This window comes from Zosterops lateralis, assembly GCF_965231275.1.
Source record: "Zosterops lateralis genome assembly, chromosome: 4".
NCBI lineage: Eukaryota > Metazoa > Chordata > Aves > Passeriformes > Zosteropidae > Zosterops > Zosterops lateralis.
The window spans coordinates 6,041,965-6,311,232 of record NC_139765.1 but is presented as its reverse complement, the minus strand read 5'-3'; the positions used below and the strand labels follow the sequence as shown (position 1 = coordinate 6,311,232).

The 269,268-nt window shown below is 42.4% G+C and overlaps 4 protein-coding genes across 5 annotated transcripts in view; 2 read left to right on the top strand and 2 right to left on the bottom strand.

Moving 5' to 3' along the window:
- The window catches only part of ETV6 (ETS variant transcription factor 6), a 122,103-nt gene extending 62,817 nt beyond the window's left edge, over positions 1-59,286 (top strand). Inside the window, exons 3-8 of the mRNA XM_083859600.1 lie at positions 31,830-31,994; positions 34,953-35,087; positions 39,565-40,107; positions 53,525-53,667; positions 55,544-55,644; positions 58,848-59,286. Coding sequence (XP_083715726.1) covers positions 31,830-31,994; positions 34,953-35,087; positions 39,565-40,107; positions 53,525-53,667; positions 55,544-55,644; positions 58,848-58,953 — 1,193 coding nt within the window. The 3' untranslated portion in view covers positions 58,954-59,286. The remainder of the gene's footprint in view (positions 1-31,829; positions 31,995-34,952; positions 35,088-39,564; positions 40,108-53,524; positions 53,668-55,543; positions 55,645-58,847) is intronic.
- A 63,104-nt stretch (positions 59,287-122,390) lies between these two features.
- LRP6 (LDL receptor related protein 6) lies at positions 122,391-234,043 on the bottom strand. Of its 2 annotated transcripts, none has more exons than XM_083859189.1 (23): positions 233,955-234,043; positions 219,330-219,723; positions 189,887-190,084; positions 178,730-178,926; positions 177,851-177,982; positions 169,835-170,231; positions 169,149-169,320; positions 157,303-157,519; positions 155,966-156,255; positions 154,624-154,850; positions 152,233-152,417; positions 150,235-150,561; positions 146,824-147,026; positions 143,684-143,895; positions 143,312-143,502; positions 138,981-139,190; positions 137,628-137,753; positions 136,023-136,259; positions 134,252-134,362; positions 132,246-132,476; positions 131,375-131,511; positions 130,129-130,226; positions 122,391-127,989 (listed from the first exon to the last, which is right to left on the bottom strand). In XM_083859189.1, the coding sequence occupies exons 1-23, from the start codon at positions 234,007-234,009 to the stop codon at positions 127,698-127,700; spliced, it is 4,839 nt and encodes a 1,612-aa protein (XP_083715315.1). In that variant the 5' UTR covers positions 234,010-234,043; the 3' UTR covers positions 122,391-127,697. The 2 variants fall into 2 exon arrangements, with proteins under 2 accessions (XP_083715315.1, XP_083715314.1); XM_083859188.1 differs by having other exon boundaries at positions 136,023-136,217; positions 233,955-234,021.
- Positions 234,044-246,145: 12,102 nt separating this feature from the next.
- Positions 246,146-252,133, bottom strand: MANSC1 (MANSC domain containing 1). Its single transcript, XM_083860458.1, has 3 exons — positions 251,618-252,133; positions 250,619-250,759; positions 246,146-248,898 (listed from the first exon to the last, which is right to left on the bottom strand). The coding sequence occupies exons 1-3, from the start codon at positions 251,835-251,837 to the stop codon at positions 247,916-247,918; spliced, it is 1,344 nt and encodes a 447-aa protein (XP_083716584.1). The 5' UTR covers positions 251,838-252,133; the 3' UTR covers positions 246,146-247,915.
- Positions 252,134-255,569: 3,436 nt separating this feature from the next.
- BORCS5 (BLOC-1 related complex subunit 5) overlaps positions 255,570-269,268 on the top strand; it is a 56,386-nt gene continuing 42,687 nt past the window's right edge. Inside the window, exons 1-2 of the mRNA XM_083859601.1 lie at positions 255,570-255,644; positions 256,046-256,189. Of these exons, the coding sequence (XP_083715727.1) occupies positions 255,587-255,644; positions 256,046-256,189 (202 nt within the window). The 5' untranslated portion in view covers positions 255,570-255,586. The remainder of the gene's footprint in view (positions 255,645-256,045; positions 256,190-269,268) is intronic.

Sequence of the window (269,268 nt, the reverse complement as noted above, 5' to 3'; positions counted from 1 at the left end):
CTTATACTTGTGAAAAACTCAGAGAGACAAAAAGATTTTATTTTTTTTGGGAAATTTCCTTTCTAAGGAAGTTAGTCATATGAAATAACTGTTATTATTTTTAAATCCAGTATGAGTTGAGGGAGTGCCCTGATTACACATTTCCTGGAAAAGGCCGTTGGTGACGTACCACTGACTAATGAAATCGCCGGTTCGAAGGAGCTCTTTTCTATTAACTATTTGAAAAGGAAGACTGTTTTAAAAGCACAAGTCGTTGATATTTGATTGTTCTTTCTTTTTTAACCCACCATCAGCGGGCCTGTTTACATCATTGCCAGCCCCAGATTCATGGCCCTGCTTGGGAAACACTAAACTATTCTGATATAACAAAATAAGTAAAACCAAAGCCCAATTGCTGTTATTTGCCATTGATGAAGGTGTGCAGCTTAATGCCACAACCTAAAATTCACAGAGGGAAAAGAGACGCACAAAGGAGACACAGCAAGCATGACAGTAGATGAGTTGGTTTTGCCATGAAAATCAGGATGATGCATTTTTATCTACTGGTGAGCACCAGCCTGCTAAGAGCTCTGTCCAGGGGTTAAGGATGGAGTTTTGCACATGTATGAGAAACTCTGGTGAGAAAAGGGAAAAGCTGTAGGATAAAACTTCTGTATTTCGTTGCTACTAATTCAGGTTTTTCTAGGGTGTGTTAAACTAGTGTCCAGGAAATCTGGGAGCAGATGAGCCAGAACTTCTGAATACCATTTTAGCTGTTTTGTCTAAGACTGGGAATTGTGTTGCTTATGCTCAGAAGAGCATGACTTGTGATTGCAATTTTTTCAACTCAAAATGACCTCCAAGCCTTACTGGAAGTCAGCTTAAAACCCCCACCCCCAAAATCAGAAAAGCATAAAAACATGCCACCTCCTACTAATATCGTAAGAGATCTTTTAATTTTAAAATTGTCATCCTGCAACATTTTGTTTTGAGTTTAACCCCAACAACATTAATGTGACAGAATTATGCAAACAAGGAAATTTCCATGGGCTGAATTGCACAATTTCAAGAAACAATCTGAGTTATTAAATAAACATGAGCACTGATGCATTAGCATTGAAGGGCTGTGCATTCTCTGTGGCTGTTGAAACAGAGAGAATAAATACACCTTTCTTCTTCCCTGTTCATTGACTTAGCACACAGGAGGGTGTGAATAGTACCTGGTTAAGTGTGTGTGCAGTGCCAAACCACAGGGGTTGTTTGGAGGGCTGCTGCCTGAGATTTACCATTCAGGCAAAGCAGCACTAAGGGAAGATACAACGCTGCTATAGGTGTTAAAGCTGTGCAGTGAAAGTCTAAAGTGTTTCCTAGTGCTTTAAAGATTTTCCTTTGTATTTTCATAGGATCCTGTATAGCCTCTGACAGCAGCTACTCTGGGATATAGTAAGAATTTCCAACTCCACCACAAATATTTCTGTGAAAGGTGCAGTGCAGGCACCAACCCAGCAATGATGTACGTTTCAGCTTTCAGCAACGTGCTGTACTTAAATAACATTATATTCTTACCTAGCAACCTTAAGCCCACCAGAGTACATCCTAGGTACTCTCCCATAAGTGAACTACTGGACTGTATTGTTTTACTGCTGTTTCCGCTCTGTAAATTCACCTCATGCCCTGTTATGCCTGTAAGGGCAGAATACCTTTTTTGTTTTTCAGTGCTATAGCTTCCATTAGTACAAGGGTGTTTGGCTATTGTAGGGATGAGTTTTACAGAAATTAAGATAATTAAATGATTAAGGTACATAAAAATCCAGTACCAGCCTCTGCCTTTCTGTGAGTGAAAACCAAAACCAGTAATGGCCATGAGCACATTGATCTTGGATATGTCAGATGTGTAGCTGTTGGAGGAGTGGGATTCTAGAAGAATCATCCAGCAGGATTAATGGCTGGAGCAGTCTGAGGGGTTGATGGAGCTGGTACCATTTTAAACATGATTAGTGTAGAGAGGATTCAGTTTGAGGATGCTTTCTGAAGAGTGATCCTCTAGTGCCCCAGCCTGCTCAATGGTTTTAGGGGAAAATAATTTGGATTTTCCCTGGGCAGTGCATGGGAGAAGCAGCCAGAATCTCAGGAGGCTCAGTAACAGGTTTTGCTTGCAAACTTTAAAACATTCAAGTAGAACAAGGTACTTAGTAAATTTTAAATATCCAGACAGAGTAAGGCACCCTGTGAACTTCAACTCAGCAAACTTTAACTTATCGAGTCTTGAGCCAGTCAATTGTTCCTCCAGTCTCCTACAGATCCACTTAGGAGTCTCTTCTAAACCTGGTGGCCTCAAAGCCCTGTGTGCTGCTCATGCCAGTCTGGAGTTCTCAGTGGAGTTTTCCAAGTCAGGCTTCATGACTGAGATGTGTGCAAAACCCGAGATTTATTGACTTTCCTATGGTTATAACTTGCCCCATAAACCTGTGTCCCGTGCAGACTGAAAAGTGTATATATTTGTGGAAGGGATTAGAGTTCAGACTGAGATGATGAGAGAGAGAGAGTTGATATAAGCAAAAGGATTATGTGACGAGTTAGGGAATCACAGAGATGCTTTCTGTGAAACTGAGAGAAGAGGGTACACAAGAGACCTTCAGTGTGCTCTGTGAAAAAAGAAAACAGGGATGCAGACATACCCTGCCTGCACTGGGATAGAAAACTGGCATATTTACCATCATGTGACTTGCAAATGTGTGCAAAACACATTATTCCAGCAGAAGTAGTTGATTTTTCTGAAGGCTTAGTCAATGAATATAAATGAATCAATATACTCTCACATTTTATTGGGTGATTATCAACTGGTGAGGCTCCTCAGCAGAATGATGGATGTGGTTTCTTTATCTGACTGTCAAACAGAGAGTTTACATGTCATTCTTCACTTACATGAGTTTGCCCAAGGCTTGCATTATTGGTAAAAACTGTCCCATTTGCTGTATTTAATGATCTACAGGTTATCAAGCCTTCTGCAATCTTTTACTGGCTGTGATAATTTATTGCATGATGCTCCTTACTTTTCTTACCTAGAAGAAGGTCCTTTGCAAGGATAAACACATTAATTTCTAGAAAATATGTTTAAATCTGCCAATGAAAGGTGCTTATTTCCATTATTCTAGGGGTTTAGCAATAATTCTGTCTGAAGAGAATGGAAGAATAGGGAATATGGGTCAAAAGGCATTGACAGATAGAAGTTTATTTAACAGTCTTGCCTTTAAAGACCATTTGAGGAAGGCTAACTGAATGCAGCAAACCTGTCTTTGCCCTTTGCAATGCTGAGAGAAGCTGGACCCCCATAATTTCTTATCCCAGCACATCTGTGTTCCCAAAGTCAGCACTGGATGGGTGGAAAGCCTGTAGCACACAACAGTAACTCAGAAGAGCACAGAGAGTGAACAAAACGTGACCTGGCTGGGGGGACATGTTTCCTCGTTTGTAGTTATCAGGACTTTGAATGTGTTGTTGACACCTTAATTCTGCTCCACAGTCCATCCCCCAAATGGTCCCAAGTCTGCAAAACCGAAGACAACGGCTGCATTTTGGAAAAGGTTTCTTGTGCTACTAATCTAAGCAAAACTAGTTGGCTTGGCTTTTCACTTCCAGTGGTTGAATGCTGGGAGCTTCAGAAAGCATTGCTCTGACATTGTTTCCTCTGTGGGATTTTGCTGCATGTTCCTCTTCAAGCACATAGAAAAAACTGCAGATTTTCTATGGTGTTTTCTGTAGTATGAAAGGCAACGTAATCCTAATTTATTTTAGGGGGCACTGATTTGGCTGTTTGATATAAAGAAGGTTTCAGTCTTCCTGATGTCATTTCAGAAGAATATCAATGGAAAAAATCTGTAGCAGTGCAAAACTGCAAAACTTGTGTAAAAGGAAAAAAGAATTGAGCATCCATATTTGAGACCAGTACTGATATTTACCTTTGTCTTATTTTAAAGGCCTTGGCACATGTTACACTTATGTAACCAAAGGGAAGTACTTCACATTTAATGGTGTTTTACTGACCTGGGTGGTTTCTGTCAGTCATAGATTTCCAACTATTTACTTTCCAGGTAAATATAAAGATGACTGCTAACTAACTATGTGTAAGTATAAAGAGGTGGCTATTAAAAGACAGTAGCTGTCTTTGAAAAAACTTGCTCCTTGGCAGTGCCACAGAGGTGTCAGCAGCTATCGAGGGGTGAGTTAGGAGAGACATAAAGTTGTTGCTAGTTGAGAACTGTCTGATTATTTTAAGTGAGACTCAACAAAAATTAATGCAGTAATGCGTTAAAATTTCCATCTTAAATAAGCAGTTTGAAGTGGAGGACATAAGCTCCTCATAGTCGAGGTATCTTCAAGAGCTTTAGAAAACAAAGGAACAGTGTTGCTGGGGCTGGTTCAGAGCCAGCATTTCCAGTCAGTTCTTTCACATGAGGCTCTCTGGTGTTCTTAATGTTGAAGGAAATTAGGAAGTTCAGTCTCAGTCTATTACTTGTGTGGCTGTGATTGTTCTGGACCAGGTTCTGCTTTATCACATTCCATGCTTGTTGTGGGAGAAGCAAAGTACTGAAACAGGAATCTTTGCAGAGATAATAAAGAAGACAGATGAGGGAGTCTCAGATTGCACTAGAGAAATTGTTCCAGTGAGGTGATCCATGTCCTGTGACTCTCAGCTTCTCATGCAGCCACAGAGACACTGAACAACTTCAGCTATGTAAGGTGGGGTTCTGATACATGAACCTGCTCTAGAAACTTTCTTCCTTCTCTTCCCATATCCTCAAACACACCAGAATTCAAATGTTTTGAAGATGAGGCTCTTTATGTCTTGTATCTCCTGTCTGTTCTGGGTTTTAAAAACTTTTGAAATTGTCCTTATTGGTATAGTCTTTCTTCACACAGCACCACACCATCTTCACTTCTCCAGGACACACCAGGATGAAAACCATGTAGCATACATTAAAGACCCACTAAACATCAATTTTTATTTCAGTCACAGAATAGACTAAGGGGAAAAGTGGGGGAAAGGGGCCAGTGAAAAGGGAGGACAGGCTGGATCAAGGGAACATGAAAAGATTTGGTTTGAGTCCAAATCATGCCAGCAGTGATCGTAAATAAACACTTGGTGGTGATTCAGTGGTTTCTGCTAAGTGAATGGATGGTGTCTGTCGTGTCTTTGAAGAACTGTCCATGAACATCCATCCTCTGTCATTAAACAAACTGCAGGTGTATCTGCCAGACCCGGAGGAATCAGAGAGCAAAACAGGTTCTTAGAGCACAAAATGTTGTCTCAGGGTTATCCCAGGGCTCAGGCAAAGTCATGAAAAGTGGCTCCTCTCTCATCCACATAGTAGAGACTTCGCTGGTGGCTGATGCTTCCTGCTTTCCCAAGCACTGACTTCCCTACTGATACAGAAGTGCCATGGAAAGTGATAGAGAAAGCTTAACTGGATGGTACAGCCTCAGAAGGGGGAGGGAAGCCAGGAAAAATCCACTTGTCAACTGAACAAATTAAAAAATTAGAAAACTCAGCATTTTGTCAGCCACTTCACCCCCCAGCATTTCCTTCACAGTTAGGACTTCAATCATCAGTAAAACAATAATAACAAAACATGTACAAGGATTCCAACCATCAGCTATTATAATTCTCTTCAACACAGCAAGATGCTCTTCAGCAAATAACCATTAAGAGTTTAAGTCTCTTTTATGAATAAATTGTTTGGTATGCTGAAGGCAGTATATTGGATGTATTTTCACGGGCTTAAGGAGTGGAGACCTTGACAACATGCTGATTGTCTATACCTGCCATAGAAGCAATATGAAAGCCTTGGTTGTATTCTGTGCCTTTCACCAAGGTAGCATTCACTGGGGCTTGTTTGCCGATGTAGCCCTTGGTTTGGCTGCTGATAAATAGGAGTGGACATTATGATGGTTGCTTTCACACCAAGATCCTGAAATACCACTTATGCTGAGAGACTTGCAAAACTTTTAGAGTTCCCCCAGAGGAAGGAGGTATTAATGTTATTACCATTGTCCATTTTGGAGAAGGGAAAATGGAGGCTCCAGTTTCACCAAATACAGTAAACCAGGGTCTTGTAATGCCCCTGCTGAAAATGCCAGTCCTGCCCTTCTGCTGCTCTGGCTGTTATTCTCACCTGCATGCTGGCTGCTGGCGAAATTTCTTTTTCTGTTGCTCAGATATTCAGACTGAGAAATTCCTCTGGGTTAGAACTAATGTTGGGAGAAAATAGTTCTGTTTTGGTTATTTTACCTTGCTAATTTCCTTGATCAGAGTGTTTGTACAGCTCCTTGAACACTAACAAGTTTCAAGGGAGCTGTGTGGAAACTGGAACACGAGATGGGAGTAGGTAGGACTTACTTACTGTGACAGTGCCACTTTAAACCAACCTAAAGTGCTCATAAAACTCTGGCCTGAGGTACAGGTAAATAGCCTTTTGAAGTGCTTGTTCACATCACTCCTGGGGGCTTCCCCAAGTCAGCTTTACTCTGGTTAAGCCAACATGTACAGGGTTCCAGTCAAATGCAGTCCTGTGGTGCTGCATCTGAGTTTCAGCCAGCCTGCCTAGGCCACAGGTGAGTAGAAAGTGCAGAGGTGGCACCAACAGTGCAAGATGCAGAATCCAGTAATCTTCTTCTGTGTTCTCCAAAGCAGTGAAAAGACATTCTCCACAGCCTGATAGTAGCATTTAATTGGTTATGGTGTTTTTTTCTCTTTTTTCTTTTTTTTTTTTTTTTTTAAATAATGGCTGATTTATGGGTGTGAAGCCTCTACTCCTTAAATGTAAGAGCAGCCAGGAAAAAAAAAAATAATAATAATAATAAAAAAAAAAAAAAAAAAAAGACAAGGAAGCAGTTTTTCCTGAAGTTTATTTCCTGGCAAGGCACGGTTTTCAGCTTTAAAAGGATGTGTGAGGCAGAGAGAAGTCCTGTAAACATGTTCACATGTGCCAAGGCTCCTTCAGCTTTTGTTTGAATGCCTCCCAAAACACACTGACTGTGGTTCATTGTCCTCTCATAGGAACTTGGTATTAAATTGTAAATTCCCTATACACACAAGACAAAGAGAAAACAAGTGATGCTGCATCATATCTCTTACACAAACCCTGAGTCTTCATTATTTCTTCTCCCTGGTTTCTGAAATACTTTTAATCTGAAAATCATGAAAGCTGTGATCATCCCAAGGAAAATTAGAATAAGCACAACTGGACATGGTCCCTTAAGGAGTGTTTCAATCACCTGCTGCTCCTGCACCAACCTTCCACCTTATCTGTGCAGCTGAAAGGGTGTCACTCAGAAGAAAGAGACTTCACTTTTTAAAAACCTGACAGGTGTCAAAAGAAGTCAAGTGGTAATAAACTCTGTATCAGTGATTTGCTTTACAATTTAATAGTCCGTCATCTGCTTTTTGAATTTTTTTAAGTGTACTGCAGGAAAACCACGGCTTTATTCAGACAAGGTTCTGGTTGGTGCACGTATGAGTGATCTTTAAACATGTGCAAGGGCACATCTAACTTTGAACATTGAGACACAATGTTTTGACTTTTGCTGACAACGCCATGTGAGTCTTGTCACATCCCTGTGAGGTGGATGCAGAGGCAGATACCACCCAGCTGGATAGCTCTGAGGATGTCTTCTGCAGCTTCTCAAAGGAAGCTCACCCAAAATTCAGGAGTTCATATCCTTGGTGCTGATCTTCCCTTTGAAGTCAACCTCATCCAAGCTTCTGCCACATAAATGATGAGCATTATGGTTTTTGACTTAGCAAAGTGCTGTCAGGAATGGAGAAGAAAAAGCTGTAGTATTTTCCTCCTACCAGCTCTCCTTGCTGGTGGTTTCAGGCGCATTTTGGTGGTTGCAGGCTGTAATCTCCTAGGATTTACTGTGGTCCCCTCTCAGAGAGCTTCTTGCAACAGAAGAGCTGCTCACAGCTCTAAGCACACTTGATTATGTCTCAGTTTCTGTTCTGTCTTTCAATTCAGGGGCTCTGTTGAGAAATACTTTGGGATGTTAATCTTAAGCTTTGACCATTAGGACTTCATTCTAAGCATGAGGAGGTTTGTTTTTCTGAAACAAGAACAAGGTGCTGAATGAGGTCACCACATCAATAATTCTTCTTGCTTATTGATTATCTGGCATGTGCATTTATCAACAGCTGATAAATAAGTGAGAAGGGTTTTGCTGTGATATAGATCACAGCAGATCTCAAAGTCAGTCAGGCTATTTTAATCTGTGAGGTCAGATATGCACCTAATGGGTCCATATTCTTAGTTCACACCTGTGTGTGCTGATGGAATTCATGAGGTCATTCAGTGTGTGTGTGTGTCTATATCTGCTTCATCAGCTGCTGGTGATTTGCAGAAATTTGTTGCTGCTTTAAAAGTTGGATCCTGATCAAATACCCAGTTATAATCCTGGCTACCTGATGTATCTTTTTCTTTATACTATGTACTGTGCCTATTTCAAAAACTACAGTCATCCTGTCCTGCTTTGCACTAGATTTCTCCTTTGTATTTACTTGCAGATGGGTGTGTTTAAGCATATATTTAAATTTCAGTGCTTTTTTGTCTCACTGTCTGAGAATGGGAGAGGAAGATGGGGAGCTGCCAATGAGGAAATAGTGTCTGAAAGCTGGAAGAATGGAAATAGTGAGAAGCCAGGCACATTTTTAGGGAGGCATAATGGGGAAAATAAAAATCTCAGTACAAATCTAAACGTCCCTAAAAGTCTTGGAATCCTGAGTGGAAACCATCTCTGGGTACTTGCATATGTACAAATGATCTGTGCATAAAATTCCAAGTTCTCTATGGATTGTACAATGCCCACAGCAGATTTTTTAAACTTCATGAGGGTAATGACTTTTACTGGACAGGGTGTAACATTGGCACTTTCAACATAACAAATTATCTGGTCCAGAGAGCAAAACATTCCAGGAAATGGTGCAATTGTATACTCAAAGTATAATAAATAGACCACTAAAGCTTTCGTGGCATTATTAGATGTTCAGAAGAAAAGTAAGTACTAAACTCACTGAAGGTGTCCAGCTGGCAGTCCTTGGTGTCATGGCCTAATCTATACTGTAGGACAGTTCCCTGTCACACTGCCTCCCTTGGAAGTGGGAAACATCTATTGTATGGAAAACATCTAACCTGCTGGATTAATTCTAGCGTTTCTCCTTACTGCCTTGGGTTGGCTGAGTGTTTGAGGAGCAAGTTTCAGCTGTCCCCCTGATGTGGGAAGGTTGCTGAAGTCTAGATGCTGTGCTTTTACCTGCATAGTCCATCACTCCATCCCTGGTGACTTCCTAACAAAGCTTTGTCTCACAGCAAGGTTAGCTCTGAAGTCTTTTCATTGCCTTGGGATTTTTTTTTTTTTGTTTTTCTTTTTGCAAACAACTCCTCTAAAGCAAATCACCTCTTAAAAAAAAGTTGAATTCTTAGTGATCTCTTTTCCTTAAAAACTAAAGAAAAAGCTTTGGCTCTAAAACAGTTTGAATTCTTGCTTGACCTGATCTAATGTTTGATAGTCGGATATAATGCTCCTGATGGTGACATAGAAATGTATCATTTTTTCTGCCTTAGTCTCCCAGGTAGGCCAATCCTCCAGTGCATTAGGGAGAGCCTTGCCAGCAGGTAGAAAGAGGGGATTCCTTCCCTCTACTCAACCCTGGGAGTCTGTAACTTTGTCCAGTCCTGGTTTCCCCAGTAGAGGTAAGAAATGGACATACTGGAGGAAGTCTAGTGAAGAGCCATGAAGTTTATTAAGGGATTGGAGCATCTAACATGAAAGGAGAGGCTGTTTACCCTAGAGGAGAGAGTCCTTGGGTGTGTCTTGTCAGTATCTATAAAAATGTGATGGAAATAAGTGAAGAGGACAGAGAAAATGGGCACAAACTGAAATACAAAATACTCCATTTACATTGAAGAAAAACTCCTCTATTGGGAGTATGATCAAAGACTGCAACAGGCTACCCAGAATGGTTCTGGAGTCTCTGTCTTTGGAGATACTCAAAACCCAAGTGGATGTGGCCCAGAGCAGCCTGCTCTGGTTGACCCTGTTTTGATCAGGAGTTGGACTTGGGAGATGCCTTAAGATGCCTTCCAACCTAATTTTTTTTCTGTGATTCTGTGCTGTGTGCAGGCTGATGAACCCCAGGAAAAGCCTCTAGGAAGGAATGTCAGGCTACTGTTGACTGTTCTCTTTGGTCTGCTGTCAGGATAAAATAAGCCCAGCAAAAGGAGCTGATGAAGGGAGAAAAGGGCTGAAGGGACTGTAGTTGCTAAGTGAGTTTCAGAACAGTTTGGAATCATAAGCGTTTGCTAAATTATTTGAAAACCCCCATTTACAGGCTATCATCTATTCCACTTTATTTTTACTGAAGTTCATTCAAAAATTCTGTCTTTTATTTGGGATAGTAAACTCTAACTCTGCTCTCAAGTAGTGTCAAATTAGAACTTAAGTGGTAGTGAGTGTCACTTACAGAGAGATGTAGGATCACAGAATAATTCACGTCAAAAGGGGCCGTAGGAGGTTTCTGCTCCAACCTCCTGCTAAAAGCAGAGTCAGTTCTGAGGCCAAAGTCCCTGGGTGCTTTGTCAGGCTGGGTCTTTCCTCCAAAGATGGACATTGCCTTGGCTGTCCCCACAGTGAAAAAGATTTTCCAGACTGAACCTTTTGCTCTTAGACGTTTTTTCTTAGGTGGATGAAGGTCACAAACAGGCGCCTTTTAGGTTTTTCAGGGGTGTATATACAGTCTAGATCTCTTACTCTCTTGAGCATTTCTAGGACTTCCCCTATGCCCTTTATTTTGAAACATGGAAGGTTGTCTGAAAATCTTATTCGATGTCTCCTGGGGCTCATAGCTTTAAGAATTTGCAAAATTGAAACTGAATTTTCTTCCCTTTCTAAAATAATAACTTTCTTCTGCTTATGAGGAATGATTTAGGATTGGGAAAGTCCTTGATTTGCAGGAGGGTGTGTCTGGTGAAATATAACCAAAGCATTTCTTTTTAAGCATTTCCTTCTGTTAACTTTGCTGATAATGATGTGGTAGAGTTCAGAGCTAGGGCCATAATTACATGAAGTTTGCAAAGAGAGGAAAGCTCCAGAATTCCTTTCACACTGCCTAGCGCACTTCTAGGAAAATGCATCAGTAAAATGTCTTAAAAGTCAGAGAAAACTTGTGTGTGGATTCTTAAAAAACATTGTATCTGTGTGTATCAAACAGACTTTATTTCTGAATAATGTTTAAGGTAGCAAACCTTCCAAGTCAGCTCCAGTAGCATATTTTTTCATGTGTGACAGAGGTTAATTTGGTAATACTTGTTACTCTAACCATAGCTGTCTTTTTTTTTTTTTTTTCCTTCTTTGTGGCAGTGTTTGCTTTTTCTCTGTCCGTTTCTTGTTGTTCCTAAGAACAGATATTTGCCAAAACAAATGTATGTGAGTGATAAAAGCCAAGAGGAATGTCTGTTGGACCACAGGAAATTTCCTGTGCAGGAAGAGATCTTAGGACTTCCTGTGGAACGGAGCATTGTGGGTCTGTTGGCAGAAGTCCCTTTACCACAGCTGCAATTAACCAGAGGAGGGTGGAAAATAGTTGGCACTGCCTTTTGCAGTCATATAGCTCAGAAGAGCCTGAACCAGGCACTTAAAAATCCACAGCATAAGCAAATGGTAAATCAGAGTGGGTTTGCAGATTGTTTCTCTCAAAACCAAAAACAAGGAAAATAAGAATGGTTCAGAATTTCAGGTCACCTCTACTCATACTGCTGTGCTTCCTGCCTACCTTACAAACTAACTCAGTGTACATGGTACTGTACTATCCCAAAGTTTGATGCTGCTAGAGGGAAACCTCTTCAATGAAATGTGTCCATGGTACCTGTACTTTGTACCCCACTTGCAGGATTTATGGGACATGGCTAGTCAGCCTGTTCTTTCCAGCAGGGTTTTCCCACGTCCCTGCATGAGGCTTCCCAGTGAGTTCTTCCAGCTAAGTTCAAATTTCCAAACAAGCCGTGTCCCACATGTTGTATTAAATCTGTGTGATGCCAGAAACTGTTGCTGATTGCCTGAATTTCACCATGGAAGACCCTTCTTCTTGAGTGATCTTTATTTTTATTTATAGCAGTTGGGCATCTCTTTTCCCAGCCCTCTGAAACAATACTTGCAGGGAGCAGGGGATCTGTTTCTGGAAAGAGGAGTGAGGAGATAAAAAAGGGAGGGCACAGGATGCTAAATTAAAATGCTATAGTGAAAAAGAGGAGAAGAGACAACTGGATAGTAGGAGGGAAATGAGTGTAGTTCAAAAAGGAGTAGGGGACAGACAGAAGAAAACACCAGGAATACAGATTTTATAAAAAGGGAAACTGGTCAGTCTGGAGACAAATGTATTTTTTGTAAGAGTGTGTACAGAGCATGATTAGAACCTACACAAGAGGAAATTTGTGATGCAGGAGGTGTCAAACCCGTTATTAGGTGATGGCAGAGTGAGTTTGATATGGACACTTGGCTAGACTGCAGTGACAACTTCATCTGTGGGGACAGTTTTGTGCCCTCTGTCTCTACCAGTCCTTGACCTCGCTGGGAAGGTGCCACAGAAACTGCCCCTGAAATGGTTTCTGCACTGTGGTCTGTGTTCAGTGTGACATTAAGGCTGTTGACTCTCTTCAGAGAAGTCAAACAGAACCTGACTGTGACATTTAAACTTTAGCCTTGTGAGCCAGACTTGACCACAGTGGTCTCACCTGGGAATTTGTGAGCCTCTCAGGTGGCTGGGTTCTCCTCACAGAGTTTGGGCCGTGACCTGGTGCCTTTGCCTCTCTGCTGCTTCAGCATTTGGGTTTTTTCCTCACAGCTGTGTGCATGTTCACTCTTCTTTTTTAGTACCAAGGAACTCTTTGTTTGCATTCTGAGTGCTTCCCCACAGGAAATTTCCTGTGATGGAAAACTCTGAGGAAGCTTCCTGCCAGAGGAGAGGCTGCAGGGGGCAGATAACAGAGACACTGGAGGCCACAAACCGCAGCAGCTGAGGAAGCGCTGTCACCTGGCGCTTTCTGCCCAGGGAGGTTGGGGGCAGGAAGAGCCAGCCACTGTCTTGAGTGATCTGGGCTGATAGGACAGGGGAAGTGCTCACTGGAAAACCCACAGCTGCCATTGACTGCTGGAGCCTTCACTGAGGCTGGGCACTGTAACTGGGTGGTGTTAAACCCAGGTCTCTGGAAGCTGTGGATGAATTTTTACCCTGGGGAGCTCCCCATGGGGCAGTTAGGTCAGCACTGCTCGGGCTCTGGAGAAAACGTGTAGTTCAGTGTCCCACTCTGAGCTGACCACCAGACATGGCTCTGAAGCTCACAACCAGTTGAGGAAAAAAGTCGTTTCCTGATAGGAGTACAGCACATTTTGATGTTGTCTATATCCTACCAGTTGCTTTCCTAAAGAGGGAGGATCCCCTCTTTAGGTGCCATTACAATTTTTGAGCCCATGGCCGACCCTCTAGAGAACCACTTTGTATCACTTACTGGGATTTTGCCTTGGTGCAAAAAGGATGGTCTGGCTGTCAAGTTACTTACTGTGAATGGCACTCCAGGCTCCATCAGAGACCTCTTCTCATTTTGCACTGGGCAGCACTGGAGCTTGGTGAGCTCTTAGGAACTCTGGCCTGCAGCTGCTACAGGATTTAATCAGTCCAAGGCTGACAGGGCAAAATTAATTTGAGGAAAGCACCCTGATGCCAGAGAGCTCTCCATAGGCATGTAGTCTCAATGGTCATGATGTTGCCTCTACAGTTGAGTGGGAACACTTAAGGTAAATAAAGTACCTGAAAATTACTTTGATCCTTCCACAGCTCTTGCCTTTTAGCCTTGCTATCCCTCAGATTGCTCCTGTGTAATGTTGGGATGGTAGTGCTTCTTTCTGCCCCTGTTGATGTCTCCTCTGTCAGGCCCAGTGTAGGACTTCAGAGTTGTCAATCCGTCAGCCCAGAGATTTGCCAGCACTGTAAACCATCCTATGAGCTTCCCTCTCACCAATCTACCCTCTGCTCTTCTCCTCTCTGCACTGTCCCTTTCAACTCTTCAAAAATTTCCCTCTCTCCCTACCATACTTCAGTATTCCATGCTGTCTGCTGAATTCATCTGTACCACACAATGATTTTAGCAATTCCTCACACAAAGTTACTGGATCCTGGTAACATTCTTTAAGCCTCCTTGTTGGTAGTACTCATCTCCATTTGTGAACTGTTGCCTAAATATTGCCTACACAATAAGGTTTGTTGTCTGTATGTAATTCTTCTGTAGGTTGATTTATCCCAGACATGTATGACAATATTTTACCAAAAGATGCAAAATTTTTCAGACATTTTTACCTTAATGTTCCTATTTTTCTTCAGTGCTCAGCCCCTTGAATCTGGTGAAGGCACGTCATTTGCTTCTTTGTGTCTTATTTTAAATATTGAGGTTAAAAGCAAATTAAATGAGACTACAAAGTCCTGAAGGAATTTCTTTAGGTCTGCTTCCCCTGGACTAGGCAAAGCAGGTGTTTTAAGCTTTTAGTTTTCAATATGGTGTAATTTCAGCACAGCCTTCTTTCAGCCACCAGTGACTGTTGATTAACAGACTTGACCCAGAAGTGTGTGCAGCCTGGCCAGCTGGTCCAGCCATTGGCTTGGTGACATTGGCTGTGACAGCTGGCTGACATTTCTTGCCTAAAAGGGGACCCCAGGTTGCAAGTGCTGCTTCTCAGCTATGGGGCAGACAGGAGTGAGGCACTGCTGGATTTCAGGTCTCCTGGGAAAGAAGCAAAGAAACAACTCTAGAGTTACACATAGTCATCAGTCTCTATGTTTTGTAGCCTCCCATGGGTCAAAGGGAAAAATTGCAGGTTCATTTTCTGGGATGAGTACTTGATCCCCATATTTTTCAGGTTTCCAGACAGTTGCCAGTATAAGAAGTTGGGTTTGATAAGTTTTCTACTTTCTACCTGTTGAGCTGATATTTCTTCACCAGGACAGAGACCAGTACATTGATGCTGGACTCTCAAAATGTCCAGTGCCCCACGACCTGGAACAGACTCGAAGAAAGAGGAAATTTCTCCTGTACCCTCAGTACCGCTCTGCTGGGTCATGTGGAGAAAAGTCTGCCTGGGCACAGGCAGCAGTGAGAGGAGCTCAAACTTGGGGTGGGGCAGAAGGAAGAGCCTGCAACAAGGAGGCTGGTCAGGAAGATCAGCATTGCCCACTGGCACAGCTAGAATTCTGGAGAGAGGGATGTGAAGTCGAGCTAGGAGGATGGATTTCTTAATCTCACCTTTCTTCTGTCATATACACCTGCTGCTGCACAACTTGCTGGAAAAGTGAGCCAGAATTATGGCAAGGTGTCTGATGCCCTCCTGGAGTGTTGGTTCTTGTAACAAATGACAGTATATTCCTGCTGTTGGTTGTCCCTTTAGCAAAAGGTGGCAAAGGTCTGTAGGTTGGCTGTGAAAGGGCCAACCCTGCTGCTGGCCCATGCAGGTTTCACTATGATGCCACGACGGAATTTCTCAGAGGTTTTTTCATTTCATCACTACTCATACTTCAAAAACAAGGGAAAAATTACACTCAATGTATTTATTCTGCATCATAGCTCCTAAGATTTTAAAGGTGAAGAGATGTCAGAATTAACATTGGTGTGGGTACCTTGATCCTCCAATTACATGAGCCCTGCATGTGCTTCAACACATGTAGGGTCTTGCAAAGTGTGGGCTCTGGGGCTGCATGGATAACTTCACTAAATACTGGTAAAGAGGAAAGAGGGTGAACCTTACTCAGTAGGGGAGATAATGGCAGAAGAAAGCACTGTATTGTTCATTTTTAAAAATGTCATTTTGTTTTAATAATTTGTAATGCTAATAATACGCTAGGAAATCTGTGATATAGTGTGTAAACATAATAAAGAATTGGGAAAATTCGAGTTCACTACAGATTGGCTATTAAATGTTTTCAGTGTAGTAAAGTGAAACAGCTCAAGGCTGCAAAGAAATGATCCAACTGGCAGATTAATAAACTGAGAATTCACACCCTTTATTTGTAAATATAAATAGTAAAGTTCAGAAGTGAAGTCATTAATAGACCTTATCTGTCAATAAACTTTCTAGATATTAATTTTTAATACTATAAAATTAATGTCTTTAAAACAAATTCTTCCTAGAAGAGGTAAGCAATGTAACATTTTTACTGTTTTTCTTAATATTCTAAATTGAAATAAAGAGCTTTTAGAACTGGCTATCAAACTGGTTCTTGTAACAATTATGGAAAATTTTGCTTACCCCCAAAATCTTTCTTACTCTAAAACTCAAAGTAAGTGTTACGAAACCAAAACACAAAAAAGAGCTTGTATCTTGACTGGAATTGGAATGCAAATGGTTGGATTAATGCCAGCCTTGAAATATTGCAGATTTCTTCCATTTTATTTTTTCAATGGGTCTGATATTATATATTCAAACAAACTTTTTTGGGGTCTCACCATTCTCCCGAGTAGTGTAAACTCTTGGTTTTCCTTTTTCCCTCAATTACTGCCCATGGAGATCAAAATGCTTCCTTCTGTAGCAAAATCTGTGGTGGTAGCCCATCATTTGTGTTTTGTTCAGCTTTCATGAACTGATGGTTTGGGAAAAATACCAGTAAATGACATCCTTTTAATAGCTCTGCATGGAGATTATAATCCAAGGAAACTCTCTGGACAAAAATAGCATCTCTCTTCTGTTTGTGCATTTCCATCCACACTGGGGTCCTGGTTTTTGATTGCAGCTGAGACACTACAATTACACAGAGTAATAATGCAGGCCTGTTGAATTCAGTGATGAAGGTAATTTGATTTGAATTAGGATTTGCATCTCCTGGCCCTTCACATGGACCAGGGCCTTATAGCATGAGCTGCTGTAGATGGAGAAATCACTGTGTTCTGCCTTTTTGGACAAACAGGGCACAAGCCCCACTGGTTTAAGGATATTTGATATTTTTAAGCTGTCATGAAAAAATAAGGCAAGAGTTGGTTTTGTTAGGAAGAGCTTCAAAATGTGTTCAAATTTCAGCGTGGTCCTTTCCAGAGTAAAAGATTGGGAATTAAGGTGACACACACAGACACCAAGATAAAAATGTGTACTTTTAAGAAAGAATTTGACTAAGAGAAGAACAGGTTTTTCAGCCCTTTCTTTTCATGGATGGCAGTTGTCCAAGTGAGACATCCCACTAAAATCACTGGAACTGCTCACAGGAATATGAGTTAAACCATGCAGCTCTCAGTGCCTTATTTATTACTTAAACAAGACTTAAATTGAGGCAATTTGGTATTCATCTTCCTTTCCACTATTTATGAGGCTTGCTTTGCAATTTTGCATTTATCTCAATTTTTACAATGCAAGTATGGATATCACTTGCACTTTTGTTTAGAATTACTTTTAGTTTAAATAAATGTCAGTTGTTTATTTTAAAACAAAAGTAATTAGTAGGCTTTCATTTAAAAACAGAAAGAAAACAAACAGCCATTTTTCACCTAGTGTGAAAGGAACCTATACAGAGAAAGCAGAATTCTTTTTGCACTAACAGCACAATTTTCTTTGTTTCACATTGTGTAAGAATAGAGTTACCAAAATGTACATCAGCTTTTTAAAAAGAAATTAAAATAAATCTGTAAGTGTTTAATAGAATGAATACTGGGATTAACTAATACAAGGTTTTCCTAGTGCTTTTCTGGCACATGGAGAACTTACAGAGTAGAGAGAGAAGGAAAAAGAAGAGGAAAAAAATATATGCAAAGCCAGTTGGGGTAGAGTTATGCAAATGACCTTATCAGGGCAAGCAAAAGGCCTCTCCACCACGCCTGCCAATTCGGAAATAGCAGCTACGGACACACTCAGCTCCCTCTTCCTGAGGAGATGCAGCTTTAGCCTGTGATGTTGGCAACCACACCATGAAAGGAGATTAAAAATTGCCTCCTCTTTTGTGTCTTTTTAAGAAGTTGGCAGAGATGTTAAATGAATCCTGGAGAGGGCGAGCACCCTGATGATATATCCCAGTACCATTTTTTCAATTTCATGTGGGTTCTAGCAAATGAAAGGAGCAAAGAAACCACCAGGCTTTGATAGGGGTACAGAATTAGTCCCAGATTTCTCTCAAGGCACTGGTATTCATCCATCCTGACTTCCAATTTGAAGGGTTAAGGCAAGAAGAAACATTACCACTGATAATCACAGGAAATGCAGACATGCTTTTCAAATTTGAAAGCCTCTGTTTTAAAAACCTTGAGCAGGCACTAACTGGTCTGTCATTTAACATTCAGCTGGGTGGATTGAATTTGTGGTCGATATTTCATATTGGTGAGGACTTTTCATAGCTGGGGTTGGACTGTTTCAGGAGGCAAACCAGGGGTACAATCAGACGAAGGGGTTGGCTGAGGTGTTAACTCTGGGCTGGGTGCACACACTGAGGGTGCATCCAGTGTGTCAATGCTGCTTTATTCAAGTTGCTGCTTCCCAGGCTTAAAAGATGAACCATGTGTGTAGCATTACGTAAGCAAGAAAGAGGGTAAAGACTGAAAAAAAACAGGGAGGAAAACAGTAACAGTGCCATGATTTTTTTTTTTTTTTTTTTTTTTTTTTTTTTTTTTTTTTGGTACAATGCATGCTGCTCACTCCTTGTTTTCCTTCAGATAACGCTGAGATATTTATGTGCAAACAAAAGGTTCCTCTTGCCGAGTCAGCCTCCTCCTCCTCCTCCCACCTGATTCCGTCAGCAGAGTTGCAAAAGCATGACTGTGACAGTGCTAAATGACTAAGGCTGAGATTGGATTGACAAGAGAAATCTCCTCTTCACACGGTGTGCACACCTCAGGGCTAGTGGGGGGAAGAGGAAGTCAAGAAAAAAATCCAAAGTGAGGCATCACAAAACATTTTGTTAAAGATTAAGCACAGTGCTCAGATTTGAGAATTAATCTTTGAGGGAAGTAGTGTTTCAGGACCTAAATTAACAAATTTGGTCACAGCGGGGAAGAAGACACAATATTGAATAAGACCAATGGCCATTCCAGCAGGGAAGACACAATGTTGAGCAGGACCAATGACCATTCTTCTTTGGAAGAAGATATAAGAAAGAAATAATGTAATTTATTAAGGAATAAGCCAGGTCACAAATAAACCTTTTCTGAATTTCCATTGTTGGTTATCCAGACACCTGAATAACAAGAGTATAAATCTTTTCTGAAACTGCATTCATGTCCTCAGAAACTCTGCATGGTCTCAAACACGGAGGACTCCGTTTTCATGAACATTCAGTACTTGGGTCCATATGCTCTGTGTTTATTATCTGCCAGAGAGGTGTGAGACATCTAGTTTGCAGATTTTCTCAGGGCTTCACAGGAAATTTTTGACACTTTGCATTCCCTAATGTCATTTTGTGTGAAATTGCTGAAGAAGGCTTCTCCCACTCCTCAAATTGACAACGTGCCCGTGTCTGTATTTCTGCCCCACGCTGTCAGTGCCAAACTGATTGACCCCAGTCATGGGAGCTGGGGAGGAGGGAATCACATTAGTAAGCAAAGTATTTTAGAAAAGTAGTTTTCCACTTGAAACTTTTTAAGAAGAAAGAAAAGACCTGGGAATGTCAACTTGATTTGCACTTAGGGATATCAATGAGCTTAGTAGTTTCTGTAATGTAGGAATTATAAAAGCAAGCATGAAGGGAAAAGCTAAGGCAACTTGCAGGTTAGGTTAGAAGGTGTCCTTTCTTCCAAATGTAGTTCACCATCCATTCCTAATGTTTGTATTTATTTCCTACCTTCTTAATTCTCCAGTCTGTCTTTTTAAAAAATGATGTTCTGCAGTTTGCAAGTTGGTTATGAGTCAGTCTTCCCAGGAGAGCAAAAACTTGAGATGATTTGGAAGTTACGATACAAAAGAATGAAGCAAAACTGGTTTGGACTTCGGAAACTAGACAAGTCCTGAAATATTGGAAAAGTAGAAGAGAAATTACTTCATGGAAACACCTTTGTAGCTCTCCCAACTTCAGTGTCATTGTGATTGTCTGAGTTTTTGTGAGTACAAGTGGGGTGTGAACAGACAAACCTACAAATCTGGATTTCTGCAACAGATATGATAAAATAATTAGACAAATGTCCTTCACAGAGCTGACTGAAATTTGCCAATGTATGAGGGAGCACAGCTAAGACAATTTTAATTAGACAGGTTGGTGAAAAAGCATTTCAACTTCATTTTCTCAATATTGCATAATGAAGTGTATGAGGACTCCAATAGTAATGTCCTCCTGCTTCAGTGTTTTTTGCTACCTGGCACAACTGTCAGCCATGTAAAGAAGCTATTAGATGCTGTTAAATATTTCTGACAGGTGATATAATTTGATTATTTTTCCCAGTACTTAACTTATTTAACCTTATTTAGCCTCACCCCTTCAAAAGAGGTGGCATTGTTAGTGGGGCTGAGGGGTGAGTTCCTCATTCCTCCCTGCTGTCACAGCTCCACAGCCCATCCCAGCTCAGCTCTGGGGGCTCACAGCACACAGTGCCCCTCTCCATGCACAGGGATCCCCTTTTCCCTGGCACTTTTGCAGTAGTTTGTTGATCACAGCAAGCACAGGGATGCTCATCCTTCCTGTGGGAAAGGAAGGGTGGGAAGGACAGAAGTCCTCCTGGAGATAGGTTCACTGGTGTCGAGGTCACTCAGTGTCTGTACCAGCACAATGGGATTATGTGGCTCTAGAAATTGTGAATTGGGGATGGTACGAGTTACCCATCATTACTAGGTGTCTGCAGCCTCTCTCACTGCACCTTTACAGTGGCAAGAAACCCAAAAAGCTGGATGAGACACAACCTTCTTGTGATTTAGCTCATCCATTTATTTTTTCTTTTCATTCAAAGCTTGATCCTTTACTGGAACTGCCTAGGTAAATCATTTGCCTCTATTGACATTGCCATCATTTTTCCACTCTTGGAAACAAGCCTTTCTCAGTGACATCATCCAGATTAAACTCAAGTGATAGAGCAAGCCCATGCATTATTTTCCAGTGGCATGACATGTTCTGTAACAATACCGGCTGAAGCATTTTCTCCGTTTTCTGTTACCACATCCAGTTGTTATTCTTTTTGTAATTTGCCATCTCCATGCCGGTTGTCTTGACCCAACTACTAATGCAATTGTGCTCTTAATCTGTTCAGAAAGCTGATCTGGCAGAAACCACTGTATATATAGACAAGGATACAAAATATCTCCCTCATCAAGACCACAGCATAACTTCTCCACCAAATGCACTAGCACATCAACGTGGTGGCCAGAAAACATGACTAAGTCAACGTGGTCACTGAACACTACATATTGTCCAAGCTGACACCTAGGATGAGCTTGGTTGAAGGATTCTGTAATTACTGCAGACACCCCAGCACCGAGGTAGAAATTATCCCAAATAGGATCTTGCATGCTGTCTCAATTGATAAAGTTCATTTCTTATTCCTTGTAAAGTATTGTGAAGTGGTCCTGAGTAGAAGTACTAACGCCTAAACTTTTGTAGGATTCCGTACAAATAATAAATGCAAGCCAGTTTTTTGGGGGGGCCTTAATATGAGAAATTAGTGGGTATGCTGACTAGCTTCAGAGCAAGAAGTAGTTAAATGCTGGAGAGGAAGCAATTCTCAAGATGCAGCCAAGATAATCATGATAATTTATCATCTGATAATCAAAGAGCACACACTTAATTCGTTCTCATTATCAATGTATTTCAAGCACAAGTACCTCAGTAGAAGAGGCCTTTCTGAGCACAAGTTGCACTGGAAGGTTAAAGGGCCCCATGGAAATGTAATGCAGCAACTTCTCCTGAATGGGTGATGTGTTGTAGTGCAGTTTGGAGACCATCTCAGTGGCCTCCTTGTCCCCTGAATGTGGAAAAGGACCTCTGGCATTTAGAGCTGTTCTTTGAAGCACTTCACCTTTCTCTAGGGACAGCAGTGTCGTCTTGGAGAAATGACTGACATTTGTAAGAGCTGTAGGGATTTGGTTCATTAAGGAACCATCAAGAAACGAAGCTAAATCTGGAGTTTTTAATTGTGCCAGAACTCCAGTTTGCAGCATCTTGGGAGCGAGAGATGTCTGCAGCGTGCTAAGAGTGGGCTTTTACCTCCAAAGATGTGGTTCACAACTAAGTACACTGTGCAGTGTCCAAAGTTGTAATTTGTACAGTTTCCACCAGTAATTTAATATTTAATGTCACCTGAAGACAGCTCTTTGCATAAAGCACAGAAGAACTCGTGTACTGGTGTATTGAAGCAGGCTGTCATAGCCCTCCTGCATGAGGACTCTGCAGAGAATTTCTGCACGAGCAAGACATCCAAAAGCAAAATCAGTTACAGTAAAAGTATGACATACTTTTACCACATGCCGGTGGTAATTTTTTCTTTCTACGGTGATTTGCTTAATGGTTACAGGCAAAATAAGCCATGGTTCTGGGCTGTGCTGCCAAAATCTGCTTTTACAGTAGCAGCACAAGTGCAGCTGCAGCTCACGAGCCTTGGAGCCCCAGTGCAGAGGAAGCCAACAGATGACATCTTGCTGCTACGGTATAGACTGTTCTCTAGTGGAGCTGGCCTCACGTTCCCTGGAAACAGCCTGGAAAACATGCTCTTTGTGTACACACTCCCCCCTCCCCAGCTCTCACAGTCACAGTTGAGTTAGGAAACAAAGTCCCAGCCAAAATTCCTCAAGGGAAAGGGACCCAACTTCTTCAGGATGTGAGCCTCTGAGAACAAAACTCTCCCTGTGAGAAAAAGGCAGTTTCTTAATACGAAGGATTATGATGGTGGTGGCGGCGTTTTGTTGATACGTGAAACTGAGATTTCAAAACTTTCCACTTGATTCAGCTGTACAAAAAGGACTTCCTGACGCCTCTCTTACAAAACTGTAGGATCTCTCTAAATTTGCATTGACTGGAAGATCAAGGTGATGTAGCTGATGGTAGGTTAAAGTGATAAATTGCTTTAAAACTAACCATCTTAATTTTAGCCATCTGTATTTGTTGCAGCTAGCAACTGTCAGTTTTTCATATCTTTCAGCAGTGTTGATCAGGTACCTAAACCTGGAGCAGTTTGGTTACCAGCATTATTGCTATATACTGTAAGCATGGTAATAATCTGAGGACTCTGCTCCACTGTACAGCAATTAGGTAGCAGGCAAAAGACTTCAGTAAAACCATATGTAGGTCAAGACTACCAAGATCAATTTATTTCTGATTACTTACAAATCTTCAAGCCCTCAGCCAGAGATCAAGGCCATATTGTGTTAAAAGAAAGGAACAACACGTAATGGCAGTTCATTTTAATATGGGGTTGGGTTGTTGACCTTAAAATTAGTGTTGCCAGGATGCATCAAATAATTGATACAAGAAGTGGGAAGGTAAAGTAGGTGTAAAGGATGTAAAGATGCTCTGCATCTGTCCAGTTGTAAGGAGGAGCAGAATAGAGTTCCTGGATTTGATCCCTCAGTGTATGGGCAGGCATCCAGTGCCTTTGTGCCTCACATCTATAAAACAGATATAACAATCTAATTTGCCTGCAGTTGAAAGGCACTGTGTAGTGTAAATGTGCAAGCGTTACTAAGTATCAGCAGTGGCCATAGCCGGTGCAGAAAAAATGTACAGAATGCTTTTTTAGACCTGGAATTTTGACCTGGATTAAGATTAAATTGGTTTGAAACAATAAAGAGTTGCTGAGAAGAAAAGGAAAGTTTTTATAATCCCTTGACTTCTACTGGCAAAACTGTTTGCTTCTGGCAGCATCGTGGCTTGAGCTAGCTACCCTGTGACATTGTCAGGGCTCAGCTGCCCTTGTTTAGGATATAGTTTTTGCACATACAAGGAAAAAACCAACAGAAGACATTTCTTTCAGCTCCTTTTGGAAGGGAGCAGTAGGAAAGCAATGTCTGCTCCATGGACAACAGCCAAAAATTGGTTGAGAAGTCAGGAGTAGATTAAGACTGTAGCTGGGAGCAGATCCAAGGCAGCAATTCCCCCCTCCCCATCCCAGTGCCACTGGCTGCTGTGGCAGGAATGCCGTGGTGTGGCAGCCATGGGAGTGGCCAGGCAGTGTCCTGCTGTCCGTGGCTCACTGACCCCTGCTACGCTCTGGCCTTCCCTGAACGTGCTGCCCAGATGGAAAAAGCCAGCTTTCATCCTGCTCTGGAAGGAGAGCCCTTGTCAGGCTTCTAGGAAGGTTTTGCAAACGACATGAAAGGAAGCTGGAGCCGTCTGCGGAGTTCTTGAAAGCTCTTGGACATGGCTCGTGGAATGAGTGCCTAGAAAACCCGCTGGTCTTTTCATCACCTCTCTGGTTGCTCGCTTCTTTCCCTTTTAGAACCTCAAATCCAACTTCAACACACAAACCAGCACGATTTTCTAGGCTGGTTTGTCCTGGCCTGGGTGAATTCTGTTTCAGGGCACAAACTGCCCGTCAGCAGCTGGTAGGCTGCTCCAGCATTGCAATATTTTCTGTTTCTGACTAATCCCAGAGTGGGGCACCTCACAGAGGACATCCTAAAGTCCACTTATTCTATAGGTTCACTCTGGATGATGCAGTGGAAGCAGAAGGGAGACAAGTGGCTGCTATGGGTTGAATACGGATCTCAGTTATAAGAAATGCAGCGCAACTGGCCACATTAAACCATTGGGGTTGCACTAGAAGCTTTAGTCTGACATCAGATACAACTCCAAGGACTTCAGGAGTTGGTCAGTAGTGTTCAGGGACTTTTCTGACTTGGTAGGGGTCTTAGACACAGCTGAGTAATTTTGTCTGAGAGAGTTACTTCATTTACTAACTTTTCTCTACAGAGAAAAGGGGTTGGGCACAGAGTGAGAAAGAATATATTCTTCATTTTGAATTCTGTAGCGCGGCTTCAAATTTTGTGGGGGTTTTTGTACCGGTGACTTCATCTGCCATCGTTAATCAGTGAGCTGTCTCAGCCCAGCAAGCTAATTTAGAGTCCTGCTTGTGCATTTGATCAGCAAATGCAAACCATGTGTAATGTCAGCAGGTCAGGCGAGGTGATGGAACATGGGATTTTCACCTCAGTTCCAGAAAGGGCCATAGTTGCTTCCAGGAAGCCGAGCTTGGCACGGGGTGTGGGCAATTGAAAAGATTTATTTCCCTGTATGAGAGCTTGTTCTAATTGAGCATTTTCCAATCAATATGTTTCTTACAGAGTTTCCAAAGGCTGCATTAGGAAAGCAATTTTATTTATTTTATGACCCTGAAGCCCTGAGGGATTTGGATGTGTCAGCTTCCCAGGGTGTCTGTACAGACAGTGAAAGGAGAAGGGCTGGGTCACAGGGCACCACACCAGCAAAGTCAGCATGGCAGAAACCCATGGCAGAGCTTCACTGGGTTGGTTTCTGCAGATGTCTGCACACGTGGAGCCCTCAGAGCAGGCACAGTGCATAGAGCATTACCTGCACTTGTGTTCTACCCCTAATATCTTGTTCAAAAGGACACCAGGAGAAATAAGCCTGTGCCTTTTATTTCAGATTACTACTGAAAAAGCTGTTTTGCCCTCTGTTCCCAGCAGTGTAGGAGGTTCCCCAAAGCCTTGTCATTCTGATTACAGGCACTTTCAAACCTTCTTAAAGAGTGTGCAAGCCTCACTTGTGGTCTCTTTTCCTGCCACGACTCCTCTGTTCCCTATCCAATCATTTTTTCCTCAACAAGACCTGTAAAGGGGCATTTTTTTCTGCTGTCGTGCATTTCCTTTTGTGCCAGTTCGTGCTCACCTCCCAAATAATTCTCTCTAAGGATTAGCCAGGATTAACCTTTTCCTCATTTTCTACCTTTGCTTATCCCTGGGCCTGGGAAGTGCAGAGCCAGCTCTCTACTATAGTATGAGGAAGTCCCTGCAGCCCAACAGCAATGAATAACCACTCCTTCTCCACTGCCTGGGTCAAGGGGCACCTGCTGGAAGGAGCAAGTGGTCAGGCACATCACTGCACACAGACTTCTGTCCCCTGCTCCAACAGCAGTACAGGATTAACCCTGTGCCAGGGCTACGTATTCCACAAGTATGCTAACTCCAGAACAGTCCCTGAGGGCACTTATTTACATTCTCCATCTGCATGGGAATAGCTAGGCATGCCTCTGAGGAACTGGAAAGTCTTCCTGAGAAAGCAAGGTCTTTACCCTTCCTGCCTTTACCATCCATAGCAGTGATAGTTCTGAAGAACTGCCAAGCACCCTAAGGGTGTTTTGAGGAAATCACTTGGGTTAAGAGATGGATGCAGCAGCCCCAGCAGAGAAAATACAGAATTGCTGCCTCAGGAGGACCTCAGTGCCTCAGTTTGGAAAGCCCTTCAGCATGATCCCACGAGCTCAGCACTGCCCTGCTGGGGAGCAGTGTGGTGGTTCTGTCATGTCCAAGCACAATCCCAGAACAGGGCCCATGGTCTGCTGCAACAATCAGTGACTCCAAACAGGGAGACAGAGAGCAGCACACACAGCACCATGGCAATGTTGAACCGGGGTCATTTGAAGCAGCTGTGCAGCATTTTGCACTTCAGAGCATTTTGGATGTTAACTGGCAAAGCCCTGTGACACCTCTTTGCATTTTGCTAGTCCAGCATTCCAAACTACGATGTGAGACAGGAAGGGATTTTAAAAAGTTGCTCTGTCAGAGCCTGAGAGAAGATTTTAAATCTAATCGTATCCTTTTCTTCCAGCCTTTATACAGAAATTAAAATCAAAACACAGCCTCATGCACCTCTCCTGCTTGACACACACCATCATATGTAGAGATACATATCATGCTTTAGAGCTAACAAGGAAAATTTTTGCAAATCAATAACAAAGAAAGAGAGCATCAGTTCCTAAAGAGTTACTTGGTAGGAGACATTCAAGTGTTCTGAATTTCTCCAGCATCATTTTCCCACTAAAGGCTCACAGTAGCTACAGACATGAGCTGGCTTCCCCGATGCTGCCAGTGATGATGCATCTGTCCCTGAGTGTTTGGGAACCAGCTGCTGATTTGCATGCACTGGCCCCTTTGCTGTTTGCCCAACCATGCTAAGTAGTTTTTGGCGTGGGAGTGTGAACAATTCTGTCTGCCCTGCAGAAAGCAGGGATAAATGAGAGGTCTGTCTTTACCCCCTTCTCACATCATCATCCTGCCTGCCAGGCAGCCAGGAGGGAGGATGGAGAGTGTAGCTGAAGTGGAACAAAAAGTTAGATGAAACTTACTCTAAATGCTGTTTTCCATGTGTGTGCTGTCCTGTGGCTGTGTCCTCATCTCGAAACTAAAGCAGAACAGCAGCTCTTGGGGGTACTGTGCCTCACATTTTGCATTGGATTTGTGTCCTCAGATTGTTCCAAAATGAGTCAAGATGAAAACAGTCTGTGGTACATTGTACTTCACATTTTAGGTGTATCTGTTGCCTACACTGAACATAGCAACTCATACTGTAAAATGCATACTCTGTCTTCTAAACCAAAGAAGGGGTTGCCAAGTGCAAGTGCTTTGCAAGATTCGAGGTTGGCTACATCTATTCAAAAAACAAAGTTGTAAGCCCACCAGAAGTCTGTGGTCAGCTGAAAATAGTGCTGGTTGTGTAGTTTTAAGTGCAAAGGTTATACTGCCTGAGCAGAGCACTCTGTTTTTCCAGCCTCACAGGCTGACCATGCTTCAGTTTCCTGAAGGGCTCTCTGTCAAAAGTGAGCTCTTCAGAAACCATCAGCTTAAAGTGTTCAACAGACCAGTCCATTCCTGTTTGTGCCCACGTCTGTTGGTGTTTAACAGGTTTACTGGCTACTTCAGAGTATAAATTACCCCATCAGTCCCTCTCCATTGTACTTTGCTTTGCTGCTTGAGAATAGAAAGGAACAAAGAGTGGATTTCTTCTGCACTCAGGATGGTTAGCAGCTTGTGCCCTGCAGTGTGAGAATTGATCATCCTCATCATTTATAAGGTAGCCAGAGTAACAGGTGTTAGAAGCAGGACTTCAGGTGAGGAGCATGCTGCAGAAATAGATAATCTATTAAGACACCAGTGCATCAGCCTGCAGTGTTAGAAAGGTGAGCATGGATTTTGCTCCCTGTTTAATGCATATAAAGCTGTCAGTTTATAAACATGTCAATAACTTACTGTATTTTACTCTGCTGGAGGTGGTGCTTGGAAACTGACAGAAGACAGAGAATAGGCTGGATCTTACAGAGCCAGATTTTGATGCTTTGCATGGCTTTGTCTAACCTGCTTTCAGCTATTGAATTCAAGAAGTTTTTGTTGTTGTTTATTTTTGCACTACGCAGATAGGAAGACCATGATGGGGAATGCTTGCCAGATTTCAGCCAGAGGGGCAAAGGCAGAGGTGGGAGCAGAGCCAGGTCTGACTCTTAGGTCAAAATTCACCCTGGGAAGTCCATGGCCACCAAGAGGGCAGGCTGGGAGAAAGGCAGCATCCCCCCTGTCTGACCTGCACTTAGTGAAGGCAGCAAAACCTTCACAGTGATTTCAGCAGGCAAAACTCTGCCCTTGTTTTGCAACACAGCTCTTGTTTTCCTCACTTTATTCTGCTTGGTAAATATCTTTGTTAGGTGAAGACAGTGCTGTTAGCTTCTGCAGAGAATAAAACCAGAGAGATAAAAAAAGCCCATTTTCTTCCACTGTGGGCATGACAATAAAAGAAGATGGAGGAGGAAAATAAGAAACAGCATCCAAAGAAGGAAAATAGTATAAGTGGGATTAGTTTTTCTTTCATGGACAGTACAGGAAAGCATTTTCATGACCTACTGATAGCAATGTACACTGTGCTGTAAAATCCCTTCAGCTGCAAAGCCAACCATCTCGTGACCTTGTTTTCACAAAACCAACTATTCTTCTTAAGAAGGGTCAAAGAAGGTGGCATTCAAGTTTAGTAGATGCTATAATGCTCGTGAAAGAATTATTTTTTGAATGACAGTTTCTGAAGCACTTTCAGCAACACTGCTGTGCTCCCCTAGAAAAGCCTCCTGTGACTGAACTGGTTCAGCCTCACAAAACAAATGGGCATGTGGTGGGGGCATGTTTTTTTCTGAGAAACTAACTTCCCAGGAAAGCAGCAGGGCAGGAAGGGAGGGAAGTGAGAGAATAAGGAATCCATCTAGGGGAAAGCAGTTTACTTATTTTATGGCACCTTATGTTTTCCAAACACAATGTAAGTATTTTAATTATGGGATCACCCCAGGGGTGGAGTGATATGGCACATCCACCCACTCAGTTTAGCCACAGCCAAACTGAATTAGACTGGCTGCATGCTGATTCTCAGTAATTTCAAGCCAAGTGGTCCTAGGTCATATTACTTTGGGGCTTTTCTCACAAGTTTCAGAGGTGCTGCTGAAACCCAGCAGAGACCTCATTTGCAGTGTGAAGTGTTGGGTCTGTTTCAGAGCTGCCAGCACAGCTCACAAGGCTTGTCCCAGTCTGTGTAACTTACTTGGCTGTTCTGGGTCTAGCACTGATCAATCTAAAGCTCTCTTTGGACACAGTACTTTTGTATTAGCTGAACAGAAGGCAGAAATGTACTGTCACCTGCAGGTGGGAAGTGTCAATTGGTGTTTGTACAGGGAGTGATTTATTTATTACATGATGATCTATAAGGGAGCACACACCTCACGGGAAGTTATTGTACAACTCTGTCCTTGTCCACCCGATTTTCACAGTGATGCTTTCTTTTGTTTCATGCCTCATCAGAAGGCTGGTTAGATTTCTACACAGTTCTCCTTTGGGCAATTTATTACTTTCATGGCATGGCAAAGAGGGAGGCAAAAAATCACATATGAGCATTTCAAGCACTGCTCAGATGGTCTTGTAAAACCCTTTCATGTGTTGTGGTCTGCCTGCATCATGTCTCACCTTTTTCTTTTAGCTACAGCAGCAGCCTGGGGTCTGGAGTGTGTTTGCTGCAGGAATAGCCCTTTATTCAGCAGAAGATGAGCCTAACTCTGGCATTTTAGATGACAGTTTCCATGTCTCTGAGCAAATCTACACCTCACCCTAGTAGCTTCAAAAAGAAAGAACCTACAGAAAACTCTGACCTCAATAAGCAGACCCTAATTCATAGGGGGAAGAGAATTTACTTCATAAATAATTAAAGGCTACTACTTGTTTCTGTAGTACAATGGTATGCTACAGTTGAAAGCCAATGGAAATTCTTGCTACGGCCATGCAGACATCCCTTCCCTAGGTCAGCTCTGACCCTTTCTCAGGCACAATCTCAATTCCTCTTCTGACAGAGATTCAGTTCTATATGCAGCTGTGGCTCTGGGACTTTCCAAAGCCGTTGTCTGGGAATCTGGCAAAGCAGCAGAATGCAATTCACTTCATGTTACCTCTTGCTAAAACAGAAATAAAAGGGTTGCCTATCTGTTAAAGAAGTAAAAACCAAACCAAAACAAGAGTGGTACAACTCTCCCAGGCTTCTTTTAGTGCTTGGTAGGAGGAGGGTAATCAGATCTCAGAGAATGGTGTGCCAGGAAGGAAATTTCTTCCCATGTGCAGTACAATCAGCCAGGTGCAATACAAGGAAGGGAGGTTCGTCTTCCTCTGAAGCGTAAGGTACTGGCTCCTGCCAGAGGCTCTGCACCAGAGATCTGATCAGATATGGCAAATTTTATGTTCCTATGCACAGTGGGTAAGCTTTGTAGCAAGTCAAACAATGACTCATCTCATGAGGGGGAAAGGAAAATAAAGCTTTTATCACCCATTGGATTGGAGATAATCTCTCTACTTGGGTATAAACAGCTCTTCACTGTGCTGCCTTCTCTCCAGGGGAAGGAAGCTATTTTAAATTTGTGTGTAGAACAGATATTGAATTGTCATACCTCCCAAGCTTTTCTGCCTGGGCCCAATAAAGGTAGAAGGCAAAATGTCTTTGATGATAATGTGGTTGGGCCTCTATGAGTAAACACAATAGATTAGCCTGTATAAGCTGTACAAGCTGGCTGGCAGAAAGGAAGTGCCACATTCTCCTTGGCACCTTGGACAATCTGTCCCCAAACAAAAAAATATCCCTACCATTTAACTAAAAAATTAAATAGCCTCTTACATGGACCCAGTTACATTGGTAATATTTGATTGCTACACAGGAAACACAGGCTAAAGCAGTGCCAAAGGTGGAACAATCTTGGCCCTGGCTTTCCTCTCGAGTGTGGGAATGACACCTGCTCACGTAAGGGCACCTGGAGGAGGGGTGGGCCTGTCTGAATACACCTCTCTCAACAGGACATGTGCTGATAATCACACTGTTACAGGAGCTGTGTTTAAGCAGCCCTTCCTTACAAACCCCACCACAGCCACCTGGAGAGAAGCCATGGCTCTCTTGCATTTGACAACTTCTCATTATTCTTGATTGGTGAATGTACAAGGGGTGTGGAGAGAGAGCACACCTCTCTTCCATGAAAGGATACACACAAAGGATGGATGGCACCAAGCGGTTTTCCTGCTGCCTGCTCTGCACATCAGTAGGAGCACGTGGAGGAAAATCCTCTTGCACAGTGGAAACCTGGAATGAAATAATGTCCTGTGAGCTTTCTTCAGGGTGCTGAGGCAGTTCTCGTTTCTCAGTATGTCACAGATAAACCAAAGTGCCAAAGTATTTCACAGTCCAGTGCTCAGAGTAATCCTGCACCAACATGACATTCCTCTCCCACACTTTCCCCTGAGACTTTGTACATTTTGCTGTGGGCAGAAAGGGGGGGATTCAGTGATGTCTGCCTGTGTTCCTGTGCCTTGTCTCAGTTTGGTAACAGAAGTGTGGTCTCTTTCTGGCACAGGTTTGCAGCCGATTTACTGGAGCAGGGAAGATGTGGCACAGTGGCTCCGGTGGGCGGAGAAGGAGTTTTCCTTGAGGCCCATTGAGAGCAACTCCTTTGAGATGAATGGGAAAGCTCTGCTGCTCCTGACCAAAGAGGACTTTCGATACAGGTCCCCTCATTCAGGTGAGGATTATTTACAGAAGCTGGGATTGGCAAGAGAGAGGAAGCTGCAACAAAAGCTGAAGAGGATCAGAGGAGGAAATGGTCACCTTTGCTGGGGTGGGCTGGGAAAGGGAGGGTAAAGGGAGGACAGAGACACTTGTATGAGGCAAGGACAAAAAAGGACAAAGAGGGAAGGAAGTCCTGATACACCTGAGCTGTAGGCATATTTGAATGCAAATTCAAACCCAAACATCCAACCTGTTTATAGTTAACACTCCCTGCAGAGCTCCCAGAAAGCAAGCTGCTCTGGCAGCATTTTGTGACTTCCAGCTCTTCCCTGTAAAGGCTTATCTGTTCACAGACCCAACTACAGCAGCAAGTTAACCAAGTGCTCCAGCCTCTTTAAACAGCCCATATTAGCATTTTGCCTCCCAGTTGTCTTGGCTGAGGTGCCTCTAAAAGTGACTGCAAAACTCCTTCCTTGGGGACTTTGCCTCTATTTAACAGCCCCTGTGGGTTTTGCTTTACTTTACCATATTCTCACATGTGCTGGAGTCCAGCCCTCAGCACAGCACAGACAGGTGTGTGAATCAATCTGCCTATTGCTCAAATTATGTCTTCATTTATTCACAAAGGAGATTTAGAAATGTCTGCCTCTATTTGTATCCCCTGTGGTCTGTCTGCTCCAGTTTTACAGTCAGAGTAAGCCTCTGCCCTCTTTTGTCAGGGGTATTTAACTAAATATGAGTTGTGAGCCTTTGTTTTTTGTGACCACATGAGGTATTCCTGTTAAATAGAAAGGCTTGCACTTCAATCACTACAGGTGATCAAAGAGCTTGGACCAAGTGGTGACAGAATTGCTGTGAGGAGGCTTTCAGTGCAAGGCACACAATGTGCAGGAGTACAGCTGGTGTTGCTGGGATCCAGCTGATAATCAAGCTGTGGGTCCAATTCTGCACCAACCTGCTTGGCTACTCTCCACAACCATCCTCCTGCAGAATCTGCCTCGCAAACTGTTGCTTATGTTTAGTGTATATAATATAAAGTTCTTTAAGCATGTGCTTCAAATCCAGGACTTAATTTTGTATGGAAGAAGAGCCCAAACATTAATGTCTGTTGTCACTGTAATACATTAGTGAGAGCTAATGCCTAGAAATGTCTTTTTTTTTTTTTTCTTTTTTTTTAATTCTGGTACACCACTTGGAGTGTAAAAATTAGCCCTGCTTGAAGCAAAAGGAGTATTGAAAGCAGGGATGTGGGCAAGGACTCCAAGGGACTTCTTTATGTATGTTGTCTGCAACTCCCCTTCCTGCCTGCAAGTTAGGTTCCTATTCTTCCCCTTGTATGCCGTGAGGGCACTTGAAATAAGCAGGATTAAAAATGTTCCTAGGCTGGAAATAGAGTGTTCCCAGAGAAGAGCCTCTGACTTGCAAAATCTCACTTTATTCAGAAGGTTAAGCTGAATTTGGAATGAAATAACCCTACTAAAGGCCTCCTCCCTTGCATTTTGTCTCTTCCTTCCCTCCAGGTATTCCCCACTGACAGTAAACCTTGTGGAGGATATCTGAGTCAGTCCCTAAAAATTTAGATAACTGTAGGTAAAGGGACATTACCTCAGCATTTCCCAGAATTAACTGTACGTGAAATTTAAGAACTGTGAAATAATGTTTGCCACAGAGGCATTAAGTTTTTCCAGACTGAAGCCACACGAAAGCTGTATCATTTCCCCTCACGGTTAAAGCAGGAGAAGGGCATCCACTCCCACAGTCTTGCCAAGAAAGGGGCTCACAGCTCCACAGCTGTTCTGTTCAGGGCTGCCCAGGGAAGAAAGGCAGCAGAGGAGGGAGGGAATTCAAAACATTTTTCACCATCTTAATGTTGCTACATCTGGGTGATGCAGAAGTCTCAGCTATTTCATTAGGTGAAAAAAATAAAATTTAAAAAAAAAATGCAGAAAGCTTTATGGGTGTTTTCACTAGTCTCTGTGGCCAATCAAAAGAGGTACAAATTTGCTACGTTATTGCTCGGAGTGTTACAGCACTAGTTATTTATGATTATGCCACTTTTGCATTCATGGAAATTACGTGGTAAAATCACTTTTTAGACTTTCATGTAACTGGCTGCTCAAGGCTTTGTTTTTAATTAGGATTTCAGGTATTGCAATCACCTTTTTAAAATGCCCTAAAGTCGCTGCTGAGACAGTAAAAGCAGCCAGGATGGTAAAAATAAAGGAAGCTGAACTATGGAAAGCAGTATGGCTTTAACTGTTTCACACCGAGAAACTCAAGTTGCCCACAAATTAGAATGTTGGTAGTTTACAGAGACAAAGGACAAAAGGTGCACAGCTTACAATCTCATAGAAACAATGACTAAAAAATCCCCATGTTTGGGAAAACCCTCCCAGAAAATCTAAAGTTTCCTAAGTGAAACTTCACTAACTTCATTTTCAGATAATATGTAATTGTTGCAACCTGTTCCTCTGTAATATTAGCAGTGACAAAACAAAGTGCAGGCAGAAGGAAAAATCAAGAGATTTCCTATCCTGTGATGTACAATTTCACTTTGAAATGTGCAAACAGTTACACCAGACCAAATGCATTAGTACCTTACGTGTTCTGTGTAGATGTTGGAATAAGGTCATCCATACAAGGTGTAATTTATAAAAGGCACAAAATAAGCATTTAGTCCACTAGTCTCCTGGATATTGCAGTGTTACGTTCCATTAAGGAGAGATAAAACAATTATGGTGCCAGGGAATGCCGTTCTGTTTTGCCACGGTCACACTCAGAGGTGTGTTGTGCCTTCTTTTCCTTTCAGAGGAGAACTTTGCATTGCATTGGGATGCAGGATTTTACTGCAGCATTTTTGGGTCTGAAAATAGCACCCAGGAGCCATGAATTCGTGCATCAGATGGCTAAATGAGCCTTCTCATCAGTTATGTACATTTTCATTTCCTTTTTCCTGCTGTTTGTCTTTCAGGTGATGTTTTGTATGAACTCCTTCAGCAAATCCTGAAGCAAAGGAAACCTCGTATGCTCTTCACACCTTTCTTCCACCCTGGGAATTCTGTCCATGCTCAGCCAGAGGTCATATTGCACCAGAATCATGATGAAGGTAACTCTGTTTCATTCTTACAGGAGCTGCCATTACAGGGGCGAGCAGGAATTATGTCATTTTCTTGCTCCAAAGTTACTTAAATAAAGCTGCTCTCCTCCCTCTGTCTCCACAGCTTTGGAACAATCAGATGGTCTAGTGAGTCAACAAGCCCTTCTCTATTTATCTTCTATTATTTTGTTCTGTTTCCAAAGCATCTTTAAAAGCTATGTCAGATATAGATCAAAAAGCAGAACATTTTATTGACCCTATTGATTCATTTTTCCTTACACCCAGTTAGGTAGACAAAGTTGCTTCATGAACTTTTAGTATCCTGGAGATGCAGCTCGATGCAGTCATTGGCAGAACAAAGGAGGGCAGGCTCAGAGGGGAATATCCAACTCCCAGTCACTTCAGCTGACAGAACATCCTGCCAGAGTTCCTGGCACTGAGCCCATCACATTGCTCAGCTGTTGGGCTGGTTGAGCAATTCCTGGTGAGAGAAGTGGGCTTCTGCAGGTCTTCTGTTATTTTTACCATCTGAATTATTTGCTTAGGTCTACTAGTGTGCACACATACCATGACTGTCAGAGGTGATGAAAAAAGAATAGTTCAGTTTGTGGAATTGCATACAAAATGGAAGTGTGCTTCTTTTCACTGGAAAACTGAGGTTTTAATTTCTTTAAAAATACAGATACTGAAGTACTTTTTGGATTTCTTGGGTATATAATAGAAAATATAAAACTGAAGCTTTTTCAGAGGTCCTTTCCATTAAAGCATCAGGCAGAATTATTTTTTTTTCAAATAAAATTAATTTAATTTTCAATTTAAAAATCTAGGAAAAAGTAGTGTTACTCCTTTTTTGAGTGAACAGGGGAAGAGAATATAAGCAAGTTAGGATGTCACCCTGGTCTCTGCTAACTGGAGAAAAGGTGTGCTACTTCTGTTTGAAATGAATCTATTTCAAGATTGAACATGGGATTGGAAGAGAAGATTCAGAGGTGCTGTCAGGCAGAGGTAGCCAGAATGCAATGGCACCAGCAAACCCCTGAAACTAAGTGAACAGCAGGACAGCTGCAGGTGGGATGACAATCCAAAGAGCTTCCACACAGCTGTGTAAATATTCCAGGTTAGATGAGGGTGCTGCAGGTCAGGATGAGGTTCAGTTGGCAGACTTGTGCAAGAGAGAGTTACCTGCTGTATTCAGACCATCAGTGAAATCTCAGTCTTTTGCCCAAGCTTGGCCTTCACCCACAACTGTTCCTGTTCTAAATTTCAAACATAAATATTAGCTGCTCTCTCAGACACTCCTACATTTAATGTATGGAGCAACTTCAACTAGACAGGATTTCACAGGGATGATCAGTTGGCCTTTCATATGTGTCATTTAAAAAATACATCTTTTGCAATCTAGTGATTAAAAGCTACTAAAATTTCTTCCTTAAAATACTCTGGCTGCTGATAGTAACACTGTTTTTGCTTAGAGAACTCTGTGCTATTACTTAAAACTCCTCTTTATAATGACAAAAATTAGTTCTTGGTTTGCTGTGAGAGGAACTTCAAAATAAGCAAAAGAAACTACAGCTTGCCTGCCACAAGACTAAGGAATCAAAAAATCTCTAAGCTAAAAATTTACAGGCAGATGAATTTGTTTATTTTGACATTACTTCTTCCTTCTATTTCACAAAGTCATTTGGGAAAAACTAGCACAACTGAGTTTTCATTTTCCTTCAGCAAAATACAACTTACTTAAAAAAGGAGAATGAATGTGAGGAACAGAACTTAACCCTGGCTAACTCGCAAACTGTGACAGATGGGACAGGTTTTACCTTTGCACTATTTTGAGTGGTTAAACTTCACAGGTGATGTATCTTTATTATAATCTCTCCTTACTCCAGTGATCTTTTCCATTTTCTGGCTCTTTTGCCTATTTCCTAATGGATTATACTTATGATCCTGCTTTTAAATGCTTTCCGTCTAGTGGTTTCTTACTAGGCTTAAACAAAGGGGATTTGAAATCAATTGACTGCAGTTCAGGATATTGGCTGGGAATGGGCTCTGTCCCTGCAGAGGGATGAGCAATGGAAAGTGAATTACCTTCCTTTCCTCCTTGTGACGGAGCTCTGAGTCATTTGATGGGATGCCATGCAGGAAACTTACACTGTCATTCCCTGCACTTCTTTCGTTGGTAAGCAGAGAGTGCCAATCTTTGGGACTGTCAGGGCCAGCAATTGCTCGCTCCCAGAGTAAATGCAGCCCCACCCATCCCTATATGGATAGGTCAGCAAATTTCCTGGGAGGTGAATTTCCTTTCACAGCTTTGTCTTCAAGAAAAGAGTTTTGCTAGTTTGGGATGAAGAGCCAAGGTGAAGCTAGTGCTGCCTGAAATGATCTACCATATGTGCTCAACTGACAATCACCAGATGTGCCAAGGAATGAATGTGATGAGGATTTTTTTCTGTTCAGGGTCATTTGTGGCAGTCCTACTTGGAGCTGAGTTGGAATTGTTTTATGGCAAACATCTTTGGCCATGAGGGGATTCTTTTGTTAAGTACTTTAAGAAAAAGATCTTGAAGGAAAGTGAAGCACTAGTGTATATCAATTGGTGGTGTTTCCTCTTCCTGCTTTTTCAAGAGTTCCTTGGTCTCTACTTTCTGTCTCCTCTGTCCAGGTTCAGTAACCATGGTTTGGAAGCAGACAGGTAGGAACACCTCTGTTTGGAGTTTATCAGAGCCAGCTAATGTTTGTAGAGAGCTTGGTGAAAAGCACAGCAGGGCATTCCTTTCTGCTTTAAAGATAGTTGGTCCCTTCAGCCAAAGCATTAAATAAATAGGAGAAACAACACAATAGTCTGGTGTATATTTACAGGCTAAGAATGAGCACAGTGCATTTGAATGCACAGTGATGGGAGTGGATGGTCTGTAGAAGATAGGACACTGAGGAAAATTTGGGAGTTTATTTTCTTTCTGTTGTGGCAAAGAAAGGAGGAAAGACAGCCACAAAATACAGTTGTAAATTTTTCCTCTTTGATCTTCATTTGGGCTATCCCACATTCACTGGCCAGATTGTATCTAAAACTGTTTGGGTTTAAGCGAGAACAATATGTAGCTCTGGAGTTTCATGTCCTCCAGCTGTTCCATTGTGAGTATCTTGAATAGCCCTACAAATGCATTTTTGTTGTCTGAGACCACAGGTGTGTTTAATAAGTATTCTAGAGCAATGTAGGCTCTGCCTAAAATTCCAGGTTTTCCTGTAGACTTTAGTGTTCTTGTGCAGGTGCTGTGTCACTGCCTGGCACTACATTTTCTCAGGACTTGAGCTTTTCCTGTTCAGGCCTTTCCCTGGGTATGTGCTGATCCAGATCCTGATGCCTGCCTGGGTTCCAGAGCAGCAGGAGCCCTTTAGTCTTCACCTCGACAGGGTCCTCAAGCAGGTGTCACTGCCTTAGCACGAAAACAAGAAGATCATTTAATGTTCAGAGAAAATGGAGTGAACAAACAGGCAGCCTCAAATAAGCAGCTGCTTGTTTCAGTTGTTGACACATACCCAGAAGTTTCCTTTTGTTATCACCCAAGGCTTTCAACAAACAGCACTGAAATTTGGTCTTTGTTTTTCTGATAAAAACCTGTTAGTCACTGTAACTCTGGTTGTGCTTTCCTCTTTGTCAGTAGTTTCCCGAGTCAAAATTGATGGCCTTAGCTAACCTGAAAGTTTGCACTGGCAAAAATTTTAATTTTGTCAGAGGATTGTTAGTGGTTTGTCTCCATACTACTGTTAAGCATCACAGCTGGGAAAGAGTGTTCATGCAAAAGTGATGCTAGAAGTCCTCCTGCTGAAGACATGTAAGGACTTATATGGGACAGTCTATCAGTAGACACCACAAACTAAATAAAAGAAGATGAAAATATCCTTATGAAGATGTAACATGCTCTTAAAATCAAGGCAGGGCTAAAATGTAGGGTTTCATAAAGAGCTTCCTACCAGTAGGGTTTCTTTAAACAACCCCATTCATATTTCAGACTGAGTTACTCTTCACCTTGACCTAAGCCTCTGCCATCTATAACTTAATAACCAGTATTTTCCTGGAGACATTTTCTCTTTCTTCTTTCCCTTCTACCTTACAGTGCTCATCATGGTAGTAGGGGAAATGACATGGAGAGACATGAATGGCAGGAGATAGGTTTCAAAAAAATTGTGCAGAAACACTGTTAGTACAGCTAAATCAGATCTTACTTTCTTCACAAGTGTTCAGTCAACTCCTCAAAATGGGATTTCTCTTAGTGTGTTTCCCAAGGAACTGTTATATGGTGGTGGAGGGAGATTGTTTTCATGTTTTCATTCTGTGTAGAAATAACAATTATCTGCATTTATGCAGTACTTTCCTGGGCATCTGCAGGTCACACAAATAAAAAACATGTGCAAGCTGTCAGCAGTAGATCCTGTACCTCAATCACAATGTATAAAGTCTGTATTTTGGGGGCTGTTGTTTTCTCCACAGATAGCTTTGTGCAGAGACCTTCGAGGCCCTCGACAGAAGCAGTCCACCACAACCCCCCAACCATTGAACTGTTGCATCGCACGCGGTCGCCCATCACCAACAATCACCGTCCGTCGCCAGACCCCGACCAGCGGCCGCTCAAGTCCCCCATGGACAACACCTTCCGTCGCCTGTCCCCGGCCGACAGGGTGCCAGGGACGAGGCACCAGCATGAGAACAGCCAGCAGGAACCCTATCCTCTCTCAGTGTCCCCGATAGAAAACAACCACTGCCCGCCTCCTTCCGAGGTGCTCCATAAGCCCTCCAGCCCTCGCCATGAGAACACCAGGGTCATCCAGCTGATGCCCAGCCCTATCATGCATCCTTTGATACTGAACCCCAGGCACTCCGATTTCAAACCACCGAGGTTGTCTGAGGATGGGCTGCACAGGGAGGTGAAGCCCATCAACCTGTCCCACCGAGAAGAGTTAGCTTACATGAACCACATCATGGTGTCTGTCTCCCCTCCCGAGGACCACACGATGCCGATCGGCAGGATAGCAGGTAAGGGACATTCCCCAGGCTGCACCAAAGTTAATGCTCTTCATTCATAACTCACCATGCTTTGTTTTAAGAGTTTCTTCTTTCGTTTTGCCACTCTGTGACATCAGGAGTTTACTGGCATTCTGCAATGTAGATTTCACTACATCTGTGGCTTAGGCAGTGCAATATTAATAAGCGAGTTTCATGATAGGTAAGCAGAGGTGCAGAATGACTTGCCTGTGACCACAGAACGTGTAATTGGTATTGAAACATTTGCATCCTGACACTCGCTGCTTCTCCACCCACTAGCAGTCCATTCATTTCCCAAGATACCTATCTCTGAAGCCTTGTTCTGCAAAGAGAGAGTTTTCCAAGAGTTCCATTCACATTACTGTCCAATCCTATGGAAAGGAAGAAACCCTCCGTCAAGTAGCCTTTGAAATAATGCATTATCAAGCCCGTTATGAAGCTGGCAAGACTAATGAAATACCACCTCAGAGTCCTACTTCCTAACCTTTCCTGGGCTTCTCACATCGGGATTGTCCCTTTTTACAGAAACAAGGTTGGCTTTGTCCCACACAAACCACAGGCATTATCTCACTTTTGTTATCATAAATAACTGACATTAAAACAGCTAAATCAGGAAGCTGAGGTTACAGAAAATGTTTCTTGTACTCTAAAGGGAACTGTAAATAGGGAGAGGGGGAATCCAACCGCTTCAGAAATACACTGGATACCCCAGTAACCAATTTCTTTTGAGAGATGTAAATACACACCACACCCAGAAAGATTCCATGCAGTTGTGTCAGCAGTGACCTAATGTGATCCCCAGCTCCTGTGGGGTATTACACATGTCCACAGAGCTACAAACACCTTGTTCTTTTTTGTCCTTACATGCCTTAAATTTGTTACAGATGTGGTGCTGCCTCAGCTTTAATGAGGAAGATTTTCTATTTTCTTAAGATTTGCCACTTTAAATTCCAAAGATACATATCTTACCATCTAGTCAAGATCAAACACAGCAAGGACCATGATCTAACTAACAGAAAGATTAAGTTAATCTTTTGACATTTTTGCCTGGCTGACATTTTTCTCTCTCCTTTCGATTTTTATTATCCACAAAATTCTCAGCAAGTTAATAAATATACTTAAAGTTATGGCAGAGAAAATACCCTACTGGTCCCATCACTGGAGATTTCCTTCCCACGAAATGTTGTTGGGAGATCAAGGCAGTTAATCTTTATTTTCAAGAAGAAAACATTCTTCAAGAATAAACCCTAGTCTGAAATAAATGTAGGAAAAATGCAGAGAGCATGTGGTGGTTTAATTTATTTTAGTTTAAACTTAGGAGTTTTCTTACATAGTTGGGAATCTTTGCTTTCCGCACGTTGTTCACTGGGTCCAGTGACACCAGCCCCAGTAATTCCTATGTCCTTTCTATCCCTGTGTTGTTTTCAGGGCAACAGAGCCCAATCTCTTGGAAATCTGGGCCTAATACAGTTGCTTGGCAAGGATGTGTAGCCATTAAAACATTATCCAAAGTCTATACCTGCAGACTTAATGCTTTCACTTGCAGGTCTGTGGCTTTGCTGAGACCCATAAGCAAGGATGGCATACCTGAAATAGCTGGTGGATTTTTTCATGCCAGAAAAACCTGGAGTGTGTTCAAGTATTTGGTTCAGATGAGGGCAGTGTTTTATGGCCCAGGGTTGGGGAATTACAGAGCTCATGGTTAGATTGATTAGATTTCTGCTGATAAATTGGCCAGTGTACTTCCATCAGTGTCCAAGTCCTTTAATTTTAAAAGCTCACTTGCCTCATTTGCTGCACAGGCACAAGCTACTGCTCCTCTAGTTGGATTGTAATGGCCTCTGAACTGTAGAGACACCATCTAAAGAGCTCACAGCTAATTTGAAGGTGATAAAAACTGGATTACTACCAAGCATTTAGACAGCCTCTGCTTCATCCCTGAAGTCAACTTCACTGGAGCTGTTGAATTCAACAGCAGCATATTTAGGCCCCCTAGAAAGAAAGTACCTTTCTACCTGCTTCCCACCCATCTCACAGCTCTTGCCAATAAGTGATTCCATGTCTTCTTTATGTCATGATAAATGTTTTTTTTTATCTCAGTGTCCTTACCTTTACTGCCATAGTTAACATGAAGGTGCTTGACCAACCATGGTTGCCACTTCAGTGTGAGAGAGACCATGAAAGGTATGAGGTGTGGCTCTTAAACTAGAAATGTACATCAATGCAGATAAATTCCTTAAAGGGTCTTTTTAGAAATCACTGACATTACTTCCATTTTCTTGATGAGGATGACTGATGGGTTGGGCAATGAAAGGATTTACCAGTAGTCCAGTGGCAGAGCTGAGTGCTCAGCTGTTCACATTGTTGAGAAGAGCCTTGACTTCCATGGCTTAACCACTTAAGGTGATTTTCAGGGGAGATAGTGATGAGGAGCTACTAGGGAATCCTGGTAGGCTGCTGACTAAAACCTTAGACTGTGCTCCAGAACATCTTCTCTTCCCAGCTCAGATGTTTTATACTGTGGAAAGAATTTTCCCTGGACTTAAGGCACCTCACAGCCTCATTAATCTGTTTACTTGTAGATTGAGTGTGTTTTTAAATGCAGCATGCAATTAGTTGGTGCTGAGAAAGAAAACAATGTTTTTGCTTGCTGCTATACACAAATGCTCACTTTCCAGGAGGTCGATCAATACAACTCTGGACTTTCTGTCAGACAAAATAATGACCTGTACTCACTGGCTGACTAATCTTTCCTATCTTTTTATGTAATACCATTTTTCAAAATATTAATTTTACTGGTAAAGCACTTTCCTTTTTACAGCAAAGGATTTCAAGTTGAAGGTCTTATTATCTTTCCATCTAAGGCCATTTAACACTTTTCTAGCAAAGCCAGAGGCATACAGTATCTTTATATTACTCATTAAGGTGACATATATTATTCATCACTGGCTAGAGTTGATTTTGAAAATTATGGTTAACTATCTTCTCAACATGATATGCACAAGTACTGGAGGTCATCATGTTGAGATAACCAAGAAACAGGTTTGCATCCCCTGTAAAGACACCAGGCAAGAGATAAACTAACATCAGTAGTCCTCTAATTAGCAGTATGTAAAAATATTAAGAATACCTCAAAGAGGGAGGTCAGCAGAGCAGTGTAATGGAGAGTTTTCCCTGTTGGAACTGCTAATTCAAAGCAGCACCACTTTTGGTAGCCAGGTCCTAACTTGGACTCCAGCAAACAGGCAAGCAGGCATTCTATATATGGCTTACTTTGAGCTCTGAATTTTTTTTCAGTAGTCAATCTTGGTTGCCCATAAATCGTCTCCAAGGATATCTCTCTCTGGAGGGTGAAAATAGATACCTTTTGTTCTGTCTTCCTTTTTTTTTTTTTTTTTTTTTTTAAGCACAATTGCAGTTTAAATTAAGAGAGGCACCTCAAATTAGCCCTTCTGCAGACTGGAAATTCTACTCCCCATGAACCTCTGATTGTGAAGGTTTTGTTATCAAGTGTTTTAGAGCTTTGATATCTTGGAAAAGGTACTTCCCCAAGGTGCAAGAGGCAGTTATGAGGCTATTCAACTATAACAGGGTTGGATAACCAGCTATAACCTTTATCACATAGAGTTTGTCTTAGAAACATCCAGATTAGGCTAATGACATGGTGGTATTTACCTCACTTTTCATTCTGTCACTTAAAACTCATAATAAAATTCTGGATATTTGTTGTGAGGGGAAATACATTGCTGAGCATTTCCAGCTCCGAGCTGTACACAGTTTTTTCTGTACCAGCTCTGGGACTGAAAGGCTTGTTCCCTAATCCACAGCATGCTGAAATCTAAGGTGAGTCCTGTGCCCGGTGTTATCTATCAGCAGTGTGCTGCTCTTATCAGCTGGGTTACCTTAGCAACTGGGCTGTATCTGACTTTATGAGCTGCTGGATTTGTTTCTTCCCCTTGAGGAGTCTGAGGGAAAACCAGGCAATGTTTAAACTGTTGGGAGGCACATTGTCTATCCCTGTATTGGTTAGGCCCATAAAGCCATCGACTGCTGTTGGAATGAGGATAGACAAGATTTTTACCCTGCCAAAGTCGTGACAGGGAGCTGCCTCCAGACTTGCTGCTGCTTTACCTCAGCCTCTCAGTGTGCCACACATCCTGAGAGTTACAGGGGTGCAGCATGAACTCCATGAACCCACTTGCCTGTGGCGAGGCGTGTGTGAGAGACATCTCAATAAAAACAGTCTGATGGTCGAAACCAAAAATGCAGTCCCATGGCAAGAGCACATCAGCTATGGATGACTCACATTCTACTAAAATCTACAAAACAGCACTTGGGATGGGCGTAGGCTCTGAGCATGGGGAGATCTTCCAGAGGGGTTAGATTGTTTTGTGTGGGGACAGAGTTTGGAGGGGGAACAGAATCATGGATTCTCTTCCTTTGTTTGAAAAAATTACTTGTGTGGGAGGGGAAAAGACAGGAGGGGACAGTGAAATATCCCTTTCACAAAGCCAGTGCTTTTAAAAAGTGAAAATCAACTGGTACTTTTTCCTGTTTATACTCTTGAGTTGGGCTGAAAAGCTTTTAAATGAGGATAAGAAAAACTCAGGTAATTGAGCTGTCAGATTTCTAAAAATAAACATTTAGAACTTAAACATCAAAAGACACCAAACTTCAAACCACTGCACCTCAGCAATGTCTGCTCACTACTTAGCTACTAGGACCAGAGCCCCAGTGCCCACATCTGCTCCAGATATGTCCATGGGACCTTTACAACTGTGTCACACTGTAGGATGATCTTTTGGGGGTTTTTAATTCAGTTGCCAGCAAAATCCTTTGTGCCAAAGCACCACATTACTTTATTATTTATAATGTGTTACAACACATTAGTTTCTTTTTCTTTCTGTGTAAAACAGCTGTACAGGCACGGTTACTATGCAATGGCATATGCTGAGGGCGGGAAAGGGGGCAAAGAACAATTATCCCTCTGTAGTGAAGAGGGTAAAAACCAGCATCAAAGCACAACTTAGAGGTTTTGTAACTGATACTGTTAGCCCTCACAGAAGGACTAGAAAAAATTACGAAAAAGTTAATACTGGGTACTATTGAAAGGCATTTAAAGAATAATGCAGACATCAGGCACAGTCAGCCACAAAGGTAAATCCCATTCAACTCGTCTGCTTTCTGAGTATGATGATATCACCCACATAGTGGATTGAGGGAAGGTGGTGGTTATAGTTGTTCTGCATTTTAGGGAGGGTTTTCATACTGCCCCTCACAGCAGGGTCGAGTTGCATGGCTGTGGGATGAGCAGGTTCCCAGTGCACTGGGTAAGGAACTGTGTAAGGGCAGGGCTCAGGGGGTTGTAGTGCATGGGGCCACATCTGGCTGGCAGTGATCCACGGGGCTGTTCCATAGGGCTATTCCACAGGGCTGTTCCACAGGGCTCCCACAGACTGTGGGGGGCAGCTTTGACAAGATGGTTGTAGCAGCTGAGCAGTTTCGAGTTACAGACTGGCAACCTGGAGAAAGCCAAAGCAGTGGCTCACTTTGGCAGTTCTAAGTTGTAAGGGTTCAGTAGCTGTTTTCCAGGGAACTGACCTTCCTTCCTGTAGGGCAGCAGCTCATGCAGATTGGAGCCTTGCAAGAACATGAAAATCCTGGTGTAATGCTGGCCTGTCACTCCAATTTGGATATGACAATGATAATGTCACTGGCCTTGTTTCATCACTTGCTCGTGCAGTCATGTACACTTTTACATTTCCACTACATGCCATGTCTCTTGGAGCCCCTGTGGAAAACCAGACTGCTGGAGAGACTGAAGTGTGGATGAGAGTCAAACTCATAGAGCTAGTATTCATAGGAGTTTTCATTATAACCTTGAGAGTCTTCTTAACATTGCATTAACAATTAATTTCAGCATGAAAGTGGGCCTTCCCTGCCAATTTAACTAATGACACTCAAGCTCAAACAACGTCTGAATAGCAATAGTTTTGATAGGTGGTTGTAGATTTTCTGTGAAGTGTCTTGCTTCACAGCTCTCTCCATCCTTACTGCACAGTTACAGGAGCAGAAATTGCAGGCAGGACTTGTTCAGGTCTGCTCAGAAGCCAGGACTGACCAAGCCAGAAGAAAGCTCAGCCATTTAGATTTCATTCTTCTCATTACTGTACTGCAGCACCCATCCCATGGCTAGACAGATAAGTGGGTTCAGAGTACCCTAAGCATCCATTGGGGTCAGCAGGATGTTATACTCTCTTTTAAGAAACTTGCTTTTTAATGTGTAAACATCCCTTATTTTCCCTGTATATTGCTTGCTTCCTTTAGGCTAGAGTTGTTTCAGTAATTCAGATTTTCTTCTACAAAGCAAGCTTGGATCACTCTGAATCCTCTTAGTTAAACCAGGAGAGCAGACTGTTTGTTTTTGTAGTGTTGACACTACAATTCACTGCCTCCAGAGACAGGCCTATTTAAGTCTGGCTTTAATACCAATCACAATCGGCACATATCAGTTTACATTAATTCAAATGCAAACCATTAAACTGGTCAGGCTGTTTTCCCTCTCCCTTGAGGGAAGGGAAGGGAAGGGAAGGGAAGGGAAGGGAAGGGAAGGGAAGGGAAGGGAAGGGAAGGGAAGGGAAGGGAAGGGAAGGGAAGGGAAGGGAAGGGAAGGGAAGGGAAGGGAAGGGAAGGGAAGGGAAGGGAAGGGAAGGGAAGGGAAGGGAAGGGAAGGGAAGGGAAGGGAAGGGAAGGGAGAGTTTGGCCATGTCTCAATGTGGAGTTTTAATGCCAAGAAGGGGAGGTCACATCTCAATTTTTGGCAAGGGGCCCATCAGAAATCACCAGTTTATGGCTTATGAAATCCCTTCAGGAGGGACTTGCTGGGAACACACCAGGAGCTGTGTCCTCCAGCCATGCTCACACTTCCCACAGTAACTCTGGGCTTTCTGAGAGAACACAGAAGTGAGGTTCATGGGGAGCAGTCTATTACAGACAGTGATTTTCTGCTCTTGAAAGAAACCAGAAGTCTAAACCCAAGACTGAACTGTCAGAAGACAGTAGAGATTCTCATATTGTGGGGTTAAAAATTTTTACTGTTGTTGGGAATGCCTTTCTTGCAATTAAGTCATTCCAGCTTTTGCCAGCTTCCCTAAAGTACAATTCTGAAGGTAAAATGTCATTCTTAATTGTTAAATTCCCATCATTAATGTTGTTTGGCTAGTTTTCTGATGTCAAGGAGGTTGTGAGGTGTTTGTAAGAAGTGCACAAGAACAGGCAGAGGTTAAATTTCTTTTCCAGTCATTGCTTTTCATGAGCAGTAAAGCTGAGAAAAAGCCACAGGAGAATCAGAGACAGGTTTCTTTAGCAGGACTCTTTTCTACCATTGTGGTGGAGCAGAAAAAGAACAGCACTTGAAGATAATGCTGAAAATGCCCATCTCTTTGGTGGGGATGGAGCAGAAGAAGAGGACAGGAAGAAAAAAGACTGTTTTTAATGCAACAGTCTTTAGCTTTCAAAGTCTTCATCTATCAATGGTCTGTGACCCATCTGTTACATAGTCATTGTGATTTCAGTGCTCTTTTCTACAACCTCATGAGATATATTTTTGATCCTCCTTCCCTGTACAAATTTTTATTGCCAAAGACAGAGCTTGGCCTCATCTTGCTGTGTTATTTTTACAACCTCACAGCACAACTGTTAGCAGCATGACACCCTCAGGTTTCTACTCTCCTTCTGCCTGATCTCCCACTCAGCGTTTGGGTACAAGACAGAAGCAACATACAACTGTTGTATTGTGTGATCTGGCAACCTCTTTACTCAGCCCCAGCTTGAATTTACTGAGCTGAACAAACAGTTGTCTGTCAAGAGGTTTCTCCACAAAAAAACATTGGCTTTACCATAGCAGCTTGCCATCCTTCTTTCAGGAGCAGCATTCACAGAAATAAAACTATTTTCCCTCAGTGACCTGGATTAACAAACATTGATGACCAGGATGCTCCATCTCAGGACTGACTGGTCAGTGCTCCCCCAGGCCTCAGAGCCATTTGAACCCATAACCATGAAACTTGGTTACTTTTTCTTTTGGTTTTGTCTGCTGAAATGAATATGTCATAGATAGATCTTGAGGCTGGATTCAACACAGCATAATGCTCCATGTCTGTTAAGGAAACTCCCCAGTCAGACCATTCCTGGGATGCTGACAGTGGCATTCCCGAGGTCAGAGACTTTCTGGGACCAAAGGCCCTTCCTTAGCTCCAGTGACTGTGAATTACATCAGTTCATTGTTTTGACACCGTGAGCATAACCATGTTGTCTTCACACACACTTCAGGTGTACTTAGAGAAACCAGAGTGCCAGGGAACTTCCAGGGTTCTGCTCATTAGTTTCAGTTGTGAAGAGCCATTGTTTGCTTCACTCTGAACAAATGCAGCTGAAGCACGAATCACCTTGTAAAATAAAGGGGGCCAAGCTTGGGAGAACTCTTCAGCTGGTAGAAATCACAGAACCATTTAAGTCAAATGATATCATGCTGGAGAGATTTTAGGCTAACCTACACAGCAAGGGGTAAGGCCTCAGCTGAAGTCAGAGGGAGTATGACAACGTTCCTTTGGCATCTCTTCCTGTGTGGAGCCATGTTGGGTTCCAAGGCAGTCATCAGCCAGATCAAACACTTTTTATATAATGCTCTTCAGTGCAAGATGTGGGTGGGTCTCACAAAACATTTCTGTGGTTACGGGAGGGTTTTGGTAGTTGCTACATGGAGAGGGCCAGCTCTGCACCAAGGGCCCCATTCAAACAATAGAGGGATCAGATACAGCTTGTGCTTTAAGTAATATCTCAGTGCAGGGGAATCTTATATCCTGAACAAAAGAGGTCTTTAGCATGCATATGCCTATATTGTTAACAGCATTATTTGGTCCTAGAGAGTACAGATGAGAGACTTCTCACTACTGCAACACAAAGATGACCTTGGCCAAATGATACTGGAGAAGTCATTTGTAATGGCTGGACAAATATCAAAATACTAGGAACCTAAGATCTGTAATGTTTCATTTACAGATCATTCTGAGATGGTATTTCAATGCTAAGGGATATTTATTACTATCACATAGCTATTAGGAAGTATTAATATGCCAGTATTCTTTAGGTGTGTATTCAGAAGACTTTGCCTAATCAATTAATAGTAACATGGTTTTATTAGCAGGAGTGGGAAACTGCTGCCTCTTGCACATGTAGGGCAGTGCTTATGGCAGACAATTTGAGACCCAGCTAAGTACTCTACACCTTATCACTACCTTGTGTGTGACTATAAAAGTCCCTCTAGAAGCATTAGCTGCAGGAGGAAAGTTGTAGCCATACCTCTCCATTTGAAGCTGCAGTTTGCCCTAATTCCCAGCTAATTACACAGTTCAGACTTGCTTAGTATTACAGCTGAGAAAACAGTAGGGCATGGAAGTGCCAGTGTTCAGGAGCCCTTTCCACGTTGCTGGGCCATTCACCACCTTCCCATGCCTACATCACCTTAAAGCCTCCCAGTCCCTGCTCTATCCACAGCTCAATCTCTGTAGCTGCAGACTATACAAAGTTCAACCATATGAGTTCACTTACAAAAAAACCCTTTATGTGTGCTAGGGGGAAATGATGTTTCCCTGTGTTAGGGAGGCATAGTTGCTTTCTAAGTAAGCTTATTTTAGCCAAAAGGCAGGAAATCACAGCATGCCCAAACAATTTTGGTATCAGCCCTGACTCAACTCTCCAATTGAATCTCCCACACTTTTAAACTTGCTTGGCCTCAGCAACATCCATATGCTTTCTTGCTATTATTCATTAGCCAACACACACCCTGTGGAGAGTCCCCCGATGCAACAGCTCCTTTGGAGGCCTCCTGACAGCCAAGGAAGGGATTGAGTCTTCATGGAGTCATTTCCACCATCCAGACTTTCCTCATACAAGTGATTGACATTAACAAAACAACCATCCACGTACGAGTCCTTCTCTCCATTTCCTCTACCCTTCCTAAAAATACACATCACCCTTTTGACCTTCCTGGAGAATGCAGCTTTCTGTATCACACAATCATAGAGCATCCTGAGGTGGAAGGCGCCCACAAGGATCATCAAAGTCCAACTGCTGGTCCAGCACAGGGCAGCCCCAAGAATCCCCCCTGTGCCTGAGCGCGTTGTCTGTTATCTCCAGCAGCCTTTTGTGGAGGTGCCTCTTTTCCTAGCAGAGAAGCTCCTTTTAAAATCATTTTCTAGCATTGCCTCTTCTTGGGTTTTGACCAATTTCACAGGCCTGCAAATGGGCTCTACTGTAGTCCAGGTTCATTACAGTCCCTAAGAGTTACCAGGTAGCCTTGACTCTGTCTCTAATGTCCTATTAAAGATCTTTACTGATAGATTATTTAATTGCTGATCCTCTTTCAGTCAGGGAGAACCTTCCAGCACCTCATTTTATTTATTTTTTTTTTCACTGTGCAATCTGTGGAGAAAGATACGTAGGGCAACCATTTCTGGTTAAAAACAAACAAAAAGCCATTGAGTGCCTATGCTCAAATTCCTAAAAGTGTCCCACGTGAAACTAGAAGGAAGGGAAGCTGCTTTAGGTCCTGTGCAAGCAGAGCTCATACATAACTAAAGTGTGCTGCAAAACATCAGCTGCTCCAAGATAACAAACTGTGTGCTCAGAGCTCTCAGCTCTGGGGATGAGAAATGCAGTGAGCCTGAATCTTTTCTACTGGTGCTTAATGCTTTTTATTTCCTATTTGCAGTGGCTTGAGACACGGTTACCACAGTTGCCGTGATGCTCAGTAAATTACTGCAACATATCTAAATTTGCTGATAGACAGCCATATGGTTTGAAATCAAGTTTTTAAGTGCTTGTAGGAACCAAGCAGGGTTTTCAAGGATTTTGGGTTTTGTTGTTGAAGCAAACAGCAGTCTCAGATACTGGGGTGGTTGGGGTTTTTTGCAAATTCCACCAGCCTACTTAATACTTGTGCAAGTCTGAGCAGCTCAGTCAGTTGAGAATATAAGGGATGGGGCCCTTCATCACTTACGATTTTTATTGTGAAGATCTCAAGATGCAGATCTGAGTTCTTTTCATTTGAGGTGTATCTATATTCAAGCTTAGCCTGAATCCATCCTCAAAACTAAGAGAACAATAAAAAAAGCAAATCTGCACTTGAATCCTACCTCTTCTTAGCATCTGGAGCTCTCTTTGTTTCCACCTCTTTGTTTCCATCTCAGGTTGATTTTTTTGTGTGCTTCTTCTGTTTTGTGCAGAAGGGGGGCCCAGGGTGTGTGTCTGAATGTGAGAGAGAGAGAGAGATTAAAAATAACATTGCCTATTGCAAATAAAGTGGTGAGAATAAAGAGGAGTGTATCTCTGCAGAACTGTAAATATGAGCTACAAGGTGCTGTAATTGAAGGTTGTCTGCCCTGGGTTGAACATTCAGGAATATCACAAAGCCTGACATTGACTGTCCTCTGCAGGAGCACCATCCCTCCAGCTGACCCCAAGGATTCTTGCACTAAAAATGACATTTTCTATACATTTCTTGCATTGAAAGAATTCTAGAATTAATTGCATGTATGTTAACAAACCATTTAGGCAGGGACTTACTACCCTTTAGTCTGAGAACCTCCCACAATATTAAAAAGCACAAACCAGAAGAGCAATATAATCTCCCTTGAATCATAAATAAAGTCTAGAAAATAAGCTTTTTTCCTAATGTGTGTGTGTGTGTGTGCAAAAACATTGACAGAAAGGCAATGTAAGAATTGTGTTTTGTGAATTTGTGAGAGAGGGGATGACAGAAATTCAAGTGGTAGCCTTCAGCCTTAGTTTTCAGACCTCTCACTTAGTCCAGGGAAACTTGTGCCCAGGTTTCATTTTTTAAAATAAAACCGAGAAAAATCTCAAATGGGGATGGACATTTTTCTCCGGAAAACGTTTTTCTGCAAAAAAATGTTAATGAAAAAAGGTTTTTCCAGCAAAAAGTCTTGTCTCTTGCCTTTCACATTCCTCCTCTTTTAGATGTCATGGATGAGGTGACCATCAGGGTAGGATTCAGCTAGAATGGGAACCTGTGATTTTTGGCAGATATCATCTCTTCAAAACAAACTGCTTCATTCTTTGTAGGACTGACACGGAGAGACTAAAGCAAGGGCACTGGCAAACTGAGCTCTGGTTTTAGAGACAGTACTGGTGTCTGAGATACTCACTGCAGTTTGGAAGTGGGAAGATAACTTTAAAATCTCTATCCATTTTAGGTGTGCTCACTAAACGTGTTATTCATATCCTTTCCCAAAAAGTATTTTATATTCTCAGGTCATCATCCCCATTGTAACACGTGCCAGCCCCAGACAGACAGACAGGAATTGAAAGACAGGCTGACAAGAATCCATTTTAGCACTTAGAAGCTGGATTTCTTTGGTTGCCAGCCCTTGAACAACTCTAACAAGTTTTTCAGAGGCTGGTATTGCTTTCAGAGTGAAATGCAACCCCACAGCCACCTTAGAAATCTGTATATCTGAGCTGTGAAAACCTTGTTGTTTCTGACAGCAGCAGTACCCCCAGCTCTGTACAATTCACATTCCATATTCCATATTCCCTGTTATTCTTTGCTGCACACACACATTGCAAACAGGAAGTAGGAGCAGCTCAGCTCTTGGCTTCCTCAGTCTCAAGAGACTGCCATGAAACTGAAAAACACTAAACTAAAACTTAAGTGTCTGTTAGACCTTTAATTAGCGACCTAAGGAGTGTTTGCCAAGAGGAAATTTGAATTCAATTATCCAAATAGAAAGTATTTAACCTCTCAATAGCACTCAAGTAATTATAATACTTAGGTGTTGTTTCTTTTCAGGAACCTTGAAAAGTAAAACAGAAAATCAAATTGAAAATGGGAGAAGCTGTCAGTTCTATATCACATGGAGTCTACAAAGGAAAGCTCTAATATTACCCATGCTTTAGACACTTGTGTTAGCACAGAAAGGGGCAGCCTCAAGCAGGGAGAGCAGGTTGCAGGATTCATGATTTCTCCACTAAAACAGCCAGCAACAGCATCAGAGCCAACAGTGTGAGCTTTATGTGCTTCAGTACAACCATAAACACACAATTAAGACCAGCAGGTCCTCTCACACAGCCTTTGGTGAGATGGAGATGCTCTGTCAGTGTCAGGAGAGCTGAGATACATCAGGAGGGGCTGTATATTCCAGTCCATTTGGCAAACATTACCTGATACCAGCCAAGCCATTTTAATTTCAGGTCACAGCAGCTGTTTGAGCCCTGATCCCAACTGTCCTTTCACTACACATTCACCCAAAAAATTTCCAGAATTAATCCCAAGAAAAAAAAAAAAAAAAAAGGAAAAGTAATTATTTTCTTGTTTCTCTCTTCCCAGACTGTAGGTTGCTTTGGGATTATGTTTATCAGCTGCTTTCTGACAGCCGGTACGAAAATTTCATCCGATGGGAAGATAAGGAATCCAAAATATTTCGGATAGTGGATCCCAACGGGCTGGCCCGTCTGTGGGGAAACCACAAGGTAAGGAAGCAATGCAATTTTCCTCCACTTTGAAGCACTTTGCCTCTTGTAGCATCACAGGATTCAGTTATAAATGGGGGGGAAAGAAGAAAGGACTGCTTATAAATTACTGCTGGAAAACTCTAATCTTTTATTCTATGTACACTAGAAATACAAAGCATCCATCCTGAAGCACTAAAACCTATTCTTCAAATAGAGAAATTGTTGGGTTGGTTTAAAGGCCTTTAGTTATAAATGCATGTAATTAGAAAATTACAAGGAGTGCAAGAATTAACAGTACTTCTCTCTCAAGGCATCTTGTTTCTGCTTGAAACTTGATGCTGAGGATATTCTGATGAGATGCAGTTTACAAGGAGCTCTGTCCTACAGAGCTTTCTGTGTTCCTGTCTGCAGCAACTCCAAATTCCACACACTGCCCTGTGACAGACACCAAATGCTGCAGGATTGTGTACTTCCTTCTAAGAGGGCAGACAACACAAAACTGGGAGGAATAGCTGACACACCAGAGGGTTGTGCTGTTGTCCATTTGTTTCTGAACATGCTGAAGATACGGGCTAATGGGAATTTTATGAAACTTACCAACTTACCGAACCTGCACATTAATAATTGGGCCATGCCATGATGTCTCATGCTGGGTGTCTAAAACTGAAGCTCCTTCAGACCATTGGCCACTTGGGCAACACAGTGGCCTTTCAGCCTATAAGAAATGGAAGAAGCATACACTGTATTTCAGGGAGGTTCCCAATGAGGAGTCTAGATTTTTCAGGGAAAACTTTGTCCCTGTTAGTGTTTCACTGCCACAGGAGCTCTTGATGTGACCTCCCTTAGCAGATTAACTGCAGTCAGGGCAAGCAGAGGGGTTCTGCTCTTACTGGGCATTTTAGGCAGGTGGATCAGTCTCCTCCTCCTGACATGGAGGCTCCCAGGACAAAAACATGCTTCTACTGGTTTGGTGTATTTTGCCCATGGCAAGGCGGCTGTTTACACGGTGCACACACAGCTTTGCCAGCTGAGTTGTCTCTCTGCCACACAGAAACCACTGCTCCTTGCACCAGAAACATGCTCTTCGTGTAGACATAGCCTAAGGGGCTGATCCTGCTCTTCCAAGTCACTAATTTGGGGGCTCCCCACATACAGCTCTGCCAGTGCCCATCACTTCTGCTTTGTGTCACTCAGCTTCAGCAGAGCCATCTCCTTTGGGGGTTAGGAAGGTTTTCATGAATCATCTCACACTTCAGTATACCTCAGTGCTCTGGCCATGGCCTTGGGGGCCAACAGCTCCCAGAATGAAGGGGAGGCTCTGTCACAGAAGCAGATGTACAACCCAACTGGCTTCTTGATTTATACCTGTGTAACAAGAGGGGAAACAGGCTGTCAGTCCCCACAGTGCTCTGTGAGCATTAACTAGTTAATGCAGGGGAATCCCAGAGGAACAGTGCCCCAAGCAGGGATTGCTGACAGATTCAGCCTATCAGCCACTACTCCCAGGCTTTTACAAAAGGTTGTTTGCATTAAGAACAGACCTGTCACATCCCACTTGGCATTAGCATCTCCCTCCACCTAAAGTCTCCTCTTGTAGTTAATTAAGTCTTTTGTTACCTGTGTTCCAAGAATCTGTAGAAAAACTTTGCTTGGAATTTTTGTTAGACTCCTTGCTTAAATTGCCCTGAGTGGAAAGAGACACACAACTTTGATGATGAGGGCTGTGGGGGCAGAGTGGGCCTGCAAACAGTAAAAGAATGGTACATGTAATTTCTTGATCTGTCTTGGTTACTTTAAGTAGCTGTGATAGTTCTGCAACTCATTTTGGGGCTTAGGAAAGTTTTAATGAATCATCTCATCATTCTTTTCCTTTTTTCTTTTGAAAAAAAAACAGAACAGAACAAATATGACCTATGAGAAAATGTCCAGAGCCCTACGCCACTACTACAAACTAAATATTATCCGTAAGGAGCCAGGACAAAGGCTTTTGTTCAGGTAATTTTCTTTCTTTGCCATTTTCTTTCTATGGACAATTAGTTTTTGAGCATGGAGGATGGAATTGTGTGTGGGATACCTCATTGCCACAGTTATAACACAAGTGAAGATGGCCATACATTTGTAAAAGCTGTCTAAGCAGTGCTTCCCAGCTTTCAAGGCAGCCACACCAATTTATAAAAACACAGGCTTGTCTCAATGATCAGTGGAGACAATTGAAATCTTTTCCCTGCTTCATGCAGGCTGTGCCATTGTTTAAGACCTTAGATAAATGATTCAGCCAAAGTGCTGGAAAACCTACTCCAAATGGACTTCTCAAACACAGCTGCCAGTGAAAGCTGAGCAGGGATCAGGCATTTCCTCAAAGGCATGGCAGAAGGGAAGCACTTGATGACCACGTCTTTGGTGTTGCCTTCAAGGAAGAGAAGGAGCTGCAAGAGCTGTTCATAAAACCCAACGCATCGGGTTGAATGACACAACCAAGAATTTAGGAAATAGAGCCTGAAACAGCCTTAAAGCAGGGAACTACTTGTACAAACTTGAGTGCAGATGGCACAGAGTGAGAGCACTCCAGTTCTCTTGAGACAGCACCAGCAAATCCTAGTGCACGTCTGACCCTCAGAGCACTGAACTCAGACCAAGGACTCCTTTGCTGTCAGTGGCCTGGGTCTAGCAGTGTGCCTGGAAATGACAGCAATAGGAAGGCAATCTTGGAATCTGTTTTCTTAAATAGCTAACAGAACTGCATTAGCATTCAAACTGTCTTCAGCTGAAAAGGGCTCCGTGGGATGACTTGTTTATGTCAGCTCTTAGAAGGAAACAGATGCAGAAGTAGAGTGAAGGAAAGAAGCAGTCATGGGCAAAGTCAAGTGCTCAATAGTAACTTTTTTTTCTGGTGGAAAACAAGGTTGCTCCATCAGGACCAAAGTACTTGTATCTCTGTGGTCTTGTGTAAAGACTGCATTGCCCTGGGGGAATTCGTGATGCTGAACGCTGAATGTGCTTCTCTTGAAGCCTTCCCTTCAGTGGGGACACGCACAAAACAGGAGCTCATCTCTTCTCAACCAGGCTGCCTATTTTCTCAAAACCATTGTAACTTAATGCCCTTGGAGACCTCAGTTCCTCTGTAAGACTTGGCCAAATTGACCAACAGATTCAAAGGTCACCAGAGAGCATAAAACTTGAGCTATATAAACTTCATTTCCTTTGGAAACTGGGGGAAAAAAAACCCAGCAAAACATTTCTTTGCACAATTCCCAATAAAAACTTTTTGATGTTGTTTTCTTAGACCTATTTATATCTGAAGAGAAAAAGAACAGCTGCAAAAAATCAAGTCATTAATGTGCCTTTCTTGGCTATTCCTCACAAGCACAAGAAATAATAGGAAATGTGACTTAACGTGCAGGCAGTTGTCATTTGCAGATATCTGTATGGAGCTTTAAGTAAGATGGAGTCAGGAAAAGGATTTCTAATAGGTTGGCTGGGTGTCTTCTGCAACAAAATAGGTCACAGATAGTATTTCTTAATTTTCATGCAGTTCTGGGTTGTGTTGTTTGTTTTGGTTTTTTTGTTTGTTTGTTCTGTTTAATGTAATCAAATGCTATTAGAAATACCCACGCTGTGGTTTTCTTTATGTGACTTAAAGCACAGACCAGAAGGAACACCCAAAATCCTGTAGTGTAGCTCACATCAGCCCATGCCCCAGATGGAGAGGAGGAGGGCAGTGGGACCACCCCGTGTTTTGATTTCATCCTCATACAAGATCAACAAGGCAGTCACAGGGTTTAAATCAGGGCACAGTCTGGCCATGGGCTTTGGTGCATTTTCAGAGTGTAGCCAGGCACTGATTCACCACTCCTGCATACGAGTTTTTCACCACCATCACACTGTTTGTAGCAGCAGCATTTTTCCAGCAGTGACACAGCAGTGAGTCATAGCCCTTTTTTTTTTTTTTTTTCTTTCCCTAAATGCATATATGCACATGATTTCCAAAATTAGAAGGGATGGCAAAAGGTTAGTTCCAGGCTATGCTGTGTGTTTGCTGAGAGGCTCCAGCAGTGAGCATTCTGAGTCACTGATAGTAACAAGGCTCCTGTTGGTTGTTTTTGTTTTCATTGGGGCAAGGATACTGAGCATATCATCAACCTGAAGTAAAATCAGCTCTTACAATTAACACATTTCTTAAAGCTGCATGTTAACCAGTACGTTGTTAATGAAAGACTGTGAAATTTTATACCACTTCCAGCATAAATATCTTTCATCCTAATTTCTCCAGAAGTGCTTGGGAGTTGGGAAATTGATTTGTGTTGAAACCAGGATTTCATCCTTCCTGTGCCACACTGTCTTCCTACACCATTAAACTGAAAAGGAGAAAGCAGAGCCTTTCTGTGCTACCTCTGTGCAGTAATACACAAAAGCATCTTGGCAAAAACCAAGACTTCAGAATTAAACTGCAGGCTGGTGGATGTCCTTTCTCATTTCCTGCTGCTGCCATGCCTCCCCAGAGGCAGTTTCTGTCTCCAGCACCCTGCAGACTTTACTGCTTTGAGACAGTGGTGCTGGGAGCCATGGCATTCATTACAGAGGGTGCTGCCTCACTGCAGTCACACTTGCTACAATCACACAGGAAGAGACTGTCTTTGCTTACAGTTCCCTAGCCCAAAACATTTTTCCTTCAGGGCTTTTTCCATTTCTTGGAACTTGTTCTGACTTGGACCTTGGCTTTTTCCCCCTCTGTTCCTTCGGTGTTTCATGTTTTTCTCACTCACCTACACACAGGCCTGCACAAACCAGTAGCCCTGTGCCTCCCCACACCTTGCAAGGGCTTGTGCTTTGAAATATGCTGATCATAGAGACCTTTCATGTCTCTGTCACCAGACACCACACATGAGTGTACCTGGGCCAGGCTGTTATCTGACATGACAACAGCAAACAATATGAGGGAGAAGAAATAAACATCATTTCTTGGAGAAAACTATGGGGTTTGGGTCAGATTTGGGCTTTCAAGAAGCTGGGGTAAATGCTGGTGATTTTTTTGTTTCCTTTCAAGGTATGGAGGAGGGAAGACACCTGGGAAGAAGCTGGGAAACACTGAGGCTTTGGGAGGATACAGCAAAGATTATCTTGGGATCTGTAGAGCTCAGGGGTCTCAACAACTACAAGCTGAGACCCCTGAGAAATGAGCTCGTTTCTCTGTTTTGCAGGTTCATGAAGACCCCAGACGAGATCATGAGTGGCCGGACAGACCGCCTCGAGCACCTTGAATCCCAGGAACTGGATGAACAAATATACCAAGAAGATGAGTGCTGAAGGAAACAGGTGCACCACCTCTGTGGGTCCAGGGGAGAAACATCTGCCCGACGGTCGGCACGGTTTGGGAGGGGAAGCAACAACACAGGAGCAGTACTTGAGGTCGCCGCTTAGCTTGAAGACCACGCAGGACCTGAAGCACCTTAACAAAACAAACTAACAGGCAGAAGTGGTGCTGGCAGGAAAGCAAAGGGGAGAAAGCCTGGACTTATGCACTACTTCACTGTTCCTACAAAGTCTCCCTTGAGTTTTTTTCTTTCTTTTTGGTTTGTTTCAGTTTTGGGGTTTTTTTTGTCATTTTTTTTTCCCTAATAAACATGCAGTTTGACTTTCCTTATCTCACATAGGACAAGACATCAGATTATGCTTCTTCTTTTTTGGTTTTTTTGTTTTTGGAAGGCTTTCCTATGGAAATAGAGTGCTCTTATTTTCTGTGCAAGTCTCATGACACAACACCGCATAAACATAGCAACACAGAAGGGATTTGCTCAAGGCTTCCAGTTTGCTTGGATCAATTTATATGTGCTGCCACTGGGAAATGTGTTGAAGCTACCAAAAGAAATTCTCACACATACCTGTCAAATGAAGAGGAGACACCCTGCACATGTAGGCTGGGCTGTCATCCCAGCATAGCTTGGGCTCACAGAGAGTACTCGGAGTGGCTGTTAACTGCTGGAACATGGACCAAAACCAATCACCTAAGTGCTCCGGAGAGGAGAAAAATAAATGTGACAAACCTCTGCAAGTGACTATCAGTTAACATTTTCCCTCCTTCTAGCAAAGAAGTGATAGAATGGAGCAGGGGGAAGGGAGGGTGGGGACAGATACATATATATGTGTGTATATATATCTAAAAGTTCCATATATATATATATAAATATATATGTAATCCCCCAGTATATTCACAGTTGTGAATTTCAGTTCAGAGTTTTCTATAAAAAGGGAAGACTGAAGCATCTGTAATTACAGAAGAAAAGGGTGTTTCTCATACCTGCAAGAATTTTGGGGTGAAAGGTGAAGGACTGTTTCTTACATCACAGGGAGAAAGCAAAGGGACTCATCACATGGTTTGTGTTACTCAGAAGCCTCTCCAGGATCATTTTGTGCTGCTGGAGAGGTAGATGATTCACCACTCTAAAAGCTGATGTTAGAGAACTAGAGACCAAATAGCTATACTTATATCTTGTAATTGATTTTGGCTTTGTTTTGGGATTTGTTTATTTTTAATGCCTCCCACTGCCCTCCCCCATCCTACAGCACTGCCATCAAGGAAGCTTGTCCCAGCTTGCCTGTTTTTAACATGATTTAAGACAAGAGAAAAACAAACCCTACAGCCGTGTCGCTTTCTTGGTTTGGGGTTTTGTTCTGGTTGCAAGGTGCCTGCATTTGGTTTGCTGCACTGAGGGTTCTTGGCATGAGGCAAAGAACTATGCCTAGTTTGGTCACAGAAAGCTCAGCAGTCCTTGATGCCCAAACAAGAAAAACTGCTGGCCTGTTACATTTCACAGCTTGGACCACCAGGACAGGAATGTCTGTGGTGTCCAGTGATCCATCAGCAGTGGAATGGAAGGAAGATGCAGCAGCAGAAATGATGCTGGCAGAGGGAGAAGGTGTATAGGGAAACTGCAGGAATCACATGGTGCCTGAAAGAAAGCACGTCCACAGCAGTGCATTAAAAGCAGAAAGCCTCTTTAATGGAAACATAAAAGAAACTAGATCTGGAAAAAAATCAAAAGGCTAATCTAATCCATTTCAACCAAAAAACAAGGTACATTCCCATGATAGAGCTTTTATCAGCTATTAAACCAACACGACATTTGATCTTTCTACATATTTAACAAGAGGGTTAATCTATCCAGGAAAAAAATGGCACTGGGCAATGAACAGTGTCCCCTGTGTTTAAACAGAGATAGGCCAATCTCACCAAAGACTTAATACTGAGTCACAGGTCGTAGAAGGAACAGCTTTGTTAAGGGTGTAGATAAGCATCATACAACAAAAAGAGATTTTTCTGAGCCAGTATCTGATGAGGAATGACAGAGTGTACATTTCTCTCTGAGCTTTTCCCAGCCACGTTTTTCTATAAAATCACAGTAAGTTACAAGTCCCAGCACACCACGTACTTGATCTGTTCTGCCTCAAAATAATGGACAGGGGAGTGTTTTTCAGCAATGTGTCACCTGTCTCTGCCGTGACTCTCAAGTCCTTGAAGCTCGTGAGGTGTGAGATTGGGAGACACTGTGGGACTTGAGTAGTCACAGATCTGAAACCCAAGGTCCCTTGAGATCAAGGGCCCAGGGAGTTACTCTGTCACATTGCTCAAGGGCCCCCAAGTTGCAGCCAAGTCTCAGGAGCTGGAGTGGTAAATTTGACAGATGGAGTGTGGTGAGAAGTACCAATGTAAAGAAAGGCTCCAGCTGGATCCTTGGGTGTCCAGTGGTAGAAGGAAACCAAGTTTTTGCAGAGGATGATTCATCCTCTTTATTGCTGTGGTCTAGATAACTGCATAACTGCATTATTTTCTTTCGCCTGCTGTTACAAGATGCTGAGGGACAAAAACCAATAGGGACTTTATGTATAAAGTGCTCTGATGAGTCACAGCTTTTTGTCACGGCCAAGGTGCACACTTGCAAAATACAGAGAACCAGAGACAATCCACACATTTCCTCACCATTATTTACCAAACTAAGTCCATCCTCAACACTGGGTAAGACAGGAAAATAAATTGTGTTGTCTTATAGGGAAGCTTTATAGTGGAATTGTTCACCTTTACAAGGAAATGCAATTACTTGCAGAATCTAAGTGAAAGGGGAAAAAATGTTTGTGGCTGTTGGAAACTCTTCCCAGTTCACACATAAAGGACATCATAAGACAATATCATCACAACCACAGAGAAGGAGTTCTCTCAAGGCTGATGCTGGTTGGAATGAAAGTAGCCTTTGACCTTGGAAAGGGCCAGTCCCACAGAGGCCCCTCCCATCTCCTGCCCGGTCTGGTGCCAGAGGGAATGGTGACACTGGAGCTGCCAGAACTGCGGGGCCTTGGGGCCTGTTGTGGGAACTGCAGGATTTGAACTGCTCTTGGGGTCTTGAAGTGAGTTTATCGGGTATGACTAAAAATAAAAAAGTAGTCGTGGGCTGGAGCAGCTGCAGGAGGGAGATTCCCGTTGACCTCACATCCACTGGCAGATCCATGAGAGTGCAAAGACAGCATTAACGTCCTGGGCTGTAGGAATGCGTCGCTGCCTGCCAGGGCTAGCAGAGGTAACATTGTCTTTCCACCAACACTGACATCTGCCTTCCCCCCCTCCCCCAGTTTCTAACTTCCCAGCGTAGGATTTGCCAGCAGCGAAACAGCCAAACTTTCTGCCTTTGCCACCAGAGCAAGGGGGGAAAGGGAGAAAGCATTTCATCCTTGGAGACACACAGAAGTCACCTGGACATGGTCCTGGGCAACTGGGCCTGGCTGGCCCTGCCTGACCAGAGGGGGTTTGACCAGATGACCTCCAGAGATCCTTGCCAACCTCAGCACCCAGCAGAGGTTCTGAGTGGTTAAGTGGTTAAGCAAAGGTTAAGTGGGACCTTCATTGTCATCAGCTTGCTACAAGCCTCAACCAGCCACAGGCCAGTCAGGTAGGACATGCTGCAGTTCCTCAGCAGAATATTTTCTTCATTAAAGTTTGATACCTGTTGACTGCCTCTCCATCCAGAGAACACTACTGGGGCCCTTTCTGTGAACACTAAGTTGCTGCCATCCTCCCCAGATTTCAAACTCCACATATGCATTCTCCAGATTTTTTTATTTTTTTTTTTGTCAGACTGCAACTGTACGCGAATCCAGAGTTTGAGGTCTTTTTTTTTTTTTTTTTTTTTTTTTTTAATAAAATTCTAGTGTTTTTATTGATGATGGCTTTTGTTTTTTTAAGGTGTGGGGCTAAGGGACTGAATCAAATGAATGTAACAAAACAAAAACAAGCCTATTCTCAGGGCCAGTGAGTTGCAAATAATTTTTAAAATGCTTGTAATTACATCATCTCAATAAAAAAATTTAATATAAAAGCAGGAATGCCAAATTTGTTGGTGCAATCATTGCTACAAGGTTATTTCTTTTTAAGAGTCATGACACCTAAGAGTATAGCACATAGCAGCTGTTTTCAGTTAGGAAATGAAACCTGCAGGCTCCCCCTGTCCAAACACGTATGAGCAGTGCCTTGATCTTCCCTGGGAAGTGTTGTTCGGAAAAGTTAAGGCTGTCCCTTGAAATATTTACTTTGCTGCCTGTCCTGAGAGATGAGCCAAGTACTCCTCTAATGACTGGATGCGTGTACATGGTTCTCCTTCTTTCTCTTGGAGTGGACGTAGAAGAAAAAAGAAAAACCAAAAACGAGTTGCTGTGATGACTGATGCATCTTTTTTACCCTGTAAACAGGCCAGAACAAAGACTGAGAGCAAGAGGTTTTGAAGAATATTCATCTTTGCAAACCAGTTTAGAAACCCAGCCCCTCTCTTCCAGCATAGCAGGACTGTATTTTCAAGTGGTCATCCCTAACCAGGAGGTGAGGGGAGAGCAAGATGACGTGGCACAAACTGCTCCCTGCTGTTTGTCACATCCATGAGTGGAGTTCCTGCTGCTTTTGACAGCATGAGGCTCCAGAGGTGCCACCAAAAGCCACACCAAACAAACACATCCCTGCTCCAGAGAGGTGTCACCAAATGCCATGGCAAATAAACAAACACATCCCTCTTCCAGAAAGGTGCCACCAAATGCCACAGCAAACAAACAAACAAACAAACAAACACATCCCTGCTCAAGAGAGGCACCACCAAATGCCACAGCAAACAAACATCCTGTCAGCAGCACACAGCCCACAGCCAGTGCTCTCTGGTGGGAGCAACTCAAATAATCACAGAATGGGTTGGGTTGGAAAGGACCTTAAAGCTCATTCCACCCCTGCCATTGAAGGGAACATCCTCCACTATCCCAGGTTGCTCCAACAGGCTCTGTCCACCCTGGTCTTGGACACTTTCAGGGATGGGGCATCCACAGCTTCTCTGCGTGGGTATACAGTTCCAGAGTCTCAGCACCCTCACAGGGGAGAATTTCTTCCTAATACCTAATAAAAACCTATGCTGCTTCCACTTAAAGTCATTCTATCTTGTCTTGTCACCTCCATGCCTTTGTAAAAACTCCCTCTTCAACATCTATGCAGGTTTACTTCAGATACATCAAGCCTTTTTAAGGTCTCCCTGAGGCCTCCTTCAGGCTGAACAACCCCACTGTCTCATCCTGTCCTCTTAGGAGAGATTCTCCAGCATTCTGATCATCTTTGTGGCCCTCCTCTGGTCTCGTTCAACAGATCCATGTTTTCATGGCAGGTTAAAATGTTCAGATCCCATCTACAGCTCAGGATGGCCCATGACAATCTGGCTCATGTATGAGCTAGGAGCACTTGAGCTCCTTGCTCAGTATTTATTTTCTCTTTCCTTTCACGGGTGTTTTTAAAACACAAAGGCAAAGAGTAAGCAGTAAGCAAACCCCTTTCTCAGCCAAGACATCAAGCAAGAAGGAAACAAGGTGTGTTCCTCTATAATTCAGTCCCTTAAGGCCATTTTCCTTTAATTTTAGGAGAGGAAATACATGTATCCTACACCTTGGCACAGCTTTCTTTTGCACTCTGAACAATAGAAATTGCTGCAGGTTGAAGGCATAGTGGAGGAAGTTCTCAGTGGTTTTGGCTATTGCTCCAGTGAGGATTAGTCTCAGCTTCAGAACTAGTCTTGAGTTCAGAGAACATCCTTTGGAGGCTCTGGGACAGAAGAGGCACAGCAGTGCATGTCCAGTGAATCTTCTTCCCAATTTCAAAACTGACTGAGCTGCAAAGGAAAGCTCCTAGGCAAACAGCAGCACAGGGAGCATGGGCAATGCAGAGTTTGCAGACTACAGCTGCCACAAGCATGGTTGTGCATGGTTCCTCCATCTGGCTCCTCAGCATTGACCAGGAGAGATTTTGCAAGGGTGTCAAACAAGACCTCAGTGACTGTCACACACCCTGAGGACTTACAGAGCCTGCTGACAGCAGCATTTTTTAATTACGTAGGAAGAAAGGTTTTTACTTCTCCCAGATGTGACAACACCTCTGAGGCACAAGCAAACAAGAACATGCTGACTTCAGTTTGAAACCCAAGCAGCTTCCAAGCAATGTAGAAAGAGCCACTTAGGGAAGATGTGAGGAGAGAAAGGATGCACTGTCACAGCATGAAGCCCAAAAGAAAAAATGTTTCATTAATCACCTGAAGGAAAAGGTTGGTGTGTCAGTGTTGGTATTCCAACAGCACAGGAACAAGTGGATCTACCACATGCCAGTTCTGTCCATACTGGATCCCCACATACCCAGGGATCTGCTGGTTACACTGGGTTCACTCCAGGCTCAGTTCTGCTGCAGCCTTCTCACCATGCAGAACTGGAAGCTGAGCTAAATTATATCCACCAGATGGGAGAAAGGTGTAGCTTCACGAGCTGCTTCAGCAGAAATGTCCCACTGCACAGTGCCATCGTGCCACACCCAGCAAGGGGGAAGCTGTGGAGGGAGGAAGGGAAGGTTTCCAGCCTGTTCAAGCTTTCACCTCCCAAGCAGCTCCTAAGAGCCCAATAGAGTGCCAGGTGAAGATGAACTTCCCAGGATCCACTTCCAAAATAAGTAAGGACATGAGGTGCCAAGAAATCAATGCCAGGGCAGCTAGAACTCCAGCATAAAATGTAAGACAGGATTGTGCCAATGGTGAACAAAATCACATCAGTTTCTTCATTCTAGGTGTCCCTACCTGTTCTCCCCAATCAAGTGAAAAGTGCTATGTCATTTTAAAGCCAGAGCAGAAAAAGAAGAGCAAGAACCTGTCTTCCCACCTTCATCCCTCCAGTCTCCTCTTTCCTCAGCTTGTTGCCTTGAAAAAAGGGGAGTGGGGTGTGGATGTTCAGCAACCAGCTCAGCTGAGCTGAGTCCAACAGTGCCAATGTCACCAGTGAATGAAACAGCCTTTTTCCTCCTGCCCTGTGGCAGTACAGTTGTATCCCTGCTGTAACAGCCCTCATTTGCTCAAAAGGACAGCACTAACAGCACTTAATCACCATCTTCCAGGGTGAGTCATCATAACTCAGGCAACCTGTCCACTTACTGACCATCTCTGCACCCCTGGCTGGATGTCCACTGAAGGGTAAGGCTTAGGTTGTCACTTTGCAGGACACCTATTTCTTGTGATTATTGGCAGACTGGGGCAGGCTAAACATGCAAACAGGAAAGAAATAATCTGGGAATTGCTACAGAGAATTGGAGCAGTACACCTGTTTACTTCAGTGTTGTCCATTTGTCAACAAAAGCAAGTGTGTGCATCTCCACCATCCTCAGTGCCAGCACAGGATCCAGGCTGAGATGCCAACTTAAAACCAGGCAGACCCTCTTTGTGTGACTGCTCTGAGCTCGCTGTCACAAACTACAACCAACATTTAGGGGGGAAAAGGGAAAACACAGAGCCCTCCCAAAAGACAGTAGAGGTCGTTATGGCCGATATGATCAGTTGTAAAACCCGCAGGGACACATCAATCTCTCTGCCTCCTGCAAACACCTCTGCACAAAGTTTCCCAGCATCTCAAAGTGCTGGAGAACAGCCACAACAGGAAGAATGATAACTGTTCAGGAATTAGAATTGATCTCCTACTGCCTGATAAACACTGTTAGCCTGGGGTTGTTGACTTGAAGCCAAGTTCTGCTAAATGGACAAAGTTTCCAAGTCAACCCTTCCTGGTGTTTGACAAGGTGAAGGGAAGGAACTGAAGACAGCTCAAACAAAGCAGGTATTGTTTCCAGTAGGCTCCGGAAATATGCGAGTGCATGACTCGTCAGAAGAAAGTGAGGAAAAAGAAGCAAGGGTAGCATGAGAGCTCAGGCAAGCAGAGAGTTTTGATGATCAGGAAAGCTGGGAGTGTTCACCAAGGGAAAGGCCAAGGTCAGTAACTTTCACTTGGCCAATGTGTTCTTGCAGGATCTGAACAAGTCTCTACTCAAAGCCCTGCAGAATGAGGACTGCACCTCCTCTGCACCAAAGGTTAGTACAAATCTGCATTAAAAAGTGTCTCTTTCTTTCCATTTAACTCCCTCTTAATTCTGCTTCCAACCATTAGCTTTCATTATGCTTCTCTAATTTCTGTAAACCACGATATTCCCACTTGTACACGGAGATCCTCACTGACTGCAATCAGTGCAACTCTTACTCTTTTTTCCAGCTAAGTAAGCAAGGGAGGAACTGAAGCTCTTTAGTGGCTTCCTGGAAGGGCTGCTCCTGGCCCAGAGAGCTGCAGGACACATCCACACTTATTTCTCGGGGTGCTGACCAGCCCTTTCCTGCAGCCCTTTCCAACACTTAGCTAGGGTGGGAGGTTCTCTCTCCACTTGGGAATGACCCTGGGCAGATTGCCTGCAAATACAGCAGCAAGCACATCAGCAAAAGAGGGCTACCTGTGTCTTTATTTATTTTCAAAATATTCTAAGTGTTGGTGAAAGCTTTTTGAAACACGCTGCCTCACAGATTATTCCTCCCCGACTCACATCCTAGATAACTCCTAAAATTTCCATGGAATCAGCAAGCAAAAATAATTGATGGGCAGACAAATTTTACATGGCCAGGACTTCACCAAGTGGTTAATTCACATAATCTGACCCACTACTGAAATTTTCTCAACCTTACACAGAACAAGAGGAAAATGGGCCAGAGAGATCTGCCATCCCACAGTAACAATTTCATGCATGAAGTGACACCCTTTGCACTGCTAAAGCCAATGGAAATTAGTGTAAAATCTGTGCAACACAGAGATCTGAGCAGTACCCATAAAAATATCCTACCCAGGAAAAATTGAGGGTTTACTACAAAAGTAAAACTTACCCCTCACTTCAACCTTCTCAACCAAGTCAATTCCCACCCTGAAGTGAAAAACACAACAATTTGTTTTGATGGTAATTTGCAGAGACCTGTATTCAGTGCTGACATCTATCAAATCCCACACACAGATGAACTGACAGCACAAAATCAGCCTCAGACCTAAGGCCTCTCAAGGACTGAAGCATCCAGGGCTGTCAAGTCATGTATTTCCCATTTCCCAATAGAAATAATTTCACAGCAAAAGGCTGTTGTACAAAACAAACAAACCACTTCAATAAAATAAGCCAAGTCCATCTCAAGACTTAGGAGCCTATGGTCCAACTTCCTAAAGGACTGATTAATCTACAGTTTTCATTGAAGTCAGCAAAACCCATGGATTTTGCTTGGGAAAGGGCAGAGGGAGAGAGAGAGACTGAGGGCAGCTCAGTCCCTGCTGAAAAGCCAGCAACAGAACATGGCTATGGGTGTGAGAGGCAGTTGCAAAAGGATAAATGGTTATCCAAGAGAATTTCACAAAGAAGGAAACATTTTTCATTCAGCCATAAGTCTTTCAGGAAATTATTCCTTTTTCCAAATGAAAACTTTTTCTTTAAATTCAAAACAACTGTTTTTCTCCCAGTTTTTGTTTACAAAAGAGGGAAGTGCTTCAGCTCTGTCCTTTTTCATCCTTCCTCCACAAAATGTCAACCAAGCCTTGTGTCTTGGGTTGGGAGGTCATTTTTCAGGAAAAAAAAAAAAAAAAAAAAAAAAAAAAAAAAAAAAAGAAAAGAAAGAAAAAGAAAAAGAAAGAAAAAGAAAGGAAAAAAAGAAAAGAAAAAATAAGTGTTGTGAGGTTTGCTGAACAGCTGTAGCTGCTGCTGCTGAAGAGGGGAAGGGGAAGGGGAAGGGGAAGGAAGAGAAATTCTGCTCTTCTTCACCCATTAGCGATGGGCAAAAGGCTATTTGTAATGAGCTCATTAGAGCCCAAGGCTTATTGCCAGAAAAGCAAAGGAGAAAAATCAATTCATTCACCCCTTCAAGAGCCATTTAAGCAGTCTTAATCAGAAAACAAGCATCTAGTTCACTTCTACTTCTTCCACCTTGATTCTTTCTATGTAAGACAGATGCCTCCTGTGGGTCACAGCCACATGTGGTCTGTATGCAATGAGTGAGCAATTTCAATCCACAAAATAAATGCCCTGTTGTCTTTTGCTCTTTTGATCTCCTCTTTCACTGCAGTGTTGCCAGCATCCCTAGGATGCCACATGAAAAATTCACAGGCTTTGTCCTATAACTGAGTCTCTCCCTAAGCCCAGCTTTGCCAGGAGTGGAGACACCTCAGAGGTGACATCTGCTCCAGTCCTCCACCAAACTAAGAGTTGTGGTATTAATGTGGCCAACCAGGCAAACAGCTTGCTTGTAATTTAAATCCTATGGATGGTGAAACAAACCAAAATTGAATAAAAATCACAGGCCATGGACACAAGAACTATCTCTGAGTGTGTTGGTTGCCTTTTACCTCGGTGAAAATCGACAGTGTCTTAATGTGTAACCAAATTGAGAACATATTGGTAAATCCATCCAATTACAGGAATGGATGTGCCTATGTGGGAAAGAAGAGGTGTCAGCCCAGGGGCAATCGTGAGTAGTTGTTACAAAGCAGCAGGAGACAATACACTGCTTCCAGGAGCACCTGCAGAAAGCAGAGGAACACACAGCTCCACCTGACACTATCAAGGGGGAAAAAGGATAAAAACATAGTAAAGAACCAGCTCCTCAGTGCTTTCTGCTCCTGTTACACGTCCTCAGGAGCAGCCAACACAACCTGCCTCACCCTAATGGACAACAAGGAGTCTCTGCAGGCTCAGCTGTCAGCCTGGTACACCCAGGTCCTCCCACGTGCTCCCACACCCCTCCTGGTGCCAGCACCAGCCCTTTGGCAGTGGCCACACACACACTGACCTGGTGAAAACAACCTGCACACAAGGAAGCAGCTGGTTTTCAGCTCCTTGGTCTGACTCAGTGCCCAACCACACAAGCAGCAGTGCTGCTGTAAGATGGATAGTGGGAAAAAGCATCCCAAAATGGGGAGAGGAGTAGAAAACCACAGCCCAGCTGGATCCCACTTGGGCCAGCTCTCCGTGGCCTTCTGTTTCCCATGGTGCTCCATGCTGCTATTCCCTTTTTGCTTCCTGACATCTAACCCAACCCAACACACCCACAAGTATTTTCACTTTCAAGCAAACCAGGCTGGAAAACTGAATTCCTGAGGCACAGCACAGTCTTTGCACACTGTCAGACAGCATGGCTGTCCTGCTATCTGTGCTTCAGAAGAGCTCATATGTGCACAGCTCTGAGTCTTTCAGCAACAGCCCTCTCCACTTCCTTTCTGCCTTTCAACTGTGACCTCCCCAGCTGCTCTGTGCAGCCATCTGAGAGTAACCCAACAGTTTTATTTCAACAGAGTCTGTAGCTCCTTTGCTGTGGAGTTCATGGCTGGGCAGAGAAATGAGAGTGGGGCAGAGGAACATGGAAAGCGAGCAGCACTTCCATGGTTCATAGGGGACACCCCAGTTCCCAGAGCCAGACCCTGCTGTCTTTAACTGGTGCTGCCTCTTCATTCACCCAGGAGCACCATGTGTCTTCAAATAATACTGCTGTCTGCCACTGGTGGCCTCCTGTGTCAAGACCACCCTGTTGTGTAGGCTTTAGAGAGAAGCCCCATCCTTTCCAAGATAAAAATCCACTCTAGAGAAAGTTCACTTCAGTACATGTTATATCTGATTATCCAAAACTCTGCATAGTCTCCTGGCTGCTTCCTTGGCAGTGTGACACACACTTCCAGCACCCTCTCATCTTTGATGAGGAGCTGGCCACAGGAGTAACCACCTCCACACAAGATTGCTGAGATTCCCAGGCTCTGAAATCCCCAGGATATTCACTTGCCAGCTCCCACCAGTATTTTGATCTTCGCAGACTCAGTGAAGATGAGCTGGGGAAAGACGATAGGTGTTGCAAGATGGGTGGGTGTTGCTCTATTCACAGAGGCAGAGGGACTTTCCTCATGTCCCTGATTGCCCCTGAGACATTTCCCATCACCTTCAACCCTTCTGGTCCTTTCCTGCCTGGTAAACTCCAAGAAGGACACTGAGGGGATTTTGAGAGTTCTGTTTTGTCATTTAGCATCATCTGAGGAGTTATTAATTAATTTAATTTAACTCTCCAAGCTGCTTTGATTTTTTTTTGCATCTTTACACAAGTATGACACTAGGTGTGCAGATCTTTTCTTGCATTGATAGTCAACAACTTCAGAGCCCTACAGGAAAGCACAAATACCTGCCAAAGACAAATTGCTTTCCTTCTCTTTCCTCCCCCTGCAAGGAGGCAAGAAGGATAATTGCAGTAGGTGGTGTATTCCCCACCCACATTTTTTTCTCACTGCCAAACACATTGCATCAGGAACAATTAGGAACTTTTTCCTTGTGTGGGCCCTCAGCCTATATATAAAATGCATAAACATTTTTCTTCTTTAAAACCAAGCAAAACAAAATCCCATCTCCTGTATGGACTCACTTTCAGGGAGCCAGTTCAGCTGATAAAATGAGGAACTCGGTGGGACAGCTACAGCCACAGAGGCAGAGCTGATCTCCCAACCTTAGGAAGGGAGAAAAGGATGCTCAGAGGCTGTTCATTCCATCAAGGAGACAAAGATAAAAGGAGAAAGAGCTTTCTGAAAGTTACAGCTGCACACACTCACTGCAGAAGGATTACAGAAAATACAGCTTAGATCTGTAACTGTTTCTGCTTCTGCCAGTGATGGCAAGTTGTCCCCCAAAGGACTTTCCCAGGAAGCAGGGATGTATAACTCAGTGTGATAAACTGGCACAGCACGACTGAAACCAGATGGACATTAAACACCTGACCCCAGATGGGAACTGGAACATCCATTACCAGCTCTGTAAACAGAAGCACCAACTCAGCAGCCATCATCAGCATGAGAGCCCAGCTAAGATCAGTGCTTGGCACTACCCAGACAGACTGAGAGCAGTGAGGGATGGTTCATATTTAGACATTCAGGCAGGTGCAGGCAGTGCCTGTCCAAAGCAACATCTTCATCTAGAAGAGGTGCTTCAATCTCAGCTGTGTCTTGGGACGTCCAGTCCAGACAAAGAAAAACACAAGGCAAAATCCTCCACAAGCAGTTGCAGCAAATATTTCAAACAGCAGCTTAATTTTATTTCATGCAGTCACTTTTTAATGCTGGTTAGTGCTCAGACCTGTCCTGCACTCCTGATCCCACTACCTCCCTGTCCACAACACAGCAGGACTTCACAGGAGTTCCAGTTACCAGCACCTGAACTGCAGGGCTGGGAGTTCATTCTTGAGGTGCCCAACTGGAGTCAGTAACCCCAGGGCATGGGACCACAAGGGGAAGGGCTGCACTGCCTCTGTCCAGATGGGAGTGAAGCCAGAGAGGCAACATTCAGCCCCAGCACTTTACCCAGGATCCCCCAGGAAAATTGCATCTGGTATGCTGACCCAGGTCAGGTTTTGTCCAGGATCAAATGTGTGTGAGATCTGTATTCCAGAGCTATTCCAGACTGTGATGAGGTGGAGCAGAACAGGGCAGAAGCCCTTGCTGGCTGCTCGTGTGCACCTTCTGCCCCCTGCCAAGGGCTGAGCCCAGCAGCCTTCACCACCAAGCTGCTGTGCCTGCCCCAGGCTGTGTTCCCCTCACCAAGGGTTCTCTGGGGTCCCCTGCATCTCCAGCCCTCACCCTCCCACCCAGCACTGCTGGCAGCAAGAAGCAGGCACCGATCCACCGCAGTGGGTTATCACTTTCTCTCCTCTGACACAAAAATTAAATGCTCCCCCACCTTGCTGCCAGCAGCATTAACCACATCACAAACAAGGAGGAATCTACAGAAGTATTCAAAACATCTGGATGTTGTTGCCACTGTGGCAATTAAATCCATGCTCACTTTCTCACATAGTGCCTGCGGGGGAAACCGACAGCACAGCAGGGCAGAGGAGGACACGCCGTGGTAATCTCAGCTTCCTCAAAGCCCAAATCCATGTTGCAACCTCTGAAACCACCCTTAGTGGCAGACCTTGTCCCAGGAGCCTTGTCCTTGCTGTACAGGGGGAGATCCCTGTCTTTGGAGGACAATCCATGTGCCCAGGGCTGCCGCTCCAGTGCCCACCTTCAGCAGCCACTGTGGGGATGGGGCAGAGCAGCTGAGGAATGGGAATGTCCCCCTACTCATGGCTAGCAGAATCACAGAATCATGGAATATCCTGAGTTGGGAGGGACCCACAAGGATCGTTGAGTCCAACCTCTGGCCCTGCACAGACACCCCTCAATCCCACCCTGCGCATCCCTGAGAGCTTTGTCCAAACTCCCCTGGAGCTCTGGCAGCCTTGGGGCCGTGACCATTCCCTGGGAGCCTGTTCAGTGCCCGACACCCTCTGGGGGAAGAACCTTTTTCCCTGCTATCCAACCTGAGCCTGCCCTGGCACAGCTCCAGCCGTTCCCTGGTGTTATATGTGTGTATTATAAAATTGGCTTTTCGCAAGATGTATGCTATATGATTAATAACATAGTAAAGATATAAAGGTATAAGTTTATTTCTGCTATTGGTAAGACTAGATATAAAGGGAGTAGTTGATGTAGCAGCTGCTTAAACTGTCTGTTTGGTTGGGATAACATCCAGTGAACATGTAAAGAAGACTCTGCTACTGATAACACCAACTATCAGCATCTACCACCCGCAGAAGGCACGGACCAAGGCCCAAGCTGGACGCGATAGAAAGGACACGGCCACGAAACACGCATGCTCTAAAAAGGCGGACCCAGGGAGGGGCCATGCAGGGCAGTTCCTGGAATATGGAAACTAGTTTATGGAATTTCATATATCGATATAACGAGAAGGGTATTTAACAAGTGTCTCTGAGAAAGCAAGGTGTGGACTTGGCTGAATGCCAAGTCACCCGGCCGGCCGTTTTTGGTTTTTTCTTATCTCCTAATTGTCTTAATTATTTTATTAAACATATTTCTTAAAATTTACTAAAAGGTGAACCTCGTTTTTCACAATTTGGGGGCTCTTGCCGGGATATACCTCGACCCTGAAACCCCATGAAAAGCAGAGCGAGGGAGGCGCCCCGCCTGGTTTTTGGCGGCCCAAAACTTTGTTTTTCCTGGTGAGAATTGGGGATTGCAGGTAAACATCCAAAGAGACAAGCAAGGAGAAAGAAAAAAGCAAGTAAGGAAAAGGGAAAAGGCTCCCTAAAACTGCAGTATTTTTTGCTCCGTAAAAACCTCGTGCACGAAGAACCTGAGGAAGAAAATGGTTGTGAGTAATTCTCAGGGGAGCGGGTTAAAAGGGGGGTCTGTGTGCTGTGTGAATGGGACACTGGCTGGGTACCTCAGACTGGTGAAGTGAGTGTGGTGTGGCTTCTCATGCTGTTCGTTATCTCGCAAGGGAAACGGCCAGCACAGAGGTGAAGCAAAAGATAAAAAGTGTGAATGTGACCCCGGGTGATTGGGATGGGATCCCAGAGGAAAGAGGGGTTGTAAAAAACCCCGGGTGGCTGGGATGGTCCCAGGGAGGGGTTGGACCCTCAGAAAGGGAGCCGATAGTTTTCCTATACAACCCACTGGGAAAACGGGATACTGGGGGGGGAAACGTTTGAACCCCCTGGTCTGGGACAGGGTCCCAGGAAAAGGGGTTCAACCCCTTAAAGGAAGAAAGCAAAGGACACCTAGACTTGCTGTTGAATTAAAAGGGTTACGTAAGACCCAAGAGCATTTAGGGTTTGGCCAAATATAGGTATTTTTGGGTTTTTGCCAGATTGAGGATAGAAACACAAAAAAGCCTTGCAGGTGTAGGGTCCAAGACACCTGGGCTTTGGAAAAGGCTGCCAGGTTGAGGAATACTAAAGGCTTGAAAAGTGTGATAATCTAAGAACATCTGGGGGTTAGTCAAATACCTATGAGTAAAAACTAACAATTTTTTTTTTAAAAAAGGGTACCAATCTTTTTGTGTTGTCTTTGTGTAAGTGGAAGTAAGTGCAGCTGAAGAGGTGTGCTTGTTGTGGAGTTTATTTGTGTTAAGGAAGTGAATTGTTGAAACGGTTAAAATGTCTGAATGGAAAAGGGGGAACTGCAAGGGAATTAATGAAGAATTCAGGTTCAAGAGGGCTGTCTAAAAAGAGGATTGGTGCAGTTTTGCAGATTAATGGGGAAATTCATTTTGAAGAGTTTTTATTGTTGTTGTTATTGTTGTTCTTGAGTGAATGTATGTGTAATATAGACTGCTGAAGTAAAATAGGAGTTTTTGTTTTGAAAGATGGTCTATGCAGCACATGGTGCTGTGCTGCTGAGCTGATGAGTTTTCTGTGCCTCGGGGGAAAAAAGGAGGGGGTGATGTTCGGGCTGTTGGATGGCAGAGAGGAGACCAGGCAGTGACTGGATGGAATCCTGAAGGTGGGACAGAAGCTTGGAGAGTCTTATGTTAGAGGTCTTGAAAGGTTTTTTGAGAATTTTGGAAATTCTTAGAGGTCTTAGAAGTTGTTTTTGTTTGGTTTGGTTTTTGGCTTTTTTTTGGGAGTGCATTGAAATTGCCTAAAGAGATAGCTATAAGACATCAAATGCTGGGGGGTGACCTCAGAAATAGGAAGAAATAGTTTTAATGAAACAGGAGATTGGAGTCAAAAGAGTTGTGAGAGTTCTGGTGTTTGATAAGAAGGAATTAGAAGAAGAAGGAATTATGGATGAAATTAGATCTTTTGTTATTGGGGATTTTTTTTAAACAAAATTTATGCTCAAATGCCATGAGTAAAATGTATGTTGGGAGTCCAGATGCAACCCAGATTGGAACCTGAAAGTAACACCCTTTGAGATAATGTTTAAATTATGAAATAAAGAGAAATTAATGTTAAGAGGGTATAGCTTTACAATTGCAAAAATGGGAGAGGAAGTTCTTTAACCCCATAGTGGGGAGATGCTTTTTCAGGTATTGCAGGCAACTGAAGCTGCGGTATGGCTGAAAAACTAAAGCTGCAAGTTTTGAATCAACGTCAGCAAAATCAAGAGACCGGTGTGAGAACCCAAGAATGAACTGTAGCATCTAAACCAGGTGATACAAAGTTGAATTTTAAACAGAGCTGAGTGGTCATGAACTGGAAAAGACTCAAGTAAATTTGGAAGTTATGGACAAAGGACTTTCTCTGTTTTACTTCTCTGCATAACACCTAAAAATCAGTCCGGTCTGTCAAATGCTACCTCTGTTTCTTCACAGCTACAAAGGAAATGGACTTTCAAGTAATTCTAGTGTGGGGAGTTGAAATTGAAATATGTAATATTGGTTTTTTTTGAAAGTGTTTATGTCACTCCACTGTATAATATTGCAGGTACATGAAAATCACAAGAAGAAGACGGGCTCCATATCCCTAACATTTTGGCTAATTTATTTTAGGTTTTATATCTTACAGAACAAACAATATTTTTTTGCTTCTTTTATTTTTTCTATTTTTGTGTGTGTTTAAGGTACTTCTTTCATACTAACTTAAAGGCATTTTATTACTTATTAATCTGTTTTGTTTAAAGAAGGAGGGCAGAGAAGAGCGCCTATGTGAAATACCAAGAGGATATGTTAGTGCTCACAAAATATAGGGTGAACTACTACCCGACAGAGTGGGAACTAAGGAAAGAGTTTTCAACTAAACTGGTACTGTGTCAAAGTTAATACAGGAGCTGTGATTCCTTTGTGTACACACACAACATTTGTAACCAATACAGGACATTCTTCAGTTACGCTGGCAGCGTTGTCCCCACAAAAAGGTACAGATAATTACTGATAGAAATCTAGTTCTGTCAAGTTTATTCTCAAGAGCAAATTTTTCTTCTACTATTTAGAAGTCATGAGAAGGGATATAAAGATTTGTTCTTCAAATGGGTGGATCAAAAATAATTTAAGGTACTAATTATATAACTTTATAAGGTGGAAAAACTTTGTCATTCGCCTCTTAGACAGAGGTTGAGATGTAGATATTGGTTGAGAAGTTTTTTTTTGTTGTTGTTTGTTTGTTTTTTTTCTTTTTCTATGGGCAGTTCTTTGTGTGTCTTTGTTAAGAAACTTTTGAAGGTGTTTTGGTTTTCTTTTTTTATATAAGAAGATGTCAGATTTTCTTGTGGAATATAAGGAGAGATAGTATGAATGACAAGATACTTGCTGCTTGGAAATATTATTGTGGTATATGCAAAATTTTTCTAGTAGTTTCATTTATTTCCCTGCTTGATAAGTTACTATGAATTTTGCAGAAACTGTTTTGGAAGGTTTTTTTCTTAGTTTTCCAGCTGGCTGCAGATAAGACCTAGCTCACAAAACTGGTGGTGTTGATTGTCAAAGGGGGTTCTTATCGAAGTTTCTAAGGAGCATCTAATCTTTCAAATCAATGCATGTCAAATTGAGTGAGTGTGTTTGCCCTAGATAGAAATAAATCTTATAGTGTATGTATCTTTCTGAGTTCTCCTAAATAGTGAAGGAAAATCTTCTAGAATAGCAAGAATTCATTGTCTTCCTGCCCTAAGAATAGGCTGAGCAGAGGATTGGCCCAACAGAAACCTTCAATATGATAAAACTCGAACATCAGAAGGGGTAAAAGAAGTTTCTGTTGTTTTTTGTTGGTTTTTTTCTCTTCTTTCTTCTTTTCACTCTGTAGTTTAAGTTATTTTTTGTTGAGTAAATTTTTTTCTCTCTTTCAATTTCTTTTTAACCTGTCCCTCAATCCTAGTTACAGTTAAAAAGGTGGAAGCTTTCAAAAATTAAATGGTATCAGAAGTGACATGGAATAGTTGAACTAAAGATGCAGTTTTACTCGGAGTGCAGCTATGGCCAGCATAATTAATTGTCAGTTCTAAAAAGGCTTTGCAGCTGGCCTTTGGATTAAAAGACTTTACTGCCTTTTAGTGATGCATGTGTACATATATCCCAGTAAATGGGGATTACCAGTGCCTGTTGAGTGGGAAATACCTGAGGAACAGTGGAGAGAATTACGGTTAAAAAAAAAAAAAAAAAAGGTCAAAGGCAATTTGTCTGAAAACTAACAAACAAACAACCAAAAAGAATTAACAAGGAAATAGAGGGCAAGACTGGGTTGGCCGCTGTACTTGCCACCAAGAAGATCATATACTCCTGCTGTGGGTAGCAACCCCATAGGCATGGAGGGTGGAGGTATAAGCCATACCAGACCTCTGTTATTCCTTTTTCTGTCACTTCACTTATTCTTTGTCTTTTGCCTTAAAGGATATTGGCAAAATCATGCTACAGATACTATTGAAAGTCCTATATGAAAAGACACCGAGGTTCCTTTCTTATTACACATACCCGTATCGACAGTCACTGTTATAACCCATCCAAATTAGATAGTTGTATTCATAATTGGGAAAATATTAAATTGTGGAAAACTTAAGGACCAGTGGTGACTGGTTGGAAAGTAAGTGTCTATAAGAGGAAATAATGGAAGCTAGAAAACAAGGAATATGGCTCAAAGCCAAATGAATTATAAAAAAAGAAGAGGTGGGGTTTGTTATATGTGTGTATTATAAAATTGGCTTTTCGCAAGATGTATGCTATATGATTAATAACATAGTAAAGATATAAAGGTATAAGTTTATTTCTGCTATTGGTAAGACTAGATATAAAGGGAGTAGTTGATGTAGCAGCTGCTTAAACTGTCTGTTTGGTTGGGATAACATCCAGTGAACATGTAAAGAAGACTCTGCTACTGATAACACCAACTATCAGCATCTACCACCCGCAGAAGGCACGGACCAAGGCCCAAGCTGGACGCGATAGAAAGGACACGGCCACGAAACACGCATGCTCTAAAAAGGCGGACCCAGGGAGGGGCCATGCAGGGCAGTTCCTGGAATATGGAAACTAGTTTATGGAATTTCATATATCGATATAACGAGAAGGGTATTTAACAAGTGTCTCTGAGAAAGCAAGGTGTGGACTTGGCTGAATGCCAAGTCACCCGGCCGGCCGTTTTTGGTTTTTTCTTATCTCCTAATTGTCTTAATTATTTTATTAAACATATTTCTTAAAATTTACTAAAAGGTGAACCTCGTTTTTCACACTGGGGTCTGTCCCTGGTCCCAGAGAGCAGAGCTCAGGGCCTGCCCCTCCTCTTCCCCTCAGGAGAAGCTGTGACTGCCATGTCTGCCCTCAGTCTCCTCCAGCTGAACAGACCAAGTGTCCTCAGCTGCTCCTCACAGGCTCCCCCAGGGCCCTTCACCATCCTTGTGACACTCTCTGATAGTTTAATGTCTCTCTGATATTGTGGCATCTATAATTTCACACAATATTCGAGTTGAGGCTGCCCCAGCCCAGAGCAGAGCGGGACAATCCCTCCTTGGCCCCTCAGAGGACACGGCGCTTACAGGGAGCTGTGCCATGCCAGGCTCCTCTCCCTGCTCGGGATCTGTGGCTGGAGGAGGAGGAGGCCGGGCAGGGATCCACCACGGCGGGTGAGGAGAGCAGTGTGTGTGAGGAGAGAAGAGAGAGGAGAGCAGTGAGGGTGAGGAGAAAGCACAGCCGAGGCGCTGGCAGCGCTCTCCCCTCCCAGCCTGCCACAACAGGCCCGCCCGCTCCCTCCCTGCCCTCAGAGCTGGGCTCTCCCCGCCAGCCTGCCTGGGGGCCAACGGCGCCCCCATGGAATACTCCTAATGGATCTCTCTGTTCCATCAGAAAACGCTGAGGTTTTGTCACAACACGACTGTCTCGGCTTGGTGGCATCTCAGAGGGTGGGTTTTCCCCTTGTTGAGCAGCTGGGCCCCTGCTGCTTGCACTACTCCAACACCCAAACTTTCCAACCCTAACCCCTTGAACCTGCCCCCCCCCCCAAAAAAAAAAAAATCTTATTGGAAATTCCTCATCATTACCAATGCCCGCTTTTATTTTCTGCATCAGGCACGCAACAGAAAAGAAACTGTAAATGTTTAAGGCGTTTAATTGGCTGCATTTTGACGTCCAATCTTTTCTGTCGCCAGGTTTCCAATGGGGAAGTTGAGGAGAATAGTAACACCACCTTGGAGTCAGGTAGGAGATTCCTGCTGCAGGGCTGCACAGGAGCTCCCCAGCACTTATCCCAGCCTATTATCCTTGAACAAAATCCCAAACCAGCATCCAAACGTAGCTCAGGTTACCTCCCAGTCTCTCACCCTTAGGCTCTTGTTGCTTTCAATGCCTTTGGACAAAGGCACATGCTCTCTCAATTATCTTTTCAGCAGAAACTTCCAGTGTATTTCCAGCCCTCAAATACCTTTTTGTTCCAGCTGATCTCATTACCTGGTAGAAACATGCTCTTTGCAGCACGGGTGAGCTTGGCTTTACATGGATGTGTGCTGCCTAATGAAACAGGGCCCTGCTTACTCACTGGAGTTCCTAGAAGTTCATTCAGCAGAAATAAAGAGCAATTTGACAACTTGGCTACCAGGCTACAGGCTGCTGGCCAGTTTACAAATCAGTAACCAACCAGATGAGACTAAAATCCTCTGCCTGTGCTCAGCTGGGTGAGCTATTTTTGTGAATAGTGTATTTTCTGGGAAAAAGCCATTTCAGATGGACTGTCAAGGATTGCAAGTTCAGGTCAAGTGAAGCAAAGAGTTGCAGCTGAAAACAAACAGGAAAAAAAATAATTGTAGCATTGAAAATGTTTAGTCTGGCATCTCTGAAAATTATCTGTTCCAGAAATGTCAAATGGAAACTTTTTGCTTTTTTACTTCAGGATGGAAATTTTCATTTAAAGATTAACCTAAATTTCCATAAGGAAGATATTAATTAATAGGAATAAGAAGGAGCCTATATCACTCTGGATCATGTGTAGCATTTCAAGATAATAAGAAACACTTGGCTTTCTTTTTTTATTTTTCAAGGGAGAAAAAAAATCCTTTGATTTTTTGCCTTAAACCAGCACTTCTCCCAAAAACATTCACCTTTAGCCACTGAGCAGAATTATGACCACCTCCCTAGTGGGTGTTGCAAATGCTAAGAACAGCTCATAGCACATCTTCAAGATTTCTATTTTTGGTGTGCACAACCAGGACCACAGAGAATTTACTCAATGTATCCAGGGACACAGGATGGGCAAGAAGAATAAGAAGAGCACATTAGATCTTTTGGTACACATTTTCCTGTAATACAGTAAGTATGGCTGTCACTGAGCAGGGATCCTTTTTCTCCAGCTAAATTAAGGCTTAACTCTCGTCCCAGGATCCATCTGAGGAACATTTTAGAGTCACAGTATTATCATGGGAAAATTAACACGGGAAAATTAAATTCAGGGAGGTTTTTGAGCTGTGATTATGTAATAAGCAGCCTGAAAATTTGGGGCGCCTGTGCTTTTGGCTGCTCGACTTTAGATACCCGCAGCCTGATTTGCATGAGCATTAAAGCACCCAGAACTCCTACTGAGATCAAAAAAACAACTCGGTGCCTCTGCAAAAACAGGTTGCTGGCATCCAAAAGCAGAGGCACGTGCATTCTTCCAAAATCTGGGTCTGCACCTCTCATCTGAGGTGGCCTCTGAGCCAAAAGCAGATTTTGAGCTCCTGACAGAATTCAACCCAATTTCTACCTCTACAAAAATCCCACAAACCTCCTCTTAGAATTATGGAGAAAAAGATGTATTCTGCTGTCCTCTCTCTTTGTTTTGGATTCTTTTTTTTTTTTTAATCATCCTGATTTGGTCCATTTCTTCTAGAGCCTAGAGATACTAAAATTGCTCCACACTCATTACAGGCCACTCACATGTGCACCCAAACATAAAAGCAGTCAGTTTATAGGAGATATCCAGAGGTCTCACTGAAGAGAAGACACACACAGAAGTTGAAGAGGAGCTCATTCTGCCCATGGGTAGGTACTGACCCTCCCTGCTCTGCAGCCCTGGGGTTATCACTGCCAGAAAGCTGCAGCAAAAAGAGGTAAATGCAGACAATGTGCCATCAATCTGTGGCCAAAAGAAGGGGGGAAAAAAAGCACTTCCTGCTTTTCTGACAGCAAGATGGACTCCAGAACATTCTGCATCAATTGTCTGCATGTCTACCTGTGGAGTTTTGCCTTCTGGATGGGGTTTTTTCAAGTGGATGGAGCCATCTGTATTTGGATTGGAGAAGGAGCACACGTTGCCAGAGCTTGGAAAGGCTAATGTCATGCCCAGGGAGCATAACATGCTAACAGCTTTACAGTGGCTGGGTTCCATCCAGCTGTGACAGGGCTGCTGGGTGCCTGCATTCATGTGTTTTTTATTTCATGTTCAACACCCTGGCACCAGAGCAGGCTGATACACACCTCGGTTCAGCAAGTGCTCTCTTCTTAGGAGGAGGGCAAAGGTTGAGAGGCTGAGTCCTTACAGAGGGTGAAGTACACAAATTAGCCAAGCAGATTTCATCTAGCCTTGTTTTCAGCTCTGATCTTCATCAAACACAGCTTGATAGCAGGCAAATTACTGCAGCCCAGGGAAAAGGCATCACACTGGGACAGTGCCTGGGGCAGCACTCCAGGTGCTGATGATGCTGCAGAGGGACCATTTCTGAAGATGCTCGGCAGATTTGCACCCTTTGTCTTTCTTGAAGGCAGCATTAAAACCCACACTTCCCTGAGGAAGAGCAATGATGGACAGAAAGCTGGTAGGGGGTGTTCAGAAGAGAAATCTAATAATTTATAAAAGCAGCTTAACCCAGGTGGCCACAGGTACTCTGACAATCTGTTCTGGGTAAGAATTGTATTTCCTGTGAGTGCTTTCATTTTGTCAGTCTGTGTTTGAAATCAACTTTGACACAACCTCAGTGACAACAGCTTTGAAGTCTGAACTCAATGCGCTAAGGAGATCATTATTCATAACCACTCAGATGGAGAGGGAATATTTTCCTTTTGAAAGGTCCTGCCAAACCTGTCCTGTGCTTTGTTTACTTTCAGAGGCACCGTGGTCACTCTTTAGGAGGAAAGGGGATGAAGGAAAGAAAGGGCAAAAACAGTCTGGCAGAGAAGAGCCTTCCAAAACCATAGATCAGAAATTCAGAAAGAAAGTACAGGGACAATTCCAGCTGGAAACTGCTGCTTTGTGTGGACACCGAGCCGCCTTTGGTCCACCTCTGTGACACCTTGGAGCTGTATCTATTTTACAGAGAGTTAAGCTGCTGTACTTTGTAGGTCAGTGGTTCTATTTGCAGTGGCAAGGTGCAACCCAAACAGCGAGTGTTTACATGCTTGGAAAGGTCAAATCCTATTCTGTCCCCAGAGGGTGCAGCAATCCTCTAGGACTTTACAGTGCAGGGATTGGCAGGGTTGGGGTTGCATCCATACAGATCCACAAAAGGTTTGAAGATACATAATTTTTACATAGGAGTTATGAGAATGAGTTCTGGCTAAAGTCTGTGTAACAGTAATTTCAAATGGTCCAGGCTCAATTCTGCTCCCACTAGAGCCAAGACCCTTGGTTTCTGTGCCTACTCTCCTTTTAGTGCCTTTCCTCTGTTCAAATTGTCCTCCACTTACAGCTGCTTTTTTTGTTCTTTTTTTTTGTTCTTTTTTTTTTTTTTTTTTTTTTTTTTTTTTTTTTTTTTCTGTCTGACCATTTCTGTCATTGGGTCCAACCAAACCTTCCTCTGGCACAGCGTCATTCCTTAAAAGTTTGTAAGAATTTGTTTCCTGAAGTTATTATCTTTCATTGCCCTTCGCTTTCCTATTCCCCTTCCCCTTCCTCTTCCCCTTTCCTTCCCTTCTCAGGTTTTTAGTATCACAGCTGGCCCTTCTACCCCAGGCTCACATTTGGTATGACTCCAAATGTGTCTTTCCTTCCTGGTGGCTGCTTCCTGCCTGCCCACTCACAAACACTTCCCTGATAAGCATCATATTGCCTCCTGCTGCTCTCTTCTCTTTTCCTTCAGCATCTCTTCTGCAGTTATCTTTCCCCCACTTCCACCTCTTAAATTTATTTGTTCCTGAGGATCCTTTCAACTGCCTCATCTGATTTCCTGTTCTTCCTTTCACATCACTCCAGTCTCTCATCCTCATCTCCCCTCAGTTTCTCTCCTCCTTGCTCCCTGTGCCTGCCTTTCCTTACTACACTCGTAATTCCCCAACACTTTCTTTCTCAGAGAAGAAGCTGAGCATATAGAGGAAGGGTGATATTTTTATTTTTATCCTCAGGGGGATATATTTGTTACCTAAGTTAGATAAATAATCTCCTTATGCAATTGGTGGAGAAGGGTAGGACAACTTAGGAGCTTTATTAGATGTTGTCTTCCTCTATTGACTCTATAGGAAACTTAAATGACTCCACCTGATTTAGTGGCCAGAAATTAATGAAGTCACATGAATATCCTCTGCACAATCTCACTTTTGTTTAGGTTCATGTGAAGGAGAGAGGGAAGGACAAAGTATCAATAACACAAGGACAATATTTGGCACTGACCAGGCAGCCCCAGCTCCTGGTAGGTGCTGGTGGAGTGTAGGGAGTGGCAGCTTTTCAGAGATCCGAAGGAGAAGAAAATGTTTTTGCAGACGTCTGGGAGGAATGTGTCCCAGCCAGAATGGGGTTTTGGGGTGTGACAGCCAGGTCACCTTTGCAAAAGGCCCCTGGGAGATAGATTTGTTTGACAAGAAAGGTAGGGCCAGCAAAAGAGGAGAGGAGTCATCCAGCAAAAGGAAGCAAAGAGATGAGCAATGTAGTGGTCAGAGCAAAGAGCTAAAAAAGAGGTTGTTATTTAGGAGACCTGAGAGGATCAGTGTTGCTGGCACCCAGGATGCTTCAGTAAAAGTGAAGGAAGGGTGGCCATACCAAGGTCCCAAGGTCTAGGTTTTTCATTATTGTTGGCAGCCAGACAAAAAAATGCTGGATTTGAGAGATGGTACACAGAAACCTCAGGAATGGAAAACACTTTGGATGCTGGAGTCCAGTAAGAACACTGAATCACAGATGAACACTTTACTATTTCAATTCCTCACTCTGGACCTCCACAGACCAAATATAGACCTGGGTACACCTGATATTTCCTCTGCTTGATTTCCTATGTCCTCACCAGGTCCTGGGCTACAGCTGCTCTGGTAACACTTTGTATGTGCTCACTGAGGACAGAGCTGAACAGAGTAAGATCCTGAGTCCACTTCAGAGTCCTAAAATATTGCTCTAAACAGGATAATGGTTAGAAACCTATTCTTTATCTTCCAATTTATTTTTTTTTCACTTTGTTTGCCTTGACAAGCCCACTGAAAACCACCAAGCAGGTGGGTGAGTGAAAAGGTATATTAGTCTGGGAAAACACCAGAGCTGGAGGACAGGAGGGTAGGAAGCTCAAAGGCTGTGCACCCTTTCACAGCTGATGTCTTATTCTTTAGATGACTTCCAAGGCTATTAGACAATATTCTCTTAACAAACCCATATCTATCCTTTACTGACAACTACTTGCAGCTCTAATAATTTCACCCACATAGAAGTGTTAGATTTTCCTTTTTCTTTTAATGAAGAAGAATTTGCCAAGTCCGGCTTTTCCCTGAGATCTGATAATATTCAGGGCAAAAATGGTGGTGGGAGGGCTCACTACTCTCCTAGTGAATAAACATGGGAATTTTCCAAACCAATTAAGAGCCAAAGAGGTGCAAGATGAAAAACACCATGGACATTTCAAGAGAAAATTAGCCTTTGATCTGAGACACAGAATAAAACTAGATCTTTAAGTTTCCCAAGGTAAGTGTTTTTCCTCCAATCCCGCTATTTTCCCTCCCCCTCAGCAATGTTATACAAGCACCTTGCTTTATCAAAAGTACAAAGCACTTGGGAGAGGACAATGCATCCAAAGTGACTTCAGAATAAAACAAGAAAAACCTTTCAGCGCAAGGACTTGTGTAGGTGGGGGCAGAACACAAAGCACAAACAAATGCCCTGTGAGAGACGAGAGGAGAAGCTGCTTTGAATGTGCAGAGAGAAGGAGCCCTCACCCTTTCTGAGGCTTTCTCAGTGTAGCTGCAAAGCTGCTCTCTGACTTCTAGCCCTGTGAATTTCCACTCCAGCCTCGCTGTTTATAACCAGTACACAAAGCCCTTATCTCCCAAGCACAGCTTTAGATTATAGAGAGGGCACGCTGTCAAGAGAGGCTGTCAAGGCTAATGAGCACAGGGTTAACCCAGTGCTGCAGCAAAGGGACACCTCTGGAGGAGCTGCTCGAGGCTGGGTTTGCAGCACAGCCCGATGCACGTTGCTGTCTTTTTCCACTCTCCCTGGTTAGCTCCTATTGCTCTGAAGCTTCGGCTTGGCCACCTGATCTCCGAGGCAACGCTGAAAGCCTTCGGAGCCCACAGGAATGCAGTGCTTGCTGTGTGCCCGCCGGGATGGGGAAGCACTTCCACAGGTGGGAGGGGTGTGCTTTGCAAGATATTGTAGCTCTTTTTTGTCCCGTGTATAACTTTCTGTTTGTCTTTTTGTAGGGCGAGCATGGCTTTTAAGCATTCTAATCAAACAACCAAGGCAACTCATTCTGCAGGCCAATTTTAATGGCAAATGCAAGTGGCTCCTATAACTCACATGGGAATTATAAAAACCAGGTGCCTCCGTGAAAACATCAAGCTGCTTACCAGTGAAGGAACATAATACTGAGGTATTATGAATTTGTGACACCCACAAATTCAACCTTCTGCCCTATGTTTTGGCACTATCCACTCAGAAAATGAGATTTTATGACAAAATTATTGTTTATTCTGAGAAAAAGCCTCTCAATCCTCTGTGCTCACAGCACAAATTAGGAAAGGTACAGTTGGTAGAGTGGAAAAAAGAGGAACCTTTTGGGAATAAATTGGTCTCTCACTGCTATAAATGAAAGGCAGCTTAAGACTGTCGAATGTGGAAATCACAAACATCCCGGTACATATTTTCCCATTCATATCATACATTCAGATAAATTGAAAGTGATCTTTTGTATCATACTTCCGCTGCCTATCCCATGCAGTCATTTCCCCTAATAAACTTCCTAGCGCTTTGTGTGGTCAAGTGTTAGATGTCCCCAAGGAATGAAGTTTCCACCACTTCCTTGCAAGGCACTGCACATCTCTCCATCGAGGAGATTCCTGGGATTCAGCTCAATGTGCCTTTTATAGAAGCATTCCCATTACTCCTGATTATCCCCCTGCATACATCCTTAAGTAAATCTGTTTAGCATTTACTTTTTTCTAACACTGGCGACAGTTACCACATTCCCTCTTTGTCATCTCCTGACTACTTCATGGTGAAAAATTTAGGGATGGCATATTCACAGACAACCTCCCCCCTATTTTTTGGTTGTTGTTCTTGAATCCCCTCCAGCATGCCTCTGTCTGTCTAGAAGTGCAATACACAGGACTCAGGGCAATATTCCACATGCTCTGCCTTCCCACATGTAAGAGGGTGCCTTCCCACACATTGCCCACTTCTGCAACTTAAAAAATACCACTTCCAATCAGCTAGCTGCTATCATTCCTAGATCTCCTCAACACAATTTATTCCTACTGCATATTTGAGTTTCGAGTTGTTTTTCTCCAGTTTGCATTTTTCCAAGTTGGAACTTGTATTGTTGTTTTCCAGACATTCTTTAATCTCTCTTGAATTGCTTCATATCGCTTTCCTGTTTATAAGGGTGTTCACAGTCTTTCCCAGAGCAGCATTGATGTGTTTTTCATTTCTTTAAAAGAAAAAAAGTTAGAAGTGTAAATATAGAAACCATCAGAACACTTAAATATCTGCAGTGGAAGACTACATCTACACAACACACAATGCCCAGCTCTAAGATCTACCTCTATTCTTCCTCTACTGCTCTGCTTGTTCTCTAAAATTCAAACCACCACTAAAGGGCTCATGCAGTGTTTAAGTGAATACACTAGAACCACAAGATCACTCGTGGATTTTACTGTGCTGCTTACTCTGTCTCACAGTGGAAAGCCACCACCATTGCTAGTTCCAACAGCATAAGGACACTCATTTTGGTAGAGCTCATTCCCAAAAATTTACAATACCAAGTTTAGGAATAAAGCTTGGGTGTTCCCTGCAGAACAGTAAATCAGCCTGACTTTGGCCCTGAACCCTGTGCTTACAACACTTCTGTGCTCACACATCTGCTCCACACCAGCCTGTTGCCAGACCACCACACTCCCAGGCCTGGTGTTGCAGGCTGGCCTTGACTTCAGGGCTGAGATGGCCATTTGGGGCTAATTTGAATGGGGATGGTGTGAATTCCTCACCCGATGGCAGGAGCTGAGACTCTCCAAAGCAGAGGTGACATGTGGCTGCACAGATCCTGCACAGTGACTTCAACAGCATCTGTGTGTGCAGAGCTTGCTGCAGCACCAGTTGTGCAAAGCACTTGAGGCAAAATGAGAGCAGCTTGCCTTCCACCACTCTCACAAAAAAAACCCCTGTTTTCATCTCTTAAAACATATAGACAACCTTACTCATGTCACCTTCCTTTTAGGATCAGTATCTTGAGTCTTCCCAGTGCCTCTGCCGAGGGATGACACCAACTATCAAAGTGTTAAGTGAAGGAGATTGCATATCCAGGGAGGGAGCTGCATATCAGGGGAGGAAATTACATATCCATTTCTGCCCTTCTGGATCACCAGCTTACCAATACAAACCCATTTGGCACATATAGCTGAGAACTCAGCCACTTTGACATGTCTTTGTGCTCAGCACCTTAACATGTAGAGACCGCGCTTCAGGATAATTCTCTAAACTCAAGATCTCTGGCCTTAAAACCCCACCTCAGTGGCTGCTGTCTGGCAGAGCCTGGGATTGGTCCATGGATAGTTTCAGAGGGGCCCAGGAGAAGCAGCTCAATTTTAGTGTTCACAGAAATACACTTCCAGTGGGAAATATCTAAATATTCACCCCCTTATGTTAAAACCACTGCCCAAAATATATCTATGCTTGTGCCATAGGTGACAATAAGAAACCCTGGATAGGTGAGCAAAGTAAGAGTTTTCTGAGTATGCAGTTTCAGAGTTAGCAGCTTCCCAAGCTGGCAGACACAGAGGAATTCTTCCTGCTTTGCCTTGCAGTAGCCTACTTGATGAGAACTCTTACTTGCAGCTGGCCACTCACTTCACCTTTATCACCTCCCAAGGTCCTGTGAACATCACCTTGGAAATTATTCTTCAGAAAGAAGCACACAATAGTGTTATAGGGCTTGGGGAGTTTTGTTTGGTTGGGTTGGGGTTTTTTTTGTGGAAAAGAAAGTATCTGTGAAAAATGTGTATTCCCTTCTGTTGTGCAAGTCTCAGAGCTGGGGAGGCTGGGCTTGCAAGAGGCTCTCTGCATGTCAGCCCAACAGGTTTTTAAAGGGAGATGGTACTGCCAGCAGCAGTTTCAGAAATGACACTACTTTCAGTTCCGTTTCACAGACACACTTTAGAAATGGATCGTAAGGATGTGAGATTAAGAGGCAAGAGAAACAGGAGCCAGCTTTCTTCTTCTCTTCCCTCACAGCTACCAGGGCCCTCTTCAGGCTGCTGTCCTGTTGTTCCTGCTTTCACATTCTTTTCTTCTCAGTGATCTCTGCAGTGCCCTTGCTGGCTGAGGAGCTGATAGAGCAGCTTCAATTTTTTCTCCCGAGGAGATTAATGTGCCATCCCACAGGGCCTGGGAAAGATCCTTGCTGTTTGTGAAGCAGTCACACTCTTCTGGGGGACAGATTTTATGCTACAGGTGGTGGGGGTTGTTTATTTATTTACTTTTTCTCTATATTTCCCTCTTCTTTTTCCATTTCCTATTTATCTTTCCTTCCAGAACCCTTAAAACTGTGCAGCTCCTCACCATAGAAAACACCTCCAGCTCTGGAGGAGGAAATAATACCTGAAAAGCAATTTATCAACAGTTTGGAGCCAGGGTTGAGAAGTACATTGTCCAGCAAAAAGAAGCAAACCAAATATACTCAGTCTGGGACTTGGGTGAGGCAGTACTTTTGGACTTGTGCCCTTGTGTTTGGGGTGTTGTTGTTTGCTTGTTTGTTTTGGGGGTTTTGGTGGGGTTGTTTTGTTTGCTTGTTTTGTTTATTGGTTTAGGGGGGTTTTTGTGTGGGTTTTTTTTCCCCTAAAGAAAACTGCCAAGGAATGTTTTGTTAACATGTGGTTAAAGAAACAACAGCTTGTACCCAGGCAAGCAGGCCTCCAGCAGCAGTGCAGCATGGCACGGGGCAGAGCACACAGTACCACCTCCTGCTAAATGGCATCACTGCCTGCAGTGGCTTTGGTGGCAGCCTGTCCTTGGAGACCTCCTGTTCACACTCTGATCCAGCCCAACACGGCCCAGCTTCTGACAGGATCCCAGCACAGGGACACACCTGCCTGCAGGCAAATTATCCCACCAGGGGCTGCGACATGACAGGGCCGGGAGTTAACCCAAGCACCGGGCCTGCCTTGGGTGCAGCTCTGTGTCATCAGAATTAATGAACTGTCATGCAAGATGGCTGGCACGTAAAGGGGATCATTCACACCCTCCTCACATCCACACCAAGGCAAATCAAAGCAGCCTGCTGTGCAGAGGTGCTAGTGCCCATCTGCCAGCCTACCTGCCACAGGCAGTGTGGAGAACAGCAGCACAACTGAATGTGAACCAGGAGACAAGGCTACACCAAAATGGAAGACAGCACATTAGCATTGCAGCACTGATCTTCCTGAGCTGCCAATTGCCACTGATTTATAGAGCCAGCACAATTAATTTATCCAGGCTGCCTTAATTTTATTGTTATTAATTGTTATGAGAGCTTTTTGGCAGGGATGGAGAAGCTTGTCTGATTAAAAATAGCTTTGGGGACGGCAGCTGGCAGAGTCACAATGAGAAAAGGATCCAGCTCCAGATCTTTCTTCAAAGAACATGTTACTAGCAAGTAATTGGGTGCAATCAAGTGCAGAGATAAACACTAGCACTTCCCAAGGTGTAGCTCAAGGCTCTGACCTGACAGTCACTGTTAGCTGGCAAACATTCAGAAGGGTCAAAGACCTGCTCCAGTCTCTGCAGACTTTCTGGCAGGACCAGTGTCCTACCTCTTTGCAAGGCTGGAGAGAAGAGAGTATTCTAGAGGATGCCTGAGCCTGGTGGGATTTCAGCTGCACAAAATACATCATAACAGTTTCAAAAATATGCAACCTTAAGGGCTGAGAATCCGTTTTCATGCATGTGCATCTTTACTCTGTGGATGGTTCATGTGTGCTTCTGCAGAGCCCTTATCCACATGCTCCATGCAGCTTCCACAGCTTTCTCACTTTGCATTCTGTATTAAGCAGCTTTCCACAACTGGAAAAATAAGCAGGATACTGAAGAATGAACACTCTAAGTGAACAGTGATGGTTTAACTGCAGGTCCTTACTCCCCATTTCCAGTACACATCAGACCCACCCGAACACAAATATGAGCTTGTCTCTATATCGCGCACATTTTGATTTTCTCTGCCTGAGCAACCAGTGGGGTGCTGCAAGAATGGCTTCCAAACACTTTGAGTGAGCCAGTGTTTCAGCCACAGGAGAGCTGTGCTGGTAGGTTCTGGCTGATGGAATCCAAGAGCCTTGCTGCAGGACTGAGCAAGCCAGCTTTCCAGCATCCAAGTGCTCACCCCATCATCCAGCTTCACTTCCAGCCAAGCCAGAGAACAGCAGGACTTCTGGAGAGCTGCCCTCAATCCATAGCCTTTGAATTCCTCATGAAGGACTCTGCTGCTGCCATCACTCACTGGCTCTCTGAGGAATTTGATTCCTGTGGCTCCTGGGCTCATGAAAATCATGTTATGCAGCCCCACAGATCAGGAGAGCTGGTCTACCTTTAATATGTTACTTTCTAACACATTTTGGTGCTCACTTCCAGGAAAGTTTTGGCAATCTGTGAAGTTCATTCTTTGGAAAACATCTCACACTATGTCATTAGGTGAAAAATGGCCTCTGGAACAGCTGAAAAATCAAAGTGCTTGCCCACATATCCTATTTGCAGGAGGAAAGTGCCATCATCTTTTTGTTGGCTTTTTATTTATTTTTTTTTCCACTCCAGCATGTACAAGGAAAACATCTGAAACTGTTAGAATTTATATAGGCAGATCTGACAGCCTTTTGAATTTTATTTGAACTATACACAACCATTGAATTTCCGAGCTTTCTTGCTTGCTTCCTGAATATGCACTCGGCAATCAGACCAAGTTTTAGCAGCTCCCACAGAAAGCGCGGCTGCCGTGGCGACAACAGGCGGGTGCTCGCTGCTGTAAACCAAAAACCAATGCAGCGACACGGAAATCAATAACCCACAACAATTTATCATTGCTGAAGTTCCGGCTCCGTCTTTTGATTTTTATTTTTTTTTTTTTAACTGTTTTCTTTCTTTGCCACTTCAGCACGTTTGCTCAGGACTGCCTGGACTAAAGGCATCGTGCCCGGGAGAGCTGAGTCCTGAGTCAGGGCAGCGAGTGCCACCTACTGAAACACGAATTTTCCATCACCCACCCCGCTTCCCCCACCCAGCTTCCTCCAGGGCCTGGGATACACTTCCAAAAGACACAAAAAAAGCAGGAAAGCGGATTTAAGTTGTTTATAAGGCCATAACCCCTATTTTAGTAGGCAAAACCTGGGGGGCGGGGCGGGCAGAGGGAGGAAGAAGGGGATTTGTTTTCCAGGTTTTTGGTCTGCCTTGAGCAGAAAGGTACACAAAGAGGGGGGAAAAAGTCCCTGCTTGAAAACATTTCCTTTTAAATGGCATGATATGCCTTTAAGGGGTAGGTAGTAGGCAATGATCCATCTTCACCACATACAGACGTGCCTTGTTCTTCCATTTCTGGCTGAGTGATAAAACGTTAAATGTCATTTCCTGTATCAGTGGTTAACCACTAGATGCTGGATCAGAGATTTACCAGAAGTGCAATATTCAAAAGTGGACCTGCTGCTTTCAATAACCCTTCCTTGCACCCTGTGGGAACCATTTAACCTTTGAGAGAGAGGAGAAGAGAAAAAAACATAAAGGGAAAACAAACCAAAAATACCCTGGATTTTGGTAGGGAGAAAATTCTTGAGCTTGGTGTCAACGGCTCACACTTCATGCAGGCAGTCATAGGGATAAATTCTTCCCAGCCCCAACACCAAAGCTTGTGAGAAAGGGAAGCAACTGGGCTGTTCCTGAGCCCCTGGTTCTATTGCAGCAGCTGGAGATCAGGCACTGGGGGATGCGGCTGTTTGTTTTGCACTGATTTTCCTCCTCTAAAAGCCATCATATTTAGCAAACAGACCAACACTGGCATCTTAAAACACGTACTCCCTACGAGCCCTTGCTTTCTTTTACCAGCCTTACATTTTACATTGCAGAGGAGAGTAGTTTATCTGCCCAGGCTGTATTCATTTTATTACCATCATCACAGTCAGTTTGGGGGTTTCATGGGTGAAAAATCATTTTGGGAAGAGCAGCTGGGAGGGTTAGGAGCAGATAAGGAAATTTCAGTTGAGGCTGCGTTACTGAAGGCTGAATTTTGAACATGTGGTTGTGCAATTGCCTGCGCAAGCAGAGGGTTATTTTCCTAATTACATAATATTTGTAAAGCACTTAGAACATGAAATGGCTAAGCACACATCAAGAAATACCAGTTAGAGAAAGCCGTGGCCAAATAGTGGTGGACAAGAATATAAAAATAATAGCAGCAGGTGTTTGGACACACACCTGATGTCCACACTGCCTGTGTATGGCTCTTGGCTGCAGCAGCACCCCTTGTTTTACACTCCACCTCCTGAATCCCTGCTCTCAAAGGGCTCCAACAACTTGGCTCAGTTGGAGAATATCTTTTTTCAAGGTGGAGATTGGCTCTGCCTTTGCTGTGTGCACGTACCTTGCATGACACAGCCCTTGCCCCTGAAGGCAGCCTGCAGGGAGTATTGCAATTGAAATAATAAATAGTAATAACTTCAGAGTTGAGGTACCTCACTCCTTTCTACCTCTGCCAACAGGAAACCCCCACATTTCTGCTGTCATTCCTATTTACTCATTTGCACAGCAACAGCACCCAGCTGACTCAGCCATGAACCTGACCCCAGCCATGGTAGGTGCTGTGCAAACATTCTGTGGCCACACAGCACTTCCCTGGCAGGGCTGATGCTCTCAGACATGAAAGGGAAACACTCTCAGCATCCCAGGCCAGGCACAGCTTGACCACAGGTACCCGTGTCCTACGTGGAGTTTAGTTCCTGAAGCAGAGTCAAAGAGGCAACAGGAATTGTACCAATTGGATCCTGGACTGCCCAGGCAAACAAGGGCAGAGCACAGTGTTTGTACAGCACAGCTCATGTTGCTGCCACAAACAAAGCTGAGTCCAGGGAGGAGCCTTCTGTGCCACTCAGGGGAAAAATGGGATAGTGGAAGATCCAAGAAGATTCTCCCAATAGGCGAAGTGTTTTTATTCCTCACTCCAAAATTAACAGGAAATCTCCAGATTACTCATCCTTTCCCAGGAACCCTGGCTGGAAAAAAATCCAGGGGCCTTGCTATTTTCCTACACACACACACACACACACACACAAAACACACAAAGGAGCCCTGCAAAGACCTTAAAACCAGCTGTGCTTGCCCTTGCCAGAACTTCCTGAATCCACCCCCAGTTATACCCTTGCTTGCCAAGCAATGCAAATATTCGAGAGGCCACCTCAATTCTGCAGTGCCTGGTGTAAAAAATCTGCATCAAACCCAAGCAGTAAAGGCTGTGACTCACAGCAACTCGGCAGCCAGAAGTCTTGTCAGGCAGGCCAAGCTTTTATATAGCAGGAGGTCACTGGAACACACTCTGGCTCACCTCTCTCATCGATCAAAAGAGTGCAACTGCTTAGAAGCATCTCCTGCTTGCCTTCCCTTTTTAAAGTCCAATGCTAAGAAGCTGCTTCCTAGTGGGCAGAGAACAGGATGACACAGATACGGTATCTCAGGGAAAGAAAATGTAGTTTTGTCTCAGCAACTGCTGCAACTTACAGCACAGATGAATTCTGCTGTGTAACCCAGAGGCTGTAGCCAAGAGAAACTTGAGTCAGAAGACCTGATTTCAGTTCCTGCCTCTGCTACTGACCCACTGTTTGATCTTGGGTTAGTCACTTAACTGCCCCTGGAAATAAAGACTTCCTTTGATGACTACTGCTTGGGAACAGCCTTGGACATTGTCAAGGACATGGAAAGGCTGGTGACATCTGCAGCCGAGGCACAGACTGGCCTGTTGCTGCAAGGTCTCTGTGGAAGACAGATGGTGACAAAAAGGAAGGTAGAACCCAGGCTTGCATAGTTTGTGAGGTGTTAAAAAAAGAATTCACAAAATGGGGACAACTCTCCTCTCCCCATATATTGGGAACATGGAGTTTCTGGGCTTCCAGCATGCAGCACAAGCAAGACAAGCCTCATCAGAGAGCCAGGAGATGACTTGTCTGTCATGCTCCAAGGGTCAAATCTCTGACCACATCAGCAATCCCACACATTCAGGAACTGTGAATCAGGGCTTCAGAAACTGCAAGTCTGACTTCAACTTCCCAAAGTTTCCAAAGCATGCCCTTGCTTACTGTTTCTTTTTTTGTATGAGTACACAGATTATTTTCCATATTTAATTGACTCCAGAAGCTGGAACTAATGATCTGTTTGTCAGCATGTAATGCTCAGGACAGTATGGCCACCCCTCCATGCTTCATATTTGAAAAGCTTTTTCTGCTCCTCTGTAGTTCTGTAATGGACCACACCTACTGCACAGAGGAAATAATTTCTGACTAAAGACTCTCAATCTTTTGAGAATTTTATTTTCTTTTTATTTTAGGTCTGGTTTATACCTCAGAATTGTATTGATTTTAAGTCAGTTCATGGCAGACTGAGGACACACAGATTCATTAAACCATGGCAAACAGAATGTCTCAATTTTAAGACCCAGGAGTGGCAAATTTAGCCCTCAACACTTCCATCTTCATACACAACCTTTCAAAGTGGTCTCTCTACACAGAACACAGCTCCAGGCTTCAGCTTCAATCCTGGCTTCCCTCTCTGCTCATCCAAATGAACTACACAGATTAATCTCAGTGGTGAATATACAGCTTCTGTCCCAAGTGTGTGCTGCCTTGAGGCAGCTTAGCTGAATTCTGACCCTGCCACACTTCTCCATGCCCTCACATCTGTCTTTCCAAATATCCCCTGACAGCTGCAGGAAGGAGTGGTGTTGCCATCCGAAGGCGTTAGGAGGCTGAGGCCAAGAACCCAAGAGAAACACAAGGTGAGGCTGCCACACCCCTGGGGCTATCACAAGTAAACAACACTTTGAGCTGGCTTTAAGCAGGGAATAAAGGAACACAGACCTGCCTTGTCCAGAGGTTGTTTCCACAGGGATAGTCATAACAATCCCCACAGTAAAAGTAGGGAAAACCTGACAAAATTATGTTTATTCATGAAGACTTATGTTGATGTCCTTCTGCACGGTCCCAAGCTGAGCTGTGGTGGTTTTTTATGCAGCAAAAAGTGCCGGTAGAAAGCAGCCTGGTGTGTGCCTTCCACCTTATGCACTGTGTGTAAAATTTAGGTTTATACTGTTTGGATGGTCAAGGCTCCAACAAAAACCTTGACAAAAACCTTGAGGGCATAACATGGATGTAAAAGACCCATTTCCATGGTCTAGACTTCAAGGAAGTCTAAAGTATAGCCATGGTTGCTCCTGAAATATAAATTAGTTTCTTGGTCAACAGTTTCTGATGTACAGAGATTTTAGCATTAGAAGATGACAGGTTTGGCTGTCTTGAGGTTATTAAACTAAGAGGCTGAAATGAGTGAGCAGCTGAGTTATGCTTGACAGCTTTTAATTTGCCAAGGGAAGGTGAAGATAGTGTTATGGGGAAAAACACAGAACTATTTTTTTATAAGAAAAGTGTCTTGCAGAAGGGACTCAAAATTAAGAGTTGATACTTTCAGAGATTCTGAGAAATTTAATTTTCCATTATACTCTCTATTAGGGGCAACATTAGTGGCATTTTTTTCTTTTAAATCTAGATTCTTCTTTACTGCTGCAGACCATGCTTTGCAGCATGCCCATTCTTATCATTGTGCATAAATTTGACTAGTAGTTTGTAGAGCATTTTAGGCTGCGACCTAAGCAGACAAAAATGTGCTGAAATCTAAACTATCATATTTGGTAGGGATGTATGCATCTCTCTTATGAGAATAGGCTGAGCTGGGGGTATCCAGCCTGGAGAGGAGCCCCAGCTGAGAGGGGCCCTGATCCCTGTGTGTCCCTGTGAGCAGGGAGGGCTCAGGGCAGGGCCCAGCAATGGCACCAGAGCCACGGGCAGGGACTGAGCCCCAGGAGGTTCCACCTGGACATGAGGCAGAACTTCTTCCCCGGGCAGAGCCCTGAGCAGATTGTCCAGAGAGGCTGTGGAGTCTCCTCACTGGGGATATTCCAGACCCCTCTGGACACAATCCTGTGCTGTGTGCTCTGGGATGCTCTGTTGGAGCAGGGAGGTGGGACCAGATGAACCAATGTGGTCCCTTCCAAACTGACCTGTCCTGGGATTCTATATAAAACAAGAGAGATACAGAGGTTATTATAATTTTGCAGATATGAACACAATAGAGAAGCAGTTCCTTCCATGATAGTGCAAACGCTTAGGGCTTACACATCATGATCTGGCTCCAAAAGCTGAAACACAAAAATAACTCCCACAATGTTTTTTTCTTATTCACTTGCTACAATTTACATTTTGAAGATTTCCTCTTTAAGCATGAGAGTTATGAGTTTACATTAAAAATAAAGTGATAGTTTAATTAGGTGATTGCAGGAACAATGGTGTACTGGGGAAAAAAAATCCCTGCACTTTTCTAGTATGTAGCTCATATGAGACAACCACTAATACTTCAAAAGCAGTGTTGCTTGCAAGTAAATCCTGACCAGACCTAGAGACAGAAGTCAGCAGTGCACAGCAAGAGATGTGCAGACACAAATAAGAAGTAAACTGGGAAAAACTGGTTGTTTGGGGAAAGGAGGTGTACTGGGCAAAACTGGGAGGGTTTCACTGTCAGGGGCTGTAGGGGTGACCTGTGGAGCCCAGGAACTGCCTTGGGCCAGGCACAACCACCTCCTGGGGCTTTGAAACAAGATGGGACCAGTCCACAGTGAGCAAATGTCCAACCAAAGCAGAACATGGCACCCCCACTCAAACATATTTAAGCATGAGCAGCAGCTGTTAGGAGTGAGGAGTCATGTTTGGATTCAGGGGAGGAGATACAAGAAAAACATTTGCGTAGAGAAGACTTGTGTAGAAGAGCAATAGGAGGATGTGGAGAGTGAAAATATTGAGGGCATGGCTGGAGACCCACTCTCCAAGAAGGCAATTTTCACTGAATCAGAGATACCCCTGAGTGACTGCCTCCAGTAGAGATCCCATTCCATGGCAGCAACCCTGGGAAGGCCAGAGAAACATTTCTTAGGAAGCAAAGAACAGTAGATAAAAGCCATTAAACACTCAACTCCAGTGCTGTATGCCACCATCCCCTCACTGAAAAGACTGGGAGGGGATGGTGTGTAACCTGTGAGGAAAACTCAGGCAGATGAGCCTTGGGACCAGTGAGGAAAAATCTTTGGCAGAAGATCAGCTTGTGGAAGGAGAAAGGTGAATGACAACAAGGGACAACTTCTTTTCTCTGTTCCTAAAAACAACAATAGCTCATAGCTTGTTACAAGAGCTGAAAAACTGTTTCATCCTGCTTCCTGACTCAAGCTGCTATAAAATGCAATTATCTAGGATGCCTTTCTAGGCCTAGTGCTCTAAACTTGGTAAGGCCAAGCATTTATTCCCTTATAAGGTTCATTTTGCAACTACCCACTTCTTGCAATGTCTCCCTGCCTTCCAGCTGTTTTATTTTCCCCAAACTTTCCTTACTTCTGTCCAGCAAATAGGGTAAAGTCTCTCAAGTAGCTTTACTTCTCTAAATTCGTCACTCATTCCCTCACAGACCTGAAATTATAAACAGCTGCCTAGAAAAACACAATTGCTTCTAGAGTAACCAATGTTAAGGACTCCTGGAGAGGGTTATGACTTCAGCCTGTGCACAGGGAGAGGGACGGGGGTGCCGGAAACAAAGATCCTGTTGCAGTGTAGTTTCCCTCTGCCTGAACAATAGAGGGACACGTGGGATGTACAGACAATTCCTTATAAAGAAAACGCCTCTCAGTTTACTCAGAAAGTTCCAGGAAACCAAAAAGGATTTAAAAAAACCAGCAAAGCAGGTCCCCCACTGTGTCCCCCAGGTATATGTGACAGCAAGGAGAGCAACCCATGCAGATGTCCCGGGAGCCTGCCAAGGAGTAGATGCCTTGGGCAGTGAATCAGCCTCTCTGGCGTGGCCTCTGAGGCCAAGTGACTCCATCCAAAAATGCTGAGGTGAGGGGAACAGGGTCACTGGCACCAAGCACCCTCAGAGGAGTACCTGGCCACCTGGTCAGCTATTTGGGCAAGAAATATTATTGCACTAACCCACATTAATTGCTCAGGAGTCAAGATTTTCCAGACTTATGCATGAGCATGTAAAAGGACAAAGGTTATTTTTGTTAGCAGAAATTAGCGCCAAATAAAAGCCAAAGCTACTTCCCTGCAAACTGTCAGGAACTTCCTGTGGAGAAACCCAACTGCTGAATGGGAAACAAGATTGACTGTTAGTGTGAGTGCTTTCAAGGTTTAACTTCTGCATAACTGTTTATGTGAGTGTATTAATTTAGATTTGAATTTTTCCTACTCAGTGACTGATGACTCTGGTGAAGCAAGACTCAGTGCATCCAAACTGCCAATATCTAGGTGACCTCAGCATTCTTGTTCACAAAATCACTGTCCACTCTGGTACTCTGACCTGCCCAACAAGAGCTTTTCCCTTGCAAACAGAACATTCCAACTTACAAACAATTGTAACAAAATCAGCAGCAAACATCATCATAAAAAGCAAAGTCTGTTGTCTGCTTTCACTCTTTAAAAACTCTATATTTTTGATCATGAGACAAAGCATTTAATCTGCAAAAGGTATCCCCTAAGTGCAAACCACTGTCTGGTAGATAGATCTCTAGCAAATTCTTTTTCTGAAACAAATGAGGCATTCATTTGTTTTGCATGCAGGCATGAATCTGGATGCAGATTTCATCAAAGTATCCACTGCAGTGCAACTGCTTCATGATAAAGATGATTCCAGTCTTGGAACTTAGCACTGGATGCAGGTTTCATCAAAGTATCCACTGCAGTGCAACTGCTTCATGATAAAGATGATTCCAGTCTTGGAACTTAGCACTGTCTGCAGAAGTGCTGTTTTCCTTGTGTTTAGACAGGCCATACAGTGTCTTGTGAAGAGAAGAAACATCTGTTTTCATCCCATAATGCAGTAACAAAGAAAGAACAAAAGCAACATCTTCACAAGGATCAACAGGGCACTTCTCCTCCCCTGCCCCCCTCTTTAAGATCCATCTATATTAGGGTCCATCTGTATTTTGCCACAGGAAGAGGAGAGGGGAAAGGGAAGTGGAAAAGTCTTCTCCATTTAATGGTGCAGCACCAGAAAAACAATCCAGGAATAGAATAACCATATTTTTAAAAACTGAGGATTTTGGTTTGTGACCTTCCTTCCTTCCTTCCTTCCTGTATTCCAGAGAAAAAAATACCACCTTGTTGAAGGTATGTTGATACCACCACTGCCAGCTCCTCTACTTCCAGCTTACTGGGTAAGATCAGGAATGTTTAGGTGTGGAAGATTATGTCTCAACTACTTTAATGTCACAAGCCCTCAGGGCATCTTTTGACACACCAGTTATCAGTACCAGTTTTAGCTGATATGGACACTGTGTTCCCTCTGTGCCCACGCTGTTTGTTCCTGTGCCCAGGCCAAGTCCTCTGTTTTGCTTATGCAAGTGTTTGGAGCATGGAATTGATCCCACTGAAAATTAACTTCCCCCCCTCCCTGCCCTCCTGCACTTTTTGTTTTTTCTGGCTCTCAGCTGGATCAGATCAATGTGCAATCACACAAAGGGTGGTGCCAGCAAGTAGAAGGTGGAAAGAAAGGAAGGGATTGCTCCTCTTGGTGGCAGTGGCAGCAGCAGTTGGACTGACAGTGACACTAGAGGTGCACACAAGCCACTGCTCAAGAGCAGGAAAAAAAACATCGCTTATTGTTCACTCATGCTGAGGGACACCCAGCTCCAGGCAAACACCCATCAGGTTCTGTATGGCAGAGGAAACTATCACATAAACACTTCAGAGTAAGATCAAACTGTTTTAAAATGGACTGACAGGGGACAGAGCCTCTGACAGAGAGGGCAGTTGTGGGCTGTGAAGGAACCGTGCAAGCTCCTCTGGGGCTGCTCTGCTCCAAGGCTCCTCTGCTGCATCATCCCACAATGAAGGTCCTCGATATTTTGGTGATGGATCAGTTGCTCCAACTGGGCAGAAACTGCCCCCCAGGGGATGAGAGGTATGAGGCAGGCAGACTTTGATCCTAGGATATCTGTGGAGTGAGGCTTTAAAATAAAATTGGTAAGGAAATAGCAAAGCACAAGGCCTGAACAGATGAAGAGACAGCAGGCAATGGCAGCCACAACCACGGTGTGTGAGGCAGGAGCAGAGGGGCTGGAAAAGCTGCCTGTGGGTAGGCACACACATGAAACAAGGCGAGGTTTTCTTTCCAATGCTGAAAAATAAAAACACCTGTTATCCCCCTTCTCTCCCCCACCTCACAAAAGCAAATGGGATCTAAGTCTGCCTCCCTAAAAGGAGACCCACCATACATTTTATCCCACCGGTTCTGAACTGATGCAACCCAGTGTGAGAGGGCAATGCCACGGATTTGTGTTCCCCAGACAGAGGACAGGATCATGATGGAGAAAGGAGGGTGTTTGAGGGGTGCTGAGGAGGGGTGCACAGGACCTGCAAGGTCCAGGCAGAGCTGCCTGTGTGGAACTGAAAAGTTCCACATTTGGGGTGACCAACACCCCCGGAGGCTCTGCCTGTTCCCCAAAATGCACTGAGGCACCGATGTCCCGGCACTGTCCCGGCTGTATCCAGGCGGTATCCCAGGGGTGTCCCAGCACTGTCCAGGGGTGTCCCAAGGGTATCCCGGGGCTGTCCCGGCTGTATCTCAGGTGTATCCAGGCAGTATCCTGGGGCTGTCCCGGCTGTATCCCAGGGATGTCCCGGGTGTATCCAGGCAGTATCCCATGGGCATCCCGGGTGCATCCTGGGTGTATCCAGGCTGTATCCCAGGGATGTCCCAGGTCTATCCTGGGTGTATCGTGGCGGTATCCCGATGATGTCCCGGGTGTATCCCGGGATGTCCCGGCGCTGTCCCGATCACGCTTCCATGGCGCCACCTGGCGCCGCCGCGGGAAGGGGAGGCCTCGCCGGGGGGGCCTCTCCCGAGTCAATTAAAATTTTAAAAGTAATTAAAACAAAAATTTGACACGTAATTAAAAAATAATAAAAGCCAAACAAATCCTTGGCCGGAGTCCCGGCTTTTGCCGAGTCCTCCTGACAGCCAGCCCAGCTGTCAAAGCAGCCGTGTCACCTTGGTAAGTGGTGGATTAAAGCACTTGAAAGTGATCTTGGTCTTTCTAGGAATTTTCCCAATAGCGTGACGTGTAAAGAAACCCAGAAACACATGAGGGTGGGTAACACCCCGAATCTATAGAGGGAAGCCCCAAAGGAAAGGGCTTCCCTCCCATCCCAAAACCTTACAGTGGAAACTGCAGTTACCTTCTGCACTGTTACCTTCTCTGTCAGATAATCTCCTCCTCAGGAACACCCATCAAGCCCTGCCTGTTCAGCTGTGTGTGCAACACTGACGTATTGTCCACATTATTATTCAGCTAAGAATTTCCTTTTCTAAAATATGATTTTAAAGCTATGGTGTCTAAAGCTTGGTGTGTCTTTGGAACCATCAGTATCCAGTTATGGAGCTCCCTAAGCTGAATTCTAGGCTGCAAGTGAGATATCAGTGGAGGAAATGCTGAATGAATTTCTGCCCATGGTCGCACGGGGGTGTTTATTTAAACACTCCAAATCTGAGGACGATGAAGAAACTTGCAACTCCCATGTAAATAACTAATGGATTGATCTATCACCCTGTGATCAGCACAAGGCTGGCCTTTACTACCCACTGTGCTGCCAGTTTCTATGGAAAAACCAGAGAAATAGAGCTTATAAAGCAAGAATTTGTGAAGAGAGAGAAACATCAGGTTGCTGTCCTGGGCTCCATCTGTGAATGAAATATATATATATATTTATAAATACATTTGTATATTTATATATACCATAAGATATACTTGCAGTACAAGTATATCTTACCATTTTCTGGAGAAGCAACTGGGTTTTTTTAGTTGCTTCTCTCTTCTAGCTTTCCATGATGCATATGAAGGAAAAGAGAAGTGATGGAGTTTCCTCAGGCATCAGTGCTTCATGACACCAAAATGTTAATTTGTTCAGCACAGATTGATTCTACTTTGAAAATTTACAGATTTCCACTGCTTTCAAACAACTTTGATCAGCAGTTGAATGGTTAATGTTACGTTTAAGCAATTGCTGGGCATCCAGATTTGCTCTCTTCAAGGAATAAGGGCTGTTCAAAATGCCCAAATCAATTTCTGCAACAGCTGTTGAATAAGATTGTGTGTGTGGTTTTTTAACCATAAGATAAATTATAACATGAAGGATCAATATTTAAAACAAGCAGACATCATCCTGTAATAAATATAATTTAAAACACAAAGTGCTCTGTAATATAGTTATTAGCTAACTAAAAGTCTTAAAAGTTCCAAATAGAAATCCAATAAGATTTGAGTGTCACCTTCTATTTAACCCAGAGAAATACCTGAAGCAAAAAAATTCCCCAGAAGCAATTAGATGCATTTAGTTACAGTCAGTCAGTGAAAGGCTGTTAGGGTCAAAGGTTCAATCAGATAAAGAAAGGTTTATTCCTTGTGCTTAAGGGAAAGTCTAAGTATATCATATAATTGGTCAATTTTGGCCTTGAAAACAGAGGTCCATGAAACACCAGGGATCAACGTGAGGAATGGGAGAAGAAACTGCTCCCCAAGGAAGGACAAGCCAGAAGCTGAGGGCCAAGCACTGCACAAGCAGTGCCCTCATGCCTCCAGCCCTCTGGCACAGTCCCACAGGACCTGAACAATAACAAGTGATCAATAACAGCCCTCAACCAGGTGGTAAAATGGACCAGCTTCAGGATCCATCCAGATAACTTGGGGAGGAGATGGGGCCAGAGGGAAGGTTATAGCACAGGCTCTAGGTCTTTCCAGGAGACAGGATGGCAGATAGGTACAGCTATAGCCCTCACCATTCCACTCAGTCACTCCTGAGAGAAGTTGGGCTCTGCCTTTCCAGTTCTCTGTGGGGAGATGACAAACAGCTCAGCCTCCTCTTCTCTAAACTAAACTTGCCTGTCTCTCTCAGCCTCCCTTTGTAAGACATGAGCTCTAGGCTCCTCACCATCTGCTGGAGAACCTTCTGCTGGACCTTCTTCGGGTTCTCCATGTCCTTCTGTGGACATTCTGTTCCAGGTGTGGGCCCAGCTGCACTGAAGGAGGTGGAAGGAGTTTATCATGGTCTGCTTGCAGTGAGAACACCCTCCAGCTCACAGTCAACCAGGCATCCACCATAACCCCAGGTCCTTTTTAGAAGAATTGCTGCTCAGGCAGCTGCTGATACGTGAGGCAATCCTGCCCCAGTGTGGAGCTTCATGTGAGTTCTTACTGCAGTCTTTGTTGGTTCTTTTCTTGAGGATTCTGAGGTCTTTCTGGATGGAGGCTCTGGCATTTGCCTCTGCCAGTTTACCTACGATGGTGTCACCTGCAGAGATGCTGAAGGGGCACTCTGTGCCCTCCTCCCCATCACTGCTGAAAGTGTTGAACAGTGTCAGTCCCAATATTGGCTCCTGAGCTCCCCATTACCAGCACGTGTCAGGTGAGGGGCTGCTGACCACTGTCCTGTGAGTCTGGCAACTAAACCAGTTTTCCCAGCAGTCCTTTTGTTTCTTCCTCCTTTCCAAATGACAGTGCTGTAAGAGATGCTATTGGGAAGCTTCACTGAAATCAGGATATCTCCCCACCCACCTCCTCAACCAGCCATTTCCTTAATACCCATTGCTGGCTTTATCTCAAATTGAGCTTTGCCTCTTTTGGGACCAAGACCCTAAGCAATGCTTTTGTAAGTAAATTTTCCTTTGTCAGAGCATGAAATGCATCTTGTAAAATCCTCTGTCCTCCTCTACAATGGGATGACGTGTCCCTGAGTTCCCCAGAACTTCTCTATAAAATCAGCCAGACCTCCTGAGCACCTTTCTGCTTCATGACTGACTCCAGAGGTTCTGCCCTGAGATTCCCTGAGGGAGGAAAAACCCACTGTACACTTAGAAGCATCCAAAGTGCTGCTCACCTCTCCAGATTTCCTCCAGTTCCAGAGCAGAGGGCACAACAGGCAGCTGAGACTGGTCCTGCCTTGAGTCATCACATCACATTCCCTTACAGCCCTCAGGAGATCACAGTTCTGGCTCTAGGACAAAATAAAAAAGCAAGTTAGGTCCCATTTAGAATTTTACTGCCTCATTGGCAGTGGTACAGAGATCTTTGGGTAGTGCTAGAGCTGGTTTTTCAGCAGGGGAAGAAGGGGAAATTTCCAATGAATTTTGTGAGGAGAAAGGGATGAGAAAGGGAATTGTTCATGAATGTTCAGGGTGCTTATATGGAGTTTGTGAGGGGAAAATCAATTTTTACTTGTCAAATTGCGGGCCACTTTATCTCCCAAAGTGGTAAAAGATGCTGTTTGTCACACAGCCCTTGAGCTGTGATTGGGACTGGCAGGGACCCCTCAAGGTCCTTCATACCATCCTTCCTTCTGTCACAAATGGGCTGAATCTATCTTATTACTAAAAACAAGTTTACAAGGCAGAACCTCCAGGGCACGAGGGCAAATGCTGTCATTAGAAAACCATCACTGTCAGTCTTCCTGGCATGGAAATGTGTGTTGACAGAGGAAAGCAGCACTGGAAAGTGAGCTTGGATATGGGAAAATGATGTGTTCCTCCTCCTGAGATGAAGAAATGTAGTAGATGATCTAACTCAGGCTGCAGTGACCAAGAGCTATTAACAAACTGCTCTTTTCTCCCTGCTGTGATACAAGTGCAAAAATGAATCTGTTCCCAGCCCTAGAATGGGGAGGTTGATCTTTGAAAACAAAAGGCTCAGTGACTGTAAGGAAGGGGCTCTGTGTCTTTAAAGCCAGGCATGGAGGAAGCTACAGGTCATTATTTTTAAAGCCATTATTATTTTCTGGATTGTTTAGAAGCATGCAGATGTTTGAAGGGCCTATTCAGCCTTCAGCAAATAAAATGTTCTTTTCTTTGCCAGTGACTGTAAGGTTTTCAGGAAAGGACAAGCATCCTCCCATGTGTGTGGATGACATTCAGCACATGATAAACATAACCTAATGGATATACCAATCATTTATATTTATATAATAAATATAAATAATTGGTATAAACTGGAAAACTGGTAACAGCCTGACGTGATTAATAGTGTTGTTCTTACTAACACATTCTAGACACAGAAAAGCAATGCTTATTTAAAATCTGGATTTTTTTTTTTATTATTATGTGAAGAATCCATTATAAAGCTGATCTCAGGCAGCCTTCAGAAAATCTCTTCAACATTTTCAGCATCTCTATTCAGTGAATAGAACTTATTGCATCTCTTTTTTTTTTTTTTTTTTTACCATGTCTTAAGAAAAGAAAGCAATAGCCCTCCAAAACTGTACAAACCTACCAGAAACAATGACACCTAAAAATCCTAGGAGCTGTCAGATACATAACAACAACAACAAAATCTTCTTACATAGAGATGCACAGATTTCTGTTAAGTAACTTGCAAGTCACTTTGAAATTCAGATAGTTCTCACCACATCCATCAAGAGACTTCAGCACAGAAGTTGACTTACACCTGATATTCTACTAATTAAATCAAATAGAAAGTCTTCTCCTAATAACTGATTAGGACTATAATTTCTGTTTTCAGTTTTTTGGGCACTCCTGATTGCAAGCTGTTTCTGAAAGTGAGATTTTGTGCCTTGGACCCTTATGAATGTAAATACCCAACATCATTTCTCAAAAAACCCCCAAACCCAACCTTGATCTCCAGAGCACATATCCCTCTGCACCCTGAAGATAACATTTCATTTATGTTGTACCAAAAGAGAAGCAGCAACAAGGCAAAGCACTTTTGGGCACAAAATGGGAACAGGGACAAATGAAAAACAGTTTCAAAGTTGTGGGAATTTCTGTTATTTCAGTATCTTGTTTGATCCCAGTTTTGGATGGATTGTTGTACACAATTTTCCTTGAATAAAATATTTTGAGTCAAAGCAAAGATAAGTGGTTTACCTACCTCCGTTTCTGCATTTCTGGGCATTGTCCCCTATATGTAACCAGCACAGCCAGAAGGGAGAGGTTATTCCTTAGGGAAGCAAACCCAAGGCACAAAATAGGCCTAAACTACAACTCCCAGGAAGCAAAGCAACACCAGATAAGGCAGTTGTAATGTAATTTGATTTCAGTGTTATTGAAAACACATCTGGACAAACCTTAGACCAAAGAGATAAAATATCACAGTTTGGTCAGGGGGGAAAAAACATTTCATTTCAATTTCATATCCTCTCGAAGAAGGATTTTTCAGTATTCACCAAAGCTGGAATAATATCATTGAGAAACTCCTTACCAGCTTTCCTGATGAGCAAGGTGCTAGCAGCAAGTGCTCTGTAAGTAAGTTGTGTCATTAAATAATCCTCACAGGGAGCCTCAGATCAGTTTCAAAGGACAATTAAGCAAGTCATAATGCTCACTAAAGATTTCTTCTCCCCCTTTAGCGACCAGAAGTTACAAACATTGACTCTTCTTTGCCATCACCTACATCTGGGAGTTTCCAGCTGGAAAAAAATGTGTAGAGGACAACACTGTTATCAGGAGAGACCATATCTCAAGCCTCAGACTCACTGACATTCCCAGGAATGCTGTTTTCCACAGGGCTCCACCAAGCCCACTGATCCACCCCCTTAAACTCATTTACAGAATGAATTCCCTCATGGTAGCAGGGAGTTTTGGAGATTTACAGCACCACAGGAGTGCTAAGTCTTATGATTAATGGGGTAACAAATGCCAGAAAAGGAGGAAGACTGGAAAATCAGCATCTCTGTCTCAGAGGAAAAGACCCTTATGCACAAGGATGATTAGTGTTAACTAAAATGGAAAAAGCAGCTTTTACTGTTGATCTTAGAAAAAGGTAGTAAGTCCCAAAAGGTTTGCTTAAAATGGATATCACAAAATTCAGAAACCATGGTTCTTTCTGAAGAAGTCAAATATTATATCCCACATTTTCCTTTGGGAAGTATTATCTTAATTTCACGCAAAATAACAAATTCATAATATTTTAATTATCGAGGCTTGTAGATCTGCCATCAGTGTTATCCATCAAGGCTTATTCCACTTGCTAGTAGCAAATCATGGCAGTTTAGCTCACTTTAGTATGCCTTTTATTCTGATGGTGTTTTTCTCTGACTGGAAATTTTGCTAAAATATTGCTTCTTTTCCTTTTTTTTTTTTTTTTTTTTTTTTTTTTTTTTTTTTTTTTTTTTTTTAACCTAATTAAAGAATTTATTCCATTTGACCTGTGAGGAAAACTAACCAACACAGATTGCAGCTGTGTCAGCCCCTGAGCCTCTTGATTCAGACAGTTTCATTCAGCCTGTGATTTCCAGTCCCAGTCAAAACCATTTCTGTATTCACAACCATCAGCTGCTCTGTGTCAACTTGTGTAAGAACACTGTATATATTTTCTGCTTGAAGTTCATGGAAGTTTTCCATTCTACAATGGGAAAAAACCCCAAACCCCATGCACACTTACACAAGGATATGCTCATAGCATCCCAAATGTCAGCAGTGAACAGGAGTGAGATGTAACCCCTGGGCAAAGCAGAGAAAAGCTTCCTCCCCACTAAAATCTCCTACTGTGGCTTTCCCTGGGATCCCATCTGGTGTCACCAAGTCACACCACGACTGAAGCATCAGTGCTGAACCCAGATGGGAGAGGAGTGGGGAAAGCCAGAGGGTTAAAGGAGGAGGAGGAGAAGGACAGTGGTGCCTCCTTAACCCCCCAACCTCACTGTGCCACACCATTCACTCCATTGCAATGCACAGAGAGATGAGACAAAACACTCTGGAAATGCTGGAAATGCTCCATCATGAAGGGAAGGGAAGGGAAGGGAAGGGAAGGGAAGGGAAGGGAAGGGAAGGGAAGGGAAGGGAAGGGAAGGGAAGGGAAGGGAAGGGAAGGGAAGGGAAGGGAAGGGAAGGGAAGGGAAGGGAAGGGAAGGGAAGGGAAGGGAAGGGAAGGGAAGAGGAAGGGAAGGGAAGGGAAGGGAAGGGAAGGGAAGGGAAGGGAAGGGAAGGGAAGGGAAGGGAAGGGAAGGGAAGGGAAGGGAAGGGAAGGGAAGGGAAGGGAAGGGAAGGGAAGGGAAGGGAAGGGAAGGGAAGGGAAGAGGAAGGGAAGGGAAGAGGAAGGGAAGGGAAGGGAAGAGGAAGGAAGGAAGGAAGGAAGGAAGGAAGGAAGGAAGGAAGGAAGGAAGGAAGGAAGGAAGGAAGGAAGGAAGGAAGGAAGGAAGGAAGGAAGGAAGGAAGGAAGGAAGGAAGGAAGGAAGGAAGGAAGGAAGGAAGGAAGGAAGGAAGGAAGGAAGGAAGGAAGGAAGGAAGGAAGGAAGGAAGGAAGGAAGGAAGGAAGGAAGGAAGGAAGGAAGGAAGGAAGGAAGGAAGGAAGGAAGGAAGGAAGGAAGGAAGGAAGGAAGGAAGGAAAGAAGAAAGAAAGAAAGAAAGAAAGAAAGAAAGAAAGAAAGAAAGAAAGAAAGAAAGAAAGAAAGAAAGAAAGAAAGAAAGAAAGAAAGAAAGAAAGAAAGAAAGAAAGAAAGTTTCCATCTAAAATTTCCCGTCTAAACCAGTGAACCAAGGGTATCAGCATCGCTCACAGACACATTTAATGCACGGTGTATCTCTGTGTGATCCCCTCGCCCATTCCATCGCTGGTTCGGCACAGCGACAGGCGGCCAGGAGGGACACTCAGCCCCCTCCCGGAGCCTCAATCTCGGGCAGGCGCCCCTTGCCGGGCAGAAGAGCCAAACCCTGTTTCGTGTTTCTCCAGCCCGTCCCGGGTGTGCTGTGCCCGTCCATTCCTGAGGGGGAACAGCTTTCCCGGGCCTGGAGCCGCTTCTCCCACCGGGGGGCGCTGCCCGACGCCTTTTCCCGGGCGGGGCCGGGTTTGGGCTCGTGTTGGGGCTGTAGTCAGTCCTGGGGCTGTGCTGGGTTGGGGTTGGGGCTGGGTTAGGGCCAGGTTGGGGTCAGGGCTCGGCTGAGGGCGGGTCGGGGTCGGGGCGGCCCCTCAGGCCCGGCCGCGCCCCCCGGGCAGCGCTGAGGGCGGGGGGGCCGAATCCGCTGCTCCAAACCCTCTCCTGTCCCTCCTGCTCTTTCCGAGCACCCCAAACTCCCCCGGGGAGCTGCCCTGCAGAGATCTGCTGGTGTTTGTTGGCAAAAAGATGCCCGGAGGCACCGCTGACCCGCCTGTGCCCGGCTGGGAAGGCCCTTGGGAGCCCCTGGCGCTGTTATTGCTGGAGAGGAAAAACCCAACCCAAGCTTTTCCATCTCGCAAAAGAAGTTCTTTCCCTCTTTGATTTATTTTATTTTATTTTATTTTATTATTTTATTTTATTTTATTTTATTTTATTTTTATTTTATTTTATTTTTTATTTTATTTTATTTTAATTTTTATTTTATTTTAATTTTTTTCCTTCCTGGAAACAAGTATTTCCTCTCAGCAGAGCTCACAGTCTCTTCCCATTTTTAATGGGAATTTTTTCACACTTTTGGCTCAATGCACATCATTAAAATCAACATAGAGAACCCAGTTTTAGTCTTAGTGTGAGAAACTTCATGAAGGGACTGAGAAGCCAAAGAGAAACCAAAAAATGTGAAATTGGGAAATTATAAATTATAAATCCTGGAAATTATACTGCCATGATTCGGAATGTTTGCTCTTCCATCCTCTTTCAGGAAAAGCTATTGAAATAAATTTTCCTTGTGAGACAAAGCAGTGGGACTGAAATAGATAAACACAACAAAGCAAAAATAATTAAAGCACATTAAAAATTATATTATCTCTATCAGAGTTTCCCCCTTACATCCATCTTGCCTGCTGTGGGACAGTTTCTAGTTCTGTTTGTTTGAAAAAACCACTACCAAAATAAAAGAAGGAGTCAGATCACACCTTTCCTTACACCCACATCCACCCAGGCTGGCTGAGACACGTTTAGAAATATCTCTGTTCTTATATTGTTCTATAATGGACAAAGCCAGGTCCCTCCACCCAGAGGTTTTAGGAACCCAGAGCTCCAGCCAAGGAAGAAAATTGGCTACAGCTTTTCCTGTGAGCAGGGCTGGGAATCTGCAAACACAGACTGCCACACAATTCCCTAAAAAACATCAGGGACTTAAAAGAATCGAGGTGTTTTGTTTTGATTTTCAGTTTAAATTTATGGCCAGGATGGCTTTCTCAGGGGTATGTTCTGAGATGGGAAGTGGCAGAAGATCATAGAAGGAGCAGAGTGGGTCAGTGTGTCAGAGGAGGACTTTGCTCCACGGGTAGTGGTGCTGCCTCAATCAAATCAAATCAAATCAAATCAAATCAAATCGAAGTTTTTCTTTGCCAATATATTTCAAAAGTTATGCAAGTCTATAAATACAGCTCTGGTTATAAGGTCAACACAAATGCCAAGTGGAAAATGGCCAATTTTTTCCCTTTTTTGTCATGATATGATACGTAACAAGGCAATAATTTCTATGGGAACAGGGTAGATACAATGGGGTAGAGTTGACATTAGTTTGGTTTTGCCCAGTCTTCCCTCTTTCTGACATTTTCTATAAAATACAAAAGTTCACCTTTGAGGCTATGGTTGTTTAGTTTGTTTTTTCCTGTTCCCTTCAGGCTGCTCTTCCCTTTACTGGGCCTCAAATACCATTTCCCTTTCCCCCTGTCCTCCTTTTAGTGTTGGAGCAAATACATTCTGCATCAGGATATGGGGTATGTTTGAAAAGAAAACGAAAATTGAGGTTTTTGCAGTCCAGGCCTTGACAGATCATTAATAATCCTTAATATGCAAGCTTTCCATCTGCTGTTCTTGCTCTGAGGTCAGCTGCTCCAAGGAAAGCAGGAAGGAAATAGGAAGCTTCAGTGAACACAGACAAAAAGCCTTCTATAAGCCTCCAATGTATATGTGAACTCCAAGCTGCTATTCCCTGGAAAATCCAAAGTTCACTCTGCCCGTATTTCTGTTCCTACTCATAAATTCCTCTGGAAATTCCTCTGGAAGGAAAGGCACCAGGATGAGCTTATCCATGCAACAGCCTCAGATAGAAGGTGCAGCCTCAAGTGCTTTTGTTCTCCTCCCAGTCAGAAATCCCTCTGCATCTCCTGAAACTATTTCTCTGCCACAGATAAATGTAAGTGTTCCCCCGTTCAGCTGTTTTATATGCACCAGGCCCCTCCTAGCAATTCTATATACAGCTTATTTTGGAAATGGAGGATCACCAGTGTGGTGAAAATCCATCTTAAAATGGAAGTGTGCTTGGGGTTAGTTATACAGGTAACTAAATCATAATTTTGGTCCACGAGCTGCAAGAGCATCACCATGTCATTTTACTGATCTTACCTAATTAATGCTTAACATGAGTTGGGGAAAAAAATGCAATGCCATGTGAAAAAATATAGATTATTTTGTGGCTGGTTGTAACAGAAGAGTCTCAGAGTAAGCACTGCATTGGGAAGTACCATTTCCAAACCACAAGTATAAGCAGACTGACTTGTTTGAATGTTCTTCTCATGAGGAAGCACAATAGGCATTGAATTTTATTGCAAGTGCAGTGCCCTTCTTAGTGAAAGCTTATGAAAACATTTTGATTAAAGACTGAAAATGTGAAATAAAATAAGTAAACTTCTGTGTTCTTAAGGGAAGTGCTGTCCTTGCAAGGCTGGCTCTGACAGGACGAGTTCAGCCACTGGAAGAGGAGAAGAAAGAATGGAAATCAGCAGGAACCCAGGTGCAATAGCCACAGAAGGTAATAAAAAAAACCTTTTCTTGTATGAATTCAGTTTCTTTTGCATAATGTTTGCCCTATAATCCAGCAAAAGATTCTCTAGATCTTAGTTTATGGATTAAGCAGCTATATTTATCATCATTTATTTAGATACCAAACAATACTTTGTGGTATCAAAAAGGGAAGGAACTGCTGGGATTTTGGAGCTCTAATCCAACCAAGTGGATGGTGGGGGTGATCCAGCAGGTGACAGGCTGCCCTAAAACTGTCAGCAGGCAGATCTGGCATTCCCTTTTTGCAACTGTATCACAATTCATCTTCCACTGTACCACCTAGAGAGGTCCTGCTGGGTGAGTTTGTGAGCAAAACCACCTTCCCACACCATCTGTACAGGTTAAAACAGTTCAGTTCTCTTGCACAGACCTGGGCAGGTTTTATGGAAAGGACTGGCTGTGCTGCTTAATGAACCCTGGTGACCTGTGGTGGTTGTGCTTTTCTCCATGAGAACTGTAAGTGAGTCAGGGTCATCCAGGAGGAAAGGATCCAGTTGGAAGAGTTGGGAGAGGAAACCCAGCCTCTTCTTGCCCTGGAAATAGAAGAGTCTCCACTACTATGTACCCCAATCTGCTCCTCTGTAAACGGGAGCAGAGCTGAAGGGAAAGACCTCACCTGGGATGGGTCAGTTTGCATGGTCAGGGTGAGAAGGAAGTGCTCCTCTTCCAGCATCTTGGAGCAGACAACAGAGTTAATAAATAAGCCCAGGAGCTGGTGAAGGAGGGCACAAAGAGGTTTCTTTTCAGCCCCAGCCTTGTGCCCTGTCTCAGGTGTGGTTCTGACTCTTGATGCCAGTGAATTTATTTGAGGAACCAAGGGACACTTCTGTATAAACTGCCCTTTGTCCCTGTGGGGGACCTCAACTTGCCAGAAATAAACTGGGAGCATTACACAGCTGGCACAAACAGCTCCAAAAGATTCTTTAAAAATCTGGATGGCAACTTTATGGAACAGAGAACCAACTTGGAAAAGATGTCCTTGATCTTCTGCATGTCAACAGAGAGGATCTCATGAGCAAAGTGGGCATTGGAGCTGTCTTGGCCACAGTGACCACGGAGCCATGGAGTTTAAAATCTCTGCTGACAGAAGGAAAGGTGCCAGCAAAACCTCAGCCCTGGACATGAGGAGAGCAGATTTCAGGCTGCACTGGGAGCCCTTCTTGGGCTGCCCACGGGTGAGCACAGTGCTGCTCCCAACACACACGGGGGAGTGGGCAGAGAGGCACAGGCAGGCAGGAGGTGAATTGCAGTGAGGCACAGAGGGGAACAGCTCCATTCCCCTGTGCTCAGGCACTTGTCGGAGAGGGGATTTACTGCCTGCCACTTGTCTGCTGCACCGGCTCAAAATCTGGAACAAGCTCAGGGTTAAAAGTTCACAGCTGGGGCGTTGCAGTGCGAGTGAAGGGTGAGAGCCAGGCACAAACCATTAGAGCTGGTGCTGTGCTTGTTTGTTATCTGAACCTGGGGGACTCTTGCCAGGAGTGGTACAAACTCCAGCAGCGAGTCAGGAATTCTGTTGCTGTTGCAGGATATCCCACACAGCAGGTTGTGGGGTGGGGTTAGAGACATTCTGGGTTTGGAGCTACTGTGATCCTTCCTAGTCAGCCCTCAGAGAAGGTTTCTCTTGTGTCCCATGTCTTGCTCCACTGGGTACCTGCTGCAGCCAAAGCAGAAAACTTTTCCCTGTACAAAATGCAGAGATTATGCATTTTCCTGCCTGGGGAGGCAAAAGTGATGGGTTCCAAAAATTTCTTGCTGGAGTCAACAGCTTTATTGACTGGTGTTATCTCTGTGCTGACTTTTAAGCTAGTTTGCCCCTCATCTTTCCAACCCAGAGTCCTGTTGGCAGATCCATGCCAAACACAGCTCTTTTCTCTGAGGGGAAGCTCAGATGCTTCCCAGCCAAAGCTGGCATGCTGAAAGAGAAACCAACCAAATTCATCCCTGGTTGCCGGAGGGAGATAATTTTTAAAAGTCTAAAACCCAAAGTGGAACTTTCTGTCTGCCACTGCAGTTGTCCTGCCTTAAATATTAATAACACACAGTGCTGCAATGGAAACTTTGCATTATGCTTATGATACCTTCCCCAGAGATCTGAACCTGGATTTTCTTGAATGCCAGCTAGCTGTTCTTAGCCCTGCTGATGTAATACCACCTCTTGGAGAATTCCAGCAGTATTATCCTCCCTGCTCCCCCAAGCTGCAATGATCTCTGCAGGGAAGCATCAGCTGGGTTTGTCCTGTTTGCTCCCCAGGCAAGAGGACAGCCTGCACCATGGAGGAAATCACTGCTCACACTGAGCTCTCTGCCCGTGTCTGTGGCAGAAATGCAGGCAAGTGTGGACTATTTTTGTCAAGCAAGGCCTGAAGGAAAGTCCTTGGTGCTGCCAGCAGTGCCTAAGTATTCAGTGTATGTGCCTGTAGTGAAATTAAAGTTTTTTAGTTGGTGAAGGTTCTAGGACTAATCTGAGGTAGGGGTATGAACTTTCTCTCTCATTTTTATTGTTTACATTGAGATAACTGCTGCAAAACAACAAATCAAAGCAGCTTTGCTATCTCTTTTTTTTTTTTTTTTTCCCAAAGCATTATAATTTGGAAGGCTACTGACTACCAGGTACAGAACAGAGTTCTGTCTTCCTCCAAACCAATATGACAGTGCAAGAGTGTCCAGAAGGCAGACTTTCCCAAACACTTCAAGAGAAACATATCAAAAAGCTTTTGCACTCCAGGGATACAGGAAAAGCACCTGCATGCTCTGTGTTTAAAGCAGTTGTTTGTCTGGCTACAGCTGGCTTGGGGTTGGTTTGTTCTTTTTTTTCATCAAATTGGTGTGAGTTTGGGTCTTGGGCAAAGTGCTTTCCTGGGTTACAAAGATCTTCTGTGGGGCAGGGATTGCTTCAGGCATTACCACCACGCTGAGCAGCAGAGAAAAGGAAGGAACCCTTGAGACTGGGCAGCTCTGGCAGGGCCAGGCAGGGCTGTTGATGTGTCCTGTGCTCTGCCTGGCCAGCCCTGGCATCCAGAGGCCCCAAGAGACCACCTCAAGTTCGACATAGAAAGAAGAACCACTCCCTCAGGTGGTGTTCTGAGGTCTTCAGAACTGTTGTGGAGGATGGGCTGGTTTGCCCTCTGTGTTTTATCCCCTCAGATAAATACAGATCACTTGGTTACCTTCACTCCAGAGGTGGGAGAGTGAAGGCAGTTTACAGAAAGCTGAGCTCTCCCATGCCTCTCCTTCCAGGAGCTGGAGACTCAGCAAAATGCTTCTCTTTAGAGATGATTACAACAAATGCAGCCATGCTGTGTCCACAGGTGATTTCTGTGTGCCTTTTCCCCAGGCAGTGCCTACACAGGGACAGCCCAGCTCCAGAGGGGAGTGTCCCCACCACTCCTTCAGCCACTGCTGCCTCCTGGTTTGCACCATCTGTATCCCATTTTGGGACTTCATTTGTTACACCTCCACTGTGGCCAGTCCAGAGTAGCTATTGCTGAACCCTCCCAGTTCACAAAGAAACCCAAACACCAGAGGTCCTGTGCTGGTTTAAGTGATGGGGACCTGAGCACACAAAATCCTCAATTTAGTTGTGAAAGGACACAAGATGAAAACCCCAAACTCTGAAGGTTTTAAACACCCAACTCCAAGCCTGAAACCCAGACTGGATATCTGACAGATCACAGATTATATCCTAGATCCTAGGTTTTGCCTGAAAATGGATTTCAGTCCCCCCAGGAACTTTCAGGTTCTCTGTTGTGCCTTAGTGTGAAGCAATGTGTCAAAGTCCTGGCAAGGGCAGAGTTCAGGGCTGAGGTCACCCCTCTGCTCTCAATTAAGGCAAGTAGGAAAGACAATATCCCATTTTTGACTGGTAGGGCCTGTCATGTTAGACACAGTGTCTGCATTCAATTAAAGAACACAAATTAGCCCTTAGTGCCAGAAGAAAAACCAAAATGAGGGCTGGTTTGATGGACCAAAATAAAATGTGAGACAGGAAAGATTTATCACCCCCACAAAAATGTTTGGAATACACAGTGGAAAGAAACTTCAAGAAATCCATGGAAATGCTTTGAAAGGGGTGTGACTCACAGTCACTTTGAAGGCTAAATTTCCTTTTTACTTTCTGCCTTTGGAAAAGGTTTTAAGATTCGGAAAGTGTATTTTGCTCTAAATGTGGGGGCCTGGGGTAACTCTCCTTTCCCCTTAGGACCCCAGCACTTTGTGTTTTGTTCCTCAGCTTTGGGGAAAGGAAGTGGGTTGAGGCTGTCACCTCCTGTCCTGCTTAGACAGGGCACAGGAAAATGCAGACCTTTGTGGAATCATCACCAGGGCCTCTCACACAAGGAAAAGGAGCAGGAAATCTCCAGAACATCCTAATTGCCAGCATTAAATATTAGGGGTTTTCAAAAGAAAGGGTTGGAAGGGATCATATCATTTTACCTACAGGTAGTGGCTCAGGCAAAGCAGGGATGAGACTGGAAACAACTCTGGGAACAAATTTGGTGTTAATGCCGTGCATGTGAGTGTGCAGTTTATTCATGAGGATTCAGCAGGGACATTATCAAGCATCTCAGCCTTAAAGGAAGTCGGCTAATTACCTTCTGGCCTCAGGGTCCCTCTTTCTAGCAGCCCAAGGATGGGTGAAGATTGGTGCTCTCACAGCTATCACAGAGCTGAGGATTTTGCTGTAGCTGTTCCCCAGAAGGATGAGATGTCAGCTTCTTGTGCACATTCTGAAGTGAAAATCTATGTGAAACCAAAAATCCACAGTGGAGATGGCTGTAATTACAAATAAGGCATTGAGCTCTTCTAGGCATATATATAATATATATAAAATACATTAAAAGCCCACAAAGAAGTAAAAGATACATCAGATCACTGAACTTATTCTGTCTGGAAGGAACCAAAGTAGAAATCATTAACTATAAAACTATCACAGTAGCAATGCAGAAGGAACAGAAGGAACATTCTTCTCTTGATGCTGCATGTGAAATTAAATTCCTTCTAAGCACTTTCAGACTTACAAGTAGCAAAGTACCTTTGGACACAGGGGAGGGATCTTCACATTTAATATAATCTTTGCTTGCAGTGCTTTTTGCTTTTCACCAGCTCTTCCATGTCACAAAATAACACAGGAATGGGACTGGCTGGGGATAATTTCAAACATGAAATGGTCTCACACAACTGTGCCATAGTGAAGATCATCTGCCAAAAACAAAACTGTAAAAAGCTCACCCTAAATCCTTTTCTCTGAAACAATCTTTTTAGTGACTTATAGCTGGCTTCCAGCGCATGCTGGAGACTAAATCCACCAAGAAATCCACCAAGAAATCACCAAGTACCTGCTGACAGCAACTGCAGTTAATTGTGCACAATGACAAGTGCCAGCTCCATTGGGAAAAGATGTTGGAGAAATCCCACAGTAAATGATGGATCTGGATTTCCAAACCCTCCCAGCTCTACAGGTGCTTTGCCCATTGTCTTTTACACTCTTGGAGAGACAGAAGTTTTATTACCAACATAAAATTAACTCAAAGAAACTAACAATTGGGACATGATGGTTACATCTCTTGTCTTTTTGGTCCTCATTTTGGAGCCATCCAAAGCTGAAGGACAATACAAATATTCAATGAGAAGAGAAAAACATGGGTATGTGGCCAAAGGAGCCAAATATCCTGAACAACAGAACTCCCATCTCTCCCTTTCCCACCTGTTCCCACGTGCCCTGTGCTGACAGAGACACCTGCAACTCTCCCTTACCTGCTGCCATTTGCCAAAATCTGTCCCTCCAATTCCAGCTTGATGACTTTTTACTTCTAAGCATTTTTTGTATCTTTTTGGGAGTCAGAGGGATGCCAGTGAAGGAGATAATTGGTACCCCTTCCCTTCTTTTTTCAAAATTTGAGGGAATGTGTCTTTCCTATTCCACTACTCAAATTGCAACACAGAGTGGAGTGGAGCTGTGGCCATCACACTGGAAAGTAAGAGAGAGAAGTGAATTCCTTCAAGTACATCAGCCTTCCTTATTAGTGCTGCTGGTGGAGCAGTTATTTATTAGGAGCATCTGAAATTGGGTTTTCTTCCATCAAATAATGAATCCCTGACAGTTGTGCTTCAGAACATCAGCCCATCTGCAGAGCAATACTGCAGCCACAGCGTTTCTCAACACATTTGCAGGATGGAAAGAATACAGTGGCATTTAGGGAGGAATCATTCTGTCTACAGCAAACAGAACATTCCCCAAAAACACAAAGTTAGGAAAAATACACCAATGGATTTATATTTTTAAACAGCTGCCTCATCAGCTGTTTAAATAAAAAAAATTAACTCTTCCAAACTCACTGTCCACAGTGTGGGTGTCATGTTCTGGTAACTCCTTCCTTGACTTTTCAGCACAGGACCTGTTTGCCCAAAATCTGGGTCAGTATCAGTAGGACTCCCCTGCTGCTCACTCTGCACCTGAAGCAGAATCAGATCTGGAAATTCAGATCCAGTGTGTCAGCAGCATTCCCACGAGTGTGATTCCACAGCAAGGACAATGGTCTCTGCTAAGGAAGGAGCCACAAAAAGTCATGGAATGCCCTCAGAGGCCAAGGTCTGGTGTTCTATTAGGGAAACAGGGAGGTGCAAGGCAGGAAAGAGGCTGGACACAGGTGCAGCTCACAGGGGAATTTTGGGAGAAGGAAGGGCTTTGCTGAGGTGTCCCAGATTATTCCTGATGCCATCTCCTCTTCCAGCTTGACTGCTCCCCTCTGGCTGGCCCCAGGCACTGGCAGCTGGTCACTCTTTGCTGGCACAACAGCCCCTCACTACTGAAAACCAGTCAGGGCTGTGCCTGAGAGGGATTGTCCCCACTGGAAAGCCTCAAAGCCTCTGGAAGTGCTCTGTGCAGATACATTTCCTGCCCCATCAAGCTACAGTGCTGATTTCCGTCCTGCTGCTCTTCTCTTCCAGGCAAAAGTGGCCTGGGTGCCTCCTGGGGAGCCAAGTCCAGGAAGCCCTGGGCAGAAAGCAGCTTGTCTCCCTGCTGGAGTGCTGGGGGTGTGGGTGGGATGGCAGGACAGGCCTCTTTAACCATCTCCTCTGGTCCCTCCTGAATTGATCTTACCTGCCCCCACAGGAGTCAGGCCCCACGATGATTCTTTCATTCCTACCCCAGAGAGGGTGCAGAAAACACAGGACTCCCTGCTTTTCTACCAGAGTCCTCTGGCTCTTCACCCTGAACTGCCCAACATGTTCCTTTTCAGGTTATCCCTCTGGGATCCCTGTCTTCCCAACCAGGCATGTTCTGAGGAGCAGCTGCTACATTCTTGAGTGACTTCCAAGAGGCACCTGTAATATTATCCTTTCTTTTTATTGCCACTGGCTTCCAGGATCCTTCCTACCATATGCCCTGCATCCTTTATTAATCTTGTTTTCTGCATTACTTTTCTGATTCTCTTCCATGCACATCCTTGAAGATCAGGAGCCCACAGCACAAACAACACAACCTCTCTACACATCTCTGATGTCCAGCATTTCCCTACTACACCTGGCTCAGCAAACCAGAGCAGCTCTCAGAGCACCTGAGCTGCAGGTGGAGATCCTGGGCTTGTTCCCTGGATGCTCCCAGCTCCACAGGAGCCAGCCTGTAGCCCTTCATTCAGTCACCAGCAGGGATCATCAATGGTTGAAATAAATTTCTCAGGGCAGTGCTGAGGGAGCTTGGTGAAGGATCCCTTAGCACACTCTCCAGCCCAAAGGTGTGCAAGGTGATGTTACTGGTTTGGAGACAGGGCTAAGGATCTTGGCAATACTAACAAGTAGAAAACACTTATCAGGTGAAATCCCATCTCCTGAGACCCAAAGGATATTCTTCACATGTCCTCAGGGAAGCCAACTCGGTGGTGACTGCAGGGAGCTCATTCCCCTTGCACTCCTGTAAAAAGGGGTCTTGCTGTGGGAGCAGAGCTGGGCTGAGGTCGCTGAGCCACAGAATCCCAGCTTCAGACCTTCCCCACTGAGCAATTTCTTTATGCCTCAGAGGGTGCAAGGAGGAAGGGCCAGCAGCTCCCAAACTCAAACTATTTTCAGATTTCCAAGGGGTCTTTCCTCGGACAGGCAGGGAATGCATTTTCAAATGATGGGAAGTACTCCAGTGTTCCTTACTGTGCCTGCTGCCCCTGGCAAACACTGTTTGAGCAGCTCTGCTGGACTTGCCTGGCACAGGGTGAGACAATTGACAAGAAGTAAATTCTGCTTCCTGAGCTACACTCTCCCTCTAAAGAGCTTTGGTTTTTCTCCCCAGGATTTAACTCAAGTTGCTCATGGAGAGGGCTGATCCTGCTCTAATGTGCACTTTGAGGAACAAATGCACTCTGTGCTTAACAGCTGTATCTGGAAAAGTCCAAGATTCAGGTAATCCAAAAGAACATGAATGTTGTACACAAACTTCTAACATACTACAACTGCACAGAAACCAAATGTAGCCACGTTTAAATAAAAAGGGCTGTTGAGCCTTTGGCAGCCCAGCAGCAATTCCCAACTGGAATTGCATTTTTAGAGAAAAACACAGCACTGTGCAGCTCCAAACTAATGGCCTGTTTTCCAAGGCAAAATAAATGTAACACATTGAAACAAAGTAAGCAGAGCACCCTGGCTGAGTGTGAACTGAAGGTGTTTTTACAAAGCTCTGTGAGACTGGTAAATGCAGACCCTGAGTTACTGACATGGGAAATGATATGTGGCTTGTTCATGTCTCCATGCAGAAAAAATGGAGCTGCAAAAGAGTCTCAGCACAGCCAGATACACACTAATACAAAGCCATGTGGTTTTTTCCAAGACCAGTGGATGCAAGTGGAGCGGGGAATTCCTGTGCTGAGCTTATACATTCAGAACTAGTTCCTGTCCAATTACTTGTTACAGCAAGAGGATGAGGGGTTAGGGGAATTTCTTTTACATTTTGAAGTTAAATGCTTCTCTCTTGGCGAACATTTGAATAGAGATTTCAAGAATCAGCAGTGTCCAAAACAGTCACCTGATAAAGATTCATTTGGTAAAAGAATCTGGTTGGTATGATCATGTACATTGAGCTAAGGGATCAATAATTGAGGCTTTAAAGCTTTAAGATATCGTCAGTTGCACTGCAAATCCATGTGGCTGCACAGCCTTCTACAGCTTTAGAAAACTCAGCCCATCCTGACTTTTACTGAGAGCAAAGACACACATTGTACCTTTAATTACCTGCCCTCCAGGTGGTGAAATAAAGTGAAACACACCTCTCCTTTTTCACTCTTAGTTTTATTATAAAAATCAACATTTTATTTGTTACAACTCGGTTTATAGTAATAATTGGAAAGGATTTTTGTACAAGGTTTATATACACCGTACAAGTAAAGCACTTTATTTTACAAAAAAAAAAAAAAAAAGTTAGTGAATGAGTGGATAGGGCTGGCCAAATGTTGGCCATTATAATATAAATACATCCTTGCAAAGCACCATCGTACCGAAGTTGATGAACAAGAGACACCAGCTGGCTTTAAGACAATAACAAACAGTGATTAAAGCTTACAAAAAAAGAACAAACAAAACGAACCAAAAACAAAACGAAGAGTTAAAAAATCTGAAAGCAGCACCAGATCCTTCACTTGCAAACAAGGCTAGTTCAGCTTAAGCCTGGTGGTATCCTCTTTACAAAAAAAAAAACCACTTCCCTTTTCCACTCACTCTTCCCTGCATGGCTTCAGGCTACAGCCATTTTAATCAGGACTTCAAAGCTGCTCCTGGTTCATTTAAAAAGGGGAACGGGGCTCTCCAAGAGTTTGTAACAACCATCCTGCCCTCTGCTAGGACAATCCTGAATAAAACACAGACACTTCACTTACCCTGCCCGACACAATTCTGGTGTGAATCACCCAGTCCCTATAGATACTATAAATCCCTTCCCTTTTGAAAGATAGAAAATTAAGAAAATTCTGGATCACTATTGTATTTTTTATTTATTTTAGAAAGAAATTGACTGTTTTGTAGCCCGTTTCAAGCATTAGCTCATTCCTAACTTACTGGCAAAGTTTATCTGTCACTTGCCATTAAGTTAAAGGTTAATTTTCAAGCCATACCAACACCAAAATGCAATTAAAAAAAATCTCATTGCTAAGAAAGCAATTTCTGAATAGCAATGCTCCAATTATTTTTGCACTCAATCAGCCAGTTATTTTTCTGTTGCAGAACTAATAAGTAATCTGCACAGTACAGGTTCAGAAACAGATTCTGCCACTAACAATACTGTGTGACAAACATGCTCAAGGCAAAAAGGTCAGGGAAAGAAAGTCATTGATTTCTTCTTGAAAGATATTTTGAAGAAGTCATCTGATCCCACAGCATGTGTGACCAGGGAGTTCTGTAGTTCAAACAGTTCTCCCCTCAGAATGCTGCTAATTAATTAATCTGAGATTTGCCAGGCAATCAGGAATGGAAATAATATCCAAGAGAGTGACCTTTTCTTGATCTTAGCACAAGTTTAACTACTTTAAAGCTTAAATTGTGTTTAGGACTTGCCAATGGAGCTACCTCTGGAGAATGGGCTGTAATGAACAGAGAAGGAATGCAGAGCTGGAGACCACAACACCATCCAGGCCCATTAGTGTAATAAATAGGAATTTTCCACATGCACCTTCCCTTGCAGCAGTCTGCTTTTCATGTCCCTACAAAACACAGAGGAGCTTTACTCATCTGCAAAATGGACTCCAAAAGCAGGGGAAGAGGATAAAAAATGTGCTTCCTCTCCTGCCTGGCCTGACAGAGCATTAAATATTCAGGTGTTCTGCTGTCTGTGGTACAGCCTGGCCAAAAGGAGCCCAGGGTAGGTGAGACACAGCAGGACAACACTCAGCACTGGCACCCTTGGAGTCAGGGAGGCTGAATTTATGCACAAGAGAAAATGATCAGTTCTGGGTAAGTGCCCATTATCAGAGATTTTGGTACCTGCACATGCACTTGTACATGCACGTGGGGAAGGAAATGCTGTGGCAGAAATCAGGAATTTACAATGCAGAAAGTTTCAACTCACAGCAAAATGCATCCTTTGATATCAAATGGCTCACTTACGTATTTTGCATTACTGTAAATATTTCATTTAATGTATGTGCACAGGTTGCATGAATTTATATTCAGAGAAACCCTTCTTTATTTCAAATGCAAATGCCATGTGTGTGTTCCATTCATCACATCCAAGTTATTTCCTAATAAATGTCACCTAATAAATGGTGTCCAAAAGCAGTGGGGAAATGAGGAGTGCCCCCTATGAACTGCATGCAGCATGACGTGCCAGGTATAACTTTACTAGGCAGAAAAGATGATCCTCACTGAGGGAAGGAGAGAATATGAATCACAACTGGCTCAGTGGCAAAGAGGAACAAAGAGAAAATGTTCAGTCTCAGTGTTTATCCATTGGGAATGTGTCAGGTGTGGGTACTGGTTGCATCAATGCTTTTGTAATTTGGAGATCTGCCTGAGAGGAGCTTCACAGATCAGCACCTCTTTAAAAAATTTACTCCAGATTTACTGAGAAAATACATGTATTTGCAAAATCAGATAATAGATTCCTGCTCAGAAGAGAACGGCTTGGTCTTTATGCTGGGCATTTTCAGTGGAAAACTCCAGCCTGTCCACTTCCCCCTCATGAACCTCCCAGAGGCAGATCACCCAAAATATTTGATGCACAAATTGGAACATCTGTATCAGAAGGACTTGATCAATTCCTACATGGAAGTCTATGTCCACTCCACTGACTTCAGTTGGGTTATGTGGATGTAAACCAGCACAGGAGGCAGCATGATCCATATGCAGAGAATGTCTTTCTTCTAATCAAATCTTTGTTATAATTAACACACAAATTTACCTGTAGGAAGTTCCTGCCAAGGGGATGCCTCAGTGAGGCAGTCCAGCTGCACCAGAAAGAGGATACCACACCTTAAGCTCAACCATCCTGGAGTTCTTCAAAAAGAAATTGGCACACTGAGAAAAGCATTTTGCAAGAAGACCAAGAGACCATTGCCATTGCAGTACAAGCATTTGGACTGAGATACAACAATACAATATTCTTCTGAGTTCATTAGTGCAAGTTTCCACATGTGAACCCCACACGGAATGCTGCACATGAAAAAAATGTAAACAAGAGAGAAATTCTAATTCTCATTGGTGTGCCAGCCTCACCCCCAGCCCGACACACCCGCCCTCCCCCCTTCATATATATGGGTTTGAGTTCCCTTATAGTTCACAACACCCTCCTCAACATCCATCCTGCTGGACAACACAAGGAAGCTTCTCCACCAGCAAGGAAGAGCCAGAAGAACAGCTACCATGATTCCTAGAAACCTAGAATGAAGCTGGGCAAAAAAACCCCTTAGTACACCATTTTCAGAGATCAACAGCAATAGCCTGGAGATCACCAAGGCTTTTCAAAGTTTCCTCAGGTATTCTGGACTAGTAGGAAAGACCCTTTATTACAGATGGGATCCCAATGACACCGTTTTCCTTGGAGCTGGAACCAAATGAGGATCCAGTACTCCAGATGAGTGGCAGCTAGCAAGAATAACTTGCCACTAATTTTATCAACAGCATCAATTGCAAGCCCATGCCATATATTCAGAAAACTTCTCTTTAAGTTGAAACTGGCTGGGAAAGAAGCAACGGAGAACAATAAAACCCAAAAGGTGCCTCTGGAAAGTTGCTATCCCCATTCCATAGCCAAAGGTGAGGAGGCAGGAGCCCTCCAGGACCTTTGTTTTGAGAGAGAAGACTCAGAGGGCCAGTCTGGGAAGGCACCGAGCACCTCCAGTGGATGTGATGTCAAAAGAAGGTGCAAATGCACAATGCCATCTAAGACCAGGTGTAGTGTGAGCTCTGCTGCAACAAAACAAATTCAAAGCACTGCACTGGAGTCCAAGAGGAGTTAACAATATCCTAGGCTGCCCCTTAAACTACACAAATAATGTTTTCACTTGATTAAATAATCTTCCTGTCAAAATCACCATGGTGAGGCTGACGGGAGAAGGGGCTAAGTATGACAATATACAAAAATAGAGATGTGAATATAAAATGGTTTGGTTAAGAATATCTTAAAATTTGACATTCACAGCGGTTAATACTTAAGTATTAAACTCACACCACGCAAAAGAGGAGGTATGTCAAAATCATACTGAGAAAAACTGGCTTTACCTAACACAAAGAAAACAAGAGCAGTTAATACAGCAGGGGAACCCCTTCCAATGATCAAAACATCTATTTTTCTTATGGACAGTTGTTCCACTGAAAGTTAAATGCTTCCTTATTAGGAAAAACTAATATATATATTTATATATATGATTTGTATACGGTGATATCAATATACACTGAAAGTACTGCAAGGATATATTATTAATTTACAGTAAAACTAACAATCCATGGTTAAATTTATAGTTTATAAATATGCTGTCTATATTATATGTGGTATAAAAATATTTGACACTTTGTGGGCACTAGGTCAAAATAAGATTTTCTTTTTTTAAGGGACTAAAAATCATTCAGGTATATGCATATTACCCTTGTCAATGATGTGAGAATCGTACTGACCTGGTACAAAACAGAGTCCTTCCATGCTGGCAAACTGAGGAGGGTAATGTGTAGCATGATAATCACTGCATGACAAGGCTAATTAGGAGAAAACCCGGCATTTACAGCAGCCCAGCCCTAGCAGTACTTTAAACAGGAATATCATGAATTTAAGTGACACGGGTGGGAAGAAAGGACGAAGAAAAGATGAGAAAACCTAACCGGGATTAAAAACCAAACTTTAAAATACACCCAACAAAAATAACTGAAATTCCAGAAGCAGGGAGAGAGCTCTAAAGGCTCTCATTCCTTAAATGCATTAAGGAAAACCAGAGGTGTATTCATTTAAAAAAGTGTGCGACTGATTTTCTGGATTCACTGCTACGATTGCTGTATTCTTGTAGAAAACAAAGCCCTTTGTGTAAGGTTAATATCTGTCCTGACTGCATTTTCAAGTTTAACTTTAGTTGCTGGCCCTCTGCAGTTAACATAGAGGTTATTTGGCTACTTCCAAGTATCTATGGTATGCTGCTCTGAGACGGACTTCTTTATTATTAATTACTTTAAACATTTTTGGTATTGACAAAACCCACATATCACCTCGCTGGACAAGTAACACATCCCAGTCCTTCCATTTCCTTATGTGCTCAGTCACTTCACTGGATTAAGGCATGTTTTTGTGTTCCATTTGCAAAAATAAAAACTTTTTGTACAAACGTCTGGGTTCTTTTATACAAAAATTTTTTTTTTCTTCTTCTTATGGCACAAGCAGCAGCTGCTGTTTACGAAAATATATAAATATCCTTTTTTTTTTTCCTTTTCTCTTTTTTTCCTTAAATTCTTCTGTACAAATATCTTCAATGTTCCTCCGCCCCACATTTTTTTTTTTTTTAACTGTACACTGTCCACTCCCCCATCCTCGGCTCCCTCTCCCCCCCGTCCCCAGCAGAACCTTTGTGTATTTACAGCGCGGAGCGGAGGGTGCGGGGCGGGGGGCGACCCCTCAGGACGAGTCGGTGCAGGGGGACGGCGGCGGCGGGTACAGGTGGTGCGAGTAGCTGCGCTCGGTGTACGGGGACGGCGGGCAGCTCTCGCAGTTCTCCTCGGCGGACAGGTACTGGCTGCGCGGCGTGGGCGGCGGCGGCACCGGCTCCGAGTCGTAGTTGAGGTCGCTGGTGTAGCCCTTGGCGGCGGCCGCGGGCACCCGCCGGCTCGGCGCGTAGTCGCTGTCGCACACGTCCGTGCTGCAGGGCGTGGTGGGAGGCGCGAAGTGACGGTAGCTGTACGGCCGGTAGCTGGAGGGATGGAGAAGGGGAAAAGGTAGTTTTTCCTTTTTCCAAGGGGATAAGCCGAAGTGGAAACAGAAAGCAGAGAAAACTGTGCAGTGATGCGCAGCATCTCCTCTCTGTACTGCCATGCCGCAGCAACAGGTGAAAGGGATGCTGATTTCTTTATTAATTATCTAACTCGCAAAACTAATCAATTTTAGCTCTAAGCAACCCGTCATGTAAATTTCTAATGTGCTGCTTTACTCGTGGAAAATTGTTTTGTGGTGAAAACTGCTGGAATTGGAGAGTGTGCCATGTTTGGTGTCAGTATTCTATTATCCCATTCGGGTTGCATTAATCCATGATGCTGTGGGTGCCCCATCCCTGGAAGTGTTGCAGGCCAGCCTGGACAGGGCATGGAGTAACCTGGTCTAGTGGAAGATGTCCCTGCCCATGGCAGAGCGTGGATGGGCTAAAGTTCCTTCCCACCCACAGCATTCTGTGATTCCAAGGTCACTGGAGAAGCCAGGTTTGCTAAGTGCTTCCCAGTCTCCAGATGTTACCATTGACCCTGGCACTGCCTGCTCAGAGAGAGCTTTTGTCATGGCTCAGAAAGGAGCAGTGGCTGAGAACAGTCTCTGACACAGCAGGCTCCCTAAGGATTTAACTGAGGCAGAAAAAGTCGCTCCTAAGACAGTGGGGCAGGAAGGGCACGGGTGTGCATGTGCCTGTGTAATAGCTCTGTTGTGATTATGGAAAAGATAATTCTGTTTCCATGATGCAATTTCTGGATACTAACTTCCAAGACCAGACGCAGAAGGACTGAAAATGACCTGGCACACTCATAGCACTCAGGAGAAGCATTCCTTAGAGAAGTAACTGGGATGAAATTCTCAAAGGCTGCTACCACAAAATATCTTTTAAAATGAGCCCAAGATAATTTGTTTTAAGGAAACAAATTAGAAAGGGAAATGGATGGTAACTACAACTCTCAGTATCACAGTCAGTGGCTGGGGACACAAGGGGATGCAGCTCATCTATAGTGAAGTCAGAATATTGGGAAAGAAGTAAGATCAGAAGCAGCGAGACCAGTATTTATTTTTGGGTGAAGGAGCATTTGGAAAATATTGAACCCTATGCTACATCCCTAATATAATTTATAATACTGTAAGTCACATCTGCTAACCAGCAGATGACCCATGCTGGTGTCTGAATTTGGCTTTCTTTCATTAGAAAATTACATAATTTTAAAAGATTTTTCATATGGCTGCAAGGGATCATTATAAACATCTGGTCTGACCTTCTGCACAACAGAGGCCATATTTTCTGCTAATGGAGAAGAGATGTCTGTTCAGCCCCAGAGACCTCATTATCCAAAGCCCCCAAAGGTTCTGTGTTAAGGAGGCAAAGCTTTCAGACAAATCCAGCACTCTCTTCTCACTGACCACATCTACTGGTGATTTGGGAGGGGAACCTTTACAACCTTGGGTAGCAGGGGTCTGTTCCTCTATTTTTGGTAACTTGTTATGAAATCATAACTAACTCCAGCATTCTCAGAGGGAAGGTAAGAAGAATACATTCAAACAGAGATAAAATGCATGCCCATAAATACCAGTCAAGAGAAAATAAAGCAAAAGGTTACCAGTCTTTTCCAGATATTAACCCTTAATGTGTCAAACTAGAAATTCTGTGCTTTATCTAGACAATATCAATGTTACTTCTGACTTATTACCCTTTATATTCCCAACTTTCCTCCACAGGGTATTTGCTTATAATTTCTGATAATTACATAACAAATTATTTATGGCAGAAGCCTGAAAGAAGGCAGGGTTCACTCCAGGATAAGTTTTTTTGGCTCAAAATACTCATGGTACTGCATCTCTTTTGGCATGCAGCTAGTTTTGTGATGAGTGCTGTCATTCCCCCCAAGGAATAAACCCCAGGGATGTATCACTACCCACTTAGTGCATGATTTACCTCAAACAGTGCTGCACCTCTACACAGGCAGCAGTGACACGATACACGTGAGCCCATTTAAGCACCAGTTTAGTGCTTGCAGAATTAGGGCCTTTGATTGTAATTCTCATGGAGCAGAGGCTGCCTTTATTCTGCATTTTCTACACTAACTGCTTTGATCCTGACAGAAGCTGTTGTAATAGTAATTACCTGTAGGATCTATGAGTGGATGGGCTGTTTGAAGAATAACCAAATTCCATGGTATAGTGTGAACGTTCAGTCGCTGGTGATGGTGGTGGGTTCAAAATCTAAGGAGTAAGACAGGAAAAAAGCCACTTTTAAAAAGGAAAGATAAAAAGGAAACTCAAGAAAACTCCACGTTATAATTTTTGAGTACTATCTAACAGGAACCTTAAGTAAAGAACTGCATACCTAACCCTCCCAACAAACAGGATTTTTTTCCTGTTTATTCTTAAGCAGACCCTGGAAATGCCATTTGTTGCCATTCCTATTGGATACTACTAAGCTCCTCTCAAAAAACGCTGACTGCCTTGGCTATTTTGACACAGGCAGTGCTGAACAGTGAAATTGCAGCCAGCTGTTCAATTCTGGATTGTCACTAGGGACAGCACTGCCCCAGGCAGACTGGCAGGTCTCTGCTCCTGCGAGCTGCAGTCCCCAAGTACTGCTCTGCTGATAATACTTGCAGCACTCTGGCCAAGGCAAGCATTCCTTCCCTATGCAGGCACATTCTTACTCCATGTGTTTGGATTAACTTAAAGCTGATTTAAAGCCTCATCAGTTGATTCTCAGAACTGAAAACAGACAGTTGAAGATTCCAGCCTTCATTCACCAAGCAGGGGACTCTTAACACTCAACAGTGGTTTGGTGAGCTCCATAAAAATATCCAAACCAGAGACAGAAGAGACAGGGAGCCCTCTAGGGCTGGCACCAACTGTTGCACAGCAGTTAGTGCAGCACACGACCCATTTGTGATGGAGGGATGTTATGGAGCTTCAAAACACTCGTTTACTTATTTACCTGCCACTTGTAAGACACATGACAAAAAACTTCATTTTAATTCCTTGAAAGGTCTGTACAGAATCAACCTTAGTTTTACCTTCAGAGGCACATGGCAGAGTGTAATGAAAGGAGATCTCTCTGCCAGAGCTGCTCAATATCTACAGGGATTTTTTTTCATCTCCCCTGACATTCAATCCAACATCTTTTTTCTTGGCACTGAGCTTTCTCACAACGTTTTTAAATTAAGTGAAAATTTCTAGACCATTTTGGAAAAAGACAATCCCCTTTCAAAATCACTTACTCCACATCCAAACAAGTTTATTAGGCTAGAATTCTAAATCAAAACATTAATCTGTCAATTCATTAACCTGTAGAAAGACACTGTCACTTCTCTGAAAGTTCTTAAAGGTTTATGAATAATAGAATGACTTACTGGAGGAAAGTAAGTGCCTTTGGTACTTGAAGAACTGCTGGAAGAGGCTCCTGTGACATGGGCCCTGTCATAGGGTGGGCCACTGCTACCTCCCATGATGCTGAGGGAGCTGATGACAGATTTACCTCGAGACATACCTGAAGAACAGAGAAAAGAAGCTTAAAAAACAAATCTGGAAGACAACAGCAGTATAAGCACAACTTGCAAACCCAAAAGTTAATTATCTTCGTATTAAAACCAAATTATGTTCTGAGAGGAGCCTGCTGGATGTAAAAACCACAAGTTACAGTACATATTTAATCAATATGCACAGAAGCAATGCATTTAGATGGAGTGCAATGTTGTGATTAAGTTTTACTTTTTAAACAGCAGTAGCATCATCTGCTTGGGCTGATGTTGGAAAATTCATCATTAAATGAAATAAGATGAGACCAAAGTTATTACTGGTCATTACAGACTTGGCAGAAAGTCTCACAAGCATACCAGCTTAGTCTACAAACCTGCCAAGAATGATTATATAATGTTTAAAGTCCCATGAATATAACTCTGGGTAACTTTACCCTGCCCTGTTGTGAAATTTTGCTGATGCTACAATAGCCCAAAAAGGGGATTCTTTGGTAGCAAAAGAAGCAAATGCGCAGTGCATGCATTTATTTGAGCTTAGGTTCTGCTAAGTGCCTAAATGCTCATGAACAGCATGGGCAAAACAGCTGTTCATTATTGTAAAGAACGATGGCAACAAGCCTTGGCAGTCCTGGCTTCCCCCAGCACCCAAGAACTGCATCTGGAGCAGACATTTCCTGTACACAGATGCACAGTATCCTCAGGTACAGCTGTGGGGTGCAAAAGATAAGGATCCCCCTTGACTCACCAGGGAGAGACCCTGAGAGAGAGCTGGGGTGGGGCACGTAGCCCAGCGGCACCGAGGCCGGCCCGTGCACCACGTAGTCGTTGGTCATGGTCTCCCCGTCGCCCTTCATGCGTGGGCACAGCACCCTCTGGCAGATGAAGTACATGGCTCCCACCACAAAGACTGTCAGGATCACACCAATGATGGAGCCTATGGTGTTGTTGGGCTGTGGTGCAGGTTCCTCTGTTGTGTCTAAAAGGGAAAAGGAAAGTCAGATCGTGTAAGTTTAGACCAAAGTCAGTTTTTCTTGCATCTTTCTACTTTCCTCCTCTTCTGCAGACAGACAACTTTCAAATTAATATATGGGAGGAACAGACAGGCCCTAGGACAGGTCTGTTCAAAGACTCTGAGTGTCCATAAGGGCTACCTACAGCCTCCAAAATGACCTCCAAACATGCCATGAGGTTTTTTGGATCACAGATAACAGGAAATAAGCAGTACATGATGTGCAGGGGGAGTTGATGAACCAGGCCCTGCTCATGCTCCAGGCTGACAAGCAGAGCTCCCCTTTGAACTTGATGAACAAGACCTGCAGCCACATCTCCAGGTGACACTGTGCAGGGGACTTCTTGTGCCTTTCTTGTCATTGAAGATGACAACAACTGCTTTTCATGTCACACCTCAGTTATCCCTCAGTGTAACAGCCTGGCACTCCCTTTTCTCAGCAGTGTAACTATCTCTTAAGGAGCATCACCTTGACTGTTCAGCAGTGATGAGTTTTGGGTTTGCTGCTGTTTAATAAACTACCTAAACTATTCCACATCTGACCCACCTCGATGGTTACAGATACAGCTGAGCATCAGCCTGAGATGTGCCACCTTATGAGGAATCTGTACCCAGAACAATTATTCAACAGTCAGAATGAGAAGACCAATTCTAAGCAATGACATTCCTGGGAGTAACTGACAACCCCCTGCCTGTGCTCATGAATTTGTCAAGAAGGCAGACTTTAAAGTATTTGCCTGTTCTAGTCAGTGTTTTACATCGTATGCATTACTGAAAGTTTTTTCCTCAACACGTTTTCTTCTCCCTGAACACCAAACCCACACTTGAACCAGCTTGTCACAGAGATGAGTAAACAGACTTCTGATCATAGTGAAAGAGGGATGGTGACAAGTGCCATCTTATTCTGGGTGGGCCAATTTTCCATCCTCTGTTACAAAGCTGGAGAACATATAAACTCTAATGAAGGGAACTACACAAGCCTGTGATAATGTCACTAGTAACTTTGTAGCATGACAGAACATCTCTTAATACTCCTTCTTAAGATCAAGGGTCCAACTCTGGCTTTGCATTTTCAAATTATCTGTGTGCCAGCTGTGATATATGGATCTGTAACACAAGGTGAGATGTTCTTATTTACAATTTCTTTTAAAGCACCAACAGTGAAAGTGAACTTTTGAGTTGGAATTTTAAAGGCAGTGGTTTTCTTGTAGAGCCCTGGAGGTTTCAAGGTAGAGGAGATCACATGTTATAAATCAGAAATCAAGCTCATAATTACATCCTTTCAAGATAAAAAAAAGAACTTTTAGAAGGTTTACTCTATAAACAGGGCTCTTCTGATTCTAAAAGCACCTGCTATTAATTCTCTGGATGAGAAAATCATGAAGCAAAAAAGTTATACATGAATGCCTCATGCCAATAGATATTTTTTTAACATTGCAACAACTCAGCATATTAAAACTATAGTAAAACAAACCTTTTACTTCTTTTAAAAAGGTAAGAAGAAAAATAAGTGGCATTCTCTGCCTCAGAAACTACTTGTTCAGAATATTAATTAGTTTTGTTATTCCAATCCCACCACATTGAGCATTAGCTGCATGACAGCAGCTATGAAGAGAAGCATTAATTCTGGGAACAACTAATTCACTCTGCTTCAGGCAGAATAAAATCAAACTCATAGGAAAAGGTGAGAAACAAATTTTGGATGCTGCAACCAAGTCTCCACTCTCAGGCAGCACACTTACAGCATCCTTGCTCATCAGAGCTGTCACTGCAGTCCAGGTTGTGATCACACTTCTTGCTTTTCCCAATGCACTGCCCACTGGCACAGCGGAACTGATCCGTTAAACACAGCACTGCAAAGAACCCCCACACCAACAGTCAGCATCAGAAACTCCTCCTCTTGAAAAGCATTAAGAAATAAAGACACCAAAGCATGCAATCAGGAGTATCTTGGGAGAACCTGGAGTGCTGCAAGCTTCATTTCTGGAAGTAGCCAGTGGCACACTTAAGTCCCTCAGGTGAACCATGCAGAGCAGGTGACTCAGTGCACACTGGAACCTGGGCTTTACTGCCTGCTCCCAGTAACAACATGTTCTACAAGATAAAGTGACCCTCATCTAAAATAACTCAGAGGCCATTGAAAAGACAGGCACTTATCCCAGGACATGGTTATTGCAATATTACTGTAAGAATCTCCAACCCATAGCATTTACTGTAATATAATGGAGAAGAATTAAGTTATGAAAAATAAATCCGCCAAACCATGGTACTAAAATTGCTTAAGAAAGATAAATGTCTTTCTTAATGTTCTTGTGCTCTTCCTGTAAACCAGAAAACTCTTCGATCATGAGACAATATAGTGACTTGATATTATATTTTTAAACTGAAATGAAGGGCATAATATAAAACTGAAGCTTTGCCAGTACACTGAAAAAATAAAACGTGCTGCAGGCAAGGTGCTGGCTGCTGCTGTTTCCACATATTCCTGCCTCCTGTTTCTCATAAATCCAGAAATCCTTTTTTGTCTTCAGCTGAATTAAGAAGTTAAACTAAAGGCTTTTCTGATTTGTAACCAACTTGAATACTCTCAGCAACAGGACCACTTTGAAGGTGATAAACAGCCCCATGTCAGATATCTTCAGTCACTGGACAACAACTGGAAGTTAACTTGCACAACACTTTCAGATGTCAGCATCTCAGCGGGCTAACAATCACCTTTCAGCACACAGGAGTATCAGCTCTATGTTTTTGTTTGAGCTGGAGCACATCTTTTGGAAAGAAATTTAGCCTTGATTTAAAGACATTTCAACAGTCTCCACAAAGAAGGAAAACACACTGAAAGGATATAAAGAAGAAGCATCCTTTCAAGCTTAAAAGTTGTCCCTACAACTCTTCACCACATCCGCATTAAGGAAAAGGAATGAGTTTGCTCACATTTCATGTTGTGTAGTGGTGGGGCAGTTCAGATTCCACCAGCAAAACCTGTCCTTTCCAAAATGAACTTAATTCTCATTGTGCTGGCAACAGCACTTGCCTTTGTAAAGATGGCTTAAATACTCTCTTTTGCTGTGCTCTATGGAAAGGTCTCCAGAAATCCCCTCTGTCTCTCACTCCTACTTACTCAGAAAAGCTCATTTTGTTCAGGCGTTGTAAAATAAACAATCCCAAAACCTTTACTCGGTACAAGGCACAAAAAAAGCTGTGACAAGGATTTGCTCCACTCTGTAGTTCACTCCCAGACATTAGGTTTTTAGAGCTTAAAATCATGCCATTTTTTGATAGTACTTTTCACAAGCAGCATTTAAGCCACTGTGACGGAGATCACTCTTAATTTCCACTTCATAAGCAAAGAAACAAAAGTACAGGGTTGTGAAATAACTTCTGTTTAACAGACCAGTTTAAAAGTCAGCAGAACCTTGGATTTTTCAAACCCAACTCAGCAATAACACTGGTATTATCCCAATCTCCCTGTTTTAGGTACATTTCCATCCCACTTGGCAGCATCCTCCGTACCTTCGCAGTTCTTCTCATCCGAGTTGTCCTGACAATTGGCCTCCCCGTTGCAGCGCAGGGCACTGTCTATGCACTGCCCACTCTCACACTGGAACTGGGTGTCAGAGCACACGGGGCAGTTCTTCTCGTCGCTGTGGTCCTCGCACTCAGTGAAGCCGTCGCAGCGCCAGGCCACTGGGATGCAGTCAATCTCACCTGTGAAACAGGTGAACTGCTGAGGGGAGCATGTTGGTGGTTCTTTGAAAATCAAGCAAACAAACAGAAGTTAAAAATCCAGGTGAACAAACAGCAGATTGGGACAGGTAAGGACAAGAGCTCGGCTGCTTTCCTATATCAAAGGAGCTGATGAGCAATGTGCCACATCATAAGGTCACTTCCACAGCCACTGTGTTCACAGCCACTTCTGCAGACCTGGAGGCCAGTGTGACTGATGCAGGCTCACATCAATGAGGGCTTGACAGATGAAGAACAAGAGGAACAGAGAAACATGCACACTCAAAACACAATTCTTTTCTTCCCTTCCTGCTTCAGACTCTCACACCTTTCTTTTAGTAAGACTTCAAGTCCAAGTCATCACACTCTTCAACTCCCCTTCTCCTGCAACACCACTGTATACACAGCCAATGGCTTACTCTCTTTTTCATGTTTGACAGTCATTGTATAGAAGATGTTAAAAGGATGTAATTTGCTGCAGATGGATGCACTGTGACTCAGTGTCTAGTTATGTGCCCTTGACAGCTCTATTCAGTCAAAATTCTTTTGAAACAAAAAAACCTGCTCCATCTAGGCAAGTTCCACTACCTCAACACATCTGTTAGCTGTTACTTAACATTTACTACATTAACTGTTAATCTCAGACAGTAAGTAAGTGTAGATTTTCCCCCTTTTTTTAATCCCCCTTTCCTCCCCCAGCTTTTTGGCCTGGTATTAAACTTGCTCTGAGAAAATATCTGGATTATGTTAGCTCTAGCTCCATTGTGAGACCACACGTCGCCTCGATGGCGAGATGATTGCATAATAAACCCATTCAGTCCGGTGGCACAAAGAGATCCAAGCACCAAAGTGCCTGTCCTCTCTCCCATCCCAGCCCCACCCCTGGAGACACCAGGGCGTGGGCTACAGTGGCCATATCACCGTGGAAGGAGGCAGCTTGCACTCCTGTGACTGCAGTTCAGAAAGACACACACAGGGTGAGCTTGGGGAGGACAACAGAGAAGAACAAAACAGCACAGACTGTGCAGTGTGCCAGAATGTGAGAATCTACCACTGCCTGAAAAGGCAGAACGTGGAGAGTGACAGCAGAAAGTAATAAAGATCATACAATTAAAGAATCAAGTTGAAATAATTCAACTTGAGTCTTAAGTAGAAAGGGTGAACAGAAATCCTTATTCAACAGTTAGGGATTTTTTTCCTCTTCCCTTACTCCTTCTCAATACTTGCAGATTTAGCTGGAGGGTGGAGGGAAAGAGGTGAGTCGGTACAGGTGTGTAACAGCACCAGGTGCACTGTCACATTCCTTTGGCTCAGAAGCCGTTCCTGAAGATGGAGACCCTCCCCAGGGCTGAAGCTGGGAGCCCAGTGACACAGAACTTGGGAAGGACTCACCTCCACAGGACAGCTCATCCTGCAGCAGCACCAGGTGCACGGGGCAGGAGCAGCGCGTGGTGCCGTCCCCCTTCACAATGCAGATGTGGGAGCAGCCACCATTATCTTGAGAGCACGGATGTTGTCCTAGGATTTTAAAAATAAGAAAGGGACTGATAAGAAATCCCCACCTATTTTATGACCTTTCAGTCATTTCTTCATTACCCCTTATCCCCTGGGTAGAGGATTAATGAAAAATCTCTGTTAATGTTGTATTTTGTTGTATTTCTCCCTTTACACACATCTCTAATTATAACATACATTGGTAACTGTCCATGATCTGAAACTACTCTAAGAATTTATACTAAAACAGTACTCAAAGCATTTTGCTTCTTGTGTGAGGTAGCAGTAGTTCTCTGCAGCAAATAGTACATTAGTAATACAAAAAGATGTCTTGGATCCCATACTTCATTTTCTCTACCAAAGACCATTAAAAAAATAAACTTTTCTAATTTATGAATTCTGAAGCTTCCACGCTGTCTCTGAAACTCAAATTAACATGCTCTAGATAAATACGTCTCTTCATTTTAATGTTTAATAAGGACAACATACTTCTCTCGGAACTCCTGACAGATTTACTGAGATTAATAGCACACAAAACTAGTAGTAGTCTGCACTGATGTTTTAATTAAACATCCCCAGACATTTTTCCATATATTTCTCTAAGGCATGCACCACAGCCTAGTAACCAGGCCTATTTCCTCCAGGATGACAGCAACTCCACTGCTTTTAACCATCCACCTCCCACCACTTCAAGTGTGTGTGTGTGGAAAGGCCTGGTAAGCAGAAACTTTTAAAAAGTGCAGCCATGATCAACACAAATTGCTATTTAATACAGACTTCCTTTGTGCATTGCAACATTGCTCTTCTGTCAATTCACTTTCAGTACCAAAAATTGTTCACTTTGCCTTCAAGGCAGGCAAGTCCACTGAAACATTGACAGCTAGTGACAGGCCCTGAGAGAGCTGTGCTTGCCTAAACAGTGAACACCCAATATGCACTAGCACGATCCAGAAAGTCCTCTTTTAGGGATAACAGGATGTCTCCACTGTGCCTAGAGACACTCAAATGCCAGGTGCCTGGATGGGACTACCAATCAAGTTGTCATCAGGAAGAAAACACGATGCTGGGGTTGTGATAGATTTCCAGTCTGTTGCCAAGTGCCTGAAGGAAACAACCTAACAGCACCGATACCAACTTCTGGCCCCTTCCATCTGCACTGATGTTGATCAGCAACAAGGCACAACAGGCTCGTGTCTCTTGGCTCGAGTCTCCCAGGCCCTGTTTGCACCTGCAAGCAGGGATTGCACTCACTGTATTCCTGCAGGTTGAGCTCTTTCACAGCATGGATGTCACTGAGTTGTGCAATACGAGCCTGGACCTTGGTACGTCCTTCTCGGCCGGTCATATCAATCTTCTCGATCATCTGCTGCTGCCTGTCGATCCAGTACAGCCAGTTCTCAAACACAGTCAGTCCCACGGGCTGCAGGATATTGGAGTCTTCCAAAACGATCCTGTTAGCACCTGCAGAAGGGAGAGAGTGCTTTGGTTCAACTAGGAAAAACTGAAAAGCCATCAAAAACATCTCCTACACTGCTCACACTGTTATTTTTCACTACTTTTATGCCTACTACAAAAACCCAGGCAATTCTGGGTCCTCTGAATGCAAGACTAATGCATTTTGCAGACAGATGATCAATTTTTTTTTTCTGCTTTCACCAAAAAGAGAGTTCTTTGCTCAAAAGATACCTAGTGTGTTTAAGAAACACTTGGAGTGGGGGGCTCATTTCTCATGAGCCTTTCCAGTCTCTTATTAATATGATGGAAATTGGTAGTTCTTTTCATTCTTCTTTCCTTTTTTGGAGAGATTAATTGCTTTGTCTCACCGTACAACAGGGAATAAGAAGATGGATTATTGGCTTCAGCTAACCCATACAAGATAAAATCCAAGTGAAAGCAGGGTAATTAGGACTTCTCACATGAATTATGAGATTAACATTTCTGACTTCCTCGTGTTCTTTTCTTTCAGCTACGTTACCTTCACTAAGCTATTAGTGCTAAATTGGGAATGCTCCTTTCTTCCTAGTAAAGACTTACTTTCCTGAGTTCCTTTAGCAATCACCAGGAGCAGACAAGAGGCCTTACACCTCTGAAGAGTGGTTGTTGATTTTTATGCCAGATTTTCTGGCATTAAATACAGTCAAGAGTGACTATCACATTTCATGGTTAACTCTCCACACTAACAGAACACAGCCAACACTTGTTTTAAAGGTACCACTAAAGTCTGTCTGAAGACAATTAAGACTTTGTAATAACACAAAAGAAAAATTAGTCAGAACCTGAGGGCTCAGGAGGGAGGCTTAATCTATTTATCCTTTATTTAACACGATGACGTGGTCATTAACAGTCAAATATTCAGTGAGTTGATCAGATCATGAGCACAAAATTACTTGTGAAGCACACAGAATCTGCTTCAATTTTGAGAAGTTGAAACAGGATCACACAAGTCAAGCTAAAGCTTGAAAATTTACCTCTAAATCCTGGTATTTCTGATGTCTGAGCTCACTGCTGTGCTTATTTTTCACTTTTACTACAGCAAGCAACAGCTTTACATTGTTCATCCACAGAATAATTTGCAGTAAGATTTTATATTTTTGTTCTGTAAATATACTGGAAAAACTGAATCCCAGGGGAAAAAAAAAAGCTCTACCACGTCTCTACCATACCCACACAAGATAACCTAACAGGACAGAAGACACATGCACTTCATGATTTTATACTTTGAGTAAATTCTCTCTCTCTCTACTTTGTTTAGTAGCAAGAAGGGTTTTATGCTTCTTGAGAATTCAATCAACATTATGTCAATGATGATGACTTAGAAACAAATTCAGCTATGAAAAATGTATTTATCTCCTTTTCACTAAATGCACAGAGAGCTCAGAAGTTAAGTAACCTTCCAAACATTAACCAAGTGTTAAAACCTAAAGGAAAACATGGGAATTCAAATCAGCTAGGCTGGGCTCTCACCACCACTTTGGAGCAACACCAGCAATGATCTGATTAACAAAAGACGTTGATGAATTCTGAGGGAGGCGATATCCAGACTGATGTAGAAATTAATAGACTGAGTGATGTAAGTCAACCTAAATAACTGCAACCATCTATTAAACCCCAATAACATGACTAATTCTGTCGGGAAAAGGTAAGAAACAGAAACCTGCACCTTGAGAAGTAAACTTAAGCAGAGAATGGGGCAAAATGCAAAGAAGACAGGGAGGAATACAAAAGTTAAGACTCTGACCCACCCAAATGGAGTTTGTACATGCCCTGCTCTGCCATGCCCACGTCAATCAGCGTGGCATTCTGCAGTATGTTCCTAAAGCTCCAAAGCTTCATATTTTCACTCCCTTAATGTCTTAATCTTTCTTTTTAATATCTGTGACCAAGTGTAACTGACTATTTCTGGTAAACTGAGACATTAAAATCCCTTCTTCCATAAACCAACAATGAAACCCAAAGCTGACTCATCAGGGTGCTCGTCTCCTTTATTGGGAATGTCAGATGAAAGGGAGACATGATTAAGAGGAGCTTTGTCTCCTGGCACCACCATCCCCTTTCCAGCAATACCTTTCATAAAAAGACTTAAAACCAACCAAATACAAAAATCAGGACACACCCATAGCTCATTCTGTTTCCAAATAAAAATTACTTAATTCCAGAATCATTAGACATTTCCAAATCACACTAATTATTCTGGAATAGAAGAACTAATTTCCAAATAGTTTCCATGGTAGGGAGCTAATTCCAGTCATCTTTTCATAAACAACTCCTCAATCATGTGAAGAATCTGGTTGACTTCAATAGGATCTCCCATTTGGGCAGAATAACCAAGTCCTAACTGAATGCCTGAAGGACAGGGAGGAAAAGAAGAACTACATCACATAAAAGGCATCCTAGCTGTCCTTGTCTTTATGGGTACTGGCATCTACAGAACTAACAGAGCAAGAGACTGAATGTTTTTAAGAAGCTAACATGCAGAAAAATTACTCTGTTGGTCAAAAGAGCGTATTAATCAGCATTCCTAAGCACAGGAATGCACCTCAGCAGTTAGCAATTTATCGTGGTGATTATAGCAGCCTATTTGTGGTGCAAATGCCAAAAAGCAAGAGAGGTTTTGGAATGGTTTTTCTTCATGCTCTTCAAAATATGGTGAGCTTTTACCACACAGAATTGGTGATCCAACAACCACATATTTAAGGGGAAAAAAAATAAGGCAGAATCATTAAATCTAGACTGAATTAGAATTTAGATCCATCTCTTTGTCTGGTGTCCTAATTTCAGGTAGATAACAAAGAGAGAAATAAAGCACATTTAATATTCTCCTGCCTGTTACTCTACTCATGCAAACCCTGGATCTGGGACAGCTTGGAACGTACTGAGCAACACCACAGCACTTGTTTTTTTGCTCTTGAATAATTCAATAACTCAGGTTTGTCTTGCATTTTAAAACAGCAAACAGTCAGGATATCACAGTTTAGTAGTGACCCTGAATCTTCCAGTGACACACCAGTGAAAAAAATTACTGTCTTTCTGAGCTTTAATTCCAACCATCTAGGAAAAACAAAACGTTTTCCAAACCAAAAGCTTATTCTAGGAACTTAACAAAAGGCTGAAAATCTGAGTGGTGTCAACAGGGCTACAAGCTGCTACTTTGAATGAAGGTACCATGTCGTAAGTGGAAGAAATTACCACAAACATTACTGCAAGCTGTCATAACTCCTGTTATGTTTTCACCTCTCAATTCCAGCAACAACAACCACCTCAAACTGTATCACAAATCAGTACTGATGCTACATGAGGCAGCTGAGCTGATCCAGCAGTTGGCTGGATTAGGCTAGTAAACAAAAGACATTTGTCTTTCTCTCACCCAACGTGGACCATATGATTTTTCCTTCTTCTCTTGCTCCACTTCTGGTTGCTTGCTGGACTCTTTCCTGAACCAATGCACTTTCCAAGCCAATAGAACACCATTCTCTATTTGTCTTTTTCTGTATAATATTAGCTTATTGTTAAGTGGGCTGAATGAACCAATAGAGGAAGTCAGACAAGCAGCATAACCAATCTGGGGGAGCAGGCAAAGAGAATTCCACAGCTGGAAGAGGGAGGTTTTTGTCTTTTGACAGAGAGATGTTAGATCTCCTTGATCCTTCTCACATCTTTTCACCCCAAATGACAGGTACATAAGTAACCTGGACACCTGCTGCTTCAACTCTGCAGGACACATTTTTCCACTGATTGACAGAACACTGCACCAAAAGCAATGCCTTTAAAAACAACCCTTTCTCTCCCTTTTCCAAAACTGCTGCTACTTATTCATCAACTAACTTTGGGAAGCCACACAAAGGTTTTGCAGTGAGAAACCGAAGTAAATATCATGTGTAGCAATTAATAATGCAAATCACAGAGTCATGAAACTGCAAAGACACGCTGCATGAGTCATGCACATTCCCTGGCTGGGAATTCAGGGAGTGATTAGAATCATAGCTCAGACTGTTTATAGTAGGAAGGAAAAGATGACACTTTTCTCTGCATTCCCCCACACCCACACCACACAAATGAATCACTGAATTAAGGTGCTACTCTACCTGAAAGGTCACTGCTCTCAATTCTGCGCAGATCTGAGTCAGCCCAGAACAACTTGCCCAGCTGGCTGTCAATAGCTAAGGCGATGGGCTTGCTCAAACCACTGAAAAAAAGGACTTCTCGCTCAGTTCCATCCAATGCTGCTCTCTCAATTTTAGGAGATCTCTCCTGGAGGTTGGTGAAATACATGTATCTGGAACAGGAATGATTAGAGGAAAAAAAAAAGTTTATTTGATCTTTCCACAGTTCTGCTATAAATCCAAGACATCTTAACAAATGTCAAAGTTGTTTTTCATTCTGACAAACGGAAAACAAGCTGCCGCAAGAAAACAGCTTGATTCTCCAAACCCTGGGCCTGAATTTCCCCCACATACCCTTTCTCTGGATTCACCACAATGGCTCTGGGCCTATCCTGATCCCCCTTGAGCACCACTCCCATGGGTCTCCCATCCAGGCGGGTGACGTTGATGACGTTGGTGGCCTCACAGGTCCAGTAGATGTAGCGGCTGTAGATGTCAATGCTCAGGTCGTAGGGCTGCATATCCAGGTTCTGGTTGGGAACTGGACTTGTCACAACAGTCAGGCTCTGCAAAGGAAAGAGAACACACAGGAGAACATTAAATCTTAATCTAATGTGAATAACTTTATTTGCTGTGGACGCACCACGTCTAACTACTGCTCAGACAGCCAAAATATTAGCATAAATAAAGAGAGACCCAGGTGCTGTTGCCACACCTTTGATAAGATAGACACAATCAGTCCTGCTGGTTTGCTGTAATGGCAATCACACAAGCTGACTGCAGCTTGTAAGACTGCAAGTTTGACCAGTAAGTTGTCTCTGTGTTCAAGGTCCAGCATCAGCTTCTGTATTTTTTCCTACTTTTTTGACAACTCAAGAGTTCAGTTTGGATAGACCAAAACTCAGCACATTTAACAGTCTACAATAGAAACATAGCAACACTAATTCCCAAAGCTGCAGCTGAGCAGAGAAAAACACAGGCAAAGTGAGGCCAGAGAGCACTTGAAATGCTTGCCTCAGTCTTCTCCACCACTGCTGCCTTCTCAGTTGGAGGACATGAGGGTAGTTAATAAATGGAAGGCAGGTCTACCAAAGATGGGAAGGACATCAGATAGTGTACAACCCTGATTTCAGAGTATTTCCAACTAGCACCTTCAAGGTCTTGCCTTCTACTGGTCTAGACTTCTAGAGCTGGCATGCCTTCTTTTTTAATTATTATTATCTTTAGAAACAACCCCATCAACATATTTCATGGACTTTTCTAAAATTCTGAAGAGGATTAATAAATCACTAAACATGGCCTACATAAACATTTTTGAAGTCATGCTTATGAAGTGAGCAGCCTCTACCCTCCCAACTCCAAATTAAACTCTACCAGAAAATTTGCCTAACTTTATTTGGCTTGTCACATCTATGAAATGGTGTGCCTGCAAGTCTTCCATTCGTTTATTCTGCTGAAGCTGGCAAAAACATGGTGACTTTGACAAGTTTTGAGTATTATTTAAATATTCCATAATTAAAAGCATTGCTAAATTAAGAGCTAAGGCTGAAGGGCATACAGCAGGATCCAACTACCACCACACCCACCACCAGAAACCACACTCTTAAAATTCAATTGAATATAGCGCCTCTCTTGTGTTATGTTGCTCATCTTAGTCTCTAACTCCTCACACATCCAAAAAAATCAGGAAGAAAAGATCTGTTTTAAAATGCAAAATCGAATAAGCAGTCACTGGTCACAGTTAACCTCATTAAACCTGCATACTCAGTTTGTATGGCCAGGTTTTGGTAGTGAGGGCAAGTGGGGTATAGAGATAGGGTCTCTGAGAAGGTGCTGGAAGCTCCCCCATGCTCAGCAGAGCCAATGCCACCAAATCCAGGATGGTCCCATCACCAGCCAAAGCTGGGCCAATCAGGGATGGTGGTAACATTCTGGGATAACATATTTAGGAGGAAAAAAAAGTTATTGGGCAGAAGCAATTGCAGTCAGAGAAGAGTGAAGTGAGAATATGTGAAAGGAACAGCCCTGCAGCCACCAAGGACAGTGAGGAAGGAGAGGCAGGAGCTGCTCCAGGATTCCCCTGTGCCCCTGCAGCCCATGGAGGGCACAGCGGTGCAGAGATCCACTGCAGCTCCTGGAGGAGCCCTTGCTGGAGCAGGGGGATGCCCAAAAGAGATTGTGACCCATGGAAAACCCCATAGAGAGAAGAGCCCCACACTGGAGCAGGTTTCCTGGTAGGATGTGTGACTCTGTGAGGGACACAGGCTGCAGCAGCCTGTTCCTGAGGGACTGTGCCACATGGGAGGGACTCACACTGGAGCAGCTCATTTAGAAATGTAGCCCATAGGAAGATTCATTTTGGAGGGAGAAGTTTATGGAAGACTATCTCTGGTGGGAGTGACCCCACAATGGATCAGGAAAAAGGCTCTTCTCTATGAGGAGGAAACAGTGGCAGAACAAAGTGTGATGAACAGACTGTAACCTCTTATCTCAACTCATGAGCCTTTTGCTGTATCATGTCTCCCCTGTCCAGCTGAGGAGGGAAGTGACAGCGTGGCTTGGGTCGGTGTCTGGCCTCCAGCCAGGGTTGAACCATCACAGCCTCTATTACCTTTTGCCTTCTACCCTACCCTACTTTTTCTGTATTCTCCAGTCAAATACATTTTCCCAAGCCTGCTACATCTTTTACACGTTTAGTCTAGTCACTCCATGCCATGTCCCAGTGATTTATAAAAACTCTTTTCCTATGTGCTCCAGAACCTGGGAGGCTCCAGACACAGCAGTGTGCTTTGAGTTCCAGCTTCCTCATTTCAGAGGCTCTACCCTTGCACTCTGTTCACATACCTTTGTTACCTCTGTCACACCCCCTGTCTCTCCCAAGAGCCTTCCCTTCCATGTTTCATATCTCAAATAAGGGCTTCAAACAGCTTCCAGACAAAAGACACTGTTGAGCAAATAATCTGCTGGGAACAACAGTATCCTCAAGCTGGCCTTGGTTTTCCATGCTTTATTTATTGCTGCACCTCCCAGATTTACTGACTGGGGACTCCAGAAAACTCCAGATACCACTTGTTTTGCCAAGGGACTGTAGCTTACAGCGAAGTCAGTGCATCTAAATTATCCCCGTCCAATCAGTCATTGTTTGGCACAGGCATGCCAAAGGTTCAGCAATTCCAGCCTATAGCCCTGGTTTTGTGCCTGAAATGTTTCAGTTTTCTAAAATTCTTTTCCCAGAAAAAATTCTAGAAACAAGAGAATTGTTTTTGTAAACTGTACTTTGTTTTCATTCCTTTTCCTAGGAGCGACTTCTTCTTAATGTCCCTCTAGTCTGACCAGTGTGATTGAAGAAGTTTGTTTCACCAATCGAATTGGTCTGTGTAAAACAGTATAAAAGAGAAACACATCCTAAAAATAAAGGAGTCATTTTCAGCCTTCTGAAGTCAGAGTTGTGTACACTGTAGTGTACAAGAGTGCCAGCAGCCCCCTGAGGATACCTGGCTGCCATCCTCCTGTGCCTTGCGGATGATGTTCTGCCGGGAGTCGATCCAGTAGAGCTGCTTGTCCAGGGGGTCGTAATCGATGGCGCGCACGTTGCGGAGGCTGTGGATGGGCAGGATGATGTCCGGGCTCTGCTGCTCGTCTATCACCATCCGGTTAATGGCGTTCTTCTGGCTGAACAACAGGAAGGTGGTAGGAGCTGGATGGGTCAAAAAAATGAAGGGGTTGAAAAGGGTTACACATTGGGCATCGTTATGTTTAAGAATGACAACTACAAATCATAACCAGACATTTATTTCATTCCCCTTTTCCCTCTTCCTTTGCCAAAACCAACATAACAATCCCAACCTCTGATGAGTCTGAAAAACCTTTCAAATGACCTCTTTTTACTATAAATGTCTGTACATGGATGTGACAGGCAAAGATAAGATTTTTAAAGTGGAAGGACTAGTGAATGTGAAAGACTTCTGTCAAAAGCATCTCAAAAAAGAATGGTCAATTATGCCTCTCAAAGAACTGTCCATTTTCTTTCCAAAGGGGTCTCAGGGAAATGCAGCTCCACTATTCTGAAGTTTAACCCTTTCCTAGGTACACTTCTACTTGCAGAGAAAAGTGAGAAAAAACAGCACTGGTTCCTTATTTAGACATTTGAGGGAAAAGATTGGCAGTGGTTCAGTCCTGTTCCCACAAATCCTCTTCCTGCCTCTACTGGAATGAAACAACTAATTCACAGGAAAATTTCTTAACAGTGTGCACGGCTGTGTTTTTGGAGAAAAATGTATTTGCTTCTCTCAAATCTATGTATCTTTACTATTTCTTGGTGGTTATCTGAGAATGACAACCTGCAATGAGAAAAAGAAATCTGATATTCTGTTCAGCAAAAATTTTTCAATACCCCATACAGCTGTAGTTTACCAACTCTACCTTACAGTAAGTGTACAAAGCATTTATTACATCATTGGAAAAAAAAAAGTCTCTATTACATAACTGGGTCAGAAATCAGAGAAGGTAGTGAAAGCATTTTCCTTTTTCAGAGGGTTCTTTTCAATAATGCTCTTCCTGAAGCCACTGCTGTGCAAGATGGCACAAGAGCCAACTGCCAGAAATGCAGCTGGAAGCCTCCCTGAAGTTTTACAATCAATTCTCTACAGCCCAGCTCTGGAGAGAGATTATCAGTGGGACACTGCATTCATTTACCAGCCTGTAAAACAGGTAAGGCAGCACCTGGGAAAGAGGAGGAAGAAAAAGTCTCCTAGAGAACATCATCACCTTGCTTTGTTATTTTAGTATACTCTTTGAACAGCTATTCTGACTGCTGGGAAAAAAAAAAAAGGCAGGGAGGAGTTTCCTTGGAAACCAACACTCTGTCCTAATATCCTGTAACAATCAGGCCTAATTGCAAGGTATTTTTGCTTTCTGGAAAACTTGTATTTTCCCTCCAAGCACTTCTCCAATAATTTGAGCTGCCTTCTACTTAGCTCTAAACTGTAGAAGAAAGCACAAAAAAAAAAAAAATAAAGACAAGTTTATATGAATGTGTATAGCAAAATAATGGATTCAGAAACATCAGAATTCTTACCAAGAAGTTATGATAGAAATGGAAAGGGAAAAAACTTAAGGTAAAACAATGCAGGTAAACATGTAAGCACCTAAAATTATTTCTACTTTTCCCCAAAGACACCTTCTCACTTTCCAAGACTGCCTGGCTTACAACTTTGAATTGATGGCTCATTATAAAAAGCAACAGCAGAATTTCTCCCCTTGAGACTCCACATCTCTGAAACAGTACCAATTTCAGAAATCTCTTTCCAGTTTTCATCATTCTCCCTCCCAATAGTCACATATTTTAACTGTACTTTTGGCAGCAGGCAAATGGAGTGCATTGAATATGTCTCCTGTGTAACCCTGTCTTCCAACTTCATGACACATAGTAGGTCTGAAGAGATCTCACCAGAGCATAATTAAAAGAAGCTATAGAATGCATGAGGAGGGTATTCCAGAAGGGAGGACCTCTAGACAGGGCCTGGACTAATAATGTTCAGGAGGTACATAAGCAAGTTATACAGGCAAAAGAAAGTTAAAACAATTCATGCTGCAATTACAGTGTCCAAAAAAGGAGAATTAAATTATACACAGAGAGACCTAAATCTCCAATTACCTACAAATTAGAAGCTGGAAAGTTCCCAGGTTTGAATACAGCAGAGGAAAACTCCTAATACCACACAAAGAGCCCTGAACTGTACCATGGGGAAATAAATGGTTCTGTTTGCTCACAATCTATTTCCTATATTTTGCTCCTTGCTCTGTTTCCACAATCATTTTCACAAGAAAATCATGACCTTTGATCATTCTGCTACTATTTCTCCACTAAGAAGATCACAGTCACTATCAGAGAGCTGCCAGCCATGCCTGTAACTTTCACAAGCACGTGAGAGTACCAGGGTGCAAGAATCCAGCTGTCATGCAAGGGGTCATTGCAATAAAAAAGGGGAGAAGTACAGAAACACAAGGGGAGTAGAAAAGCACAGCTTTTTGAAAAGCCTGGTTTTCAAAATATGCCATGAGGTGGCATTTGTGGAACAATCTGCCCAGCTTTCAGCTTTAAGACAACAGTTGGATGTCTCTACTCATGCATAATGTGGATGAGATACAATCTGTCTCTCTGTACCACGAATCTCTTCACCCACTGACTAATGTGAATGACACCAGTGGAAATCAGCCATCCAGAGCTGCTGCCAAAATTATGAGAGCTTTACTGGCAGCCAGTTATTGAGAGATGGATAAATGATTTGGTTAGAAACTAATTACACACAGCCTGAGGGGCCTTGTGGTTTGTATTCTGCACAACAATAAAGAAAAATGGGGCTTGGCTGCACTGAGATCAGGAACCAGACTGCTGGGGAAGCCTTGGAGTCCAACCCATCCTCACTGAGGAAAAACACTTGTAGAGGTCTGAGAGGCCCACCTCAGCACATCATCAGCCAGCAAACAGAATGAAATCCTGACCTCCTAAAATGAAGTCTAGAATCCAGACTGAAGTATCACATATCCTTTATGCCAGGCAAGACTAGAAATATATAAGCAAATAAATTAACAAGCAAGTAAACACTTGAAGGGGGTCTAACAGAGACACAGAACCAAAACAATTTGAGCTTTCATGTTTACAGAGACGTAGCTAAGCCACTGGAAAAGTTCACTAACAGCCATTCTTCTTATTTAATTAAGATACTAGTATGTTGCAAGACTACTTTCTTTTTTTTTCTTTCAACATCTATCCTATGTTGTCTTAAAACTCAGTAAGGTATTACTACTGGAAAACTGCAGAATTCCTCTTTCCTCCAAGCACAATGCTGGTTACATCAGTTACTAAACACAAGTGCATTTCCTTTTCATTCCTTATGGCTTACCACTGCAGGTCCTGTTGTCGGAGTTCAAGGAATAGTGAGCTGGGCAGCCACAGACAAAGCCTCCCACAGGGACTGCCAGGCACAGGTGAGAGCAGTGACCATTGCTGGAGGCACACTCATTCCAGCCTGCCTGCCTGGAGGAGTGGAAGACCAGGATGTCCATGACATAATCCAAGTGGCCCTGGATGATGGTTCGGTTCTGCCCGCTGGTCTTGTTGGCTCGTTCGATGCTGCGCCGGCTCCAGTCTGTCCAGTAAATGTAATCTTGGTACTGGGTCAGGCCAAAGGGGTGAGGCAAATCATCAGCTATGGTCTCACGGTCAAGGCCTGTGTCCAAAGAGAAGGGAGAGAAAAAAGCAGAGTTATATGGGCACAAGCAGTATGCTGTTGAACATGTCCCCTGCCCAGAAAGGTTACCACGTGATTACTTTGAAGTTATTATGTCATCATTACAAGAGTAAATTACAAAGTAATTACAGTAGTCAAAAGGAGTCTCAGAGCCTATTACAGAAAGGTGCTAATCCTGCTCGCCATTCGCAGAAAAAAATGTAGTTTAGTGAAGAAAAAGTTTCAATTTCAGAAATTATCAGGGTTTTCAGAAATATTCTGTCCTTTCCTTCCTTCCCCAAACTGATAGGATGCCTCTTAATTTAATGCAGCATCCTGACACTGTATTTTCAGTTGAGCATCTCTTGCACCACACTCTTCCCACTGCTTACAGAAAGAAAACTGTCATGAGCTTAATGAAGTGCTACATTGTATTATGAGAAAAATTAAATATACAAGGCTAAACGAACCTGTCTCTGGAACATCACAACAGGAAGGAGCAGCCAGAAAGTCAGGACAGGAAACAGCTAATTGTGTACACCATGGAAATGTTAAGAGATCTTAAGGAGTAGGACATGGCAGGAGGAAATTATTTCAACTGTGTTTTATCAACCACTGCATTACCATGGCACCTCCTGCTGTGTGGTCACACAAAATGAACAGGAGATTATGAAGTCATTCCCTGTTTGCACCCAAAAGTCAAGGATGCACAACCCCAAGGCTGTCACCAGCCAGAGGCACAGTGAAAAAGAAGCTGTAATGCCATGTCCAGTCCCACCTTTCACAGGGAAACATGGAGCAGGCCTCCACAGAACACCAAAAGACACAATTCCCATATTGCATTTTCCTGTTTTGATCTTTTTCAAGCTTTGTTCCACTACTGCAAGCATACTGTTTAAAGCAGACTAATTCCTTTACCTTTAAATACTGGCTAATTATTAATGCTTAAATATTGGCTATTACAAATGCTAATCTAAATAATTTAGCATACAACAAGGCAGTTGTTCACTGCCCTGGGTGCTGAAATGTTAAAACAAGGTACTGTGCAAATCTGAGAGGGCCTAGGTCCCCCACACAGTACTCTGGGATAGTGAAAAAATAAAATATTTACCTCCATTTAGCTGCAATTACCAGTTTATAAAATGATCACAGACCCCAGCACAAGAGAACTCTCCTGCTGATAAGCACTAGCCAGGAAAAGCTCCTTAACATGCAGAATACAGGGAAGGAAAATGCCTGAGGATACTAACAAAGATATAAAACCAAACTGTATTAAATTACATGTTGAATAAGCTGTTGTTATCTTCTTGTTGGCTTTCTTTCTACCTTTATTATGTATTTTCTAGTGCTCTCGAGAAGTAGCAAAACAAGACCCTCCAAAACACTACAAGTTGACATCTTTGTCCTACATAAAACTGGAAATATGTACCTTGTGTAATTCTAACTTTCTGAGCAAACCAATCACCTACAAGAAAATCGAGGCCTTGCTAACCCCAGTGTTACATAAACACAAATTACAGAAGGAAACATGAAAGGCGTGTGAGGCTGGAAATTTTTATTTTTGTCTTACGATGTGTCCCTTTGTGTTATTTAAGCCACAATTTGCCAGGAGGGAGCTGCAAAAAGCATCAGCACTGCCCTCAGGATGCTGCCCAGGGCTCTGGAACTCACCTAGCATGTTGGAGGACTCGATCAGGTTGGTGTCCAGGTCGGTCCAGTACAGGCGCCTCTTGGCGTAGTCGATGGTCAGGCCGTTGGCACGTCCCACGTTTGGGACCAGCGTGGTCCTCTCACTGCCATCCATAGCAGCTCTGTCAATCTTTGGCTTGCCACCCCACTCAGTCCAGTACATGAACCTGATTAAGAGAACAGAAGAAAGAAAAATAATTGCATTCAGTCCAGGAGAACTCAAGAGGAAAAACAACAACAACAAAAAAATCCTTAGAAAGAATAAGAGAAAACGAAGAGCATTCGAGCATTTATTAAGACCTATCGTGTTAAATGAGTTGTTTTGTTGGTTTTTTCCCCAAAGTACAGGCAGGAAAGTGAGTCAAGATTCCTCAAAATGTTTCCAACATTATTTTTTCCCACTTGGACCTGGACTGTCACCAGCAAGTTCTGTGTGACAGCACTTTGGTAGTGACTAATCCACGCATGTCATTTAAGAGGCAGAGAGGTTGGCAGTCAGGCACTTTCATTTATACCTGGTTATTTAGCAGGGTGTTTCTCCAGAGCACTTATCTTCTGTTCCTAGTCAGTTGTCTCTCAAATGAAGGAACACATAAAAGTACATCTACAGGGTACTTTTGTTAATAGGTGCCACTGCTCATGACCACACAACTAAGTCAAACAGTGTGTAACAAGTGTCTTACATCTCAGCCAAGACACGCAAAACTGTATGGCATCTCCAAAGGAGCAAAAATACAGCTATTACATACTCACACACCAGCTTATGCCTCATTTGAAAGGACAGACTTGCATATCTTTACATTTTCTTTAGGCACTTCACAGTAGAGTAGGATGTATATTTGTATATTATATATTTGATGGCTGGTTAGTCACTTCTTCCAAAATAGTAATTCTTCCAAAATATAAATTCTAAAAAAAGTGAGCGGCAGCTACCCAATAGTAACACCTTTGGGTTTTAATAACTCTAGTAACAAACCCCTGGGAAGTCCTTCAGTTCCAACCAACTGCACAATAGGAAAAGTTCCTTCAGAAATGGATGATCAAGGGGAAGAAATTCTTTAGGCACCAGGAATACTTGCAACTTTTTCTTAAAAATTTTACAAGGACTTTGTGCATCAATTTTGCAAGTTGGACACAGCACAGAGCCAAGTGTTAAAATTGCCCCCATGGCAGCAATGTCCTAAAAAATTGCATTTAAAGTACAACTATAGTGTATGTATACTTATAAAAGTATACACACACATATATAAGTATACCGCTATACTACTGCTGTAAGGAAAAATAGGCATTCTGACCCAAGTAATTCTTTTTCTGATCCATGGTGAAGAGACAAAGCACTCAGTGATGATAACCCTTGGGAAAAACCTACTTCCAGTGTAAAACTAGAATCATCCATAGCAGCCTTTTGTTACAAATGAGTAACTGGATCTAAGAATCTGATGCTGAATTCTCATCCAGGCAAGCCCCGGCACATCAGGGCTGAATCCAATCTAGGCTCCCACTGGAGGTGACCATTGCCACCACCTTGTTGAAATAAAGCAGAAGGAATGTGTTTCAAGTTCTCTGCACTGCTGTAGCTCTCACAGTGTGACGGAGAACTGTGATAATATCACAACCCTTGTAAATGAAGTCCCCTCATTTGAAAAATAATGCATTATTGGTATAACCTCAAAAAGGTTTTGCAGTAATTAGTTTTTGCCAAGTGAGTGTTTTGTGGTAGAAGAGCTATTTCAGAAGCTGAACAGTTAGCTTGACTTGCCCTATTCCTCCCTGCCTCTCCCTTTTTATTGCCCTACTTTTGCTATTACACTTCAATCCAATTGAGATGTTTCTTCTCAGAAAATCTTTCATTTGGGGCAAAGGTGAAAATAATTGTTTCCGCTCCTTCTCTGCCTCTCTTCCCTTGTTCGCACAAACTAAAAGGTTTCCTTATCTCAAGAAACAAACACCTTCCTTATGCTCAGACTATAAACTTCACTCTCCCACCCTCAAATTAAATAATTTAATACCTTTATTGAACCCTAACTTGTGATAAAAAGAATCCTAATTTTTAAAACGATAAATATATTCCATTTCAATGTTATAGTCCTTTTCTGATTAATGAATTCCATAAACCTAAAACTACTTTGATTCTGTGGTTAATTAAAAAACTAAATGTAAATCCCTTTCTAGTGCACCACTCTGATTAATTTTTTTACAATTTTTAATGATTATTCAGGACATTAAGAGTGTATTTCTCTAAATTACTGGGTTGTATTCCCCAGCTCAGTTCTCTCAGGGTTTACAGGCAGTGCCTAACTACCATGCCCTAGAGGAAGCATTACAATGTTGTTTTTCACTGTTCATAAACACAGAATTAAATCAGCGAGTTACCCCTCAGCAGGGTCCAGTGCCAGCGCCCGGGGACTGTCCAGATCTTTCCACACGAGCACCTGGCGGTGCTGCCCGTCCAGCTTGGACACCTCAATCCTGTTTGTGCCAGTGTCAGCCCAGTACAGGTTCTTCCCCAGCCAGTCCACAGCCATGCCCTCCGGATAATCCAAGCCAAACTCCACGACGTGTTCCAGCGCGCTGCCATTCATAAACGCTCTGCTGATGGTCTGCGGGGATACAAAGATACACAGGCAAATTAGAAATCTTACCAGGCTGTCACTGGGCTGCTTGTTTTCTTTGTTGAATTTTAAACACTTTCAGATTTTAGACATCTCATAGGAAAGAGGATCTTACAATATGCTACTTATTTGCAAAGCAAACAATGCTGCTATTCAGAAGTAATGATTTACTGCGCTCTGTGAATGTATTCTGTGTCAATTACAATAGCATTTCACTGGGGAAATAAATGGGATAACTAGCCTGGTTGAATTATGCATCTACATGACAAAGTGACCTTAATAACTCAGTGCCAACTTCGAGGGGGAAATATTTTGGCTCTCCCAGGACTATACAAAAGCATCAATGTTATAGCATGGAACACTATTTAAAGCAGCCTAATGAAAAAGTGCAGGACAGAAGGGCAAATAGAAGAAAACAACCAAACGACTGATGAGCTAGTAGCTTCAGTACTGATGGCTCAATTTAATTTCACTAGGCACAATCTCTTCTTGGACTTTTATTCGAATGACTTTTTTTAACTCTGCCATCAGAATCAGCCTGTGATAGCAGATACAGCCAGAATTCCATTTTAATAATATATTAGAGTTTAGGCATTCCCTGATGAGCCTAAAAGTAAAGGACTAATGTTACAATAGTACAGAATGCTTTTTGCAAACATGGACTACCTTTCTATGTCCTCAATATTCCTATCTGCACATACTCACCCTCACAACCAACCAGAAGTTAACAAATCCCTGATTTTGGTTTACTTCCTAGCTTGAACACAACCTGCTAGTTATGCCAGTTTCTGACAGCACACAGCAGGGAAGTTTGTATCTCAGTCTTAACCTGTATCACTTACACAGCTCAAAAGAACACCACGCTTAGGGACTTCAGCCAAGTCACCTCTTGCAGACTCATTTCAACTCTGTGTTATTAACTATTAGGATTTTTCAGTAGCAAAAGTCTGTACGTTACTGTTGGCACGGTTGCAGAAAATGTAATTAAAAACTAAACTCTTTTACATATCCCTTGAATTTTGTAAACCCCATTACTCAACCTACTCTTAAATATCTCAAGAAGTTTGTATCAGCTTAATAGCCACCATGGAGTAAATCTGTACCTTCAGTGAAATGTCAGTCCAGTAAATGCGATTGTCCGTCACATCAAAATCCAGAGCAGAAGCTTCCTTGACTCCAGTGAGTGGAATAGCAACGTTGTTATTGTTGGTTTCCAGAGAGATGCGCCTGATGTCTGCCCTCCTGGAGAAGAGCAGGAAAGCCTCTGGGACGATGCAGGTCTTCATGTCACTGATGAGCTCCAGGCCGATGGGGCAGGCGCAGCGAGGGCCCTGCGGTCGGTACAGACACAGGTGGCTGCAGCCACCGTTGTCCTCTGCACAGGGGTTTGTACCTGAGTGAGGGGAAAGGCAACCATTGCAAACTGATTGCAAGTGAAAGGTGAAGCTAGTCCTAACATGCATCAGCCACACTGTTGAGTCCTCCAAGCAAACATGCAGTTTTTCTCCTTGTATTCTCTGATCAAATAATTTTTCTTTCATTTCCTGTAATCCTTTAGACAGACCTTACTCTCCTGGGCTGGAAAGCCAGTGTTTGATTTCCTTATGCCAAGAAACAAACTCAGCACTATGGAGAGGGATCTGGGCTTCAACAGCTACTGATGATCCCAATTCACAGCATAGGCACTGAATGCATGGTAAGTATATGTTCTGCTGCCTTTTACAGTACACTGGTCTAACTACATACCCCCTTGCAGTCCTGCAGGTAAAAAACTTGCAGAGCTATTTTCACATCCATTCAATGGTCTCTTCTCTCCAGGATGCAAGTGAAGCAGCTCTTTGCAATACCCACTTTATGTATCTGCCCATGCTGGAAATTGAACTAAGAGGGGCTTGGCACTAAAGAGTTCAATTGCCCAAACAGTTGGAAAGAGGGCTGGATTCAAAACACACATGTACCTTGGGCACCAGCCACACAAAGATACATCTCGACTACATTTGACTCCTTTCCTGCAGTACAATCCAGATATGACAGCAAGAAACTGCAAGCCTTATTCACATAGCAGGATACTCAGGTACCGTGATGAGTTCTGTGATGCTACAATTACACTGCTACCAGTGCTTGGATAGCCTAGGACAGGCAATTTTACACCACAAACACTACAGGGCAGGAAGTACTCATAGATATTTTAAAGATAATTTTCTAGTATTAACGTAAAAACTACTGAACAGACTAAAACTGGCTCATTCTTAGCTTTTGCATACTTGGAGCACACGTTCAGTTTGATATCCTTCCAAGCTGCAGAACTGAAGCTCCACACAGAAGACCTAACCCACCCCACCAAGCTGCAGTTATCAATGCCCATTTCTAAAGCCCTGCAGTACAGAACTGCTGACATTGTCTGTCTCCTTCTCCCTTGCCTGAGGAGCAGACCACTCACCGATGACCTGGTGGACGTTGGTGGCCTTCAGGCCCATCAGGTCGGGCAGCTGGTCGATGATGATCTCCCTCTCTGCCGTGAACTTGTGCACGCGCTCGATGCTGCGCCTTTGCCAGTCTGTCCAGTAAATGTAGTCTCCCAATAGAGTGAATCCAAATATATGAGGCAGCTTGTCCTCCACCAGGACTCTCCTACCAGTTCCGTCAGCATTCATGACCTGTGAATATACACAGAGTTTTTAGGTATATAGAATAAACCTGCTACTGTTTGGCAGATTAACAAACTAGCTGCTCCATGCTCAGGCTTCAAATTAAAAAATAATCTCCTAACCATTATAATGCTATCAAAGTTAAATAGCACCCTAATAAAAAAGAAAAGACTGTTTATTAACAGGTACTTAGTCTAAAAACCTCATTTAGAAGGTTAGTCTCGTAACCAGATCATAATGTGGAATGATGATGACACAACACTCGTTACCTTCGCTTTAGAAACTATTATTATGTAATATTAGTTACTCCTGCTATGACTCTCTCATTTCTGACATGAGTTTTGGTTTAGTTTTAAAGAGGAGTCACTGTGTTTTACACAAATGAAGACAAATTTATAATGGCCAAGGAGTTCTGGCTCAGCACCTTCTAGTCCACAGTCCCTCTCAAGTGAGCTTTACCCATATTACAGAGAGCATTAAGAGGAGATCCCACACAAATACTGTGAGGCAAACAGTGAAGATCTACAAAGTATATTTATATTCCCCAGTCTGAATAAGGAACCACTTCTACATTCTTCAAAATTAAGTACAGTAATTTTTTTACTACAAGGAACAGCAGTAGTCTGTAAATAATTGCATGCCTTTGATCAAGACACTTGAATTTACTGTGTCATTTTTCTCTACTGCTAAAAGGGAGTAATACCTAACTTCCTCAGTGAGGCACTGAAAGGATTAATTAAACATATGTACACATGTTCAAGTGATCAAGTGTCTTATGAATGTCAAATATTATTATAAAATGTACCATACTGACAGGAGTGAAGAGTCCCATGTTTTAAGAGAAGCTTAAAAATGGTTCAGTGCTGCAATTTTTCAGGAAAAAAAAAAATCCTTCTGAAATATTTTTTACTTGTTTCAAGGTCATAGCTTAAGTTTACAGTATATATACCACCCCTCAAAAACCAGAAAAAACCTCCAGCCAACCTTAATACAAAAACTTTCTGAGACAATATGATTCACAAATCCAAGGTAGCATACTAATCCCAGAAACATAAGAGCATCCTTCCCACCACCCAAGCATGTTCTAAGTAAATGATTGGAAAAGAAGTGATTTATTAAACCACTGTTTTCAAATCTCTCTCACTTAATGGAATTAAGGTAGCCACAAACAAATCTATATGGCTTCCCATCCTTCCCATGGTTCAAACCCAGAGACTTATGCAATGACAACCTTCAGGATCAACTGGTTTAGTACCTCAGACTAGACTGATGATAGCTGGTGGCCAGAGTATCTTCCCAGATCATGAGAAATGTAAAGGCTAGTTTGGAGCAACTCCCCCACAGGCACACACAAGAAGAGAGGAAAGGAATAGAGAAACCAAACTGAAACACACACCTTTCCCAGGACACAGTATCATGTACACATTAAGAAAATATTTATAAATTCCCTTTAAAAAGTGGAAGAAATGCTGTAACCTTCACAATAATTCATTATCTCCTTTAAAACTATACCTCTTCAAACTTCCCAACATTTTGGCACTTACACTCGGTATATTAAAATGGGAACTGAATCTTTATGTGCACATTTCCTACAGAAAAAGCAAAGGGGCTCTGCACATTTGCTGGATTGTACAAATAAGCTCCATACTTACTTTTGAAGAAAGGTCTTAATTACTTTCTGGAATTAGCTTACCAAAACCCTTCAGTCCAGCAGAGTATACATCATGCTTCTACAAATGCACTAATGCTCATGTATCTCAAAAACAGATGACTTGTTTCCCCCTTCCCCTTAAACTACAGAGATAAGCCATTTGTTTGCAACTAATTAATACATGGCAATTAGTGCTTGCTGAGCAGACCAAGAAGATACACAGAATGGAAGGATGTTGAAAAGTGAACCAGCTAAAATCACACAGTGATAAGCATTAAAACATCACCATCACAAAGTAGCCTTTCTAGAAATTACATTTTTTGCCTTGTATTTATAAAAGAAAGAAAATTCACTGTTTTAGGGAGTGCTTAACTACTGGGAAAAAAATTAGTTGGAAAGTGTATGGAGTGAGATGAACTTTCTTTGGCAAACTTTAAGAGCTGTTCAAATAAGGCTCTCCCTATACTGACAAGAGACGGGAGGACTTAAGGATTAAGTATCTGCTTTTAATTAATTTTTGGTTTGACATCTAAAGGCTATTTTGAAAGACAGCTTTACCTCTCCTAGACAAAACATGCACCTTTCTGAAAGTACGTACATTTACCTACCACTCTGCTCCCACTTCAATTTTACCTGAGCACATCTGCACCATGTTACCTAATATAAACATCTGCCACTAACCACCACACACACATATATATATATATTTGTCCCCATGGCACCAAGTCAGTCTGCACTGACTTTGGCTGCAATGTTAGGTGATTTCAATAGAATTATATCCATTGGCTACAGAATCAAACAATCTGATGTAAGGCCAAAGGGAAGTGGCAAGAGATGTAGGGTGATATGTATAAGAAGAATAAAGCAAAAAGGAACAATCACTTATCAACCACTTTCAAGGGATTTCAGCATCATCTTTTCACATACTCAAACTCAGACAAAAACCAAGTCCCAGGCCATACTCCGTTCAGGATTCTTTCCCCTCTCCCAGCTCCACAAGGATCAACTCCTCACAGTGAAGTCCATCCCCACAGAACCCCTCACACAAGAATCCCACCTTCAGCTGCTATGAGATAGTGTCTCCAGAGGTTTATGCTGCTTTTAACCACAATGTGGTGTGAGTTTCACATTCTGAGGCCATTCTGAATACTGCAAATCACACTGAGAATATAGGCTACAACAGGAAACAGATGTGGTGTAACCACAAACACCACCTTTACTGAAAGAGCGAGTAGTTCCATGAGAAAAAAAATATTAAAGTGCAAAAATTAAATAGCCTCAGAAAAAAAGACCAGATCTCCTGCTTGGAGAATAAGAGCTTTGTTTATTCTAAAACAATAATGAATGCAAACCTATAGCCTCATGAATGTACAGCTTGTTCAAAGGAAGTGAATTACTGCTGAAAATGTAGTCACATTTTAAAATGCTGTACTTAGTGATCAGTAGGAACAATAAAATAACAACTTTGAAGCACTACTTCTAATTTAAAGTTACAGACTGGAACACACAGTGACATATTCTAAGGGTATTTCTTGTTATTAGATACCTTGCATTCAATTCACTTCTAAGTACCAGTAATCACTGTGATAAATAGGCTAATGCAGTGAATTTACCTTTTTGATAATCTGGGATTTGAACGTATGGTAGTTTAAACTTGTCACTTGGCTGCTTTAAGTCTAGAGTTTCATCATGAAATCTATCTCATTTATGAAAATCATGTTCAGGTCTGTGTAGAGCTTGTGCTGGGGCCCTGGCAGAGCTGTGCAGAGTAGCAGTTCCCTGAGGTGCAGTGCACCAAGGGCAGGGCCAGCAGAGACTGAGCAGATGAGCACGGGTTTATGTGCACAGCACTGAGGAGATGCTCATCACAGAAAGTGCCTCTCCCTGTTGGGTTACACTGAGATCAAAATCCAATTAAGAGCCCAGTCCTACAAGGTGTCAACACTGAAGTGAAGGTGACAGAATGCAGACCATTACCTTCCATCTTAACTCATAAGCACAGTTGAATTCTCAGTATAAAACCAAAGAAAGGAAAATAAAATTTGGCAGCATCTCTCTTAAAAATAACTTTAAAAGGTAGCTAGAATGCCTTCTAATCATTATACTTGCATTTTTTTAATAGAGTTTAAGAATAACGTATTTTAAACTTCTCTAAGCAATATAAAACAGACTGGAATGATTTTACTGTTTTGGCTGCAGCAATATCATATAATTAACACATGTATTTACTACAAAACAGCTGCTCTAAGAGAGAAACAAAGATATCTTGTCTAAATTTCCGGTTTTATTAGTCTTCCCTCTAAAAAAAGTCTTGATCAACTATACTCTGTTTAAGTGAACAACTGAAACTTTCACCTCAGTTTGAAGAAATTATTCTGCCAGTGTCATTTACCTACTGTTAACAACATTTCCCCTTAATTCTAAAACATTAAGGAATGAAATGGGAGGGCCTCTCTTCATTGCAATAAAATCCTGAAGAATCAGCAGAAGGGATCCCTGGAACTCTTTGGATTTGCTTCAGAAAGCAAATGCCTCCAGCCAAGTCCATGATTTCTTACTGTTAATTGTTTTATAATAGCCATTAACAATTCCTAATTTAACAGTTCCTCAACACTCTCAGTTTCCTTTAGAAGTCTAACAATTTTTCCAAAGAATTCAAAATATATATTTTTTCTGAGCATGGATAATATTCCTAATAGGACTGCCATGAAGATGAATATGTACAAACAGTATAGTGAATAATTTCACAAATACCCTTTCCATCAGGCTACATACACTGCTATAAGCTAATTTTTTTCACAATAGGACAACTTTCTTAGCTCACTGATCAATGCCAACAGCAGAAATGTTTTTCTGTGATGGAATATAATTTTAGAAACAAGTGGTTCAGTTTTTAATGAAATGGCTCAAGTCAGGTAAAGTGACAAGTAGGCAAGGAAAAGATTTTAGAGCTATCATGGGAATCACATATGACATCTCCTAGGCAATCTCATGCAACACAAAAAATCCCCTGAATTTGTTAAGAACAGGCTAAGACAAAAAAAAAGTGAGCCAAATGATAAATAAGATGAGAACAGAGATTTTCATGGGGAAAAAAAAGAAGCTCCTCTGAAAAGATTCAGTGGTAAAACAGGTGACTAAAAGTGCTTTACTGCAGAGATTAATTTTGGTATGTAATCCATAGGGTGGCGTGGCAGCAGTCAGGGAATGTTCTGTTACCTGGGCATAGGCTGTGGGGGCAACAAAGGAAACTAATGACTGCATTTTGCAACTTATTATTTAGCAACTAAGACCTGTGGGCAGCCACACACAACACTTTGCAGAGTGTAAACCAGACTAGCCAAGACCAACCTGAAACCTCACAGTGGGTTTGGGGGAACAGCTTTACAAGATCAAGTTCAGCATAACAAACCCTGATGCTCTTCCATATGGGCAAAAGCCTCTGTGCTCTTCTTTCCCCAAGATTCTTTGTTTCAGTGCCTTGCCCCAGAAACTTATTTTTCATTTGTTCTCTACCTAACCTGTGTTTTCCATACTCCTTCATAAGAGACTATAATTGATTTTTTTTATAGAGGGAAAAAATGTGGGAAGTTTTCTACTATTTTACCAAGTCCAAGTGGTACACGGAATAGTGCAGAGACTCAGCCAGTTATAAGATACTTTTCACCTTTGGTGGCAGTAAGCTTTCAGGTTGATTCAATTGCTCCAATTCACTAAATCACTTCAATTCCAAGGGTCTTGCATGCCCAAGAGTTTTCCACCTTTGGTTTTCCACCTTTTTGCACAGATTCTTTGCCACACTACAACATCATGCATGGTTCCAGAAAAGATATTCAGGTTAATAATACAAAATCTCACAGCAAAGTAAGAAGCCTTTGAGAAGAAAGCTAAATCATTATTGAGAGCAACTGGAGGTCAAGTGAATACTCCCAAAGAAGCCCAGGTCCAAGATCAGTATAAGGGTTTGTACAGTAAGGCAACTCAGCTTGTGAAGGGGAAAAAAAACAAAGCCAGAATTTTGGAGAACAAGGGATAATAGTGGCCTGACAAACAGCTGAATCAGAAACACAGACGACAGTATCTCAGTATCTCTTCACACTGCTCCCCAACTTGCCATGAAATATTTTAAGTATGTCAGACTGAGGTGAGCTGATGGCTCTGGCTGTGTTGGTTTGAGGGATTTCAGTGTTTTCCCTTAGGTAACCGATACTGGCTGCTAGTAGAGGCTTGTTGCTTTCTAGGTGAGACACCTGGGTAAACCAAAATAGAATTTCCTAACTCCAGTGTGAAAAATCTGGGAAGCACGTAAGACATATGAATGTAGATCCAACAATTATACTCCATGGCATGCTGGGCCATGAGGTTTTCAGAACTTTCAGCAGCAAACAAGGATTGCTCATCTTTTAGAAAAGGTTGTAAGAAACATCTCTGATTTCCCAATGTGAGGAATCGGCACAACTTTCTTCTCAAATGTGTCTCAAGTGTGGGTACTTGCCTCTGACATGGTCATTTCAGGCTCTCCTTTAAGGTAACAGAAAAAAAGGGGTGCTTTGAGTGTAGGACTCATCTAGTCTATTCTAAACATTCACAGTGTGGAAGTGCTGATTTCCAACATTTTTATAAAGGGAACATAAAGGAACTTAAATGAGCTGAATGTATCTACATCTCATGAGACAAAACCCACTATGGATTTCAGGATGAATTGCAGATCCACGACAGGAGAACCATTTGAAAACTGAATGCCAAAGCCTTCTCCACATATTTTTTAGGGCAGTAATTTCACTTAGAAAAACACCGTGTTTGGTACTCAGATCAGAGAGTCAGTGAAAATTATAACAAGTATAAACTAATACTGTTTTGTTTTTTAAAAAATAAATCCAAACTCTACTACTAATTTCAAAAATCTATATTTTTTTCTTAATACAGGCTTAGCAGGTGTTAAGAAATAGCTGGAAATACCCTGACAAAGTAAGCTTTAAACTTCTGAAACTGGGATGGAGTACAGGGATCTGTCCCTACTCTTTACAGCACATACTTATTTTTGTTGAATGAAATTCCCAAGTGCCACAACTATCCAAAGCAAAAGTAAACAGCAAAGCAACTTCAGGTATTTGTTTCAACTACCTTACTTCTCATACCTGCAAAAGTTTAATGCAAATACACAAAAGCAGCTGGGTTCAAGAGCTAGGAGGAATATAATGGATTTTGCTTCTCAATTTTCAAACCTGTGCTTCAAGCAGGCTGGATGGGGTAGGATCAGTAACCAGGCTTGCAACTCATCAGCATTTCACAGTACAAAGACTAATGTATGAGACAAAAATTCTCAGTCAGAAAGTAAATGGTGTATACTTAGAAAACAAAATTTCCTTATTAGGGTGGTAGTAAAATTGAGGGAGTTGTCATCAGAGGAAAATATAGCCCTGCAATTTCAGGATTAGAATATGAATTAGAGCATTCTCTAGATGCCAGACTATTAGCTCCTAGGTCAAAGACAAAAATGTCCTCCCTGTTCAAGATTTCTGTGCTCTAAAAAGTCTTAGCAGCATCTGCTTTCTGTTGTCCAGTAAGGCTGAGTTCTGAACACTTGTGTGTACTTGAGCTGAAAAACAGCAGGATGCAATACTTTCCATATTAATCATGAGGATTAGAGACAGTAATGGCAGGCACAGCTATTAGATTTGGGAATGCACAAACACTTCAAGTTAGAGCTGCACTCAAAAATCACTAGATAATGGTTGGATCTGAGCAGGAGGCAGAGCCTTTCTTACCACTCACCACTAGTAGGTGTTAGTGGGTGTCATCTCCGGCTCTGAGAGTGGAGAATAGGAGAGGATGAATAAAGAAAAATGAAGCAGAGATTGAAAAACTATGAGAAATCAGCCGTATCATCATGACTTCCCCTTAACACACACAGCCACACATGCATGCAGCCATTCATAATTGCTTCATCAATACCAGCTTTGCTGACCATTTAAAAATCCAACCTATGCCTTAAAACAGGTAGCGTACGTGCCAAGAACACAAATATCCGCTAGAGCAGGAAAACACAAGACCAATTCAACAGAGCAGATCATACATTTTTAACCTCGTAGCACGGCAGGAAAATGCTTTAAACCTGTAGCAAGTCAATGAGAAATCTTCCCCACTGGTAAGCACAATAGCAGCCATCCATTTCAATAGAAGTTTATCAGCAGTGAAACCTGACCGAGATAAATGACGAAGCTGTTGAGCCACAGCCTGCTTCTGCCTGCTGCAGGCTGCCAGATAAAATGGGAACAAAAGCTCCCTGCTGTACCCCCCACCAGTCTCCATTAACCCCTGCTGATGCTTTATTATCGTCTGGGGCTCCAGAACAGCGTAGCATGAATCAGTGGGTAAAAAATAAATAATAAAAGCTCATATGGAGCACAAACAAACCAGAAACGTGGCTTGCAAGGATGACGTTCGGTTTGGTAGCACTGCAATTAAATAACATTTCTGAGGAATCCCACATGCAAAGGTGAAAAAAATGAAAAAAGCACAAAGTATGTAAAATCACATATGAAAAACTACTTAAAGGCAATAGAGGCAAGTACACAAATGCGTTTCTCCTGCTTTAACCCCTCCCCTTTTCAACTATACACAAACACATGAAGCAAAACAGGGATCAGGCATTTATTCTGATGCCTTCACGTCCAATTCCAAACTTCATCTTTGGATCCTGTCACAAATACCCATCTCCGTTGCACCTACACCAATGTCCTTTCTTCAAATGTAATTTTAAAACATTTACTGAAGGCCAAAGCATCTTGTATTACACAGATATAAAAAATGGATGGTGAGGGTATGGAAAGTGCAGCAAATTTCCTCAAGATTCCTGGTTACCATTGGAGAGTAGGCAGTGTGAGCAAACTTGAAATGTTAGTAATATTTCAGCTATCAAAGATTAAGATAGGGATCTACATTTAGTAAAGGCCACCTGCTTAGTTAAACCAGAGGTTATACTAGTCTAACTGGCCCTGCCCAATCAAAACCTCCACATACTGCAGAAGGGGATAAAGTCCTTGGTGGTGCCTAGGAGGAATGTGTTAGGAAAGACAGTTTGGATCAGTTCTGCCCCAAGCAAAGGCAAAACCATGTGTGGGATTGTTTTTGCTCAAGGACTGGGGTACACTTGGTGGGTGATGCAGAGGGATGGGGAAACACAGTGGGTGCCTCAGGGGGATTTGTTGTTTGGGTGAGAACAGTGTGTGATGTTGAGCTGTACAATACTGGTTGCCAAATGACACTGCATGCTGTAACTCCCATGGACAAGGAGGATGGACTGCTCCACATACACCAGCCATGAGCTCCTGATGTAATTTGCAACCAGCCAACATCACAGGATTTCTCCTGCCCTGGAAGACACTTGGGACAGACAGAACCCACAGCCATGAACTAAATTAATTCAACAGGCATCTTGGGAGAATGGCCATTGACTACAGCGATGTGAGCTGTACTTATGTGTGCATGTATATGTATATATGTGTGTGGGTGTGTGTGTGTGTGTGTGTGCATTGTTGGAAGGAGCAGGATGGCATGATGTACATGGTATGAAATAAGGGGTAGGAAATGTCCTGGTTCCGGCCAGGACAGGATTAATTTTTGCAGGAGTTGGGAGGGGGCATAGCCAAGACCTGGATGTTATTTTGCACCACCTCAAGTCATTGCTGGGAGTGGGGAAAAGGGATTCTCTTCAAGGAGAAGGGGCTCCTTCCAATTGAGCAAATATAGCAGGGGGAGAGGGAGCCATCCAGTATTGTCTATTGTCAGGGATATTCTGAATGAATCATTTCTTTCATTACTATTGTAATAAGTTTTCTTATCTCGTTGCTGTTTTCAGTAAATTATTCTTATCTCAACCAGTGATCTTTGCCTTTTGTGCCTCCAATTCTCTTCTCCATCCTGTTGGGCGAAGTGAGAGGTGTGTGGTTTGGAGAGCCTTGGTGGGAGCACCATTCCTTAATCATGACAGGTGTGGATAAAAAAAATCCACTTTAGACTGAACCATTCTCTTGGATGGACATCCCCACTTCATCCTATAGAGCCTTTCCATGCTTTATTAATTGCAGAAGCCACACTGAACATGTGCTGATCACTACTGGGGTGACTTATGAAACCCCACAAACTTATGAAGTCTTCCTAGTAACAAAAGTGTTGGTCATCTTACACAAAATTTTATAGATCTTTGTCACATGCCTAAATGAACACCTTCAGGAATCAAAAAATACAAATCCACGTCCTCAAACAAAATTAAAATCAAGAAGCACTGAAGAAAAACTGTGTGAGAGCTTCTCTGTTGCTTTAAAGGTTTTAGCTAGACTGTTTCAAGATCTACCACAAGTTCATAAGTTAACAAATGTTAACTTTTTATAAAAAGCAGCAGCACTAATAATTCTAACACTTGGAGACTCATAGGAAAAAAATAACTAGCAATTCTGAAATCTTAGGGTGATAAATCTTTTCTGATGCCCTACATAGATGTTACATGACAACCTGGAACAAACTCATTTTGCTGGCTTACACTGATTTAAGAACAATGAAATGGAAATTGTCCCAAAAACCTTTGTGCCAAATCAGATATCTTCTGTCCTGCCACAGACACTGTAACGTTGGCATAAACATTCCATGATGTGTTCTAGCCAGTCTGACAGAATTGCAGCACTGAGCTCATGCCTGATCTAGATGAAAATTTCAGCCACAAACGGATCCAGCACTGAATAGAATCATTATTAATGAATAAGGAATCTCAGTGTTCTGGCAAACATGAGGGTGAAGAATGCCTAACTTTCCTTTTGCAAAATACATCCAAGGCCAAGACAGTATCAGGGCTGAAGCACTCAATCTGTTATAAATAAATCTCTACACATCATGAAGACTATTTTCTCCTCTTTTCTCAGAGCTGGTGTAATATTAGGTGAATTACAGACTATAAATCTTGTTTTCAGGACAAAGAAAACTCTGCTCCCTGAGGCTCTCTCAAGGAGTGCTTCAAAGCAACTCACCTTGCAGGACTGGAGTTACTTTGGCTCTAAAGGAGAACAAACAGTTATGTGACCTTCCAGCACATGACTACGACTTCACCTTGACTTATTTGTAGTTATAAATAAGTAAAAACAACTTTGTAAGTCTAGAAAAGATATGATTGTGCTTAATATGGTAAGTGCTAAAAGTTCTTTGCAACGGTTAGGAAAAAACAAGGAAAGCTGTAATTCATCAAAGGAAGGCAAATCTACCAAGATACAGCAAAGGCAGATTTGTGGACCAGGTAGCAGCCAGGCCTTCTGCTTCCAACAAAAGCTTTTTGACAGCAAACTGATCAAATGCTAAACAATACTATTTTCTCAAAGAGTTACAGATAATAAGTGCCAAATTTGTTTCATAACTGTTACACAACAAAATAAATGCTATTTCTTCTCTCAAGGTGGGAGAGAAGAAAAAGTGCCTTTTTTAAAAAATTAAAAGTTTCGACTGGGCAAGTCAGAAAAAAGGAAAATCTGTGCTCTTGCTGAAAATCTAATAAAACAAAGGAGATGCAAAGTATAAAGGATTTCTGGAAGTACAAATAATTATATGTGAAATAAGATTTATTTCTTTAAAATATGTTTTACTAGGCTCTAAACTGAGGAGTGCAAAGAATGAAATATATATTTTTAAAATGACATATATTAATCCCAGTAAAAAGCTGTTTCCCCTGATGACCTAAGAATTGACTTATTTAACAAGCCCTTATACATTCTTACAAAGTCAGCTCTACTATGTGGATATAATTTCTATTTGACACAAAAAAATGAGGGAAGAATAGCAAGTAACTTGTCCAAAAGCTGAGAAAAATAGAGTTGTTTCTTAAAGCACAACTCGACCACCATCCCACTGTCCTTTCCAGCTGTATCAGAATATGAACACTTAGAAAAGCAAAACTATATTCTATAACTTCAAGGAATAAAAAATGCAGGTACAATTACAAACCTCAATCTTGTCTGTTTTAGCATCACCCCAGTATATTTTGCTTTCTGCATAATCCAGTGCCAACCCATTTGGCCAGCCAAGCGAGGTGTTCACCAGCACAATTCTGTCTGAGCCATCCAAAGCTGCCCTCTCAATCTTTGGGATTTCTCCCCAGTCAGTCCAGTACATATACCTGCAAAGGAAACAAAACATTATTATCTAAACCTCCAATATTCTTATAGCTTCTTCTTCTGGACTACTCTTCCCCAAAAACACATACCACACAGAAAGCCACATTTCTAAACAAAAAATATTTTCCTACCCAAGTAAGGATGCCCAAACCATTCAGAAAGAATTGGCACGTAAGCACACAAAATTCCTGTATCAGTCTGCTCAGCAAGACAACATAACCAGTGCTATTAGCTAGAATAAACAAAGCTGATTCAAGCAGTCCACAAAAACATTTTTAAAAATAATAAAACATAGACACATAAGGTGACTACCCAGGTGGTCAAAAAAGAACAGCAGTGGAACACAGTGTAGAGCACAGTGTTTGTGCCTCAGAGCCTTAACTTTCAGAGAATCCCAGTATTTTCATTTGGAAAGCTCAGAAGTTTATCACTGCATCCCATTATCTACATAGAAGCAGACAGAGGCATCTTTGCATGACTAATATTTTTAAAAAAAGCTCACAAACAGCTCCTCACCCAACCATGGGATCCAGCACGATAGCTCTGGGTTCCTCCAGGTCTTCTGATATCAAGATTTTCCTCATGGTGCCGTTGAGCCTGGTGACCTCGATGCGGTCCGTGCCGGTGTCGGTCCAGTAGAGGTTCCGGGCCACCCAGTCCACGGCGATGCCGTCGGGGTGCGCGATCTGCGCCGTCACCACAAACTGGCTGCCCGAGCCGTCCAGGAGGGAGCGGCGGATGGCCCTCACCTCATCATCTGTCCAGTAGATGTACCCCTCCAGGGGGTCGAAGTCGATGGCGATGGCGTGGCGGATGTCCTCCAGCGGCAGCACGATGTCCGTGAAGTCGGGCGTGTCCAGGGAAATGCGCCTCAGGTCCGTCCGGCGGGCCAGGAGCAGCAGCGCGGTGGCACCTGCAGTGACAGGGGACAAACGCCTTGCAAACACTGTGCTAGAAGCCTGGAAATAGGTTCCTGTTCCTGGAACAGGCTCAGGTTCCTCTCCTTTCCCAGTAACATGGGCTAGCTGCCTTGGTTTCACAGGAACTAACCAAACTGCTGGGTACCAGCAAAGAAATTCATTCCAAGGCTTCAAGCTTACAACGTCTCTGCTTATTCTTCTGCAGAACAAGTCAGATATGTTTACAGAGAAAATTCAGTGGTCCTTTCCTTTTCCAGAATGTACCATATGGCACATATTATCTATCTATATAATTCCCTCCAAATTACTGAAATAGATATGTAGCAACTATGCTGCTATTTTATGCAAATCAACAGATGGTCTGCAACCATAGATGAGAAAGCAATTATGCAGATAATTTATTGACTGTTTGCTGCTGGTGGTGAGAGGACAACCATGACAAACAAGCTGTATGTTTCAACAATGCCTGATAAATGGAAAAAATGTAACATAGAACACGATGAGTAAACCTCTTTTGAGAAACTTATTGGGAGAGTCAGATTTGGAACCAGACCACTGTGCAATGACCATGCAAAGCTGTCAAGGGAGCTGTCACCTTCTCCCACATTTGTTAAGACAAGCTTATTGAAGACATGAAGATAAATAACAGCGTCTGAAGTAATTTTGAGCCAAAACACACAAAAGCCTTGCTGGCTTTTGGGTCAAAAGTCAGAATCACAATAAATAACTAAGATCAGCTTGCACTGCAGAAGATGTTTTCACATAGGCAACACAGCATGTTTAATGGTACTATCAATGACAGCTGCAGTTATTAACTAATCTAATTCATTTTCATTCAATTTTCAATTCTATGTCACCAGTTTTCAAGGTAATGAAGGATAAACAACCACCACACCCCATTCCAATTAAACTGGCTTATCAGTTTGGAGTCTTAGGGAGATAAGAGCAGCTCAGGCCTGAGGGAAGCCTGAGCTAAGGTGAAAAATGCATGCATAATTGCAGGGAAAGTGTGGTGCAACGGCTCTCCTCAAAGACTGAGAGGACGGGCTTTGGCAGGGACTGATGGGGGATGAGGGGAAGGGTGGGGGAGGCTTAGGGAAAACAAGTGCATGAACGTGCAGTGAAAATGAGCAATCCCCAAGCCACATTGTGTCCATGTCTTGATTTTGATGTGTAAGAGGTATAAATAAGAGCTAGAAGACTGAAAGAGCTATAACTGTAGTAAGGTGGCGATGAAAGAAGAATTTTGGTGTCTTATGTCAAATTTGTTTAAAAAAAAAAGACAGTAATTGATGTCAGTGCTAGCTGAAACCTCACTTCATGCCAAACCTTGGAAAGATGCCAAAGCAGCCATTGCTTCATTTATAGCAGGTTTAATGTGTTAAAAACCTCTAAGACACTTTCACAGTGCTGCAAGAAACAGCACCTTTCAACAACTGAAGTTGAGGATATTATTACAAGCGTTTGTGATTGGTAGTCCAGAATGGAGTGAGATCAGCTTTGGGATCCTCTGCCCTAAAACACCTTGTGGTCAGAAATATATGCTCACACTATTCAACTGTTCTTCTAGTGAGTAACTCTTATGTATTAATTAATCAGGAGGGGGGAACTTGTAGTTACATGCCTATGTATCCTTCAAAATACTGTAAAGCTACATAAATACTGTATGTGACACAGCCAATAGAAAAAAAGGATTGTCAGGTTTCTTTATAATTACAGAAGCAATTAATTTTGACACAGCAGTCTCTATGTGGATCTGTATTGGTGTCTACTAAGTGCAACAAAAATTCAGCCTCAAGATTCAAGCAGACAGATGCATTATGTTCATAGAAAGTCTTAGCACGTAACTAATCCCTACTATTAGGTTCAAGCAAGAGAGAAGCTGCATTTTCTTAGCAACTTCACAGTCGTTTATCCAACCTGCCTTTTAAACATAATAATGACAAACATATTAAAAATCCCAAACAATGATTCCTTTTTTGCATCATCAAGTAAACCTAAGGTTGAGCAAATGCCCTAACCTCAAGAGTTCAAAACACATATATTGTCTAGTATCTACAGAAAAAGTGTAAGGCATAATTTAAAAATAATTTGTGTGTTCTGGCTGAAGTTGACAGTCATTTCAAAGAACCAATGCGAGGTCTCCAGAAAGACTCAGTTCAGTATAACCATGCCCTTGCTCGAGCTCACCCTTAAAATTGACCAATTGACCTTTCCATTCTTCCCAAACACGACCCATTTCAACAGCTCCAGTGTCCTGCTTTCAGCCTGCAACACTGTTGTTTAGTCAAACAACCCACTGTGTTTAAGCTTTAATTCAGCACTGGGAAATGACTGGCTTTCAGCTAACCTGTGTTGTACTCTGGAACCCCGAGCTAAGAATTTCATGGTCTTTATCTGGGGGCTTGGCCAGCATTCCAATCCCTCCATCAAACACCAGCCCTCCAAACCAGGCAATAAAAAGTTTAAAGCTTACTTCAGAGCTATTACCCAAACATTTGCAAACCAACACCTCAGCTGCTTAGTTGGATCAGCAGCCATTCTGCTCAGGAAAAAGAATCCAAGCAGCAGAGAAGCACCACACCTCCAGGCAGGTTGGGGGAAAGATCACTGTGAATACCTTCAGGCTTGTCCTGACAATAGCAGAAATAACAAATGCAAGAGCTGGGTGTATTTATAGACTGATCCCATTAACGCCTTGATAACAGGCAGGGAAAAGAATCCCAGGTGGTCTCAAAAGTGTGGCAAATACCAGCTGTGCAAAGTTTACCTGGCTAGACACTGATCACCTCTCAGAAGATGCTCAAGGTACTCAAGGGTGCCAGAAAATGACACTATCAATTTTGTTCAGCTCTATTCCAAAGACCAGTTATGAAGCAAAAGCTAAGATGACAGCAGGATCTCCAGACCTCTTGCCTTGCCTCTCTAAGAAAAATCAAGCCTCTAAAGATGAGCATGAGGGAGAGAATATCACAAGTACAGAATCATATTTCAAAAAAACAAAAAGACAATGAAGGCTGCACGCAAGCATACCTTTATTTTTGGCTTTTTAAAAATTTATCAGCACTTATTAGAAGAACTGAAACAAGTCACAAACACATTAAACACCTCAAACCTCAGCTGGCTTGGATGCTTTCAAAGGGCACATGCAGGCTGCAGCCAGAACTCTGACCTCGCACACATATGCAGACCTGAGGCGGTTTTCCCTCTGTTTCTAAACCATTCAACTCTCGGGCTAAGCTCCAGATTCTTTTTAGCAGTGCCTCAAGTCACAGGATATTCAAGATAGTTAGCGATTTTTTGAAAGCCAAGTCCCTTACTTGTCTAAATATGGACATATAAGCCTTACTCCAGACTCTTAGTTTTGAGAGCTTTAGCCTACTTTTATTAAGCACTTTGAAAGCTGGGATTACAAGCTCACGGACGGTGCATTACATTAGTACTGGAACTAATACTTGCCTCAAAAATTCACTATTAAAATTCTAAATAATTTAAATCTGTGTGCTAGCTGAAGTCAAGGGAAGGGGGAGAAAGGGGGAAGCAGAGCAAGCAGGAAGATACACGCAACGGCACAGCCTTAAGTCCAATGCCCTTCTAACCTTTACAATTAATTACATCTTCTCAATGATATACAGGCCTCAGTCATTTGTAAGTTATTGAACTTTAAAACCATCAGTGGTTGCTGAGCTACACGGACACATGCTCAGGAATGCATACTAAAGAAGTGCTAGACCTAAGACATGTATAATGCATTCCCTGTATCTGAGAAATCATGATTATTAATACGTCCCAAATACAATTACTTCACATTTGACCAAAACATTTAATTCCTAAGTGCTCTTCTCCAGTTTTAAAGTCACTACTGTGAAAGAGTCCCTGATATGACAATACAAGAGTTTTTCATGTAAGCTCAACCTTAAAACTACAAAGGCAAAAGAACAAGCATCTGAAATTTTTCATATATTTCTTCTTCCCTTTAAAAGAAATTAAAGAATGAAGGTGTGAAACTAACATCTTGATCTGTGCTGTCAAATCAGGATCCTGGCTATTCCTAACAAAGCAAACTAGGCAGTGGACAGCCCTAAATTGCTAAACGAAGTGCATAATTCTGCTTCCTGCCTCCAGGCCTACCAGGGAAATAGGATGTGAGTATCCATGGGCAAAAAAAAAATTACTCTTTTCCTTAAGAGAACAGAGTGGCCAAAGCAAGGCTGAAATCGAAGTGTGAAGCACACAACTCACAGCTCCTCGCTCAGTTTAAACCACATTTCACTACTGGCAGGAGCAATTGCAGGACACAAATAAAACTCCTTACAGGCAAAGACAGAAGCTGAGCACATGGACAGAGAGATCTTCAAGCACTAATAAGAATGTAACTCCAATGACAAACTCATTTATATAAGAAAATTGAGGTTTCTCTTACAACTATCAAAAGATCATTTAAATGTAGCACTGCCAAACTCAGAATGGCAGCACAGACAATACTGAAAAAGAGAAATTCCAGTATGCTGTGCAGAAGAACAATACATTACCAAAAATATGACACAAGGCAGTAAAAGCTCCCTGGCAGAAGACCAGAGTCCTGCCTGGGTGGTCAGAAAGGACTCTTTGCTTCATATGTTACTGATAGAGGAATATCTGGCCATGAAATAACTTACAGTGCTTCTCTTTTGCTTGAGAGACAGGGATTTACAAACTCTCACCTATGCAACAGGAGAGCTAAAACCTTGCTACAAACCCATATTTTATTATACTTCACTGTAATGATTTGTATTATCAGGTATTAGAAAAACAGATAGTTTTATTCTAAGGTATCACCCTTTTCTGAAACACTGTGGAGAAATCTTTCAAACTTGGAATGCGTGTGTGTTATTGTATTCACAGATCTTACAAGAAATAGTAAAACTCCTCTACGGTATGATTAAAAAAAAAACCTACAAAAATGGAGAAACTAGCACTGGGAGAAAGGCAAGGGAGGAAAAGATTTCCTATAAACCAAGATTATTCAAAAACGCTGGGTTGTCATGGAAACTGCTCAGGAGGGTCAGCCAGCCTCACCTTTGGCTGCCAGGATCATCTGTCAATGCCAAAGCGCTGCAAACACCACAAACGCTCAAAATTCACCCATCAAAATCTTTCCAGCTAAGGCCAGTATTCTCCCCAGCTCAGCATGAAACGAAGCTCTCTCCTCAAAGAGGCTCATTCCACCATGAAACAATTCAGATAAGGAACCAGTCTGATTTTAGCCTACTGCTAGAAGACAAAACCATCTTAAAGAAGAGAAACTCAGCCTAATTTTTCACCTTTCTTCACTTCTCGGTCACCAGTCTCTCCCACGGTCACGTACACATTCTAATTGCTAATGGAGATTTAATCAGCATTGTATACTGAAACTATCCAAGGTAAAAGTTCAGCTCTCAGAGTTCAGCTCCACTTTCACAGCAGATAAAGAGAACAGTCAAGTACAAGGGGAAAAGAGCAGCCCAAGAAACAAGAATTAATCCCCCATCCTGCACGCCTGAAAATGAGGAAACAAATTTTATTTCCCAGGGGTCCTTGAGGAGCCTAAGAAAGGAAGTCCCCACACAGACTAGTCCAGATTTACATCCTGAACTCTGGTCCATGGCTATTCTGGCTCTAGTCAGTGCCATGCTCTCCTCCCTCCCTCAAATCAGCAATTGCAGCCTTTGCCACTACAGGAAGAAATTCCAGGGAATCTGTGCCTTGAACAGCTCTGGAAAGTTGTAAGCCAGTCACAAAAGCCCTAAGCCTACTTAGGGATCTGCACCACCCTTCAGGGAGAGAGGAGTGAGGAAAAAAAAAAAAGAAAAAAAAAAGAAAGATCACTATTTTGGGGCATGCTCAGCTCTAAATGCTGAACTTCCTGCATGAGTATGTCAGAAATTAGCCCTGCACAGGATCAAAGCTGCACAAAACCAACGGACCTGATGAATAATTTGAGTAGGTTGTTTCATCTGGGTTATGTGCTGTCTCCTTTCTAAGACCAAGCTAAATAAACAGTCTCAATTTTCTGCCCTCTTCCCACCCTTTTTTTTCCTGAAAAGGCAGAGGCAGAATGTTCCCAAAAGACACAGCAGCAGAAAGGTGGTTTAAAATGCAATGTGATATTGACAGGCACAAGAGAAATGTTCCTGTATAAAGTTTTTTGCATAGAACTGGACAACAATATTTCTAATACAGTGGGGGGTTATATTCTGTAAATTAAATACATGTTATGGCTGACTGGGAAGATAAAATTTGGCTTTTCATGTTCAGGGAGTGGGAGAAAAGAGCAACAGTTATAAATTCTGAGACATAAGAAATGGCTAAAAAAAGTGCACTGATGATTCTGAATATCTCTGCATGAGAAATCCTTTTAATAAGGTTCTGGGTTGGATTTTTTATACCATTCCTGTACTTAGCCTTGGTAATTTACTTTGATACACTGGAGTTTATCTGTGCATATCAAGTGTTTTTGAAAAAGCACATGGATTTGTGTCACATTCTGACTACATATAACCAACCCAGAGCATTATTATTAAAGCTTCTCCTTACACCAAGGGGAAATGGAAGAAAAACATCTTGTTTGTGTATTGGGAAATTCTTATAAACAATCCTGCCAGGCTAAATTGGGAGCTGTTTTTCACATAAAAGCAGCAATTTATTTTAACAAGGTTCACAGAGAGGCACAAAAATAATCAGCAGAGAGCATGAAATAGCATGAAATTAAAGAAAACTCTGAACATAGCTGACAAGCCTGGAATAATTTTTAAAATATAAAACTCCAATTAAAAAAATTATTCCTGTATACATTTTATTTAGTTTATTTACACTAAGCTCTGCTGGGTCGTTTCTTCCTCTATTTATTTCTGTCCTAGAGAGATGATCTGCATAAAAGATGGTTATTTATGATGGAGCTAATTACCTCCCAGTGTTAATTTTGAGCCTGTTAGTGTACTACAGCAACCACAGCCCAACATCACAAAATATAACAAAAAACCCAAAAAACTTACAAAATATAACAATTTAAAATTATGAACATTTGCCCACAATGAGAAACTAAAAGCAGTTTTTGGTCAGTGCTTGCAGCTTTAAGTCTTAATCATGTCTTGAGTTTTAGGGCTTTCAGCACCTCTAAAAACATGGCATTACTTTCAGAGAGAGATGTCAGGTGTATGTATGTACAATAAATGGACATCAGACTTTAATAAAAAAAAAAAAAATAAAGGGGGGGGGGGGTTGTTGTACAATCTTATTAGCCAAATACTTAATTATCACTAATGTCAGAAACATTTTAGAGACAAGAGAGGAGGTAGGTATCTTTTTCTTTAAGAAAAGGGAACAAGAGAGCCCCCCAAAACTTGCAGGGAGTTAGTGACAGAATTGCAACTTAAATTTTGTAACTGGAGGTAACCTGCCCTTAGATCAAGAGAATGTTTCCTTTTGAAAATGCAAAGGGCGTCTTCCAATCATTTTCATCTCTACTGCAAAAGCATACATAGTTTCAGAATTTGCCACCCCTAACGTGCATCATTCATACAGAGCAGTTGGAAGAATCCCTGGAAGAAACCCACTTATGCTTAATCTAAACGATTTTTAAAACAAAGCCTACCATCTTTGCAGGTCTTTCCATTCTCGAGAAGTTTCACACCAGTGGGACATGCACACTGATAAGAGGGCTTGGTAGGAGACATCAAACACAAGTGGGAGCAGCCACCATTATTAATTCCACATGGGTTTGTAGCTGTTAAACATAAATCACACAGATTAATGCTTCTGATAACGAATGACCTCATATCATGTGTTAAGACACATACTGCATTTGAGTAGTAGAATCAGTGGCAGCAACACAGATTAAAGGAGGAAATGATAAACACAGAACAAGTAAAAATTACTTCCAAGTGTTGAGTAGTGGGGTATTTATGGTACCAAAATGCAGAGACGTTGAATGTTTCCCTTCTTGGGAAAGTAGCACTTAGCTCTAAACAAGAACTTTGCTTCAGTTCTGCTCTTCTCATTTTTACAAACTCCTCAGCATACTGATGCTGAATGTATAGATAAAAACAAAATGCAAACACAGTAAATCAACACAATGGTTAAGACAGTGGTTACTACACAGAGCTATTCCTGCTTAATACCATCTGCCAAATTAACACTACTTTCGACTCAGAAACTACCACTTTGAAAAATAAATACTGTGCTGCCTGGAGTTATGGTATAGGAAACAGAAAAATACAACAATGGCATGAATGTCTCAGGCAGAAAAAAAACTAAGAGATGGGAGGTTTTTCTGCACTTAAAAATCCCTGTAAAAAAATGTAGAGAATATCTGGTTTCCTTTTGGGTCTTTTGCTATTCTCTGCACTGGAAAAATTGCATCATGACTCGAGTGAAGCCACCCAGCACCATACAGAAAGACTAATTAAAATTTTTGCAAATCAGTTCCAGCTTGCAATTAAAAAAAAAAATAACAGACAGCAAGACAGCTTACCATTTGGCTGCCTCTTCTGGCTGAAGGCATGGATATCCATGGGAGAGAAGATGTTGGAATGTATTTCACGCAGGTCCTCCCCGGAGTACTTGCTGCAGGCCAAGATCGAATGCGTGTTCCAGTCAGTCCAGTACAACGTGTCCCCAAACAGTGTCAGAGCAAAGGGATGTGGAAGGGAGCCTTTAACCACTGCTTGCCTAATAGAGCACAGGGAGAAAATGAATGCTCAAACACAATTCATGCAACAGTTTTGCCTGAACACAGCTTCTGTGAAGTTTGGGTATTGTTCGTCAGAACTTTATATTTATTTATTTTTGGGAAACAAATATATTGCCCCCACTTTGGGGAATGATATGAACGAACAACACAGGATTACTATTTTCAGGCTGCCTACTGATGGTGAGAAGCCCAAGAGATGCCAACTGAAATCCTTAGATCTGTTGGTACTTCTTATCTCTTGAACAGTCCATACCTGTAGGGCTCTCTGCCACCCCATGAAATGGGGTAACACGAGCTGATTTTATGTGAGTCTGACTGCTACCTGCTGATATACCATGTCCATCAATTCCAGCCTCAACAGATTTCAGACTGAGACTAACTGGTCGATTAGCTGTCCATCCATCTCTTCCAGTTTTGGTCTTTTGAACCATCAAAATAAAGTCAAGTAGTTTTTCACTATACAGAAATCCTGAAAGTTACTTTCATTATTTTGATAATTATTAAGCTATTGTTTTTGCTATAAGCAGTGCCATTAAACAGAGTTCTAGTGATTTTCTGCCATGGTAATGGTGTAATTTCTGAGTAAACTGGGTCATTGCCTCTCTCCAGGTTCACAAACAAAATTAAAGAGTATACCCATATATTTTATGTATATATACAAAGACATGCTCATTAGCCATCACAAATATGCAGCACAAACATTACTGAAGACAGTTTTTCCAGGTTCTTGTGATGTAGAAACTAATTATCTGTACCTAAGATCCTCAGAACTGGAATTAAGTAGCTCAATTCTTATTTTTATTTTATTCAGAGTGACAGTAAAATTTAAGATGGAGAGGACTACAGGGGTCATCTGGACCAACACTCTGCTCAAAGCAGGACCACACAAGTACCATTTACATGAGTTCTTCCCACCTCCTTCCTTCTTAACTGCCTAAGTGAAGTGTGTTCCCAGATAGGCAAGGTCCTTCTGACCAGTGGGATCACCATCCTTTTCCTCAACTGGAAGCATAAAGAATTGACACAGAGTCCTGCTATTCCTTCAGAATAAGGCCCACTATGAATGCTGGCTGTCAGAGTCTGTCCGTGGATGTGTTATGCCTCACAACTGTCTCCGATGGTTGAAGACCAAGACCCCCGAAGAGACTGGGGAGAGCCCTTGGCCTGGCTGAGGTGGGGCGCCTGCCGAGGACTGATACACATCTCCACGAGAACGGAATGCAGGAACAATACTAGCTCGTTACAGTGGACTGAGCTGACTATAGTGACCGTGCTAGAAGGGCACAGCTTGCCGCTTGTTCCTGAGCACCCAACTTTGACGCAGGTGCCTGCCTTGGCCCTGTGCCCTCTTTGGCTCCATTCCACTCGCCTTGGTCTTCTTCCTGACCAGCCTATAAAGACTCTGCAGATCCCGTGGACCCTTTGTGATCACCCCACTGGAGAAGATCACGTCTATGGGCATCTCTATGCCTTGAGGACCTCCGACTCTCCACGTGGTAGCTATAATCCCCTTCCTCTCTTTCTCTATCTTTCTCACTATTCTCTATTTTCTCTCCCTACTATCGCATTGTGGGCACTAAATAAAAGTGCAATTTTTGTTTAAGCAAACTGGTTTGTCCCCTGTTGTGTCTTTTGCGCTTTGAGATCTCCAAAACGAACCATAAGGTTCCCCGCATATGTTTGCGGACCCTGACACTGGCCTCCCAATTTTCTTCTTGCAGGGAAGACAGTAATTATCCATGCATTCACTAAGAAAACATCCCCATACCATAGGCATCACTTCTGGAAAAAAGTCTAACAGAAGTGGTTTAAGAGATGACAAAAATACCCCTATTTTCCAAATATTTGCTGTTAAAATATAACAGAAGAATATATTAAAGCAAGAAGCTTGAAGGTGCCTTCTGCCAATGGCTCTGAGTACAGAGAGACCATAGTCATTACTGTTCTTCCACTTCAGCTTCAGCAAAAAGATGCATTATCTTTAAAGCTTCTATTTTTTTTTCTACTTATGAGAAAAAACTATAGATTCCCTTGCTTGTCACTCTAGTGTTCCAATTCTACACCAAATGAAATCTTCTATTTCTTGGTATTTTGCACTCAAAAGTAGGACATACTATCTTTTGTTTCTTATCTCTGTCTGGAGTCAAGTATATATTTGCTTCTAATTAAATGCATCAACTAAGCATCTTACAAAAGACCATTGTAATATAATTTAAAGCTGAAACCTGCCAGCCAAACAGTGAAGCCAGAATGACACAACACATTCTGGTACCATACCAAGTATAAAGGCATTCTAAATCTGCAAACATTTTAACCAACCCTATGCCCAAACACCAAATATCTTCAGATTTGAATTTTAGTTTAGAGCAGGCTTGGAGACTAAGTCTTTATGTATGACACACTGTGTGACATTTGACAAATAACACATTTGACATTTTGTTGAATGAAACAGAAGGAATGAAAGTCCAAAACTCTCACTATAACCAGACCTGAACTGAAGACAGGATTCCCATAACAAGAGAAGCCACATTTTTATGAAGCATTCTGACTATCTTACTTCAAAACAAAACTAACCAGCCAAAAAAAAAAAAAAAAATCAAAACAAAAAACCCCCCAAAACATCAGAGAGGAATTTTACATGTGATTTGTACCCATCAGTAGTGGGAATAAATCTTTGAGTACAATAGCTGCTCTTAGACATGCCCAACTTTCAGACAACCATCTATTCATATGACAATGCATCAGGTGAACTGTGACCCTTATTTAAACCAGCCCTTATCTGGAGAGATTCAGGAGCCCCTCATTTGACTGTGCTGTCAGTCACGGCCTTGAAGCCATTACTCCTCAACTCCTATTATTTTTCTCAGCAGATATAAGGTTGCAATGCATGAAGATGGCTTTGGGCCCAAACACAAGTGTGCATTTCTTGCATCTCATTAAGATCAGTATTCCCAGTAACATGTACTCTGTAATCTTTGTTTCCAGGAAGCCATTACAAGGTGATAGCTCACTTCCAACCTGCAAAACCAGCAGGGCTTTTTACCCCCTTGGAACATCCTCCACAGGCCACGCTTGCAGCCCTGCTGAACAGCAGCCACATGATGTGTGCCAGCATAGAAGCAGTGGCTTAAGTTGAGCTCAGCGAGTCTCCACACCCTAATGAGGAGCAGGAAGAAGGGGCTGGAGAGCTCAGCTATTAAAAACAAGGAAAAGGAAGAAGAGAGGGAGCAAGAATTTATCTGATTGAGCAGCTATGCTTCAACACAGCCTACACTAGGAACTACAAGAGTTCTGCTTTTGGCAAGTGAGACGAGGGGTCCTGACTTCTGCCTTTACCGATTATTTATTAAATACACCCAGGTGGGTGAAGGTGACCAGAGTGTCACCTGTAGCACTCAGCAGCTGCACAGAGCTGGTGGGAGCAGGTGCCTCCCACCTCCAGGGTGTTTCACAAACACCCATACAGGGTCAGGGAGTAGAGAGGTCCCCACATTCCTGGCCCTGATCTGAGTTCCAGGCACAGTGCTGCAGGGGCAGTTGGGCTGATGGGATGTGGCAGCTCCTTGGTGGCAGCAACATGATCAGGCCAGGCTTCACTGGGACAAGTGATGTGACAGCAAAAGGCACCTTATTATCCTTCACCAAGCTCCCAGGTTCCTTCAGACTGCTGCACTTGTATCATCAGTCTCGTTCAGACAGAGACACCAGAGACAATGGGAAATTGAGAGCTGGGGATAAGGAGGAATGTTATTCATTCAGGAGACATCTCCAGGGCTTCACCAAGATGCAAATTGGCTCTATATTAGACGGTACTAAGCACACACTAACTTTAATAATCTTCCCTGCACCAGGCATATAATCATACAAATTTGCCTTAAAAATCTGGATGGTGATTGACATTCAAAAGGCTACCACCTCTGTTGAGTTGGCTGGAAAGGAAATGCATAAAGGGACAGCAGAGAAGGAATGTGAGAAGAGAAACAGAGAGAGAAAACAAGCAGTTTCCACAGAAATTAAATTCATTCTGTGTTGAATGTCATGATTTCCCAAATACAACTATTTATCATCACAGTAATCAGAGATGCCATTACAATAAATACTTGCTATGGCAGAGATTTCTACTGCCTGGAGAAAATATAAATCCAATTGAAATATCTTCACCTTTGTTCTATTCTTATTCTGTTAAAGAGTACTATGAAACACTTCGTGAAGATAAAGGAAACAAACAATAAACAAGTCAAAGCAGGAATTACAAAAGGGACTACCAAACTCTGAAGTAGAATAGATACACGAAACTGCATAGACAGTCTATCCAGTGTTATATTAACAATGACAAAAAAGCTCTTGCTTCAGGATAATATGCATTTCAGACAAAGACTAAACTCACTTGAAATAAAAATTAACAGCAAAATGACCAGAAACCCCATTTAATTCATACTTTTTATTATAACCAGGAACTCCTCAGTCTGCCTTTATTCTTTTTTCAACTAATTCTAGCATTCAAAGTTACATTATAGCTATGAAATTTAATAATTCAGATCACCAAAAGAAAGCCACCAATAATCAAGATGATTTATATTTAAAATATCGTAAGAACTACTATTTTCTCTCCTAGAATATTAACAGTTGCTTTATATCCAAGAATAACAGCATTTCTCCATAACAATAAACAAGCAAACACTTTCCATGAACCAAATGCCTTTTATTCTTGCTGCATTACAGTCTCCTAGTCTCAAGACCTGATCAGAACACCTGCAGAAAACCCGGGATACTTTAGATGTTCTGGCCTGTATGTCTCTAAACCATTAACATTCCAACTTCACAGTAGCAAAACTCCTTTCAGGTGACCCCTGAGGCTGCCTGTGTTCAGTCTCCAGGGCAGGGTGCAAGTATTTTTGACATTTATGTTTCACTCCATTTCTCCAGCGTCCCTGTGGGGGATTCCATACCTATTACTATCTCCCGGGCTATCAGAAAGGGGAAAAAAAAATCTGCTTTTAGTGCTCATCATATTAAACAAAGCATATAAGAGGTTTGCACAAAGCAAATTAAAAAAATTTAAATAAAATCTTTTTTTGCCAGCTACAGAATGCTTACTGCTTTGAGTATTGCAGGAATTGCACATCTTCAGCTTGTGACAACTGGAAATGTTAGCAAGTGGCCAAAGCACTCAGAGCAAGACTCAGATGAAGCAGGATCAAAGACTAAGATATGCCCATAAAACACCACAAGAATGATGGCATAAGGAGGGCAGAGAGCTCTGGCTCCCTCAGCTCACAGAATTTCCTCTCCTGCCAACCTAACAAAAACATTTGCATAGCAAACTCAGAAAACTAAGCTGCATTTTTACCATGAATGCTTGTCCAAACATTGCTATCAGAAGACAAGCCTCCTTTTAATCACCTGAGAAAGTAAGCAAGAAACATGATTTGTGGGATATAATCTCTCTTTTCAGACCAAAGTCCTTTGCCACTTCTTTAAGCCACAATTGCCACGTGTTTCCAGAAAGAACATATAACAATCAGGTCTGGCCATGACATTTCAAATCCCACCTGCAATTAATATCTGAAAAAGTGAATCAGAAATCAAATAACAGTTGAGAAATGAAGTCATCCTGTGGGTCATTTTTCAGGCAAACAGATGTTTTGAAGCTCCACTTTTCCAGCATTCTTTTTTCAGAAGCACCTTGGGGAAGAAATTCACCCTAGCTCTATGTCCAAATTATCTAATTTATTCTGTTTATGCAGGATTCTCTAGCAGTTTTAATTAGGGCATTATTTGGCTTCTGCACTGGCCTGTGTTGGTGAGGTATTGAAACAGGCTTCTCACCACTAACTGGTTCCTCTCCATTGTTTGAAGGTGTTAAGCAATTTTATCTCCCAGAAATATACAGAAAGGTATAAACAGAACATGAGATTTTATACCTTGTACATAGTGTCATGCACTGTACACATTACAGGCAAGTAAGGTAAAAAATCCTCCTCTAAATGCAGGGATACAGTATTTTCAGTGTTTCAACACATCTGCAACTAATCATCTGGCAGACAGACATGAGCTGATGCTTGAAAAGAGAAACTAGAAAAATCAACGCTCAAGTGCAAACTTAAGACATTCACCTCTCGCAAGAGCTTCCCAGCTTTCTGACAGTTGCTGAAAGTGTGTTTTCTTACAGTGGCCTCAAAAACCATCTCATTAGCACAAACACTTCCTGGGGGACCTTGTAAGTGCATTCCCCTTCAGCCAGTAACGTGTTAACTTATTAATTAGAACTGCTGCTGCAGGGTAAAGGAAGAGGAAATTAATTCAAGAACTGCTTTAGCAGGCCAACCTATCTTGGGGACTCTACTCACAGGAGAGCTGTCTGCATTTCAGTTTTGTTTAATTAGTCCCACAAAAAGCAACTGTTCCCTCTGATAAGAGCAGGGCAAGAGCTGCAAAAAAACCAAAACCATCTCTTCTATGCATCAATTTAGTTCTTTAATTATTGCATTCTGACATGAAAAACTGTTCATTCCTTTCTCTCACTGGCAAATCAAGGGCATTAGTCATCAAGTTCTTTGCTCTTCGTTTTTATTCTAATGAGCCCAACACTGGAGCAGTTGGGCTAGTAAATCCCAGGGCTAGCAGGTAATGAACCATAATCATCCCTGTAAAATTTGCTAGAGAGGTTTTCTCACGAATTTATGACTCTACCACATTTTTAACTGAGTGCTACTCCCAGAGCTGGCATGCAGCACACTGGTTTTAGTGGCTCACTGTGACTCCAGTCCTATTGGAAGAGGTGACAAAAACTCCACCAAATCCCAATAATCAAGGCTTATAATTTGTTTCTCTCTCTGCATATTCCTCCCACCAGCCTGTTGTAATCTCACTTTCCAGACTCCTGCAACAAGTAAATGATTCATGAGTGTCATGCACCTGGGATGGGGCATGACAGACTGGGAATGAGGCTGGAAAGCAGTGCCAGGGAAAGGGACCTGGGGTCCTGGTCAGTGGCCAGTTGGACATGAGCCAGCAGTGTCCTGGAGCCAGCAGGGACATCCCTGTCCTGGGGACACCAGCCCCAGCCAGGCCAAGGAGGGATTGTCCCGCTCTGCTCTGGGCTGGGACAGCCTCACCTGGAATATTGTGTGAAATTATAGATGCCACAATATCAGAGAGACATTAAACTATCAGAGAGAGTCCAGAGGAGGCACGAGGATGGTGAAGGGCCCTGGGGGAGCCTGTGAGGAGCAGCTGAGGACACTTGGTCTGTTCAGCTGCAGGAGACTGAGGGCAGACATGGCAGTCACAGCTTCTCCTGAGGGGAAGAGGAGGGGCAGGTCCTGAGCTCTGCTCTCTGGGACCAGGGACAGACCCCAGGGAACGGCTGGAGCTGTGCCAGGGCAGGCTCAGGTTGGATAGCAGGGAAAAAGGTTCTTCCCCCAGAGGGTGTCGGGCACTGAACAGGCTCCCAGGGAATGGTCACGGCCTCAAGGCTGCCAGAGCTCCAGGAGAGTTTGGACAAAGCTCTCAGGGATGCGCAGGGTGGGATTGAGGGGTGTCTGTGCAGGGCCAGGGGTTGGACTCAATGATCCTCGTGGATCCCTCCCAACTCAGGATATTCCATGATTCATATCAAAGTAGTTCTCTGAGATATAAATCTTAAAGCTTTTAATTCTTGTGTAGTACCACACTGTAGAGAGCTAATGTAGAGAGCTAATATTCAGACTATAGGTATAAAAGAACAAAAAAGTTTTGGATTTCTTATAGATTTAGAAATACATCACAAATTTCTAGAGAGAACTCCTTCCAAATTTTGTATCTCTGAGGTCTGAACTTCAATACATTAATACTGTCAGTGACGCCAATTAAATTCTTTTCCTATTTATACTGTATTTTTTCACCTTCCAAACCAAAAAAATCAGTTTTCTCTGAACTGTTTGAAAACGTTTTTTTGATCGAACCATGCTAGTTCCTACCAAATATTTCACCCAAAAAAATTAAAACTTAGGCCATCCTACTTTACAAGAAGCTTTTACAATTGCTTCCCTGCTACAGACTCCTTCCCATCTCCTGTCATGCAACACTCAAAAACTTGACAGACTAAATCTTTACTCATCTGCCTCCTTTTCTAAATTGCCCAAACTATCCAGATCTAGAAGACTCAATTTTTATGAAGGTATATGTCTTTCAGTAACTCACTGGCCTTTTTCATTTCAATAGTGCCAACTTCCAGAAGCATGCATTTTCCCAGACATGCTGACATTAGGTAAAGCATCAGAAAAACTAGTAACACTTCACAAGGATAAAAGAATCTGTTCTGATCAAGAGAAATTTAGAAACAAAATACCTCAATGCAACTAAGTAAAAGTAGAGAGCAGTAATTTAGAAGAATGGTCTAAATATCAAGGAAAAAAATAAAAGAACTGGCAGTATCTAGATAAACCAAAGAATTTGGATTAAATTAGATTAGGCAAATGAACTTGTTCTCCCCCACACTTAATTCTTAAGGACAAAACTCTAATCCATAGCCCTCTTAAGAGGTGGTGGTGGAAAACTGTAGGTGGGGTTTTTTGTTGTTTGGTTTGGCTTTTTTTTTTTTTTTTTGAGGAGTTGGAGATGGCTAGGAAAAAAGACTAAAGGCTTTGTGAGTCTTGGTGGTTTGGTGGGGTGATTTTTTTCCACTGAAAAGGAAAATCTAAAGTGTTTTTGCTTTGGTTGCAGAATTAGAAACTGTGCTTTCTTTTCTAGTATTAGTGAATCAGTTACTAAAAAAGATTATCAAAATAATTAAGAGACAAAATACAGAATTACAGCTGTAAAATAAAACCCAACACTTTGCATAGACCCAGAAGATCTTCTTTCTTAATACAGGCAGAGGCTAAGACATCACAGCAGCATAAAACCCCATTGCAGAACAGCCAAACTTCTGCAGTTCTTTTTTTCCCCTCCCTTATGACGTAATTGCAAAGAATAAAAAATGGAACCAAAATGCCTGGATACAGATGTTGATTGTTTTTTGAATCTTCAGAACTTTCTCACATGCCTAGGGAAAAACAGGTGCTGTTAGAATTGGTTTGTGCCTCTGAGTGCTTAAGGGAAGTCATATGTGCTTTCCTTTCTAGGGATGACTTCCCTTTCTGCCCCTCAAATAGTAATATATTAACATACTGCCACGACATCTTCCTGATACTGAAATGTATCAATCTGAAAAATAAACCCAACCTAAAGCATTTGGCTGCCTTGGTTTTTTATGCCTGCATAAGAAAGAATTAGTAGATCTAAAAATCTAAATTACTTGTCTATACAGGTCTTTATTGCAGGCTTAACTAATTCCAGAGAATTTACTGTGGAATGAGGTAACTACAGGGACTGAAGTGGCTTCACTTCTGTGCCATGAGGCAGCTTTTGGACACAGCTTCCTGCACACAGACAAGGCTGGTCAGCCCCTTGCACCAAGAATATTCAGCACCTCCACAGCCTCATTCCCAGGTTAAACAACAGCAGACCAGGGAATAAACACCATGAAAATAAAAACAGAATACCAAGGCCAAGTGTATCTACACCACTGTGCAATGGATCACCAGCAAGGAAGAAACTGCAAAGAAGTCAGCAGCAAAACAAGATTGAAAAAGCAGAAGTGCCAGCAGGAAACAGTGAAGTAGCTCTGGAAAAAGGCTAGAAACACCAGATAACATAAAAAATACTCAAATTGCTACTGTAGATGATAATTTCTATTATTTTCTTTCCATTACTTGAAAACTTATGTGACAGTCTTCTTTTTTGAAAGAATCTCTATTAAATAATTCTCCCTTTTTGGTACTAAATTTTCTTTCTTGTGAAACAAACAGCAAATGAAGGACAACTTCAAAACAGATAGCCACAGTTCTGAATTAACCAAGTCATATCCAAAGACACAAATCTAAAACTGCATCCAGCTCCAGGTACTTTCCATGAACAAACACCATTACAAACATACTGCATGACCTTGTGATCACTTAAAAGGCAGAACTTAGGAGGAAAGTGATATGACCTTTCAAACCAGCATCACAAAGACATTGTGGAGCTCAAAATAAATGTCACAGGAAGACAGTGGACATGTTTCATGCATGTTTTCCATGGTGTTACTTGCCAGTCTGCACAAAACAATGATCTTATCAATAGAATTAATTTCTTTATGTCAAAATTAACATTTGTGGTGAAAGGTGGGCAAGTCCCTAAGAGGCCAGAACAAAGAGCAGAAGAAAGGATATTTCATGCCCAGCTAAACTAGCAGAAACATCACAAAAGTTTGCAAAGAACAGTCCCACAAAAAATCATCTCTCCAGATGACACCTTGGGCACAAGCAAACTGTGACTTGTGTATGCAAGCAGTACTTGTCAAAGCTCATCTAATGAAGAGAGTCATCACCCAATATATGTGAGATAAATGCATATACACAAAGTACTAGTTATACCTTTAATTAAGAAGTAGCTGTGACTGGATCAAAAATGGTCACTTCATTGCTATAAAACTGTTCAAGAACAGTCATTTTAACATAGCTCTCCTGTAAGGACTATTTTTCACTAATTTCCCAGCCCTTAGGATTAATGAAACTGAAATACTAATATATGATGATCCATTTTTTCATATTATCTTCTGCATTTCTAAATACCACAGCAACACTGCACCGAAGATCTACTGAAAAGAGATGATTTTGCTATATAGTCTTACACAATTCAGAACAGGATTTGAGGACTTTTTTTTATGGAACTGGTTCTGAGAAAAGTCTTTGTGAGAGTTACAGGATACCCTGAAGAGAAGCTCACATTCCACTTCACAGTGCTGGAAAGGTGAGGATGGTGAAGGGTAAAAGTATCTGACAGCAGTGGTGTGCAACAGAGATCACAATACTGCTTAGACAGCATCTTCTAATAAAATCCCCCCATTACACACATAAACCAAAAACTTCTTACCTATGGCTTCCATCCAGATTTGATTTGTGGATGAAATTGAGTTTAGCATCTGCCCAGTAGAGTTTCTGTTCCTCATAGTCCAAGGTCAGTCCATTTGGCCAGTAAATGTCTGTGTTGACGATAACGGAGCGGCTCGAACCGTCCATCCCAGCCCGTTCTATCTTTGGCACTTCTCCCCAGTCTGTCCAGTACATGAACCTGCAATCATTTCAAAAGAGAAGAGACAAAAAGAGAAAGCAATCAGGTATAAATCTACAACTTTCAGTAAAGACAAAAGCATTCTCTCTGTTCTGCAGAGACGATGTCTGTGGAGCTCTGCTCTGCTGCATAAGGGGCACATACCCTGTGAAACAAAGCAAAGTTACTTTACAAAAAGCTGAAAAAAAGCAACTTAAGACAAACCCACAGTACTATATCAGGTTATACTTCCATGTGTTTCTTTCTTTCCTTGGGTCAAGTGAGAAAGTTGGAAATATCCAAGACATCTCGACAACCATCCCAAAATTCATGATTAAGCAGCAAAGGCAGATATTACAAATTGTCATAAAAGTACAACAGCTTCTCTAATATGTGTCATAATTTAGGGGGGCACAGAAGAAGGTGTGCAGATTTATAGCAGAGAGAGTTGCATGTGATGCAGTGAAGTGGTTTTGATAGAAGATCAATTGAATTTATTTCCAGAGAAATTCTGAGACAAGCAGCTACGTCAACATGTTTAGATGCACAACTTGCATCCAGTAACTGAGAAAAACACTGTAAAATCTTTTAAGACTGGACAAGCAAGTTTTAAAACATATAACATATATCAATTTTTAAACATTATTTAACAAGCAGTGGGGAGAGGGAAGCTACTCAGTTGCAGAGGCAAAGTGAGGGAAACGACTTTATTTTAGCTGGAGACTAGCAGAGGTTAAGAATATTTGTCCTTTTTCTGCAGGTGGTAGAAAATGGATTTACTTTTGTGGGTTGTTGACAGAATACATAATTAAACTCAAGTAACACGGAATATAAACAGATCAGCCAAAGCCTGTCCATGGTGCTTGCTCTGTATTGTTGTTGCAGCTGGAACAGACTACTGTCCTAAATTGCTTCTCATAACCCCATGACATCTGCCAGCACTACCTGCTTGTATCTGTGCTCCTTGGCCTGGCTCAGTCAAAACAATCCAGATTAGGAAAGAGCTGAAGCCTTTAACGTAACTCAGAACAACACAACCACAACAGGTCACTGTATGGTACCCACATGTGAAGAGGCCTAGCCACCCATCCTCTAAAGGAAAACAAATGTGCAGCACATTTAAGAGACACTTGCAGATGAAGTTATTCCTGGCAAAGATTTATTCTTTCATTATTATTATTATTTTTATTTTAAAGAGTCGGGAAATTCCATGTCATATCTTCCCCCTAAATTCACATCTACAGCATGTTTGCTTTAATGTGCAGCAATATCTGTGGACAGAAATACAGCTGATCAACACAAATATTGTCCTATTTGATCCCAAGTGAGTCATTCTTCATAGAGCAACATGTTTATCTTAACACAGAGCACAAAAATATCTGGAAGAACATGTGAGATTTCTGTAGGCATAAACAAGAGCCTCAGATAAAGTGGTTTTTGATCAGGAAGAAGGACAAACCCCAAATAATTTCCAGATAGGTAGAACAGTAGCAAGGCACCTGGTCAAGCTATGCAGTAAGAACTCACACTTGAAAAAAGAAATATTAAAAAATTCAGGCAGCATTTCACCACCGAGCATGTGAGAAAGATGAGAGAAAAAGAGAGATTTACTTTTAACTTAAGACAGCCCTGCTTTTCCCCAGCTGTCAAGTCTTAGACTTCCAAATGAAGGTTAATAGGTTCCAAGGCTCTGACCAGCCTGCTGGACTGATTTTTTTGGGCTGAAACAGCTCATTAATTGCTGTACAGCCTCATATTCTTCCCTGTCTCGCTCTCACCTCTCATGCACGCTGCACTTACTCAAGCAAGAACAGGTAAGGGTAGTTTGGTAAGAAAGAAAAGGCTTCCCAGACTTCACAAAACCCTATTTCATTTGTCAGAGGAAGACACACACACACACAGAGAGCTGGCTTTAAGATTCAGTAGTATTTCCAATCAGTTCCAGTGACCTCTGTGCACTTTCTCCAACAGTTTGGGATTTTTCACTATCACGTTTGTCTTCCTCCACCTTGCTCAAAAGCCTGTGGGTTTTAATGTCTCCATTAAAAATCTTTGGAACCAGCCATGCAGACAAAGTGAGGGCCATTCTCCCTCTTCCTCATCCTTTTCAAATATTTTAGTTATTTCAATTAAAAAAAAAAAATACAAACCCCAAAAAAACTCCAAACCAACCAAACAAACAAACAAAAAAATAATAATAAAAAAAAAATCACCAAAGCCCATGGGATAGAACAAAATATGAAGAGAAAAACAATCTCTTGTTCTAAATCATCTAGTTATACCTTGCAATACAATTAAAATCCAGGAATCTAGGTTTTAATTTTACCAGCAGACTCTGGAAATGGTTGCGAGCTGTTATAAAAATTTAAAAGAAGAAGAAAAAATAACAACATAACAACAACAGAGTATTTCTTTTTATATTTGCTTGTAACTTTCAGTATTACAGAGTCATGCCCCTCTCCAAAGAGTTAATGAACACCAAGTATTTGACATACATTTATAGAAGAGAGGAACGTTCTTAGACTTAAAAAAAAAATTAAAAATTGTGTTTTGTTTGACTGTGGCCCAGAATGTTGGTTTATCTTAAAGTTTGTCCCATAATTAAAAATTATGAACAAATACAGAAAGAGTTTTTATAGTTTTTTCCTACAAACCGTTTTCTATGCCTCTAAATCTAGCATTCTTTGGTTTTTGCATTCTGGTGCATAAGATGCATGAATCCAGGCAATAAAACTTCCTCCTAAAAAAATCATTGTGCACTGTATAGTTGTAGCTTCACAGTTCTGATTTGCCTCAAACAGAAGCTTTTGCCATAGGAAAACATAAACCCAACCAAACAAAAAAGATAAAACAGCATGTCACAATTCATTCTACACGATATAAGTAACAGAACTTTTTTTTCAAAAAGTCCATAAAGTCTAGGCACTCTGATGGCAGAATACCCCCCATCCAGAGAAAAAAAACTCACAGACTACAAATACCACGATTACCTGCTATAATTTAGCAGTGATTTCTGACAATAAGCAGAGAAGGAGATAAATTTATTGCCAGCATCCATCAGCTTTGCAACTTCCTGATCCGCAAACATTCACTTTCCTGAATGTTATTCAGTGGCAAGAGCAGCTGCTTAACTAGGACAGCTAATTATTTGGTGAGGTCCTTCACAGTGAAGGCCCCAACTCTGCAATTACGCCTGGTTAAAGGCCCTAAGAACTTCTGAGCTCTACAGGGAGCTGCCAAACTTCAGAGCCTGCAGCAGCCCCTGTGGAGCTCATCAGCTCTGCAGTGGACCCTGTGAAACACAAACCTGCTCCAGCACTAACAGGACTGGCACTCCTCTGACCAAAAAATACAAAGTGAAACACGAGGCACTGGAGTAGTTCAGGAAAACTACACACAATGAGGATGTCTGGTTGTTGAAAATAGCTCTTGACTTAAGAAGAAATGTTCAGGAGTTTATGAAAAGACACTTGAATCAAGTGACCCTTTAAGTAGCTGAACAGAGACTCTTTCTGAGAGAAGTTCACAAAGGGAGGAAAACTGCAATCCAGAACCACAGAGCAGTACTGAAAGACACAGAAAACAGATTTTCAAATAAAGGGACTAGAAGTATGACAGGAAGGTTTTAACAAGTTTCTCAACCAATTGCAAAAGTCAGAAAATATTTTCTGTCCTCCAGGAAAAGCAAAAAATGTACATATAAATTAAATATGGAAATAATTCTTCATAAAAGAGAGGAAGAAATATCCTTTGGGGATACAATCAAGATAAACATGAGAGAAAATATGTTCGTAGCTAGCTGAGGACTGTACTCTTTTACAATAGCTTGTCTCTGTAAATAAGTGTATTAGTTGATTGAGTGGATTAGCTGAATGTAATTTTCAAAGCTGTTGTACAATAATATCTTGTGTTAATATTCAGTGCAGTCAACATCATTTTTTGTGCAAATTACTCTATCTGCAGGTTTTTGGTTGCCTCTACACCACTCCTGCACATGCTAAGAGCAGGAATGTGAGGTATGGATATGAATTAAGCAGGGAACTGTTAACAACCCAACACACCGAATCTTTCACTTTTTACCCTTATTATTTTGGGTTCAGAAGCCCATGGGCTCCAACAGAGCTGCAGTTTCTCATTTCAGGTAGGCAGAGCTGGCTCTGAGCCACCTGCCTTAAGCATTGCAATGTAAACCGGACAAAACCAAACCAAGACAGGGGTAATTGTAGATAAATTACTGCAGCCTCTGCAGCTCATTTGTCAGGGATGCTAAAAGACAAGTGAGAGAAACCCATGTGTAAAATTCCACATATAAGTCTACTATACACACCAGGAAAAGCTCTACTGGGACACATATTTTGTAAGGCACACAAATCTTTTGCCCAGTATACTCTATACTGGTTCCCTCAAGATGAAGATGCTGTCCTGGTGATAGCACTTTAATGCAAATGTCTGCATTTATCCTAGGATATCAGGCAGAATACTAATAGGATACTAATCTAGCAAAACCCACCTGTAACCAGAATGCCAATGTGAGGATTCCAACTTTGGAGCTCATTTTACTCTCCTGCTCTGACCTTATCTAGCAGAAGAAACAAAATCATCACCAGACCTTACCTTTTCTTGGAATCAATTTCTAAAATAAGAGATAAATGCAAACATTCCACTTTTGGAATGAAGAAAAGCTGTGATGAAGAGATCAAAAGGTGATGCTTTGTCTCTAGCTCAGCATCAAGAACAAAGTATAAAACTAGAACGAGATTTTGTAGATGATGTTCATAAACCCTGAAAACAATGCTTTAGAAAAGCCACTGAAAGTCTTCAATAAGAAATCAACATAGAAGCACAAACCTACATGATATTCTCATTTCATAACCAAAAAGAAAAAAACTCAGTATTCAAGCTAGTTACCATGGCCTCTGTTTTCAGGTATTCCAGTTTAAAGAAATGCTGGTCAATCTAACAAAATAGATGAGAGACTGTTTTTCATTTTCACCCAGACATTTCTGAGGGTCTGTAGGAAGTAAGGTTTGACTTAGCTGTCAAACCAAACATAAACTGATGCACTGCAGTCTCATGCATATGGTTGTCCTTTTGGCCACAGATCCCCAGGAAAAAGGGAAAGATATTCATTAAAAACCAAGAAGCAGCTATCTTTTTGCTGAATGCTCACAAAGGCAGAATTTTAATTGTTTGAGCAAGTGGAAAGGTCTCTTGCTCCTTGAACTTGTAAATTAACCTATCTCCAGATACAAAAGGTCTAATGACGTCCCTTCCACAGTTAGGAAACAAAAGCCATTTTTTGGCCTCTCCCAGAGCAAGCAGGAAATAAAGCTCGTCAAAACTCAGCAGCATTTGAAAAACAGTATTTGAAACAATTTTCCCAGTTTAAACCAAAAAAAAAAAAAAAAAAAAGAGAGGGATACAATTTCCTCTCTCTGTTACTGATTAACAGCCTCCCTAGACTCCTGCTGACTGCGAGACAGAAGCAAGATCCAAATGTGCTTTGGAAGACTCCAGCCAGCCCCTTGCACAGGAACCACTCCAGATACAATACACCAGCCCCTGCCAAGTTCAGACAGCAGGTAAGCCAACAGAAAACTAAAATGTAATTACTGTAACAGAAGATGGGCAAAATAAGAGAAAAAAATTCCTTGCCTTACAACCTACCTTGATTCTTCAGATATAACATGAAAATAGAGGAAATAAAACCAGCTGGCAGCTTTGACAGACTTTAAAAAAAACCAAACACACGAACAAAACCACCACAAGCCAACAACTGTGACAGAATGTCTCAAGAGGCCAGGAAAGAAGCTGAGCCAGGCTGGGTAACTGTGCAAGGCTGAGGAGTCTCACAGGGGTCTGCCCTGGCAATGCCTCCAGCACTGCCCAGGAGGAGCCCACACACACAAAACACACTTCCCAAATAGTTCTTTAAGAACCTACAGAAAGGTGCAGATCTCTATATTATGGAAGCTAGTACAAAAGAATATTTAGCTACATTAAAACTACAAGTAGGGGAAAGCAGTGAGAAAACAGTGGGATCACAGTTCTTCATCTTTCTCAGATGAAATTTACTTTCTTTGTACAATGAAAAAATTCTGTTTCTTTACAGGGACTTGCACTAAAAATATAAACATTTGCACTGCACATACCTAGTTTGTAAATGAGGATTTAGAATTCTGTAATTTCAAAGAGCTTTGGGTTGAAACTAGACAAGTCAGCTGCTACAATAATTACTCACTCCTCGCTTTTTCAGCTCAGTCATAACAAAACTTGTTTCTTACATTTCAATAAAAAAACCTGGGAGAATTATTCTCCATATCACCCTATGCATTCTGAATGCAAGAAAGGCAGAAAGGTATTTCCCTATACTTGTATCTTAAATTGAAGCCCTAGAAACACAAACCTCTCAATGGCAAGAGTGCACAGTCGTTTATGCCAGTTGTGTTGCTCAGTGTGAGGCTAAGACAGACAAATCTGCTATTTGGTATTCTGGGCTGTTTCTCAGAAACAAAAATTTAGGCATATCCCATTGCTGTACAAGGTTTGGAGTGATGAATTCCTCCATTCCAGGCACTCCACAGATACATCACCTACACCCAGCAAACAGCAGGTACTGTTAGAACCATCCCAGCAATCTTTAATGCAGAGTCAGCCTACAATGCAAACAATTTTTAACCAAGACCCACTCATTGAACTTTCTTCTCTGATTTAATGGAGGTTTACTCTAAGATGGGGCCCCACAATCCCCTGATGCAGTTCACCATAACATCAAGTGGGTACCTGTGCTAAAATATGGAAGGGCAGGATGGCACAGCCAGGTACAAAAAACCTATCAAAGAAATGACCTGCCTGCCATCTGAAATTGGGGAACAAGGTGTTCAGTATCATGAGATCCTTGTGCAACTTTTCCTCTGTGAGATGTTTTCACCATTCCAAGTCTTTCATCAGTAAAATAGCCCCTTGTTATTCAGCCCCTCTCTCAGTACACAGCCACCAACTGGATGATTTTTACCTTCTGGATTCCTGTCTCCTCCAAGAAGCCCGACAGAACTTTAATGTTCTGCCAAGCCAGGCTGAATCTTACCCTCCAATATCACATTTCAGCCCTCTGCTATTTCTTTTTGCAGTTGTCATCCTATTGTTTGGTATGTAAATCAGACTGACTTACATGTAACCATCATTCCTTAGGCTTTTTTAAGAATTCAATTAATTCATGTCATCTAGGGATTCAGTACATTTTCAGTGCAGCTCCTGTCCTTGTGATTATCAGTTTGTTGATACAGAAACCAACCTGATGCCACTTTGATCATACACCAGAATCACTAAATCACTTATTCTCCTGCAAGAAGGTGGCACACACCAAATCATCCTTTTATACCACAAAATTACATAAAATATGGCCTTGTTTTTAACCAAAAGCAACCTAATATTCATTACAAAACAAACCACAATAAAAGGGGGTGAGAGGAAGAGGAGAGATTTCTCTAGGGAGGATAAGAAGGATAGAAATAAAGGGACACATTGTAATTAATGCATAATGAGACAGGTTACATTACACCAGATTTGGTTAGAGACCTAATTCTGGAGATATAAACCTAGGCAGACTTGGCTTTTATTGAGAAGAAACTGTGTTTGCCCAGAGCCTTAGAAAGGTCCACAAAATGTGGTCTGAATACTGGCCAAAGGCTTTACACGCAGATGGAACAAACACCATTTTTATACTGAAAACATTATCATAAAATAACTGAGATGTTTGAGACTTCACTCAAGCTTTTTCTAGGTTAGCTTTTGCTATAAATGAAGTAAGAATGCTTCTACTTTTCCATTCCTACTGTAAATAGCTAAACATTAAGCACTTGGATTCAATTTTTATGGAAAAAGTGGCTTTGCATTCTACAGCAACTATTATGTACCTGGAATTCTGAAGTTAAAAATCAATTAACACTTTAAACCCAGGTCATTAGCTTCTCTCCCTACAGGCTTCTTTTGCAGGTCACTCACCTGCTCCTCGAGTAAGAGCCACCATTAACCATTATACATCTGCATAGGAATTGCTTCCAGCATAGAAATACATCAAAAGTGGGAAAAAATTCCAAATCCTCGCCCTAGTACAGGCCTCATTCACAAGACATCTTCTAACAAGGCACAGAAAAAATGCCCACCAAATATTACACTAAGGAAAAAAATACAAGTCTTATGTTTCCAGTCACTGAAGTATAAAACTCACTCTAGTTTAAACCCTTCACCTCAAGCCTGAATTGCTCAGCAGAAAAAAGTGCTGATAATTTGCCATCAGCTCAGAGAATTTTTAAAAAAACATGCTAAATGCTGTTAAAAGGTTTTTACAAAAATACAGGCTGCCTACAAACAGAGAAATGTTCTTCCCTGTTTTCCTTACAGGGAAAAAAAAAAAAAATATTACATTTTGAGCAATTTAATTAGATAAAAAAGCAAGTTTTGAAACTCAGCTGCCTTTCAGGAGGGCAAGTGAGAAATAATTGCTACAGAAATTATATCAGGTATACTAAAAATCTTAAGGAGGGGAAGTCTACATTTATTTAGCAACAGTGTGGGGAACTATTGCATGCATAAGTGGCCTCTAGAAATTGCCCATCTTAAGTAAAATCAGCATCAATGATCCTTGTGCATCTGTCCAACTCTGAACATTCTGTGATTCTGTGAAAAGCTGGTGCTACTGACCATCTTGTGTTAAAAACATCTTGACAGAAACCCCCAGAACAACTACACTTCAACAGCAAGGGCTAAGCAGAAGAAATGCCAACTTGATGATTGGTAATTTAACTCACAGAGAAATTGCATTTCTCACTATGTAAACTTGTGTCACATTCTGACCTGTAATCTTTATTCTAGGCAAGATCAACTGTTCTCCAAAGTAGAACTGTACACAGGTGGGAATGCAGGAGGAGAGCTATTGGTGTCAGCTGCCACACTTCTCCTTCTTGACCACTGATACACAACAGGGAGGTGCAGTCCTTTTCCCACTGCAAAGCTGAATGAGTGACTGGAAGGATACAAATTGTCAAATTTCTCATCCCTCAAACCACACTTTATTTATTATTGCTCTCCCACTATCCCCACGATATCCCTGTTACACCCAAAAGCAGATGTTTGAGGACTGGGTGTAACACTTCTCCTCTCCACTTTAAATCAGTTGTTTCTCACTATTCTCTCACTACATCTATTTGCCATCAATCCAAGTGCATCAAGCAACCACCATTCACTCTCTTGGAAGCAGGACAGCATTAGCATTGTTGTATTGAAGAGGATAAAGTACTTGAACTCCAAAATTCTTACAGTCAGAGTCTTCAGGGTGAAAAGGACTGGGGCCAAAAGACAGCTTCAGTGGCAGCACTGAGCATCACTATGGAAAGCTTGAGATTTGTGACCAAGCCACATACAACTTACAGGTTTTGTTGTGTATTATTTCTGTCCCAATGTGAAGTATGGTTAATATATCTGTGTTCTGGGTTTTCCTTAAAGCTTACATCTTTCTTGGAAATGTGTAACATGCTCATACAACTCAACTCCTCAAAGTTTTGCATCACCCAGTGCTTGTAGAAAAATATAAATAAAATCCTACATGATGTGTGTATATGTAAGGATGTTCTTCTCCTCAGGAGCTGAGTTTGTCCACCAGTGATCCAATCAAATCCAATCCAATCCCAAGTGCAATGTCTGAAAACTGACTGAATACACTTCCAAAAAATTGTTTTATGCTCTACATTTAATTTACTCCATTCATATCAGGTCCCCTTTTAGTCTGTCCATTCCATGGTCTGCTTCAGATAATACTTTCCTTTGTTATAAGTCATGAACAGTAATCCCTTCATGGTTGTTATCCAATTTTACCAAAGGCTTTAATCTGCTTTATTGACAATTACTCTTTAACTACTCTTCTCTGAATTGAATTGTAATAAAATGGATCTCCAGTTCTGCAACTGAACAAAACCCCTCAAAAACCCAAACAAATCAACAAACATCCCAGAGTTTGGGATTACTACTGAGGACAAAAATATGTTTGGAAAATTAATTATATGAAGCAATTCAAATAGACTAATTCTAATAATACACAGAAGTGGTGGCAACAGTAAGAAATTCCCCCAAGTGTGTAAGAAATATAGATGGGTTATTTTTTCAAAATAAACTTAACTCTTTATAACCTTGCTCCTCTTCTGTTCCCTGGACTGCTGTGAGCTGCCAGGACAGGTTGGTTTTGCAGGGTTAACAGAGAGGAGGCAGAGGATCAACCCAAGATATACCCTGTTAACTGACAGCAGAAACAAATGCATATTTAGCTTAACTTCACTAATTAAAAATCCAAGAAAACAGGCACTGCAGCTTTTCCACAGCATGAGGAAAGAAAATTGACTTACCAATAGCAGTAGATACCTCCTAAAAGCTTCTTCCAATCAACTCCCTTCCCACACCAGTAACAATGCCAATCCCTAAGTTACAACTCAGAAATTTGAAGAAAGGGGGGTGGGGGTATCAAGGTACTTTTTCCACTTCAAGTCTAATTGACTCATTTCTACAGGATCAGTTGAGCAAGCTGACATAATTACTTGCTTGAGAAAGGGCTTTTCCAGTGCAGCAAGAATTCATTCTGTAAACAAGCCCTTTTCTAGGATAATATTCAATACCATGCTCTGTACTCAGGGAAACTAAGAAGTTGAAATTCCAAGTAATACATAAAATTACAGGGTTGTACATACTGATGACTTTATCATCCCCTTAAGGTTTTCTGTACAAAAATCTTCTCTACTCAGAGCTCTTCAGTGCTCCTCTACACTGGGCTGTGATGCCTAAAAGAAGATTTTCCAAAGCAAATTCAGACATCAGTGCATAACAACCATAAGGACTCCTATTAAAAGGGGGATGGGGAGACTCCACAGCCTCTCTGGACAATCTGTTCAGGGCTCTGCCCAGGGAAGAAGTTCTGCCTCATGTCCAGGTGGAACCTCCTGGGGCTCAGTCCCTGCCCGTGGCTCTGGTGCCATTGCTGGGCCCTGCCCTGAGCCCTCCCTGCTCACAGGGGCACACAGGGATCAGGGCCCCTCTCAGCTGGGGCTCCTCTCCAGGCTGGACAGCCCCAGCTCCCTCAGCCTTTCCCTGGCAGAGATGCTCCAGGCCCTAAATCATCTCTGCAGCCTCCGCTGGCCCCGCTCCAGGAGCTCCCTGTCCCTGCTGTGCTGATGATCCCAGAGCTGGACACGGCTCTCCAGATGTGCCCCACATCTGGGCTGGGCAGGGGGACAGGATCACTCCCTGACCTGCTGGAAATGCTCTTCCTGATGGACCCCAGGGTTCCACTGGCCCTCTTGTCCCCCAGGGCACTGCTGGCTCAGGGACAGCTCATTGTCCACCAGGATCCCCAGGTCCTTCCCCACAGAGCTGCTCTCCAGCAGATCAGCCCCCAGCCTGTGCTGGTGCATGGGGCTGCTCCTGCCCCAGTACAGGACCTGCATTTGCTCTTGTTGAATGTCAGATGTTTCATTATATCCTAATGAGATGTTACTATGCGGAGTTTTTTTGTTCTTTTCAAAGGCAAAGATCAAAATCAATCCAAACTGATGTCACTGAGGCAATTATACCTGGACTAAGTGAAGTCATCAACATCTGTATCTAACCTACTCTGTAGGTAGCTCCTAGAGAGAGATGAAACTTCCATCCAAGCACAGACTAGTTTTTTTTCAACACAAAACCCAAGCAAACTTTTCCTAGATTATTTAAATAAAGTTCACACAAAGAGACTGTTACAAGAAAATACAGTACCAGAAACCTATGTATTGCTTTTTCTGTTGTGCATCCTCTGCAATGAACTGGATGTTGACTCATGTTGGCTAACAGGCAAAACCTCTGAAAACAAACAGAAAAAGACCCAGCAACTTTCTCTGTGAACAACAGAATGAAGAAAACTTGATCATCTAGAAAGAGGCACATCAAGCTAGATTCCTGGAAGTTAAATGAAAACAAAACCACTGAATGAAGCATGTCCAGCAGGTGCAGCACTTGGAGCAGGATGCCCTGTAACAAACATGCAGGATGCCACTGGGCTGGGAGGCCACTGGAAGATGAAGCTGGGGCCCAGCTTGACCAAAATTGAGCAACAAATTGCAAAGGTCAAATTGGAAGCAACACAGATACCTGCAGTATTCACACATGCATCACATATTAGCTACAAATGCTGCTTTTATCCCTGTTTTTAGGCTACTGTCAGCTCCCAGATCCATCAGGTTTTTGTATGCGTGTGCTCAGTGTTAGTTTAACATAACCCAATCTCATACACTCAATGTGAAAAGCTGTGAATGCTGCTTTTCTCAGCTGCACAAACCTCACATGGATAAATCTGTAACCTCAGAGGAGCTAATTAAGAGCACCACAAAATTGTGCAGCAACCCTTTCCTTTGCACTCCTGCATGTGACTCAAGGTCAGGAGTGAAAATTGCCATCGATCACCAACTAACAACTTTTTTCTTTTAATCACATTGGCAGAGGTAGCTAGAGGCTCTAGACATCCACGAATGAAGTATGTAGAAAGCTAGACAGCCAGCATAGTTCCTGATTAAACTTCTTGGACAGAGCAACATCAGCTCTTGCAGTACCTCTCATGGGCATGGCTTGTTGCTCTTTGGTTCATGGGAAGCACTAATTTGTGCCCAGACTGGTTTTGAGCTGTGCACATTTAAGACAAAATTATCAAAGAAAATAGGTGTTAGTTTGCAGAATAACCTGTCACTAACTCTGCCACCCCACCACAGAAGTATCCAATCCCCACACCACTAAGCAGCTCAAACATTTAGTTAACAGCTGTTGTTCTGACATTGGAGTGGTACATGAGGCCCATGAGCTGTTTATTTTGACAGTACAGTGATGCTACTTATTTTCTGTTCTCCCAATCCCACCTGTAGAAGCAAGAATCCACCCCACGCTAGCAGCTGATGGAGCAAGAATATCTACCAAAAAGGGTCTGTTAATAACTGTGTATATTTCTTCTTTTGCATCTGATCATATATTTAAAGACAATACAACTTTCATAAAGCTGCTTATTGCTGAGACAAAAGATGAACAAATCACAGGGTGAATTAGAAGGCTGCTGTTGCAATGCAATTACATTGCTTTTGACAAATAATAAAGAAAGATGTTCCTGCATTTGATAAGTCAGTAAGAAAATCAGACCTTTAAATAGGGATGCCATATAACTTGAAAAGTGTCTTAAAGTCTATAATAATCTTAGAGAAAAACCACCAGTGAGCAAAAATTAGAAAACTGATACAACAGCTCAGTACCTATTAAAAAAAGATTGCCTGTGAGAACAGCAAACAGATAAATAGCACTCCTGTATGTCAACCAGATTATACAATGGAAATATACAGGTCAATAAGCATAGGGAGCTAAAACTTCTCTCTCTTCAGCTGCTCTGTTTCTGTCTCATGAAAAAGGCCTCAAACCTATATTTTTATCACCCTCTTGCCTTCTAGGGTCTACAAGACAGGTATAAAAATTCTGGTGAGCCTGATGAGCCTTGATCCTACCTTCCATCTAGGCAATACAGAGTGTAAGGACAAACCACAGAGACAGAATGAGGAAGAGCTGACAAAGGAATGAGGACTGGGGATGTGGAAAGGGCAGTATGTTTTTTTTAGAAATAGGCATTTTACTGTCATCTAAGCCTTGCTTAGTTATCACTGCAGTGGAGCAGCTTGTGACAATAACATTTAAAACAGAAAGATCTCTGTGGATAGAAACATCTAAGAGCAGGGAAGATCACGATGCTGCCACAGCTGAAAATCCTCAGCCACCTTACCAACTACCTGCTGTGGAATGACTGCAACAGAGCAGGAAACTCAAGGCTGCAACTGTGTGACCCAGGATGTCACAGCCTTATGGAAAGCTGTCAAAACAAATGCTTCCACCAGAAACGTCCATTTTGATGCATCAGCATTTCAACTAAAATAAATGGTCAGATAATTCTACACCAGCTTCAATTAACTGAAAATCCTTCAATGAAAGTGTTAGCTCTTACTTCACCTTTTAATGCAGTTAATATGATTTATGTCTTCAAATTAAGAAGACAGGTCAGCACCTCTGTTTCTCTATATCCATTTCAGCAGCACATTAGTAATGTGCTTTTTACAGTCAGAAGGACATAGCAATGGCAAAGAAAGCTTTTATCACAAACATTCCTAGAGTCCATCTCAGAATCTCCCAAAGGTGTTTATATTAATTCTAGGTTTTGAAACACATTTTACTTTTGCCTTTCTAATTCATCTAAACTGTTTGACAAGCAGTGCTGTTAGAATGAATATGTAACAACACAGCTGCTGCCGTACACATTTTAAAATAATCACAACAGGCTGGCACAGCTTTGGCCCAGGTCTATCCCATTCAGGCAAAGAGAATCTCAGCAGCTCTTCCAGCAGGAATCTCCAGGAGTGGGAGACAGGAAAAAGAAAAGCAGAGAGAAGCATGTTGTGCCCACAAACCAGCTAAATAACATCAAATGTCTTGAAAAAGGAAGTCAAGTCAGAAATAGTGATTTGCTCATGATTTGTCATCAAAACAAACACCAAAACCACAATACACCACACAAAGAAGAACCAGAAACAAAATCCTCATTTAACCACCCCTTGAAAAATGTTGTAGTACAGAGCATCTGCTCAGTGATACACAAATCACTCACTCCACTCAACTACAGTGATAAGGCAGACTGCACCACTACTAAAACTCTTGTCTTTTCAGACATATTACACCACCAAATATGTGATGCTTTTGTAAAGTTACATGCTTGTAACTATGGCTATTACATGGCATATAGTCTTCAACTTAATCTGTACCTAAACATTCCTTATCTAAAGAATTAAGTTCTGAAGCTCAAGTGATGCAATGCTACCATATACAGTTATACATTTCTACACACTGACTTGTGTAAACCAGCTGTTGGCATTTTCAGAATGATGATGCTGTCTGGATGCCTGATACTTTCTATCATGGCCTACTGTGCTGCTAATCACAGGAGCTGAGCGTTCATTATACCAAGAGTTACACACAGAAACCTTCCTTTGAGACATTATCTATTTATCTATGCAAGTGGTTTGACAGCTTTTAACTTTAAATTAAGTAGCATCTCACCCTCGACTAAAATATTCAGTTGCTAGGTTTCCTGACTTCATTTCCCAGGTTACATTTAGACCTTTACAACACCAACAACTTGCAGCCTTTGCCCTTCTGGGTGACAAACCACCAATTAAATGCTCCCTTAAGCATTTTTATTTAAAGCTTTGTGCTGTGCTGTGATTTTTAAGCTGTCATTGATATAAAACCACTACCCACCAACTCAGAACCAACTGCATGTGACAACAGATGCCTCCAAGTGGACCCTGGTTCCAGCCCAGCAACAACCATTTCCATGCATTGGTATATCCATTACTCACACAAACATTCCACAAATCACACAGTTAAATGTTTCCATGCCAAAAAGAACCTACACATAAAAAACAGTGCCTACCTAAGTCTCTGTGAACAGCACTCATTATGTTTACCCCACTCACAGTCACCTTGGCAATGGTCACAGATTTTATTACTGAAAATACACAGTGTTAGCATCAAAATGCCAATTCAATCAAATGGTACTTTTCTTCTGGCAGTAACAGAAGTTTGTCTGGGGGATCGTTCAGCTTACTTTTGCTGACATGTTTTGCCCATTCTTGTGCTTCCAAAGAGATAAATAAAACAACTGCTTCTCTAAACAAGTTCATCCAGTGCACTCTGGAACATGTCAAGAATGTCACAGACAAAACACTACAGTGCAGAGTAAAGGCTGAAAGAGCAGAAGGAACTCTTTAAAAAAAAGTTTGTTTCCTCTCATGATGTATGAAAGCAAACCTACTTCTCACAAGGGGAGTATTAGTAAAACACTTTGGTTGCAAAGAAGTGTTAGAAAGGAGAAAAAACAGAGCTTGGTGTTCATGTGTATTTGTGAAAAACGCTATCAGGTCACATTGTCCTTGCTACTAGTTATTTACTAGTTAAGGTAAAACCTCCTATCTTCCCACTCCGCATTCATACCTTCCCACTTGTTAACATGGTGACAGACACAAACTTAAATTCAGTCAAACTTGTGAAAAAGAGACCAGGACTAAAATAAAACTGAATTCTGAAAGAACAAATTGAACTCCTCCACTAAACCACAGTCATACCCTCACTGAAGGACAACTCTGCCCCAAACCAGAATTTTGTCCGTGCCCACTACTGCCTCCAAAATCACCAGCTGACTACAGAGAATTTCATTTTTGAAAACTTAAAGCACCTTGAATCCTAAAGAAGGTAACAAATCTATCCCCAAAAAAAGCCAAGGAAAAAGAAGACACTGAAATAAAACTGGGCATGGCCATTCCTGTCAACAGTTCCTATTGCTGAAACACTGAATAAGGTGTTGTAATCCAATTAACTATATAACAGGGCATGTGAATTGCATAACAGTCTACAAATGTCTAGGTGGAGACTGCATCAGGCCCTAAATTATCACTTTCTTAACTTACATGATTTCTCATCAGGCATGGAAACACAACTACATTGAAATAGTGTTGTCTTCAATTATGTAAAACAGGGTAATTCTAGGTGAAATAAAACTATTTAAGGTCAAAAGGTTTATGTACATGGTTTGTCTAGGAATTTTTGTTGACTCTTTGGATACATCAATCAATAATCGATCCAATTATGATTTTGGAGCATTAAACTCTGTTTTACTTTTTTACGTCCTCAAAACTTCACAGTTAGCAACACAAAGAAAACACCAAACTATCTCTGTGAACATTAGTACACAGCTCTCAACAGCATTGAGAAAATAGATGCCAGTGACTTTGTAATTCCAGAGGGACAGGCTGAAATGAAGAAACAAGTCATGTAATATCTTCAAAGTCAGACATAAAAAGGGTAATTGTTCCCATAGATTTTTTTTCTTATTGTTTCTAAAAAAAGGACCCAGAACTTTTCCATCATAAAAACATTAGTCAAGCATTCACTCAACATATGTTTGACAAGCTTTGTCTTACATTCATGTGAACTTCTTGACCATGCTCACACCAAAGGAAACCCATCTAGAAGTAACAACATCATGAAAATGGCAAGTTTCATGGTTCACAGGAACCATATATTTGCCAGGAAGATATGTGTGCAAAATAAGATGGTAGCTATTCCTTTTGCTAAAATGAATTTTAAAAAAATTCAAGCATAAAATTAACTATATAGTTGTTTCTCACTGCATAGCTTGGGCATTTTTTTTAATTCTCAGTGGAACTGTACTTCATTAACCAATTTTTTCCACACATATAGGGGAGAGTGGTCATCATTTACATTATTTTAAATGGGATTTTGGTCTGTCTTTATTCAACAGAAAAAAAATACGGATTAATCTTAATTATATCCTTTACCATCTCAAGGGGAAAACCCTTGAAGCTCATATTCAGCAGTTCCTGAAAAGCAGTTTCATATGGTATCTAGGATTCTGCACTAAGAAAACAATCATTTCAGTTGAACACTGGAATGCCACAAACTCCTCGTGCAAAACCAGAGTTCTCTACCTGAACAGCAGGGTCAACACTGCCATAGCAAAATACCAATTAATACCGTGATTTTATCTGTCCAAGCTGCATGGTCTACCACAACAAGCCAGCCTGAAAAACCAGGCAGTTCACAGGATAGATTCTAAGGAGCATCTTAAACATACTTTGGAAAGCAGAATTTGTCAAAGAAAAGCACTTAAAAGCCACAGCCCTAAAGGATATAGTTAATGCTCACATTACACACATTCCCTCTAAAGCTGATGGTAAAGCATACTTTGAAAAGCAGAAAAATGGATGGTGTATGTGGTGGGGGCAAATGGAGGGGAGAGAAGGAATGAAGAATGGCACAATTAGATTATCTTGATAAATATGTTTTCTAAAAAGTCTCATCTCCCTCTACCTCAAAACCCACATATTTGCATTTGCATCTAACTAATTGGGTTTTTTTAATCCAGAAACTTCACCGAGTAACCCTATTTTCAAAATAGTACAGACTTCTCCATTAGCACAATTTATTTTTTTAAAGTATATTTACTTCATAAATTTAGTTTACAGATAACTGTCTCTGCAGATTCTTTCATTGGTACAAAACATTTCTTCTCCCTAGTTAAGCAGGTAGTTGTAAATTTAGGAATGACAATCCCCAAACAAATTTAGTCCTGGAAATCAGCAATAAAAGAATCATGCCAAGTCATTTATGAGTTTAAGATTAGACAGGCAATACTCAAGGCAAGGTTTAAGCATCAAGTGACTCCCAGAGATGAATTTCCACTTGATTTCAGGAGTGCTCTCATCAAGCCTGTTTAATTGTTCAGGGTCACTGTCTTTTGTCTTTTCTTACCTTAAATACAGGACTTTTGCTGGTCTATAAAGAGCTGCCAAGCATCATTTTCCAGTACAACAAATTTTACTTCTGATCTTCCTAAACTTACTTTTAGAGTATCTTAAGGAGTCTCCCTCTCCTCTATTTTTTCCCAACATCCTGACAGCTGTTCCAATCCCTCAGCTCCAGGAACACGAGGTGTGAGGTCAAACAAGCAGCAAGAAGGATGCTTGTGAAGGCCTCCAGATAAAAGTCCAAAAGGCTTTGTAGCCTCTGAAATACCTACACCCAAACCAAGCTGTTCTGCAACTACATTCTGTTTTTAAATGGCTTGCCTTGTGTAACACACTTCAGGCACTTTTTATTCATAGATCATTTGGTGTACATACTGCTAACATTGTACTGGGGACCTCTACAGATAAAATATTCAGCAGTTGTTTGCAGAGAGCCAGGCTTTGCAAGCAGGACAGTGACAAAAAACTTCAACAGGAGCCAGAACTCAAAAATCTAAACGTTGTTGTACAGGTGGCTTTTTGGCATCTGGAATTCTATTCATACTGGAAAAGTGGGAAGACTCTATCTCTTTATGGATCACCACAAAGCCAACCAAAACACAAAAATTACCAAGCCTTTCTTCCAGCTTGGCTCTATTTCAGGTGTGTCCTGCTGGACATTTAAAAATGCTGATGCACAGAAATCCTCCATATTCTGGATTTTCCTTTTTTAACTTTCCTAAGCTAATTTATTTGTGTGTGACCAGTTGATAGCAGCCATTTTACTCTGAAGGGGGATACAGAGAAGACTTGTAACAATAGGGCCACAGTTTAATGAGAATCTGTCTCAGACAGGGAAACTTGTGACTGGAAGCAAGGAGAACCTGTTTATATTTCATGGCCATCAATAAGGCTCCCTTTTGTCTACTTAAATAGTGGGGAAAAATGCTCTGGTTATACAAGCTGATGAAACATCACCATTTTTAATTACATTAAAACAAACACATTTATATTAAAGACTCAGTTCTTCAAGTCTCATTTGCCTCAGTTTAGGAACTCAGTTTTCCAAGTCTCATTTCTTTAAATAGAAGAACATTTTTTTGATGCAAGGAGACAATTCTTCTCAAGTTAAGTAACAAATTTCTGTCAAACCTCAAGAACACATTGTACTTTCATGCTTTTGTAGCATCCATCATTTAAATCCAAATTTGGTTTGCAGTTATAAAATGTTGATTAGGACTATATAATTTATTTAATGCTAAAGCTTTTAGTGGTTATGAACAGCAATAAGACCTTTACTAAAACAAATCTCTGGTTACACTATTGACTAGTTAGCCAAGCCATCCTATCCCTGCCAGCTCAGCACTGAGGGCTGGCTTGGACACCACATGCAGCAACCCTTCTGCTCAGTCAAGGGACTGCCTTTACACACGTGTGGAGAGAGGGCAACAGAAATGCTCAGTCAGAGCCCACAACTGCCACTGCTGGCCACATTATAAAATACTGATTAAAACAGCATGTCATCCTACTGCAATACCATAACAAATTGTTTAATCAGGAAGGCATGGTAAAATTACAGCACAACTTATATTTTTTTTATACAGCTAACAACAGAGCATGAGGGTGACATCTCATAATCAGGTGAAGCAACATGAGCAGGGACAATCAAACCAGACAGCTCTGGACTGTCAACAACTGCTCAAACTCCATCACATTTCAAGTGTTTACAGTAAGAAATAGGCAGGTTTTGTTTTAGGTATCTGAAAGCTCTTCCAGGATGTTCTTACAGCTCCACTACTTTATAAACCATATATTCCTCTTGAGTAACTTCCCTCCCCTGCTTAATTTTTGCACCAGGCTTATAACCAAATCTAAACATGTACTTCACAGAAACAATTTTTTTTAGCACATGTAAGGAAAATGTATGCTGAAAAATCACAAAAATATCAAAATAGTATATTTTAGTACACTAATAAGTTGGCCAGAATTTAAACTGGAGGTTAGATCATGATTTACGGCACAGCTTTATTCTGTGACAAACATCTTGTTTATAGTAAAAGGATCTGCCTCTACACGAGAATTAAAGACATTTATATGCTTTGCTACAATACACAGCAGAAGAATCACACAAGCTTAATTTGCTAGACAATTTTCTTGAATTTTAAGGGAATTTTTAAACAACGGGCTGGAGCAGAGATCTTACTTATCCTTCGAATAAGAAAAATAAGCTTCACACTTAGCACAAATTTATTTAGAAAAAAGCTTTTAGACTTAACAGTGCTCTTAGCTGCATAATTTCCTATCTTTACTACTTCTTGCTTGAAGTGACAGAGAAAACTTAATACAACTAATACTTTATGCTGAAACATGAAATTAAGATGTAAAAGTGAGGAACGACACGGTTCCCATGAGAAATGAAAATGAGAAATGAAAATGTAAAGTATGTGTTAAACAACCCTGGGGAAAGAAAGGAGGCGGTGGAGGAGGGTGGAAGAGAGAGGCCCAGAGTGCTGACTTTTTTTTTTTTTTTCCCTAAGCAGAGTGGTATTAGAAGGATTCTAATTAAACCATTAAGGTCCAGAAAATGTGTTATGATTCTTTATATTTGTACTCATCAGTTCAAGGGGAAAAAAAGGGTTCCATATTTATGGGTGCTTGAGGTTTGCTGTATGTGTTTGGGTTTTTGGTTGGGGTTTTTTCAGGGGGTGGGAAGGAGATGTTCTGTCAGTTTGTTTGGATTTTAGGTTTTAAGGTACAACACAATTAGACAGTTTCAAATATGAGATACAATTAACTAGGCACAGACACCACAAACACATATTACATATACATTCTCACCCACACATATGCATTTACAGTACACAGTTTAAAATCTAGAGCAATACTGCGAAACAACATCACGGGCCCATTTGAAGTGACTCTGCTCCCACTTATTTGGGTTTTTCCTATTACTTTCCCTCATTACAGAACACCCAGAACCGAGCCAGATGTTTTAAAAACAACCTGCAAGGGGGAATCCACCACAAAAGAAACAGCCCAACAACTTAGGCTACAGTTACACAACAAAGAGTTAACAGGAGTAATTTCTTTCTCTAAATGTCAAGCAGAAATCCAAAGCAGTAACTTTTGCTTTGCTCAGCCAATTTTCAGGACATATATATATATATATATATATATATATATATATATACAGATTCTAAAATGGTAAAATAGTGCTGGTTCAGATATAGGCTCAACTAACAACCCTGGCACTCTGTAATGTGAACCAACTCTAATCTGTGTCCCAGGGTCACTGCACAAATTCCCAAAATGCTTATTTAGGTATTTTATTAGGTCACCTCGTATTTGTCCCTGGTATGTCCTCCTTTCTCACTGGCTGCACTGGAAAAGCTGCATTTGCTCAATGTCCTCCATACAATATATTATCCTGTGACATTTTATCTGACCATTCTACAGAGATGTCAGAACTGAAACACATTCATTCTCCACAGGGATGATCTTATTTTTTTCCAGGAATGCAGCCAAATAAAGAAAGTTCTACAGACTTTTTTCTCTGTTAATCATGCTGAAATTTCATACAGCTGAGTCCTCTGATTTTCATTTTTTAAATAAACTTAATCCTAGTTTACTTAAAGACTTATCAGTCTGCTTGAAATCATGCTAGCAAAGGATTTTATCAGCTTTCTTCATGAAATAAGCCATAAATAAATCTCTTTTTTGTCAAAAACATAAACCAAATTACCATGTCCTGCAGAGGAACAAAGGCAACTTTCTGTTCCACTTTCTACTACACAGACCAAAACCTTTGTTCTAAAGTTTGGACCAAACTTTACACTCTAAAATGAACACATTTCAGTAACTCCCCAAAACACAGATGGGGGACACACCCAATCCACAACCAATCAGCCCTATTTTGATTTTAAATGAAGGAGATGTCAGATTTCTTCCATCTGTGCAGCCCATGAAAGGCCAGGCCCACCAGGCTCCTCTGACCCGCTGTGACTCTGCACAGACACAAATGCCCATCAGCTGTACAGGCGTGTTGGCTGATACATCACTGCAAGAACTGTCAGTGTCACTTCACCTTATGGCAGAAAGTGTCTTTGTGGCACTGAAACTTATCAAGAAAGGCAAGATGATGTTGGCAAGATGCAGAAAGTAAGTTTAAACCACGTTGCAATGAGCTGTGATCACTAAAGGCTAATTCTGTTTTCTGGTGCAGATCTGCCTTAACACACAAGGCTCATCATAATTTCTGAAAAAAGTCCCCTCTACAATATCCTGCCTTGAGATAGTATAGAGATTGCAAACAAAACTTTCTCCAAGATGAATTATAAAGTAATTCCTTGTGATGATTATGCTCAGTCAGCTGCAATGGTTTTAGTGAGCAATCACAAGCTCCCTGCTACAAGTCTGACCAGCTGTCATGAATTCTGAAAGTTATGATTTCCTGACAAACGCTGCCAAGTTACATTTGGGGGAGAGAAGGTTTATTTGTAGGGGTTTTTTTGCTTGGCTGCTGGTTCTTTTGTTTGTTTGGATTTTTTTTTCACTCTGGCCCCTTCCCCAGAAGCTGCAAGGAGTTTAATTTAGAGCCTCTCTGCTTCCTTAACAAGCAATGCTACTCTGGACTTCTCAAGCAAGAACACAGAATTAACAATTTATCAGATTATAACTCTCTGCTGTAAATTAATATGTTCCCTTTGAGTTCCTGTTAAGTTATTAAAAGTTATCTTAGGACTATTTTTATTTTTTAAAGTGTGTGGAAAAAAAAATTTAATTAACATAATGTATAACAAGCTTAAAATCATGATTTTTCTTTTTTTAAATACAACAGGTCTTCACAGTCTAGACTTGGATGCTAAATTATAATTGCAGGGAGTGAAAATGCAGATATAGAAGCCTGCCCAAAGACTCATCACCAGACGTTATTCATGCAGAGCAGAAATGACTACCTCACTTTAAATACTTAGTTCTAACTTATTAAATAAACACTGCATGCAAATCTGGAGTGTACTTTGATACATGGATACTTTACAGTGAGGTGCATGAAGTTAAACTAACTCCTGTCACCCTTATCACTGCAGCACTGACCTGCTAAAGAACAGGACAAATCACACTCTTGAAAGTTACCTTAAATTGTCAACAGACCATCATTTTGCATCACATATTTACATGTCTCACCTGAACGAGTCTGAAACTGAAGATGAAGTGAAGAAAAGAGCCACAGAACTGAAGTGTCCTGACAAACTCTACAGTGCTGCAAGATGCTACTGACATTCACTGGAAGGTTTGCAGGAGGGAAAGTGCAGCTCTCAGCTGATCCTCTCCACAGTCTTGTTTTCTAGCCCACGAACTGAGTGAAGGAGGTGGGGATTTAAGACTATTTTCAAACTTGCCTACAGCTAAAAGCGTCTACAAGTTTGTTATAGAAGTCTATAAGAAAAATGTTTGTTCTGCACTAATCAATTCTGTGCACTCTAGTTTGATTTCTAGCAACCCAAATCTCTCCCATCTCCTCCCACAAAGAAAAAAAACTAGGTAAAACAACTGCAAAATAAAGAAAATATAGAGCAAGCATGTTCCTCTGAGTTCCTGGCAACCTCTGGCAGTAAGGTGAGGATAGGCAGACAGTGGCAGTAACACCTAAAACCAGCACAGCAAGATTTACAAGAGAGGTCACCTCTCCAAGTCCTCACTGTTTTAAATATGTGGGTTTCTGGTTACCTTCCTTCACCTCCTCCTTCACACCAGGAGAAAAGGGATGACAAGGGAGAAACTAACATTTTGAGCTGTGCAATAAAATGACACCTTTACAATTCCTGCATCTATCCAACATGGAAATAGCCTAGCATAGGAATAGAAACTAGCATCATATAGACCATGCATGACCAACCTCAAACAAACTTCGCAAAGTTTTGTCATCAGTGAGATTAAAACTAAGGAAAAAAAAACCCTAAAGAAAAACAAGCAGCCCCCTCCCTAGAGTTAAAATTCAAGGTTATTACAGTAAATGAATAGTGTCTGATCTTGTCCCCAATAGCCACAAAGACCTTCTAGGACCAAGAGCCAAACTCCAAACAGCCTATACTCAAAAAGTAAAGGGAGTTATAGCAGTTTTGGGGCAGGAGATGGCAAGAACACTCCAGGTGCTGTGCCAGGCTCCTGCAGGATGAAGCACTTTGCTGAGTTTTCAATCACACAGTAAAATCCTGGCCTAGACAACCTTCTCTGCTTTGAAAGGCCATGCCTGGAGATTCAGATCAACCAGCAGTGCCCATTGCAGGGATCACCCAGCTATGAGTGACAGCAGAGCTGCATTTTAGAGCTTCCCAAAATTACATGCAGCCCCAAGAGGCAAAGTAGGCCACTCCTGGTGCAGTTTCATCAAGACAACCTCTGCAATACTGTTGCAATCTTTAAATAATGAAAAAGTACCTTGTGGTTTGTTTAATATCCTAGCTATTACCCGAATTTAGTGATGCATTTGCAATCATCGACATCATCTGATGAACAGAACCTCCTTAGGTGAAGAAAGATGAAATACATCTTATAAATCTCTGTATAATCACAGGAGTCTGCAGATTTCATATCACTTGCCTACATGTCATCTGTAAAACCTCAAAATTACCTCCTTGGTGTACAGGCCAGGCCATAGAGCAAACGATCAGCTGAGTGCACTGATCTGTCACCTGTGAAATCTTGCTGTCAGCAGAGGAGCAGAAGCAAGATTTCCAGTCAGAAACGATCTGCTCAAGGCAGAGGCAGCATCAGGCAAGAGAAGGTATGAAGCAAAGCCTGCAGTTGTTAGCATTACTTTGGGAATTTACATCCAAAGTGCCATTTTACGTAATGTTAACTTGCCTGGAAACAAAATTATACTGTACAAGTGAATTTACTGAGAAATTCTGACTTTTTTTCATTTAATTTTTCAATTTTTTTTTCCCAAATCAGAGGTACTGTAACTGTTATTAGAACTGTCCATTTCCCTTTTCTTGTTCTGTTATATAAGATCTACCACTCAGCAAAAATACTACCACTTTCCCCAAATCTTTTCTTACAATGTGTAAGGTCTGTACTACAGTTGCTTTTGTGCTTGACAAGCTCAGACATCAGTTTTCAACTTCCAAAAAAACCCAAAAGAAGTAGGTCCAGAAAGAAAGTATGTGCTCCCTGCAAAATTTCGCATGAAAAGAAATGCAAGTCTCCTGGGGGAGGGGTACCCATTAAACCTGAAGATCTTCCCCAACATTCAAAGTACTTCACCCAGAAATCAACTTCAGCTGCCATAAAAAGTGTTGTAGCTCTTTGTACTCTAATTCCATTCATTAACCAAAACCCTTTACAACCCAAAAGTTTTACAAGACCTTAACAATTAAGGTAACTCTATATAGTCACTTGATTTAAAACATGTCCTGAAAAGCAAGCAATTAGTCACCACTTCTGGGAGGCACTTAAAATTCCCTTTGTGGTGAACAATACAGGTAGAAGTGAGAAAAGCCAGTTCATTCTGATAGTGCTCCTCATGAAGAAAGCTGATCCAGTCATCCACAGGGCAATTTTTGGGGAATTGAAACTATGATAATGAAGTCTTTACCGTGAGGACAAAAGGGCTGCACAAATTAAAAACCAAAAATAAACTAACATACCAACCCCCCAACACAACAAGAAAACAGCACTACAAATATACAATACTGCACATTAAAGCAATACTTGCTCATGAATCTGGATATGCCCTTTTTTTTTTTTTCATCTTGAGTGCTGAAGCAGAAAAATCTCTTTTCTACTTGCTCAACTTTCATGTGAGCTGTTTTTAAATAGAGTGTTCTCCTGCACTTGGTGATCCAATACCTGGTCTTCTCCTGGCAAAAATAGTCACCATTAAACTCAGTGTTATCCCCAGCTGCAGATCTCATTAAAAAGGGTCTCGTGTTTAACACTAGTCAGGAAAAAACAATTCCAGAAAGGACAGATAGGACCAAGGAGCCTTCCTGGAACCTGCCAGCTCACTTCAAAAGAAGGCTGAACAAACACCCCATTCCCCTCACCTTCATCTCAGGGCCCTTTTCCCTCCTGCTACACACACAGGATTTTATTGAGCATCAAGACAAGCAAAACAAGTGAGTTGTAGTGTATGAACATGAGCAATGAGAAGCCCAAACGGCCAGCAAGAAGAATACAGATGTTTCAGGTTTTAATGCCTTCCTACAGTAAGTTAAAAAACACCAAAACAACCCAGACTTGGCTGCTGTGCCTCAGTTACCAAATAAGGAATATTTTCCATTTGTAAATCCATTGCATTTCTTGCTACAGATAACAGACATGGGAACCAAGTCTAACTATCCATGGCTATGTATCTCTTCTAGTTTATACTGTTAACATTTCATTTCCAAGTAGGTATTCTCTATGTTTTAAGCCAGGCAGATACATTTAATAAATATACATCCAACCCCAAAAGACTAGTAGTTTGGGACTTAAATCAGCTTTTTCATGAAACACTTGATGCATGCTACTTCAGATAAACTATTTTTCACAATTTAACCTTGATAAAAAGCTGAATTTATTGATAAAGATGACCTTAGTGTAAGTTCTGATGATAATTACTTCTTTTCATGAATTCATTTAGAAAATTGTATCTCAAACAAATATCATCTGAGTATAATAGGAGGTAGATTCAACTGCAGGGAAACATGAGAGGGTTTGCTTTGCCAGGTTTCAGATTTTATTAACTGCTCTTAGAATTTTTTATGGCTTACTCCCACCACTATTTGTCAGGCAACATCTTGAAACAAAAGAGAATTACAGGGTTTAAAAAAAAAAAAAAGGTAAATACTAGTGAAAGAAGCATCAATATAATAACAGTTTGGGGAATTAATTATCTTTTTTAATTTTCAAATCTGTGCTTATGTCACTCTTCCATTTATATTTCAAGCTTTGGAGGCTGTTCTGAAATGTAACCAAATTTATTAAAAGATAAAAGGTTTTCTTTATAAAACTGCAAACAAGAGCTGCAATTTTTGCAACTGCAATATGGTAAACCAGAAAGTGGACATACTGTTGTATTACCTTCCTGAAACAAACCCTTCACATAACAACTTAGAAAGCAAACTACTCAAAAAATTCAGGAGAAAGAAAATATTTTGTCTTTAAATTACAGTTGTTGGAGGGATGTTTTTTTTGTTTGTTTTGGTTAGTGGAGTTTTGTTTGGGTTGGGGAAGAGGGTTTGGTGTTTGCTTTGTTTTTGCTTGAGTTTTGTTTTAAATTTCAGCATATTTTCAAGATTGTTTACTCCTACTGTTTTAACAGATCATCAGTATGGAAAAAGTTACATGTTTGCTTTACTTCTGACCTATTTCAATTTTCTTCCTGCATTTTCCTCTTGGTGATAAGTACTAAGAAACAGTAAAGAGTAGGCAAACATTGAGCTGGGACTGCTGAGCATATTACATATTGCACCTCCAGAAACTACAAACACTAGAAAGAGACCAAGTGGCTTCCCCACAGAGCTTTACTCCTGACCAACAAGAATCTCACTCTCTCCGGTTACAAGCCAAATCAAAGCCACTTTAAATGTGTGTTTCCTTCCTTTTTCTCTCGCTTTTGGTCTGGTGGGTAGAAAAGGCATGAACATCACACTTTCCTTACACTCTCATAGGGTTTTAGAATCTAAAAAAATAAAGCTAACATGATCATTGCCCCCAATTTAAAAGCTGCAAACACACAAGAAAAGCATACCTCCATACTTTTGTTATTTCCAAAGCCTGAAATAAAGGTACTGGAAAATAAACACATTTTCTATGTATTATTTCTGTTTATTCTGTTCTCTACTGCAGATATAAAATATTTTCAAAATGTTGCACAGCACCAAGGATATTCCATTCGTATCCACTTTGACTCTCCCAAACACTTTGTCACAGGAATGCCTTTGAAGCAACCTCAAGCCAGCCATTTATGTAACATCACCAAAACTCCACTGAATTTTCCATTGTTGGCAAACGCTGCTTTGTCCCAAGAAAAGAGCAAAAAGAGCCACAGCCAGGGATTCAAATGGGAGCTGAGAAAATAACATCAGTTCTAGAAGGAGCTGAGACAAAAACACAGGATTTTTTAAAACAGGAATTCCCCCAAGGGTGGGGAAAGGAGCCTCCCTTGGAAATGTTCTGATTAAGCTTCAAAACACATCTCAAGTTGTTATTAATACAGCATGTTGACTTCTCCCATTTCTTCAGATGTTTCAATAAAGCATGACTATCAACCATGAATAAAGCTCCAAAAAACTTCATTTCCTGACACTTCAGAGAGGCACAAGTCAGTCTGTCCACAGGCAGCTGACACAGCCTTTTGAGGAAAGCAGATTGTATTAGGTTTTAGGTTAGAACTTCTACATTTCTGATTATCTTCTGCACTGCAGCCAAACTAAGTTTCTAGTACTGTTTTATAAAGTCTGGTGATTCCTAATTGTTCACAAACCAATATGAATGGAATTTCTGAAGTCTGAAAATCACACCAAGAGAAAAGACAAACAAATGATGCAAAATGGCTTAGGATAACTTTGACAAGAGCATTTGAAATCAGTCAACAAACGAGAAAGAGTAAAAATTTTGGTATTTGTAACCAGAATCTGTACAAATTCTGCGGAATTTGTAACCAGAATCTGTACAAATTCTGCGGAATTTGTAACCAAAATCTGTACAAATTCTGCAGAATTTGTAACCAAAATTCGTACAAATTCTGTGGAATTTGTAACCAAAATTTGTACAAATTCTAAGGAATTTGTAACTTTTTGGTATCGATTTAAAAAATCGTTGGTTTATATGTTAAACACGTTGTTTCATTTAAAATCATTGTCTTAAAAGAGACCTACCCCCTCGCAGGATCCAAGGCGATCGCTCTGGGCTGATCCAACTCTTGCCAAAACAAAACCTTCCTCAGCGACCCGTCCAAGTTGGAAACCTCGATGCGGTTTGTCTCGGAATCCGTCCAGTAGAGCTTCTCCCCCAGCCAGTCGCAGGCCAGCCCGTCGGGCGACAGGAGTCCGGACACCACCACGTTCTGCACGCTCCCGGACTTGTTGAACTCCGTCCTTTTGATGGCCTCCTCGCTGACGTCGCTCCAGTAGATCAAGCCCTTGAGGAAGACGAAGTCCACGGCGGCGGCGTCCTCCAGGCCCCCCACGATGACCGTGGCGTTCTCCCTGCCCTGGGCGGCGTCCACCAGCCGCAGGTCCCGGCGGTTGGCGTAGAGCAGCAGCGGGGCGGCTGCACGGGGGACAGAAACACAGACACACGTGTTAGCATCACTTGTATCAAGCCAAACTTGTGATGGAGCGTCGGGCTGTCAGTAGCTACTCTCAGGGAGGGTTTCCTCACCCGAAGTTTAGGTGGTTTAAAGTCCTTGGCCCTCTTAAAAGTCCCTGAGTTGTGTCGGTATAAAAAAGTGGAGTCCTCAAGGTTTTGGTTTTTTTGTTGTTTATTATTTGATATCTCAGAATTTTCTCCACTCCCAGACAAGGTCCAGACAGTGGCTGGGACATGAGGGGACTGCCCACTGATGGGGCATCACCTAACATTTATACAGATAGCAACATGTAGGTTATTTACAATTTTATACCAATACCTAGTGCCCACAATAAAAGGGTCATTTCTACTTTGACCCACTCCACTCTAACTACCTTGTGTCACCACCACTTCAGAAGATGGAGGACGAGGAAGAAGGAAAGGAACACGAGGTACCACCCTATTAGGTACCACCTAATTCCACCATTTTGTCTCCCATTTACCTCTATTCTATGAACCCTAAAACTACTGAATTTTTCATCTTCTATTGTGCGAAACTACTGTTTTCACATCCTGGCGGTTTGCAATTCCTCTCTCAGTGTCAGAAGTCTTTCCCATGGACTAAAATCAAACCCAATGTTCTCCTGAGCTCTGTGCCAAGGTCTCCAAACGCCCTGGACCGGCTCCACACTCCCCTGTCCAGGGCTCAAATTCCCTTCCTCGGGTCCCAGGTCATCCTAGAGGATGTCCTGGACTCTGACAGCTACTGGTTTTAGAGTATCTTTACAAAAATAAGAAATTCTGGGGAGAACGTTTTGAAGTTTGATTAAAAAGCATCGACTCAAAGGTTTTTGACTTGGTTACAAGTCTCGGTAATGGGCAGCTCGCTATTCTGGGTTGTGCATTATTAAAATAACATTAAAGAAGAAGGGAGAGAACAAAGAAAATGGAGGTTTGAAGTGCCCAAATGATATTGCTCTGTAGAGAAGGATCAAGACAAGAGTAAAGCCGTTTTCTAAGCACTCAGTACTGGCTCACCTGAGCAAGGATTATTTTTCTTGATAGAATTTAATAATATACACCCCACTGATGCTGTTTTAAACCACAACGACACAGACTCTGAGATTCAGAAGGCTGAAAATGACTCCTTTATTTTTAGGATGTGTCTCCCTTTTATATGATTTTACACAGACCAATTTGATTGGTGGCACAAAGGGAAACCTCTTCACTCACATTGGTCAGACCAGAGGGACATCAAGAAGAAGTCCCTCCTAGGAAAAGGAATGAATAACATAGGTACAGTAACAAAAACATTTCTTCTGTTTACAGAAAATTCCCTGGGAAAAGAATTTCAGGAAACCAAAACACCTCAGGCACGGAACCAGGGCTACACCCCACCTCTACAGAAGCATAATTTACATCAAGCTATCAGAGCCACCTGCATGTCAATACTCCCTGCAATTATATATCTCAGACATTTTACATATAGTACATAAAAATACAAAATTCGTTGCACAGCATGAGGCTTTAGAGTGTTGAAGGTGGTATGAGGAGGTAGGGAGAAAAATAAATCTACAGGAATGGACAACACAGTTCTTTTAAACTCAGCTTCTTTCAAACCATCCCTGCTTAGTTGTCTAACACAAAGCCTTCATTTTATATACTTTATTTGCTTACTCTGTCAGTTTGCACAGTCTGTATATTTTTCATAACAACAGCTGAGATGACTAATGTAAAGCAGCAACCATAAAAAAGACAGCTTCTTAAACGTAATATGCCTGCTTAATTGTCCTTAACCACAAGCTATATATAGCATTATGAAAATTCCAGCCTCATTCCTACTTCAACAAAAGGTTCAGAAAAACACCACATTTGTATAAGGCAGACAATGACAGCCTTTAAAATCTACTATCAGAAAACATTTCTACCTTTCCCTGCATTTACTCAGAAACTGTAGCACCAGAGCTCCACAGAGGTATTTAGATCCATGAGTACTCCTCTACCTGTCACCACACAAATTTCACAGAGATCTTGCAGATTTATTCCTCAGCACAGGTGGGCACTTCGAATTTGCAGCAGGATGGATGTCCTAACCAAAAGGTCAAAATTTACAGAGCCAAGGACATGCATGGTTCAGTGATGTCAGGGGCCACACTGCCAGGAGAGGAAGAGTTCCCTGTATGACAAACTCACACTGAAATTAGAAATACTGTCAGATTCCAGTAAACTCAAAAGCTTGGTTTCCAAGATTGGACTACACTCCTCAATCTTATCTCAAAACAACTTCTCAAAGACACTGCCACATGTGAACTGGGAGAAACTGAAAGAATTAAGAAAGTTCCTTCATCTACCTGCAATTAAATGAGTTCTAGGCATGTTTTGAGGTGGTGGGAGTTTCATTGGTTTTTAAGAGAACTGAATTGCTTAGACTGTCGTCTTAAATTTAGAAACACTGAATATAACTTGATTTATGATAAACTTTAGACAGAACAAGAGAGGGCTGAAAGTTCCTTGGTTTTAATAATATCAAATTTGTACCTGTATTCCCTTCTCCAGAAAGCAATTTTTTATTGTGGAAAAACCCATTCAAGTTTAGGGATTATATTCCAGTGGAGAAGGGATAGACTTTTAAAAATTAGATGAAGAATCTTTATATTAAGAATTTATATTTATAGTTTTTATATCCTCACTTTGCTATCTCCTTCCCCTTCTGGCATAATTTCCCACCCCCTAAGATTTAAAATTAATTAAAGTGCATTTTCTTGAAGGGCAGATTGCTTATGAAGACAACACATTTCAGAAAAAAAAAGTATTCAACAAACTGCAAGGTGTAAAAAATTGTAATACAACAAAACCCTTTACTTTTTAAAGCCTGCCTACAACTGAAAAATCTATTTAACAGCCAGCTCAGTGTCATTTGGTGCACACAGGAGAGAGTGTGCAGCCAGCTGGCACAGCTTCCTCTAGTAAAGACAGCGTGCCCAGCATTTGGAAAAAAGCAAATCCACAGAGCAGTGAGGAGAAGCTCCATTATTATGTGCACCACGGAGCAGCCGTGCACACACAGAGCACGCACTGAACTGGAACACCAGGTAATCAGGCAGGCCTGCAGGCACTGCTGAGCCTCACACGGCCACACTGCAGAGGTTACCCACTCCCTGCTGGAGCCCGGGCTGCCTGAGCAGGGACTGCAGGCAAACACTTCTGCATCAATTGGGCAGCTCAGCTGAACGACAACTCAGGAGAAACAGCTACACTTAGGATGTGCAGCTCCATGCAGATTGATCCAAAGCCACGACTTGTAACACATTCCAAAGGGCTGGCAGATGAGCACGCTGAGCTTTCCAATTTGTTGCGACATCCAGGAATGAAGCCTGCATCACCAAAATAATAAAAACCAGGTTTGTTTCCCACTGCCTCCAGCCCTTCCCAGAAAACACAACGGCTTCAATGTGCTGTAAAACCCAGTTACTGAAGTTGGCAGCATTAGTACCAAGTATCATCTCTGCATTCACTTCACTCGGGCAGCAGTGCCAAGAGCAAAATTGTGCCAGAAGATCCAACCTGGTCCCAACTCTGAAAGCACAGGACACTGAAGAGATGACTTACTTGAATAATGAAGTTAAGAACTGTACTAATAACCTGGGAAGAAGCCCAAGAGCTGGGCAACTATTTGGCAGTTTAAGTTATAATGGGACAAAAATACACAATTCAGATTTTTTTTTTTAAGAAGCTGAACTCTTTACATGTTTTTATTTCTCTTTCTACAGACATAATAAAAAAAATATAGTGTAACTTCTTGGAGAGAAGCACATTCTTGAAAGAGAAAAACACCTACCCTGGAAATCAAAACCAGAAATAGTAATGAATATTACCCATGTCCTCTATGACCTGAGAGGTCTACATGCAGGTAATTCTCCTAATTAAAGTGCCCAATAGAGAGTAAAAGCTATGCTTAGTTATAAATTAAGGGATTTTTATTTTTTGTACCCACCAGCAGGAAGGGGATTCAAATCACTACTTCAGTGAAAAGTTACCAAGTTGAATCAACACAAGAAGTGGTCCAGCAAACCCCAAAGCTGACACAAGATGAGCAGCAGGAAGCTGGAAGGGGGAGCAGCTCTCTCCCCTCCACTGGCAGCCTGCTGGGTCTGCTCAAGACTGCAGCTGCCTCCTTTCTCCCCAGCTTCACTTCCAGCTCTTGGTTCCCGACCCTTCTTTTGTGTTGGCTCAAGGACTTGTCCCATGGCACGGCGAGACAATGCAGGGAGATAAACCACGAGAAACCAACTGAGCTCTCCCCACCACCTGCCAGAAAGCAATTTTTAGCCAGCCACCATCCAGAATCAGTTCAGACCAAAAATCAAATCAATACAAGCACTAGCACAGCAGGGAAAGGAAGGACTGCTTCAGCTTTGACTAATTAGTTGAACCAGTTCCTCATGATCCTCCAGTTAAGGAACAGGACTCAGAGCAGAGGTGGCCACAGATAAGTTGTGGCAACCTGCCACAGAATCACAGCGTGGAAACCACTGAGCAACTGCTGACATTGTGGAAAGAAATATCCGTGCAGAAGTCATGGGTAAGAAACCCCACAGATTGTCACGGTGGAAGATGATGGTGCTGAGTTGGGAAGGGAATACTCCCATCTTTTAAAAGCCTTGCTGAAGAACTCTGAGCATCTAAAGTGAATTGGTACTGCCAAGCACACTGCTATGAGGACAGCAAACGTGAGGACTGGAGAGAAGAGGAGACACAGTGATGAGATGTACCAAACAAATCCATGCTGATCTGGATGAGGCACAGGAAGCAAGGACTCCAAATGCCTTGACAGAATGACACACACTCTCATTCAGCTCAAAAGAGAAGGAAAAGCAGAGAAATGGACAAAGATAACCAGAAAAGAACATTAGCTGCAACCTCCCTAAAACCATTCAATACACGAAACTCCTTGTTTGCAATACAATAATCATCCCCAAGATGTCCTACAGAGAACCAACACAAGAATGAAAGGAAAAGTTTCTGGACTGGCACAAGGATCCTGGAGCAGTCAGCTATGAGGATTGTCCCTTCACTCCCTGGGTTTCAAAATTCTTCATCCCTGCTCCTGCTTCTTAAGAAATTCTGTATATTTCTTTTCTGCAAATGTTTGAGTTTTGCTGCTCAATTTGAAGAAGCAAGAATGAAAACATTGAGGTAGCATTGGGAATAAAGCCTGGGAGACTTGTATCAAATAAGGAGACAATTTGAAAATTAACATCAAGTTTTCCAAACAGCAGGGAGCCAGCCTCAAGAAACTTATGCAGAGATGGTTTATATTTTAAAGCAAACAGTAAAATCACCAGGAAATACACAAGTTTTAAGCACAGCAAGCAACAGGCAATGATTTTGCACCAAGTTCCCTGTCACAGCACTCTCCCAGTTTTTTCCATGCAACACACAATTCCATACATTCTTAAAAATAATGAACTGACTTACTAGCGCCCACCATTCCTCTTTCACTGTGGACAGAGAGCACTCTTCTCTCTGAACCTCCTTATTCTCACAAATATACTTGCAGGACACAGCAGGCAACCAAGAATTTAGTAAATGAGCATGAGGCAGCCTAAACTTGGCTGAAAGGATCCTTTCTCCTCTTCTCAGCTAACCCAAAGTATATTCCTCAGGCTAAAGCCATGCAAGGGCAGTTCAGATGGTAACTCAAAAGGTCACAGGAGCAGCAGGCCAGTGAAGGAAATGAGTAGCTACATCAGGGCAACAGCAAAGACACCAACAGGCAACAACAGCATTTGGATTCTGCACTAAACTTTACTGGCCTTTGGCCAGATACTAGCTGTAGAGACCGAGACATCCTACAGGACTAGCTGGTACAAAGGCAGTAAGTCACCCTTTAGCCTGCTAAATACAGGGAAAAAATTACCTTACTAAAGATAGAAGGATGGAGACATGAGAATGAGAGGAGGGGGAAAAAAAAACCCAAAAAAACAAACAAAAGAAACAGGATTTCAGGGAAGGACAGAAATACCAGATCCAGGCATAAAAAGCCAACAGACCTGCCAGATTACAGCAAAGGCACTCATGACTGAAGTCCACCATGAAGTTCCAGCCTATGACACTTTCTCAATAGCAGGCCAAATCATCCCACTGGCAACAGAGCCATACAGTTGGATTACCAGAGTGTGGCTCTTGTAGGTAGCACACTCATACAGATCCTTTGTCCAACTTTCTGTAACATGGACTCTCCTGTTCTGAAGTTCTTTTGATGGCACTCTCATGGTGGTGGAACACAGTGCTTTCGCTCTGACATTTTTCTAACTTTATATTCTGACTCTACCTGGCTGACAACAGGATGAGCAGAGAGCTGATGCTCCCTGGTCAGGCATCATCTTGCAGCTGCATTGCCAAAACCAGTCCACCTTCTGCCATGGCCCTTCTGCTTACAGAGCAGCAGCAAAATAAAGGTGACCTGGCACTTTCCAGGGCCAACTGCAGGCTATGGAAAGCAGGAAGGCTCCTCAGGGATGCGTAATCAAGTACTTCCGTGATCCACGTTAATGTCTGCAGAACTTCAACATTATACAGCTCATTTTCTCAGGTGTCCTCATAATCTTCCTTCAACACTCTTCCAGCCTCTCAAACAGCTGTCAGAATAACACACAGTGCTGCAGATGAAGTCATACCAGTTCCACATACATTGGCAATACTTCCCCAGTTCTACCGGCAACACCCATGTTTAAATCGACACGGTGTGTTTAATGAAAAAGTTAGTTAGCAAGCACCTCTGCTCCTGCAGAAAAGAAGCCTTGTTTGGCTGCACCAATGAGAGTCCCACATCTGAACAGGGATGGTATTCTGCAGTCTAAACTGTGATGACAAGGAACACACTGAAACAAAACAGTTTGTTTTAATTTTCTTCACACCTTCCGGCATCACCTTTTCCTACAGCGCTTCCAACAGTGAGGAAACAAACCAAAAGCCTCGACCACGTTCCTCAGGAAGCTGTTGAAGCCGAGTGCATCCTCTCAAGGAGAGCACTGAGCCACAACACTGTGGTGCTGCAACAGCAGGAGCCCATTTCCCAAATTCTAGGAAGGCTAAAGGCTGGAAGACACAATTTGCACACCCTGGCAAGCCGAGGTGGGAATGCCCCAAGGTTTGTTGCTACTCTGGAGCAATTGCAGCTCATGATGTGCTCCAGCCTAAACAGCTCACATCTCTCAGTCACTCCTACCAGCCCAAGCCACAGAGTCTTACCCCAATTGCTGTTAGCTCCACACGGATCAAAGAATTCACACTCTCAACAGCAGCACACTTCCAACAAACGAGGCCTTTCTCCACACTCCAAATTCACAGGCAATGAACTACCCTCAGATGACTTTTCCAACAATTTATCCAAGGTTGCACAACAGTCTAAAAGATACTCAAAGTGTGTTGGTTTGTCTCGCCAGGTAAAAATCACATCATTCAAAACAGCTTATTTATTCTGTTTTGAGGCTGGGGTTTTTTATTAGTTTAGATTTTTTAAGCACTATCGGGGAGTTGCTGTAAAGCAAGAACACAGAATTTAGCACCGAAGGCCCCAGTTCGAATGAACAGTTAGAGAATATTTTTAATGGGTAAGGAAAGACATGCACCTATTTCAATAATTTTGAGAATTATTGGACATTTAATTTTTATTTTGTGAAGAAACTGTTGTAGCATACTTGTAACTCTCGCACTTTTAATATCCCTGCACTATTAATGTCAAATGTTCAGCAGGCTTACATTAAATGTAACAAAACACAGGAAAAAAAACAACAAACAAACAAACCACCCCATAAGACAACACACACACATATATATGCAGGATCTCTTAGAAAAGGTGATCAACCTTGTCTTTTTCATACTGAACAGGGCTCATTTCTAGAAATCCAAAAGAAAAGCAAATAAACCCATAAATACAAAACCACCCGACTTGGAATTATCTTACTTATTCATTTTTCCATTACCTACAGGGTCAAAGGGTAACTGCTGAGCTTCAGTTAAGTTTTTGAGTTATAAGAACATCACTGCATTTTCTAAATGGATGTACTAAGACTCACTACAAGGCCTACAAATTCCTACTCCTCTGTTATTCTTAATATTCTTCCTCTGTGTGTGGACAAGAGGATTCTTGAATTTCCAAAGTATTAATATTTTAATTAACACTAATACTATGAGTATAAGCAGGAATTTTATTCCCTGCTTTGACAGAACAACTAAGGGAACAAAGTTTGACACATTAAATTTCTATTACTTTCCACATATCCTTAACTTCCAGAATTCCAGCAAACATATCAGCTACTTTATAGAAGCCTGAACTCTCTGACAATGGACAGAGGAGAGTCTTCATTGTTAAGGATTTCTAGAGGCACAAATAGTTAAAAAACCTCAGCACACTGTTTACAAAGTGTACTTTTCCTCTGGGAACAGACTGGGCAGAGAGGGGAAGAATAAGGGGGAAAATATAAACGTATCATAGAGAAGCAAACAAACAATTTTTGATTAAGCAAAATTATAGGTAGTTGATTAAAATTTTCTGTCCCAAATATGATTACTTTTCAAATCTGACATCAAGAACTCACACATGGCCCTCATAAACACAATTAAAACTATAATCCCATTATTGCCACATTGATTATATCACAAGGGAGTAATTCTATTTAGGTAATGTGATCCTGTAACAAGATACTAAAAAAAAACTGTACGAATGTTGCCATTCTCCACGTCTGTTTATATTAAAAACATTTCCTTATTTTTCTCTCCATATAAATACTGAGGGCTGAAAAAAATTCCATCTTTTAAACTGACATTCTTCTTTCTCCAAGTAACTTATACAATTCTGCAAAGGAAAGAAAGTTTTACTAACTAAAGCACTGCTTCTTTTAACCTAGACTTTAACCGGTTATTTTTTAAAAGCTTATTAAGAATAAGGTATTACAGACAAAGGTATCAGCAGTATTCCCCATTCTATTCATAGACTTTGACTCCATTTCAAAATTGGTGGGGAACTGTGCCAACTACATGGAAATAGAAAGGTCTGTAGCAAGATAATAATGAGACAAAAACCCCACCCTATTTTCATAACCATTTCACCAGAGAACATAGCAAAAAGCAGAAATGACAACAAGATCATTTCTACTTGCAAATGCAAGCACTGTGTTCTGAGTAAGTTTGTCCATGTGGAGCAAATAGCAAGCCTTTCACATGGTGAATGCCCTCACATAAATATTTATAAACTATGAGGATATCTGGAGAGTTTAATGAAGGCTCTCTATGTCAGCTTGCCTGGCAAATACATAAATTGGAAAAGGTTGATTAATATTTAGGGTATCAATACCCAGAATTTGTGTACAATCCGTGAAAGATCCAAAGCTTTCCCTTCTCAATTTTGAACAATTACCACAAAAGAATGACACAGCCTCTTTGTTTGGAGCACTGTGTATTCTGTAACTCTGCAAGTGCCACATACTCTGAAGCCACACCTGACGTGTAAGCTGAAAAACTGAAGGTTTGTAAGAGAGCATGTACTTCCTTCACTGAACAGCAATTCCACTTTGGAAGAGTCATCACTGCAAAGTGCTCGGCACAGGAGAACTGGAAGCTGCTGGCTCATCCCAAACCTCGTGCACACACCAACAGTCACCCTTGGTGAGCCACAGCATTCAAAACTCCAGGGCTCAGGTTTAAGTGGGGAATGCTGACTGTGAACATGAGCAGACCATCCCTGAAGCCTGCAGGGCAGCTGCAGCCCCCTCCACATCTCTAACCAACTTAAACCTCTCACTGGTGCAAGTCCCTCGGAGGGAAACTCCTGATCAACTAAAATCTACCCAAAGCTCTCAGGTGAGGGTGAAACATGAGGGATCTCCAGCAGGAGAACTGGAGAAGGAGCTGAGCACTCTCCCAGACACAGCAGAGCCACCAGCTCAGCCAGAAGCAGCAAAGTTTTAGTTCCAACTGCGTTTCTGGAGCCACACAGCAGTAACATGGACCCCTCCTTGCAGTACAAGGAACTCTGGAAGATGCCACCAGCATGTACTTAACATTTTTTAGGAAATGAATGAGGTTAAATATGTTGGGGACAAAGAACGTAGTATTTGAATCTGCAGACTGGCTGCCAGAGGAGATGAACGGTGACAGATCAGAAAGTGAGACCTGTTTCTCCCTGTTTTCCTGCCCTAGCCCACTCTCTCAGAGGAAGAAAAAAATATCTTCACTCTAGTTGGTTTAGACAAAAAAGTAAATCCCATATTACACGCACTGCAGCAGATATTTTTGAAGCTGGCATTTTTGAAATGTGACATCATCATAAAGGTGGATTACAGATGTCCAAAGGAATCTCCAAGGATTTCTCCAGGTCCCAAAGACAGAGCTTAAAAGGTTCCTATATGCCCAATCCTTAAAAAAAAGAAAGAAATAAAACAAAACAAAACCCTTCTACATATCCAGAGCTTGTAGCCAAATTCCTTACCTAAAACTCTGGGAATGCAGATTGAAGCATTTCTCTAGAGAAAAAGGAAACACAAATACAGTTCATGCCCCTCTAACCAGTATTGCTGAGAAACAAGAACGAAGCTTTCCATCTTCATATAACTCATGCTGAAGGATACACAAGAACTTTACCTGCATATATCTCTGACCAGAACTTCCCTAGATTTTCAGAACTTCCCTGTATCTTGTCAAAAATGCTGCTTTACCTTAGCTCCAAGACAGAGTAAAAATTGCCATCAAACTTTTTAAATCCTCATTTTTTCAGTTTTAAACAAAAGCTAAAGCAATCTGATTATAACTAAACTGTATCACAGAAATGCAATTGAAAGGACTGTAAAATTAATAGTGCATCTTGGAACACGCTAATTTTAGACTATTCTAAGAAAAGATGAAAGAGGAGAAAGGCAGACAAGGGCACACTGATTTCTGAGGAATCACACAATGAAGAAACATGACTAGAAAATAGGTGATTCAAGCTTGGGGGAAGAAATAGACCATGATTTAATATATATACATATATTTCCAAGCCTTACTGTCACAGTATTCTACAGTCTCTAGGTGAAGACACCTTTCACCTGAATGCAAAAACATAACTCTACCTGGAAATGTCACACTTGGTCTCCAATCTGAGTGCTTCAGGAGTAAAACCCTATTCCTTATCCCATTTGCTGACTTCTGGCAGAAAAATATGTGCACATACCACCAAAGTTTAGCAAAGTTTTGAACATTAAACTCTTCTAAACAGCATGCAAATTGATCTGTCTTAAAAAAGCAAGGATCTGTTTAGAAAATAGAAACAATGGATTAAAATCAACTAAAACAGTAACAATATTACAACAACAATAATAATGGATTCAAACAAACTCTCCTCTGAACTCTAGGGAAGCACAGTTTTAAAACAGCCATTACCAAAAAGGCGTTTTCATTTCTTTACTATCTGACTCCAAACACAGAGGTCTGTAACATTCAGTAGGTTGGCACAAATATCCTTTATAAGATTTCTGTTCAAGCAAGAGCTTTATGCACTGCCTGCATGATCAGGGTTTAAAGCCAGAACAAAACAGCAATTGCATGCTGACTGGAGAGTTATTTCAAGAAGAAAGCAAGCCATGAGCACTGGAGGAGGAAGAACTTTTAAACACCTTTTAAAAAGTTGAACCCTCAGTTTCTGTAGTGCCCTGCCAGATGTGATGACACTGCTTTTGCCTCTTTGCAGCTATCAGTTATCTAACAATTATCTCTCTGATTGATTTCACAGCTGTCCTGAAGAACACCTCAAGGCTGCCACGGAGCAGCTCTAACTCCACTCCTCTGGAATAACACCCCTAAGAGAGTGGCTACAAGAAGCACTGTTGGTCAGAAGGTGGGAGCCCAATCTTCCAAATCAAACCATGGGCCCAGAGGAGAGAACAGAGACCAGTGACATCTTTCTTCCAGCAGCTATAACATTAAAAAAAAACCCCAAGCCCAAAGCACAGAACCTCCACAGCAAGCTGTCATGATGGCAACCTCCTATCTCTTAGAAATTCAGTAGCTTCTGGTTTATTGCAGTCCTTGGATGATTTTTGACACTGGTACCTTGCCCTGTGCTTCCATTTCTCGCCAGTAACAGCTTCAAACTTCTTCAAGTCCTGCTGTATTTCCAGGGTACTGATTTTATTCCTTTCCACACTGGTAAGCGAGTCTGCCACAGTTTCTTCAGAGTAAGAGTTAGGTTGTCATAAACCTTGGTCCATTTGCCTTTTCCAGGAGAATGGGAGGCTGGCTTTGGGAGCAGAGAGGATGCTGCAATCTACAAACACACACTGCTACATTTGCTGAGTTTCTGTCTCCAGCACTGTCAGCCTGGCATCCTCTACAGCCCTGAATTCACAAACCAAACAGTGAACTTCCTAACTACAACTCCACTTTCATGTATAAGCTTATTCATGCTCATGCTGGCACTGCCTCTGCCTCATTAAGGAACTGCTGACACCTCTTCTGAACTCAACACATCTTACTTGAACCTCCTCTACTTGCATAGATGCTGTTTATTAGGGAGGATGTATGCATTAAAATCTGATTTTTGTTTCTTCACGGTGCAGCTGCTCCTGCTGTTTATCTCTGTCTAAAGTAACAATTAGCCAGTAGGAAAATTACAGTTGTGTCACAAACAGAGGATTACAACTTCAGGTAGGCAATCAAACAGCAGGGCACCACGAACACAGAAGAAACAGAAATTCTGTTTGGATACAAATGTCCTTGGCAATAGACAGAGGTGAGAGATGAGAAAAGAAATGACAGCCATATGATTTATAAACTGAATGCCTCCTCAAAGTATCCCATTAAGCATGAAGTATACAAAAATTTGGAAAAGCACACACCACTATTTTGAGATTAATTTGCAGAAATTACTGTAACAATATTATGTGACATCACATACAATGACTATTTCTGTGCTGTCATTTAACTAGACTGAACATCAAATTAAAGCCAAACACATGGTATATTAAGAACGGGTATGATTGTTACTTATTAAAATAAACTAATCAGGAAACAGTTTCTCCCTATACTCCAGAGCCAACTTAACTTTAAAATTTGGGGTTTAACTGCCACAACCTAAGTATGAAAAATTACACATGCCATTTAAATAAGTATATTTGTATCTCTGCAAACAGGATACAATATGGCAAACAGATGCACAGGGTGAAAAAAAAAAAAAAAAGGCTATGGATGAGATGAAAATCTTTGTTTTGCAGATTACTGAGCAACTGGAGACTCAGCAGTTACTTCAACCTACACCACCTTTAGACTAACTTTCATCAAAACATGAATGGGGATGAACTCCCCAAATCAAAACGTGGTTGATTAACTGTTAGCAATTAATCTCTTGCCTATCTAGTATGAAAAAAAATCAAGTAAACAGAAAAATTACGTATGCAAGCACCACAGGCGATTTCTTCCCAGAAAGACTTCCCAGAACACAGATAATAGTTACTGCAGTTAAGTTTAGAGCATTAAAAAAACTAAAAAAAAAAAACAGGTTTGTTTCAGATTGTGCCCTGCAAGACAAGAAATTTTGTCGGGAGTCGGGGAGCAGAATCAAAATCCCCTCGGCAAGGCACTCGACTGCTCCTTTAAAGCGGCAGGAACATCCGCGGTGCTTCACCGGAGGAAAAACAAACTTCTCTCAAGTCCCAGCCCAGCTGAGAGAGGAGCCCTGGCTGCTCCCTGGGACAGGCTCGGTGCATCCCGGGGGAAATTCCCGGGGGGGGAAAACGGGACCAGCCCGGCGATGATGGGCACGGCAGGACCAGCCTGACACCGCCGGGGCCGAGCTCTGCCCACGGATTGCGGGGGGGGCAGAGAGACACGGAGGGATAGTTTAGAGAGATCCTTAAAAAAAAAAAGGAGAGAAAAAAAAACTTGAAAACAACAATGGGGCGGCTCGGTGGCCGCTGGCAGGGCGGGCTGCTCGGGAAGTTGGTGAGGAGCCGGGGAGAGGAGGCGGCGGCCGGGAGAGAGCGAGGGAGGAAAGGAGGGAAGGAGGGAAAGAAAGAAGGAAAGAAGGAGGGAAGGAGGGAGCGCTGCCCCCGCGCCGGGCCCCGCCGGCAGCCAGGCCTCGCCGCTCCCCTCCCGCACGCCCAAACATGGCCCCTCGCCCGCCACCGCCACCACCACCCCGGCAACTTTCCCCCCTCTGCCCCTCCCGCCCCGCTCACCTCGCATCAGGGAACAAAAACTGCAGGCGAGCAGGCTGCGCAGGACGGCCCCCATCTTCCTTCCCTGCCTCCCTCCTCGCTCTCACCGGCGGGGAGGAGGCGGCGGCGGCGGGGAGCAGCACCTCCGCTGCCAGTTCATGCTTCCAGGCGGGCGGGGAAGGGAAGGGAAGGGAAAACGGGGGGGTGGGAGGTCTGAGGCGGGGAAGGGCGGCCGCGGAGATCCCCCCTGGCCGGTCCCTAGCAGGCCGCCGTGCCCGGCGTGCCGCCGCGGGAGCGGGCGCTGCCCTCCATGCCCGGCTGCCTCCTCCTCCTCCTCAGCGCCAGCGCCGCGGTCCTTCCCCCATCCACCCTCCGCCTCCGCCGGGCGCGCACAGGCGCAGGGATACAGCCCTCCTCCTCCTCCTCCTCCCGCGCCGTGCCCGGCCGGCTCCCGGCGCAGCGCCCGCCCCTCAGCGCCGCTCCCTTCGGGGAGGGCCGGGATCGCGCACAGCCCCACAGGCCCCACAGGCGGGCGGGCAGAGCCCCCGGGCGGGCAGAGCGGCCCAGGGAAGGGCTCCCTGAGGGCAGGAAGGCCAGCGGGGCTGGGGGCGAGGTGGGGGGCGGCCGCATTCCAGCGGGACTACTTCGCCTCCCTGGCCCCCTCCGCCGGCTGCGCTGCGGCCCGGCCCGGCCCGGGAGGACGGGACTACTTTCTGCCACAGGAGCTGTGGCGGCGGCACAAAGGCTCCGGTCCCGGTCCTGATCCCCATCCCGGTCCTGATCCCGCTCCCAGAACGGGCTGTAGCACCGGAGCATCGCCCAAAATGAAGTTATGGTCCGTTCCTCCAGCGTGCAGATTGAAGAGCAATAAATCCCGGCCTTTCCCAGAGCTGAGGCGTCCCTTATCAGCAGCAATCGCTGCCCGGCTGATGTAATTAATGATGTTGTGATTTGCTTCCCAGCGCTTTTAGGGGGTGATCTGTGTTATTGTCCCCCTTTCTAAACTAAATGTGAGGGCTGGGTTTGTGCTGCTTAAAGCAGTGTTATCAATAATGCTGTGTTTAGTAATGTGCTGTGTTTAAACAGGCTTTTCCCATTCGGGTAAACATGCCATCCTCTTAACTCAAAAGTTGAGATTTTGTACACCCTCAACTAAAAACCAAACTTCCCTCCTCAGCTTTCTTTGTTGGTTCCTGATAAACAATGTAAAACGCAGATTTTCTTGCATTTTTTCTCCAGATGAGAAAAACCTACTTCATGATTTCAGCTCGACTAAACGTTTTCATTAAGTCTAGACGTCCACATCAGGTTCTCCCTCCCTCACAGAATGTGACAGCTGGTGAGTAGAATAATAATATGAAGCAGAACATCTCAGGGCAACATTTGAGGTACTTACATTCCAAAATCTGCATTATTTTCAGGATTATTAGAAACTCGCTGGAATGTTTAACTTTTAGCTTTATATCTGTTCAACATGTATTTTCATAGCTTTTTCTTGTTGTTACAGTAGAGGAGATAACATCTGGGCCAGATTAAAGGCCTGGGCATTGTAGGCTGGCTCTAAAGGGCTCCTGGTGTCGTGTGGTATTATCAGAGTCAGCTTTTACTGCTGAAAAATGTGAAAAATAGAAGAAAACAGTGGTTTTTTTGGTGTGCGTGTGTTTTGGTGTTTTTTTTTTTTTTTTTTTTTTTTTAAATGAAGTATATTTCCGACCTTCAAGGTTGCAAAAATAGATTGTGAGAATGTAAACAACTCAGCTCAACAGCAACATCTGCCTGAGGCCAGGTCTATGTTACAGAATTTTGTTCTTGACTGTCTGCTGGGTGAAATAGCCTCCTCTGTGACTGTACTGTGAGGTGGGAGTATCAGCAAACTCAAGAAAGATCTACGTGGATAATGGATGGGCAGACTTGCCATACAAAAATGTACCCTGGAGAAGAGAGAACCTGCACCCAGCCCTTGTCTGTCACTTGATTTTGCAGGAGCAGGCAAGAGGAGCACACTTTTATACTTATTTTCACTGTTTAATTGGAATCAAAAAGGAAAACGAGATTGTGGTTGATTTGGGGTTAGGGTTTTTTTCCCCCTCATAGTGTTTCTTTATACTTTTCCCATCCCTGTAGCATTGCACAGTCTGTTATTGACCTCTTGAGAAGTATGGCAGATCTGAAATGAATTCTTTGCATCTTCATCATACAGTGCACAGCTGAGGAAAACCTCAAGCCTGCACCCCTGCATTCACAAAAACACCTTTCTCCACGTGCCATTTCCTCTCACATCTTATCTGTTTCTGCTGGAAACACTCTGGTGTCTTGACTGTCTCCCTTGGGAGCCTGATCCCCTGCCTGGTTGCTCTGACTCTTAAAGACATCTTCCCTGCTGTCCAAGCTGACTGGTTTTATTTTTAACTTTTGAACACATCTTTGCTGTCACCCCTCACGCTGGTGCATTTTGCCATTTTTCTGTAATTCAAACCCTTTCCTGCTTGGATTTCCTCTGAGACAGTTAATGATTATTGGCTTCACCTCCCTCAGCTCACAGCTTGCCTAGAATCCCCACAGCCTGCCTAGAATCCTCCTCTGTCTATTCCAGCCCAAGTATCATAAAATCACAGAATCATAGAATGGTTTGGATTGGAAAGGGCCTTAAAGAACATCCAGTTCCAACCCCCTGCCATGGGCAGGAATACCTTTCACTATCCCAGGTTGCTCTCAAGTCCAGCCTGGCCTTGGACACTTCCAGGGATGGGGCAGCCACAGCTTCTCTGGGCAACCTGTGCCAGGGCCTCACCACCCTCATAAAGAAGATTTTTTTCTTGATATTTGACTTACATCTGCCCTGTTTCAGTTTGAATCCATCCCCCCTTGACCTATCACTACCTGTCCTTGTAAATAGTCTCTCTCCATCTTTCCTGTAGGCTCCCTGCAGGTACTGGGAGGCCCCAGTTATGTCACTGTCATGGTTTGGGAATGGTGCTCCCCAATTTAGTGCTCCCACCAAGACTCTCCAAACTCACTCCCCCAGACCCCCACTCCCCTTTGCAGCAGGATGGAGAGGAGAATTGGAGGCAACAATCATGGGCTGGGAAACAGAGATGAGATTAGAAAACAACAGTTTTCTAATAGTAAAGACAGAGAGTACAAAAAGAAACTCGATCCCTTCATCTGTGTTATAAATGGAGATATTTAAAGAACGCTGGTCCAATATGGACTCCTAAGGGACACCACTAGTCACTGAGATACATAAGGGCTCTGAGCCATTGATCACTACCCCCTACAAAAATGGCCTTTTTTGAACCCTTTTCCCCTTCAGTGCTTAGGATTCAAGACCAAGTCTATCTCCTAAATGTCTGTCAGCTTTACTTCTAATTCATACATGTAGAATTAACTCTATAGCAGAAGCTGTTACAAAGTAAAAAAAGGGGGCAAGATTAGCACACACAAAAAAAGCCTCCAACGTGATTTGTCTGAGATTATTATGTTCCTTTATTTGAGTGGAGAGGGAATGCCTCTTTTATTTTAATAAGAAGCTCCCCTTGTTGGTCACAGTTATTTTCATTCACTTTAGAAAGAGAAACCTTGGTTTGCTGTCTCCAATCCAGCTGAGGCTGAGAAACCCTGGACAGCTTTCCCCTTACCTCTGAACTTGGATGGTGGCTCAATGACACAAGAGCTTTCATGGGGTTATTTTAAAACTTGAGTAAATTCCCTGGTTTAGTTGGTGGCCCAGCTTCACAAGCAGTTGTGTCAGCCCCCAGGTCAGCAAGGGACAGCAGCTGCAGCTCATGAAACCAGCAGCCATTGCCAAAGTCACTCTGCTTTTGAACTGTGCCCCGAGTTCAAGTGGAGTCAAAGGGATCTTCTCTAGAACCAGAACCAAAGGCCCTAATGAGCAAAAGCTGTTAGAAGAAGACGGATGCTCAGCAAATGATTTTGTGGCTGCCCACATCACAGAAGCCACTATCATAATTAGCTTTCTCACTGAATGTTTCAACAAGGTCCCTCTGAAGGCGATGGTAAAGTTCTCACTGATTTCAAAAGGGACAGGGTTTCATAATGAAACTCAAGCTCAAGTCTTCATGCCCCCAGCAGGAAAGTCTGCAGCACAGGGAAATGGGACGTAATGTTGCCATCCAATGATGCCTGTTACAACCATTTCATAGAATAAAATAGGACACTCTGATTTGTGACTTCATTGTCATCATCTTGCCACATTCCTTAGGTCATACAGTTAATAAAGAAAAAAATGTTTCATCCAACTCTTCCTCAAGACAAAGTCAGTTCTAAAAATTGTGAAAGAAACGCCTGACACAGTTTATCCTATTCCAAGAATGCAATGGGTTCACCACGATGTTCCTTCTTCAATGAACAGAAGACCAGATCATAGACTAATAAAGAATTTATTCTTTATATTTGCCCTCTTTCAGATGGAAGCCATTCTCCCTCGCCCTGTCACTAATGTCCTTGTGAAAAGCCCCTCTCCATCTGTTATCCCCCTTCAGAAGGCTTGAAGCCTCCTCTCCTCCAGGCTGAACCACCCCAACTCTCTCAGCCTGTTTTTGTGGCAGAGCTGCTCCAGCCCTGTGCTCATCTTTGTTCCTTGCCTCTGCATCCCTCAGGTCCCCATCCCTCCCATGTGGGGGGCCCCAGAGCAAGATGCAGGACTCCAGGTGGGCTCTCATGAGAGCAGAATCACCCCCCTCAGTGATCATGTTTTCCTTCTTGAAGTTCAATCACAAGCATCCATACTTTTCCTCTCATTTTTCTTCCCATACCATATGAACTGGATATAGGTGCCTTACAAGCAGATTTCCTTGAACAGAGAGTCATCTCTCTAGTCCAGCAATTTTCTCCAGGCATCAAACCTAACTTGGTTTTGCCATTACTATCACCACAGTCAAATCACAGCAAAAATTAGCATTTCCACTGATTCTGGGGCAATTTTCCCATGAAATAGCCCATCAAATCCCCCTTTTTATCACATATGGAGTTGCCTTTTCTCCTTGCATTTCAATACTATTTTATTATTCCCTCCAACTCTCCCCTCCCCCCCATATACCCATCCTTTCTTTCCCATCTTCTGTACCAGAAGAGGCTGCCTGGATGAGAACTGCGTTTCTTTGTGGCTAAAAAAAAATAAAAAAATCCTTATAACAAAAACTTCACAGAGGAGAAGGTGCTTGAGTTCAGCAGCCCTTACAGGCAAGCTAGTCTAACAAAAATTCAGCAATATCCCCACAGGGAAATATGAAATGAGATGACCTGGAAGGCTTGGGCATTTTCTTTCTGACTTTGGAGGAGCGTTTGGACTCCTGCTGGTGGTGCATTCGAGGTCAGGCTGTCTACCTACTACCTCTTTTCTCCTCTCCCATCTCCCAGGGAGTTGAAAACAGCACTGCCTGAGGATACATTCCTTCAGCGGTCATGTTTTTGAGTGTGAACCATGCAGGATTCTGATTTTAATTTGGCACTGCCCACCAGACCACAGGGCAAGTCCAAGACTTTCCTGACGAATATTTAGCCGTGGCTACATTTCAAAGCCATATTATAAAAATGTCATTTGAGAAAGTTACTGTTCTGAAATTTGTAAAGTGCTTTAATGCTATGTTGATACAGCGAAAACATCCTTTTAAAAGAGCTCACATTTCAGGCTGACAGACACCAAAACACTATTTTGTTTTAGCTTGCTCAGCTTTTCAAAACCAGTCAGTATCTGGGCTCTATTAACCATAACGTGCGTGCCTTTTAAGCAACAACAATTTAAGAATATTTCCTTTTCAACCCTCTTTCAAACCCCTTCAGCATTTTGCAATATGCATAATATTTAACAATTCTGCTTTGCACTGCAGCCTTTGAAGTTTAAAAATTAGTTACTGCTAAAGCCCTGTACATTTTTTTGCACTCTTTTAGTCACAGGGATTAGTGACTAGAATTTATGCCTGTGGTCAGGAAAGGTAAGTCACTGTGTCACAATAATTAGCAATCTTTCCTACAACAGTTTTTCATTTTTGTGTGTGTGTCTTATGGTGTGACACAATGTGTGTGTGTGTAGGGAAGACCTCATTTGCCACCTGCAGTACCCACTTTTGGGCTAAAGTACCCTAAAATAGAGTGTAGTTTATGGCAAGCAAAGACATCCATCCCTCTTCATAAGGAAGAATCATATTTATATTTTCTATTTGTATTTCATATTTATAGCCACATTCATATTATATTTGTGTTGATATTAATATCTTTATTTTTATGTTCATATACAAATTAGTCTGCAGCTCAGTAAAGACACTAAGCAACCTCAAGAATATGGGTGTGGAGCATCAACCTGGTATCTCTTCAGGGGTGTTGTTTTTATGAGCTGTAGTCAAGTTCTCAAAATAGGCTGGAAAAGCACACTGAGCTCCTCAGAGCAGGAAAGGTTGCCCTCTAATGGTTAATCTATAGGTTTAGTGTCTGTGTTGTTTTATTAAGTGCTCCCCTTCTACAAGATTTGTCAGGTAAGGCCACACAAATGCAAGATGGTGGAACAATTTATTATTTCAAGGAAAACCCAAATCTTCGTTATCCTCTTAATTGATGAATAAATGAATTATTGAAAACAAAGATGAAGGCACATTCTTGGTAATATTTTCATTAAACTACCATTAGCCAGGGTTTCTCAGAGGAAGAGGAATGCCTCTGACAATTCAGAAGTATTATTCATGAGTTTGACAAATTTTATATTTCACTGTGGGAAAAGTTTTGAGTCTGAAAAAATGGCATGAAAGACGATATCCAGTTTATGTCAGTATCATAAAAGTTATTGTGAATGCCCTAGAGATTGATCTTGCATGACTAAACTTCAAGGAACAAAATTACCTTTAAAAAAAAAAATAAAAAACTTTAAATCAACTAATCACAAGGCATTGCCTGTTACAGCAGGAATGCATGTGGGTCCTTAAGCCTGCCCTGGCTGCATTTATAAAGGTTTCTGTGGTTTATGGCCTGTAACTCATTCTTCACATGATGGGGGATGGAAGAGGCAATTATGTAGGGCTGAAGTGCCATTCACTGCCTTTCCATTTTCATTAGTTCTTTGAATAATTTTCTTGCAGTGTAGATTTCAAGAAATACCCTTCCAATACAGCTGGCAACTGAATGTAGGTAAATGACAAAGGAAAACTCAGAGAAAGTCAGACCCAGTCCCCGAATATATTTATTTTAAAAGTAGTGGCTCCTATGAAAATATTATTGAAAGATGATAATATTCTATTTTGGAATAATTAGATTATATTTTCTCCTCTCAAGAAGAAACAGTGATTAGAGTAAGGCTACCCAATCCATTCCTCATCCTTCCTTTTTCTACCCTCTCCTCAGTCAAACCCACAAAGACAGTATTTGGTCACATGGATCTTTGCATAAAATCAGGGAATTGTGTCTAAATAGCCCTGACTCATAAAGCTCCTTCCAATGCCTTTTTCAGTGTCAGAGCTTTGCAGTTAATGCAACTTCTACTAATTTTTTTTCCTTATTGCAATTGTGAAAAATCTAATACCTTTACAACAATTTGAAAAGGGCTTACACAGAGCAAAATCCCCATTTAATCTTGGCATATTAAGAATTTTTTTTTTGAGCAATACATTTAAAGTGCTATTTTCCCTAAACACTTTTTCTTTCAAGATAACCAAAGGTCTACATGTTGAAAGGAACTATGATTTAAGTTCATTTGTGGTTTAAGAATCCTGACACTTTCACAGGAGGAAACAGCTAGGATAGGTGTGGCCTAAGGTACACTGTAGCAATAAATAATTTAGCGTAGGAAAAGGTGTTCCAGTCACCATAGTAAAAAACCCAAAACAATGGGAACCACAGACCTAAACCAGTTAAAGGTAGGAGACAAAAATGTTTGCAGACACTTGGCCTTGTTGAATTTCTGATGGACATTTCTGGTTTAGGCACCTGTTGCTTTTACCCAGTGCACCCCAGAGACTACAGCAGACTCCTCGGCACTACATGGGAGAACTAAAAACTTTTTTTTTTTTTTTTTCCAGGAAAAGAGGGTAAAATGAGTCAGCTTTGGCTAAACCAAGAGCTGATTCCAACTGATGCTGGCTTTAGTTGTATAAGCCCATACAGTGTGTGCCAAATCTGGAGTCTTTCTGGAAGTACTGCCTGAGTTATCACATGGTGGAAAAATATTTGAACTCCTTATTTCATGCCCTGGAACCAAAGAAAGACAACATTGTCATAGTTAAATAATGAGAAGCAGCCGGGGAAAATGTTCTACAGATCCTTTCAGAATTTTTACCCCTGGGCTGAGATGTTCTGTCATCCTGCAAGGCAATTGTTTTGAACAGTTAATGAGCCTCTAAGTGGGAGGACTTGACTTAAAAATATGTGCTGGAAGACCTCCTGCTGACACCAATGGGAGCTGCACTGACAAAGACACATAATCACTGTAGTAAAGGGATCATCTCTTTCACAGTTTATTCTGAGGACCCAAACTAACCTGGATCCTTTACTTGGAGGATCAAAAAAGCCCTTGCTTGTAGGATCCAAATACTTACACACAAGTATTTCAGTAACATCAGTGGAACTTGGGTTTCAGGGTAGGGAAAAAAAGCTCCATCATAAAAGCAAACAGAAAAAATTTACTCAGGAGCTACTTAAAGAGCAGGCAAGCCTATAGGAGATCTGTGTCATAGTGAGGGGGTTTCTGTCACCCTGATTTTTCAGCCTTCTGATGTTTTCACATTTCTACTGGAGATTTCTCATGAATTGTAAGATAAACGAAGAGTGATGTTTTGTAAATACATTCCTTCCAGGGGGAAGGACAAATTGATGGACTGCTGGTTTGACCAGTGGGGTCGGAGAGGTAGGAGAGGTCCCCCAAGTTGCTGGTCAAAGTCCAAACTCTATTTAGACCCTGAATCCTAAAATAAAGTTCTTTTTCTTGCTCTCAGCCTCATGGGTGAGTGTCCTTCTTTTTGTGTCCTCTAGCGACAGGTTTCCACCACCTTCACAGCACTTATGGTTTAGCCAGTTGTTCTGGATGTTAGCTGCTTGTTAAATTTCTTTGAGAAAATACAGAGTGCACAAATTATCTGATTACTGCTCCTGGATGTTATTGGTATGATGGAATTGTCAATTTTCTTCGTCAATTTTCTATTAAAACAAACTGAACCAAAAAGAAAAGGGATCAGAACAGCTTGAACATGGCAAATCTAAACTCTTGACACTTATGAAAATGACATTTTACAGGATGGAAGGAGAAGAGTAAGAGAAAAACAGAAGAGAAGTTAATGCATGACCTTCAGGCCTTTTTTTTTTTTTTTTTAAGTGAGACAATATACAGGAAAGAGTGATCCAACATAGTTGTACTGAAACTTAAAAATACTTTAACACATTGTTTATAATACCTAACACAAAGGTGACAAAGAGTAGCTGTTTTATGCTTTGCATCCTCAAGAAGTGTAGAGATGTAAAGGGAAAAAAGCAAATTTAGACTGTGAGATTGAGTGTAGGCTTTCTGAAGAGGAAGAAGAATGTTCAATATATCTTAGCCCTTCAGGGGACATACCAATCCAGACACTGGGAAAGCCTCTGGGAACACCATGTACACTCCTGAAGGATGTGCAAGACTTCAAGGATGAGGGGCTGCAGCTATCCCACAACTATCAATGAACAGGAATGTAGAGAAGTATATTTATTACCTGTATGAGAGGATGAGTAATGCACAGGGAGAGCACAGCTGTCTAGGCCCATTTCAGGAGGGTGACAGAAAAAAAGTCTACAAAAGTATAGCCCTGTATATGATGGGATCCTGTGTGGGAACTGCTGACTGCAGCACTGGCACTGTAAACTCCACATTTTTATCAGGATGGAAGGATCAAAGCATGTCATCAGATTCAAATCCACTAAGATTGTTTTGCAGGAGGCAGGAAAACAAGATCCAGTTTTGAAACTGCCTTCTCATGTAATTCTCTTTTTTTTGGGGGTAGCTTTATTTACTTGTTTATTTGTTGGGTTTTGTTAGTTGGTTGTAATTTACTTGAAATAACCCTGAGTATAAGCATTTCCTACTCCTACAGGAGTTAAAATGATCTGAAGCACTATTTGCAGAGAACACACCATGCTGAGTTTGCAGCCCTTTGAGACAGGGACTTTTGCACCCTTCTCAAATAAATCTACAATTTATTTCTTTATGATTGTTTGCAGTGGTTATAAAATTTGGGCTATTTGCTTTACTGTACAATACCACAAGACAGTTTTGCTCATGGCAGTCTATATTTACACACCTTATGTTTGCTCAGCACTATAAAGCAATAACATGAAAACCAACAGCTACAGAATTTATGACACTCTCCAGGTGACAAAAGTCAATCAGCTTTTGGCCTCCTGCCATAACAGAACTGGTTACCTTCAGAAAGAGCCACCCCAATGTGAGGCTTGTCATCACAGCGTGGTGATTAATGATCCAAGTTCCATGTGTGGTGCACAGTGAAGACCACAGGGGATGTCAGTGGAAAAACAGAAAAGTGCACAGAAGTTTCAGCGTTGGAAAGCACAACAAATTGGATGGATTTTTTTTTAGTTATTTTGTCTCTCGCTCCTTTTTGATTTATGATACAAGAGCATTATCCAGGCAAATAAATAAGCTCCAAAAATGCATGTAATAAAGCATCATAGTCAAAAGAATGATGCTGGGAAATCTCTCTCTGTCTCTGTTAACTGGAAATGCCAATACATGACTAATAATGCAACCTGATTCAATGTTAATAAAATAGAGAATATGCTTAGGTTTGTTATCTTCTACATTATATGATACTGTGAAAAGTTTTAAAAATGTGTGTATATAATCATTCACCCAGACCCTTCCAATAAACAAAAAACTTTCCTTTAAAACCTTTTTGCGATGAAATAGCCATAGTTTGGGAAGTTTAAAAAAACCCAAACTAATTAAAACTTTTTTAAATAATCAAAAATCCTCGTAACTTGTCAATTCTATTTAATAAACTGTTGTTGCCCTCTAGCGTTCAAACACAGCTTGTAAAGGCCCCTCCAGAAATATCCAAACTGGTCAGCTATCAATTAATTCCCTGTTAATTCTTAATCCAACCTGACAAATGCATGGGAAAAATAATTCTTAAAAAGTGTTTCAGTACACCTGCCTAACACCTTGTTTTCTTTATTCAAACATAAGAAAAGATCTTTCATGTAACAACTTCTAAAGTTGTTTGTTTTACTCAAATGTTGTGAAAGGCCACTGAGGTCAGCATCCTCACCAAATGAGCCATGGTGCTTGAGCGCCTCTGAGCTTTACCTCTGCTGATGCCTTAAGCTTTGGCTTTCATATTTGCAGATTCTGGGCTGCCTAGGGGTGCAGTTCTGAGCCTCATATTAAGTGTTAGTAAGCTCTCTTCACAGAGCAGGGAGACAAAACAAATCCTTTTCCTGCTCAAGACCAAGGACAACTTTCAAGCCCAACAACACAAACAAGGGTGAGCTGAAGGGAGGAACAAGAAGGATGGGACCTCACAACCTGGAACTGGAACTGGACAATTAAACCCCAATGTGCAAATGGACCAAAACTTATAAAAAAGTAAGATCTTGTGACCAGTCAGCCCTTTTGTGTGACTATTCGTAGTGGACCCTGGGTGCAGCCTTGGTCAGGCTCTCGTCCTGCCCAAGGTGGGTCCTGGAGGTCTTTCAATAAATACCTACTTTATTCTCTACCTCTGACCAGTCTTTGTTTCAGGTCAGCCTTCCAAGGCACCACTGCCATTCCCCGTGCTGGGCATGCACTGCTGATTGGGCTGGAGGGCAGCTCCTACTGACATGGGCCACACTGAATAATCCCAGAGTGGTTTAGGTTGGAAGGGATCTTAAGGATCAGCTCATTCCAAGCCTTGGCCATGGGCAGGGACACCTTCCACTAGCCCAGGTTGCTCAGAGCCCTGTCCAACCTGACCTTGGACACTTCCAGGGATGGAGCAGCCACAACTCCTCTGGGCAACCTGTGCCAGGGCCTCACCACCCTCACAGGGAAGAATTTCTTCTCAATATCTAATCTAAACCTTCTCTCTTTTAAAGCTATTCCCCTTTGTCCTATCACTACCTGTCCTTGTGAAATTCCCCTCTCCAGCTGAGTACATGACCTGTGCTCTGAACAGCCCTGAGATACATCTGATGATTTCTCTTGAATATTTTGCTATTGTACTGTAACCGTGTCAATTAATACCAACCACCTTTTCATCCAACGAGTTATTTATTGCAGCAGAAATGCACAGTGAACATTCAGGCGTTGTTCTCAGCACCTCTCCTGCATTAAAGTGTTGTGATGGCACCAGCAACATAGAAAGGTTCTCGTGAAGGTTGCAGTTCTTATGAGAGAAAATTATGGTCAACCTCAGATCTGCATCTGCATTTTTATAGCTAGGCCTAGGACTCATCATTGGGTAAACTCACTTCCCAAAAATGTTCCTCCTTGTTATGCTTCTTGACCAGAAACCTCTGAAAATAGCTACTAAAAAAAAAAGAAAAAAGAAAAAAGGGAAAGGGAAAGGGAGAAAGAGAAGAGAAGAGAAGAGAAGAGAAGAGAAGAGAAGAGAAGAGAAGAGAAGAGAAGAGAAGAGAAGAGAAGAGAAGAGAAGAGAAGAGAGAAAAGGTTAAACAAAGCACAGTTGATAAATTTCGGGTACATTTCTTCTGTAATTTTGTTCACTTTTAAGAGGTTATCCAGACTACTTTTCTTTTAACCATTGTCAGACTTAAACAGTGTAGCAGACCAGCTGGTTTTATATCCATAAAGCAATTTGCAGCCTCCATATAGTAAGAATTCAAGTTCTTGACACAAGGAACACTGACTTTTCTTTGATCTCTGAATAATGGAATTTTCAGAGAATTTTCTGCATTTAGTTATTTAGAGCTTTCAGAAAACTTGCCTTGAGGCCATTTTTTGGATCACACCTGCCTCCCACCACACTAAGCTTGACAGATCTAAGAATCTCTTGGATGTGAGTCAAATTTCACATTTTGTAGTAGAATTGTTTCCTTGCATGAGGCACCCTTCCTTCTCTGCTGTGACATTTGTTGTTGATTATGCCACCTGACATGAACACTTTGAAATCCAGCTTTTCATTCTAAAACCAGGCTTAGACTGACTGTACACGAAGGGAAATTTATATAACATGAACTGGAAATTGTGTGGCAGTAGATGCTCCCATTTACTCTCCTTGTTGAAGAGTCAAGATAAAATTATAAAATTATAAAATTATACAGTTGTTTAGGTTGGAAAAAACTCGAATATCAAGACAACTGTTATTATGCAGCTGTGCTTATTATCAGTCACAAGAAGGGGACACTAGAAGTGAAGAGGGTGTGCTTTGAGACCACTCACATTTGCAGTATGTAGTTTTAAGGATACCTGTTACATATGACGAAGAACTCTAAAGATATGTATATAACCATAAACTATGTTTAGATAAGGAAAATTAAATTATGCCATATGTAATACATTTTTTTCCTGTTTGTACCTAAACCCATTTGAATGCAAAGCTCTATTACTAAGTATTCCTTTAAAGCTACAAATAGGGTAAATAGGATTGCCAGGCAATCACTGGCATTTGGTGCAAATAGCACTGAAAACACCCATGTGCTGCACAGGTACTGAATTTATTAGGTGTTCTTCAATTTCACTAATCTTGTCACAGTACAGATTAAGCTCATGAAATGCTTTTTCTCCTTAAATATAAGACCTTCTTAGCTTAACTTGGATTTAAATGTTTACTCTCAGGATTTAGTAATAAATCAAAAATGACAGACATTATAGCTCAGCACAGACACAGCATTCCTTCTCACCACCAAACCCATCTCCTGTCTCCTGCTTTCCCATTAGAGCCCAAAAAAGGAATCCATCCTCTTCTGAGATTTCAACATCTACTGTTCCATTTCAGAGTTCTCCTCTCAAAAGTGAGAGATGCTCCTCAAAATTGTATTTCCTCTCCGGGTCAGACATCAGCATACATTCCATTGATCAAGTAATCCAGCCTGGTGTAATGCCTCTTCTGAAGAGATTCATGTATTTTCTTCCCTGTCAGCACAATAACTAGCAACAAGAACATCACCCCAAAAAACAAAGCTGCTACAAGGCTGCTTTTTTCCCCTATATGAAAGACACCTTTCCCTCTCAGAACACCTTCTGACAGGGAGCTTTCTGAGTCAGGTGGGTCATAACCCTGAAGGTCATTTTGGGAAGATGCGGGGGAATCACTGGACAGAACAAAACCTGGAAAAGAGAGGAGGGTCACTTGGCTGGTATCATTGGAAATGACAATTGTTGGGTCAGGAGCCATGGCTGGAGTCCTCAGCCCTGATGGGGTGGTAGAAAATCTGGAATTTGTGGTCACCTGCTTGGTTGTAGAAGTAGAAGCAGAATTTGTGGGCTTGGCTGGAAGAACAGGAGTGACAGTGACTCTGGTGTCGGGGACACCAGGTTCAGCTGCAGTGGCTGCAGCAGGCAGAGAGGCAGCTGTGGTGGGGTGGGTTGTCTTTGGTTTAGCAGCACCAGGATGCAGAGGGGTTGTAGGAGGCTCCAGCTGGGCAGAACTTGTCAGCAGAGGAGTAAGAGAAGCACTGCTGGTTTCAGGAGCACCTGGCTGGACAGTGGTGGGGAATGAAGCAGTGGGGTTTCCAGCTGGAACAGCAGAAGGGAGGTTTGGTGGCAGAATAATTTTCTGCCTTAAGATGGGGTCTGAGCTCTCAGATTGTTTTGCTCTTGGAGATTCAGGAAAAACTGTATGAAGTTCCATGCTGTCCAAATGCTTGTCTATGTGGTTCAGGAGTTCAGATGCCTGATGAAAGACAGATTGCTGCACACTGGCAGTGTGATTCTGACTGGGAGAAATAAAGGTTTCAGGGTCTGAAGGCAGAGAATATTCATTTGAAGAAAAGTTCCCAGTTTTGATGGGTTCATCCTCTGAGCCATGGATGTCTGGAAACAGAAATACTGGTATTTAGTTATTAAATCTATTTTTGACTAGTGTAGGCATACTCTATTTGTAATTTTTAGAAACATTTTTGTTAGGGGGCTCTAAGAGATAATGACTAATGAAACTTCCTTTCTTTAAAATATGCACAGTGACATTTAAATTCTACGTCATAAACGCTGTCACATAACAGTGTTCTGTGCAGAAATACCATACAAATAATAATCCTAAAAGCTACCTTATTTTACAGCATTTCTTTTACAGTATTTACCTGATGTACAGGTATTATAGAAAGTATTTGGCTGAGCATGAGCTCTTGGAAAGACAGGCTAATTGCCAATTCATATTTTATATATATATAATTATATCTATAAAAATATAGAAATATATATTATATATTCATGATAATGATTCAGCTGCTGCACAGAACATGCTCTCAAGTAGTTCTGACTCTCAGTCATCTCTTTTTAATATTGGAACAAAAAGGTTTGTTAACTGCACTGGAATTGAAATAATTAAAGAAGTATCTTTCCCCCTTTTAGCTTGGTTTTCCATGTAACCACACACAGATTCTCATATGAAAGAACAAAGTTTGAAACATTTGTTGCTACTGACACTGCTCAGGTGCTACCTTTGAAAACTTCTCAGGAACATTAAACAAGCTAGCATAATCTTTCCACAATTAAATGCTCACAGAAGATCAAATCTCCCAAATGAAAAAGAAGTGTTAAATGCAATCAAGTTGTTCACTCAGCATTGCACTACATGCTGAACAAAAGCACAAGCATGACTGTATTTCTTGTTTCTTTCTTTGAAACTCCAATGTTCTTCTAGGGGAGAAAGAGCTGGAGGAAAGTGTAATTACAGTAACAATTTTACAGAAATGCAGTTCATTTGTTGCACATTGCTTTTGTGTGATTCCTGTGGGATTTTGTGCTTGCACAAAAAATACTCGGTAACATTACATAATTAATCTTTTTATATATCATACATGTTCCTCTTGGAAAAGTTCTCTTTTTCAGCAAAAGTTTGGTCTCTCAAGCAGCCATACAGAAACCACCATGGCAGGATAGTTTAATTATCAGTTTCTTATCTGAGCTGTTCAAACAGGTCTGGTGCAGGTCAACATCAATCAACAGGTAGGTCTTGCTGTTAAAAACACCACAGCATCGGCCAGAGAGCAAGAAAATCCTGAGTGTGCAGCCCACTTGCCATAAAGCTCTGAGTTTAAGTTTGCTTCTGCACTTCAGGTTCCCTAACTGAAACCAGAAAATAATGATTATTTTTTATTATTGCCAGTTATTCATCATTGTAGCATGGGTTCTTTAAATACACAGCTGGCTACAAGGGCATGGTGTTTCCATCGGCTTTTGTGACACTTTTCAGCATTATGTACAGGAAATTTTCCTTCTTGACTACATCTAGACAGAAGCATCTTATTTTTGTCTTAAGCAAGGACAAATTATGAGGATTTCTGACCCTAATGTGAAGGAGTATTATAAGGGGACATTATTCCAAGTGGGAAGCTGGGCCCACAAAGGAGCTCACCACACACCAGCCCATCCATCCTCCACAACAAAAAAGAACAGTATTTTCAAATCATAATGCTTGGCTTAGAACACTTTACTACAAATACAACCCCTGAACAGTTCCTGGTCACTACTGAAAGTTCGCAGGTGCAAAAGTCATCTGCTGTGGGGGCTGATGGCTCTCACTATTATTTACCTGTAGTTATCTTGTAGCTCACAAGTCCTGCTGCAGGTTTCATTGGACAAGCCTCAGTGCTAGGACAGTGAAACAAGTAGCAGTTTGGATGTGTATTTGTTCTTGCAGCATAAAAAATAATCAAATTACACTTCTTGTCTCCTGCAAAACAAAGTAAATACCTGTTTCAGCAATAAGAACTTTTATAGCAGTGTGGTAATGAGATCTGGTTTGTTAACTTTTGCTCATGTGAGTGAGAGGAAAACTACTAACACATATCATTCCTACAGGAAAAACAACCAAGGACTGCAGAAGAATGGCCCAGGGCCAAAATATGGAAGGTCACACCTTCCTCTTCCTGTACAAATAAAGTTGGGGAAACTGTGAGTCTAATCTTTTGTCCTCCCCTCACCCATACCACACTGGCACCACTTTATACAACCATTTCTCACTTACAAATCCTGATAAGTCTGAAAAGCTCCTCTATATATCACGGGGAAGAAAACTATTTAGATCTTTTTCCTTATTACATCCCAGGAATCGCTTGGCTAGTTCCTGCTTCAGGGGGGTCACCTTCACCACTGTCATTTCTACTTTTACTCTACCTCCTACTGCTCCAAGAACTTGACTCAAATCAGCTGTCTCAGAGAAGGGTGAGCACTCTCATTCTTGGCTAAAATTAAATACAGCGCAAAATGTCAGCTGCTTTTAGTGCATCTAGTAAACACAGCTTATGCCCTTTCGGGGTTTGGGATTTGGGAGATTTTAACACCTAAAAGTAACGCTGTTTTTGTGATGCAACTATTTCCCTGCACACTACGGGGTGTTGCATTAAGATCTAACATCTAGTGGCAAAAGAAAGCAGCAGCCGCAAGCTGGACCAAGCGCATCCTGAATTTACCCTGCGAGGATAAATTCCGCGCTGAATACGGAGAAACATCAGCACCTGATGTTCTCCGAGCCCAAACTCCAGAATCATTCTCCCGGGCAGGCAGCAGAGGAGAAGGATGCCGAGGTTACCTGCGAGCCGGTGCCCCGAGCAGCAGGCGCGGACACACGCACCCGCGCCGGGGACGCGCAGCGGCTCCGCGCCCCGGACGCCGCGGGGCAGGGACAAGTTGATATCGATGATGGAATTCTCCACCTTCTCCGCCGAACACTCCTGGCTCAGCGCCGGCCCGGCCATCAGGCAGGTGATCAGCAGGAGGAGAAGCGGCCAGCGGCTGCCCCCGCGGGACATGGTGACCCGGAGCGGTCCCCGCGGGGCTCCTCCGGCACGGCCGGGGCTGGCGGCAGCGGGGAATCCGAGCCGAGGGGTCTGCGCTGCTCCCGGGGCGATCCTGGGGCACCTTCGGGCGGTCCTCGCTCCCAGCGCGGGGTCGGGAAGGCAGCGGCGAAGCCTGGCCGGGCTCGGGAGCGCCACTCGGGGGGACCGCGGCTGTCCCGGCACGTCCGGGAGGAGGGACCGTGGGAGGCGGGCCTGGGATGCCTGATTCCCTCCTCCTGCCTGCCTGCCTGCCTGCCTTCCTCCTCCTCCTCCTGGGCTTCCTGCTTACCTGCCTACCTGCCCTCCTCCTGCCTGCCTTCCTCCTCCTGGGCTTCCTGCTTACCTGCCTACCTGCCCTCCTCCTGCCTGCCTTCCTCCTCCTGGGCTTCCTGCTCACCTACCTACCTGTCCTTCTCCTGCCTGCCCTCCTCTTCCAGGCTTCCTGCTCACCTACCTACCTGCCCTCCTCCTGCCTGCCCTCCCTCCTCCTCTCTTCCTTCATTTTCAGTGCCCGCAATTCTCCTGTTCCCTTCCTGCCTTTTTTCCTGCCTGCCATCCTTCTCCCTTGGTTGCCCCTTCCTGCCCTCTTCCTCCTCTGCCTGCCCTTCTCCTGCTCTCCTCCCTCTGCCTGCTCAGCGGGGCTGCAAGGATATTCTCATTCCTCTAGCCTCTGGCCAGCCCCAAGGGCTCTTCCTGAGCATCAGACACAAAGGCAAAACCATCTAGTGAAGAAGCTCTTGGTCAGGCTGATACGGTTTTACCCCCAGTCAGACTTTTCCTCCATCTGAGATCTGCTTTTGGAATCTGTAATGAAAGCAATTAATATGCATGTTGTAGACTAAACGGACATGGACATATTTCCATCTGTGTGTAAAAGAATTCTCATTACCTGAGTAATCCTGTTCAAATCACAGCCAAGCACAAGATGTTTGTGGAATGGGAGCTGTACAGAAAAGCCTATCTGCTGGGACCCCAACTGGTGTCTTGGCCATTCTTTCCCCAGCTGTCTCAGTGCAATTGCTTGCTTAAGTCATTTTTTTTGCTTGGAAATTTTTCATTTCCTCTTTTAAATTTTTTTCCTTACTATTTTGGGGTAGTGTTTAAGACTAAAAGTAGACCAAAGGAGTGCAAAGAATAAAAGGATTATAAGAGAGATTCCTTCCTTTTCAGGGAAGAGACCTTTTATTTAGTTCCCTGTAAACAAAATCCATTTTCTTTTTAGAGATGTGCATTACCTGAAGACATCCCAAAGGGCAAGTTAATTTAAATATTGTTAGATGCCAAGGCATGGGTGGCTGTCTTGTTCTTCGTGGACAGTCAGCTCTCTTTGTCAATACTGCTGGGTGTTGGCTTTTATTTGGACTGGAGTGTTGTAAGAAACTGAGCCCACCATCTCATTTTGCATCACATGGATATCTTGGGGCAATTAATAATATTTGTTTGTGATTCTCACAGCCTTGGTGGAATGGTTCCTCCTAAAATTTTCACCTGCACTTGTTTAAGAAAATGTTCCTCTCTAGACCAGCTTCTCTCGTTTGGTAAACTGGTGACATTATTTTCACTGATAAAAGAAAAAGTCATAAGAGAATGTGAACATTAAGGTGTTGCCTACTAACTGCATCACACAGTTAATAAACAGGGGGAATGAATACTAAAAACAAGCACAGATATTACCCCTGCTATGTAATAGACAAAGTTGCAGCTGCCACTTGCCTTTGCTTACGTAGAGGTGGTGGAAGAAGCAGAGCAGAGAGAAGCTGAAAAATAAGGTTAAAGGTCTGGCTGGGGTGGTCAGAACTGGAGGATGAGGAAACTGTTTTTTCACCTGAACTGTTGGGATGGGAGCCATGGGGTTAACATGGGGCTGGAATCTCCCAGCTGCCAATAAACATCTCCCAGTCCAAGTGAGATCTGGAAAGATAATCTGGATTTCTGAGTGAGACACCTCACTTTACAACTATAAAAGTCACACCAAACTTCTACAAAGCAGAAATCTACACATTTCCCTGGAAAAGGAGTTTCTCCCCTGAGCAGGGACAGTGCCTTGCAGTTACTCTCCCAGAGGCAAAATGAAGGAATCTGTGAATGTTATTGACTTTTCAGTGAAAAGTTACACTTGACTCCCTAATACTATTTATTTTGCTACCTTTAATAGAGGTACCTTGATATTATGCACTGTTTTATGTTATGCTGAAATCTACCCCTAGCTGTTTTCAGTTTTATACTGGGTAGTAAGTAATTCTGATTAAGATCTTTTGTTTATCACTTGCCTGTTTAATAAATAATTCATTTTTATAAATAGACCTGATCTGCCATCACTAGAACTTGGAGGCTAGAGTAAGTCCTTACATTTTAACTGTTGCCAAAGTCTGAGCTCGGGCAGAACTTTTCTGAAGCTCCCACTCCTCCCATGGCACTCTTCTTATCAGAGAGATGCTCCAGACCCACACCATCCCTGTGGCCTCCACTAGACCTTCTCCTCACCAAAAACTGGGAAATGAGCTCTCTCTTACCCAGTTTGTTAGGTTAGAAAGCTGACATCACTTAATGGGTATTCACCAAAGATGTTAATCACTTATCAAAACTTTTGACTATTTATACATTTTGATAAACAAAGGAATTAGTGTTCATTGGTTGCCAGTTATGTAGGTATCATCTTAATTAGTATTCTATCTTCTATTGGTTAATGATTTGTGTGATTTTCACGTTAATTAGTCCACATGCTCAGTTTGTCTCTTCTTTTGGGTCAAGGAGTTTCTTGGTGGGCTGTGGATCAATGGTTGGACATTCTCCCTACCAGAACTACCTTTTTTTCCCACTTGGAGCTGAATTCAGCACAAATTACTGACCATCCCCAGCCAGGCCAGGGAGGGATTGCCCTGCTCTGCTCTGGGCTGGGGCAGCCTCACCAGGAATATTCTGTGAAATTATAGATGCCACAATATCAGAGAGACATTAAACTATCAGAGAGTGTCCAGAGGAGGCACGAGGATGGTGAAGGGCCCTGGGGGAGCCTGTGAGGAGCAGCTGAGGACACTTGGTCTGTTCAGCTGGAGGAGACTGAGGGCAGACATGGCAGTCACAGCTTCTCCTGAGGGGAAGAGGAGGGGCAGGCCCTGAGCTCTGCTCTCTGGGACCAGGGACAGACCCCAGGGAACGGCTGGAGCTGTGCCAGGGCAGGCTCAGGTTGGATAGCAGGGAAAGAGGTTCTTCCCCCAGAGGGTGTCGGGCACTGAACAGGCTCCCAGGGAATGGTCACGGCCCCAAGGCTGCCAGAGCTCCAGGAGAGTTTGGACAAAGCTCTCAGGGATGCACAGGCTGGGATTGAGGGGTGTCTGTGCAGGGCCAGGGGTTGGACTCAATGATCCTTGTGGGTCCCTTCTAATTCAGGATATTCTGTCATATGCTCCTTTTTAAAGAAACACAACTCGTCTGGTAACACCGAGGAGCACAGGCGGGGACGCAGCACTGCAGACATTGCCCTCACCAGGCCCGAGCAGCGGCGAGGAGGAGGAGGAACGCCTTCCTTGGCCACACAGACCAGCACCGCTCTGCCCAGGCCCTTTGCCGGCTCCGGCGAGGAAAAACCGAGCTGCCCCGGCCCCGCAGCCCCGAGCAGGGCCCCGCCTCGCCGGGCGGAGCCGCCGTGACCCGGCGCAGCCGGAACCCCGTGGGCGGCCGCGGCCCCCGCGCTGCGGCGGGCGGGGGACGGAGGCGCCGCCATGGGCGCGGAGCAGAGCGGCGAGGCCGAGAGCCGCCCGGGAGAGCCCGGCGCCGCAGGTCCGTGCCTGGCCGGGAGCGAGGGGCCGTGCCCCGGGGAGCTGCCGGCTGTTTCCTTGGGAGGGAAGGGCTGCGGGGAAGGGAAGGGCTGTTTCTCCGGGAGGCAGCGGCGGCGCGGCCCGGCCCTTCCTGTGACGGCGCGGGGGCACCGCCCGGGCCGGGGGAGCAGAGCCGGGCATGGAGATGGGGATGGGGATGGAGAGGAGCGAGCTGCCGGCAGTGCTGCAGGTGCTCCCAATCAGCTGTGCCCCGGTGTGGAGAGGAAAAGGAGCTTAGAGTCTTCGGGGATCTCGGCAATGTGGTGTAAAAAGCATACCTGTGCAATGTTAAATACAGCGATATTCGCATAGGGTTGGATTCTGATTACCAAGTTGGTTGCTCCCTCTCCCTCCCGTATCCAGCGTCTCCGTTGCCGGCCAAGCAGCGAGCGAAAATGGACGACATTGTGGTGGTGGCCCCGGGAACACAGTCCTCGCGGAATGTCAGCAATGATCCAGATGTCATAAAACTGCAGGAAATCCCGACTTTCCAGCCGCTTTTGAAAGGTAAGTGATTGTTCTTCCTCTGTTTTTAGATGCCTCATTTTATTTGTACCTAACGGAGTTTGTGTTTCCAGAGGTTTCTACTGAAGTTCATATTACTGTTCTTATATTTCACTTCCCCTCTCATTTTAGCCCTTAGTCTCTTTTGTTATGCCATAATTAATCCCAGCCTTCTCAACAGTGGGTGAGCTGGTTTAGAGGTGTGCTGGTAATGTTCTCTGCAATGGAATAATCTACTGTGAAGGCAGAACAGCTCCAAGCATACCAGCTTGCCCTCTACCACTGCTTGATGAGAGATGCTGTGTTATATTCTAATATATAATGGATGGCAGTCTCCTGTTCTGCTCTAGTCTTTTAAAAACAGTTGTGTGTTGCTCTGAGTCGTAGCTACCTGTGTATGTGTTCAGCTGTTTGAAATCAGGGTACCTTGTGGCTGTTTCCAACACAGAGCAGATTTTATTCTTGTTTTTTTTTTGCAGTGGAGTAGATGGGCTGAGACTTTCCTTTGTTTCTCTTCCTCCCACTCTGTTTTTTTCCTTTCATCCCTTGCACTCATTCTTTGTTTCTTCTGTTCTGTTCAAAGGGAAGTGAAGATTTCAGAGTTGTCAAGCCTGCAGTTTAATAAAAACTGTTTGTGTGTTTTGTGGCCTGGCTTCCAGCTATCTGTATTTGAGGAGAATGCAGGGTGGCCTTTGTATCTGAAAAGGCATCACTAGAGGTAATCTACTAGAGGAAGCATCACACCACCACTTTTTTTGGACAGAAAGTATTTACTTTTTGTTTGTTTGTGTATGCCTACAGCCTGAGGGTCGTGGAACATGACTAGAACCTGTAGGCATTATGACAGCCTATTGGGCCAGACATTTAACATTTTATTGGGCATTTTGTTTTATGAGCAGGCTCTGGATGTGCGTGGCACTGACTGCTGTTTCCTGCAGAAGGGGCAGAAAGATGGGGAGGCCATGAAAAAAAGCAGAACATGCCTTGCCTGCAAAGCAAATGCTTTGTTCTGCTTTGTATGTGGGGCAGAACCAGGGTCATGCTAGTGACAGCATGAAATGTAAATGCTGGAATCCAAATCCCTCAAAGAAATGACGAAGTTTTAATATGAGAGAAAAAAAATTAGAAGATGCTACACCTGGCACCGAAGTTGTTGTGTGTGTGTAAGAGTGTGATGACAAAGAATTTCAGTTCCACCCAGCCTAAAGCTCATGAGCGAACCTGGGTTGCACAAAACCTGTGGAAGGAAGTCCTGGGAAGTGAGGCTGGTGAGATGGAATGGTTGGAAGGCACTGCCTTAGATGACCAGTCCAGATCCTTCAGCTCCTAAATGTGCACACTTTAAGTTCTCTTGGTGACTGAGTTGCTTTTTCTGGCCTAACTTTGTACCTGAAGCTGTGGATGTATGATAGAAGCATTCTCTTCTGGTTTTGTCACTTGGCCTGCTGCTTCCCTACTAGTCTCTTGAGATGTGGTGACATCTGGTGACTGCTCAAGAGTTTTGCATGCTGGATCACTTTTGTGAACGCCTTTTTCAGCCTCAAGTACTTGTTATTACTTGAACAACCAGACTGTGATGCTTGTGTTCACTACAGAAAGCAGTGTGGGCCTGTTGAGTGAGTTGACTCTTGAGAGATGGCAGATCTGAAACTGTTCTGTTCTGGACTGGTCTCTTATCTGTATTCTTCCCATGCAAGATTATGTTTCTAAAGAGGTTGAATAAGTTTCAAGATCTTTTAGGAGCTCATTCTAAAAACTTGTGATTTATCAGCTTGCAGGTGGATTTACAGTCCCTGTGGACTTCATTGTTCTATTCAGTTTCTCCTTGCCTAAGCAAAGCCAAGGGGTTTTATTTTTTTCTTAAGTTTCAAAAGGGGAATAATCATTAAATAAATGGACTGGCAGAGTACATGGTCATGTAAACACTGCATGTTCTTGGAAAACAAATGCCCCTGAGTTGAGCTTGTGGTCAGTGAACCTGGAAATCTTTACTGTTGTGCTCTCTCACTTGGAAGAAAATGCCAGTGTTCTGTCCATTACATCTTTCATTATTTCCCTTCTACAGGGAGGATTTCACCTCAGAGTTACAGCTATGAGTCTTGAAAAAAGTCCCTCTCCATCTTTATTTGTAGATGCTCTTCAGGTACTGGAAAGCTGCTGTGAGGTTGCTCAAAGCTCTGTTCAACTTGACCTTGAAGACTCATGATCTGGACAGCCTGTTCCAGTGTCTTGCGGGCCTCATCATAAAAAAAAAAAAATTCTTCTTTATGTCCAATCTAAACCCACCCTCTTTGCTTTAAAGCGTTTGTCCTTGCTCCTTGCAGGCCCAGGCAAAAAGTCTCTCTTTTTCTTTATTTGTCTCTGGAGGCTTTTTGGGGAAAGAAACATTTTCCTGCTTATGGCTAGAATTGTGCACTGGTAAAAGGTATTCAGCATGAAGGTTACTGTTTCACTGCAAAGGCACTGTGTGAGCAGCAGAAACTTCTTTAGGTACTATGCTTCCCCCTGTTCCCATAGGATTTTGTGATTAGTTTGCTCTCCAATCTCATTTCATGGTTCTTCAGGTCATCCTGGTGTTATTGTGACTATGTGAGAATTGTGACTGGTTGCCAGATGAGCAGTGACTGTCAGCTGCTGCTGCCACATCAGGGAGGATTGTGACCTCCCTCTGGGTGGGTCCTGTACATTAAAATTAACCTGTAACTAAAGCAGCACCTGTTTGAAGAAAACAAACTTATTCCCCTGTAAGTCCTGGTTGTGTTTTTGTGCTGCCCTTTTGTGCTGTTGTGGCAGCATCCCTTGGAAGTGTGATACTGAGTATTCAGCATATTGTGAGTTCACTGAATATGGGCTTGTGGTTATTTAGAGATAATTCAACAGCCCATTTTTGTGTTCTGACTTATTTCTGGAGGAAACCTTAATGCTAAAAGAACAATTTTATGCCAGGTATTTAACTGTTGAAGCTGTTGGTGCTGTCATTTTTCAGGCAGGAAAGCTACTTATCTAAAAAATGCCAGTGTATTTTTCTTTCTGGCATGGTGTATAAAGGGAGGATGGATGCTTAGAGTTCACTGCATTTAAAGCAAGGTTTTCTCACATCTCATTCCTCAGTATTTTCTTACATCATCTCTTCTTCCCCTTTCCTCACTGTATGCTCCTGGTTAGATTTATAGTGTAGGGAATTTAGCTAATAGTATGTCAGGGAACTTTATTCCTGTAATTCTCTGCACATGGTACTTGAATACTTTTATAGTTCTGTCTCTGTGCCTTACAAGGGGGATCTGCTGCTTGCAACTGCTGAAATATAGGCCTTTATTAGAATTCAGAACATCCAAGTTTGTTGTTTGTAACAAAATGTGCATGTTGAGTGGAAAGAAGTATCAAGAATGTAAGAACATCTGCCTGGTGAGTTTGAGGTTTTTAATTGTTATTTTGTTTGTTAGTGGGGTTGGTGGTTTTGGTGTGGTTTCTTTTTTGTTTTGTTTGTTTGTTTGTTTGTTTGTTTTAAGGCTTGTAGAGCAATATCCTGTATTGTAGAGATCTGTCTCTCCATTTTGAATTCATGACTTGAAAGTAGCTCCTGAAATCAGGATCTAGAAGATGCTTCAGTTTTGAGGAAAGGAGCTTTCCCTTCAAAGGAGAGCTGGAGGGGTGGATGGATGAAGATGATGTCTAACTTGCATGTATTCCTCAGTTGTTTGTTGGCTGTTTGGAGACCTGAAGTGACTCAGTTTTCTGTGTGAGAGGATTTGAGTCTGTGATTAGACATTATCCAAACATATGCTCAACACCCATAGGGAGAGCATTAGGGACTGCAGATACTGAGTTCTCTACCTTCCTACCTTTCCAGCTGTTCCACACCCCTTGGTGTAGTTTGTGTGTTAGCTGATGAACAGAATGGGTGTAAACTTGTCTGCCTGGGGGATTATCCTGTCCTTTTCCCTGGCTGAGGACCTTGGAGCTTCAATTTCTACTGAACCCAATAGCTGTAACTCTTGCCTGGATCTCCTCAGGCACGCACTGCTCCTCCCCATCACCTTGCTGCATGGGAGTAAGCTTTGGTGACATCTCAAGTCACCTGCAGATCTTCCTTCCTTTACCTCCACAGAGCCTGTGAGGCAGAGCTCTCCAGCTGGCAGTGCAGCCTTTGGGATACATTAGAAGATGTGCAGAACAAAAATACCACGTGGGAGGGAGTTAACTGTGTCCTGGTTTATCAATTTGCCACACATTTTAATGAGGAGTATCTGCATGCTGGCCAGTGTACCTTGAAATCATTATTAACAGGCTAAGGTGAAAGGCAAATAACTGCTTGTAACATCCAAAATATCCAAGTGTAGTTATAAATGCTTACAGAATGTGTGATCTCTTTCTGTTGGGAAGAGACTGGAAATCAGATGCATCTGATTGATCGGGCAGAGGAGCTGGTGTGGTGAATCTTTCCAGACAAGGATGAGCATGTAATGGGAAGGCACTTGCAGAACTCTTTTTTTGTCCTCAAGGATTTTAGCCATCAAAATCTGGATAGAATTCTTTCTCTTTTCTCTCTCTCCTTCACATTTGTGTACTTTTATTCAGCATTACTGCCTTGTTCACAAGTTGAGACATGATTGAGCCTTTGACTCAGGGGCCAGTTAAATTTCTCACTTCTTTTTAATGTATCTGTTGGCATCTTTCTCTGATGGATATCCATCTGTTGAACGTGATGTTTTCTATCAATGAAAATTGCATGCAATGAAATGTTCCTGTTAGAAACATCTCCAGGAGATACATTTATACCCTGTACATCTGTACAGACCTGTCTTTACTGTCTTTACCAGCTGTCCACATGTAGGTTGCTTCATGTGATGCTGTGTGATCCCTCTGTTAATATTCTTTCTCTTGACTGGTGGCTGGTTTTGGAATGTTTGTGTCTTTCTGCTTTTTCACTTTTGAAAATTGAATGTTTCTATTTGATTCTAGGTTTTATAGGAATTAATAAGTTTATCTAAGTCCAGAAGGTCATTGGGTTTGGGGCCAGTTAGTTTACTGAGAAATATTATGGTTACCCAACAGAGTGTAAATTATTGCACCCCAATTATTGATTTTTATTTTCCCTATGGGTGCTGATTCAGTGAAGTGACTGTGGTGGAGGTACAGGATGAGAGGATGCTTCTGTATGTTCTGCCTGTCTGCAGTTAACTGCACTTTTTGTAACATCACATCATTCAAAAACTCTACTTGTGTCTTTATTTCCTGCCCAAACACTCTCAGCAGAATAAAGAGCAGATTACAGAAAGTCATAGGTGTAAATAATACTCCCCTTTTCTAATTAGTGCTTGACTTACTAAAATGGTATAAAAATGAAAAGGGTATTAAGGTACAAGTGAAAAAGCAGGTCTGCTCCAGCCCTAAGCCTTGTTGTTATCAGAGCAGTGTGGTGGGAGCTCAGCTTTAACCATGTTCTCTCTGGATAATTGTGTAAGATGAGATCAACAGCTGACCAATAAAGCACAGGTCAGCAAGCTCATTGTTATGAAACCTTGAAGTTTAGAATCAAATTTGATATGCCTCTATTCCTTTCTTAGGGCATCTTAACAAAAGGGAAAATAGGAATTTTGTGGTTCATTTGGCTTAAACAGTGAGGTCTGACATACTGAATATTCCCTCTTATTTTCCATGTGGGGCTGGCCGTGGTATGCTTGGCTTGTTGACACCCTTTGCATGAATAAACCAGGAGATGTGCAATTGCAGATTGCATTTTGAACCCTGAGATGCAGATGATCTCCTGGGCATCCTGATTTTCAGTTTGCAGTAGTAACAAAGTGATGAGCAGTAATGTTAGTGGGAAGTGGAATTGCGAACTGCTGTAGCTGTGCACAGGCATCACTCTGCCTGTGTGCTGTGCAGCTCAACTTGGGAGCCTCCCTCATCCTGAGGCAGTGGTCAAAGAAGAGGTAAATTAGTCAAGGACAATGGACAGGAGGAGATGTACACGCTCTAAAGCAATAATTTGTAGCAGTAATGGATGTTTAGGGTGAAATTGAGACTGAAGTTCCTGTCAGTTCCAGCTGACTGAAGATTTTTGTCCCAAAACAAATTTCTGTGTAGTTTAAATTTGTATGGTAGAGTGCTAAGGTTGATGTTTGAAGTTTAACAGTAGGGAACAGGTTCTGGAGACTGTGTGGAAAGTTGCCCAGTATCATTGTTAGAATTGGTTTTGTCTCCCACTCTTAAACTAGATCCACAAGGGCCTTGGTTGTTCAAAAGATGGGAACTTCCTTGGAGGTTTTGTGCTCACCTGTCTATTTTATACACTCTGTATTAAATAACTACAAGCTAGAGAGCATTTGTTGCTCGGAAGAAGGGACTGAAGATCAGGATTCACACTCCTCCCTTCACTGTACCTCACCCTCTTCTCTTTGAGAAACCTTGCTCTTGTTGATTCCTTCACCCTGCAGGCTGAGCTAAGGGGCACCAGGCAGCTTTTGGTGGGAGCTGCTGAGGCATTTACTCAGCCTGTGGTCATCCTTGGAGTAATGCAACTCAGTATGGGAGGTGTTTTTCTTTTTTATGGTAGAAACTCTTATCTTTCAGCAATCTTAAGCCCCTTGAGAAGTTCTGAAGATGGCACTGCAGTGATGTGAGCACTTCAGTGTGTGAGCTGGTATCTTGGATGCTTGTGGAGTTTTTTGTTTGAGGTTTTCCTGTGTGTATGTGTGTGATTTTTTTATATGGGTGCTTTTACCTGTGTTGCATGTCTACTTCTTTCATCTTTCAAAACATTTATAATATTATAATTATGTGTGTAATTATGGCACATAATTTCGGAGAAGACACAATATACCCAGGCTGCCCCTTGATGTGTTCATTAAATGCAAACTGTGCAGTATCTCCTGCCTGCCTTGTATTAAAGATCCACTATGAGTATGTTTCTTCACATGGTAAAGAGCTGAAGGGCAAAATTAAATGCACTTGCTGTTTATGAGAGGTTTTTTGATGAGGTTAAGGGCAAACAGTAAAAATACTAGACTGCTGTTTGAGTAGACTTGTGTGGTTTGCTTTTTTAAATATGTTGATGCATATAGAAATGACACTCTTGGAAAGGTGGGGAGTCTGTCCTAATGCAGTGAAAACTGAGACTTTATGATCCCGCGCTGCACTTGTGAGTTAGGATATCCCCTGGAAGTCACTTGTGTAATTTAGACAGAAGTGCTGCAGTGTCAAGTGCCATTCAGTGTTGCAGTAACAGACCTGAGAAGCTCAGGAATTAAAAACCATGTTACACCAGCATGGCAGTGATGTACTTGTACCCAAGGGAAAGGTGTAACAGCAGGTGGGATGCTGGGACGGACAGCAGCACAGGCTGCTGGTGGGTAACTGCTGTGCAGGAGAAATCTATGCATTTCATGCCTTGGGAGTAAGGAGCTGCACCAGCAGTCCTTCAGCTCAGGCCTGCAGTGTCCTTTCTCTGTTTTCTGACTTGCTGGTTTTTACCCCTGTGGTTAAAAATACGGATATTGAGATTGGAAAGCCTGCAGTCTAGGTAAGTGCCACAGGGTGTCACTGGAATACAAAAGAAGTAGCAGATGTGATTGAGAAAGGGTGGAAACCTTGCTGATACAGCACGCTGGGAACTTCTTTCTCTTTAAGCTCTTCCCATGAACATTTGTGTTCTATTTGCACTGGTAGCAAGGGACCAAGGTCTTGGTGACTGACCTCGCTGGGTTTGGTACCTGTTGGACTTGTGAGCTGAGCCACAGGTGCTTCTTACTGAGAGGCAGCTACAGGCTGAAACAGTGCTGGGTCTGTGAGGAGGAGGTGGTGCAGTGATCTTCAGCTGAAAACCTTGCAGAAGGCTTTATGAGCCTGAAAAATAGAAATACTGGGTGCCACTTAGTTTCAGTTGTTGTTACTAGGAGGTTTCTGAGTGTGTGTGGTAAGAAAATGTTGCTATAGATCAGCAGTAATTCAGGTGAAAGAATTTGGGGCTCAGAGGCTGTTCATTGCTCTTGATCCTCACCTCAGTACACCACCTGTAACATGGAGTTTAATAGATTTGTTTTTTGACAGCTCTGTTTTGATCATAGGTGTGTTGAAGACCGAGGTGTTCTCATGCCAAGAGTGATGCATAGTAAGTTCTTCCCTGGTGGCCCGTTGTGCTGAGAAAAAAGTTTTTTCAGCATAGGGGATGGAACTGGGGAACTGATGTGTCTAGAAAATTGTTGCAACACTCTTTCATATTCTGCCCACCTCAAAAATGTTCAGTTCAGTGAGATCTTTCCAGTTCATCACCAGCCCTACCAGCCAGTGTTGCTGCAAGTGTGGAACATGGGATGAACTGGGTGAGGGGAGAGACACGAAGTGAGAAGGGCAAAGGGGAAGAAATAATGTGTCTGTTAAGTGATAGCCTAAAATTCCAGGCCTTTACCCCACTTTCTTTGTGTGTGAGTACAGGTAACCTCACATAAATGAGGACATTTGTTTGGGAGCACCTTTGTATTGATCACGTGTCTGTTCAGCTAAATCCAGTGCTTTGCTAATTCCCAAGTTATTTTTAGGAGAGGGAGTGTGGAAGAGGAATGTCTTGAACCTTAATCTCTCTTGCCTTGGAAATGTCATGAAGGTTTCTTGTGTCCAGTCCATCATGCCAATAAAAGCCCTTTGAGTTTGCAGGGGATTTATTTATGTGATTCTCTTTTCATCAGTGCATTAATGGGAGGTCTGTACCTCAACATCTGGACATCTCCTGGAGTACGGTTCTTCACTATGTGCTGCCCAAATCTTTTGGTGCTTGAGAAGGTGTTGGTGCACACGAGGAAATTAAGATGATAACCAATTGGCATATAAACATTAAAAAAAATTAAAATGCTGATATAGGCAATGTTACTGCTTGCCTGAACTTATTCTCAGTGAGACACCATGCAAAATTACTTGTGCAGATTCTCCTCCCTCTGATCTCACTGTCTAAAGTGAAATCCTTGACAAAGCATGCCTCATCAGCACTCAGATTTTGGTGTAGAAGTATTGGAGTCTGAGTTTCCTCGTTTAAAATTCACTGTTTCTGCAAACTTCTTCTAAACTCTTGTGCCACCTCCCATGGATGGGAAACCATGCTTCAAGTTAAAGCAAGAGGCATAGTGCCAAGGAAAACCCTTATCCTAAAGAATCCCTTTCTTTTGCAGATATTAGCTGGCCAGACAAGTGATTGTCTCTTCCTACAGTGTTTTTACTCTGCTGTGTCCTTACTGTGGTGGGTTTTCTGCTGTGCATCCTGCACCTTCTCTGTGACTGTTGTGTGTAATTGGAAGCTGAGCTGGGATCTGCTGGACTGCAGACACCAATTGCAGTTGTGGTGCTGTAAACGGAATGTTTCCAAGGAGCTCCTTGGAAAGTGTGATCTTATGGACCAGGGAATTATAAATCATAGTCATCAAGAGACTTCAGAAAGCATTATGATTTTCATCTGGTAGTGTTTCAGTGAGTAACCCTTTGCTTTTAGTTCTTAGTCAAACTAAAATGGTGTTGATGAGCTCCAGGAAGGGCAAATCCTGGTGATGCTTCACAAGTTTTGGATAAAATTAAAGTGTTCTTTTTGATACTGTATCAAACACAAGTAAAACTGCTGGAAAGGCACTACTGACACTCCTGGTACTGGCTGATCTCTGCAAGGAATGGCTCAGGGTTGGCTCAGGAGGAGGATGGGAAAAAGGTTGGTCAGGCTTTTATCCATTCTCATTCTTAGTAACAGGAGTCTTGGAAAGTTTCTGTCAGCTAAACAAAGCCTGAACCTAAAGGGGAATCTTGATTTTTTTTTTTTTTTTTTTTTTCCTTTTAACCCTGAATTCTTCACTTCATCTGATTAAACAGAACCTTTATCTTTAGTAGTAAGTGGAAGAGATACTGGAAGTGAAACTTCTTATGTACTGCATGCTGCTTTGCCTCCCGTGAGAGCAAATCTTATTTTTTCTGTGATGTGAAAGTACCAAGGTGCAGGTGATTGAAATGGAAGTACATGTTTGCATTTATACATTTGCAGAAACAGGACAAATCAGGGTAGAATACTTACTCTTGGTTTTGATTGTTTTCCCTCCAGGGAACGTGTCACCAGTTTCAGTATGAACTGAAATTTGGAGTCACTTTGGGTGGTGGCTGAATTGCTTTTTTTTTTGCAGTAGATTGAAATTCTCCACTGTTGTACATTCCTTCAGTTATTCATCTGATTTATTATATTCTGTGGTAGAGATGACAGAAAGAATTTGTAGATTAATCACTTGGAAAGTAAATGATTTCTTTTGTCTAATGATCTCTAGTATGACAAGTGATGATTAAGCTACAGTGGTGTTTTAGACTCACTTCTTTATTTTAAATGCCTTTTATTACTATCTGAATCCAATTTTGTGGCCAATATTTGCATATATATTTAGATGAGGAATGTAAAGGCTCAGCCTGGCTTTTAATGCCAGGCAATGGGACAAATGTGGTGGGAGCAGAATTATTTTTCATGTCATAGCTCTTGCCTATGGAAAGAAAATTGTGGTGGTATGTCAACCTTTGTACCACCTGAGCTTGCAGAAGGAACATCTAGAAAAGTTCAAGTTTTGATTGCATCAGCTATTTAAGATGTAGGTACAAATAAATTAGTTTTCTGTGGTGTGAAACAGCAGGAGTGAGTTAGATACTGAAGTGCTGTACTGCAGGAGTAGGATTGATGTGAAAAAGGGTGGTCTCTCCATAAAGATACAGGGCAGTGGTTGAGTGAGTTGGCTAAAAATGGGCTGTGCTGATGTGCCATGGTGGTCAATGTGCAACAGGGAAAGATAAGGGTAGTGCATACAGGACAAAAGAAAAGGTGGAAATTGTTAAATATTAACAGTTTTGGTAGAGTTTTGAGAAAAGGTGAGAGACTGAGGATGTTTGTTTCCTGACCTCCCATCAATTAATATTTAACCAGTGGTCCCAGGTGACTCATCTCTACTCCTTGTAAACAAAATTTTAAGATGAAAGGAAGATAGGGTGATCAGTGTAACCAGGGAATTACCTGGGAAGTAAAGAAGGAAAAATGCTTATGGCAGGCAGGGAGCTTGATTTGGCTCACCATGGGATCTGGGTGGCACTTTGGCTGGTGTGGGGAGAAATCCCAGGGGTTATAGACTGAGATCTCCTGGCCTCAGCTGAGATCAGCTTTGCCAGCTGTCCCAGTTAGGTCCTTTAGGACTAAGGCCAGAACAGATCCAAAATTAGCCTCTGGACTCGGTGCAGGAGGAGATAAACGTGTGCAGGATTTATTGGGGAATTCACAGAGTGTCCCCTTTGGATCCACTGCTGCTTTGCTGACCAACGTACCCCTCAGGAAGGTGGGGCAGGGTGGTTATGAAGCACTGGGTGGTGGTGCTGTGGCAAGAGCAGAGACAGCTGGACTGGTGGACTTGCACCTTTGGGGCTTCTGTACAAATATTTTGTATTCTGCTCTAATTCTCTGTTTGGTTTGGTGATTTTTCCAAGAGCAAGGTTGAGCAGGACAGGCTAAACCCTAATGGCTTGGGGCTCTTTTCCCTAAAACCAGTAGAATTGGTCTTTACTTTGGAAAGCTGCCATCTAGAAGGAACTGAAGTTGGAAAAGATAAAAAGTGCTGAGACTGTTCATAAACTTTTTGTTTAGAAACTGTTTTGATGCCAACTATTTTGATGCTTTTGATTTTTCTGCTCCCTTCTTAACTGGAGGGGCTTAGTAAGAAAACAAAACCTGTACTACTTCTAATTTTTAACCTTCCTGAAGTTTTTTGGAAGACTGATCAAGTTCTGTACTGTGCTAAACTGCCTCTTTATTATCCAGGTTGCTAGGCTTATTTTTCTGGCTAATCAAAAGAACATACAGTGAAATCAAGATAAGAATGTATTATTGTATTGTTCAAGCCCTGAATATCAGAAAGTAAAATGAAATAAATCTTACTATGCAGCTGAAAACCACAGAAATCTTTCTCTCCTCTGTAATTTCCTCAGCTTCTGGTCGGTACTACCATGCCTTAAATGTAACTTGGGAGTGTGTGTGGGTTCTTGCCTCTTTGATTGAAGCCTCTGTGCATGTAAGAGCAAAATTAATGTGACTTATTCTCGAGTGCTTTTCACTTCCTGTGGCCCACCACACTGATTACATCCCCTTTGAAATATTTCCTTTGCAAAATGGGGCCAGAAATTCGCCCCTGCATGAAGTAGAGGGGATTTGAGTTGCTGGTATTTGGTTAAAAAAATAAAAAGAGATTTTCTAGTATGTGTATTTTCAGGCAGAGGCATTGCTCAAGCATGAGGTGATTGAGTGGGGCTAGACTAATGAATAATGTGCTAAATTAAATATGTCAGGGTGCACCTAGTGTTTTTGTTGTGTAAGACTAGATAAGGGATTGTTTCTTGAAATTAAAGGCAAATTGTCCGTTTTACTATTATTTCTCATTCTGTGGCAGGTGTGAATGGAGCTGATGCCTCAGCAGGATGGAGGCAGGGAGAGAGAACTGAGTTTGGCCTGGTGTTTACCAGTGCCCAAAGGGTACTGTCTCTATAGAGACTGGTTCAGTCTCTATATTCAGCTTAATATGTCAGGCAACAAACCAAGTACAACCTTGATACTTGTGTATGGCTTATAGCAAAATGGGAAGTATTTCAAATGTCTTTCAAATACATGGTAAAAAGTCTTTGAACCTCAGTGTAATAGTCTTTATATGAGCTCATGTAATGCTTAGGTAACTTTTTCCCCAAAATTTTAATGAAATGGGCAATTTTCTCCTAAGCATTTGACAAATTGATATTTTCCATGAGCAAGTCTAGGATGTATATTTGTTGCCTATTTTCCCTCAGCTTTAATATTTACTTTTAATGCCCCTCTCCAAACTTGTTTCACTCTTCTCCATTAATAGGGGGGTTTCTGGAGAGTGTCTGTGACAGGAGCAGCTCTTGAGATGTGCTGGGACTGTTTCCTATGAAAGGCAGGAGTGGATAGGTTGATATGGAGGCCAGACACCCACAAAAGCCACCCTGTCACTCCCCTCCTCAACTGCACAGGGTAGAGGAGATACAACAAAAGGCTCCTGAGTTGAGATAAGGGCAGA

What these genes read in the sequence shown, in the direction of transcription:
- LRP6 (XM_083859189.1), bottom strand. Translation starts at nt 234,009, where the DNA reads ATGGGGGCCGTCCTGCGCAGCCTGCTCGCCTGCAGTTTTTGTTCCCTG. An exon ending in AATCTGGATGGAAGCCATAG is followed by an intron (nt 178,927 to 189,886) that starts GTAAGAAGTTTT and finishes GTGCTCTATTAG; the next exon opens with GCAAGCAGTGGTTAAAGGCT. An exon ending in GGATGAGAAGAACTGCGAAG is followed by an intron (nt 134,363 to 136,022) that starts GTACGGAGGATG and finishes GGTTCTTTGCAG; the next exon opens with TGCTGTGTTTAACGGATCAG.
- MANSC1 (XM_083860458.1), bottom strand. Translation starts at nt 251,837, where the DNA reads ATGTCCCGCGGGGGCAGCCGCTGGCCGCTTCTCCTCCTGCTGATCACC. An exon ending in CTCGGGGCACCGGCTCGCAG is followed by an intron (nt 250,760 to 251,617) that starts GTAACCTCGGCA and finishes TTTGTTTTGCAG; the next exon opens with GAGACAAGAAGTGTAATTTG. An exon ending in GAGCTACAAGATAACTACAG is followed by an intron (nt 248,899 to 250,618) that starts GTAAATAATAGT and finishes TTCTGTTTCCAG; the next exon opens with ACATCCATGGCTCAGAGGAT.